The 229,828-nt window shown below is 43.7% G+C and overlaps 1 protein-coding gene and 1 long non-coding RNA gene across 7 annotated transcripts; one reads left to right on the top strand and one right to left on the bottom strand.

Annotated features, from left to right (window-relative positions):
* The first annotated feature begins 1,674 nt into the window (after nt 1-1,674).
* On the top strand, nt 1,675-213,313 carry LOC308578763 (vascular endothelial growth factor receptor kdr-like). 4 transcript variants are annotated; one of them, XM_081179293.1, is made up of 30 exons: nt 1,675-2,583; nt 59,808-59,904; nt 65,289-65,509; nt 84,339-84,463; nt 91,973-92,135; nt 93,008-93,144; nt 95,908-96,073; nt 98,645-98,762; nt 99,127-99,305; nt 110,996-111,146; nt 120,485-120,605; nt 134,707-134,815; nt 144,632-144,925; nt 149,635-149,781; nt 153,943-154,068; nt 155,098-155,204; nt 156,448-156,583; nt 158,729-158,833; nt 162,032-162,148; nt 164,186-164,274; nt 167,071-167,236; nt 168,401-168,498; nt 169,321-169,443; nt 170,261-170,372; nt 178,524-178,623; nt 181,492-181,597; nt 184,532-184,656; nt 186,074-186,152; nt 200,089-200,189; nt 209,064-213,313. In XM_081179293.1, exons 1-30 carry the CDS (start codon nt 2,520-2,522, stop codon nt 209,260-209,262), a joined length of 3,981 nt encoding a protein of 1,326 aa, XP_081035419.1. In that variant the 5' UTR covers nt 1,675-2,519; the 3' UTR covers nt 209,263-213,313. The 4 variants fall into 4 exon arrangements, with proteins under 4 accessions (XP_081035419.1, XP_081035420.1, XP_081035422.1 ...); XM_081179294.1 differs by having other exon boundaries at nt 1,676-2,583; nt 162,035-162,148; XM_081179295.1 differs by lacking the exon at nt 1,675-2,583 and adding an exon at nt 59,143-59,330.
* Nucleotides 8,131-11,535, bottom strand: LOC308578806. 3 transcript variants are annotated; one of them, XR_014004109.1, is made up of 4 exons: nt 11,054-11,535; nt 9,546-9,662; nt 9,013-9,173; nt 8,131-8,248 (listed from the first exon to the last, which is right to left on the bottom strand). It is a non-coding gene; the product is annotated as an uncharacterized lncRNA (long non-coding RNA). The 3 variants fall into 3 exon arrangements; XR_014004110.1 differs by having other exon boundaries at nt 9,013-9,135; XR_014004111.1 differs by lacking the exons at nt 8,131-8,248; nt 9,013-9,173 and having other exon boundaries at nt 9,314-9,662.
* Nucleotides 213,314-229,828: the final 16,515 nt, after the last annotated feature.

The following is a 229,828-nucleotide window of genomic DNA, read 5'->3' as shown; positions in this document are numbered from 1 at the left end:
GCTCTGCCCTGCATTACTGTGAAGTGAACTTCTGAGGACTTTGGAACTTGCAGAAGAAACTCTCCTGCAGGCTACAGGGATCTACTGGGTGTATAAGGAATAAGGAGGTCTCTCAGGAAACCTGGTCCTGGGCTGTATTGAGGCTTGCATGTTGACACCAACACCTTGAACTTAGCCAGGTAGCCAGTTGGCAGCCAGCGCAAATCCTCCAAGCAAAGTGTTGTATTCTGAATGAGAAGGAGCTGTGGGGAAAATAGAAATGCTAGATAGAAAGCCAGCTTGCATTTAAAGGCGTGCCTCTCAAATCCACACTTTCCAAAACAATATGTGAACAGAAACACACTCATCCTTTTGAAATTCGCACTTCTCTGATTTTTGCAGCATGGCTCCCCAGCCAAGAAATGTCGGCAAAAATTATTATATATTATTAATTATTAAATTTGTACAGGTCTCAGGGCAGTTACAACATAAAATCACAATACAAAAACACAAAATGCATAATAAAAACAAAAACAACCCAATAACGCCCCCTCAAAAAATGCATTTACAGGGGTAAAGTGTTTGCAAAGATTATATATTAGTGAAAATGACATTCAAAAATGCATAATATCAGGAAAATAGAGCCAGTGTGGTGTAGTGGTTAGAGTGTCAAACCAATACCTTGGAGACCAGGGTTCAAAGCCCTACTCAGGTGTGATCCTGCGGTAAGTCACCACCTCTCAGCCTCACCAACCTCACAGGGTTGTTGGGGAGATTAAATGAGGAGAGGGAGAAGCATAACTCCTCAGAGAAAAAGATGGGATATAAATGCAGTAAGCAAATAATAAATAAATGCAAGTATATGTTATTGATTATGAGATACATCAAATAAATTATGGAAAGAGTGCTTTATATTTATTTTAACCTAGGAGTATAACAGGTAACAAAAAGGGTACATCTTTTGGATAAGCTTTTGTCTAGCAAGATTATTGTTATTGTTATTGCTCTTTTGTTGTTTTCTCTTATGAGTAATGATCTTATAAATGTTGTGGTATAATTATGAATGCTGTTATTATAAGAATAATAAATAAATGAAAACAGAATAAAGTGCCAGGAAGGAGGCAGTCAGGAGAAACCAGGCTGAATGTTTACTGCCGTATAACCTTCCCGCAAACAAGTTGGAACGTATATCCTCAGTAAAGACTGCACACCATCTGACCTCCATGTCAGCTTTGTGTAGGCAAATCGGGATGAATGCTTATTAAACACATCAATTGGAGGAGCCCTGAGAAAAGGTCACTTGTGAGCTTTATGGCAAAGCAAGGATTTAAACTTGTCTCGCCAACAATACTCTAGCCACTATGCAAAACTGCCACCGTCCTCCTGCTTCGTCTTTTTTTCTGTTTCGCCACTTGCTGCTGCTACTTGTTCAAACTTTGGAAGCAAAACTCAGGGCAAAGTAGTTGGCATATAGAAATGTGTGGGTAGGTGGGTGCGTCGAGAAATCTTGCCCAGACCTAAGCAACAGGAAGCAGCAGTACTCCCCGGCAGCCGAGGAAAAGTGACAGAGGTGGTGGGGGGTCTCCCCCCCCACTCCTCTCTCTTTCTGACGTCTCTCTTTCCTCCTTTTCTTTCGCTATAAAGAATTCCAGGCTTGCATTAAGCATCCCAGCAAAAGCAATCCGTCTGGGAGGAGCTGGAGAGAGAGAGAGAGAGAGAGAGAGAGAGAGAGAGAGAGAGAGAGAGAGAGAGAGAGAGAGAGTAATACCTACACTCTGATCTGTCCAGCACAAGCCCCAGACCTCTGAGAGGCAGCAGCAGAGCTGGTCGCTTCTTCCCAGCTTTGTGCCCCTCCGCCCCATCACAACATTAGATCCTCGTGAGTTCTTGGGAACTTAAAGCGGTTCTTTTTTCCCCTTTCTCTCAAGCATCCTCACCATCCCTTGGAAAGCCTGAGCAAGTTTGGAAGCTTCAAACTTCGGTCCCCGCACAGCGGGAGCTGCAGCAGCAGCACCTGTGCCTCCCGGGCACACCAGGGAGAGCTCGGGTGAAGCTGCGAAGAAGCCCCCTCAAGCCGAGAGAGAGCTGCTTACTTTCTACCAGAAATAATTGCAGCCCAGTGGAAGACTGCAAGAGAGAGACTTCTGTTGGGGTGTCTGTAAACTTTTGTTGGAGTGACTTGCTGATTATTTCCCCCATCGTTAACCACTTCTAGGGACTGCTCTTCCTTTATGAAACTGAGCCACCCCAGAAAAAAATACCTTCTAGATCAAAAAAGGATTTTTTCTTTCTTTTTTTAAACGACAAATTAAGATTTGCATCACCAGGAAAAAACAAAGAGAGATAAACTTTTTTCACCCCAGCAGTGAGTGGAGCAACAAGTGAGAACAGCGCTGGACGTCTCCTCCAGCCCAGACAGCTAGCTTGCTAGCAACTCAGCTTGTTTGCTGCTCAAGCGGGCATCCTTTGGCAGTACTCGTCGTCGTCGTCCTCCTCCTCTTGGCACCTTTCAGAAGAATCCGCTTCAACTGCAACTGAAAATGTTGCCAGACCTCAGGATTTCCCTACTGCTGTCCCTTCTGCATGGACTGCTGTTGCTTCAAGGTAAGAGCGGCTTCTCTGTGCAGACTGATGCATTTTCCAAGTGACTCAATCTGGTTTCATTTCAGTTCTTCTTTTTTAAAACAGGCAAGATCAACTTTCTGGGTTACCTGGCTTTCCCTCTCACTCTCTCCACCTTCCAGGGGCACCTTTGCAAAAAGGCTCCTTGCTTTTATTTCTTCTTCCATCCACCTGATTGGCTGAGAGTTACTTTTTGCAAGGCACGGCGCACTTTGACAGCCACCCTTGACAAACGAGGGGTTTCCAAAGCCAGCCAGGCCACCTTGTTCTGGTGTGAACTGAGGACGAGGTGGATTTGGGTTGAAAGAGCCCTTAGGTGGGATTGGCACTTTGCAAAATCCCATCAGCCACTTTCATGTTGATCTTGGTCAGCGCTCCTTTAAAAATGTGGCCTTTGTTTTCAGCTCCTGGGTTCTTGGGCCTGGCTTCAAGGCATTCCCACTGGGCCAAAACATACACTGTCAGGGAGATTACTGGATAAAAGGAGCGAACAAATATCCCATGTATTTGTCCTCACCCCGTCCCCTCTCCCCTAGCCTCTGCTTCTTTTGCTTTCTTTCTCTGCCATGAATGCAAACATTTTGAGGTTGCTTCACATATGCATGGATATGACTCAGTGGCAGGGCACATGTGGTACATAGCTGTCAACTTTCCCCTTTTCTCGCAAGGAATCCTATTCGGAATAAGGGAATTTCCCTTAAAAAAGGGGAAACATTGACAGCTATGATGTGTTACATGCAGAACATCCTGAGTTTAATTCCTTGCATCTCCAGTAATGGGAGACACCTACCTGTGCAAGGAAAGCTGCTGCCAATCAGAATATGCAATGCTCTGATTTAAATGGACCAGTGTGCTGATTCAGCAAAAGGCCGGTGTCATATGCTGAAATATGCCCTGTGGGAGAATTTACCCTCAGTGGGGTAGTGCAGGCTTTGCATATAGAAAGCCCCAAGTTCAATTCCAAGCACTGCACTGGATGGACCAATAAGCTGACTTGGTACAAGGCAGCTTTCTCTCTTCCTAAAGAGACAGGACAGAAATGTAGGATATGTTGGTATCTTGTCAGTGGATAACTGAGCCCTTGTCTGTTGCATGCAACCTGCTGTTCAATGTTTTGCAAAGGACAATAAGAAACTGCTTTGTACCAAGTCAGATCATTGGTTCATCTAGCACAGTATTGCCTTCACTGACCGGCAGCTGTTATTTAGTATATTGGAGCATAGGAAGTAGCCTTATACCAATTGACCATAGGTCTATTTAGCTCAGCATGGCCTTCCCAGGGTTTAGATGGGGGACTACTAGGACACCCTTAGGCACATGTAGCACCCCTCTTCTCTCCTTATCAAGGATCCCTGTTTGATCTCTCTCCCCAAATCATGCATTGACGAAATTTCTCCTGTGCCATCTCTATGTTGCACTTATTTTCTCTGCCCTGCATTGGCTTTTGAAGCAGGTCATATTAGCAGGCTGACCATAACAGGCTTGTTTGCTTGCTGTTGTTGTTGGGGGTTTTTTATTTATAAAAACTAAATAGGATGTTTAGTTGAACTGTTTGTATTTATTAAACAGCAGCTGCAACTCTTTACATATCCAAGTGAACAAATGAGACGGCCTTATACCAAGTCAGGCAATTTGTCCATCTAGCCCAGTTATTTGCAACTCTTGATTGGCAGCACCTGTAGTTAATACCCCCTTTTAACTAGAGGTGCTGGCCTGGGACTTCTGCATGGAAAGAAAGTGCTCTGCAATGAGGCTAGAGTCCCTGCATATGGAGGTGGGTAGGTTATATGCCAGGGAGAGGGGAGGAAAAGGAAGCACAGTGCTTAGATGCACGTGTGTCAGAAGCAAGATGTATACAAAGATATGGGGACAGAGTTAACTTCCGGAGTCTCCGATGACAGGGTTGAAACTTGAAGAATTTTGATACACACCTGTGCTTTGAAAGGGACCCCCACAGTCTCCCCAGAATGTGAATGTGGGACAGTAACCCACAGGGGCCAGAATGTCAGTGTTCATTGGGGACAGTTTGAGCATTAACCATTTGCAGTAAAAGGTGCAGTGCCTGAAGTGGATCCAGGTGACATTATAATGCTTTCTGAGGTGGCTTAGTCGTGATGCAGTCATGTGGTGGAGAAGATGTACATGTGAACATATGCAGATTGCCCTTTGATTTTGCAGCCAGCCATCATACATTGTGTTTATGTGTATATAAACCCTTCTCATACTGGTCCATGCTTTGTGGCTCTTATGCAGCATCCCAAGTGCACATGTTATGGCAACCATCTCTGCATTTGGTTTGTAATGAGAGTAATTCCCTCTTTGGGTGCTATACTGGTGGCACAGAAACAGCTCTGAAAATCACTCATATATCCACTTTCCAATAGAACATCTAAAGCAGTGGTTCCCAAAGTGGGAGGTGGGATTACCTAGGGGGTCACTAAGAGGCAAGGGGTGGCAGGGGGACACTGGGAGTGGGTCCTTCTAAAGTGTGATGATCTCTTATTTATGACTGACCAGGCTAGAGCTTGGAGCAAAACACCTTCCTCGCTTCAAATTTAAAGTTTTACTGCTCTTACTGCTTTCAAAGCTTTTTCCTTTGGTCATGTTTTCTTGCATTTGTCTCAAGTCACAAGATAGCCTCTTATTGGGTATAGCTATTGATTTTATTATAAATTAGTTCGGTAAGTAGTTATCTATAAATACTTTAAGCTACAAATTTGCTTCGCATTTCTGTTTTCATTTGTAATAACGCACAAAAATATATTTCTTGAAATATCTGGCATCACTGGATCAAGTTAACCAGTTTTCTGGAATTAATTAAACTAAATAGTTTTAACTGGATTTGCAGTAAAGGTGTAATTAAATGTTACTGTTTTGAATATTGTGTTATTATCTTCTTTAGTGGGTCATGCAAACTGCAATTCTGAATAATGCTTTTCGTAGGGTAAAGTAGCGGGCACTGGGGATGAGTTTATGAAACCAAGGGGGTGGTGAAATGAAGTACAAAGTTAGTCAATGGCCCATAGGCAGGATTTCACTTGTGCTGGGGGGTTTGGGGGGCACTTTATGTCAGCCCGGGCATCCATATTTAATGCCAGAATGGAATCTGGAATATATGAAGTAAAAATGCATTCTCTAAGCTGCTGCAGAATGCATCAAATTAGGCATGGTGTGTGCCTAAAGGCTTCTAAATAGTCAAGTGTTTGTTCCCAAACAGACTTGCACCCCAAATGACTTTTCTCAAAATTAAGTACTCTTTCCAAAGCCAGATCTTGCCAGCCTCAAAATTTCAGTTTGACTTCTGAGGTGTCCGACACGGCACCTGTCTGGATGCATCCTTTATCTAGAATAATTTTCCTGCAAGTTATTCCAGCATTTGGTATTTTCAATTAAGGGGACAGGATCCCCAATGCTATTTTTACTTTGGGTTAAAAAAACCTGTCCCCTGCTTCAGTAGTCCCAACTTTGAACGCTGATTATATTCTTCACCCTATCTACAAAGCAAGGACCCCTTAGCTATTTCTGGAGGAGTAGTTCTGTTAGTCGAATAAGAAGAATACTTTGCAAGAGGTCAATATGAAATGAACTTACGGGAAGCTGGGGTGCTAAAAAGATATTGGCACATGGGCACACACTTGTACATGTTTTTACCATCAATGCTTAGGCATGGAATAGGGAATGTAAGGGGTTCTATCACATATTGGGTTTAGAGCATCTTTTGGTTAATGTAGTTTCTGACAAGCAGGTGTCCATGCTGATAGCAGGAGAAAGACTGAAAGGCAACTTGAGCTTCATGTTCACTCTAGGATGTGTTTATACTGAGGCTGAGAGAAGGAGAGAATAGTTCTTTCAGAAATGATGGCTCCAAAGTAGAAGGAGGGTGGATTGACAGAGGGCTGCTCTTGTGAAGAAGCCTTCATTGGGTATGCACTGCTGTCTAGTTGTACAGATGTGTTCATTACCTATCATAGCACAGAGCTAGTGAGTGACTGTTCCTGCTTAAGTTCAGACAGTTTCATCAAATGGTAATGATAATGGTTGCTGCACTTGTCTGAAGAGAGGGCACTGGTTGGGGGAAATCATTCAGCCTAAAGTTGAACGGTTACAGAGTTCAGTTTGGTTTCCTTTATAGACACAAGTATTTCAAAAATGCTGTTGACTTAATTGGCCAGGATTTTCCTAGATATGTTTCCAATTACAATGCTTTTTCTCTTCGCTTTGAAGCAAAGCAGAACTGGAGATGTGCACATTAATACCGGGGGCTGGCACTAGATGGCGGTTCCTGCTAGAAACATTTTCGTAGTTGCTACAGATGCTAGGTGGAAATTCAGGAAGATGCCTCCTATTGCTGCACTACTGCATTTGCACATAATGCCAAACCATCATTTAGTGCTTGTGTGCATGAGCCTCAGGCTTATGTCCTCCATCACTTTCTTCTCGGCATGGCTGCATGGAAGGTCTTGTAAGCTTTTGCTTCCAGGTTCATCTAGCTGCATTTTGAGGTTAAGTCCAAGACTGGACAACCTGTGGTTAATTTCAACAATGGTTTGTCTGAGCAAGCCACCTTTGAACTGTGGTGTATTCCAGTAAACCATAAATATTAACCTCATTTCCCTGTTTGGACATCATGCAAAAGTGTTGTTAGTAGAAAACCGAGGGAAATGCTCCTCTTCATAGCTGCACCAGAGAATCAGAGCTTGAGACTTGTGCATATAACACTAACCCACAACTTGATATTATCTGCAAGTCAGGCCAGCTGTCCATCTAGCCCAGTACTGTCTATTCTGATTGACAGCAGTCTTCCATGGTAGGTCACCACCTACATGACTTTTTTATTAAAAGGGGGGTGGGCAGAAGAAAGCTGGCAATGTCAGTTATCAGATCTGAGACCTTCTGCAAGCAAACACCCACTACCTGCATTCAGTTAGTATTCAGTAGGATGGAGTAAAGACAGTAGTAGATGGGCATTACCTTTTGCAATTACTGTCCTCCCTCCAAAATAAAAAAAATTCCTGTCCACAAAAGAGTCCCAACTTTTCATTAACTCCCCACTTGCCTGTGAACACCTATTAACACAACCATTATTTTCATCTTGCCCTGGAGAACCCCTTGGAACCTAGGGTGTGAACAGGATTTTAAAAAAGAAATCTGGATGCAGTTGCTCAGTCACCAGGTACCCATTATAGGGTGACCCATTATAGGGATACAGGAGAGGACAGGTGTGCCTTTTAACACCAGAATGTCAGCAGGTGCTGCTTGTGAAAGGAAAGTGAGAATTTGTCAACCATTCCTTCTGCAAGATAGCAATTAAAGACCCTCCTTTGCATCCAATCTTCCTTGCACACAAAAACCTACATTTTGAGCCTTGTGAGGTATCTCAATACATAATTGGATTCTGCAGTTAGGAAGAATCAGAAGTCAGGTATGCACCCTCTGCTCTGTTTCTTGGTCATACCTATAGCCCCATGAACACTGTGTAGTAGGGAGGCATACCCAGGGTTGCCAATTGTTCTAAAACTCAAGCCTGGCCTGTTTCCATGCCTTTATTAGCAACCTGATCTTCCAAAATCAGTGTGTCATGCAGTTGTCAGCCAACTGAGTTGTTGTTAAATGTACAGGAGCTAGGGCTGGTAAAGAAGCTTGCAACCTGGGGAAAAATGGGAACAGAGTTAAGAACATAAAGTGAGCACTGTTGTATTAGGTGCCTGTTCATTTAATCAGGAATTCTCTTCCTACCATCAGTCACCTGTGTGCTTCTGAGACATTTATAAGCAACGTGTGAGAGCAACAGACCCTGCAGTTGCTTCACAGATATGCTGCCTCTGAACATACAGGCACAATCTGTATGATCGCTAACACCCATTGTTCACTTTAACTGACATGAAGTTGCCTAACTCTATTTTTAAAATAGCAGGAAGAGCCAGGGGCAATTGGTAAATACCAGAAAATACTATGTAGCAATAACTTGAAAAGACTAGCATGAGGGAGATGCAGATCTCCCCAGTGAGTTTGCACAGCCAGAGTCCAGATGGATCTCTACTACTAAAAGAACTCACTGCAAAGTTGGTTTTGTACTGTAGTACCATTATTGGTCCCACACTGGGATTATTCCCCCATGTAAGGACCCCTCCTGCACACCCACATATAGACAGGTCAGTGTCACCAGAAACTTGCAATCTACATTTTGACAGCTGGACAAAGAACAGAAAAGAAAGGTCAAGCAAAGCAACAGACGAGAAACCTGTACTAAGTCATGCTTTGAAATGAAATTTGCATCATTCACTGTCCGTGGAGACTAGCAACAAGGGATCGTTTAGACAGGGCCAGCCTATCCATGAGGCAAGGTGAGGTAACCACCTCAGGTGGCAGAATCCACAAGGGAGTGGATCCCAGTGTAAATCTATATTTCACCTTTATTTCTGGTGTCAATCTTCACTTCCCACTTCTTTCCTGCCAGGGAGGGGAGCACCATTCTGTGGTTCACGTCAGGTGCCAAAATGTCTTGAGCTGGCCCTGCCTTTAGGAATTCAATTTCTGTGGATTCCAAAACAAACTGACCTAATTTGCAACTCCTGGACAATAAACAGTTTGGAATGTAATTATTCTTCAGAGTTTTCACCTCTCCAGATTTTGCAATACGGTTGTCAGCTCAAAATACGTGCCCAAAATGCATTACAAATATGTATTTTCAAAAAGAGAACATTGAGATAAATACTATTGATGTATTTTATTTAAATACTTGTTAGATACATATGTAAACATGACTGTTTGTGTGGAGTTTAAGTAAATAGATAAAAAAGCAGTAAAGGGATGAAATGGATTTATGACTGAACATATGTGAAGTTGACACTGTCCAAAAATAGATTGATCTGCCCATCCTTACTTGCTAACTCTGGCAAGATACCATCTTTATAGGCTTCTCTTTACCACTTGTGCATCCTCACCCTTGATTTCCTCCTTCCAGTAAACAAGCACTTAGATTTCCAGAAGTCAACTCCAATTATCCAGCAGCCTACAGGTGGTCAGATGAAGCAACAGCAGACCTTTGGAGGTGTGAGTCCCTGCCAAAGAGATCAAGCCCACTTCAAAACGCATCAGCCCCTTGTTAGAAGAGTGTGAAAATCAAGAAAGCTCTCTGTGTTTGTGTGTGTACTGTATGTGGAATCTCATTGTAGTTTTGTATACAGTGGTACCTCGGGTTACATATGCTTCAGGTTACAGACACTTCAGGTTACGGACTCCGCTAACCCAGAAATAGTACCTTGGATTAAGAACTTTGCTTCAGGGTGAGAACAGAAATCGTGCTCCGGCGGCACAGCGGCAGCAGGAGGCCCCATTAGCTAAAGGGGTGCTTCAGGTTAAGAACGGACCTCCAGAACAAATTAAGTTCTTAACCCGAGGTACCACTGTACTTGAAAGGCATTCACACACACACACACACACACACACACACAGAGAGAGAGAGAGAGAGAGAGAGACTACCCCAGGCAAGGACTTGGCAGCGGAGTCATATACAGTCTTTCTTTAAATTCCCAGAACACTTGTACCTGATTATGTCACACTTTCCTGTCCCTTTAAGATTACAGTCACAATATAGGAATATTGAGATCCTGCCTTTCGTCTAAATCGGTGGTTCCCAAGTGGTGGTCTGCAGACCGTAGGGGGTCTGTGTGAGACACCCGCGGCACCATTAACATAACAAAAACTATCACAGAGATATCAAAATTTCCACAAGTAGGGGGTCCATGGCTTTGTTTTTGAAAAACAGGGCATCTGCAGTACTTGGCTAATTGGGAACCACTGCTCTAAGGAGCTAGAGGTGGATTTGCATAGTTTCGTTTCCCTCTCCAGTTTATCCCTACAACAACCCTGTTTGGTAGGGTACACTGAGAGACTGCTGACTAGCCCAAGGTCAACCCAGTGAGTTTCATGGCTGAGTGGGGATTTCAACCCTGGTCTCCAATGACTTAATCCAACACTCTAGCCACTATACTCCACTAGCTGTCTTCCCACTGGGAGCCACCACCACCCTGCAAACTTTCTGCCATGTTACTAGTGCTCATAAAATTGTTCCTGAATTTTAGGGTATAAAAATGTGTCAGGCTCTGCGCAACTATGTGGCAGGAGCCAATACATGTTTACTTGGAAGTAAGTTCCACTGAGCTCAACGTATATTTCCAAGTCAGTGTCTGTATGTTTGAAATTCTGTCTGCTCAAATCTGAATGGAAGTAGGGTAGAGGAAATAGCCTGTTTGAGCACTGTTGAGGTGAATAAGAGCATAGGAAGGTGACATACTGTACTGAACCGGGCCACTGGTTGGTCTAGCTTAATACTGTCTACACCAACTGGCAGCTGCTCTCCAGGGTTTCAGGTGCGAGTCTCTCCTAGCCCTACCTGGAGATGCTAGGGATTGAATCCGAGAGGCACAAGCTCTACGACTAAGCTGCCTACCTCGTGGAGAACATGCTGCCATATCCCCCTGGACATCTCAGGTTTGCCTTGGAATCATTCTTATGCTGCATGCTTGCTATTTAAAACAACATAAGTCTATCTCTTCTCATTCATCAGATGTTGAAGCACGTGCCAAGATTTGCAGAGAAACCTGGCTTCAGACAGGGTGTAATTTCCCTTCAAAATACTCGAAACCTGATCTTGTTCCTTATTCTCCATGGCCGGGTGGGGCTGTGAAAGCAGACCGTCACTGCCCTCACCCCCAGCCAGTGATTTCAATATTGTGTTCCAATTGAAAAAAAAAAGCAGTAATGAATGGCTGTAGAAGCCAATGAGACTTGTGATGCAACTAGGAAAGGGGGACCAGGAGTCACAGAAAGAAAATAGATATTCCCAGTTCTGTCTTATACACCTCAGAGATGGGGAACCTTTTGTGGGATGTTAGCATCAAGGCATATGTAAAAGGTCAGTTGCAAGAGTGTAGAACTCTATGATGTCATTGACTCTGTGGCAGTTATTTTCAGTTGGTACAGTTATGGCAATTAGTTGTTTTTTTTAAAGAAGATATTTATTAAGAGTTTTTAAGGTATAACAAAAAAGTGAAAAATAAAAAGAAACATACAAAATAAAAATAGTTAAAAACACATTAATTTTCCATAACATAACTTCCTTACACTTATTTCCCCGGACCTCCTCATACCTCCCTTCTTTGTATTCCAGTTCAATTTGTTAGTTCAGCAAATCCTTACCATTAAACTTTACCCATTTGTAAAACCCTTTTTTTTCATAACTCTTAAAGCATTACAGCTGGAAACCGCTTAGTTTCTTACCAACATCCTTCTAACATTCATTAATTTTACAATATTTCTGTAAATAGCCTTTAAATTTCTTCCAGTCTTCTTTCACCGACTCTTCTCCCTGATCTCGGATTCTGCCAGTCATTTCTGCCAATTCCATGTAGTCAATCACCTTCATCTGCCATTCTTCCAGGGTGGGTAGTTCTTGTGTCTTCCAGTACTTTGCAATGAGTATTCTTGCTGCTGTTGTTGCATACATAAAAAAGTTCTATCCTTCTTTGGCACCAATTGGTCGACAATGCCCAGGAGAAAGGCCTCTGGTTTCTTCAGGAAGGTATATTTAAATACCTTTTTCAATTCATTATATATCATTTCCCAGAAAGCCTTAATCCTTGGGCACGTCCACCAAAGGTGAAAGAATGTACCTTCAGTTTCTTTACATTTCCAACATTTATTATCGGGCAAATGATAGATTTTTGCAAGCTTGACTGGGGTCATGTACCACCTGTATATCATTTTCATAATATTCTCTCTTAAGGCATTACATGCCGTAAACTTCATACCTGTGGTCCATAACTGTTCCCAGTCAGCAAACATAATATTATGTCCAACATCCTGTGCCCATTTAATCATAACAGATTTCACCGTTTCATCCTGAGTATTCCATTTCAACAGCAAATTATACATTCTTGACAAGTTCTTAGTTTTGGGTTCTAACAGTTCCGTTTCTAATTTTGACTTTTCCACCTGGAAGCCAATTTTCTTATCCAAATTATATGTCTCCATTATCTGATAATAATGAAGCCAATCTATCACTTTGTTTTTTAATTTTTCAAAACTCTGCAATTTCAGTTTGTCTCCTTCTTGTTCCAAAATTTTACTGTATGTCGGCCATTTGGCCTCCATATTGAGCCTTTTCAAAGCTTTCGCTTCCATTGGTGACAGCCACCTTGGGGTTTTATTTTCCAACAAGTCTTTATATCTTATCCAGACATTAAACAATGCTTTCCTAACAATATGATTTTTAAATGCTTTATGAGCTTTGACCTTATCATACCATAAGTATGCATGCCATCCAAATACATTATTAAAACCTTCTAAATCCAAAATGTCTGTGTTTTCAAGAAGTAGCCATTCTTTCAACCAGCAAAAGGCTGCTGATTCATAGTAAAGTTTAAAGTCTGGCAGGGCAAATCCACCCCTTTCCTTTCAGTTATGGCAATTAGTAAAACAGTCTTAACAGTTAGAGCAGCAGGCATATTGTGTTGTGCTGCTGTCTGCTTCAGAGTAAAAAAAAGTTTCAATGATCTTTGAGACAAAATCGGTCTGAAAATGTTTAAAAATAATAATTGTACATAGCACTTTGTCCGAGAAGGGGAATTAAAACTCTAGTTCCCATTTGCAGAGTATGCAGAAGACAGCCCTGTGTCATTATACCCTTTAATTAGTTCTCTTTTCACTCTCTTTTAATGTTTAAATAACAAATAACTTTTACTTAGTGTACTTGCAGTTATAGATTAAAATATACAATGCAGATAGGTGATACAGTCATACCTCAGGTTGAAGTTGCTTCAGGCTGAGTGCTTTTGGGTTGTGCTACTCAAAATTGCTAAAGCATCTTACATAGATTTGTATCTAAGACTGACTAACATTTACAGACTTACGGATACTCTGAAGCAGACAGCAGCACACCCACCTTTTCTCAGGGGCCACATTGCCTTGTGGCCAGCCTTCCAGGGCCACATGTCAGCAGTGGGTTAAGCCACAGGAAAAAGTGGGTTGGGCAAAAAGATGCAACTGACGTGTGTACAGTAGGTTACATTCCAGCCATGCAAAGGTAAGTGGGGGTTTTTCTACACACACACCTGTTCATCTACAGAGGCAAGCAAAATGCATCACTACAGTCCAAGGACACAATTCCAGACTGGCAAAAACGCTTGAGGAGGGCACAGAGCACTGCAGGTAGGGAGTACTTTCTAGGGAGGGTGGGGTTCCTGGGAAGATTCTGAAGGGTTCGATAGAGACCCTTGAGCTAGAGAGTCTTTATCCCTCGCTATACCTGTTTACTCAGATGTAAGTCCCACTGAGCTCAGTGGAGATTGTTTCCAAGTAAAGGTGCCAACAAATTCATAGTTGAAATTAGAAAGCATCACTACACACACACACACACTTCCATTTTTCCTTCTGGAGAATGAATTGCAATTTGAAGGGGGGGGCGTGGCAACATGGACAGAACAAAACCATGCTTTCAGTCTCTTAACAGTTCCTGAAATAAGAGATCAGGGTTGTTGTAGTTTTACCCCAATTTTGCAGCCTGCATGAAATGACTGACATGAAGTTAAGCTTCCCTTTTGCCAACATCCCTTCACCCCTTGAGAAGTAACTGGGCAGGAAGCCCAGCTCCATACCCAAAGCACTCTGGCCAAGTTGGCACCCTGGCATAAGAATGATGGTAGGCTAAACGCTCCTCAGTTCACTAGCTGATGAGATATTTTATCCACTACTTGTTTATTTATCTGCCAGGAAAGACAGAGAAAGCAGCAATACCTGCCAAAATCAACCAGCCCAGATTGTTATCTGGCAATGCCACTTCACATAAGCACATTTTTACCAAGGGAGCGTTTGCTGTGGCAGGAGAAAGCCCCAGCCAGCAAGGAGCAAGGCAATATAGGAGTTGACCATATGTAACTGTTATCGTGCAGCAGATGGGATGCTAATGACTCATCCCAGGCCCATTTCTGTTACAAAGAAGAGGGGAAGAGGGGAAAGTGGGAGAGTCAAGTGAGGCAAAACATTAATACATGATACAATGAGAATATAACGATCAGGCCAAGGAATTATCTAGTTAAGTGACAGAGCCCTCCGATTACTATTATGCACTTTAGTCCCTCACTTTAGAACATTGACTAAGGCAATGTTCACAACATGCATTTAAAGCTCTATGATACCACTTTAAACAGTCATGGCTTCTCCCAGAGAATTCTGGGAGCTTTGGTTCATTGAATGGTGATGATAGTTGTCTCATAGTGGTTTAACAGTCAATCCCTCTTCCCAGAGAACTCTGGGAAACTCTGGGTTCTTGAGGGGAATAGTGGTCTTCTCCAAATTTTGTAGTGCAGTTTCCCTGCCAAATAATGTGTACAAAAAGAAAAGGTTTTAGAGGAAATGTTGTTGCAGACATGTGTACATTAGACTGAATTGCATACAAAAAATGTGTGTATTAGGGAAAATAGTTGCACTGAAATGCTGATAAATTTTCATGGAGATTTTTCTTTAAAAACAACAACAACAACAACAACAACAACAACAACAACAACAACAACAACAACAACAACATCTCCCTCAAACTGATTTGGAAATGTGGAGAACTGAACTTAAGACTGGAAAAATGAAAAACGGAGAGGTGCTTAAGTTAGCAGGTCTGCCCATCCCTATAACATGAGCAAAGTGGCCAAACAGAGATTGAGGTAAATAAATTATTGTCCACTCTGTGAATAGGAGAGTTGTTTGAGCTGCTCTTTGCTCACTTGAAATGAGGTACCTAAGGTGCATAATGAAGGGGCAGTCAAGGGCTTTGTATGGGGCCAGACTGGACCAGTAGGCACCCCAATGCTGTTTCTTCCTTCTCCATTTATTTATGTATTCATTCAAATAGAGGGATGCCCCAGTCCTGTTGCCCATTGAGAGCAGCAGAATTTATTGTGCTGGGGTCCAATCGGTTAAGTTGGCATGTTCCGTTTCTGCAGATGGGAAGGCAGCCGTTCTTCACTTGCCACTGAAGTGAGCTAGAACTGGGTGGGGTTTTTGTTGTTGTTGTTGTTGTTAGTTCCTCTCATGCCCCCATAACAGAAAGGGAATTTGCACAGTGCAGATGCAAAGAGATTTTGTTTTGGTTCTGACATGGGAAAGCTTTTAGCACCACAAAGGAGTTTTTGAAAGGACTGGTCAAGAGGGAAAGAAAACAGGATTGTTTAAGCACTTAGTTGATGATGGCATGGCCCTTGCTATGCTTCCTTTTATGGTGTATGGGGAATCATGAAAGCCTATGGGCCCGAAAGATTTTGCAAAATCCTGGTCTTGGCTGCGATATGTAAAGGAAATGTATGGTCTCTCGTTCTATTTTCAGGACTCGTGGCTTTTGTCTTCTGTGTTTCCACATAGGCTTCCTTAGATCTTCCTGTGTTTTTTCTCAAGTGTGGGAAAGAGATTGCCAAGGAAGTGGACAGAGGAGCTTGCAGAATCACTGGGATTGTTCTGAGGTTTGAGGGTCAAGGAAAGCTGACCCACCATTACCTGTTCAGTTTGTTTGTTTAGTTTCAAAAGCCTGATCTACAGATAGCACATCCAACCACAACGAACAATTAATATTTATGATTGTTCCTTGGTGAAAAACTTGGAACCTAAGGTTTTCCCCCTCAGCCAGAATGTGTGGCTTACTTTTGCTGCCATAAATTCTCATTGTTAGGTATCATGCTCTGCCTTCTATTGGCTTCAGACACAAGGGCCAACCTTCACATTATTATCCAAACCGATAAAAATCTCTGCATTTTTATAGCACTTTGGAATGATTGAAGCACTTTCAGATTAGTGGCTCAGTCAGATCCATCTGAAGCCCAGATAGTGAACCGCATTAACCTGATATGGGGTTGATTTGGGCTTTGAACAGATTGTGTTGTGATAGCCTTGCATCATTTGGACCCACCTGGAGTGATCCAGGGCTGTCTAAAGGCAGGGTGGCCAGGGAAGAAGAGACATGCAGGCATTATTACTAGAGTGTATGGTCCCTTTTATACTGCTGGGGCTTCCTTTCAAGCAAGCGTGCATAGGGGCTGGCTTGACAGCAGCAAACACATGCAAACCCCCCTTTCCACAAAACCAAGTTCCATTGAGTCCAGTGGGGTTTACTCTCCAGTACATTGTTTCTCAAGTGGTAATGGCAGAAAAACATGCACAATGTGTGATTTCCACTGAGCTGCGGCCACAGGGATTAAATGCAATTGTCCTTGAAATCCCTTCTCTGCCTGAGAGCTTGGAGAGTTGCTGCCAGTCAATGTAGACAGTCCTGAGCTAAAAGTTAGGGCTGTCATATGTCCAGGATTTCAAATCCAGAAATGATGTCCAAGGGGGATTTCAGAAATGTGGCGCTTTGTCCTGGATCTTAGGTAAGTCAATCGAAAAATTACATTTTTTGCGTGTTTTTGCAAAGAAAAAGCTCAACAACTTTTGGAATCTTCCCCCAAAAAGCTCATAAACTTTTGGGGTATCCTGCTTTTTTACTTTTTGAAATATGGCAACCCTAAGCTAAGTTGACTCTGTGCAAGGCAACTTCCTTTGAGGACACTTTGCCAAGTCCCTTTGTCCAGTGTCAGCCATCCTGACTCACCTACCATTCCCTCTCAAGAAGTCATGTTTGAAACACATTGTAATGTGAGAGGAACCGACCATCACATGTGGTGGGACTGTGTCCAAGTAAATAAGTTCTGGGGTCAGATAGTGCTGGAAATTGGATTATTTACTGGGCAAAAAGTTTTCTTGGATCCTAAGTTATGTTTGATTTCTCTGTTTGTAGAAGGTAGCTCTGAAATTCACAGTAAGACTCTGATTACTCACCTGACGGCTATAGCCTATTTGGTTATAGCTCAAGGATAGAAGAATGCACTGCATTCTGTGTTAAAATGTTTTAAACCGTTCATGGCCATATCTGAGAAATGTGAGTCACCAGCTAAGGGTTGTCTGGGGAGACACTGCTCCACTGGACTATAGTGCTGTCAGAGAAATTATTGAAATTATTGGAGTTCTAGAATGAAAATTGAAATGTGCATGAGAAGGGTTGAACAAGTGAAGGTTGTGTCTGCAAGAGAGGCATGAAAGAAAGACAAAGTGGCACATAAACAAGAGAAACTGTTGAAGGACAAAGGAGATAAGGGTGAAGGCCATTGTTATGCCATATGACTTAGCCAGACAGAATAGCTGTTGTTTAGGAATGCTTAAGGTAGAGAGATTTCTGTGTCTTTTACCTGGTGCAGTATTTTCTTCTCTGCCTTAAAGGTAAAGGTAAAGGGACCCCTGACCATGAGGCCCAGTCGTGGCCGACTCTGGGGTTGCGGCGCTCATCTTGCTTTATTGGCCGAGGGAGCTGGCGTACAGCTTCCTGGTCATGTGGCCAGCATGACTAAGCCGCTTCTGGTGAACCAGAGCAGCGCACGGAAACGCCGTTTACCTTCCCGCCGGAGCGGTACCTAATTATCTACTTGCACTTTGACGTGCTTTTGAACTGCTAGGTTGGCAGGAGCAGGGACCGAGCGACGGGAGCTCACCCCATCGTGGGGATTCGAACCGCCGACCTGATCGGCAAGTCCTAGGCTCTGTGGTTTAACCCACAGCGCCACCCGCATCCCTTCTCTGCCTTAGGGGGGCGGTTAAATATCATCTATTGCAATGTTTTTAATAAAGACATCCTGTTTGGCCAACAAATTGGTGTCTGGATTATTTTGACCATCCAGGCTGAACCCACAGGTATTGTGGGTTGGGAAGGGAGCCCCCTTCCAATATTTCCACAACATAGCCACCTTGTGGTTTTTTGTGACTTATTTATCAAATTAGACTCAACACTGGCAAGTCCAGTCCAAATACAATTTTGTTTGGAAATGGTTGAAACCTTAATCTGATGCTCCATTTGGTTTTTTCTGTTTTGTATCCTGCTGCGTACCTTTGTATCTCTTTTTATTCTCAATTTAAAAAACCTGAAAAAAGTAAATAAATGACAAAGGAAAACTCCCATTCTGTCTCACAGAACCTTTCCTACTATTTTCTCCACCATGAGAAGTATTATTATTATTATTATTATTATTATTATTATTATTATTATTTATACCCTGCCCATCTGGCTGGGTTTTTCCAGCCACTCTGGGTAGCTTACAGCACATAAAAAATTGTAAAACATTAGGCATTAAACATTTCCCAGGACAGAGCAGATGGCAAATACAGAAACTGTTGAGGAAAAACTACAGGTTTCTCAAGATGCATTTCTGTATGCCCTTCAACACTTTATAGAGATAAACATGGGCTCATGCATATATGAATGAGGACTAAAGACAAGATGCAGCCACCCTCCTGCCCAGAAAACTAACTTGAAGTGACCCTGAAGAGAAAATTGAATTCTGAAGACTGATGACTGTGGCAGCTAAGGCTGAGCATCCAGTCTGGAGTGGGTCAATGCAGCCCCAGAACGTCTCGGATTGGGTCGGGTTCACTCAGCAACCTGTAGCTGTGAAAATTTGGGGGAGGATATTAAACATGCAGCCAGGTGGCAAGGAGAAGGGAGAATTAGACTGTGCAGGTGAGAAATCTCTCCCCTCCCCCTTGGCACTTGACCCTAAGGCTGTGCAAAACCCCTGGCTCCATTCAGAGCCTGGATCCTCTTGGATTGGGTTGGGCCTGAAGCAATCCAGCCTGAATCAGGACCTGAATCTTCACAGCCCAAGTAGCTAGTCATACCTAAGAAAATGGGCAGCTGAGAACAAGTCTTTGTCCTCGATTATGCCAAAGTTCTTCAGGAGTTTGAAGAGTACTTCTTTCAGCTAACTAACCCGCATTCCTTCTTTGCAGACTTTGTTTTGAATATACCTAACCATCTTAACTGCAGTCCTCTAAACCTGCTCCAGTTTATATCTTTCTTAAAGTGTGGTGCCCAGAACTGGACATAGCCTGTCTGCTGGGGCAGAGGCACCCTCTTGACATCCCTGGCATTACTGCAGCATAACTAGATGGGACAGTGGTGTAGCTGAGAGGCAATGGGGTTGGGTGGGTGCACCAGCAGAGCCTATCTCATTCATTCATTTTATTTGTATGTTGTCTTTTCACACATAAAAGCCATGCTCAAAGCATCTTACAACAAAGAAACAGGGATGCATTTCAAACAAACATTGCAAAAACTATTTCATAATAACATAGTAAAACAAAAATATAATAGCATAACAAAAAAGACATTTAAATACTAAAGATATAAAAAGATCTCTTAAACAATTTGCAGCATCCAATAGCAAAAATAGCAAGGGATCATTACAGTTTCACCACCACTCCTTGATGTTTCTCACAGTCCGTCATCTGCAGCAGATGCTTATAAGGTTTCAAAGGGCAAGGAGTGGGGTAGTTGGAACCATCACTCCCATGTCGTATGATGTTGCTCATCTGGAACAGCCCCAACCTCACCATCATCCTTCCCTGCCTCATCCCTATCCCATTAAGTTGTACTGGTGCCAGTGCTGGTAGGATGTCTCCAGCCCACCACATGGGTTGCTGTTGGACCCAATACTCTCATCTGGAGTGCCTTAATCAGTTTAGAAATGACCTAGCCAAAGATAAGTGGTGTGAATTGGATCAGGACAAGTTTCCCAGATGCAAGCACGCGGTTATTATCTAAAGAGAGCAACACATTGTTCTAGGGCTGCACATGGCTGCTGTGTTTGCTGGGGAGGAGCATGGAGAGAAGAAGAGAAGCCTTGGATAACTTTCCCTGAATCACACCCTCTTATCTCTCACTCTCAGATATTTGAAAAGCTGGGAACTTTTAAATGGCTTTTTCTGGACATGACACTGGTAGGGAGAATGGGAGGGGAGATTTGGCTAGTTGAGAAAATGTTTCTGCTATTGCAATTAGAAGGCATCCAGGCAAACATAAACAATTATGTCACCCCAATATGCATTTCAAACATAATTCTGAGCTGGTTCAAGAAAAGAATCCAAGAGAATCATCTAACCTTTTAGCCCTTGGAATAGTTTTCATTTCTGAGAAGATGTGGCTATTTTGGGTATGGTACTTTTGTAAACAGAGACACATTTTTGTCTGTTGCATTCGGGCCCCTCCCTTTTTTCAAGTTGCTCCAAGTGTGGGGAGACTCACAGCAGAACCCACATCTGCTTAGCTTCTGAGATGTAGCTACATCGGACACACACACACAAACACAAACACACACACACACACACAGCCCATAGTGTAATAACAGAGCCTATCTGCATGTTAAACAGAATAAAGCCGTAGCATCCTGGGTGGTAGAATTCTGGACTGTACCATGGCAGACTGGGGTTTATTCAAAATGGACAGAGCTCTGTCCACTTTGAGCCAGGGATACCTCTTTCTGTTGCAGTTTACTTGGATGTGGCTGGGGCAGGAAGGCAGCAAGGATGTGGCTGGGGCGGGAAGGCAGCAAGGTCAGGGCTGCAAAGATGTGCTGGCAGGAGTGCCAGATTAGGCCTGCTGGTGTTCACACAATACAGCCTTGAATTTACTGCTGCTCTATTCCATCTCCAACCAAGTGATGGGTGGACATCTCTACAGCCCTGCTGCTGCCTCATCTCTGCATCTAACTGAGAAAAGGCTAAGTTAAAACTGAATAATTTTGAGGACATGTGCTGGGTACTCCAAAATTATCAAATCCAGTTTCAGATTAGCTGTTTTTGGGACTAGCTAGACCTCGAGGCAGTGTTGTCATTGGGGTAGGACTTTGGGGGGCATAGAAACAGGGTTCCACTCTGCAGAATGAGAAGGAGGGCCTCTCTGAGGAAAAAAAAAGCACCTGGATATGGGTCTATAAAAAGCTTGGTATATTTATTGTATCCAACTTGGTGTTATTTTATACTGGATTGTGCTCATTAGCACACTGGCTAAAAGGAGTGACAGCAAATTTGGCAGCAAATGTGGGCTGGGGAAAGCAGCTCACCACTCGAGGACTGTAGCTCAGTGGCAGAGCATGCAGAAAGTCCCAGGTTCAATTCCCGGCATCTCCAGGTGGGTCTAAGAGAAATCCTGGAGAGCTGCTGCCAGTCAGTATAGGAAATATTGAACTGGATGGAACAACATCCTGACTTGGGACTCAGCTATACAGCTGCAAACAAAACATTTTAAGTGTGTTTTAAGTGCAATACACAATGTTACACTAGATGGCGATGGTGAGCTTTATAGAAAATTCAATATATTTTTAAAAACGCTTTTAAAAAAAGCATTTTCAGAACGGTTTTTATATGTGTGTACATTCCACCTTGGTATAAGTAAACTCCCTATGCTCCTGCAAACAACCTGTATATAATTTCCCTTGGGTGGAAATGATTCCATAGAGAATTTATTGATTTTAGTAAACCTACCATAGCTCAGTTGTAAAGCACGGGCTACACATATATAAAGTTTGAGGTTTATTTATTTGGGCAATATATAAAAAAAATCTGCAAGCAGTGCACATGAAACCTAACAACAAATACCCCAAAAAAACTATTAATACAAATTACTAAATGAATATTAAATCCTTTTTCTGACACACTTCTCCACTCAATGCCTCTCAGTCTCCTGGCCCTCAGAGTAGGACACCCAGCTACCCTGATTCTCACCCAGGGCTCAAACAAACTCACAGATCACCCCAAGAGGGTTCCTGGAATCTGATAGTGTCACCCTAGTTTCTCTCACCTGGGTCTGTGAGCAGGCACCCAGGCGTAATGGAGCTTTCTCAAGCTGCCCACAGTTATGTCCCATTCAGCACTCCAATCAGCTGCTCTGCACACACCCAGTTCCAGGTGACAGAAGGCTTGGTCTGGGGAGTTCCCAAGGATGGTAAAAGGACACTCACTGTTCTTTCTCAAGCCTCTGGACACATCTCTTTCCGCTACTTCCTTGACATCTCTACTTAAAGCACGGATGAGGGACCTTTGGGCTGACAGAACTTTCTGGACTACAACTCTCATCATTTCTATTGGCCACAGTTACAGGGGCTGATGGGAGTTGTAGTTCAGTAGTATCCGGAGGGCAGGGCAGCCACCCTGAGCTAGAAAATATGCCGCCTGTCAAAGAAGAAAAAGAAATTAAACAACTAAGGGCTCCATCCCTGCTTGCTCTCCTCACAAACCCCACCTTCTCCTTCACATGACCAGTTCCCACTGCCATTACAGTTAACCCAACCCCTCACCTCTCCCCTTAAAGCTCTCACCTAGCCCATCCTCCCCCTCCTCTCACAGCTCACTCCAATCCCCAACCCCTTGCTGCAGCTGCATTTAATGGGTGGAGTTGTCATTCACAAAGTGGCTTGCTAAAGCGGTCTGTGAAGCAGCTCCACCACCCTCAGTTAAATGCTCACCCCCAATGATGCTTTCTCACTCTGATGCCTGGTATTTATTGTGCTGGAGTTGGCATCCTCACCTATTGGTGGCCATGTGTACTGCACAGCATGATGACAGACTTAGATTTTTATGTATATGGGAAGATATAGACCAGTGGTCTGACTCAGTAGAAGGCAGGTTCATACATTCAAAAGCAGCCTTTTTGTTTTCCGTTTTCCAGCATTTATCTTTTCTAAAAAATAGTGGGAACAGAATGAGCCATGAAGCTACAATATTGGTTAATTCATCTGTACCATACCTCCCAAAATTAGGAGGAATCCTTGTCTGGCTAATTATGTTATGCACAGACTGATAAAAGATGACTATGATGATCCTGTCCTTCCTCCTTTGGTAGTTGGGAGTGGATGAGTAGTAGGGTGTATAGGTGGTTACACTTCAGCTCCTTTGTCTCCTGGACTCCAACACTTGCTTTACTACAAAATCGTGACATGAGTTTCTGAAATGCCAGGCATCTGCGCAATCTTCATTATGCCCCATACATCTTCCTCTGTAGGAATGCCCATAGAATTCCCCCACCTTTTCCTGCCATAAATTTTAATTATGCCATCTGTGCAAAACACTGATTAGCTGTGGGTCTGTTAGGTCTCCTTGCATCTATTTTTGAATACAATCCTCCCCCCTGTGTTATTTGCCCACAAACACAATGCAGTGTCCTAATTTCCTAGCAGGGACAATGCATATTGTGCATTGAACAGGGAATGCATGAAGAGGAAAAATAATGGCTTCAGCTGTGGAATTCATCCCCAAAGGCTACTTTGGTTATATTTCGGCAGCCTTCCCAATCAGAATGAAATACTCAGAGCCTGTTCCTGTCTGTCTTAAGTGGAATTCTCACTCAACATCTGCCAGGGTTAAGGAGTTGTGCTTTGATCCCTGTGCACTGTCTGTGTCCAGGAACCTTTCTAAGGGGCCACTGCTGGAATTGGAACTATATCTTTCTTGCTGTCACTGAGAAAACTAACAAATCTCTGCAGAGATGTGGTTTCATCTCTTGCAAGCTACATTGGCTCCATCATTCATTTTTCCTCACAGGAAAAGGGAGTTTGGTGCTCTTTACTTGTCAGAATTCATGCAACTACATTCATGTTGTGTTTACCACAGCTGAGGGAGGAAAAGGGTGGGGGATCTTCTGAGGCTCTTTTAAAGAGATGATAGGATAGGATGCCTCAGGGAAGATCTCGATTAAGGCCTTTGGATGCATGGCAGCCGTGAGAAAAGTGCTTGAAGAGCTTATGTGTCTTTGGCTCCAGAGCTGCAACAGGTATTTGAAACTATGATTAAATACAACAACTGGGAGTTTTATCTTTGTTTTTCGGCACTCAGATTTGGCATGCAGAACTGCACCTTGAAAATAGGTAAAAGTGGGTGCTTTAGGCTTGTCCTAACATGACATAATTGCACTGAGATTCCCCACCCCTGTGAAAAGCAGCCAGTCAGGTGGTGTTGGGCACATGGGTGAGGGATTTGCCCAACACATATTTTTGTCAGCTATATGTTTCACTGCATGTCACAGGATCAGGGATTAAGATTATGCTTTTGGTGAATGTGGGAAGACCTCGAGGGCTTTCCCTGTCAAGGATATTCCTTTCAAACTCTTTCCTGCATTTTTAGGTTTTGTTTTTAATATAGGCAAGCCACTCTTTTATTTATGGCATTTACTCCATACCTCCCAGGAGTATGTTGTTTCATCCCAGTGTACATTGTTCTCTCCCCCTCCTTCTCCCCATTTTATCTCCACAAGAACCCCACAAGATCAGTTAGGTTGATAGACTGTGGCTAGCCCATGATCAACTCAGTGGATCTGCCTTCCACATGACAAGCTTCCTTGTTTTTTTAGATCATCAGTGTGTCCTCCTGCTCCTTGATGTCATTTCTTCACCTCAGTCTGCAGCACTTCCTTACCATGTGACACAGGGATGAGAAACCTGTGCCTCTCTACCAGATGTTGCTAGATGGCAACTTGCATCAGCCCCTTCCAACATGACTAATGGTCAGGGGCGGTGAGCATTGCTGTCTCATCATACCTGGATGGTCACAGGTTTCCCACCCCTGATATATTGCATATTCCCCTGCAAGGCTGCAATATTCTGAGTTGGAGAAGATGTTTCTAACAGAAAAGCCGGCTCTTACAAATTAGAGGTAGAGAGCATGATTTGGCATGATCGTCTTCACTGAGACCGAGGCTTGATACAAAACACCCTTTAAAAGTGACTCATGAGCCGAGAATAATCTTCATAACTACCAATCCAGCATGCCAGGAATTTTCACATTTCTCTGCTAATCCCTCCCTCCAATGGACCACATTGATTGGCTGCTTGTTTATACCCAGGTACTGGGTTTTAGAAGATGTTATGGTTAAAATAGAATCTTGAGAAAAGATGGAGTCCCAAAATACATCTCCCATTTTTCCATGTGGAAAACAGAACGGTTCTTTTAAGTTTTCTGGGTAAATAAAGATGGGAAGCCGCTTGCAATCTTGTAAGACTGCACCTCAGGGTGAAATGGAAATGAAAGATCTAGGCACAGGAGAGTTGTGAACTCAAAAACAAGAGAGAAAGGATTATTTTATCATGCTGTGAGTTCTCTCCAGAGTTCGACAATTTTGCTTTCTCTTAGTTTGCATTTAAATCTTTTTCCAAATAACTTTACATTTTAATTTTTTAAAGCAAAAATGAAGCTTCTATCTCGGCACGTTTTTGTGCATTTCTCCTACTATATGCACTTTGTACACAATTTTACCTCATGCATTCACCTTTGCAATCAATTGTGCCTATTGTACTACATTTATGTACTTTTTTTGGCTAATGTAAGCATTTTTGTGTTAGCTTACCCTAATATACTTTGAGCTTTGGATATTGCACTGCAAAATTTGGAGAAGTGTGAATTTCAAGAGTAGCTATTTTTCAGTTTGCTTATAAATTAAGGAAGCCCAGATTAACTTGGTTCCCCTAAAACACAAATGCAAATAAATTCCGCCATCCCCTTTGTTCTAACCTCTTCTGGGGGAGCAGCTGTATTCCTGGTCAGGCCATTTGTTAATTAGCTAGCTCTACTGCCTACTCTGACTGGCACCCACTCTTCAGGATCTCAGGTATCATTCCTTTCACCTTCCCCCATATCTTTTTTTTAAAAAACCTGGAGATGTTATTGGGACCTTCTACATGCAAAGCAGCTGCTCTACCCTTGACCTATGGCCCTGTCCCTTATGTGCCCTCTTCTGCCTTGTTTTTCTATTCATTCAGTCTATCCATACTATGAATTATCCTGTCACTGTAGTATCAGTAATTTCTTTTCGGTGTCAGTTATTAGAGACTGTAAGGAATATCTATTATGCACAGTAATGTCAGGTTGTTGTTACTGCTTTTAATTACATTATAGGGAAATCTGATTTCTGCATCTAGGCTTGGAAACAGAATATCAATTGGATCAAATGCTCCTGAATAATTTAGATTGCATGAATTTTGGTTTGATTTGTTTTCAGTCAGCATTTCATTAAATAACATCTTTGAAAGTTGTTGGTCATTGTGGGTCTTTACATCCATGGCACATGTACTTCTGAGGCTGTGGCCTGAGCTGATTTTTTCATGTATTTATTTGTTGCTTTTATATCCCTTTATTTCCTCCAAGGAGCTCAAGGTGGCATACATTATTCTCCTCCTCATTTTATCCTCACAGCAACTCTGAGATAGGTTAAGCCGAGAGTGAGTGATGGGCCGAAAATCATCAAGGGAGCTTCCTGGCTGAGTGAGGATTTGAATCCTGGTCTCCCAGGTCCTGGTCTAATACTCTAACCACTACACCACACTGCCTTAAAAGTCCAGTGTCCTTGCAAATGGGAACAGCCCTGTTCCTATGTCATATGAAGCTGCATCAGTCTTTGAGGTGGGGGATAAATTTGTTTGATTTGCATTTTAAGGCAAACCTGCCTAATTCACACTTCTGGAACCAATATGCAGACTGAAACACAGCTATCTTTCAAATCCACACTTCTTCAACCTACAGCGGCACCCAAAAATGTGCATTTGCAGGAAATAAAGTAAAAATGTTTATATGAATGAAAACAGAGCTACAGTTCTCAGAGTGGTTTAACAGTAAATCCCTCTTGCCAGGGAACTCTAGGAATTGTAGCTCTGTGAGGGGAATGGGGGTTGTCTCCTAACAACGAGTGTTCATAGTGGCATGGTACTGCTTTAAATGTACAGAGCAGATGGCTGCCCTGGGTGAGATGCACCAACTAGCTTTCTCTTTCTGTTTTTAATTATAATCACTTGGCCTCTGGATTTAGTGAGAAGCTGATGCAAACGAGAGTCTCTCAGTCTATAGAACTCAGGGACTGGACATCTGGTTCTGCCTTCAAGCAGTAAGGCCATAAATAAGTGGGCCAGTGAACTAACTTCAGCTGCCAAGATGTCCCCATGGCCGCCAAGTTCTCAGGCTTTCATAATTTGTGGCAGGAGAATACATGCACCACTGGATCAGTTAGAAACCAGCACCCAAAACTCACACAAGCGACGCCTCCGCTATTTTTGCATACAATGCGAGTTAACACCTGCTTCTGGACAGGGCTGCGAGTCAACCACAGGGCGCTGCTGTTATCACTCCACATATCTCAGGCTCTTTGGAGTGCATAGTCACTGTATCTTCAAAAGGAACTGTTACTTGATCCCTTTTTAATTGTGGGTTTGCTCCGCCTCCAAGTTTATTCTCAGGGTTTAGTGCCAGAGCTTGCTCCTTAGCAAATTCCCCAGCACTAAGATCTCCAATAGAAAGTAGTGCTGTGCTGTGCCATGGGATGGGTAAATTGGTTGATTTTTGTTTCTCTCAATTGTTCCTTTTTTCCAATCTTAAGTCCAGTCCTCCATATTTCTATATCAGTTTGTAATGATAGTGATAGTCCTCATTAAAATTCACCAGCATTTTACATATTTTGCAAGCAATTTCCCAAGGATGAAGCAGTTTTACATGCTATTTTCCCCCTAATATATGCATTTTTAGGCTAACTCTGCTTAAAAACCTTCAAGGATGGAGAGTCCACAACCTCCCGACGCAGACTGTTTCACTGTTGAAGAGCTCTTACTGTCAGAAAGTTCTTCCTGATGTTTACTCGGAATCAGCTTTCTTGTAATTTAAAGCCATTGTTCCCTCTTCCATGTAACAGCCCTTGAGATATTCGAATATGGCTATCATATCTCCTCTCAGTCTCCTCTTTTCTAGGCTAAACATACCCAGCTCCTTCAACCATTCCTCATAAGGCTTTGTTTCCAGATCCATGACATTCTGGGATCAAATCAGAAGCCAGGACAGCTTTCATAATTCTGGGACTGTCCCTGGAAGATCGGGACACTCAGAGGGTATGCCAATACCCTAATCAGTGGTTTTCAATCAGAGTGTCGTGACCAGGGGTGCCACGGGCAACAGTGGCCTCCATCCCTCCCTCCTCTGATGCCCTCTTGTGGCTCTGTCTCCCAAAGGCTTACATAGCTTTTCGTAGCAGCAGAGACTGCTCAGAGGACTCCCAAGGAGAGGGGAGAGGAGAGAAGGCTGAGGTAACACTCCACAAAGAAGGATGCTCTAAAAAGGGTGAGGGACTGCCAGCTCTGCAGGCAAGGGTTGACATAACTGGGCTCCTGAGCCCCACAGGGGTGCCACAGAAATAATGTAGTTGGTCAGGGAAGCCAAGGACCCAAAAAGGTTGAAAAGTCTGACTGGCCAAAAAGGCAGGGAGGGGAGGATCACTGTTGCAGGGGGCAGGGCAGAAGACAGGCACAATATCAAATGAGTGTCTGCTGATGATACTTTGGCAGTTGCAAGCTCCAAGGAGGGAAGGCACCCTACCCACCCCAGTGCCAGGCTGCAAGTAGACCAGGGATATGTAGATTTGCCAAGGGCCACCACATCTTGCCTTGCATCCTGCCACAGAGACTGCAAGGTTGCACTGAACATGCAGCCACCCTTGGCCAGTTTTGTGTGCAAAGAAAAAAGGCTGGGGGTGCCTAAATACTTTGACTGCTGGAGGAGTTTTATGGGAGTTGCCAATGACGTTTCATTTAAAGGGAATAATCGGATGAACTCCTCTGGTGAAATGTCTAAGAAGCATTAGTTTCTTACATTTTGCAGAACAATTCAATGGCTGCAGATTGCAGAAGGGTGGTAACCATGTTAGCCTCCTGTGGCAAAAATAGCAAAAACTATTTTGGCACCATAAAGACTGATGGTGGCCTAATGATAAATGGGATCTTATGCCATAATGCATAGTGTTTAAGGTCCCACAAGACACTTCGTTGTAACTGATTAAAATGTTAGCCTTTGCATAACTTGGTTCACATTTTTCCCCTTTCTTTATACCCTCACATCCCCCCTTAGATTAGGAGAACAAGAGGGGGACAGTAGCTAAATAGCTGCAATTAGATTTATCACAGAGGAATAATCAGCTCACTGATGCACTTCCCTTATTAGATTAGAAACCCAAGTGTGTGTGTTTTTGAAAACAGTTGAAGTCAAATTTACTACAAAGAGGTTGTTATTCCCTTTCCTTATTCTTTATTGTTAACTTTTCACCTTGAACACCTTTCAGAAAGGAAAGGGTTTTTTTAAATATTAAAAAACAAAATCCTGCCCCAGGAAGATTTTTAAGAATAAAGCATCTTTAATAGCTGGGGCTGCAGCAGAAGTAAAAAGTGGGGAGTGGGACTTTGTGTATACTTAGGAGACGGGAAGGGGCCTGAGCGCCAGGAGTCGTCACAGATAGAGGAATTCCGGCCATTGTTTCTTGTGATATGGAACTTCCTTTGCCCAGCAGTAAATAGACTCTAGGCTGTTTTGCAAAAGATGGTCTCAGGGTAAGAGAGTAAGTGAAATATTGTTCCTGGTGAAATAAAAGTCAGTCCCACCACCCAAATGTCCGATGTTCTCATTGGAGCAGCTCCTCCAAAATTCTCCTCTGCATATTTTGAATTCATATATTCTCCAGGAAGGCAAATATCCAGCAAATAATTGATATGCAGGATTGGCATTTGAAATCTGATATTTATGCAGCAGCCGCCATCCTTTGATGGCATCTGACAGCTTCCAAGTCTAGTAGTACTCCATATCTGATAAGAACATAAGAAGAGCTTTGCCCATCTGAGCCAACCCAAAGTCCCTGAGAAGCCCACAACCAAGCTGAGGGTGCACGAGGGGACAACTCCCTGGCAACTTCTTATAGGTCTGGGAAGGATTCTGGGCTGAAACATTGGAGAGCCACTGCAAATCAGTGTCAAAAGTATTGAGACAGTCCAGTGATGGTTGAGTAGCCATGAGTAGCCTTGACCTCCATGAATTTGTCTAGACCCACTTTTAAAGCCATCCAAATTTGTGGCCATCAGGATATAGAATTATATAATTATAGAACTGTAGAGTTGGAAGGGACCATGAGGACCATCTACTCCAACTCCCTGTAATGTATGAATCTTTCACCCAAGGTGGGGCTCAAATCCATGACCCTGAGATAAAGAGTTTCATGTTCTGCCAACTGAGCTCTACCTTGTGGTAGTGATTTCCATAATTCAGCTGTGCTGTTTATGAGGAAGTACTTCCTTTTGTCATTCCTGAATCTCCCACCCTGTTCATTGGATGCATAAATCCATAAGATGGGGGAACACTGCTGCAAAGTTGCCTATATTAGAAGAAATGTGTACTTTTTTAATTACAAATTTCCATTGTATTGCACGCTATTATGTACCGGTAAATGGGCCAAAATGAATTTACAACTGGAAAAATGAAAAGTTTAGAGAATCTAAAAGTGGCATATTAGTTGTGTGTGTGTATGTCAGTTTGGCACTCAAGCATTACACAAATGAGGTAAAAGTAGAAATATTGCACTTCTGAATTACAAGCAGCTTGAGAAAACTGTGAGTGGGCGCTTTAAATGAGTCAGAGAACGAGCTTTGTAAAGGACTTTGACACTGTAGGTGGGTTGAGTTTGAAACTTGGTGTTTTGAAGGTCTGCTACAAATCAATGTCCAGCCAGATTCTCACGATGGTTTCAGAGGGAAATCTGCCAACAGTCAATTGAAATACAGAACCTTGAAAAGAGGTATCTAAAATCATGATCTGGCTAATAATAATGTAGAAAACTGTCAATGTGCACTTCTTAGAAAGGGGATTTATGTTTGTTTGTGTCATTTATAAAACCTTGTCTCACACATTTCTGAGTCAAACTCTGTTTTCTTTATCTGAGTTGAGAGGCTTTTTCTTCCTCAGGAATTCCATTTTCTGATATTCTTGTTAAAGAACAATGGTAGAAACCTTAAACTTATCTTCTTTGGAACAAGTAATAATAATAAAAAATTAGATCTAGCAATCAGAATCAGATTTTTATTTTTATTTTTAGAAAAAGAAAAATAGCATACCAGTGCTCTTAAATATGAGATTTTAGACTCTTCAGAGTATGGAATGAATTCTAGGGTAGCCTGCAGAATCCCTACCACTTTCTACACAAAATATTGGACTCCTGGTATCCTGATCTGGACACAGCACTCAGGTCCTGTAATTCCGTGGTCACTGCAGTAGTTACTGGTGCCCATTAGGACTGGCAGGGTGGAGGGCAAGGAGACTAACAATAGGTGGAACCAGCACTTATGACAGGCAGAGTCTTCCCTTGGCTGCAAGCAGAAAAGCCAGCAAGTAGAAAAGCAAGCAGGTGAGACTGGCTTAGGTTGGTGGGACAATGCGCCATTCACCCTTATTGGTATTTGACAGTGTGTAACAGCTAACATAGGGACGTGGGTGGTGCTGTGGGTTAAACCACAGAGACTAGGGCTTCCTGATCAGAAGGTCAGCGGTTCGAATCCCCGAGCTCCTGTTGCTCGATCCCTGCTCCTGCCAACCTAGCAGTTTGAAAGCACGTCAAAGTGCAAGTAGATAAATAGGTACCTCTCCGGCGGGAAGGTAAACGGCGTTTCCGTGCGCTGCTCTGTTTCGCCAGAAGCAGCTTAGTTATGCTGGCCACATGACCCGGAAGCTGTACGCCAGCTCCCTCGGCCAATAAAGCAAGAAGAGCGCCACAACCCCAGAGTCGGCCACGACTGGACCTAATGGTCAGGGGTCCCTTTACCTTTAACAGCTAATATGCAATGGTGATAGTGTTTGATAACCAGCTAATACTAAATGATACAGCATCAAACAGCAAAGGAAACATCCCCTTTTGGCACCTGCAAAACTGTCAAGATGTGCCAACAAGCCTAAAACCACTCAAATGTAAATATAAATTCTGAATGCAACATTTTGCTCAAACCTTGAGTGGCAATATTGGAAAAAATTACAAGCATACACAAAATTTTAAACTTGCTTGGAAGAAGTCAAAGGCTGGACAGAAAGAAGAAGAAGAAAAGAAATTGCATTGCTTGGACCAAGTGTGGCAAACTTCAGGTCTGTGGGCCAAATGAGGCCCTCAGAACTCTCTCTGTTTGACCCATGGGACTCTCTCCAGGCCTCATTCCTCCCGAAGCCACAGCCCTGCTTCACACCCCAAGCGTTTTGGCCTGGCTTTAATGTGTCCTTGGACTTTGATAATGATTCTTGGTTGTCTAGATGGAGGATAGATGGAGGTTTGTGAATATAGGTAGAAACAGTATAAACCTCTTGGTAATCACAGAGGTCCCATAATTCATCTTCCTTTCAGATAAACAGGAATATATATTTGTTCTACCCAGCTACACAGATACTTTGTTCACCTGTGAAATCTCCCTCTGACCTTTTGTTTTCAAGTCTGTTGCTTCACCCCTGATCTTGTATTACCTCTATCCTGGGCCTGATCTTGACAACCTTTGTTCACACCCACCTAACCTTTTCCTACTTTATTTGTCTCTATGCTGCAAAAGGTAACCAGAAACATATTTGCTTTCCACTTGGCTCAAGCAGATATTCTCAAATAACAAAAGCGGTTTGTGCCAGGCTAAAACTCTTTTCCTAACCGAGATGGGGAGAAAACAGATCTTCAGTGGGATAAACTCAGTAACTGTGGCTAATGCTCCTAGCAGCTTGCCAAGCTGTTTGGTTGCTGCACAGGACCTGGCTTTTGTTAACAGGATCAGCTCTTCAATTTATTAGCCTAACTAGTCACATCTACCTTGGGAGTGGGATGAGAGCCTTCATTTTTATAATTCACAGTTGTACAACTCAGATATCTCCAAAACTGAAAACTGATGCGATGTTTAGCCCAGGGTTTCCCAAAGCCATGGGTTCTGCCCCCCCAACCCCATATCCCAGGGAAGTTCACAACATAAAAATGCAAAATGAGAACAAAAAATACATTAGATACATTACACACAATTAAAAAATGGCAAGGCAAAAGATGGCCTGATACAGGCAATGCTTAAACTGAGCTGGTGCTGCTAAATTCAGTGTATAAATGTATTTAAAATTACTGCATTACACATTCAGTCTTTTTAGGAAACCCTAGCCCACACTTTCAGGTTCTAGTGATGTGTGTTTGGTCAAGAGGATTGCCCACCTGGACTGAACAGTGTAATGAACAGGGATCTACATAGACACATATACACCCACCAGGGGAGTCTTGCTGAAGCGAGGAATGTGTTTTTGCCAGGAGGTTTGCTGTTGCTAAATTGATCCGTGTGTCTGCTATGCATGTAACCAATTTCATCAAAGGCAACTAAATACCTGCAGAAGCCCAGAGGCATCACTTGTAGCAGAAATAACCAGAGGTGGTGGTTCATTCCTGAAAACTATTGGAGGCCAGCTAGACATTGTCACTGAGTGTGTGCCTGTGTGGTAAGGTTCAGTTCAGCAAAGCATTTTTTTGGTAAAATTATTATTATTATTATTATTATTATTATTATTATTATTATTATTATTATTATTATTATTTCTGTAACTATCTACTGCCATTTCATTTCAAAAAGCATTTCAAAAAGAATTCAGTAATAAGAACTCAATAATAGCACTGTATTTCAATAAGACAAATAAGTAATAACATAAGAACACAAGAATACCCTGCTGGACCAGGCCAATAGCCTGTTTAGTCCAGCACCCTGTTCTCACAGTGGCCAACTAGTTGCCTCTTTGGGGAAGCCCCCCAAGCAGATCAGTTTATTATAATTTTAATTGTTTAATTGATTATGTTGATAACATGGAAATTGCAGTCAAACATAATTACGCATGTGTGTCAGTTAGTGCCTGAAGGGATTAAGACCGTAGAATTCTGTTCCTAGACTTGGCTAGGTCACACCCCCTCATCACCGTGGGGGAGTAACTGAAGCTGCTTCTCTTCCTTACTCTCTCAGCTGTAACTGACTGAAAACATGTGTTTCAACCTGTCTTCCTGTATTTTCTGCTCAAGAGTATTCTGCATTCTTGCTGCTGCATGGATAAATAAATGAATCTGAACTTTGGGACATTTTGTAAGTACAGCATTTGAAACATACTTACCAGTGTCTGGTTGGTTCATTGTAATAGGGGTAGAAAGAGAGGAGTGCTGTATGCAACTAAACAGGAAATGAAAAGGGTTTAATACCCTACGTTCCCACATTACTTTAGAGTTTAAACTCTGTTGCTGGGCGCTCTCTTCTGTTGGGGAGTGAGTTTAGCCCTGCGTTTTGAATACAGGCACCCATTCAATTCTTTTCTTATTTACCCCACACACATGGGTCACAGGGATTCATATTTTCCTCCCACAGGTATCATATGGAACTCATGGCACAACATCAGCCCAGACTGAATTAGGGAAGTTTGGTGCTTTTGTATACAGTATGCCATCCAATATGCTTATCTTACCCACTGCTATTCCAGCTAGAAGTAGGAAAAGCAATGTTTAATCCAGAGTAGGGAAATGTTTTTCTGTTGAAGGCAACAGTTCCTCAGGGGTAACCTGTCAGGGCAGTTGTGAGCGGGGCTAAAGCTAGTGGTAGGTGGGGCCAGACCCCAAAGTAGGTGGAGCACTATTCCTTCCTTCCTTCCTTCCTTCCTTCCTTCCTTCCTTCCTTCCTTCCTTCCTTCCTCCCTCCCTCTCTCCCTGCCCCCCGTCCTCTTTTGTTCCCCTGTTTTACAACCTCATTCCCACCCACATTAAATTGGTCCAAGGGCCCCATGCAGCCCCATTCTGCTCACCCTCCTTTAATCAGATTGATAGTTTTAAAAAGAAAGACTGAACTAAAAAGATGCTTCAAACTAACAGGCAACAGAGGGACGCGGGTGGCGCTGTGGGTAAAACCTCAGTGCCTAGGGCTTGCCGATCGCATGGTCGGCGGTTCGAATCCCCGCGGTGGGGTGAGCTCCCATCTTTCAGTCCCAGCTCCTGCCCACCTAGCAGTTCGAAAGCACCCCTAAGTGCAAGTAGATAAATAGGTACTGCTTTAAAGCGGGAAGGTAAACGGCGTTTCCATGTGCTGCGCTGGTGCTGGCTCGCCAGAGCAGCTTCGTCACGCTGGCCATGTGACCCAGAAGTGTCTCCGGACAGCGCTGGCCCCCGGCCTCTTAAGTGAGATGGGCGCACAACCCTAGAGTCGGACACGACTGGCCCGTACGGGCAGGGGTACCTTTACCTTTTAACAGGCAACAGATTTATTTCAATATTGCTTTTGATACAATGCTTTTCAAAACTGCTGAGGGTGACCACCAGTTTTTAGAGAGAGATTCTTCTTTCTCTCACAGACAGGGCAAATACCTGGGTTGAAACCCTAGATAAAAGAGCATATGGAGGAGAGGTACTGAAGTCTTTGTTGTACTCAGGTCCACCTAGTCCAGAACGCTGTTTTCAAAGTGGCCAACCAGACAACTCTTCCAAGTGTGGCTATCTTGTGGGAGTGAATTCTATACAATGCACTGTACTGAGAAGTATTTCCTTTTGTCTGCCCTTAATCTTCCCACACTGAGCTTCATTTGAGTTACAGTAGAATGAGAGTGTATATTCCTGGCAAAGACTTGTGGTATAGATTGTCTGCCCCACTTATGAGAATAAAAAACCCCCAATGGTCAGCTAAACCAAATAAAACAAGTTCTTACTCAAAGTAGACCCACTGAAATTAATGCACATTATTAAGTTAGGTCCATTAGTTTCAGTAGACCTACTCTGAGTAAAACCTAATTGAATACAACCCATTATCTCATAGAACATTTCAGCCAACTGACCTATTAAAAATAATGTTGTATACTATAGTTGTATACTATAGCTGATGATCAGCATTTTTGTGTGTTCACACACACTCTCTGCATGAAGAAAACAAATCAGGGAGAGAAAGGCTAAGTGCATCTTTCTCTCCCCTCCACCCCGATGTGCACATTCAGGGAAGCATGAAAAATATGATAGACATACACAAGCACCTGAAGTGGTTCAGTTCAAAATGAGCAGTTAAGGAAGTTGCCTTGCACTGAGCCACACCATTGATCCAAAATTGCTTACTGCTGTCTACAATGGCAGGCAACATCTCACCAGGGATTTGCCCAGTCCTGCCTGGGGAGGCCAGAGACCTTTTGTATACCAAGCATGTTAAGGACCCGCATTGTGCAAAACATGCAGATCAATCCTATGGTGTGCTGATTTCTTCAGAGCTCCCTACCAAGTAAGTGTGCTTAGGAGCACAGCTTGGTAGACAGCAGCAGTGGGGAGGCAAAGGAAAGGAAATGTGTTGTTTGCTGCACAGGGACTTGATAAATAGGTGGAGTGCTAATGCAAAGCAGATTCTCCTCCACAGCCTTGCCACAAGCAGAATTCTTCCAGAGCCTGTCGTTATGTCACAGCTGTGGAGAAGCTGAACGAGAACAAACAGGGGTCGTGTAAGGAAACAGCAAAGGGATAGCTTGTTGGGAGGATGGAATTTGCCACTGAATCTGATTTCTGAAATATTTGCTTTGTTTTTATGTCCAACTGGTGTGCCTGGGTGTAGTTCTGCTGAACTTCCCCAGGAGAGATTCTAAGAACAGGAAATTCAGGGAACCTGCTGCTTGGGAAAGAGAACAGAAACATCAACATCATTATTTGTTTCTTTTTAAAAGGCATATCTCTACACCAGGAATGGGGGACCTCAAGCCCAGAGTGCTGATGTGGCCCTCTAGGGTTTCTGACTTGCCCTCTGGGCATTTCTCACTGGCTCCGCTTAGTGCCCTCCTCAGGTGCTGCAATGTTCTTGAACTGTGATACTCATGTTTCAGATGTATTAATTATAACCAAATACAAGTCGTAGCTATCTTGAACTGTGATAGCATGTCTTGCTTGCCTGGATGAAGAGTTGTGTGGGTGATGGGGAGTATATTGCGTGACTGGTATATAGCATCTTGTACAAGGGCAAGAGTCACATCCATCACTGAGGGCCTTCTTAGTGGCTGCTCCCAGACTTTGGAATTCCTCCCTAGAAAAGTTGAATGGGCTCCCTCCTTGTTCTTCTGCTGGCAGGTGGCAAGACCTTTTTGTCCCAGCAGGCTTTGGGGAACTGGCTGCTTTTAATGAGGGGTTGGTGCCCTGCTGTTTTTGTTATGATTGTCTCTATGTTTTTAATACGTTGTAGAGGGACGCAGGTGGCGCTGTGGACTAAACCACAGAGCCTAGGGCTTGCCGATTGGAAGGTTAGCAGTTCGAATCCCCGCAACAGGGTGAGCTCCCCTTGTTTGGTCCCAGCACCTGCCCACCTAGCAGTTCAAAAGCACATCAAGTGCAAGTAGATAAGAAGGTACCACTCCAGCAGGAAGGTAAAGGGCGTTTCCGTGCACTGCTCTGGTTCGCCAGAAGCAGATTAGTCATGCTGGCCACATGACCCAGAAGCTGTCTGTGGACAAACGCCAGCTCCCTCAGCCTATAGAGCAAGATAAGTGTGCAACCCCAGAGGCATCCACAACTGGACCTTTACCTTTACATGGATTGACAGAATGATAGATTGTGTTATTTCTATTGATGTTTAATTGCTTTTTAATGTTATTGCCCCCTATGTTTTTAGCTGTTCTTGTTTCACCTGTAAGCTGCCTTGAGTCTGCCAGAGAAATATATAATAATAATAAAAGTGTTGCACAGCACTTCTGAGCAGTAGCAAAATTCCAGGGGGTTCTAAGCACTCACTCTAAGTTGTGTTTCCATTGCAAAATCAAAGCACAATGGAGACTGGTGTCTTTAAGAAATATGGTTTGTTTTATAAATACTTACACCTAAAGCCTTCAATAGTGGAGGTACAGAACATTACACCCCAAGAGTGTGCCTCTTCACTCCTCTCATAGCTTCAGCAAGCTTGAGTCCAAAGCAGCTGTCAGTCACGGCCACTTGTCTCTCAGTGCAGCCTCTTCCTTCAGCACTGCATGGAGTTCTGCCTAGTTCCCCCTCCTTCTTCCCAGCAGTCTTTCCAGAAAACAACTCCTCCCCTTCCGCTTTCAGCGTCCCCTTTCCCCCTGCCACTCTGGCAACCTCCATTTCAAAAGCCTTCTGCAAAAGGCACATTTTTTCCTGTAATCCTGGCAGCCTTCCCCTTTAATGTCTGGTGATGAACCTCTCTCCTTCTGTCAGGGTAATGGCTCTGCAATCACTTGTCTTTCTTCTTGGGTGGCACTCCTCTAAGCCCAGCTCCTGAGGAATTTACTACATTTACTAATATCAGAAATTATGGGGAGAACCAGACACCCAGGAATTTTAGGGGATCCTTGCTACCTCCAAATCCATAGCAACAATAATAATCACTCTGCACGCTTTTTATCTCTGGCTTCATCCACCTCTGACATGTAGCCTCCCCTCCTGAAGGTTCCTCATCAGATAATGTGGCCCTTGGAATGAATACAAAATGTTATTCACTGTTGCACTACACTATAAACTTAGGGCTTCTCCCAACAACCTGTTTATTGAGCATTCATCCTGATTTGTTTGTACAAACTTAGACTATATCCGGTCATTACTGAACATTCCTCCTGATTTGTTTGTAAGGAGGTTATATGGCAATGAGCATCCAGCCTGATTTGCTTACGCAATATTTACGTGTCTTCCTGTTGACCACTTGTTCATTCTACACTTTTCAAAGGGTTCACCCATTATTTTCCAAAACACAAACAGTCCCATTTTCTCTAAAAGATGGATTGTTTGTATTAAGGGAAACAGAGCACTTTAATCCAGTTTAAAGTCCTGTATGTGCTTGAACTCTCTCCTGCAAAATACCGAAAGTCTTGAAGCACCCTTAAACTGGCTTAATTTTTATTTCTTTTCTCAAAGGAATCTGTCAGCTGTGGCTCTGTTGGGGAGTGTGTGCGTATGACACCCCAGCTTCCTTGGGTCCTGAAGGAAGAACCTTCCTAGTTAAAGTGTACCTGTCTGCTTGCCCATCATTCCTTTTAGATCTTCGCTTCCACCAAGTACAAGAGTTATTTAATTTAGCATTGCCATATGTCCTCTTTTTCCAGGACACACCCTCTTTTTCTGGGGTAAATTCAAGACAAATTGCATTTGTTTGCTTTGAATGGCTGTCATAGTGTCCTCTTTTTTTCTTTTTTTCTTTTTTTTTTTTTGCTCTTCAAAATATGGTAACCCTTTGGCTGTCTTTCACCTGACAGCCTAAAATCCCCCTGTATCCCTGAGAATACCCCCAGGTATCATGATACAGACTTGACACTAGATGTGGGGTAGTACATGAAAGGAGACGATGAAGGGTCGATGAAACAATATTAAAAGTATGCTAAATGATAAAAGGGTAGTTTTTAAAAGAAGAGATTTTAACATAAGAATGGTTACATGCAATAGGGCAAATAGAATACAGCAAATAAATATAACATTAAACACCATGTATTTTACCTCTAGATCAAATATTCCCTAACAACTTACAACTGGCGGTTCTTTGTATGATGTTAGAATGGCATCCTCATTCCTTTCTCTCTTGAGATCATGCCTTGAACTGCTAACCCAATCAACTCACTGTGTAGAAAAGCCTTGGGCTATGTGTCTTCTGATCCATATTTTCAAGAAAGTTGGAGGGTCCCAACAACAGACAGTGCCTACTTGCCACCTACTTATCACCTGCAATTAATCTCCCACCTTCAAGTTTAACAAGTTAACCTTTAAATGTAACAGAACAGTCTGTAACAGTACAGTCCATTTGCTTCACATATTATATGAGAAAACTATTGCTAATGGAGATTTTTCAGCTCCTTGTCAAACTTCAACCACCAGAATTTGTTGGAGAAATCCCCCGTTCTGTAGGTATGTCAGAAGTAGTAGTAGTAGTAGTAGTAGTAGTAGTAGTAGTAGAGAAGAAGAAGAAGAAGAAGAAGAAGAAGAAGAAGAAGAAGAAGAAGAAGAAGAAGAAGAAGAAGAAGAATTTGCTCTGGACACTTTTTGCTGTGGACATTTCAATGCATTTCATTTTGTTCTGCACAGAACAGCTTTCTAGCCCAAAGCCCAGAGCTATCCTAGCCATGTCTACTCAAATGTAAGCCATATTGCATTCAATAGTGCTTACTCTCAGGTAAGGGGGGTTGGGATTGCAGCCTTAGTCTCTAAATCTATATTCAGTGTCTGAGAAGTATGTGAAGTAAAAATAATAATAAACAACCATATAAGAATGGTAGCAATACACTAGAATTAGATGCCAGGGCAGGGGGGTTAGAGCAGTGGCTATCATATTTTTTAGTAAAAAAAATTTCAGCACACAGTCTCATACCTAGCTTAAAAACTACTCCCATATAACAAGCAAAAACAAATGCAGCTTCCAAAATAATGTTAAACAGCATACAAGACTCAGAGCTTTAAAAACTGCCCCCGGATAAAAAGTATTTTTAAAGCCTCCAGTCAAGTAAAAACAAATGCAGCTTCCAAAGCAACTTGAAACATAGAACACAAGCTCATACACCGTTCCCATGGCATTTAAAAAGGGGGGGAAATGATTTTTTTTTTCTATCCAGAAGCAGAAAGTAAAAAACTATATTTCTAAATACTGATTTCTCCAATCAGTGAATGGTATGAGGAATGAAGAAGCAGATTGCCCAGAGATACCTTAGTAAAAACCACCTTACTTAAGGACTCTCTGGTGGGAATTTTAAGTCTGTCTTTAGGCAAAGTCTCTTTTAGAGCGATTAGGCTCAACTGTTATCCAACTAAAGCTCAATGAGGATGTTCTAGCAAGGTGTGGTATGGTGGCAATATCTTATTTGATTGACAGGTGCTGGCATTTACCGGTATCAGCACCACAGATAGCAATGTCAATGTCACCTCCTCAAATTTGCCACCATGAGCAACTGTCCCATTTGCCTTCCCAAAAACATGTGGCACCCCAGTTTTGGAATAGCCTCCCCAGAAAAGCTCACTTGGCACCTTTGTTACAGTTTTCTCAGCACCAGATCAATAACATTATTACTAGTATTATTAGTATTCACACATCTAATCTGCAATTTACTCAAAATCTATGCTTCTAAACTGCTGCTGTTTTTTACTGTACAGATGGAGAGGGGAGGAAATGTTCTCTCTGTACTGTACATTAATATTTTATTTTATTTTGTCTGTTATAAAAAATACAGTCAATAAATAAATAAATAGTGGCTCCTAGTAAGAACAGAGATTGCACCCAGGGAGCTGTGCTTAATTCTTTAGGGTAGATGTTGGTGGGCATGGTGGGGTGGGTGGGTGGGTGAGGGTGGTACAAATTAAATAGCAAAAAAACTCTCAAGACAAAGAAAGAATACCCCAGTCCTTATTCTTCTCCTCACTATGATTTTAACTGTGTCAGGGAGACCCTGAGAAGACTAAAAGTCTGAAGTTTCAGATTAAACCCTTAAACCTCAAAATTTATCAAGCCATCTACTTTAGATATTTAGGACTCCAGCTCCCATAAGCCCCTGCAGCCAGATACCCAGTAACTGTGACAGTGGTGGTTATAGTTCAAAAAATCTGGAGGGCACCTGCTTGGGGAAGGCTGTCCTGGGATGATGGTAGTCGTAGGGGAAGACTTACTGGTTTCTAGTATGATCACATTTGTGGAGCTAGAACATTCAGAAATGAAAGAGCAGGCTTTGAAGGTTACCCACTGTACATTCCCTCTATAATAATTAGTCACTTTGTGAAGTTCCTGTCAGCAAGGATGTCCTCATTTTCAGTATGCTGAATCTATACAGGTCAAAGAAAGGAGTCAACATTCAAAAAAGGAGGTTAATTGTGTTGATCTCTCTGAACTGTTTGACTCATTTGCTTCCATTTCTTTCTCCTTCCTTCTTTTTGGAAGTTGCAAAAGAATCATAACAGCTGAGTTCTAAAGCTAACTGTGAGTGCGAGGATGTCATTTGATTTCCAGATTCCTTCAGCCTTTGCCACCACAGTGTTGATTTTCCAAGCAAAAACATCTGATTGTAAAGCAAGCCCAGAGATTCAGCTCAATAAGACGGTATTTATTGCAGTCAGATTGTTAGATCAAAGTGCCATAGTCCACCTTTTAGATAGACTGGCCCCTCTTTAAATGCTATTAAATTAAAAAAAATAAATGCCAATGCACTCAAAACACTGGTCATCATTTCAATCCTGGTTCAGTAGAGAATGTCAATAAGACAACAGTGATAATCCATTTAAGATCAACTACTTAGAGCTTTTTTTCTACAATCAAGCAGTATATAAATTTTATGAAATAAGAAATACATAAATAAATCTACTGATTATTTTCCAAGTGTCCTAGGGTATGATCTGAAGACATATGAAGCCACCACCTTGCTGAAGTATAAGCAGGCCTGGGTCTGACTAGTGCATTCCCCTGAGAGCACAACATTGGTTCCCTCTTCTGCAGGTGTTTCTCCTCATTTGTTTGAATAGAAATGGCAATTCCTTGATATATCCATTGGTCCAAAGCTAGGTCTTTATTGAAGGTGAAAAGTCCAATAGATAAGTTTGTAAAAAATGACATAGGAAATGGATAACAGATCACTCTGCTGGCAGATACAGATATATTTCTGCTATTGCTACACATGAGGCCTTGGCTTGCATCATAATAGATTCTGGTAATGTCATTCCTTTGATATGTGCTAAAAGGTTGGCGAATGCTCCTTGGACCAGGCTGCGTGCAACAATTGCTTTCATTCCTTTGTGGCTGCGGAAAGCAAATGGGTTTGAAACAAGAGGGAGGAGATGCCAAATTTGATACACACAGGGCTGCAGGAACGACAGCACAAAGCCTGCAGGTTGCCACCAATGACTTTCCAGCTTTGCAAGTGCTCTTTTGATAAATGAGTTAGGTGTAATAATATGGCAGCTTAGTCCTAGCTATGTGTGCATTTTTCAAAACATTCCCCTTTTTTAGAATCCAGAACTGCTGGAAGTTGCTACACATGAGGTCTCTTACAAAGATGTTATTCTTATTAGATTAACCTGGATGAACCAGGATGGGGGTTTTGGCAAATGGAAAGCCACAACATATGGTTTATGTTTGACTGGTGTCTGCACCATTGTCATAGCATCATGTGGGTAAAACCCTCAAATTGATTGCTTTGTCAAAGGATGTGCAGCTCATGAGAACTCTGGAGATCATGGTGGTGCCAAGTTTTGGCGCTTTCTCTTGGCCTCTAAAGGAGAGGCAGTCATTGGAGTATTGTGGTTCTTCTGATGGGCAACAATGCAGTGATGAAGTGGTATGTCACACTGCCCAGGGAAAACCAAGGAGAAGGGAAAGGGAAGAAATGACAGCAAAGGACCTGGAAATTAGATCAACATCTGAATTAGATCAACGGGAAATTAAAGAAGAAGAAAGAAGAACTGTTAAGACTGTCTCTGAGTCCAGAATGAGCTATGGAGAGACAGCACATCTCTGAAGGGTCTAGGATAGAAATGGGAAACCAAACTAATTTCATGCACATCTTCAGCACTCCATGTGCAGTTTTTCCCTCTCTTAAGGTCACCACCATTCCTCTCTCAATCCTTCTGGGTTGTAAAAGGCCCATTGAAAATTGATGGGCATGACTAACATAGGCTAATGAATGTCAATGGGTCTACTCTTAGTGAAACCTAGTTGCATACAGCCCATTCTCTCTCAGTTCCTAAGATAAAGAGAGAGAGAAAAGTGAGAGGTGGTTATCATATTTTAAAAAAGCTTTTATTTGTATTTGTCTGCCTATTGATATCCAGCAGGAGCCTTCACCGCACTCTTTTTGGCACCTGCTAAAAACAAACCTACCCAGTGTTTACAAAGTTGATGTGAGTTTTAATCTGTTTTTAGTCTATTGTCATTTTATCTTTTCAAAAGTCTTAAATTGTTGTTAATTTCTCTCATGGATAATTTCATTTCAAATTTTTTTTGTCCCTTATTTTGCCCAACCTGTCCTTTATTTTGCCAGACCAAAGGTGACAACCCTAATTTTTCACACATTGCCAGTGCACATTGGCCAGGAAATGACACCACTCCTTTATCACTACTGGCTGCACATCATAAAGGATGCAAAAAAAGGGGGGGGAGAGATAGAAACTAACAAGAAGTGCCAGGAAATTCTTGAAATTCTTGACCTTCTAAAGCTTCCCATACTGTGCAGACACAGTGAGCCAGAACCAGAGATGCAGGGCAGGGGTAGAGAACCATTCACAGCCTGAGGGCCCCATTCCTTCATAGACAGGCTTCTGAGAGGTACATGTCAGTGGTGAATGGAACCAGAGGCAAAAGCGGGTGTAGAGTACCATTGTGCAATTGGCTACATTCCACCCATGCAAAAGTCAGAGATTTCTGACATTCACCTATATGTTTTCCTCCTCCATCCAGGCAAGCAAGAGGCATTATCCTAGTTCTAGGGCACATTCCAGCCAGGCAGAAGCAGTTGAGGATGGCATGGAGCAAGGCAACTGAGAGGCATGGCCTGGAGAGGGGTGAGTCCTGGGAGAGTCCTGAGGGCCAGATAAAAGGTCTCATTTGGCCCCCCGAGCCTCAGGTTCACAACCCTGGTATGAGGAGAAATGAGACTTCTGGGTTCAAAAAAGTGCAGTGCTGAAGAATCCTCAGAAATTATTAGGGAGTTGCCAATAGCAAGGAAGGGCAGTTGAGTGACCCTTATGGAAAGGTTTCTACTGATTACAGGAGGAAACTAGCGTGACCCCATGGCAGTCCAACAGGAAAAGCTTATTCATATATGACTGGCCTGGTTAACACTGTGCAACAGGAGCTCAAGATACCACCACTTCCTTTGGGATTTATTTCTCTTATCTCGAAGTTGTGGCCTTCCTTGCTTATTTTGAGTGTGATGTGGTAAAATGTGCTACTCGCTTGAGACAAGGGGAAGGCGCATTGAAGATGGTGCATTCACACCCACATAAAGTGCCTGTGTGAAGTGCTTATTTGTACAGAAAGCATAGGAAACTGATAACATAAGAAGAGCCTGCCTGCTGGGTCAGAGCAAAGGCCCATTTAGTTCAGCATCCTGTTTCCCACACTAGCCAAACCAGATGCTTACTGGAAGGCTACAAGCAGGACACAAGCGCAACAGCACTCTCTCCACTTCAGAATTATTCCTCTGATCCTGGAGGTAGCATATTACCTGTAGTAATACTTAGAACAAGTCCAATGGAAACTACCAGAGCCTTGTCTAATCCATCTTCACAGGACTGCTTTCAATTATTTTGCCCCAAGGAGATAGACAAGCTGCTTGCAGAAATGTAGCCACTTGCCCATCTTGGCTTCTTAGAAGTAGCTGTAGGGCATTGACTGGGCGGGTCACTCCAGGGAATGATCAATGCTTCTCTGGAGGGAGGGGAAATACCATCCACCTTGAAGGAGGCAGTGGTGTGTCCTCCTTAAGAAGCTCTGTTGGGTTAATGCATCCTTGATTAAGAACAGTTTTTCAAAGAAGATGAGAATGCAGTGTGCAATATAGGAGCATGGATTGCTTTCCTGCACAACCCAACCAGGCTAGCCTGCTGCGGCAGACACCCACACAGCAGATTTGCCAAGGAGTTGCACGTAAAGTCTAATGTGCATAGGCAATAATATCCTGATTGTGTCCCAGATTCCCTTTTCTCTGATTTATAGGTTTGTTTGTTTGTTTGTTTGTTTGTTTGTTTGTTGTATTATTCCAAACCTAGCCTCAGCTGCCCTTTTCAGAATTAGGGCAGATAGACTGGATATCTTATCCTATGTTCATAGTCCCCTGCAAAGGAACTCAAGGTGGCATTCATGCTTTTCCATTTCCCCATGATATCTTCATAACAACCCTGTGATGTAGGCTAGGCTGAAATACAGTGCCTAGTCCAAGGTCTCACAATGAGCTTCATGGGCAAATGTTGGTTTTCACCATGTTCTCACCATTGGCCTGATCCAGCGGACTCTTCTTATGTTATGATGGATCTAATCATAATCATGACTACTAATAAGGTGGTGATAGCCAGGGACAGATGAGAAGGCCCCATAGCATGGAAGTGTATTCTTCTACCAGAAAAGGTGATGAAAAAAGAAACACGAATCTTTCACATTTGCTCATATATTGGTACACAGGTAAGGATGCAGCTAAAAACTTAACACTCTGACTAAAACATATATCCTGAAATAAGTTGTTTTTTTTTTGCATATTAAATACCTTTAAAATAAAAAAAACTTAGGATTTTTTACTTAGCATATATTTCTTCACAGATTTGTGAACACAACATGACAAATAATTGTGCAGCCATTAAATGGGCTTTTTCATAGCAGAACAATAATGTCTGTTTTAGAGTCTGTTTTCCCTGTTTTCTTTGTTTTTTTAACCAGTTATGTAAAATTCTAAATTTAGTATTTTTATTTATTTAGAGGCCCTAAGCCATAGCTTACTTAACTTGTACTTAAATCCAGCATTGTGTGGTAGCTTTATCTTAGACAGATCTGTCTCATTTTAATGCCATCTCAGTTGGCGGTCCTAGCCACATCATGTAGTAGCGAATTCTATTAATGGGTGAAGATTTGGCTGTACTCATGATTGCAGTTCAGATAATGCCACATTACAGACAAATTGGGCACAGTCCTCTTGGCTGTTCTGTTCTGCAAGCCCTATTGAAATGCATGGGAATTGTGACATGTAGCTATTGCTGATGTCGTGACAGCCAGGTTCGCAGTACCAGGTTAAGAGATGCTTTTTTGAAATCTGCCACCACCCCTGAGACTGAAAAACAGTATGTTGCATCAAAATTCTGAGTGTATGCATAATTCTTGTGGTGAGAAAAACAGACATGTCTTTAAAAGATTGGATAACTTGTTCAGGTTTGAATATTTCAAATCTTTCTGTTCATGCTTCAGACAGTCTAGTGTCCCCGCTCCCCAACCAGCAGAAGAGGTCAAACCACAGGCAATATTATGAAAGACACACCATTCATTTTCCTTAATTTATTTTGATTGCTCTCATCTTCTCCTTTTCTCTTCATTAAGCGTCTTGACCACTGTAGATCACAAACTCAGGTGAGAAAATCAAAAAGGAGGCAAGAGAATAACCTGCAACTCTTGGAACACAAAAGAAGAGGACCAAGAGTTCCTTGTTCCATTCCAGTAGGAAGATCAGTATTTCCGTTCCACAAATGAGGAATCAAGATTTAGTTCAGACATCACAGCTAGATATGGTTTGCAGCAACTATAGTAACCTTGGTTTGCAGTGATTTGATTACCTAAGATTAAGGTTACCAGACATCCCCGTTTCCTGGAAACAGTCCCCAGATTTACAAATCAGTCCCAATACAAAATCCATTCAGGTTGAAAAGTGGCCCCGGATTCATTGAAAAAAATTGGGTAACTTTAGCTTAGATGTATGGTGTTGTTGTTGTTGTTAAAGTGACTTTATTCTTTTAATTTGAACATTATAAATCACTTCGGGATCTTTTAGGGCATAAGGCACTATAAAGTAAATTGATAAAGATACAGTGGTACCTCGGGTTAAGTACTTAATTCGTTCTGGAGGTCCGTTCTTAACCTGAAACTGTTCTTAACCTGGGGCCTCCTGCTGCCACTGCGCCACAACCACATGATTTCTGTTCTCATCCTGAAGCAAAGTTCTTAACCCGAGGTACTATTTCTGGGTTAGCGGAGTCTATAACCTGAAGCTTATGTAACCTGAAGCGTATGTAACCCGGGGTACCACTGTATATACAACTGTGCAGATGGGACAATACCATAGGATGAATTGCAAACTGATTTCCGATTCTGTCAGAATCTTGTAAGGAAAGAAGTAAAACTTGGGTGAAACTGGCAGGACAAGTGGAACTCTGCATAGATGAGCCCATAGTCTTGTAAGACTGCTGGTTGAAAGGATGAAGAAAACCTAAGGTTTATTAGTGATGGAAAATAAAGCCTTTCTGAGTATAGGTTTTATCATACCCCACAAGTATCCTGGAAAAAGATGGGACTTCCCATTTTCTCATGTGAGAGCACTCACTGGACACTTGGTGATGTGGTTCCAGGCTGAAGCGCCTGAATCCCTGTTCCTCCTTTCTCCTTTCATGGTTTTTCCACAGCATACATTTATCAGCCCGCTTTCTTGCAAGCTGCTCACTATAGCCAAGCCTTTTTGAGGGAGAAGTCAATAAATATCTGCCTTGCCTTGTGTTGTGCTTGGCGCCAGGCTGCTGTTTAAGCTTGTGGTTAAACCAAGTGTCTAAGAAACACATGTGCTGGAAATATCTCCCTTTCAGACTGATGGCTTGGCAGGTTGTGCTGACATGCTCTCAAAAGAGATGTCTTCACTTAGATTGTTACGTCTTCTGTTTTTCAGGGTTGTGCTTGGATGAAGCAAGGGGGTTATGAAGCAGAGCTCTGTTTGCTAGGGGGAATTGGCTTGATGCAGAGTGCAGCGCCCGTGCAATTGTCAGGCTTAAAAGGAAAATTGGGAATGTAGTGGTGTTCTTCTGCACAGATTCTGACCCAGAGCCTCTGGGGTGCCACAGGGCATCAGACAAGGAAGATCTGTTTACATAAGACTTGTTGCTGCAGTACATTAGCATGATTGATCTCAAAACCTCTGGCTGGCCTGGAAGGTGACACAGATATGTACTGCTGTTTTGATTGATGCAAAGACATTGGGAAGCATCATAGTTAAGATATGAAGAACCAAAGTGGCCACATGTCATCTACAGAAGACAATCCTATCTTTGAAGGTGCCTTGTATTTGAAGGGCTTCATCTCCAAGTTTCATTTAAAGCTGTGGGGAACCTAAGCATCAGGTGCCAGATGTGGCCCTCCTTGCCTCATCACTCTCTATACTCCCTCCCCAGACCAGGTCTCTCACTGGCTCAACTCCACAGCCTTTTCCCTGGCTGGTATATATACTTGAACATTCAAAAATCTTCTTGCATAGCTGGACACAGAGATGTCCATCAGAGTTTGTAGGGCAGCAGTTGAAGAAGGAGCAAAAAGGGTTTTCTTGTGTGTGTGTGTTTCTTGTGGCTGATTAGCTGTTTTCTCTGTGTAAAGGTCAGAGGGGGCAGGGTTTCTGTTGAGGCAGGGGATTAGCTGTGGGAGGAGCTTATCAGAGTTTGTAGGGCAGCAGTTGAAGAAGGAGCAAAAAGGGTTTTCTTGTGTGTGTGTGTTTCTTGTGGCTGATTAGCTGTTTTCCCTGTGTAAAGGTCAGAGGGGGCAGGGTTTCTGTTGAGGCAGGGGATTAGCTGTGGGAGGAGCTTATCAGAGTTTGTAGGGCAGCGGCGCGCACCTAGCGGCGCGCGCAGTTATATCCATCTTTTAGATTTAGGGGAGCTAGTCTCAAACGTTTGTTGGGGGAGACCTAGGTTGTTTTTTTTTTGTTTTTTTTTGTGGGCGAAGTTATTTGTCCTGTCTTCAAGCTTTTTATGATGGAGGACCTCTGTAGCCACCCCCAACAACACGATCTCAAGATGGAAGGGGAGGGAACAGCTGCAGTCGCCTGCGATTCCTGCGCAATGTTTGCCATCTTGCCAAAGGTTGCAGGCAGCTTCACCTGCAGCAATTGCATGTTGATTGCCCTTTTAAAAGACAAAGTCCAGCAACTGGAGGAACGTGTAGCTACGCTCCAAAGAATTAGAGAGCTGGAGCTCTTCTTGGAAGCAACAGAGCACACCGTCCCCACCAAGGAGGAGACAGGGGACTCCCCTGAGAAGGAGGCTAGTTCATCAACACAGGAGCCAGATATATGGAGAAACGTGACTCAAAGAAGTAGGAGGCCCAGGGTTCACTCTGATTGTTTAGAAATACACAATCGCTTTGAGGTCCTCTCCCCTAGCATGGAAGACGAAGAGCAGACTCCATTTGAGGATCTCTCCCTCATTACAGTCGATCAGGTATATGAAGACGAGCAGCAAAGTCAGTCCTCAGGGAATGTGCAGGCGACCTTGGAACGGACAGCTCACGGAAGAACCCCGACCAAACCCAAGAGGAGGCGTGTAGTGGTGATAGGGGATTCCCTACTGAGGGGAACAGAAGCAGTGATCTGTGGGCCTGACAAGATGTCTCGGGAAGTGTGCTGTCTCCCCGGGGCTAAGATCCAAGATGTAACTGAACGACTGCAAGGAATCATAAAACCCACTGACAAATACCCCTTCCTCTTGGTTCATGTGGGAACCAATGACACTGCAAGCAATAGCCTCCAGAAGATCAAAAGAGACTACGAGGCTCTCGGCAGGAAATTGAAGCAACTAAATGCACAAATTGTCATCTCGTCTGTCCTCCCAGTTGAACGACGTGGCCCAGGGAGAGAGGGGAAAATAGTGGAAGTGAACAGCTGGCTTCGCAAATGGTGTAAACAGGAACGGTTTGGATTCTTAGATCACGGACTGCAGTTTCTTGAAGATGGACTTCTGGCAAGTGATGGGCTGCACCTCACAACGGTTGGGAGGAATGTTTTTGCCAAAAATCTCAGAAACCTCATCAGGAGGGCTTTAAACTGACTAATGTGGGGGAGGGAGACAGTGCTCCTGAAGGTAGGAGTCTATCAATTAATGAAGATGATCATCCAAATGTCATAGACCAAATGGAGCAAACAGCACGCGGACCTAGTGGTGGGAGGAAAAAATCCTTAAATAAGAGACACGGGGGAATGATTAATGGACTTCAATGTCTGTACACTAATGCGCAAAGCATGGGAAATAAACAAGATGAGCTTGAGCTCTTGGTACAGCAAACTAAATATGACATAATAGGCATCACTGAAACCTGGTGGGATAAGTCCCACGATTGGAATGTAATAATGGGGGGATACAATCTATTTCAGAGAAACAGACCAGACAAGAAAGGAGGAGGAGTGGCGTTATATGTCAGGGATGTGTATACCTGTGAAGAGATCCAAGATTTAGAACCTCAAAGCCAATGTGAGAGCATTTGGGTCAAAATTAAGGGAGAGAAGAATAACAGAGACCTCATTGTGGGAGTTTACTATAGATCCCCAAGCCAAACGGAGGACATAGATGATGCCTTCCTGGAACAGATGGCCAAGCATGCAAAAGGAAGGGAGATAGTAGTAATGGGGGACTTCAATTACCCGGATATTTGTTGGACGTCAAACTCAGCCAAGAGCATAAGGTCAAACAGATTCCTCACTGGCCTTGCAGACAACTTCATTGTCCAGAAAGTGGGAGAAGCAACAAGAGGAACAGCCATTTTAGATCTGGTCCTAACCAATGTTGATGACCTGGTTAGTGGGGTAGAAGTGGAAGGATCATTAGGCGCGAGTGATCATGCTCTTCTGAAGTTTACTATACAGCGGAAAGGAGCAGCCAAGCATACTAGGACTCAATTTCTTGACTTTAAGAAAGCCGACTTCATAAAACTTAGGGAAGTGCTGGGTGAGATCCCATGGACAGCAATACTAAAAGGAAAGGGAGTTCATGATGGCTGGGAGTTTGTTAAGAGGGAGATAGTAAAAGCACAACGTCAGGCAATACCAATGAGACGGAAACATGGAAGGTGCCTAAAGAAGCCAGGGTGGCTATCTAAAGAACTTTTAACTGAATTAAGATTAAAAAAGGATGTGTACAAAAAATGGAAAAGGGGGGAAACCACCAAAGAGGAATTCAAACAAATAGCCAGAACGTGTAGACACAAAGTCAGAAAAGCTAAAGCACAGAATGAACTCAGGCTTGCTAGAGAGGTTAAAAGCAACAAAAAAGGCTTTTATGGGTATGTTCGTAGCAAAAGGAAGAACAAAGAAACAGTGGGGTCACTCAGAGGAGAAGATGGTGAAATGCAAACAGGGGACACAGAAAGGGCTGAACTCCTCAATGCCTTCTTTGCCTCAGTCTTCTCCGATAAAGAAAACAATGCCCGACCTGAAGAATTTGGAGCAAATGATTCAGCAAAGGAAACACAGCCCAGAATAACTAAGGAGACAGTACAAGAATATTTGGCTAGTTTAGATGTATTGAAGTCTCCAGGGCCAGATGAACTGCATCCAAGAGTATTAAAAGAACTGGCAGATGTGATCTCAGAACCACTGGCAGTCATCTTCGAGAAATCCTGGAGAACAGGCGAAGTCCCGGCAGACTGGAGGAGGGCAAATGTTGTCCCTATTTTCAAAAAGGGGAAAAGAGAGGACCCAAATAATTACCGCCCAGTCAGTCTGACATCAATAGCAGGGAAGATTCTGGAGCAGATCATTAAGCAAACAGTCTGTGAGCACCTAGAAAGGAATGCTGTGATCACCGATAGTCAGCATGGATTTCTGAAAAATAAGTCATGTCAGACTAACCTGATCTCATTTTTTGACAGAATTACAAGCCTGGTAGATGAAGGGAACTCAGTGGATATAGCCTATCTTGATTTCAGCAAGGCATTTGACAAGGTGCCCCATGATATTCTTGTAAAGAAGCTGGTAAAATGCGGTCTTGACTCTGCTACCACTCAGTGGATTTGTAACTGGCTGACTGACCGAACCCAAAGGGTGCTCATCAATGGTTCCTCTTCATCCTGGAGAAGAGTGACTAGTGGGGTGCCACAGGGTTCTGTCTTGGGCCCGGTCTTATTTAACATCTTTATCAACGACTTGGATGATGGACTCAAGGGCATCCTGATCAAATTTGCAGATGACACCAAACTGGGAGGGGTGGCTAACACCCCAGAGGACAGGATCACACTTCAAAACGACCTTGACAGATTAGAGAACTGGGCAAAAACAAACAAAATGAATTTTAACAGGGAGAAATGTAAAGTATTGCACTTGGGCAAAAAAAATGAGAGGCACAAATACAAGATGGGTGACACCTGGCTTGAGAGCAGTACATGTGAAAAGGATCTAGGAGTCTTGGTTGACCACAAACTTGACATGAGCCAACAGTGTGACGCGGCAGCTAAAAAAGCCAATGCAATCCTGGGCTGCATCAATAGGAGTATAGCATCTAGATCAAGGGAAGTAATAGTGCCACTGTATTCTGCTCTGGTCAGACCACACCTGGAGTACTGTGTCCAGTTCTGGGCACCACAATTCAAGAAGGACACTGACAAACTGGAACGTGTCCAGAGGAGGGCAACCAAAATGGTCAAAGGCCTGGAAACGATGCCTTATGAGGAACGGCTAAGGGAGCTGGGCATGTTTAGCCTGGAGAAGAGGAGGTTAAGGGGTGATATGATAGCCATGTTCAAATATATAAAAGGATGTCACATAGAGGAGGGAGAAAGGTTGTTTTCTGCTGCTCCAGAGAAGCGGACACGGAGCAATGGATCCAAACTACAAGAAAGAAGATTCCACCTAAACATTAGGAAGAACTTCCTGACAGTAAGAGCTGTTCGACAGTGGAATTTGCTGCCAAGGAGTGTGGTGGAGTCTCCTACTTTGGAGGTCTTTAAGCAGAGGCTTGACAACCATATGTCAGGAGTGCTCTGATGGTGTTTCCTGCTTGGCAGGGGGTTGGACTCGATGGCCCTTGTGGTCTCTTCCAACTCTATGATTCTATGATTCTATGATTCTATGTGCATGTTAATATTTTGTCCTGTTCTTTGAACATGCATTTCATATTTTGGGGTCAACATGTATATTGGCAGCCTATTGAGCTTTGCATGCAGAAACTGATGGGTCTGATCGCTCAGTCAGCTTCAGCTGCAACCTCTATGGACACTGATGTGTGTGTTTTTTAACGGATCAGTAATTTGGTGGTGGCAAAGTCCTCTCTGAGTGTTTGAACAGCTGCTGGCAGGTTCAGAATAGAGAAAGCTGAGCTAGATGCTAGCTATAACCCCGATTGAGAGAACATTGATTGAGAAGATTAAAAAGAAGGTTCTGGATTCAACCCATTTGGAATGTGAATGCAGGAGTTCCCATTTGCATTAGAAATTGCTCCACCCTGCTTTTATATTCTGCGTAAGCAAAAATCAGACATATGCTTAACATAGCAAGAAAGAGTCTCAGAGGTGATTTTTCACGTGTAAAGTTTGAATGGGCTTTGGGTCTGCCTTGTGCTTATCATGAAGACTAGAAAGCCCATTTCACAAGTCTTCTTGGCTTTGTAGTTATTCTTCTTGGGCAAAGAGCATAATCCTGTAGGATCCAGACTTTTGTTGTTGTGAGAACAAGATGCTGAACAAGATGGGCCTTTGGCCTAATCCAGGAGCAGGGCTTTTCTTAGGTTCTTAACATTCGTTCAGCTTCTTGTTTTTCTCTTGTACAAGTGCTGCCTCTCTTGAGTTTCTCTTGAAACAAAACTTCGAGGCTTTTCTGCTGTTGGAAGAGTCCCTGACATTTGCTCAAAGCCTGCTCTATCTATGTGTGTTCTTGGACAAAGTGCTCAATCAATTTTGAGGAGCAGGGGGGAAAGTTTTGAGAAGACAAGCAGCATTTCTTCATGAGGAGGGGGCCCAGGGCATCCCTATTTATATCACAAGTCCTTGTGCTTCCTCCTGTGTGTATTGTGCTTTGGCTTCCTTCCTGCCTATTCTGCCACTTCAAAAGGGCATGTGGACCTTTTACTCAGATGTCAGGATGACATTCACTGTCATTCTGCCGAGTAGATGCGCACCTTCAATAGGCAAGCTAGCAGCAGCAGTGAGCGTGCTTGCGTGTTCCTTTCAACCTTGCCCCTCTCCCCAGTTTCTGCTGCTGTCGTGCGTTCTGCTGCATAATAGGAAATTGTCAAGACTTAAAATAATAAAATGAAACCCGAGATTCAAAGGTGATCTTCCTATGTGCATCACAAATGATGTTCTCGCTGAAAGGGGATTGAAGTCATCCTCCCACCTCATGTCTCTTTCATTCATTGTCGTCCTTCTTCAATTAATTTGCTTTTCATGCCATGAGCCAGCTGAGTTTTCAGCATGGCAAAGACCTGTTAAGAAAGCATACACCTTTTTTCAAGTGCTTGACAGCTAGCTGGTTGTCAATGGATCCGGTGCCTTGAACACTTCTTCATGTCAAGCTGTCGTGTGTTCATTGGTAGCTATTTTAAACCGGGCAGATAACTGGATGGGCAGGGGCTGGAGTACTTGTAGACCAGCGGTTCCAAACATGGTGCCCACAAAAGACTTCTTGAGTACCCACAAGGCTCCCTTGACCCTCTGTGCAGAACAGGCATGAAAGAAGCATTCTTTGGTAGGCGATACAATAGGTTGCAATGTGTGCTTGGTTGTGGTGTGCCTGTGGTACCCAAAACAGATTCCCTAGTTTGCACATGTCACTCCAAGCTCAAGAAGGTTCGTGACCCCTGATTATATGACCCATTAAGACAAATGCAGGTCACCAGCTATTTATTGGGGTCTTTCAAGGTGTTTGAATTTTCTTCCCTGGTATCCACAAGTTCATAACCATAAACTTTTGAGAAGTTATGAAATTATGCTTGAAATCCAGCTCCCATCATTTCTTGATAATCCTAGGTAGGAAGCAAAACAGAATGCTGGCTTTCTACCGAAGGCCTTGATCATATATGATGAAGGAGTAGCCATAGCATCCCAGAGCAGGGCCTTCTCAGTGGCTATTCCCAGACTTTGGTACTTCATAGAGAAGCTAGATTGGCTGCTTCCTTGTCCGTCCTTGAGCAGGTGAAGACTATTTTATTCCAACAGGCCTTTGGGAACTGACAGTTCTTTAAGGAAAGGGTTTTAACAGTGCTGTGGTGTTTTTACTATCTGTATTTTAACGTGTGTGTGCATGTTTATGTATATGCAAAAATACAGATAGTAAAAACAGCACCCCCCACAATTACTTTTTAATGATTTTTAAATTATGTTTGTACCTTTTTGTATTTTATCTGTATTGTTTTGCTTTGTGAAAGCTGTTTTGAGTCCAAGTCCGGAGAAAAAGTGGGATATTACCTTTAACTCCATGGAGCTCATGGTGGCATACATAGTTCTTCCCCTCCTCATTCAACCCCAACAACAGTCCTATGAGGTAGGTTAGGCTGACTGGCCCAAGGCCACCCAGTGAGCTTCAGGGCCAGGCGGGGGTGGTGGTGGATTTGAACACTGGTCTCTCAAGTCCTAGTCCAACACTCTAGCCAGTACACCACACAGGCTCTCATACAGATGGATAAGGGAAGGCACCAATCACAAGTAGAGTCCTCTCACTCACTCTGCTGCCTCATGGAGGGGAGGAGATGTCATGAGTCCTGAGGAGATGCCATGCAGGGGCTGGACAGACCAGAATGAGTGATGGGAGGTGACACTGCAATGATCTGCCCCATTTTCTCTCATGTTAACCAGATGCTCGGTGCCCACTTTTCCCTCAGTTCCCATGACAACCTTGCCTCCATTCCTGGAACCACCACCAGCACTACCAGAACCCATCCACAGCCTATCCTCTGCCAAGTCTGGTTTGGAGCCACCACTGCCAACTCCTCTATCATCTTGGTCATAGGGATGCTAGCTGCGGCGTGAACAAGCAGTTCAGGTCCAGCACACCAAGGGAAGTTCCTCTTTCCATGTCCAGTGCAAAGGAATGCCCTGCTTGCCCTGCTGAAGTTGTGCCCATCCCATTCCCTTATAATGAGACCCAAGGAGGCATGTTGATCATTGGCTCAACCTCTTCGCTTTCTTGGCCATGTCCACCACCTGTTGTGCCTTTGAACCTTATTTTGCTTGTGTTCCCTGTACTGATTTGAGCATTAAAAGATTTTGGCAGAAAATATAAAAGCCAGGACAGGAGAGAGGAAACATCCACAGCCCACTTCGTTGACCCTTCCCCCCCTGTCCCCGCTTTGTGAAGCCAAAGGAAACTCACTTAAAGAAGTAGCTGTTTAATGCAAACACTTGTAATTGCGGAGGAAGAAAGCACTTTTCTCTCTCTTGCCTCTTGTGAAAACATTTTGAAGGATTAGGAAAAGCTCCACACTGCATACTCCTCTCTCTCCAGTGAAAACATCAGGTTGGAGTGAATCAGAATGCCAGCCAAGTGCATGCTTTATGTTATTTCGGTACTGTGCAAACACTGTATCACAGCTGGAGAGCACCAGGTTGGCCAATGCTGTTCCAGCTGTTTGTTGCATGTCAAAAGCAGTAGTCTTCTGCCTTGTTTCTTCTCTCTCTCTCTCTCTCTCTCTGTGTCTGTCTGTTTTTTACCCTTTATTGTTATTTAAAGACAAAATGGTGGTTATGATCCTGCTGCAACTTCTCTTGGTTTTGCCTGCAATCCAACTCCAACCCATCAGTTTAAGACCAACAACTAACAACAATATTTAACAATGTTTAGTTTAATATGAGATAGTCTGCTTTACTTTTTATTTTAACATTTGATATTTGGCAGTCAGTTGAGTCAACATTTCTGATGAGTGATATGTTAATGCCATAGAATATTTGACAGCATTTTATAGCCAACATGGAATAGCATTGGTGTGTTTGGTGTGCGACTGCTTGCAACACATTTGTACTTTTTAAAATTTAGAAGCCAAGAAGTGTCATCTAAAATCTGTTGCTCAGATTTCAAATGTCAAAGCAGAATTTCATTGTCAAGTATCGTTCCACTTTTTAGTGATAAGTTTGGAAATTCCAGAAAACTTTTGAGTTCTTGCAAAGACTCATTTCAGCTCCACTGATGTGTCATGTGATATTTGTATTGGAAAGTCCCATGGTGAAACAGAACGGAATTGTTGAACCATGATACCTCCACTGTTGGAGGCAATAATGCTTCTGAATACCAGTAGCTGTAAGTCGCCGGGGGTGTGGGGGTGTGGAGAGTCCTGCTTTTATGCTTAGGTCCTGCTTGCCAGTTTCCCAGAAGAGGCAACTGGTTGGCCACCTTGAGAACAGGAAACTGGACTAGATGTGCCACTGGCTTGATCCAGAAGGGCTCTTCTTATGTTCTTATGATCTTATGACTGGCTTCAGTTGCACATGAAGAAATTTCTTATTTATGGTCGGTTACTGCGGAAAACCACTAAGCCAAGTGAATTGTGTTGCTGACAGGACCATTGCTACATAACTTAAAAGAAGATACAAATGTCATACAGTAGACCTGGACAACTCAGTTGGTTAGAGCGTGGTGCTGATAATGCCGAAGTTGCAGGTTTGATCCCCATGTGGGATAGCTGCATTTTCCTGCATTGCAGGGGGTTGGACTAGATGTTCCCCTGGGTCCCTTTGAACTCTACAATTCTATGATTTTGAGTTACGTGCATTTAACTTGTGCATATTCAGCTTTATGTGCTTGGCAAAAAAGTTTCAAATTTTTAAAAAATGGGGTGGAAACAGGGTGAGTGGGATTAAAAAAACCTTTGGCAATCCCACCTAACATTGCACCCAATGTGTTTTCACAATACTTGATTTTTGGCTTTATGCACTATCCCCAGAATGTAACCCTGCATAAATTGCGGCTTTACTGTATATGTATAGATACAAATCTCTGTCTCTGAGCAAATTCAGATGGTGAGTGTCTGGGTTCTTGCTGATACTCTGTTTTGTTTACCCCCCCCCCCCCCACTTTCCCGCCATTAGCTGGGGTGGCTAATCTTTATTTTATTAGTACTTTGTTCCAAGGGACATGTGCATGCACACAGACACAGGCACACAGTCCCTCTTCTCAGCTGATTCATGAAGATGAAAGGTGGGGGTGATTCACATTCCCATCAGGGCACTGGGCTCGGTCACCTCCACACTGCCACTCAAATGGGTACATATAGTACATTGTGCCAGAGGTTTTCCAACCCACCTGTCAGGGATGAGTATGGTTGCTCACGAGTAAACAGCCAGGACTCCGACCTGCCTTTTTACAGGTTTTATTTGGTGCAAACTATGTACAGTGCAGACATCCAAAGTTCATTACTCCCTCAGTCGCTAGCGGATTCCGAGAGTGGGATTTTCCTGCCCTCCCCCATCATAAAAACCTCGACACGCCCAGTCTCCGCCTTTTTTCCTTACGCTTGACACTCCTGCCAAAACTAGGCGACGGAAGTTGCATCTCTGCGTCCCGCGGATAAGTCTGTGAGCTTTTGCCTTCCCTCTCTCCACCTTTCTTCTTCCGTTTCCCCTGAGGCTTCGCTGACACCAGTCTCTGAGGAAGTGTTACTGCTGATCAAAGTGGGAGGCTCTCTCTTTTTTACAAGTTTTTAAACATCTAAAAAAGCAGGAGGAGGGAATAGGGAAGGGAGGAGGGAAGCCCAGCACAGAATATCCCCTAAAGTCAACCTTTGTCAGCCTGGCGCCCTCCAGCTGTAGTCCAGTTGTTTTGAACTACAACTCCCATCAGTCTCTGGCAGCACTTCCAAGTTCCCATCAGCCCCAGCATCATGCTGGGGCTGATGGGAATTACAGTCCAAAACATCTGCAGGGCTTCCAGGTCAGTGGTGGCTGCCCTAAGCCACCCGATATTCGACTCTCAATTTGTCATCATAAGAGTTGAATGGTGAAAGAGTTTTGCATGAGATGTGTTAATCTTCGAAATCTGCAACCTCCTGTCCATCAGTTTGGGTTCAAGAAGTGAAAAAGGGATGGAACTATATAGACACAAGTATTTAAATTGTTTTGCTTTGTGTTCTTTGTGCATGTTTGATGCAGGTCATGCAAAGGAACTGCGGCTGATGAAGCCGGAGTTGAACTTGAACAGTGACCATATTACAGTTGCCGCCGGAAAGCCTTTCGCAATCACTTGCCGGTAAGTGGTGCACTGAGGATCCAGGGTTCCATCCTAAAAAGGAAGGGTGTGGTGGTGAATCCAGAGTTGATGCATGGATTCCCAACAAGCATCTTTCCCCAGACAGGAAAGATTAGGGGAGGAATTCTAAATGGGAGGGTGTTAATTAAGCCATGATCCAAAAATTGCAGGAGGCAGAAATTTCAAATATTTGTACCCTACTTCACCAAACCTTGAGGTACTTTTACAAGAAAATGAAAAATCAGACCTACAACCTACAATAAAATAAAAATTCAGCCCTCTCACCACTCTGGAGAAAACAGAAAGACAAAAGCCAGATTCCTTGAAGGAACAGTGGGGTATAAATGCAATAAATTTAAAAAAATATTTTTAAAAATCTTTGGCAAAAATGTGTATTTTAGGCAAAATTGCATACAAACGTGTGTATTAGGAGAACATGCACTGTGAGATAGTGATGACTTTTCATCAGGACACTGACGTGGACGTGTAGAGAACTGGATTTAAGAAAAATGGAAACTGAAAGAAACCAAAATGGATGGTTTCACTCATCCCTAGTGGTGACAGGAAGGAAGCTTAGCTGAGTAGCAGAGTAGATCCTTTGGATGCAGACAGTCCCAGTTTGAAACATCGGTCTGGAGGGTCACTGGTGCCCCACTCCAGCTTTTGCATTCTATCCAAACCAATCAAATAACTTCCTACCAGATAGTAAAACTTACTGAACATGTTTTGAATTACACTCCCTGCATCCCCAAACACTATAACCATGTATATATTGACATATTAGCAGCGTGATCCTATGCATGTCCACTCAGAAGCAAGCTTCAATGAGTTAAATGGGGCTTTCTTTTGTTTAAGTCTATGGTTGGACCATAAATCTTTTTTAAAACCTTCTTCGGCAATCACCTCCTAATCATGCTCTAATAAGGAATTCAGTACAAGGCAGAATATTGCAGTGAAAACGCTGTGTTTAAACCTCACAACATGTGAAAATATCCTAACCTCTTTGCAAGCTCCTGAGCCGATCACTCTTTCCCCTTTCCCTCTCCCTTCTTCCCTGCCCCTACAACACCCACTCACTCACACTGATGGAAACAAATAGATTTGAATTTAACTTGGAAGAAATCTATAGTGTGTTTTCCCACTAATGTCTTAGAGCATTTCTATAGCAACTTCAAACAGCCACTATTTGTTGCACCAAAATGGAATATAATCATACCTTTCCTCCAGAATCGATACTGTTCTGCTTATAACCTTGCTCTTGTAACATCACGTATGTCATGCAAGAAACGCAGGAACACTCATTTCTTAACCTTTCAGAAGTTTTCTTTTGGGGAAAAGCAACTTAGCATAACTCCTCAAACAGCTTTAGCAGTCAACCTCAGGAACATAGGGAGCTGTCTTATTGGTCCATCTATCTCAGTATTGTTGGCAGTGACTGGCAACAGCTCTCCACAGTTTCAGATGGGGTCTGTCCCAGGACTGCCTAGAGATGCCATGGATTGAACCTGGGACCTTCTGCATGCAAAGCAGATGATCTGTCTCCAAGCTGCAGCTGTTCTCCTGAACTAGCCAATCATAGTTTTTACTTAAAGAAGATGGGATCACAGAATACAGATTGTGATGGGGTTGTCTCTTCCAAGAAAAAGAGAGAGTGCTTAGAAGCTACTCTTCTGCTTTAAAGGAATTCGTAGCAACATACAACATTGACATCTTTAAGCAAAATGAACACCATCAGTGTAGTATATGAACAGTCTACAAATAAGCTATAAGCAAACTCCAGGGAATAAAGAGCAGTGGCAGGTTTGGTTCATCCCATTTGTGGCCTTCTGACACACACATGAATTATGTCGAAGCTAGCTAGAAAGGTAGCCAGGCAGAGTCCCATTTGCGAGTGAATTCTGCAAAGATGGGAGCCAACACTGAGGAGGCCCTGCTCCTTGCAGATGACCTGGGTAAAAGATAGAATGGAAAGCAAACTCTCTTCCAATGAATCTTGAGGAACAGGGATTAGGATGCTTGTGAAAGTCCCCAGTTTGAGTTGCTTGAGTTAGCAGAATCTGAGAATGTAGAGGTTGTGCTTACTGGGCCAAGGATAGTACCTGGTCAGGGCAGAAGATGGTGTCTGACTGGTTGGCAGAAGAGCCTGACTGTGTCTGGAGTAGGGAAGGCCCATAGCTCAGTGACTGAGCGTCTGCTTTGCATGCATAAGGCCTCAGGTTCAATCCCTGGTGTCTCCAGGTAGGACTGATAATGTTCTCTGTCTGATATCCCACGAGAGCTGCTATCCGTCAATGTAGGCAGCACTGAGCTGGATGTACCAGTAATCAATGTGTCCTACTTTAGAGGACAGCCCTATACTTGAAGGAGTTCTCTATTTGAAGAGCTGCCTGGAATAAGTCTGGCTTAAACATAATCCTATAAAGGGGGAGCAGCCTCAGGAGTGGGCAGGGAGACAAAGCTTGAGGCTGGCACTAGGATAGCAGGCTAAGCCAGCACACACAGGCCACCTCACCACTCTTCCCCACTATAACATTAATTTTATTTCTATTTAAATTATTTCTAAATGTGCAAATATACATATAAATTAGCATCTGTAAAAAATATACAAATCTGTGCCCTCTTTGGTGCACTTTTTCTTTTTCTTTTACTGCCCCCAACTTCAGAGCATAGCCATCATGGCTAGTAGCCACTAATTATTAGTGACTAATAGCTTTCTCCTGCAGGAATTTGTGTCATCTTTTGAAACCAGCCAGGTTGGTGGCTGTGACTGCCTCCTATGCACTGAGTGATGAAGTGTTTTGTTTCATCTGTCCTTAAGCTTCCAACATTCAGCTTCATTGGATGTCAATGAGTTCTGGTGATATAAGGAAGGCAGCAAAACATTTATATAACCACTTTCTCCAAGCCGTGTATAATTTTATTCATACATCCATGCAACATACAATTCATTTTTTTTATTATAAAATATTTATTAAAGTTTCACAAATTATACACACAAACACAATACAAACAAACACAAACAAAAAAAAAGAACAAGTATAATTTCAAACCCTTATTTTCTTATAACTTACTTCTCCAACCTCCTCATACATCCCCTTTCTGCATTCCAATTTCAAATTTTAATTCAGCAAATCCTCACCCTTAAATTTATCTAATTTTAACCTTTCTTTTCTTTTAACTTAATCCTTACAACTGTAATCCACTTAATTTCTAAACCAGCATCATTCTAACATTCATTAATTTTACAATGTTTCTTAAGGTAGTTCTTAAATTTCTTCCAATCTTCTTCCGCTGTCTCTTTTCCCTGGTCTCGGATTCTGCCGGTCATTTCTGCCAGTCCCATATAGTCTATCACCTTCATCTGCCATTCTTCCAAGGTGGGTAGATCTTGTGTCTTCCAATACTTTGCAATGAGTATTCTTGCTGCCATTGTAGCATACATAAAAAATGTTCTGTCTTTCTTTAACACCAATTGGCCGGCCATGCCCAGGAGAAAGGCCTCTGGTTTCTTAAGAAAGGTATATTTAAATACCTTTTTCGTTTCATTATATATCATTTCCCAGAAAGCCTTAATCTTTGGGCACGTCCACCAAAGGTGAAAAAAGGTACCTTCAATCTCTTTACATTTCCAACATTTGTTATCAGGCAAATGGTAGATTTTTGCAAGCTTGACTGGGGTCATGTACCACCTATAAATCATTTTCATAATATTTTCTTTTAAGGCATTACATGCCGTAAATTTCATACCGGTGGTCCACAACTGTTCCCAGTCAGCAAACATAATGTTATGACCAATATCTTGTGCCCACTTAATCATAGCTGATTTGACTGTTTCATCCTGCGTATTCCATTTCAACAGCAAGTTATACATCTTTGACAAATTCTTAGTTTTGGATTCCAACAACTCTGTTTCTAATTTTGACTTTTCCACCTGGAAGCCAATTTTCCTGTCCAATTTATAAACCTCCATTATCTGATAATAATGAAGCCAATCTCTCACTTTGTCTTTCAATTTTTCAAAACTCTGCAATTTCAATTTGTCTCCTCCTTGTTCCAGAATTTCCCAATATTTCGGGCATTTGGCCTCCATATTAAGCTTTTTCAAAGCTTTCGCTTCCATCGGTGATAACCACCTTGGGGTTTTGTTTTCCAATAAATCCTTATATCTTATCCAAACATTAAACAGTGCTTTCCTTACAATATGATTTTTAAATGCTTTATGTGCTTTAACCTTATCATACCATAAATATGCATGCCATCCAAAAACATTGTTAAAACCTTCTAAATCCAAAATGTCTGTATTTTCAAGAAGTAGCCACTCTTTCAACCAGCAGAAAGCTGCTGATTCATAGTAAAGTCTGGCAGGGCAAATCCACCTCTTTCCTTTGCATCAGTTAATATCTTAAATTTTATTCTAGGTTTCTTGCCCTGCCAGACAAATCTGGAAATGTCTCTCTGCCACTTCTTGAAACAATCCATCTTGTCCACAATTTGCAATGTTTGAAATAGAAACAACATTCTAGGCAATACATTCATTTTAATCACGGCAATACGGCCTAACAATGAAAGTTTCAAGTTTGACCATATTTCTAAGTCTTTTTTTACTTCTGCCCAGCATTTCTCATAATTATCTTTAAATAGATTCACATTTTTAGCTGTCATGTTGATCCCCAAGTATTTCACTTTCTTAACCACAGTTAAACCTGTTTCATTCTGGAACCTCTCCCTTTCAATAGCTGTTAATTTTTTCTCTAATACCTTAGTTTTTAGTTTATTCAATTTAAATCCTGTGACTTGACCAAACTCTTGAATTAATTCCATAACTCTTTTAGTACTAGAGTCTGGCTCTTGTAATGTAAGTACCAAATCATCTGCAAATGCTCTCAATTTGTACTGTTTTACTCCGACCTGTACACCTTTAACCAGCTGGTCCTTTCTAATCATGTTCAGCCATGCAACATACAATTCATCCCCATTCCATATAGTTGAAGCATAGGTTGCACTGCCTGCCTAATATGTTACATCAGGGGTGAGGTGCCTTTTTCAGCCTGAGGGCTGTGTTCCCTCATGGACAGCCTTCAGGGGGGCTGCATGCCAGAGTGGGTGAGTCCTGACCCAGAGTGAATGAGGGGAAAAATATTTGGAGCAATGGAGGAGACTCTTACATTTCTACGGTAGGCTACATTCCTGCCGTTCCAAAGGATTTTTGCACACGCTTCTCTATCCTCCATCCAGTTCCAAGGGCCAGACAGAGAGGCCCAGAGGGCTGCATTTGTTCCCCAAGGCTGAGGTGACACATCTCTATGTTACACTCACATATGTACTTGCCTAATTATGTCTGAAGACCAAAACAGGTTTCATGTCTCAATGTCTTCTTTTGACAGAGGCTCGCCTGGTTTGACTTGGATCTGGAGAAATGACCAGTACAAGGATGGCAATCGGTGGCAGGTATTCGAAAAGAAATGCCCAGGCAGGTCACATCACACCTGCAGCACCCTTGTGGTCAACCGAGCTGTTGCCAATGACACAAGCTACTTCACCTGCCTTTACAGCGACCTTCCATCAAACAAAGAACTCAAGGCCGAGTTATACATTTTCGTCAGAGGTAAATGGTTCAAGATATATATGAAGTACTTATTAACCTGTCTTTCAGGCTATCAGTCTTTACAAGGCTGCTTCTTCTCGTGGCATGAAAGATGGCAAGCCAAACCCCTTTTATTAAATCTGCCAGGCTGGATGCTGATGTCTGCTTTTGGCTCCCCGCCCTCAAAAAACATTCCACCCTGATGCTACTTAATTTTCCACAAAGCCCACAATGCCATGTGACTCTGGAGGGGTTGTCAGTGGCCCACAACATCTTTGTTAAATCTGCCAAGACAGCCAGATGCATTTTAGGTCCTTTTACTCTTTACCAAAGTTCATCGAATACTCTTGGTGTGGCAAAGTTTTATGCTGCAGCAAGCAAAACCTTCCAGGAACTGACCCTTCTGACATTTTGTAATTTTCCTCTTTTGGAGTTCATGACATGACTACAACATTTAAAATTCTGGTGCCGATTTTATTTCACTCTGTGCCACTTCTGTGTTGTTGTTTTCTATTCTCTTTTTCTTTTACTCTACTATACACACCTGGATAATGCAAAGCTTGTACTACTTATCTTGTTTGCTTATCATTGACTGTAACAGCAGAGATCTGAAAGGTGTCAAGGGCAAAGACAAAGACATGAGCTAGTACAGGACGAGGAAGAGAAAGATACGCGTGGGAGCCTGAGGGGCAGGATCTTGGACTCACTCACATCATGTATTTTCATTCTGCTGTGTGGAGGGAAGCCCTCAGTGGTGAAGAAATGAACCTTCAAACCAACTAAACAGGATGTAGAGGGGAATCCTCTGTAGTCATCATTGCTTGGCCCTTAGCCTCTCAATTTGAGGAAGTGGAAATCCTAGGAAGACAGAGAACAACCAAGGCTAAAAATCTGGGGGAAGGGCAGCTCAGTGGTTGTGCAGCTGCCTCGGCTTAATTTCAATCATCAGCATTTCCAGGCAGGGCTGGGAAAGACGCCTGCCTGAAAAAATGGGGCAGTTGCTGGATGGACCAATGATCTGACTCAGTAGATCAGTCACAGTAGAAACCAACTTGAGCAGAGGAACCTGGATACCACGGGAGATGTACTATGCCAGACACCAGCTCCACAAATTGTGGGAGGAGGGGCAGGGGCAGGCAATGCATATTACCGGTCAGGTGATATTTTTTTTAGGGTCCTCCTTCCCTCTAAATTATACAAAGCCTACTGAAATACCTTGCAGGGTTTTGGAAAAGTGCAAGGCTTGGGGGAGCCTTTGTTAGTAGAAGAAGAGTTTGGACTTGATATCCCGCCTTTCACTCCCCTTAAGGAGTCTCAAAGCAGCTAACAATCTCCTTTCCCTTCCTCCACCACAACAAACACTCTGTGAGGTGAGTGAGGCTGAGAGACTTCAGACAGAGAAGTGTGACTAGCCCAAGGTCACCCAGCAGCTGCATGTGGAGGTGCTGGGACGCGAACCCGGTTCACCAGATTATGAGCCCACCGCTCTTAACCACTACACCACGCTGGCTCTCAAGAGTGATCAAAGAAGGTGGCTATCAGTGCATTTTCTTGGTGGCTTTGTAACACACACACACACACACACACACACACACACACACACTTGTAAGAGTACTGGTCAGGCTTCTGGAAACGAATCACACTGTTTAGCAAAGAATAGTAACAGCAGCACTTAGCATTATTTATTTAACAGGATTTATATGCTGCATAATATAAGAAAATCATCTAAACTGTTTATATAAAAGAATATAAAATATTTATAAGAAAATACCAATAAATTCAAGAGACTTGGAAAAACAAGGAAGCACAATTTTTTTAAAAAATCAAAATGTAGATAAAACCAGCTCTTTTAAAAAATGGTATACATAATAAAATTACATGCCTTAGTAGGCTTACATAAATAGGAAAGCTCTTAGCTGGCATCAAAACAGTACAATGAAGGCATATATATTTGCAGAGCTGCTCAGTGACACTTGCAACAACCTTGCATGGAAAGCCAGGTTTATCATCTGGTGAGCCTCCGAGATACTGCCTTGCAGGGAGCTCCTGAAACACATGGTTACCCTCTGCACTGACTCTAATGTGCTGGTGTCACCGTCCTCCAAGCATCTCCCAGGCCCATCACTTTCCACTGTTTTCCTTCTGGGGGTGGGTGGGCACTATAGGCTTTGTGTCTTAATACCATTAAAAACAAAACACTACACTGCATCTTCCAAGAAAGGCAGAGTACAACCATACCTCGGGTTGAATGTGCTTCAGGTTAAGCACTTTCAGGTTGCGCTCCGCGGCAACCCGGAAGTAACAGAGCACATTACTCCCGGGTTTTGCCGCACACGCAGACACGCCGTCGCATCTTATGTTCCATTCAGGATGCGATCGGGGTTCCGGAACGGGTCCCGTTCGCATCTCGAGGTACCACTGTATATGTTCAAGTCATCTGAATAATGATTTCGTCTGTCCTTAGTCTCTTAAAGCACTGCCCATGCAGTGGTGCAGACCAGTAATCTTAGAACCTGGACTTAATTGTCTTATAGCCTTTAGTCAACCATGTGTAGTAACGGTTAACCTTTCTCTCCTCTGCACCTTCCCCATCCCCATTATTCCATACTTTATACTGTAATTCTTTCTATGTTCCTGATCTGTTAGAGGAAAAGAAAAAAGAAAAAGCCAAATTAAAGTGTTTGCAGACCCAGATTTTTCTTAATTTAGTAAATACTCAGAGCATGTGCAGTTTTGCATTTTAAAACTCACGTAAAGCAGAGAGCCATCATGAATACAGGAATAAACCGGGGTTTGCTTCTGATACCGTGATGCAGAATTTGGAAATTATTCTCTACTCACTTTTAAAAGTGAATGCCATGAAATGTTTTCAAAAAATAGAAAGGAATAAATCATGATGTCACAACCATGTCAGTCCAGATGCTGTTGCCCCTGGCACCTGCCGCTCTCTGCGTGGTCCTTTGTGTGGTCTTTGGGTTGTGGGCCCTGTGCTTCTGCCCAGCTGTACTGCTGCACCCACAGGACTTCGTTCCTAAACCCCTTATAATAGGCAGTGAGTTCCCTTGATCTTAGTTGGGTTTATTTCTACATCGGTGTGTGCGGTGAATTACTCTTTTTCTTCTTCCTCCATTTTGTACATTCCTGGAATTCCCTCTCCTTGCAACACAATAACCTTGATTTGTCTTTATCTCCCTTAATTCTAGTCTTGAGCTGTTTCCTCTTCCTGTTTCAACATTCTGCTGTGATTGCCTGCCTTTTAACTCTCTTGACTCACCCCGGGCATCTCAAGCCACAGGAAGCAGGACACACAAAAATTCAATTCCCCTCTCACATTCGGTGCCCTTGGCAAATTAAAAACCACCTTGACTTGAATTGCTTTTCTCTGCGATTGCCTCAACGTGGGTTTTGAGACCCTTCCAGGAGTGCCCAAGGTCTTTCCTTTTTTACAAAAAGCGCAGTCCGGTATTAAGAAAATCTTCCCTGTTGTGAGCAAGAAATGAGGACTGATTAACTCTAGAAATACTTCAGCATGATCCCTAACTCTCCAGCTCTTAATTGTGACTTGTGAAATCAGTATTGCATTTCAGCAATTCATAAATTATCATCTTATTAATTTTATATTTTTTAATGAAACTGATAATTGGGGAACTTGAATATCATACCTTCAACCCCTGGGGACAGAAGAAAGCAGTGGAAATTAAAACCATTTGTGTAAGTAACTACAAAATATGGCAATCATAATATGCATATGAATAGGAAAACTTAGGTAAATTAGATTTAAATAAAAATTGGTTCCAAATCTCTTCATATGGCACATTATGTAGAGCTCAGTGGTTCATTCTCCTGCTGATCGCTGGATACTTGTTTTACCACAGCGGTTCCCAAGGTGGGCAGTACTGTCCCCTGTGGGGTGGTGGGATTACCTACCGGGGGGGGGGGCATTAATTGGCACGGGGGCAGCAGGGGAGTGCTAGAGTGTAAATAACCACCAGACTTTGAAAAGCTGATATCACTGGATCAAGCTCATCAGTTTTGTTGCATTAATTAAACTAAATAGTTTTAATTGGATTTCGAATAAATGTGCAACTAGTTATTGTTTTATTATCTTCCTTACTGGGTTGTGCAAACCACAGTTTTGAACTATGCTGGGTGGAGGCACTGGGGATGAGTTTATGGAACCAAGGGGGCAGGGGCCTGAAAAGGTTTGGGATCCAGTGATTTAGCACATGGGCAGGGAACACCTGACTATGGAAATAAGAGACAGGACACGTATACTTATTTATTTCTCCTTCCTTCCATTTTCCAGCTTAAGATCACACATCTCTGCTTCTTTTTTACACCTATGAGTGGACCAATACAGGATGTGGCCTGTACCTGCAGTTATATTGGACTCATTGTAAGCCAGCTAGTACAAAATGTAACTTACTGGTTTACTGTGCTTCCTCTTCACAACTCTCTCCTCTTTAGATACAATCTCCTTGCCATAAGCACATTAACAGCCAACCAAAACAAAATGATCCATGGTGCTAGGCAGAGTTCGCCTGCACGTCTCTGATTTTCTTTTATCTGTCCTGCTGTGCTGTGCTGGAGGGGGTTAGGATGTGGCAGAGGTCACCTTCTCCACCAGACTCCAGCAGGCTGCACAGGGGCAGAGTTGGGGGTGGACTTCACCATCAACTGTACCCACTAAAAGACATGGACAGAAGCCCCCAAAATGGGTTGTTTGGGAAGGGGAAATGAGGACAGAGACAAGGATCCACTGCATGCTAAGACAGTCCAGCTAGCAAAGGGACCCATCAAGGCCCATTCAGATCTGCTGCAGCAAGAATTGTCAGAATTTCAGCCCCCTCTGAAATTCCATCATGGCCTTTGTAAGCAACAGGAATCCACGCTACACTTGGCCGGAAGTTTGCATTTCACCCTAGTTCCTGCTATGGTGCTAAAACACCATGTAGGATTTAGGTGCCTCCCCTTCCCATCTCCATTATATGTAATATGCAGGTCCTCCTGATGGGTGCTGGTTAGGGGATCAAAGAACCCTCAGCAGGATGCCATATGATTGGCCCCTAAATGCAATCCCAAAATGATTGGCCCCTAAATGCAATCCCAAAATGCAGTGCCATGGAAGTTCCAATCAATGGCATTGTGAGTTAAAAAAAAAAGTGGGGAGAGGACAGTTGCCAAGTATTATGGTTGCTGCCATGCTTTTTTAAAACTACTACTTTATATTTAAGCTCTTCCATAGCTTTTGTTTCATGTTTGCATCAAAGCAATTGTGGATTTTGAAAGGTCTATACAATTGCTCTGGGCTGTAGCAGGTGGAGTGAGAGGAACTGCTGAGTAAATTGTTCTTCCTCTGGGAGCACCAGGCCATTCTTAATAAAGGGGAAGAAAAATAGTATCCATCCCTCTTTGCCCTCCACCCCAGCTGTGCTTAATGCTGAAGTCCCTGATTGTTGTTGCAACAGAAGTTTTGCTGCCCTTGCTACTGTTTCCTGCCCCTGTTTTGACAGCCTTCCCCGGGGAGTTTTGCAGGGCTGTCAGACTAGGCTCCTTGACAGCTGAATATATTGGCCTGCACAGACTGCCTGAGACAGGAGTGGCCAATGTGGTGCCCTCCAGATGTGGTACTCTAACTCCCATCAGCCTCAGCCAGCATGACCCGCAGTCAGAAATGATGGGAGCTGTAGTCTGACAACATCTGGACTCTAGAAGGGAACAGGTTAGACATCCCTGGTGTGGAGTGGAAATTGCCACTGTTCACTTATTCATCCTATGTCTGGAATGAATATAATCTGCAAATTAATTATTGCCCCCCTCACTTGCATTGTCCTTCCCTTGCATTGAAACGAATGGGGTAGAATAATATAATGACAGTGTAAATTATGTAATTGTGCCACAGAGGACAGTGACTAATAATATAAGTTTTGGCAGAAAGTGAAATGCAGCAGAACAGAAGTGATGCTGCATACATTGATTACAGGGCAGAATGGGGAACGATGCTGTCTTGCATCTCTGACTGCACAAAATAGGCTGGATTGAGCCAAGTACATTATCATTATCATTATCATTATCATATTTATTTATATCTCGTATTTTCCCCGGCCAGGATTCAAATTACACAAATTTTAAAAACACAGATAAAATACAAAAAGTTAAAAACATGTAAAAGATAACTGTTAAAAACTAATTAAACTCTAATAGAATTAAAACAGTATAAACAAACAAATCTATTGAAATACAGATAATAAAGGAGCACAGCACTATTAAAGCCCTTTCCTTAAAAAAACCCAGTCCATTTCAGAACAAAGTCTTCAGCTGCCAGCGGAAGGACAGCAGTGAGGGAGCCAGCCTAGATTATCTAGGACGGGAATTCCAAAGTCTGGGAGCAGCCACCAAGAAGGCTCTCCCCCATGTCCCCATAAAGCTGGCCTGTGAGAGTGGTAGAACCAAGAGATGGGCCTCCCCTGAAGATCTCAGAGCCTGGGCAGGTTTGTGTGAGAAGATAGTCTTTCAGAGAGCTTAGACCTAAGCTGTATAGGGCTTTATAGGTCATAACCAGCACTTAGAATTGTGCTCAAAAACAGACCAGTAGTCAGTTACTCAGACAAAAAGAGAGAAAACATTGCTTTGTTGAACAGTCATATTGTTCCAAAGCTTATTGGTGCCCTCTGTGTTTACCTAGCCTTCACTGTCCTCTGCCTCATGTGGCCAATTGACTTTTGCAATCCATGTGAGCTTCTCCACCCCAGTAACATTTGTAATGTTTTCATCGCAAACACAGCATCATGACACCAATGCTGCTTTAAGTCTGGGTTTGCTGGCTTTCCCCTTCCCTCACTGGCAATTTTTCATTTTCTGTTGTGCCTTCTAGAATTTGATCCCTGGAACAGGGACTGTCTTGTTTTGTAATCTCTAAATGGTGCTAAACCAGATGAGTGCCAGTACTCTGCGTCTTCCCTCACCCCACTGCCTGCCCTTCTTAGCATATCAGCTGTGGTATACTGATCATTGTTAACTCAAACTGGGAAACCATGACTTTAATAACCAGGATCTTAAACCATGGCATGCATGCATTCACATACACACACACACCTCCTGATATCAAATATTGAGGAGGTGTTACAACAAAATATGCAAGTGCAGCAAAACATAAAATACCGTCAGTACAATACAGAATCACTGTAAGAATGACTGGCTCAACACAAAACACAACTTGCAGTTTGAAGCAAAGGACAAGATGGCACCCTTCCACTCCACTTCCATGTACTAAAGCCAGCCAGGCTGGCAGGGTGAATCTTACTTCAACACTAGCTATAGAAGAACATATTCCACTACACCTGAGAACAGCAAGCTGGTGGTGCAGGCCCACTTGTGTGTGGTACACACAACTCTGCTCTCTAACACTTGACCATCAGTTGCCCCCCACTCCAGTCTGCTGCCTGAGGTAGTTGCCTCATTCTGCCTAATAGCAGGGTCAACTCTGTTCCAGGTGTAAAGTGTGAATTGCCCTTAGTGTTCTGATTTTGTGTGGCATGCACATTTGTCAGTGATAGCTGTGCAAGCTTCTGCGATGAATTTCAATGAATCACAAAGCTACCCATTCTACTTTTTGGCCACTTCTGAATCATACATTTAAAACACTTTGAAACTGCTTTAAAAGCAATGGCTTCCCTGCTCGCAAAGAATCCTGAGAACTGTAGTTGGTTAAGGATGCTAAGAGCTGTTAGGAGATCTCTGTCCACATCACAGAGCTACAATTCCCAGCGTTCTCTGTGAAGAGGGATTGATTCTTAAACCATTCTGAGAGGGGTGGTTTAGTGTAGCTCTGTGAGGGGAATAGGGGTGTCTATTTTTCTAGAAAAAGAGGTGACGGAACACCTCCCTCGTTCTCTTAGAATGGCAATGGCGCCTACCTGAAAGGTGCTCGAATTGAGTTTCAGCAGGTTCTGGCTAAAAAAACAGCCCTGGTCCTGACAACTCTCAGCACCCTTTAAAAAAGCTACACTTCCCATGATTCTTTGAGGAAAGCCACAACTGTTTATAAAGTGGTATCCTATTGGGTTAAATGTATGTTTCAGATGTAACCTTTGTTTTGTTTTTCCACTACAGATTGGTGTGGCTTCATTTTGCCTGCTAATCTCTGCCGATTTAAGCTCACATCTGCCCCTCTCTCCTCTTCACTCCCCCCCCCAAAGCTTCTGACCCATCATGAATGCTTCTTCAGCTCTTCCATGTAAGTGTACCTCCTTGACCTACACTGGACATAAATTGTGTGAGCCCCGCCCTGCCTGCCTTCCTGCAAAATTCCACCGACCTGCCGAGCCAGACAGCCTGTCTGCGGGACCCACAAAAAAACCCTTTTCCGTCTCCTCAGACTTCCCTGACAGCCGATAAGCTGTGAACATTCTGCAGTGCCTGCTTGTCTCTGGGTGCGATGTGTGTTGCAGCTCATAGCAATTTTCTTCCCTTGAAGAAGCTGTGGGTGGCTTGAAGGGTGTTTGAATGGGAGGCAGTGAGCTGCCCTTGCAGCACAGACATTTTGTACGGCAGGGGAAATCACTTCTCTAGGAGCTCAGGATGCCAGATATGCTTCCATCTAGGGTGGTCCCATGTGACTGCTTAGTCAACATTTGACATTATCCAAAAGCTTGTGGACGTCCTGCAAGATAATTGTATGGACCTTTGTTCATTCATCCACTTAAGACAGCCTTCACCAACTTGGAATCCTTCAGGTGTTTTGGATGGGAACATCTGGAGGGCACCAGGTTGGTGAAAGCTGGATTGAAGAAACATTGCCTTGGGAAGCTAAAAAATGCACTGCCAACTCTGGATGGAGCAAGCTTGTTTTCTGCTGCTCCAAAGGAAATGACCCGAACCAATGGATTCAAATTACGAGGAAGGAAATTCCAACTAAATGCTAGGAAGAACTTTCTGACGGCAAGAGCCTTTTGAATGAACTGCCTCAGAAAGTGGTAGACTCTCATTTGTTGGAGGTTTTTAAGCAGAGGTTGGATGGCCACCTATCAGAGATTCTTTAACTGTGATTCCTCCATTGCAGGAGGTTGGAATAGATGATCCTCAGGGTCCCTTCCAACTCTACAGTTCTATGATTCTTGTATTCATCTGCCTGATGATGATACCCATGGATTCATCTCTTTCTTTTCTGCTGTGTAAGTGAATGGCTGCTGATAGTTGATGGCCTGCTTCTGTATTTGTTTCAAGTTAGTGGCTATTGCTTTTAAGCCCCTATCAGTGGCTTCGAGAACAGGATTCGGGCGACACCACCGTAACCTGCATAATTCTGCCCATTCACTAAGGTCAGCAGGGAAGACCCTAACCCTTTGTGAGATGGGTGGATGTGATCACAGGAGCTTCCACCATTGCAGCACTTGCTCTTTGGAACTCCCTGCTCCCTGCTCTGGTAGTATTCTGCTGTCATCTGGAAACAGCTTTGCTCAGCAGGCATTTGACCTAGGTGTTGGGTTGACTTTACTGCCCGCCACTCTCCCTTTTGGTATCTGTTCCCTCTGGTTCTGACTGTTAACCAACCTGCTGTTTTTGTTTGCTTGTGGTTGATGTATCAATGCCTTTGTCCTGGGATAGCTCAGTTGGCAAAGCCTGAGGCTGTTAATCTCAGGATCGTGGGTTAGAGCCCCACACTGATTTCTGCATTGCAGGGGATTGGACTTGATGACTCTCATGGTCCTTCCAATCCTATGTTTCTGTTATTCTCTTTCTGTGTTGGCCATCTTGCTGCAGACCCACACCATACATTTAACACAAATTGAGTGCACATTTAAAAGACATGGCTTCCCCAGAGAATCCTGGGAATTGTAGTTCCCCCTCACAGAAATACCATTTCCAGCACCCTTAATAAACTACCATTCCCAGGATTCTGGGTGGGAAGCCACATGTTTTCAACCAATTCCAATCTGTTACCTCCGAGGATGTGGACAGGCTGCTTGGACAAGTGTAACCGGCCACCTGTCTCCTTGATCCTTGTCCATCCTGGCTAATAGAAGCAAGCCGGGAAGGGCTGGGTGATGGGCTCTGCGGGGTGGTGAATGCTTTTCTCTGTGAGGGAGCCTTCCCAGACCCGCTGAAAGAGGCGGTTACCTGAGCTGCCTGTGGCAAAGGCGGATCTAGGAGCAACTTGAAACTCTCATGTTCAGTTGCCAATATCATAATGCTGTTCTACAAATCTGTGGTGCAACCGCATTTGGAATGTTGTGTACAGTTTTGGTTGCCTCGCTGCAAAAAGGATATTGTACAGTTGGAGAAGTTTTGGAAAAGAGCAACCAAAATTATTAAAAGGATAGAGCAACTCCCCTGTAAAGAAAGGATGCAGCGTTGTTTTTTTTTGGGGGGGGGGTTAGCTTAGAGAAAAGGAGAGTAGGAGGTGACATGATGGAAGTTTAGAAAATCATGCTTAGCATAGAGAAAGTGACTAGGAAAACATCCAGTCAAGTGGAATGTTGGAAGATTCAATACAGATTAAAAAGTACATCTTCATGCAGCACATAGTTAAAACTATGCAACTCACTTCCACAGGAGGCCATGATGGCCACTAACATGGATAGCTTTAAGAGATGATGATGATGATGATGATGATAAATATTATTATTAATAATAATTTATTTATATCCCGCCCTCCCCTGCCAAAGCTGGGCTCAGAGCAGCTAAGAAGTAAAAATAGCACAGTGCACATAAAATCACACAGTCAGTTAATTAAAAAACGTTCTAAAATCAATTCAGAATCAAATTAATGGCAACCATTGGGCTAGAGTTCTATGAGGATTACAGAAGGAGAGAGGGGTCAGACTGTGTCTTAGCCAAAGGCCTGGTGGAACAGCTCCGTCTTGAGGGCCTGCAGAAAGATGTCAAGTCCTGCAGGGCCCTAGTCTCTTGTGACAGAGTGTTCCACTAGATCGGGGTCACGGCTGTAAAAAGCCCTGGCTCTGGTCGAGGCCAGCTTAACCTCCCTGTTGCCCGGGATCTCCAAGATATTTTTATTTGAAGACCGCAAGGTCCTCCGTGGGACATACCAGGAGAGGCGATCCTGTAGGTGTGAGGGTCCTAGGCTGTATAGGACTTTAAAGGTTAAAACCAGCACCTTAAACCTGATCCTGTACTCCACCGGGAGCCAGTGCAGCTGGTATAGCACTGGGTGAATGTGATCCCGCAGCGAGGACCCCATAAGGAGTCTCGCCATGGCATTCTGCACCCACTGGAGTTTCTGGGTCAGTCTCAAGGGCAGCCCCACGTAGAGCAAGTTACAATAATCCAGTCTGGAGGTGACCGTTGCGTGGATCACCTCAGGGCGAGGTCAGGGCGAGAGAGGTAAGGAGCCAACTGCTTAGCTTGGCAGAGATGAAAAAATGCCACCTTTGTTATAGCTGCAATCTGCGCCTCCATGGAAAGGGAGTTGTCGAAGATTACACCCAAACTCTTAACGGACAAATTAGGCAAATTCATGGAGGATAAGGCTATCCATGGCTACTAGCCACAATGGCCATGCTCTGTAATGCTTCTGAATATAATAATAATAATAATAATAATAATAATAATAATAATAATAATAATAATAATAATAATTTACACCCCGCCCATCCAGCTGGGTTTCCCCAGCCACTCTGGGAGGCTTCCAACCGAATATTAAAAACAATACAGCATCAAACATTAAAAACTTCCCTAAACAGGGCCGCCTTCAGTTGTATTTTAAAAATAAAATAGTTGTTTATTGCCTTGACATCTGCTGGGAGGGCGTTCCACAGGGCAGGTGCCACTACCGAGAAGGCCCTCTGCCTGGTTCCCTGTAACCTCACTTCTCGCAGCGAGGGAACTGCCAGAAGGCCCTCAGCGCTGGACCGACGTGTCCGGGCTGGACGATGGGGGTGGAGATGCTCCTTCAGGTTTACAGAACGTGGTCTTAGTGGCCACTCCCAGTCACCAGGCTAGGTGCCACACACTGAATGCCAGTGGCTGGAAACCATAGTGAGGTTGTGTGAGTTTTGTACTTGGATCAGTTTTGTACTTGGCTCCTGCTTGTGGGCTTCCCACAAACATCTGGTCAACCACTGTGAGTAGAGGTTGCTGGACTGGATGAGTCATTGGCCTGATCCAGCAGGCTATTCTTATGTTCTGATGTTCTTAAATCTAAGCAGCACTTTTCTGCCAAAGCTGCTCATTATTAAGACTCAGGTGGATAGCCGTGTTGATCTGTCATAGTCATACTAAATAACAAGATGAAAGATGAAAAAATCTTTTTTAATAATTCCAGTGGCACCTTAAAGATCAACTAAATATAAGCCTTCAAGGTATGAGCTTTCGTGTGTAATACACACTTTGTCAGATACTCTTTGTCGTTATTAAGATTGTTGTCTTTGTTCTCTGAAAGCTCCAAAAAACAGTCAAAAGTTCATTGAATAGGGTAGTCTTAAGAACATCCAACTCAAGCTTTTTTGCTTCTAGCTTCAAGAGAAGATTTCATCCTGGTCTCTGACTAGACAGTTGCAGGAAAATGGTCTTTCAGATGGAGCCCAGCTATTATAAAAATGAACAATTCAAGTTTAATAATGGGTACCAATGTAGAGTGAGTCAGCGGTTTGGGTTCTTTGTCTTGTTTTTAATGTCACTATCAGATCCAAGGACAATGTGTTTGTGAGGAAAGAACTTGCACAATGAGGTCTGAATGGCTTTGTCCTTTTGCCAGCAAAGTATCTGCAAAAAAGCAGTGAGGCATTTAAGAAGTCTGGAATATGGGTTTGTGTGTCCTATGACCAAGGGTGGGGGAGGACTTCGTTTGCATTTTAATGTGAACCCACCTAATTCACACTTCCTGAATTAGTATGTGAACAAAAAGTGCACCCATTATCCTTTAAAATCCAACTGCTTCTGAATTTTGGGATGTAGTTTGCCAGCCTCAAAAAACACAAACCAAGATTAGCAGAACGTGTGTGCAAGAATGTGTATGTTGATGAGAGCGATGTTCAAAAAGCAAGTTACCTTAGAGGAAATTGCTTGCAAAAACATGAATTTTGGGGAAACTTTCCTACAAAAATGTGTCTGTTAGGTTAAGCCTACACAAAAATGCCTATGAATTTCGGCTAGGGCTTAAAACAGTTTTTTAAAACAAACTTAATTCTTTATTAAGTAAAATTAATACACTTATTGATTCCAGAAAAAGCCTCAAAGTAGTCTAGAAAGAGAATAAAACAATAACATTATTAGTAAAATACAGTTAAAAACAACTGTTTAAAAAGCATTCCCCCCAAATAAGCTAAGCAAGAAACTAAAATACACATCAATATTCTAGATACCTGGGCAGACTTGTCCAAACAAAAATGGTTTTTAGCAAGAGCCAAATGCGGGTGGCACTGTGGGTTAAACCACAGAACCTAGGACTTGCTGATCAGAAGGTCAGCAGTTTGAATCCCCGCGACGGGGTGAGCTCCTGTTGCTCTGTCCCAGCTCTTGCCAACCTAGCAGTTCGAAAGTACGTCAAAGTGCAAGTAGATAAATAGGTACCGCTCCAGCGGGAAGGTAAACGGCGTTTCCGTGCGCTGCTCTGGTTCTCCAGAAGCGGCTTAGTCATGCTGGCCTCATGACCCGGAAGCTGTATGCCAGCTCCCTCGGCCAATAAAGTGAGATGAGCGCCACAACCCCAGAGTCGGCCACAACTGGACCTCATGGACAGGGGTCCCTTTACGTAAAAAGCGTATAGTGAAAGCACCTGCCTAATGTCAGGCAGGGAGTTCCCAAGTGTAGGTGCTGCCACACCAAAAGACTGTCGGTAACCTCCAGACTGCCCAAAATAACTTACTTATTTCTTCATTATTATTTTTATTGGGTTTTTGATAGTTTTGTACATATAAAACATAATCATTTCAAACATTAAAATACAAGATTCTTTAGAACCTTCGGACCTCCTTCCTTCCCTCCATGGGTTCCATATTTAAGTTTAAATTTGTTGCATCTTTTACCATTATCCATCTATTACATAACCATAATTATCATAAATAATTCCACATCACAACTTGCCATTACATCCCATTGGGGAATGACCTAATGGCCAAAAATAACCTATGCAGAGAAGGGGTGAACTGAATTTAAGATTGAAAAAAAATGAAATGGGAAGAAACTGAAATCGACAGATTCTTCCATCCCCATCACTTCTGAATGTAAGGATTATATATTTACTGTAATGATGATGAAACTGAGGGCAGAAATACATCTGTGATTAAGGAGTGTAGTTGTGAGGTCAGGGTGGGGGCCCCAGTGCCAACCCCAACTTCCCCTTTCAGCTGGTTTTGCCCCATTTTTTAAATAAAAAACCCCCAAGCTAAAATAAAATATAAAATAACCATCTTGCAAGAGCATCATGTTGGCACTGTCCAAATACAGTGGTACCTCAGGTTACATACGCTTCAGGTTACATACGCTTCAGGTTACAGACTCCACTAACCCAGAAATAGTGCCTCAGGTTAAGAACTTTGCTTCAGGATAAGAACAGAAATTGTGCTCCGGCGGCACGGCAGCAGCAGGAGGCCCCATTAGCTAAAGTGGTGCTTCAGGTTAAGAACAGTTTCAGGTTAAGAACGGACCTCCAGAACAAATTAAGTACTTAACCCGAGGTACCACTGTATAACTTTGTCATCCAATGTTTTGACATAGTTTTTTGAGGGCATGGAAGGTTTCCTTTGCTGGACTTGTTTTCTGACGGCAAACCAAATCTTGAAAGAACCTTTTCATAATTTTTACAATTGCACATTGTTGCAAACAACAACAAATTTATCAGATGGACAATAGAACCCTTCTTTCAGTATTTATCAAATCTAAAATCAAATCTGAAAACACTCTTCTGGAGCGCATCTGGATTTGTTCTACAAGCTTCTGATGCAGAAAACATTCTGAGAGTGTGAAATTGCAAACATGAGTTGATGTAGATAATCTCATCTTCCATAGGCACTTTGCTCTTGGGGAAATTTTAATTTACTGGCCAATGGATGGACTTTAGGCTGACAAGGAGCTGCTTCTGGGTATTTTCCAAAACTAATTTGAATAGTAGCTATAATAGTAGCTATAATGCCATCCAACCTGTCAAAATGTGAAGAGCTATATTGACTGTGATTAGCAAACCCTGTGGGCAGGGGAAGCACAGCTAATGAAATATGAGGGGAGCCAAGAAAATAGCTTCCTTGCCCCCTCTCTTCCTCTGCCCCTTCCAGTGTGATCCTAGTAGGCTTTCAATTTCATTGTTCCTCTGTCTTGGATCCTCTGCCCCCCTTTGGATTTTTCTTCCCCAGCAAAAGCATGACATGGGCAAGTTTGTGAGTGAAAAAAACACAGGGTGTGCCATAAGGTACACTGAGAAACTTATGGAATTGTTTTTATGACTGTGAGGGAGAGAGTTTGGAAAGGCATGGGCAGTGTTTGCTGAAATCTTGGCAGCCAAAATTTCAGCTCTATAAAATGTGTGGCAGTTAGGGTTGGGGCCACATGTATCTCCTTCCCCTTCCCAATGACTTAGTGAGTCCAGACTAAATTAGGCAAAGCAGTGAACAATCCAAGAGGAATTGTGAAAATTTTGCAATAATTTAAGCAGATTGCAGAATGCAGCCGTTTGTGGTGCAGAACTTAGTGAAGGTGTTTTGGGTGTTTTAAGGACAGGGTACATATAGCCCTGAATAAAACGAAAAGAGAAGGGATGCAAAATGCATGAGGGAGGATGTTTCTCTTCTTACTAGCTGCTTTTCTGCTTCACATGCTCAGTTTCCTCCACGCAAGCATAAATTTAGAAGTATGGTAAAATTTAAAATTCTGTACAAAGTACTGGTACCAAGAGAAACCTTTGGATGTGATTAGAAGTCACCCTAACTGCACCCTCGTGTGGTAAGAACTGGTATTTCATGGTACTGGATCAGCCTGTAAGACTTGCATCCTTTGCTACAAGGCTTAAATAGCAAAATTGTAATGATATACTGTATTGCAAAGTCAAACAACAAGCATCCCACTTGCATGGAGCTGCCAGGAGAGTCTCTTACTTGGGTTGTAAAACCAATGTCTCAGATTTGAGACATTAGAAGAACAAGTCCTGTCCTGCAAGCCTGTCCTGCAAATCCTGAGGTTATTCTGTTATCACGAATGCCTAGGCCCAACAGATATGCTACACAGCATCCTTCATCAATTTAGTGCCTTCTAGAGGTTTTGGACTACACCTCCCATAAGCCACAGCAGCTTTGCCTGATGGAAGTAGTTCTCCAAGGGCATCAGGCTGGCAATGGCTCCTGAATAACATATTTTTAAAATCTAATGCAATCCATCTTTGTAATAGGCAGGGCTTGTGTTGCAGAACTCTTCTGCCAAAGGTCTCCTGAAAGCATTAGGGAAGCATCATGCTTGAATGGTGCACAGTGTATAACACAGTAGAAAGCAGATGAACCATGTTGACGACTGTCTCTTTCCCTCACGGATGGAAGGGAGGGGCAGCTCTTGAAGCCTGTAAACCAGTGAGCCAAAGGAAGTCAAGACTTATCACTAAGCTTATTGAGTTCACCATGTGTGTAGTGGAAGCAGGGACCATGGAACTTTCTTGTAAACAGCATTATCTGTGAACCTGCTGGGCATGTGATCTGCTTCCTTCAGTGCTTATAAACCTGGGAACCCAAGACAAAAAAGAAGAAAGTCAGCTCTATTATCTCTGAGTAGCTGTCTTCTTCTTCAATATATCTTTTGGTAATGTTTCTCCTCTGTCTTATTGATCCCCTCTCTTTGTGCAGGGTGCCTGGGGATCCCAGGTACACCACTGTGACTTCTCTGATGGAAGAAGGCAAGTTAGAAATGTGAGAAATAAATAGAAAATGTTGGAATGTAAGGAATTTATTTTTCAGCAGTATCTAAACAATGGACAGCCTCTTAGAGATGCAGTATTTGGATATAAGTGTTTTGGATGGATCACACCAACTGTTATTTCCACCAAACAGCACAGGTTTTTGGTGTTGCATTCTGTCAGCTTTGCACTGGCTGAAATTGCATACCCTCCAAGAGTCTCGATTTTCCAGAGGATGCCCCAGAATTACGAAAGCCATCCCAGCTTCTGATTTGATCCTGCAATGTCCTTTTCCCCCTCCAGTGCTGCCACCAATGAGCTCAAGGAGGAGGAGGAGCTGATGCTTGTCTCAAGTGGCAGTAGCATCCCATTGCCTCTCCATGGCCGCTGCTGCCAGCCTCCTTCCTTGGGTAGCTTGCAGGGTTTGATGTAGAGAAGGCGAGGAGGAGAGGCTATCACCGCTGAGGCCCAGCTCTGAGGCTGGCTCTGAGGGGCAAGTGGAGGGCAGGGCCACCCCAGAAAGGGAGGCAGAGTGGAGCGCAAAGAGTCTTGATTTCACCCTTTGTAAAATTTATTTATTGGTGTGTGTTTTTCTTTTTGTAAATCTTTCAAAGAACAAAATAAAATCCAGACTAAGGGTTTTCTCAGGATGGCAGAGGGGTGGGTGCTGTGTCCTGTTGCTGTAGTTGTGGGGGCACTTGCCCTTCCTCTGCTAGGAAATGGTCTGCATCGGGGGGGTGGGGGGTGCAAGGAGGGTCAGTTGGGGTGGGGGAGTGAGACATTTTTCCTGTTTTCATCTGAGGAATGTTGGAAGGTATGAAACTGATCCCACAATACACAGCATTTGACACTTCACGTCTGTAACTGCATAAACTGTGGTGTCATGGTCATTACAAAGCTGAGAGATTCCACCCTCCACAGATTTGTCTCAAAAGCTCATTGCAAACAAACAAACAAACAAACAAACAAACAAACAAACGAAAACTCATCGCAGTTGTGTCTCTGTTATTTTGAGCAAAAGCAGAGAGTGATGTGAGGTAAAAGTGAGTCTACAGCCTGTAAAAGCAGGCATTAGCATTGTCCAGACCAGTGAGCAGGATCCATAAACTCTTACGTGCGTTAAGGACCCATTCTGACCTATCGGTGCAAAGAAGCGTCCTTGACCGGTGGGGCTTTTTCCTCTACATTTCCTTCTGGACTGAAGCTGGTTGGTGGTGCACCAGATTAAGCCCCTGCCTGCAACCGCACAGGTTGACAGTTCATGCCTTCCTACAGACTTCAGTCCTGACACTGTGGACGTCTTGCTCACATGTAAAGCCAGCAAAGTGTAGAGTGACAGGCTAAGACTGGGCAGATCCAGGCTCAATCGAGCATTCTCTCATTCTAGCCCAGGGGTTGCCAGTGTGGCACCCATGGGCAGAAAAGCACCCTTGAGGCCTCCCCAGGTTACAACAAAGCCTCTGAGGCCTCCAATCACTGCCCACTTCATCATGGTACAGGTAAGGGTAGTTATCATTTCTCCCAGGAAAAGTACATAGAGTGGAAAGAGAAAGTTGGAAAGAGTGGTGCTCTTTCCCACATCCTCATTCAACCTTATATGCTTTTCAGGGCTCAGATTAATTCAACTGGTGACTGTGATCTTTATCCAGATCCCCTGAAAAACTGAAGTGTGTGTATGTGTGTGTACACTCACTTTTTTCCTTCCTGTTTCTTGCATAGGAGGTGAGTGGGAGCTGATTCAGGGGACAGGAAGAAAAGTGATCAGAAGGAGTGGCACCCACATCACACACTCACAAATAAAAATGTACCCATGGTCCTAAAATGGCTGCTGACCATTGGTCTAACCTATCTCACAAGGTTGCTGTTGAAAAAAAAGAGGGGCTGTTTTGTTTTTGGAGAAAATAACAGGTTACAAAGGAGAGAAATACCATCAAAGTTGCCTGCATGAGCATCTGACTAATGACCAAACGAGCTTGCTGGCTGGCACATAACTAACATTATCTTCTCTGTGTTCTGCAGATAACACACAGCCTTTTGTAGACTTCCGCCCAAGTGTTCCTGATGTTATCTTCGTACACAATGCTACAGAAGTGATCGTGCCTTGCCGGGTCACCTCACCGGATATCACACCAACGCTCCTGCTGGTGAGCACACTTCTTCTAAGTCTCATCTAAGAGGAAATAATCAATTCCGCAAGTGGCATAACCAGATTATGGGTGTAATCCGATTCTTGGTAGCGGCTTGGAATAGGAATTGACGGACTTGTCACCCGTCATAGCGTTTTGCTTCAGTCCTCACTTCAGCTATTTTTAGCTATTCCTGATCCAGCCCTTTAGCTTTTTGAAAACAACACTATTGACCTAGATTGAAAGCAGCGTGCTGAGGATGAGCATGAATGATTCCAGATTGAGAAAAACACAAACTTTAGGGTTCAAACAGGTTAGTGTGAAAGCATCCTAAATTGATAGTGCCTCTGGAAGCAGATCCCATAGTTTAATTATGTGCTGTGTGATTAAGTACTTTATTTTGTCTGCATCTCCCACCATCCAGCTTTATTACACTTCTCTGGCTTCTAGTTTTTTGAGAGAGGGAGAAAAGAGTCTCTGTAGCCTCTGTCTCCATACCATACATAACTGTACTCACTTGTATCCTATCTCCCTTAACTCACCCTTTTTTTACTCAGGGCTCATCCACATTTTTGCTTGACCCGTATTTTGATTGCATTGTGTGCTGATGAATTCTCCTGGGTCAGAGAACTTTTCTCATTGTTCCGCAGTTGTGCCCTGTGAAAATCTAAGGTAACTCGGTTAAGCAAAATCCCTCCTCAGATTTTCTGTGAATCTGATAAGATCTGATTTAGCAGGTCGGATTGGATTTTCCCAAGGCACAGCCACAGAACAATGGAAAAAGCCCTCAGACCTGGGAGAATTAATTGGGACAGGATATGATCAAAATACATGTCAAACGAAAGTGCAGATAGATGAACAGGGCCATCTGAAGCATATCCGGTGCTGTGGTGCAAAGATCCCTCTGGCGCCCCCCTCTCCAATTTCCCAGAGTTGTTGACCCAGTGGCATAGCAAGGTCAGGAGGTACCCGGTGCGGAATTTTTTTTGTCAACCCCCCCCCCCATTGAAATTATTAAAGAAGGAAAAATAAGATACTTACAGTTGCAAGTGTTATTTTCTGGTTTATTTACTTGACATTGTGAGCATAAGCACTTAAAACCCCTTTTTCGTAACTTTGTTCTCTGCAAATTTTGAAATCATATCAGCTCCCAGAGTTGGTGGAGCTAGAATAAAACCCAGCCACCCCTCCAGCTGGACTCCATCCATGGAACCAGTGAATTTGTGTGCTGCCTTTTTCCATTTCGGGGGGTGTGTGGGCCAGATGACCCTTGGGGTCCCTTCAGTCCTACAATTCAAGGATTCTCTGTTGCCACAGACAGAAAAATGTCTCAGGCCAAACAAAGTGTGTGGGCACCAATCCTCATGGCTTCATAAGATGACGAGCCACATTCATGGAGGGGATGGTTACCAATGGCTACCAGCCAGGATAGTTCTGCTCTGTCTCCTCAGTTGGAGGCAGGGATGCTTCTGAATGCCAGTTGCTGGGAACCACAGGAAGGGAAAAGGCTGCTCCTGTGCTTGGATCCTGCTTGCAGGTTTCCCAAAAGGGGCATCTGGTTGGTCACTGTGAGAACAGGATGCTGGACTAGATGGGCCACTGGCCTGATCCAGCAGCAGGCTCTTCTGGTGTATGTATGGTATGTGGGTTGCTATTTTCCCCCAAAAAGGTCTTAGCAGGGAAGGTGATGATGGCCACAGAGTACAAAACCCTGAACTGACCAGGCGTATTCTGGCATGGAGGGGTAGCCAGACAAGAGAACTGTTTGCCCATTCTGTGCACAGCAGTGATTGACAAGTTGACCGTGGCAGAGCAGCTGCTTTGCATGCAGATGGTCCCGGGTTCAATCCCCACAGTTCCAAACTTTAAAGTTTCAGTTTATCTTTCCAAGCATTTTTATAAGCACACGAGGCTTCCAGCTTTAAGAAGGTGGTGTGGGGGCTCCCAGATTATGGTACCACCTTCCCAGAGATCTTTGTAGAAATAATTTCTCCTTTCAAAAAGACACAGGCACATCCAGTCCTTATCAATATTTCAGCTTCTCTAGCCCATTCCAAACTTTAAAATTCCAATTTATCTATAAGAATACGTACTTTGAAAACAAACTCAATCTTCAGTAAATGTGAGGGGGATAAGAATCGGGAAAAAAGAATTTAAGCTTAAGGCCTATGCTGATGACCTGGTCCTGTCCGTGGAGAACCCAGTGGACAGTGCAACCAGGGTTATAGAACTTTTGGAGGACTTTGGCAGATTGTCGGGCTTCAGATTAAATAGGAAGAAAACAAAAATTCTAATAAAGAATATGACTGAACAGGATAAAATCCAATTGGAAGAAAAAACTGGTATTAAAATTGTGAATAAAGTGAAATATTTGGGAATTTGGCTCTCACCTAAAAACATAAATCTGGTTGAAGACAATTATAGTAAGGTTTGGCAGGATATTAAAAAAGATCTAGATACCTGGCACAGACTGAAGTTATCATGGACAGGGAGGATGTCTGCTATTAAGATGTGCATTCTTCCGAAACTATTATTCCTGTTCCAAAGTATTCCGATTATTAAAGGTACCTCCCTCTTGAAAAACTGGCAGAAAACCCTGACCAAGTTTATTTGGCAGGGGAAGAGAGCCAGAATAAAGTTTAAATATTTAACAGATTCAAGAGAGAGGTGTGGATTTGCAGCCCCGAATATTAGGCTCTATTATGAAGCAGCCTGTTTGTGTTGGCTAAAGGAGTGGGCCACCCTTAGAAACACAGATCTTTTGGACCTAGAGGGTTTCAATATTAGATTTGGGTGGCATGCCTACCTTTGGCAAGAGAAAGGGGAGGTTCACAGAGGATTTTCCAATCATATAATTAGAGGCCCATTATTAGAGGTGTGGAAGAGGTATAAAAAACTGATTGAAAGAGGCACCCCATGGTGGTTATCACCAACTGATATTATTAAAATTAAAAAAATAAATATGACTGATGATAGATGTACATATGAGGACCTTTTGGTGAAGACAGAAGCGGGATGGAAGGTGAAGCCCTATGAGCAGTTGAAAGGCAGAATAAAAGAGTGGCTGCACTTCCACCAGATTAACGCTTTATGGAGTGAACACAAGAGAGTGGGGATGAATGAAAAAAAATCAAGGTTTCAGGTTGAAATTCTGGAGAGTAATGACAAACTCCTCTCCAAAATGTATAAACAATTATTGGAATGGGACACCAAAGATGAGCTGGTGAAGGGTGTGATGGTAAAATGGGAAAAAGATCTTGGACATAGTATTGATTATAATAAATGGCAGTTACTGTGGACGAAAGGGGTGAAATTTACAGCATGTGTAGCCCTCCGAGAAAACTTAGAGAAAATGATATACCGCTGGTATCTGACCCCAGTAAAGTTAAGAAAGATGTATAAAACTGCTGATAACATCTGCTGGAGGTGTAGGGACAAGGTCGGGACCTTTTTCCATATCTGGTGGACCTGCGATCCAGTAAAGGAATTCTGGAGACAAATATATGACGAACTGAAAAAAATTTTGAAGTATGATTTCCCCAAAACCCCTGAGCTGTTTCTTTTAGGTATGATTGGCAAGGAAATAAAGAAAATAGATCAAACATTTATCCAATATGCCATGGCTGCGGCGAGGATTCAAATTGCACAAAAATGGAAAACCCCTGATTTACCCACGGTCGGAGAGTGGCAAATGAGGCTTTATCAATATATTGAACTAGCGAGACTAACTCAAAAAATAAGACAAAACAACACAGCTAAACTTAAAGATGAATGGAATAAATTTCTAATTTATTTTGAGACAAGCCAGGGAATAAATAATCTATCAATAGACGATAATTAAAATCATCAATGTAGAATTTGTTAGTAACACTGCAGAATCAATATAAGAATAGGTAATTCCAAAACCGAGTCGGACGGAAGTTTTGTTATGTGTATTTGGTATGTCTTCTTTCTTTTTCTTATATTCCAGCTTTTCTTTTTTTCTTCTTTTTTATCTTTCTTCTTTTCACTTTCCTTTATGATGGAATTTTTCTTTTTTGTATGTATACACTTGTACAATGATGTAAAATGTGTATTTCTCTTAAATAAAGTATAGAAAAATTAAAAAAAAAAAAAGAAAAGAAAACAAACTCAATCTTCTTTAAACCACTCCAGCCAAGGTATATTCATAATCCACAATTAAGAATCCAGTTGAAGGCAGTAAAGAATGAGTTTCAGTTAATTTTTAGTCTCAACGTCACATCAACAGGCAAATATACCATTTATGCCTGCACGTTTGTAACACATACAAAGCTCTGCTTTTTGACTGATTGTAGCTGAGTCCAAAGAAGATGGTAACCATGTAAGACTATACTCAAGTCAAGTTACAAAACTAGGAAGAGATGAAAACTAAGGGTTTAAGTTGATAAAAGTTTCATGGGTTAGAAGTGGGGGTTAATATAAATGTTCTGGGAGGTAGTTATGAGCATTAGGGGACAGATATTCCTACTGAGATAGAGAGAAACTGTAAGCAGCATGGTCAGAAAGAAATGAAACATCTGCTGCTGGGCGCCTGAGCCCAGCACCCCTGATGGACAGGCGCTGTGGCACAGGGTGCCATTAAGCCAAATGGAAAAGACGTCCCTGCAGATGAGGCCAAAACTAGAAAGCCCCAGATGTTCTAATCATTTCTTCATAGAGGAGTTGTTATGAACTTGGTCATGTTGGTTGCCTGTTTCTGCACCTTTCCAGCTTTACAAAATTCTTTCTGAAGTACAGGATGGCTCCAGTTAAGCTGAAGGCAGGGTGAGATAACATGAAAAAAGTGAGAGGAGGAACAACTCTACACTTCATCATCAGCAGACAGTTTCCAATTAGGGCTTCATTTCTGGGTTTCTTCATAGGAATGCAAAAGGCAAGAAGACCCCAGTAGTCCCTACAAAAGAATGCAAATAATGCCAATACACAGCTGAACTGCAAGCACCACCTTACATCTATTTAAATTATCAAACTTCAAAAGGCAGCTGCATCCCCAAAATTTCATATATGCAATTTGCAAAACTCATGGACTATGTTTTGCATATTTGCAAAGAGTACCAGTTTCTTCAGACAGTATCCCATCTGCTTTGGTCTTCTTGTAAGAGGAAGGAGCAGCAGATGCACAGTTGCACGATATCACCCTCACAGTTGTATCCCAATGAAAAACTGTTGGCTTGAAGGGACCCAGAGGGTGGAATAAGATGTGGGGTGCATCTGATTCATGGCCAGAATCATTCTCCCCCACCCCCAGAACTGTATAAAGATTAATATTGACCAGTGGCATAAGAAGGTTCCTTGTGACTATCTTTGAGCAACTGAGCATTACATACCTTATTTTTAGAGTCTTAACCTTCCTTTTACCTGGCTTTGTCTCAGATTTCTAGTTATTTCTTGTTATTGGAACTGAAGGGACCTTCTTCCTACTACCCTTTTGAGTGGATAAACAAAATGTTTCCACTTCGAGCTGCTACAAAATCTAGGCCAAATATTCCACTCTTCCTCTTTGAAAGGGGACAAATGGGCAGGGCTGGAAATCATACCGCAAAAGGAAGGTGCCTCCGGACATCCTCAGTAAAGATGATGAACCTATTCATGGAGGTGTGTGAGTGAGCGAGTGTTTACCTTGGGCGCCTTCGTTCTGTTCCCATTTAAGGAAATACCATAGTGGCTGTTTTGGCCTGGCCTGGAAGCGTGTAGAGCCATGCTGGCTGCTTCCTGTACTCAGAGGAAGTTTGAGGGGACGCGGAAGGAAGGAGTCCGTTGATCGGACGAATTTAGAATATCCTCACCCAAAATTAATAACTGGCCACTGATAAAGCTGAAGGAGAGAGAGGGGGGAAATACCAGAAGGTCTTTTTAAGTGGTTGGGTAGGTGCTACCCTTTTGTTGTTGTTGTTGCTAAAATATTTTATTATAATGAATAAGTTTCATATGTGGGGCCATCTTAAAAAGGCAGATATTCCTTCCTATTCTTTTTCTTGACCACTGGGGGATACTCAAGCACAAAGCCGTAATATTCAACTCTATTCCATTGTATTATTCCTGTAGGAATGTACTTTCCCTCTCATAAATTACCTTTCTTATGTTTCCATTATACTTTAAAATGACTGCACTCCATATCCTTTAAATATTTATGGGGAAGTGTGCAGACTGCTAATGCTCAAGAAAAGAGGCTAACTTCACATGATTTGTTCTTTGGTTTGAGCTTAAAATCCAACCTTTTCAACATCCCCATCATCCCCAATATAAAACTTAACACACTGGAGAAACGAGGGCAGGGGCATGACTCTTTGTGAAGGCTGATTCATTCACTAAATAGGGACCAACCAAAGCATGCGGTGCTGTGCTCTGTCACATGGTGCCGTTCTGGCTATTCACCACCATGGGGGGGGGGGGACCCTGCTAATAATACAGAACAAGGATGAGGAGTGTTGAATGAAGTTGGCCCTCCAGTTCTCTCCATTTGGCCCTTAGAACTCTCCTCAGGCCACACCCTCTTGCCTTGCTGCTTTGCATGCATGCTCTTGAATGAATTTGTACCCTTGAGGTCTTGCCTGGGTAGAGGACAGAGAAGGGTGTGTGCGCATGTGCAGATACTGGCCAACTCTACAAAGGAGCAGAAAAACAGCTTCCCATCCCCGATCACAAGGATAATCAGTCCCTCCTCACAGGGAACTCTTGAGAATTTTAGCTTTGTGAGGAGAATAAGGGGCCTCCTAACAACTTTCAACACACTTAACAAACTACAGCTCCCAGAATAATCTCTGCCCTTTGTAGGAGCACCTCTTGCAGATACCATCCCATCAGGAGGTCTGTTCTGTATGATGTGGGAATCAGATCTTTTTTAGCATGGCAGCGGGTGGCGCTGTGGGTAAAACCTCAGCGCCTAGGGCTTGCCGATCGCATGGTCGGCGGTTCGAATCCCCGCGGCGGGGTGAGCTCCCGTATTTCAGTCCCAGCTCCTGCCCACCTAGCAGTTCAAAAGCACCCTCAAGTGCAAGTAGATAAATAGGTACCGCTTTATAGTGGGAAGGTAAACGGCGTTTCTGTGTGCTGCGCTGGTGCCGGCTCGCCAGAGCAGCTTCGTCACGCTGGCCACGTGATCCGGAAGTGTCTCCAGACAGCGCTGGCTCCCGGCCTCTTAAGTGAGATGAGCGCACAACCCTAGAGTCTGTCAAGACTGGCCCATACGGGCAGGGGTACCTTTACCTTTACCTGCCCCTTGGAACTCCCTCCCATTCCTGTGATCTTTTCATCATCTTTTCCTTTTTCAACAAGCCTCCTAGGTAGAGATTCTTATCCACAGTGTGTATGTGCATTGGATTTGAAATTGTGTTTCTATGTTTTCGTACTTGATGATATATAGGTGATCGCTTTGGGATGTTTCATGAAAAGTGTTTCATAAATAAAACGTATAAATGAATGAATGAATGAATGAATGAATGAATAACTGTTGGGGTAGTTTTGAATGTCAGGTGTAGCATCACATCTGCCTCTCATCTTCCTCAGCATCCTTCCAGCAGTGCCGTGAGGTCTGTGAAGATGGAATGGGACCCCAAGAGAGGATTTGTGGTCACTTTGCCTACCTATGAGTTCTTCAGTAGCATGCTCAAGTGTGTTGCTATGGTCAGGGGAGACGAATACACATCCTACTATGTGACACAGAAAGTAGGTGAGTAGCTCGTATGGATGTGAGGAGGAAGCAGATCCCATCCTGTACAGTATTCATTGTAAGCAGCACTGCCTTAGGGCGGACACTGAAAACCAGCGCTCCCGTTGCTGACATCACTGGAGCATAGTATTTGTGAACCCTAATTTCAGTTACAGATCAAATTAAGATGCTTCCACAAATGCTGCCCAGAGTTTTACCTTGCAGAGCCTGGTGTCAGAAGTTCTCCAGATATCCTTTAAGTCAGCCTCTCCCTATCTGGTGTACTCCAACTGGGACTGATAGGAATTGTAGTCCAAAAACATCTGGAGGACACCCAGTTTGGGAAGGCTGCTTAAATACTTGGATATTTTGCTGATGATCTTTTAGTGTGGCAGCACCTACACTTTGGAACTCCCTGCCTATTGACAGATTTCAGTGGGATTCTGTGTGATGTCAAAATGTGGTGGACAGATTGGACAGATTTCAGTGGGATTCTGTGTGATGTCAAAATGTGGTGCTCCCTACCTCTCACACTCCATTCTAAATCATATTTGTGGCGTCACCTGTGGCACCCCCATGCAACTGAACCAGCTATGCTACCCTAAATCTGCCTCTGCTATTGATTATCAGTTAGGTGTCTTCACTGTACTTTTTTGGGCACCTGCTAAAAACATTTTCATTTAGACAAGCCTACCCAGAGGTTTAGAAAGCTGAAGCAAGTTTTAATCTGTTTTTAGAATTTTGCTATTTTAACCTTTCAGAAATCTTAAATTGTGGCTATTTTTCTTATCGATAATTGTATTATAATATTTGCCAGATACTTGATAATCTGCATTTGACATCTGCCACTGTTTGGATTTTTATATTGGCTATTGGCTTGCTATGTCTTCCAGAGAAAAGGATACAGAACCTGGTTCTCAAAACAAATCCCCAAAAGCTGGTGGTTGGAGACAACCTTAACCTGGAATGCAGTGCGGAGACATTTTTCAATGGACGCATTGAATTTGTATGGACAATTCCTGGAAGGACTGTGAGTAAATCACATCTGTCCCTGGATCAAGGACAGTTATTGGTTCTGCTGAATGCAAAAGATTCCAGTCAGAAGTTTTGTTGTGTGCTAGCAATCTCTGTCCTCACTTCCTCAAATAGTTTTTGAGTGAGCATTCAAATGCTCAGTATCCAATCAAAGAAATTATGATGTCAGATATGTTGTTGGACAGCGGGCTGGCACTGACTGGGGGAGCCCAACAGCATCTGCCTGCTTTCTAGCATCAGTTCAGAATTGCTAGGAATGCACAGAAATATTTGGGTTGGCGGTAGTACATTTTGATGGGGAGAGAAATGATTATGGCTGCTCCACTGAACATCCTGAGTAAATTTAAAGGCATAACATATTCTACATGTTTGCAGAGAGAGCTAATGTACATAGGAATACAGTGGTGCCTCGCAAGACGAAAAGAATCCGTTCTGTGATTCTCTTCGTCTAGCGGTTTTTTTAATCTTGCGAAGCAAGCCCATTGAAGGATTAGCGCTATTAGCGGCTTTTAGAGGCTTATCTGCTGATCGGATCAGCTGATAAGCGGCTTAGTGCTATTAGCGGCTTAGCAGCTTAGAAAAGGGGGGGGGGGAGGGAAAAAACCCCCGCAGGAACTCGCAAGACATTGTCGTCTTGCAAAGCAAGCCCATAGGAGATTCGTTTTGCGAAGCACCTCCAAAACGGAAAACTCTTTCGTCTAGCGAGTTTTCCATCTTGCGAGGCATTCATCTTGCGGGGCACCACTGTATAGGAAGCTGTCTTATATCATGTGAGACTATGAAGCCATCTCGCTCAGTATTGTCTACACTGACTGGCAGCCTCCGTGAGGGTTTCAGACAGGTGTCTCTGTCAGGACTACCTGGAGCTGCTCTACCACTGAGCAAAGCTCTATGGAAGAATCCAGCATCATGTCTAGGGATGGATAAATCTGCCTCAGTTTGTTCTCTTCTGGTTCCACACATGGCTGTCTTAAAGTATGTCCTGTCTGTTCCCATGTGCATTTTGGGGGGGATAACTCTGTACAAATCCTTAAAAAGTAAAAGAAAAAGCCATAACCCCTCCCCCCATGCACAGATGTGGAGGACTTATGAGGTGAATTTCTGTTTCCTTGTTTTAACACTGTAAATCTTATTGGAGTAGCTTCAAAGCCCAGCACATCAGCTGCACAGCAAAGAAATATTTTTCAAAATGGTACAGGAAACAACTTATTGTGTAATTCTATGCACAACGGTTCATTCTACATACAACAAAATGGCTGCCCCATTTTATACTGATGGAGGTACATTGTATGTACAATGGCCCTTTGTGCATAGAATTATACAGGAAGTGGCATAAGGTCACTTCCTGTACCATTTTAACAAGCATGTTTACCTTGTGTGCTACAGGTACTGTATTTTGAAGCTGATTCAAGCATCTTTCCAATGTCAAAACAATAAAAAGGAGAGCAGCCTCATATGTATGAGTAGTGAAACAGCCCTCAGAAAGGTTCATAGATCAGCAGATTAAACCATATATCTGCAGTCCATTCTCATGAGTTGTTTGCTAAGATTGTGTTTTTAGTCAGGATAGTGGGGAGGGTATGCAGAAAAATAAAGCCTGGGTTAAAATCCCCTGATATACTAATTTTGTTGCAGTCATTTCCTTTCAGGGCTGTCTTAAGCATATGTGGCGCCGGGGTGCAAAGATCCACCGGTGGCCCCCCCCGGTTGTCCAGTCCCAGGCTCACAGAAGGGTGGAGCCTGCCGGCTGCGTCAGCATCTCACTGGCTCAGTCGCCCTCGAACTCGTGGCACAGAGCTGCCCGCAGAAGAGCCCGCCGCGGTGCTCTAACCGACGGGTGGGCTCTTCCCCAGACTCAATTCTCGGGCCCCGGACTCTCAGCCTGGTGCCCCTGAGAGCCCGGCGCCCAGGTGCCCCGCACCCCTAGTGCCTATGGGTAAGACGGCCTTGTTCCCTTTCCATCTTAGAGGATTTGGGTCACAGACAAAGACCTGGAGATACCACTGCCCTAAGGCTGCTGATGAGCAAATGGAGTAATGGTTCCACCACCCTTTGCCTCACTAGAGGTTTTTGAGCATCTGAGAGAAGATCTAGCATGGCTCATAGATGTGCTTTGGATGTGCTGCTCAGCCTTGCCAAATTTGCTCTGAGGCCTTCAGCACAGCAAAGGAGAGTTATGTTGTCTTTGCACCACCTGCCTCCCACCTTCAAGGCATCTTGCACACAAAGGCACATGCTACACCCACCTCTCATGCTGTTTCAGACACAGGCCCCAAACCCATCAGAAAGTGGCAAGCCCTGTGTCCACTCAGGAGGAAATTCCCTCCCAAACTGTGGTTCTGGCCTGAATTTTGATTCTAGCCCATCCTACATTGCAATGCACCACCATCACTGGTAGTTAACTCTGTCATTGTTATAGGAATGAGTTGCACTAATATTGAGGGTCCAAATATCATTGTGACTGAATACCATTTTGCAATTGAATACCATTTTTCATTTTAATAATTCATGTTCACTAAAATTCCATGAGGGTGGAGCTTGTAAAAGTCACATTTCAGAACCAAGAGTCTGAGGACTCACCTGATTTAGCCTTTTACATTGTTGGATTCATGGCTTTCTAAGGAGGAAACTTTTAGGAAATCTAAGATTTGCCTTTGTAGTTCACTGTTCTTGACTGGATATGTGTTACTCTCAGTTTGAGCTGTTCTGAACTGGCCTTATAGCAGGTTTTTTTCTGTCTCCACTCTGCTCCCTTTAGGAAACCAAGGCTGAAAATACATTCGACCTAAGTGAGCCAGTGTATAAAGCTTCTTCTAATGTGGTCATCAAGAATGTTACAATGGAAAACAGAGGGTTGTATGTATGCAGAGGCATAATTGCCAATACAACACAATTAAAATCAGAGGCCAACATCACTGTATACAGTACGTATGATATCTATCTATCTATCTATCTATCTATCTACACTGGTTAGAAAGTAGCAACTTCTTTTTGTGGAGGCAGAGTCCACCTGTCCACTCCAGCAATCAGTTTACAGCACTTCACAGACCCCCAAGTGTATCATAATCAACATCACAAACATTCACTGACACATATATGCAGCCTAAAGTCAAGGAAATGATTTACCACTCGATATTTCTGATTGCATCAGCCAGCATTCAAGAAACTCCAGGGGTTTCTGTGACATGTTGTTACATTGACAGGCGCCACACTTTAAAAAAAGAATAGTACAGAAAGGGATATTTGCCCTTTGGAGATCTTTGTTTGAGTGTGTGTGTGCCTTTGATCTAAAGCAGTTGTTCCCAAACAGTATGTGTCATAAAAGAACTAATTATGTACTGTGAGAAATTAATTGATTCAACAGTTTAAAAGAGTACCCATCTGCAAAGAGAGCAGCTGAATGATACATTCCAACAGCTGGCCTCCTTTGCTCAGGGTGGGCATTTTGAAAATGTCTCTGCTGCCTAAATGTTGTTATTTCAAGTATACACCACCTTTCATCAGAAAAAAGTTTTCACAAAGCAGGTATAAAGAACAAAATTAACAAACAGTATATAAAGCAATTAAAGCATCAAAATCCATAAAATAGGATTCCATTCACCCAATACCACCACAAAATTGCACATCCAAAACCACACCTATTGCTGTTGTTGTTTAGTCGTTTAGTCGTGTCCGACTCTTTGTGACCCCATGGACCAGAGCACGCCAGGCACTCCTGTCTTCCACTGCCTCCCGCAGTTTGGTCAAACTCATGCTGGTAGCTTCGAGAACACTGTCCAACCATCTCATCCTCTGTCGTCCCCTTCTCCTTGTGCCCTCCATCTTTCCCAACATCAGGGTCTTTTCCAGGGAGTCTTCTCTTCTCATGAGGTGGCCAAAGTATTCAGGATCTGTCCTTCCAGTGAGCACTCAGGGCTGATTTCCTTAAGAATGGATAGGTTTGATCTTCTTGCAGTCCATGGGACTCTCAAGAGTCTCCTCCAGCACCATAATTCAGAAGCATCAATTCTTCGGCGATCAGCCTTCTTTATGGTCCAAACACACCTATACTTCAATCAAACTACAGCTGTACATATTTGCCAGCTGTTGGGCTCACGCACAACTGCAAACTTGCTGTGCTTCATTATAATCAGCTACTGGTCCCAACACCACCCTGGAAGCATATACAAATAGACCACCCCACCACATTGGCAACCTAGCTACAAGACTAAAACCAAATCCAATCTAGGACCCCACCAACATCAATAAAAGCCTAACATCCTTCACCTAATCACTTGTTCACATTCATAGAGTTATCCTCTACAGCTGAGGATCTGTCTTTTCACCCTAGTAATCAACCACCAGTTTCCAGCTCCCACCTGCGAAGTGATCAGACTCAAACTACTTCCCCAACCATTTTATGTACTTACCTTGGAACAGCACCACACTAACGATGGGGGAGAAATTTGCTCTAGTTCACATTTATAGGCAAACCTAATTAATTCACACTTTCTGAAACAATATGGCAGTGTTGGCCAAACTTGGGTCTCCAGCTGTTTTTGGACTACAACTCCCACCATCCCTAGCTAACAGGCCAGTGGTCAGGGATGATGGGAATTGTAGTCCAAAAACAGCTGGAGACCCAAGTTTGGCCAACATTGCAATATGGGAACTGAAACACAGCCAACCTTTGAAATCCACACTTTTTTGAATCTTGCAATGCAATTCTCTAGCCAAGTAATGTTTTGGTTTTTTGGTTTTGGTTTTAAAAAATGCATGTACTAGAGTAAACTATGCATTTAAAAATGCATAATTAGTGAAAATAGTATACAAAATGCATTTTATAATCAGAAAATGCTTTGCAAAAAAATGTTTGTTAGGCAAAATTGCTTGCAAATTCTGCAAAAGCTGGTGAATTTCCACAAGGACTTGCTTTTTCAAAAAACAATTCCAAACGGATGTGGAAATGTGGAGAACTGTGTGTTAGATGGGAAGAAATAATAACTTGAAATTGCCAGAGGCACCCATTCCCTGCACCACAATCCCTGCAGTCAACTAAAACACAACCATGAGGGGAAGGGCCCTCGTCCTTATAGTGCCCTGAAGCCACCATGGCTCTTTCTACAGCTCTGTGTGTATCAGTGGAAAATCCAGCACCCAGGAAGTCGTAACACCATATCTTATGGCTACTGCCACCAAGTGATATTGAATGTTGGAGCTGGTAAAAGCACAAAAGTAGGTGAGGAAGGCAGATGTTGTAAATTCCTTTCTCCAAATAGTTTGATCATGTGTCCTTTAGGGATCAAAATCAACTGCAGGTTTAAATTAATTAAAAAATGAAGCACATGTTTCAAATGGCAGCATCATTTCCTATTCTTACTTTATACTAACTTCTGGCTGGCCAGTCGATCTGCTTGCTTTCTGCTCCACAGCTTTTATTATCCGTTGTGTTACTATTGTTTTGCAAAAAAGCAAATTTGAGATTCATGCCTGCAATTTTTCTTGTTTATTTTAAGGAGAAGCTTTCATCAAAGTTTCCTTTAAGAAAACCAATCCCTATGAAGTTATCGAAGGGCAAAAGATGCTGAAATTGTCTTGGAAGGTTCAAGCTGTCCCCCGCCCCATAGTGACCTGGTAAGAACCAAGGAGGTACTTTGAATTGACAGAAGGAAAATGCTGATGCAGGGGGGCGAGGAAAGCATAACAATCTAACAGCAGTTCTTTGCAGGTCTACTCAGGCTTGCCTGTGCTTAATTGCAGTGCTTAAATCTGTGCTGTGGTGTGTTTTGTTTGGCATTTGGTATTTGGTATTCCCAATCCCTTGTTTGTTTTGAACCATTTTTGTGTACATTGCCCAGAAAACTTTAATTAAGGGGTTGCATAGAAGTCATGTTAATAAAGAATAAGAAGAATAAGTCTCAGTAACCCTATAATGGGATTGCCCTTGTTCCCCTCTACTCTATCTTTCAATTGGTATCTTTCTTGCTGGACATTATAGGTACAAGGATGGCAAGAAGCTGACCAATGCGAACAGTGACTGCTATGAACTAGATCCAGTGAAATACAGGCTCATCATAAGGGACGTGAAACCAAAGCATGCTGGGAATTACACCATAACCCTGAGCAACACTAAGCATAATGTCCATGAACAACACACTGTCGAGCTGGATGTATTAGGTAAGCACCTATTAGATCTAAATAACCAGCTTATTCCTCTGTTTCTGGTTTCCAGGGCAAAGGAGAATGGCAAGCAGTTTCTGGCCAAATGCTTTGTATAATTGATGTACAAACACGTGGCATCTATCCAAGGAGCTGCCTGCTCCTGCTGCTATAGCTGTTATTACTATCATTATTTCAGTACAGTGGTACCTTGGGTTACATACGCTTCAGGTTACAGACTCCACTAACCCAGAAATAGTACCTCGGGTTAAGAACTTTGCTTCAGGATGAGAACAGAAATCGTTTTCCGGCGGTGCGGCAGCAGCAGGAGGCCCCATTAGCTAAAGTGGTGCTTTAGGTTAAGAACGGACCTCCAGAACGAATTAAGTTCTTAACCCGAGGTACTATTGTATAATAAATGACACAGAGCTTGTGTGTTGTAGTGGTTAGAGTGCTGGACTTAGGGCTCCATCCACAGTTCCCTTTGACCCAATACTGCCCCCTGGGGAAACCCTCAGTTTAGCGCAAAAATGGAGCAATCGGCAATTGGGTTTTCCGATTTAGTGCTACAGAGCACGTTTTCCAGGGCAAAGAAGTGGGGCATAGCCAAAACTTCTCAGACCCATGCCTACAAAGTATGGGGCAAGTGGGAAACTGCTTGGACCCATGCTTTCTAGGCATGGGATAAGCGGAAGTGTGGACTGAAAAGGTCCAGGTTCAAATTCCAATAAAGCTCACTAGGTGGCCTTGGGCCGATTCCCACACTCTCAGTCTCACCTACCTCACAGGGTTGTTGTGAAGATAATATGGGGATGGGGTGAACCATATATGCTGCCTTGATCTCCTTGAAGGACAGGCAGGATATATGTAAGAGGGGATGAAGCATTGTCCAAGGGACAATGTGGCCCTATAGGTCTCTCTGTCCTGCCCTCAAGATTTCCCAGGCCCACTGCTTTCTTCTCCTGCTCCTGAGTGCTTTTGCCAGGCTGAAAAGTGTCTTTGAACTTTGGTGGTGCCTCTTGCTTGCCTGGACAGAGAGGTGTGCGGATGTATAAAGCTCTGACTTTTGCATGGCTGGAATAAAAATAAATAAGAGTCACATCTGTTGTCCCACCCACTTTTGCTTCTCCTCCCCACCCCACTGGCTCACAGTTTCTGGAAGGCTGCCCATGAGGCAGTGTGGTTGTCAAACTGAAAAAGGTTCCCACCACTTCTGCCATAGCATGCCAAATACAGACACCAGTGTATAGCCAAGTACCCAGGAAATTTCTGATAGATTTTGGGAAAAGAAGGTTTTGGGAATTTGGGTGAGCTAATTCATTTTGACACCACAGCTTGGCTTTTAATGTTGGGGTAGCGTTTTTGAAATTGTTTTACATCACTTCAATAATTCAGTAACTAGAAAGGCAACTAACACATTGACAAATAAATTCAGTATACAAGAAAGGCAAGGTCTGCTATGTCCATTCTTTTGAGCTTCTGCTTTAATTCAGCATCTCATAGGACTGGGGGCCTTATTTGCAGGTCTGTTGCAGTGCTTGTATTTCTGCTGCCAAAGTTTTTTTCCATCAAAGTTTTTCAGGGCAAGAAATCCCGTTTGATTTTGATATCTCAACATTTGTCTCATGGCTTTGTTTAGTATTGGTTGGATGGCGTGTGGATTATGGCTAACGGATTTTTTTGCATGTTGTGTGCAAGACAGAATTATTTTCTAGTTAAAGAATTGACTGTCCGTAACTAGGGATGCAAACACAAATCAGTTGGCATGAAATTCACAGGCAGTTAACAAAAGGGTTTCTTGTGTGCTGGCTACAATCCATTCAATTCATCTCCGTTAATGCTTTTGCAAGCTTTTCGTATTTGTATTTGTTTACGATTTCATGCCCAAGTGCACTCTGTTGTTCTTTTGTCATGCATCAGCATGGTGGCATGAATTAAACTGGGATCATTATTGCAATTACTGTAAATATGTTGCTTATCGCAACCGTTCCAGCTCAAAGAATGCTGATAATTCATATACTGAAAAAATATTTCTGCACGTAGAGGGCAGGAGAGAAATTAACAACGGGTGCTTCATAAGTTTTAGCAACAGATTGCTCTTCCAAAAAAAGACGATCTGAAAAGGAATCTCTGGTGTTGATTTATTTTCCCTGTGATGTGACTTACAGTAATCATAATCGTAATAGCAATAACAAGAATAGTAATATGACTATTCTTGTTATGAATGTGGATGCATTCCCCACCCCCGCAAACAGGTTTGTTAGGGATAAACTAACCGTGATGTAAACACATATGTGGCTATTGCAACATGAAGCTCACAGAATCTTCCTGCCTTGCTGCTGTATAATGTTTGCTAGAACTGACTAATTTCCTGATATCATGGTGTTCCAAATTCTTGAAACTCCTCTCTACTTTACATTGACTGCTACAAGATATAGTGACATCCTCTGGTTGTAGAAGTGGGTCAAAGAAAGAACTGAAAGAGGAGTAACAATATTCCTTGCCCACCTTTCACCACAAGGTCCCAGGGCATGTTACAGCAATATAAAAATGCAAGATTAAAAGCAGTTCTAAAAATTTACAGTCAGAAGAAAAGGGTGGCTCCTTATGCGTGTGTTTGTGCATTAGGCAAAATTGCTCACAAACAGTATAGTAGGAGAAATTTAAACTAAAATGCTGGTGGTTTTTCATGAGGACTTTTTAAAAGATAAATTAATTTCAAAGTGATGTAGAAATGTAGAGAACGGAACTTAAGGTTGGAAAAACAAGATGCTGAGGGAGACTGAAATTGACATATTTCCTGCCCCCTGTGTGCACCTAGCATGCAGTGCTCCCATATTTATGTAGTATGGAAGGTGGGGTAACCTGCGGCTTTCCAGATGTTGCTCAATGGCAGTTGTAAACACTCCTTGCCATTGGTCATCCTGTCTGGGGCTTATGGGAGTTGTAGTCCAAAATATCTGGAAGTGTGGTCTACATCATTACTGGTGGATCCGTTAAGTACTTGTAAGTCCTCTCAGATGTGGCTTTTACTGTCACTACAACATTTTGACATGGCAAACCTTGGAGAAAATTTAAGTAAAGGTAAAGGGACCTCTGACCATTAGGTCCAGTCGTGGCCGACTCTGGGGTTACGGTGCTCATCTCGCTTTACTGGCCGAGGGAGCTGGCGTACAGCTTCCGGGTCATGTGGCCAGCATGACTAAGCCGTTTCTGGCGAACCAGAGCAGCACACGGAAACGCCGTTTACCTTCCCGCTGGAGCGATACCTATTTATCTACTTGCACTTTGACATGCTTTCAAACTGCTAGGTTGGCAGGAGCAGGGACTGAGCAATGGGAGCCCACCCCTTCGCAGGGATTCAAACCGCCAACCTTCTGATCAGCAAGTCCTAGGCTCTGTGGTTTAACCCACAGCGCCACCCGCGTCCCTTGGAGAAAATGTATACACCACTTAATTGTAGAAAAAATGCTCAAAGCGGTTTACCAAAAAAAACCCATTAAAATTAAAAAGTACATAAAAAGTACAAGTATGCCTGCATACTTAATTTCATGCCACCTTTCCATAGTTCAAACCATGCGCAAGGCAGTCAACAACATGGAAAAATACATAATTACAAACAAAACAGAAGTGGTCATAAACAATAAATAAAACATCAAATTAAATAAATTAAAGTATTTCCACATAAATCATAAGAAGATCTGAAATAAAGGTACAGAATTAATACTGATAAAGACAACAACAACCCCACCCCAATAATTTTGCAAGCATACGGTAATTTAAAACATACAGAAAGTTTATACCACAATAGAACAGACTAAAAACAAAATAAAACTCATACAAACTTGGAAACTTATGGGCAGGCTTGTCTAAATAAGAATGTCTTCAGGTGCTGAAAAGAACGTATTGCACAATTTACCATCTAATGAAGGGGTTTCTTGAATGATCCTAGGCAACATGAGGTACTTAATCACATAGCCTATAGTTAAACTATTCAGCTCAGTCCCATAGCATATAGTGCTGGCCACCAACCTGGGTGATTTTAGAAGAAGAGTAGACAAATTCATGGAAGAGAGGGTTATTGAGGACTACTTTTACTATAATGGATATGTTCTATTCAGTGCTATTTTTCTAGAAAAAGAGGTGCCGGAACTCACTTATTCTCTTATAATGGCAAATATCTAGATGTTGCCACATCTCTCAGACTTACGATTGTTAGTTCCTAGCTTGTCAGTAGTAATAAATAATCATTGGCCCTACAGAGACTCTGATTTTGCATTTTATATTTTGTATATTGTTTGATCCACTGTAATAAGCACTTGACGGATTGCTGTATTAATTGGGGGGGGGGGTGTTGTTTGCATATATGAGGAGAAACAGCCAAAGTTTTGTGTGGACTTCTACAAAAATATAAAAGGAATTGCAAGTTAATATGGAAATGAGGCAAACTGGACTTGCGGTTGGAATGTGAGAAACTGAGTAAACCAGAATTGATGGATTCACTGATCCGTAAATGTAAGGATTGTTGCAAAGTCCGTTCCTCCTTAAACTTCCTGTATAAAGATACATGTAGTAGCCCTATGCTTGGGCCACCCATGTTTCCAGCCCACTCTACAGACAGATGGAATTTAATCTGGCATGAGGAATATAACCCTCTTGCTTGCTTTGCATGTAGGTCTCTTTGAGTCTCCTGGAGGCCACTGGACCCCTTTTTTTATATATAAACCCATTCTTCCTTTATATGTTTGCACATTAAGAGCTGTCCAAGAAGCTGGTGGGTTGCTGTGTTTTTGTTTTGTTGGATTAAATTCTTGTTGAGAGCCAAAGTTTCAGGCAGCAAATGTCATGAAATATTAGAGAGGAGGGGAGAGAGTGAACAAAAGGGAATCTTAACAAACAGCTGGCAACTATACATCCTGGTGAGCCAAGAATGGAAAGAAGGAGAAAAAACATGGGAGAAAATGGTTACTCCAGACTTGAGTACAAAGCAAAGGTGGGGGGGGGGGGAGGATTAAAAACTACTTATGGTCTGGTAAGGGTATTTTTAATTCTCACCCTAGAACAAATAAACAGAATATTCTGGGTCTTCTCCAAGGCTTTGTGGAACGGCAGCGTTTCAGTTGAAGCTAGCTGCATATTATTCTCAGTTTGTAAAACAATTGGAAACTTTGTTGAACCATTTTACAAAATGGAACAAACAGACTGCAGCCATCTTACCGCCTTCTCTGCTCTGCAGCAGAGGACTTGTAATAAAAATTGGCAGATATTTGTGATACCTTCACTCATCAATCAGAAAACATCCTTTTGAGGAGTTGCAAAAAGCAACCTGATCAAACTTTTGGATTTGACTTCAAAATTTAAGATATGGTTTCGTGTGGGTGGGTGTGTGGGTGTTGAGATTTCAACCACTAAATCCAAATTATAAAATCTGAATATTCAGCAGAATTTGATGTTTCTTAAAAAGTTGTTAATATGTTTATTTAGGAAACTTCTATAATGTTTTTCACCTTTACAACGAAATTATCAAATTGGTTTACATCTATTGCATTATATTTATATGTAAACCTATTTGATAAAATGAAACCAGTGATTGAAACCATACAGTGCAATGCAATGCACCTGCTATTTAAAACTGGAAGAAAGTTCCAATTAATTAGTGTTACTGCATCTGATGAAGCAGACCATGTAAGTTTTTGCAATAGCAGATGTATGTTTTTTTAAAAAGATGCTTCTGTGTGCAATGACTGGCAGCAGCTCTCCAAGGGTTTAGGACAAGGAATAAGAGCATAAGAAGAGCCTGCTGGATTAGGCCAATGGCCCATCTCATCCAGCATCCTCTTCTCACAGGGGCCAACCAGAAGCTCATTCTGGGAAATCAGCAAGAGAGACCCAAGAGCAAGAGTCCTCTCCACTCCTTCGGTTTCCAGCAACTGGCATTCAGAAGCATTTCTGCCTCTGACTGGAGGCAGAGCATAGCCTCCATCATGGCTAGTAGCTATTGATAGCCTTATCTTCCATGAATTTATCCAATCCTCTTTTAAGGCCCTAGAGTTTTGTGGCGTAAAACCAACAAATTTGAAAGATATAGAACAAGGGAAGAAAAAACACCCTTCCTTGATTCTTCTCTCAAGTGGAGCACTGGGGAAATTCTTTTGTTATTCAGGTCAGCTTTTACACCTTTCATCAAAGCAGACCTGAAGCCCTTTAACACTTTAACCCAAAGACAAGGGTAACACTTGACATTGCATGTTTAGTATGTTTGAAGAGTGTGAATTTGCAATTGGCAAACTCCAAAGGTTTAATCTATCCTTAGTTGTGGCAGGAGGGTGGCTTGGGAGGGAGTGTGCCAGGAGAGGCAGCTGTTGTATTTTGGAAGGGTGGTAACACCCACATATATTCCTCTGCCTTTAACAGAAACTTAACATGCAGACATTAGCTAGTAATGCTTTTCACAGCTTGGAGAAAAAGATGTTCACCGGCTGCTTCGTGCTGCTCGCACTGCTGTTAGAGCGAGGGTGGAGATCCTCCAGATGTTGCTGGACTACAGCTCCCATCATCCATGACCATTGGCCATCCTGAGTCCAACAACAGCTGGAGAGCCACAGGTTTCCACTATTGCATTAGAAGCACAGCAAATGTGGATTTTCCTCTTATTTTGTTTTTTAAAATTGGGCACTGCCATTCAGCTGAGCTTCTTGAATAGTTTACAAAACCAAGACAAAATACAAAAAAAGTCATTGAAATGCTGGAACAGGGAGGGCTGTATCTTAGCAGCAGGTCCCCTGGTTCAGTCTCTGGAAAGACTCCAGTCTGGAACCTTGAAGAGCGGTTGGCAGTCAGATTGGACAGCCTACCTAGCACTGAGCTAAGTGGACCAACAGTGTAAAAGCAGCATCCTTTGTTCCTGCTTAAATAACAGGCAAAGTTAAAATACCCTTGCCTAGTGCCAGTAATATAACAGTGTTGCTGCCAGGTGTCGATCGCCCATTGACATGTTGTCCCCTTCTGAAAAAAGAGGAACTGCATCATTGTGTTCAGAAACACACTTCTGGTTAATCACTTGGCAAGTCTATTACCCCGCTGCGTCACTGGAGTTCTTTGTCTGGCTAGAGTTGTAACGCTAGCTGGGTACCATGCAAGAGACACCTGCAGACTCAGTAAGCCTGAGCTGACGCTATTCTGTGATTTGGCAGATGGAGCTAAGGAAATGTGGGAGTGGAGGAAGAAGTTGTTGGATGTCTTTGATGATGGAAGAATTTTCCATATCCCCCGATACTCGTCCTCCTTTCCTTCAACTCCCTTCATGCTCTGCCCACTGCTCAGCAGCCTTGTTATTCTTTCACACAGCATGAAAATATGCACAGAGGGCCTGTCTACACATGCATGACTGTCAGCTCAACTTTTCATCACTTCTTTATTCAGCATTTGGTGATTTGTACACAAACATGCAAACTGACTCCATTTTATGTGAGTTGAGGCCCATCTGTGGTTTTTGACCATCATATTTTGGATAGCATGGCACACATCTTAACTGGAAATTAATTATAGCAATAAACCCTTTGCTACAAAAGTGCCTAACAGTCACACCCAGTTGCTGAAAAAGAGATGGAACAGTTTTCTAGTTCCGTCAAAGTTACCAACAGACTACTGTCAAAACAGTTCTGGCATTTGCTATCCTAGCTTGGATTTGGGGGTCATGGGCTGAAATGAACATTGCCAGAGAACTTGTTGCACCTCTGTATGCTTGCTGCTTCATTCCTCCAACATGCTAAATCCATACATTTGCTATTTGTGGCAATGTGTTACTTCTGTGCCTGAAGATGCCTGAAGATGTTGGTTACACCCGTTCACCTTGCATTAGCTTTTTGCAAGTGTATCACTTAGTAAGCTCTGAATTCACACCAGATGGATGTGGTAGGTTGTATCTCCCCCCCCCCGCCCACTCTTTTAAAGAAATATTCTTTTTGTAAAAGCAGCTTCATTTCACAGTCCTTGTCTTATTAAATTTGCGTTGGAGATGCATGATTTTTAAAGTGCAACTCAAGTTATTTTTAGATCTTGGAATTCGTTAAAAATGGGCTGTTGCTACACATCAGCCACAGCAAGGAGATACTGAAGTATCCAGTTTGATTATGTACACAGAGGAAGCTGCCTTATATTGATTCAGACCATTGGTCTATCTAGCTGAACACCAGCTGGCAGCAACCCTCACGTATTTCTTTTTATATATATGTATATAATTTTTATTGGGTTTTTGATAATTTTATACATATGAAACATAACCATTTCAAACATTAAAAATAAAAAGGTTCTTTCTAAGCTTCGGACCTCCTTCCCTCCCTCCATGGGTTCCATGTTTAAGTTTAAATTTGCTGCATCTTTTACCATTATCCAGGGATGCGGGTGGCGCTGTGGGTTAAACAACAGCCTAGGGCTTGCCAATCAGAAGGTTGACAGTTCAAATCCCCGCAATGGGGTGAGCTCCCGTTGTTCGATCCCAGCTCCTGCCAACCTAGCAGTTCCAAAGCACATCAAAGTGCAAGTAGATAAATAGGTACCGCTCCAGCAGGAAGGTAAACAGCGTTTCTGTGTGCTGCTCTGGTTCACCAGAAGCAGCTTAGTCATGCTGGCCACATGACACCGGCTCCCACGGCCAGTAAAGCAAGATGAGCGCAGCAACCCCAGAGTTGTCCGCGACTGGACCTAACGGTCAGGGGTCCCTTTACCTTTACCATTACCATTATCCATCTATTATATTACCATCATTACCATAAATAATTCCACATTGCAAGTGTAATTACATCTCTGCCAAAGATTTTAACTGTTTACAACGGTCTTTTAAATAAATTACAAATTTACTCCAGTCTTTAGAAAATACTTGATCTTCCTGGTTTCGGATCTTCCCCGTCAGTTTCTCCATCTCCGCATACTCCATCAGTGTCATCTGCCATTCTTCTTTTGTTGGTGTTTCTCCTTCCACCCATCTCTGGGCTAGTAGCATTCTAGCCCTCGTGTATTTCAGGCAGGGGTCTTCCCAACCTTACCTGGAGACACCAGGGACAACTCAGCCTCAACAACACTGAGCTAGATGGACCCAATGTCTGACTAGGTATAAGGCAGCTTTCTGTGTTCCTGTGTTCCACCCATCAAAATTCCAAAGAAATTCTAAAGGAGGGAGAGGCAGAAAAATGGAAGTATATTTCTCAGAAATGGGGTGTGTGTGTCATATTTCAGCAAAGCACTAATTTCATTCAGTAGCTTAAGAAATGTTGCTGCCATGGTAACCTCTTATCAGTTTATGATTGACTCCTTATACAGCAATCACATCCCTCTAGCATACAACAAAACAGAATTATATATGCCTCCCACAAAGCACTTTCTTAAGTCACTCATTCTCATACTATTTATCTCTGCCTCATAATTAATGTGCCCCTCATAATTGTTATATGCATGTGCACAACCCACCATTGTTTCTGTTTCATAAAGAATTAAAATGTTTTCAATAGTCCCATTTTTCATTTTAAAGTCAATAATTACTCATTTGTTTCCCCATAAATTATTATTTTATTCAATGAATCATTTTGCTTCACTATCAGGGTTGGAGTAATATTTAATAACAAAATGCATATAAAAATTATTTTGGAGTTATAAAGGGGTTTCTGAATCATGCTATTCATTATATTAATTAACCCTAAAGTGGGGGGGGGGCAATACTTACTAAAAACAGATATTTGAATTGTTGTTCTATTGATTCCTTCAGAGAGAGAGAAAACAGGAATATCGTGTTCATTTGCTTTGATTTTGCCAAATCCCTAATCACAAGTTTAAAAGGTTACCCCCTGAAATATAAATGAATTATTTTAATATATTTCTTTTTAATTCTGAAATACAAACAAATGCTTTCTTTTCTTTCTAGAAAGTCCTAAGCAATCAAGTCCCAGACAATCTCAGGATATTGAGGCAAGGATAGGGAACTGCCGTCCCAGAGCCTTCTGCCCTGAGGCAACAGCCTCACCTTGCCTCATGGGCAGATAGGCACTGCATTCACCCCACAGGCTGGAGGTTCTGCACCCCAGTTCTAACTGGAGATGCACACTATGTTGTTCACAGCTTTGGGGGGCTTGGGCTAAAAAGTGGCATATAAATGAGCCATATCATACCATATAGAAAGGCCTTAGAGGTTTGCAAGTGGCTACCAAGGCAAAGAGGTTCCCCATTCTAGGCCTTAGAAACGAGGGCACCTAGGCAGGGCTGAACGGTGGAGGAAATTGCCAGGCAGGGGCCTGCTTGGCAAGATGAGAGAGAAAAAATTGTTGAGCAAAGACAAGAAAACGAAAAAGTTTAATTTGTGGACCGTTCCACACATTGTCAAAAGGGCTGAAAGTACAGCAGCTGCCCCCAATTGGACAGAGGTGCTCTAACTGTGGGTATAAAAGGGATACATCTGTTCGATTTCCTGTTATGAATCAGCCTTGGGATAGGGGGAAAACATCCATGCACAATGAGAGGTGACTTTTTTTTCACCTCAAACTCAGAACCATTTCTTTTTTCTGGGGTCAGAGAGCCTTCAGTTCAGTCTCTTTTGTTTTTATTTCTTTGTTTTTTAAGTGGAAGGAGGAAGAAAAAAAGTAATATTCTTTATTTTGTGTTCATTCTAAGGAAACTAAAATTAGAGGAGACTAAGTCTCCTGGTGTTTCTTGTGATGAGCGCTCATAGGAACATGCTGTGCTTTGTTCATAGGTAGTTTATGATGTCTGAGACTGATCCTGCGGTATGTATATTTTGGTGGGAATTCAGTGGAGACAATGGAGAGGAGTGACATTGCATACAATTCTGCATTTGTGTGGAACGATACAGGTCGCCTTTTAAAAAGTACACACAGAAAGACAGGAAGCTGTCTACGACTGTACTACCCTGAACACACCCAATCTCATCTGATCTCTGAAGCTAAGAAGAGTCAGGCCTGGTTAGTACCTAGATAGGAGAAAGACAGGAAACTGCCTCATACCATTGCTTTACCTAATTCAGTATAGCTAACACTGAGGGGGAGCAGCTTTCTAGGTCTCCAGAGTTTCAGATGGGGAACAATCTCAGCCCTACCTGGAGATGCCAGGGATTGAACCTGGGTCCTTCTGCATGCAAAGCAGATGTTCTACCACTGAGCAATGGCCTTTTCCCCAACACCCTGACAGCTTCCTTATTTTCACCATCTACCTGATTCCATGTTTATACCAAGATAACAGAGCTTGGAAAAATGTGATCAATCACTGCATTTCCTCAACTAAACTACTTGAGGGGGGCATAAAACATTTCTTTCCTGAGACTCAACTTTTAAATAAATTTGTGGGTGCCAGCACAGTATTGTGATCTCCTCCTGCTAACTAGATATTGGGCAGAGGAGTGGGATATAATTTTAGTTAATCAAGTGTCCTAGAACCTCTGGTGTACAACATCCTTATTTTGGGGGGGGGCATAGGTGGACTGTCATAAATCAAAGACAAATTCCAGCAAGACAAAAACATTCAGAGTGCCTGGGGCCTGGCCAGTGAGGTGTGTCATGGGCTTCTCAGACCAGTTTGTAGTTCCTGGATGCTCTCTATGGCAGAATGCATGATTCATAAAGTTCTTTCCACCGATCTTTTTCTTCTGCTTAACTGCAGTTTTCTGGAGAAAATGGTCCTTTGACAAATTTGCTTTTTCTTTGCAGAGAGACCCAGGATTTATGAAAAGGAGACAGATTTTTCTAAAATGGAGCTGGTCACAAAAGGAGGAGAGCAGAGCCTCCAGTGCACATCAAGTGGGAATCCTCTGCCCACCATACATTGGGAATGGGAGCCATGCAGTCATGAAGACAACCTGTAAGTTATCACTGTAATGTGCTGATCTGAATCAATAACCATTTGCCCACAAGTCATTTCCCTGACTGTTAACATAGGGCTCTGCACTGAAGATGCCAGAAAACTGTGATATATGAAACATTATTCACCCAAGTCCTGGAAAGAGAGCTAAGGCTTGCAACTAGAGGTTGCAGGATGTTAATTTATGAAGGTGTTTCTTCAACTCTTAAGCTTTGGAAGAAAATTGGTAAAGACTGTGTGGGTCAAAAACAAGAAATGCCCTGCTCAGGCATCCATCTAGTCTGGCATCTGGCTTCCCCCACCAATCAGCCAGATATGACTGGCAAGCCAACAGGACCCTACACCACTGCACAAGCACCCTTACAGGTGGACGGATCTTTCTGTTTTCTTTCCTAGTCAGTTTCACATGTGGTGGTCCATAGGTTTGCTTTAATCTGTTTTCTGGAAAACAGATTAAAATACACATTTCCACCTAGCATAAGAACATCAGAAGTGCCCTGCTGAATCAGGCCAAAGGCCATCTGGCCCAGCGCTCTATTCTCACAGCCAACTAGATGCCTGTTGGAAGCCTGCTAGCAACATCAACTCTGGTATTCAGAGACGTGCTGCCTCCTAAAATAGGCAGTTTTGCATGCATTTCCTTCTGAGGTATGCATCTTTTTGGCATACATTTTTTGAGCCCAGGACTGTGCTGCAACATTCTAAATAGTTTGCAATACAGTGGAGAGCTGCGTTGTGATCTGTGCATTAGTCCCTGGAATACAAGTCAAGTCAGTTCACATAACAAAAATCCCCAGCAATATTTCCCTATGGTTTGCATGCAGCATCTGAAATGTGGTATATTGCTTCTGGGCACGGAAGTTCCATTTATTATCACTCTCTTTCATGGATTTGTCTGAAATACTATCACAATTACTTGCGTCATCATCATCATCTTGAGATAGTTAACTTTTACCAACTAGAAGTTAAGGATAGGATAGAAAAGGAAGCGGCACCTCCAGCTCTGCCTGCATTTGATAATCACAGCCAGTAGTGTTTCCACCTACACACATTTTTTTTTTGCAGCTTGGTGACATTAGAAAACCCCAGCTCTGAGCATCATCTGAGAAACCAAAATTGACAGATTTGCCTATTCATATTGGAAAGCTATAAGCCAATGTGTTTTTTGCAGAGGATCTATTTCCATATAGCCCCACATCCATCCCAAAATTTAAATGACCCCTTTTCCCAGCATGCTCTTCCAGCTCCAGGATCCTCTACTTCCTTCCACTTGGAGGGAGGGATTGAGCGGCTGACTGCACCCGAGATAAAGAACCCTGCGCTGAAGATAAGTCGCCTAGTAAGGACAGGCTTCAGCTCCTTCCCCAGGAATCTTCATTGAGCTCTTAAGCTCCACTCCTTGAACCTCAGGGTTTTTTTAAACGCTTCCCCTCTGACAGAACTGAATATCAGTGAACATAAAACTATGAAGTTGATCTCAGTTTTGTAGCTTTGAAATAAGCTCCCCAATTGTCAAATTACCGGTAACTCCAAAGGGATAAGAACCCCCCCCCAAATAAACAGCTACAAAAAACACACACCCCACTGTGAAGTTTTGAAGTTTTCAGAGATTCCAACTGCAACAGCTGTTCAGAAGCAAATAAATAGGCACCTACAGAACGTCTGTTGTAGGGTCTTCAGGCCAGAACAGAAACCAAGCTGGTTTTGTAGATTCTGGCAGTCCAAGATGAGATGTTAAGGGGAAAAGAACAAATGGGCAAAACAACAGAAGCCCAATAATATTTTGATGGGTTTTATTAGGCAGGTGAGGAGATATAATTAACTATATTTTATCCCCCTACAGAGCCACATGTGTGGGTTAACAGATAGATAAAAGAATCAACTTATTGCTTGAGTTTTAAAATGTGGGGCTGAGCAGAGTTTAAATTCCATCTTAAGCAGGTTAAGTGAAAGCGAAGAAATTAGGTTTATCAAGGAAACAGGCTACAGACTGAAAAGTAAGTTTAAAACATATATTTTACTCACAGTCAAGCATTTGTCCTTAGCAGCAACAGCATTAAAAGTAAATGCAGGTTAAATACTTGTGTTTACAGCAAAAACAGCTTCTGCTTCTGGCAGGTGCCTGATGCTGTAGTGTTTAGAGGCATGTCCTTCTTCATGGCTGGTTGAAGAGAAAGAGAGAGAGAGAGAGAGAGAGAGAGAGAGAGAGAGAGAGAGAGAGAGAGAGAGAGAAGGCACCGGAAATACCGCATTTGCTTGAGTCTAATGCACCATCAAATCTAATACGCACCTCAATTTCCAGAACCTTGAAACCAAAAAAAGCATTTGCTGGTGAATGCCAGCGAATCTAATTTACACCTTAATTTTCACAACATAATTTGGCCAAAAATGCTGAGCATTAGATTCAAGTAAATATGGTATTTCTTTTGCTTCTTTCCACCCAGGAGTGAAGGGGAATTGACATCACATTGAGTCTTCTCTACCAATTGCATTTCTATTGTCTGAGTCTGCCTACTGGCAGTAAAGCTCTATGGTCTTAATCCTTTCACATGCCAACTAGCAAGAAAATGCATTGTTAGATTTGACTGCATATCTCCCACAATTTTGAAAACCGATATGATCACAGTGTTCTACATGTCTGTTAGTGACAGAACTGAGACAATACAATTGTCTTAAAAAGAAACAATGATTCTTCCTATGAGTCTTAATCAGAGTTGGTTTTTGGGTGGTGCAACCGGTGCAGTCACATTGACGCCACACTGTAGGGGGCACCCAAACAATGCTGTAAAATGAAGCAGGAGAGATGGAGGCGCTGAATTTTTGTGTTTTACAGGGCAGCGCTGAAATGTGAGAGCCCAAAGTCTTCCACTGGTCTTAATTCTGCTTCAGCTAGCTATAGAGAACACTGTTCAGCACTTAACCCCTTGGTTAGTCCCCATTCTTCCTCACTCTCAATGCCCACTGTCAGGGAACTGCCATCGGAGCTAGAGGTGGAGGGAAGGCTCCAGAGGGATGCCGGAGAGGGTCCCAGTAGGGAGAGAGGCAGCCCATCTGCTGGGGAAGGAAATCAGTGTAACACCAGTGGAGAAGGGGGGCAGATGGGAGAATCGGAGAGGAGGCTCCAAGACTCCTCGCCGGAGACCAGCGGAGAGAGTACGGGTACTCCGTTGCCCACACCCTACCTGCGCAGAAGACTTCTGCGCAGGGAGAGTAGGAGGAGACTTGGCGTCAAACAACTTTTATGCTGGAAAAGGTTCAAGAAACACACACTGACAGATTCTGCCAGCGACTGAGACAGTCACGATGCTGGAGGCTGTTCAGTCAGAAAGGGTTTAACCAGGTAATCTCGCCAGCCCTCTCCCCCTTTGCCCTTTGGCAGCGGTCGCACCCCCGTACATATTCCCGTACATCCTCCCTCACCCTTGGCCACCAGAACTGCCTGGTGACGAGCAGCATGGTTTTGTGCTGTCCAAAGTGCCCAGCTGTAGGGTTGTCGTGAAGTTGTTTGAGTACCTTCCCCCTCAAGGTCTCCCCCGGTACATACAGCGCCCCCTTACAGTACAGCACCCCTTCCTTTTCCTCAAACCCTCCATGGTTTTCCCTTCCGTCTCGGAGTTCCCTGATTTTAGTTTGAGCGAACACGTCGTTTCTATTAAGCCCGGCCAGTTCTCGTTTCCCAACCAAGGCTCCCCCACACACCCATCGGAGAGTAGGAAGAGACTTGGCATCAAACAACTTTTATGCTGGAAAAGGTTCAAGAAACGCCCACTGACGGATTCTGCCAGCTACTGAGACAGTCACGATGCTGGAGGCTGTTCAGTCAGAAAGGGTTTAACCAGGTAATCTTGCCAGCAGTGGCGGCAACTTACGCACGAGCAACCCCTAAATCCATTACACCCACCAACTCAGATGGATTTAAAAGTGCATAAATTCATGAGTTGCTACTGGCCACAATGACAATGTTCTGCTTCTGCTGATAGAGGCTGAAATCTAGGAGGGGGAATCCTTTCAGCCTGAGAGCCACATTCCCCCATGAACAAAGAAAAATCATAATTGATGCAGGGAGAGGTCAAGGAAATGGAATAAACTGCCATGTGAATGCAGCCCAGTTCCCTGGAGCATACCATACACAGCTCAGAATTGTGAGCTGGGCTGGTCTTGGTGGGTTGCAGCTGTGCAGGCCTGGCACAACAGATCCCCATGCCTCTTCTGCATGCATGTGAAGGGCAGATTCTTATCCTTGACTTCACTCACTGTTTAAAACATATTGCCCGGCAGGCATAAGATACAGGAACCCCCTAATTGCCTTATTTCTCTGTGTGGGGTTAGAGGAGGGACAAAGAATCCCAGATCTACCAAACAGGAATTAAGTGAGTTAGGCATGAGGTGCTGCTCGGCGCAGTTTCTCTAAACAAACAGACAAGTTTCCTTTGTTCCTGTTGAAATGTTAGCAGAGCAACCCATGGAGAGATGCCTTGGTTCAGGCCTGAATGGGGAGCACTCCCCTTGGTGAGCACCAGGAGGGATGTCTGGGAGCCAAACCCAACATCTCCTCCTGCACTTTCACCCTTCTGTGCAGCAAGGAGGCTGGAGTCAGGTTTTCCACCCTTAAAAATAAAGGACAGATGGGGGAATATAAAGAGCCAAATGGGCCCCCTCTTGTCTCTTTTCTGATGTTTTTGTTGGGATGGGGAGGCTTACTGTCATTTGAAGAACACCCATGGAAAAAATATTTGAAGTTGAGATTGCAGCTTAATTTGTCCAAGGTCATGGCTGGTGATAGTTCGTTGGAGGAGCAGCCAGGAGAACCTCCTGGTGTGTGTGTGCGTGCGTGCGCATCAGTAATAAAACAGATTTATTGCAACCCATGACAGGATCTGATTTCCTCGCATTATTTCAAACTATGTTAGTAAGATGCCCCCTGGTTTGGGTAGGGATAAATAATAAAAAGAAAACAGAAATATGGAGAGTGGGGTGGAGTGTAAGGAAGTATGACAAAATTCCAGTTTTCCCATGATAGACTGATGCTATCAGTCTTATTTCTGATCAGTTTTGCATGTGTTCATACACAAGTACATCCCATCGAATTTGGGAATCTGCATTTAAAAACAACTTGTGTATGTTTTCATAAAATATGAATCTTTGTGTGCTTTTTGCCTTAAAGTAGGCATTTTTAATGTGAATTTTGGTGTGCATTGAAAATGTCAAAAATTACAGATGAAGAATTTTGCTAATATAGAACTCTACCTCTTGTTTCAACTGACCCTGCATACCAGAGGCATTGCCTGTTTTTGCCATAACTGGCAACTCAGCCTAAGGTCACATTCACACCATACCTTTAAAGCTCTATAATACCACTTTGTCTAGCTTCCTCCAGATAATTCTGGGAGCTGCAGTTTGTTAAGGGTGCTGAAAGTAGCTAGGAGATCCCCTATTTCCCTTGCAGAGCTATAATTCACAGAGTTTCCTACGAAGGGGGGATTGTTAAACCACTCTGGGACAGGAATCAGGGTCTCCTAACAACTCTCAGCACCTTTAACAAACTCAGTTCCCAGAATCCTTTGTGAGAAGGCATGAGAATTATAGTGGAATCTTAGTGCTTTAAACTTGTGTGAATGCTGGTTTTGCTTGGCATAAGCACTCCTTGCCACATGCTACTTGAGACCCCAGTGACAGGTTGGAATCCAATACAAATACACCTATTGAAATTAATGGTTGCAGTTTATTCATGCTCATTAATTTCATTAGGTCTCCTCTAAGTTAAGCTTCATTGACTACCACTGCAGGAGTACCCACAGACTACAAACCCATTCCCTCAGTGCAACCCCTCCCAGAACAGATCATCCACATAATTACCCAATATTGGAACCTCCCACCCAAAGCACCTCCAGTCGTTACCAGCATTTAACCTTAGATTATTGACTCCCTTTCAGCCTTACTGCTTCAAGGCACTAGTGCAACATCTGCACAGCATCTCGTCTGCTGTTATCAGTTAGGCTGACCAAGGCTGTTTCTGTGCTAAAACTGGACCTGAAATCAGATTGAAGTCTGTCTAGATAATCCAGAACAAGTCAGGCATTCTTCCCATGGCAATGCATTAGCTAAAATGCCACATCGACACATTTTGCATGCAAATTGCCTTACAAGTAGGGATTTAAGCATCTTTACAGTCCAGTCCTCTTTAGGCTTACTCACATGTAAGGCCCACCCTGTTCAATGGACAAACAGGATTGCAGAGTAATATAATCTTGAGTGTTTCTGCTGACCTCAGGAGTGTAAACTAAGCCAAATAATGAAAATGCCCAGCTTGTGGTTCTATCACTTTAAACACAATGGCAAAGTGTGTTTGTATCTCCACTTGACCTCCAAAGTAGCCTTATCTTTCCTTACAGAAGCTGGAGGGGAAGCCTCTTGTGAGAAAAACACCCCTTCCCTCATTTCCTGTTGCTATTTCATTTCCCCTAACCCCCACTCCCCACTGCTCCCATTTTTATTTTCTAATGTCCTGATTTTCTGACATTGTTCAATCTGCGTACAGAGAGTTCTGTCTCCTTTGCACTCATTGAGTGATATTGTGTCTGAAGGAAACTGCAAAAGCCACCAGGAAATTACAGGGGCCGAGGAAGCTGCTTTATACTAAGGCAGCCCCTTGGCCCATCTAGTTCAGTATTGTCTGCACTGATTGGTAGCGGCTGTCAGGGGACATCCCACCCTTCAGGGAGATGCCAGGAATTGAACCTGGCACCTTCTGTTTGCAAAACATATGCTCCATTATTAAGTTGTGGCATAATTTCCTTAAAGGTGTTTGTAGTGTAGCAAAATAATAGTAATAAAAAAATCACCTTATTTACCTTATATTGTTAAAATAATTAGCTGGCCCATTGTTTTTGTTCAAGGGCAGTTTTTAGTGCTGGTGAATAGGTATTCTATATTTATCTTCCTAATAATAACTGAATTTGTGTTTCATTTGTTTATTGTCAATGGCCTAGTCCCTAGGACTGTGTGGGCCTACCTCATCTTTGCCACTGTCATCAATACTGATTTTCTTGCCACCTCTCAAGAGCCACAGCTCAGTAGTTAAAGCATTTGCTTTGCATACAAAATGTCCCAATGTTCAATCCCCGACATCTCCAGGTAGGATAAAGATAGACCCTTGCCTAAGACCCTGGAGAGCTAGTGTCAGTCTGTGTAGGAAGTACTGATCTAGGTGGACCTATGACCTGAATTAGTATAAGACATCTGCTTGTTTGATCCTCCCTCTTGGCCCAGTCCATAGAACCACCCAGAGTAGTGTAAGACAAACTGGAAGCACTTGTTCTTTCCCTTTCTCTTATCACTGCTCACATCCTCAGAGAGGGCAGGTGATCATGCAGAGATAGCAAGAGGGGTGAGCCAGTCCAAGAGGACTCTGGAAAGGCCCCTCCCTGGGATGTGGTCCTTGGCAGATGCCCAATGATGCCAAACCTATTTGGTACCCTGTTCTGGCAAAGGTGCAAGCAGTATGTAAAAAATACATAAGCTACTAACTAGGGTGCCTATGTTCTTCCTCCACCATTGGAAGCAGTCGTGCCTTTGTATAGCAGCTGCTGGAAACTGCAAATGGGAAGAGTATTGTTGCACTCAATTCCTGCTTGTGGGCTTCTCATAAGCATATGGTTGTCACTGTAATAACAGGGTGGTGGTCTAGATTTCCTCCAGCAATGCTTAATTTGACCATCAAATTTAGCAATAATTCCATTTGTTTCATAGAACAATCTCCTTCCCTTCATCAAGCAGAAAACAATTCTTTGTAACTCTGAATCTGATCTTTAATTCCTGATTTCCCATATAGATTTTTTAAGGCTAGAAACACTCCCTTTTCAATACTTTCATTTCCCATGTGTATTTGCTGGAAATTAGCCAAACATTGGATTAAAAGAGTCTTTGCCCTATGTTTTTCCCATCTAGCGATGGTACCAGCACCTTACACAGATTTTTCAGTCTTCACCATTTCCAGAAGTCCTTCATCATCCAAATGCAACTAGATTATGTACAGCCAATCATGGAAATCTCCTGATTGCAACGTTGGGATTAAGGCATGCCTGTTAACGTTGGCCTGAGCCTTTGGTCTTTCATTCAGAAACCTTCTGTAGCTTTAGTAAGCTGGCTTTGGGCCCAGAACTTTCTGGAGTTTGGTAAATATATTGCAGCAGTGTACAGGAAAGAAATGGTCTGGTGAAACTGCTTGAAAGTATAAAGAAAACGTAATGTTTATTACTCATGGCAAAGAAAGCCGTTCTGAGGATGGGTTTTACATGTGGCCAAAATGGAATCACACGTGGACTAACTAAAGTGCAGCTGGCTTGAGCTAATTCACTAGGAGAATAAGTCTCTTTTACCAACAGGTGGTTACTAAAAGAGAAGGAACCAGTGCCTTTCTGTCTATCATCCCCCCCCCCCCACTGGTTCAGGTAATTTATTGCAAGTATTATTGTTTTATTTCCAACACTGAGCTTTTGGCCTGATCCAACAGGGTTCTTCTTATTGAGAGCGTGCTCACTTATGGCTTATGTGTGTGGTACGGAAGCTGTACTACCCAGGACAGGTTGGGGTTGTGCAGAGTTGTTAAGGCAGCAGAGAGCACTGTTGGCTGCCCACTCTCCACCTTAGAGCAGATTTATGCCACAAGGTGCCATAGGAAGGCACTGGACATAGTAAAAGATCCATCGCATCCTGGTCACTGTCTCTTCGAGCTCCTGCCGTCGGGACGGAGATACAGGACGATGAAGACAAGAACGAGCCATCTTAAGAACAGCTTCTTCTCCAGAGCGATCTCGGCCCTGAATGGGAAGCCTGGACTTTGAAAGTCATCTAATCTTCCTTGCTGTATTATACTGTATTGTTTTAATTAGTGTTTTTATAGTTGTTTTGATTTTGTGTGGAGTGCCCTACCTGGGTGGATGGAGCAGCCAAGTAATTTTGTTGTCCCCGAGAGGGGGATATGACAATAAAGATATTGTTGTTGTTGTTGTTGTTGTTGTTGTTGTTGTTATTATTATTTATTATTATTATTTACTTTATTCCAGGCTTTCCTAAATTGTGGCCCTCCAAATGTTAGGAGGTTCCACTTCCCACCACCCCTGAGCATTGCCTCTGCTGACTGGGACTGATGGGAGTTGGAGTCCAACAGCAACTGGAGGACCACAGGTTCCTCACTCCTACTTCAAACCCTAAGTCCATTTTCTTGGATGCCATGCTAGAAAAATGGCCATGTCTCAAGTCAGGTGCACAGATTTATGTGATTTGCCATTTCAGCTTATTCTTATTCTTTTTTCTTTTTCCTTTTTTTAAATTTTCAGATGCAAGCAACGAGGGGAAAGGATCAAGGTGGAAGAAACCATTGGCCGTGAAATCACCTACCCAGCAAATAAAATCAAGTCCATTGAACCTAAGTACATAAGACATGGCAATAAATTAAAGGTACGGAGTATTGATTTCCTGCAGTTTCAGTGGCTTCACTCAAAAGCCCCCTTTCTCTCTTTGTGTTTTTTTTTTAAAACTAATTTTTGAATATAAAAACCAACATACGATCAGTTACAATTTCCCCCTGTTCACTCCCCATAACAACCACAACTACATCCAGTTGTGTTAGTAATGATAAAATAAAACATAGCCTCCTTTCTCAAACATCTCAAGCACTGATTTCCTTTTAGCGCTGAATTTTTGACGTACTTGGAATTCTTCCACCCTGGGATCATGTTCAAATCTTCTCTGTTTATCGACTGTGGTAATGATGTCACTTGTCCCCCTTCCCTGGTTTTCATTTTATTTTTAAAGCTCTCAGAAATTGCACGACTCACTCAGAAAGCTTTTTCGTCTTGAGCCTGAGAAAGTGCAAGAAGCGCTTCCAGCCATGAGAACTCTTGCAAAGGGCACCCAGCTAATGAGATCCCTTATCTCATCCAAATGCTCAGCTGTCTTTCTTTTTTGCTCTCCACCATTCCAGCCACACTTGCTATTCACTCCATGGTTCCGACCCCAAGCAAAGCAGAAATGCATGAAATTCCTACCTCACTTTCTCCCGTTTTGGAGAAATGCCCTTTTTCAGGGGACAGTGTGGTTAGGACAATGTAGGCTGGTTTTCTGTAGTCTTCATCCATCTATCTATGTGCATTTATATCTATAATCAGTGCTTTTTTCTAGGGAAAAAATGGTGGTGGAGCTCACCATGAATACCTCCCTCATTCTTTTAGAATGGCAGTGGTGCCCATCTGAGAGGTGCTGGAACTGAATTCCAGCTGGGGGGAAAGCCCCTTCTATAGCTATGTTGCTGCCTGCCTGCCTGCCTTATACCTACCTGTCAGGCCATTAATCCAGCTTGCTCAGTATTAGGGGGTGTTTTTCTTTTCTTTATATTTGTATCCTTATCTTGAAAATCAATAAAAATAAGATTTAAAAAATCCAGCTCAGTATTGTCTACACCAGCCTTCCTCAACCTAGTGTACTCCAGATGGTTTTTGAATTCCCATCAGTCTCTGCAGCCAGCATGGTCAGTGGTCAGAAATGATGAGAGCTGCAGTCCAACAACATCTGGCAGACAAGAGGTTGTGGAAGGCAGATCTGTGGTGAATGGCAGTGGGTCTCTAGAGGGTTTAAGAAGGAGTTCCTCCCCACACCCCAGTCCTACCAGTCTCATAAAAGACTGTGGGTCTGGCACTAAACTTTCAGTTCCTTGCATCCACTGATGGGGGATGGAAAGGTGTCTGCGTGTATGTGCAGGTAGGTAGAAACATCTGGCTCATATGGCTAGGATGTAGCCTACTGTACAAAGATAAGAGTGACATCAATTGTTGCAAACATTGCCTTTGGCCTTACCTATACGGCCTCTGAAAGAAATGTGGCCCTTGGGATGATAAATGTATGAGTGTGCACATGTGCGAGTTGTACAGTATTGGTTTTCCTTTTGGTTCCTAACCTTTGTGGTAATTGTGCCTAAGACTCATAAAGCTAAACTATCTTGGATTTCAAGCATTTTCCCTGTGAAGGCCCATTAGAGAAAAAACTCCTGCTCAAACACTTTAATGAAGTCCAAGGGTGTCTGCATTAAGCAAAACTTTCAGATAATGAATATAATTTTATAAACAACACACTGATGAAAATCCTATTGCCTCCAGCCTTCCCCCCCACCCTCTTTTTATCAGTGCCAATTACCTCCAGAAATAGAACATTAAGGAAGCAGACCAATTCATTTCCCACCATATACTAGCAAGTAATTTTATTGGTGCTTTGCAAGCCAGATAAAACAAAAATGCCAGAGACTCTGGTGGCCTGCCTTTAATTGACTGTGCTGTGATGCTGGCATGAGCTCAGATCTGATAATCTTTCCTATGTGCCTTGACTCTCTTGTACTGTATCAAGAGCCTCGCATCACAGACCTCACTGGAGAGACAAATTTCCTCAGCCTCCAGTGAATCACTTGCTGCCTACTTCCATTTTGGAGATTGAGAGGCCTGTAAGGATGCAGAAATTTCAGAAACAAACAAAAATGGTTATTAAAAAACCAAACCAAAACACATGGCTTAGAGATGCTTACCCTGCTCTGGTGGTGGTGGTGGTGGTGGTGGTGATAAAATAGGCAAGGCACAGCATTCCTCGCCAGGTTCATAACTCGTATTTGTTTATTAAAATTGTGTTTTAATAACACTTCACAGTGTGACTAACTATCACATAAAACAGCTGGCAAGCTACATTAAGTTTAGACCTTATTAAAAGACTTCACAATTTCAGGGCCTCGAAAGAGTCCTGCACTGTTGTTGTTTTTTGTCATTGCTCCCTTCCTGGGTCAGGAGTGAGTTACCGTATTTTTCGCTCTCTAAGACGCACCAGACCACAAGACGCACCTAGTTTTTGGAGGAGGAAAACAAGAAAAAAAATATTCTGAATCTCAGAAGCCAGAACAGCAAGAGGGATCGCTGCGCAGTGAAAGCAGCTGTTCTGGCTTCTGGGATACCTGTGCAGCCTTCATTCGCTCCATAAGACGCACACACATTTCCCCTTACTTTTTGGGAGGGGAAAAGTGAGTCTTATAGAGCAAAAAATACGGTATATGCATGCCTGACACCTTGCTTGGAAGCAGCAGACATCTCTTAAGTTCTGTCTCCAGTACAACCCAACCCTCATTCTCCATTATGTGTGGTCACCATGAAAGGCAAAGGAAATCTTCTCTGACTGATGAGCAGACATTTGAAGAGCCAGAAGGGTTGGATGAGAATGCAATTATTCTGAAGTTTAGATAACTAAGCAGTCAGATGTTGGCTTTGGTCTGATAAATAAATGCACCCACAAAGGCTCAAGACAGCATAATAAAGAATGAGACATTCACCCTCCATGGGGTTGCCTGTGGATGCAGGGACCTAAATAGCAACACCCGAAATTTATATGCATAATGTAGCTTGCTATACGTTGAGGCATTCATGTGGACTGCCCACATCACAAATTATTATTATTATTACATATTTATTTAATATCCTGCCATTTTTTCCCCAAGGGAGCCCAGGGAGGCAAACACATCAAATACATTTTTTTTAAAATACAGCATTATAAAACAGTTAAAACATTCTAAAAACAGTTACAGTTTAAAACATTGTTTCATCTTCTCTCTCTCTCTCTCTCTCTCTCTCTCTCTCTCTCTCTCTCTCTTGGTGTGTGGACAAGATGGTACTGGGCAGTTAGATAGCTTGTACTGAAACCAGCTAGGGGCTTTGAAAACAGCATTATAAACTTGACCCAGAAATGTATTGCAGGTGGCATATATAATACAAGTGTAAATGAAGCAGACCGTCATATTCCAATGATGGTGGTGGTGGCAGTAAAACTTCTTTCATTCCTGAAAGTTTCTAGTATGCTTCAGGCCCCCTTTGTAATCTATAGAGGACATGCCATCATCCTTAAGACTTGAGGTGAATTGTCTTCCGTGGCTTAATAGTGATTTCTTTTCTTGCAGTAACGTTAGCTTGTTGCCATGGACTTGGCAGATTTAGGGAGTCGCTGAACGACGCTAGTGTAAACCTGCCAATTCTGTCTTCCCATAACCATCTCTATCACAGCACTGTGACAGTATCCAACAGCTTGAACTGTTTCCCACCCACTTTCCCCACACCTACTCACCCGCATTGCCTCACTGCAAGGGAGAAAATAGAGGTGGGGGTGGGGACGAGACTATGGAACTGAAAAGTGTGGAGTCACACAAGCCCTGTCTATTTTTGCTGACTGCAGTTTCCTGTCTCTTAAGGCTTAATTGGAAGATCAATTTAAGAGCGTGCCCCTTCATCACTTTAGCCTTTGCAGAATAATCTTGCAAATAGTCCTGGAGACAAAGCTATTTCTTATTCACACATGATGGATGGCGTAGCCTTCCTTTGGGGCAAATAACCATGTCATGTATTGTGTTTTTCTTAGAGGCTCAAGGGTGTGCATTCTAGAATTTTAGAAGCAGAATACTTGATTCTGCAAAGAGGAGGTTACTACATGGTACTTGAATCTATCCAGTCTCAAAGCAGAGGGTTGTTCTTATGTGAATGTATATCCCACGGATACTTCCACAATTAGATTACTGAGGGCTTCTCCATGCTTGCCTTTCCTCCACTCTTTCTAAGCATGGTCTGCGATTTTAAGCTCAGTATCCAAGCTCCCCACCTCCTTTTTCTTTTGTTCTAGAGCTTTCCCCATGAAAACCTGCTCTTGAAAGCTCAGTTGGCGTCAACGTCAATCTGCAGAAAACCCGAATTGATGTTTGCTGGGTTTTCGCAGGGAAAGCTCAGGGCAAAAAACCAGCAACACCATGCTTATGCATGGGGCATTAAACCACAGGCCTCTGCCTGGAAAGCATATGGCAAAAGGAAAGTGTGGATAAACCCTGAGGCAGCTGGCTCCACTGAAACACATTGGGGGCTAATCTACACTGGTCAGTGAAAACATAAAAGATGCGTTATAAACATGAGACACTCGAGGGCACTGTAGAGCAGTGATCTATTGCCGATGTAAATTTGCATTGAGAGCTATATTACTTTCTAAAAATAATGTTATCCCGATCAGTGTAGATCCAACCTGGCTTTGATACAATCAGAAATTTCTCTTCGTCATGTTATGGTCCATTCATACACATAATCATAGAACCAAAGAGTATGTATAGGCTCTGAGTAGGAATATGAAGCACCTGTTTATGTACTACAAGTACTTGTGAGAAGAACAGCTATTTTACCTGAAATCCTCCAGGCATTGCAGAAGAGAATTCTGGAATCCAGAGTCGATTCTGGGATCCAGCTTGATAGACTGGCTGCTGAAAGTTTGCCATGCAGTATTTGTGTGTAGCCATAACCATGGATGACTAGCAGGCCAGGGTCACCCAATGGGGAGGAGAAAATGTTGAAGCTCAGTGGCAGAACATCTGCTTAGCATGCATAAGGTCCCTGATTTGATTCCCAGCATTTCCAGGTAACACTGGGAATGTCCCATGTCAGAATCCCTGTAGAGCTACTACCAGTCAGCATAGGTAATACTAAGCTAGATGGATCAGTGTTCTGGATATAAGGTAGTTTCTCATGTTCCACACTAATCTTTATCAGACTCCATTTTTGCAGGCCATGCACTCCTCATTACAGTATAGTGTGTCATAAGCTGGAAACAGGAAGCTTTTGTTGCTAGTGTGATAGCATTGGCACTGCCCAAGGGCTACACTTTTCTGTGTGAGAAGAGGACACATTACAAAAGTCACAGTGTGTGTGTGTGTGTGTGTGTGTGTGTGATTGCTTAATTGGCTCCAAATTACTGCCTCTTCCTCAGTCCTGGGATGGGGAACCTGTGACCCTACGGAAATGGTTGGACTACAACTCCCTTCGTCCCTGTTCTTTGGTCATGTTGACTGCAGCTGGGATGGTTGGAATTCCAACAACATCAAGGGGGCAGGGGCAGGCTCTTCATCCATGCCTTAATCTATAATTCAGGACCCCCAGTAATTATGATCAGCATAGCTCTGTCAGTGTCTGCCTGCCACAATGGCTATAGAGAGTCTTCATGCTTGGAGGCAGTCTTTCTCTGGGTGCAGTGTGCTTGGGTTACACAGCAGGGGAGAGGGAATGTCTTCCAAGCACTGCTTGTGGGCTTTCCGGAAGCAATGGCCTGTCCACATCTGAAAACAAGAAGTGGGAAAGAAGAGGCTTTGGTTTGATCTTGCAGCGCTGGGTTTATCCTTTTCAGCATTTATGTTTTGTTTGCTTGCCTTTATCCCACTCTTCTCGTTATTTGATCATCTTTCTCTGCACGTTTAAAAAACGTGTGCCTTAAAGTTGTTCCAAAGAGACGAGATTTGAAAGAAGAATCCCTTAATCCCCAACGGCAGTTCATGGCCAGACACAGACGGATTTCATGGAAGTGGGGCTTCTCCAACCCGAGGTGGTTTTTCTAAGCACCTAAAATAACAGCTGGGGTACATCTGTGCAAACATCTGCATTATGTAGTCATAGGCAGTTTATCATTTGTATTAGTGCAGGCCATATCTGGACTGAGGGGGCGTAGCCGCACATTTTGACATTGCATTCAACCCTCTGAGCATATAAATGAGGCATAATCAGGTTTTTTTTGTTGTTGTTTTAAAAAAATGTTATCAAATCAATGAAACATCAGGATCTTTTTAATTGCAAATTTGCAATTTAGTTACAACATTTTAAGTGATGTGTCTGAGTCATTCTTAGAGCTGCTTCCTCACTGAGAAATGGCTATAACTCACTAGCAAAGGAGATGTTTTGCATGCAGAAGTATCAGGCTCAGTCTTTGGTGTTTTCAGGTAAGGCTGGGGAAGATATTTGTCTGAAAACTCTGGAGCTCCACAGCTGATCAATGTATAAAGTCCTGAGTTAGGTGGATCAATGAACTGACTTGGTATACAGTGACTTCCTAAGTTCTTTTTTGAATTGAACCTTTATTCAGAGCAAGGAAGGCTGAAATATTAATTTATTTTAGGGAAAGAGCTGCAGCTCAGTAGCTAAAGGATATCTGCATGCAAAAAGATCCAGGTTCAATCTCTGACATCTCCAGTTAGGGCTGCGAAGGACTGCTGTCTGAAATGCTGGAAAGCCACTGTCAAGTCAGCAAAGACAAAAGTCACATCTAGTCTGACCCTAAGCCATTTGCACCGTGAAAAGGTAACAGAACAAAATGTAAAAGGAGTTCCTTGAGAACCAGGATGATCTTAGGGGGCAGATCAGCTGTAAAAAGCCACTGTCAAATACCCCAATGTCTATCCCTTTTCTAAACTAAAATCAAGAGCGATATTCCAGATAACCTTAGAGCATTAAGGACATTCTGTATCTTTTGATTGCAAGCAGGAAGTGCCTGGCTTCTAAAGAAGCTACCAGTGCTGACGTCCTGACCATTTCCATATGAATTCAGTTTTCTGATTTACTATTTAATATGCTGGAAAGGGAAATCCACAGATAGGTTTGCTCATGCAGACATATAGCACCATGTGCACAATGTGATATTCTGGAGACGTGTGGCTTTATTGTATTGGCAACTGAAAGAGGACCTGAGCATGCAGACAACTAAAACTTTTGCATTAGATCCTTGCCAAGATAACTGAACTTTTGATCTCAGGGATTTACGCAGAAGAAGAAAGCTTGAGTGAAAGGCTGGCACATAATCATTTCAAGGGATTCTTCTTATTAAAAGATAATCACTCTCAATCTTTCATTTCCCCACTGAAATCCTGCAAATTTCTGGGCTCAAGAGTTGTTTGCAAGTAAAGGCAGTTATGCAGCAAATGGGTTTGGTGAATGTCTGCCTGTGTTACACCTTTATTTCCCACACAAGCATGGAGGGCATGTAAGACATATGTCTGTTTCAATGCCTGTGTAGCTCTAAACATCTGTTTGCATGTGTCTGGGGACCCTGGTTAACCCAGACAGGCTAATATGGGTAAAGGTGGTCCTTCAAGTAACTTGGTACCCAAACTATTAAGTGCAGGGATAACCAACAAGGTTCCTTCCAGATGTTTCTAGACTACAACTTCCACCAGTCCCAGTTTGTCAGGAATGTTGGAAGTTGTAGTTCAACAACATCAGGAAGGCACCTTGTTGGCCATTGCAAGCTATAATAGTTAGCCTGACCACTGTAGTCCATAGGTCTTCAACTTGTGGATCAGGACTCATAGGTCGGTTGTGATGCCATTCTAGGTGGGCCGTGGCAAAGTAGTTTCTGCCCTGATGGCTGACCAAACAGAGGAGCACTATTTGCATTGTCTGAGCAGTGTCTCCTTTCCATGGGTGCTGCAAAACGGCAAAAGAAAAGCAAAAGCCTTTTTCAATGCAAAAGATATTTCTGGCCAACCGTAGCCCCAGAGGCAGGCTATTTTGTACCCTAGGCAAGGCTAACTACTTGAACACACCACTCCCCAAAATTGCTAACTTCAATTTTCAAAAACAGATGTCTTGTAGAAAAAATTAGAAGCACAAAATTGAAACTGCTAAATTTGCTTTAAATTGCAAGAATAAGTAACACAACAGGCTTTGATTAACTTCCTCAAATACAGAAGAAAATGTTTTAGCACACAAATCATTTTGAATAACCTTGTGAATTGTGATGTTGAAATTCAAGTCTCTTAAAGGTTTTCAATTTCAGGCACATAAAAATCTCATTTTGTGTGCCATTTCCTTCGCAAATTTTGTCACCAATTCCTTCAGGTCAAGTGCTGAGGCTTGGGTATGTTCAACTGATGTAGTTTCCAAACCAACTAGTCTCCTTTGCAACATTGTTGAGCATGTGCATTTTCTTAAAGCTTTGAGCAACCACATGCCACTGACATTGGAAGTGTGAGAAAGATCCTTTTTGCAACAGAAACATTGGGCACATTATCCAGGAGTTTTTGTTGTGATATGAAAGGAAGCACACCTTTTGGCATTTGAACTATTGTTATAAGTTCACAGCACAGAAGATCCGCATCAGTAGTTTTTCCAAATTCTTTTTTTATTATTTTTTATTTTATTTTTAAAATAATATTTATTAGTTTTCCAACAAATTAAATACAACACTACAAAACACCAAAAAAGAAAAAACATACAATACAATACAAAAAACAAACAAACAAAACAAAACAAAACAAAACAAAAACCATTTAAAACACAATCCAATTTCAACATCTTATCTTTCTTTCCCTTATTTCCTCGACCTCCTCACACCTCCCTTTTTGTATTCCACTTCTGTTAATTGTTTCAGCAATTCCTTTCCATTCTTCCTCTGTTTTCTATCCTATAATTGTCTTAACACATTCTAACCATATTTTTCCCTTTAAAGCTCTATTAATCTACCACCTGTAAATCATTTTCATTAAATTTTCTCTTAGGGCATTACATGCCGTAAATTTCATACCTGTGGTCCATAACCGTTCCCAGTCAGCCATCATTATGTTATGTCCAACATCTTGTGCCCATTTAATCATAGCTGATTTCACCGTTTCATCCTGAGTGTTCTATTTCAACAGCAAGTTATACATTCTTGACAAATTCTTGGTTTTTGAATCTAACAATTCTGTTTCCAATTTTGATTTTTCCACCTGGAAACCAACTTTTTTGTCCAATTTGTATGCCTCCATTATTTGATAATAATGGAGCCAATCTCGCACTTTGTTTTTCAATTTTTCAAAGCTCTGCAATTTTATTCTCTCTCCATCTTGTTCCAAAATTTCCCAATATTTCAGCCATTTGGCCTCCATATTGAGTTTTTTCTGTGCCTTCACTTCCATTGGTGACAACCATCTTGGGGTTTCCCCCCCCCCCAACAAATCCTTATATCTTATCCAAACATTAAACAATGCTTTTCTAACAATATGATTTTTAAATGCTTTATGTACTTTTACCTTATCGTACCACAAATATGCATGCCAACCAAATACATTGTTAAAACCTTCTAAATCCAAAACTTCAGTATTTTCAAGAAGCAGCCATTCTCTCAGCCAGCAAAAAGCAGCTGATTGATAATAAAGTTTAAGGTCTGGCAGGGCAAATCCACCTCTTTAGCATCCGTTAATATCTTAAATTTTATTCGAGGCATCTTGCCCTGACAAACAAATCTAGAAATATCCTTCTGCCACTTCTTGAAACAATCCATTTTATCCAAAATTTGCAATGTTTGGAACAAAAATAACATCCTTAGCAGCACATTCATTTTTATCACAGCAATTTGGCACAGAAAATCCGCATCAGTAGTTTTTCCAAATTCTTTCAGGCCTTAGGTACATCTTCAGCAGATGTTTTGTTGATACTGTATATATCATTGTTGTTGTTTAGTCGTTTAGTCGTGTCCGACTCCTCGTGACCCCATGGACCAGAGCACGCCAGGCACTTCTGTCCTCCACTGCCTCCCGCAGTTTGATCAAACTCATGCTGGTAGCTTCAAGAACACCATCCAACCATCTCATTCTCTGTCGTCCCCTTCTCCTTGTGCCCTCCATCTTTCCCAACATCAGGGTCTTTTCCAGGGAGTCTTCTCCTCTCATGAGGTGGCCAAAGTATTGGAGCCTCAGCTTCACGATCTGTCCTTCCAGTGAGCGCTCAGGGCTGATTTCCTTCAGAATGGATAGGTTTGATCTTCTTGCAGTCCATGGGACTCTCAAGAGTCTCCTCCAGCACCATAATTCAAAAGCATCAATTCTTCGGCGATCAGCCTTCTTTATGGTCCAGCTCTCACTTCCATACATCACTACTGGGAAAACCATGGCTTTTACTATACGGACCTTTGTTGGCAAGGTGATGTCTCTGCTTTTTAAGATGTTGTCTAGGTTTGCCATCGCCTTTCTCCCAAGGAGCAGGCGTCTTTTAATTTCGTGACTGCTGTCACCATCTGCACTGATCATGGAGCCCAAGAAGGTAAAATCTCTCACTGCCTCCATTTCTTCCCCTTCTATTTGCCAGGAGGTGATGGGCCCAGTGGCCATGATCTTCGTTTTTTTGATGTTGAGCTTCAGACCATATTTTGCGCTCTCCTCTTTCACCCTCATTAAAAGGTTCTTTAATTCCTCTTCACTTTCTGCCATCAAGGTTGTGTCATCTGCATATCTGAGGTTGTTGATATTTCTTCCGGCAATCTTAATTCCGGCTTGGGATTCATCCAGCCCAGCCTTTCGCATGATGAATTCTGCATATAAGTTAAATAAGCAGGGAGACAATATACAGCCTTGCCGTACTCCTTTCCCAATTTTGAACCAATCAGTTGTTCCATATCCAGTTCTAACTGTAGCTTCTTGTCCCACATAGAGATTTCTCAGGAGACAGATGAGGTGATCAGGCACTCCCATTTCTTTAAGAACTTGCCATAGTTTGCTGTGGTCAACACAGTCAAAGGCTTTTGCATAGTCAATGAAGCAGAAGTAGATGTCTTTCTGGAACTCTCTAGCTTTCTCCATAATCCAGCGCATGTTTGCAATTTGGTCTCTGGTTCCTCTGCCTCTTCTAAATCCAGCTTGCACTTCTGGGAGTTCTCGGTCCACATACTGCTTGAGCCTTCCTTGTAGAATTTTAAGCATAACCTTGCTAGCGTGTGAAATGAGTGCAATTGTGCGGTAGTTGGAGCATTCTTTGGCACTGCCTTTCTTTGGGATTGGGATGTAGACTGATCTTCTCCAATCCTCTGGCCACTGCTGAGTTTTCCAAACTTGCTGGCATATTGAGTGTAGCACCTTAACAGCATCATCTTTTAAAATTTTAAACAGTTCAGCTGGAATACCATCACTTCCACTGGCCTTGTTATTAGCAGTGCTTTCTAAGGCCCATTTGACTTCACTCTCCAGGATGTCTGGCTCAAGGTCAGCAACCACACTACCTGGGGTGTACGAGACATCCATATCTTTCTGGTATAATTCCTCTGTGTATTATATCATACGTGAAGCCAAATAGGCAATTATGGTTTTGTAGCTGTTGGAATCTCTTCAATAGATTGTTTAGCCATATCAGAGGCAGCATAGTAGAAACCTGCTTTGAATTTCGGCTTTAGATCTTGTGGTGCCTCTTCCTGGGCCTCATTCTCAGTAGCATATATCCAAACTTGTTGAAAACCATCATCACCCCTGCAGCCCACAAGGAAATTTCTGGGGCAAAAAGTAAAATGCTCAGACATAGAGCTTTGAAGGGCAGACCTGTGCCTCAAAAGATTGGGGCAAAAGGTATGTGTGGATAAGTCCCCAGTCCTTTGAACCTGTTCCTTGTAGGGGTGATTACCAAATTTTTCACTTACAACTTACAGCAAAAAGAAAACCCACATATTTTAAGGTTGAACGTGTCAACCATTGACAGCATACTTCTTCACTATTTGCTAGTCTCCGCCTGTAGTGTATAGGAGAAAATCTTCTTTTTTTTTTTTTAGTCTTTGGAGAAATCGTGTGATACAACCTGCTGTGGTCCATGTTCTGTTATAAGATGTCACAAATTATCACTGCAATAGTTGGGCCAGTTAACAAGGTGACTGTAATTCAAGTCAGGCACAATACCTTCTTCTTTTGCAGACTTTGCATTACTCTCGCTTTCTTGACATCCTCTTTTTCCTATGCGTGTTTTCAAGAAACGTATCTAATTTGTAGTAGAAGCACCACATTCAGCTCCCTCTGTGCTAGCTTCAAGAAGAGTACAGTCGTATTCTTGTTCTTCAATTGCTTTCTGTGGACAAAGGTATTTCAGGAAGAACTCTTCTTGCTTTGCCTGCTCCTTAGCTTTTTCTGCCTTTTGTTTGTGGTACTGAGCTACAGGTGGCCAGTTTTTATCAGCCGTAGCTTACTAGAAATATGTAACATAACCTCCGATCAACTCTATGGTCTTTATCTATTTCACATAAAGAACAATTCTAATTCATGAATTATTTCAGAAACGATAAAATTCTTCAAAATATAAAAGACCTCCTCCGAGGTCTGCACCTTGGGTGACTGCCCAGTTGGTCCCATATTGCAGTTTGGGAGTCAGAGTTGGGTGTCATATCTAGACCAGTTGAAGACCGTGTGTGGTAACTTTGAGGCTAGATTACTGCAATGTACTGTATTTGGGGCTGCCCTTGACCCTGGTTTGGAAGCTCTAGCTGAAAAGTGAAGCTTAGTTTTTGATACAAATTCATTCAAGGTGAATGTTTTACAAAGAGGGAGAGGGAAGCTACTGTGCATATTTGGTGTAGGGTGTTAAAGAAAATAGCCAGAGATACTTTTTTTTGCAAAGCATTCTACAAAGATAAGGCTTAGGGGAATTCTCACATTCAAACCCTGTCAGCAAAAGGGATCTTGGTATCAAGAACAAAACGACTTGAGACCCTCAGGCAAAATCCTCATCCCATCCCTATTCAGCAGAGGATCCACAAGGGTGGTCCCTGGCAGGAAGTGACTCACCAGGTATAATTTCCAGGTAAAAGGGGACCTTGTGGGTCCTCTCCTGTGTGGAAGCGAACCCTTTACCACTTTGCCACCACCCCCACTCCCCCAAAGTAAGGCTTGTTTTGCTTGTGGAAAGGAGGAGACAGGCAGGCTTATTTTATTTGGCCATGTCCAATGTGTTTGTTAAAGACTAACAAAATTAAACAAAAGCACCTTGAGGACTTTTTTTATGTTCTACAAAACTACTTGGAAGGTGCAAACAGTTTTGGGGGGTGAACTGTGGTCAGAAGACTGACACATCACCGGTGTAAGCTTGGATTTAGATTAGTAGGAAGATTCTCTCTTATTTCATCTGCCTGGTATAGTCTGAACTCCTTTCTTAACCCCTGCCCCTTAGTTCATCTTCACAAGCCTAACATAACTTGATTGTGAGATAGAACCGAGAATCAAGGCAGGCAGGAGGATAGACCATATCATATAAATTTTAAAACAAATTTAAAATGACACAGAAGAGGGAAATATATCCTGGATCCCAGCTCCTTCTCTGGCAGTGGAATGTCTACTCAGTAGTAAGCTCCATTGTGTTTGATGGGACTTACTTTTAGGTAAGGGTGTATAATAGCCTTCCACAACCTGGGGCCCTTCCAGATGTTTTGGAATATGATTATGATGCTCTGGAGAACATCAGGATGATGAAGGCTGGCCTAAAACTGCAAAGTTTCCCTAGCTAATGTGGATCTTTTAGCTCTAAGCTGCATTGATGAAAGTGTGAAATCAATGTGTGACAGACTGGTAGATGTGTGTAAGAAGCAAGCAAGATGGGAATGACCTCAGCTAGAATCCCCTTTCAAGTAGAAAACTCTTGGAATTTTTCATGCTTGCTGTTACCCTAAGCTAGGCCCTGTCTGCACCACCAGTTTCCTGAGTATCAATATTTAAGTAAAGTAGATTAACCTGCACCTGACCTGTAGCTGAAAACATCTGAGGATCTGTAATGGTATCACTGCAAGATGAAATTTGCCTTGCTTGGGCTAAACTTTATCCCTGTCCTCCCTTGACAATGCCTCTGCTGTTCATTCCCCAAAGGTGAGTCTTGGGTCCTTTGCATGAAAGATTCTGCAGATTTGCTTATTCCATGACCTCTAAAAGTAACCAGGCTGTCTTTTCTATTTCCCCACGTGCCAGATCATAAGCACCCTGGAAACCACAGCAAGTAATGTCTCTGGGGTCTATTTCTGTGTGGCTTCCAACAAGGTTGGCACAGAAGAAAGAAGCATTCGATTCTACGTCTCAGGTAAGGTACCAGTGCGCCTTCACACCTTATATTCTGGAAGCGCACCTGCAGCAGTGCACATATATCCATGCATACATGTATTGCAGGTTCACTGGTCACCATGGCTGCTTCAGAATCTGGCATACTTGCTAGGGAAATATTGGGGTTCAGTGGCCTGTGGGTTCAGCCAGGGTGGTCAATAAGAGCCAGACTCCAACTGTGAGTCAAACAAAATGTTTATTTACTAAAGCATTGCATTGCATTCTGACATACTCTCACCATGCAGATGAAGCAAGTTGGACGCCAACAGCTGAAACACACTTCTGTTTCCATTAAACATACATTGTGACATAGCACAAAGAGATACACATGGCAAGAGTAGGAATGTCCCACTTTACAATAGCAAGGTTGCAAAACAGGGTCTTCTGTGGCAGAGGCTATGTACGGTAATCTTGTCAAAGATGCCTGTGGTTATCGGTTTAAACAGATCTTACATTCCACTCAGCCCAGAGCTGCAACGGACACACATGCATGGCCAGCTTGCTTACGAACACATTTCTGATTCTTACCGTATTTTTCGCTCTATAGGACGCACTTTTCCCCCTTCAAAAATGAAGGGGAAATGTGTGTGCGTCCTATGGAGCGAAGACGCCATAGCCCCGCGACCCTCTCCCGACTGGAGAGGTGACACGCGGCTATGGCAGGAACCTCTACAGCCCCGTGTCACCTCTCCAGCCGGGAGAGCACGTGCACGGGGCTAAAGCAGCCCCCCGCGACCCTCTCCCGGCTGGAGAGGTGACGCGCGGCTATGGCAGGAGCCTCTATAGCCGCGCGTCACCTCCCCAGCTGGAAGAGCGCGTGCGGGGAGTGTCTGCAAGCCTCGCGCACCCGGCAGGAGGTCCCACCGGGTGCGCGAGGCTTGGGGCGGCAGCCTGTCGCCCGAAGCACGGGGAGCCCTCGGGAGGGCTCCCCCTGCTTCGGGCGAGTGTCTGCAAGCCTCGCGCACCCGGCAGGAGGTCCCACCGGGTGCGCGAGGCTTGGGGCGGCAGCGGACTGCTTGCGCGCACCTAGAAGCTTGGGGCGCGCTGAGCTCAGCACGCCCCAAGCTCCTGGTGTAGCGCAGCGATCCGCTAGCCCTGGGAGAGCCCCGCGGCTCTCCCAAGACTAGCGGACTGCTTGCGCGCACCTAGAAGCTTGGGGCGCGCTGAGCTCAGCACGCCCCAAGCTCCTGGTGTAGCGCAGCGATCCGCTAGCCCTGGGAGAGCCCCGCGGCTCTCCCAAGGCTAGCGGACTGCTTGCCCGCACCTAGAAGCTTGGGGCGCGCTGAGCTCAGCACGCCCCAAGCTTCTAGGTGCGGGCAAGCAGTCCGCTGCCGCCCCAAGCCTCGCGCACCCGGTGGGACCTCCTGCCGGGTGCGCGAGGCTTGGGGCGGCAGCGGACTGCTTGCGCGCACCTAGAAGCTTGGGGCGCGCTGCTTCTAGGTGCGGGCAAGCAGTCCGCTGCCGCCCCAAGCCTCGCACACCCGGTGGGACCTCCTGCCGGGTGCGCGAGGCTTGGGGCGGCAGCGGACTGCTTGCTCGCACCTAGAAGCTTGGGGCGCGCTGCTTCTAGGTGCGGGCAAGCAGTCCGCTGCCGCCCCAAGCCTCGCGCACCCGGTGGGACCTCCTGCCGGGTGCGCGAGGCTTGGGGCGGCAGCGGACTGCTTGCGCGCACCTAGAAGCTTGGGGCGCGCTGCTTCTAGGTGCGGGCAAGCAGTCCGCTGCCGCCCCAAGCCTCGCGCACCCGGTGGGACCTCCTGCCGGGTGCGCGAGGCTTGGGGCGGCAGCGGACTGCTTGCGCACCTAGAAGCTTGGGGCGCGCTGCTTCTAGGTGCGGGCAAGCAGTCCGCTGCCGCCCCAAGCCTCGCGCACCCGGTGGGACCTCCTGCCGGGTGCGCGAGGCTTGGGGCGGCAGCGGACTGCTTGCGCGCACCTAGAAGCTTGGGGCGCGCTGCTTCTAGGTGCGGGCAAGCAGTCCGCTGCCGCCCCAAGCCTCGCGCACCCGGTGGGACCTCCTGCCGGGTGCGCGAGGCTTGGGGCGGCAGCGGACTGCTTGCGCACCTAGAAGCTTGGGGCGCGCTGCTTCTAGGTGCGGGCAAGCAGTCCGCTGCCGCCCCAAGCCTCGCGCACCCGGTGGGACCTCCTGCCGGGTGCGCGAGGCTTGGGGCGGCAGCGGACTGCTTGCGCGCACCTAGAAGCTTGGGGCGCGCTGAGCTCAGCACGCCCCAAGCTCCTGGTATAGCGCAGCGATCCGCTAGCCCTGGGAGAGCCCCGCGGCTCTCCCAGGGCTAGCGGACTGCTTGTCGGCACGCAGAAGCTTGGGGCGCGCTGACCTCAGCCTGCCCCAAGCTTCTGGATTAGCGCAGGGGTCCGCTAGCCCTGGGAGAGGCGCCCGGCTCTCCCACGCTAGCGGAGACCTTGCCGGCACGCAGAAGCTTGGGGCGCGCTGAGCTCCGCACGCCCCAAGCTCCTGGTGTAGCGCAGCGCACCTGGGGGGGAAATAAAATTTTTTCCCTTTATTTCCCCCCAAAAAATCTAGGTGCGTCTTATGGGCCGGTGCGTCTTATGGTGCGAAAAATACGGTAAATTCATTAATACCTTCATAGCTTCCATTCCTCCCCCCTGCTACACAATCAGTAGCTTTCTTCCCATGGAAAGAGGGTCTATATGTAGAAGATGTTACTGACGATGTATTCTGACCTTGGAAAAAAAGCAATAAAAAATTATTATAAAAAAAAAAAACATATGTAGAAGATGAAGTATGGCTGTGCTGCTCGCCCTACCTGCACAGTTATGTCTGTCCCAGGCATCTATGTTGAATGTTGAGTCTCCAATGAATTGGGAGCCCTTTTGGCTCCTGCAGACGTTATTGCTGAGCCAGCTCCCAGCTGGTGCAACAGAGGTGCTTGGATCAGACCCTTCACCCCACCTGGCAAAGAACTGGCAAATCTAGGCTGGCCCAACTCAACCTCCAAAATGTCCTGTTTTAGAGTCCTACTCCATCTCAGAGCCTCCACCAATCAGCAGTGCTCTCCTCCACTAGTGGAGAGGAGCCTGCCCTGAATCCTAAACACATACACACAGCCACCAACATCAGTATGCTAGGATTTCTCCCTTAAGTTAGGAATGTTGCAAAGAAGAATCCTCTTGCACAAGTCCCATGCAATATGAATGAAGAGGGTGGAGAAGAAAATCAAGCTCATTTGCATCTTAATGAGAAATTCACACTTCTTAAATCTAGGGAAATAGCACTGTGTCCAACCAAACGACATATACGAACATTTACATTTTTGGTGCAATGTGCATAAAGATGCATGTTTTGGTGAAAGTAACTTATAAAAATGCATTGTATTAGGGGACATTAGGTTTTTTTAAAAGTGCATTAGTCAAAAGTGCATTAAAATATGCTTGTTAGGAGAAAGTGGCACAAAAATGCTGATGAATTTGCAAGCTGATGCATCATCATCATCATCATCATCATCATCATTTTTTATTTTTATGCCGCCTTTCCACAGTTAAAAAAAATGCTCAAGGCAGCTTACAGCATAACAAGATTTACATAATTACATAAGTAATAAACAATAACTAAACCACATCAAAAAATACACAACCAAATGGGAAACAATTTCCACATAAATCAAAATCTAAAACTAAGAATTCAGCATTAATATCACTGTTTAAAATGATATAGGTAAAAAATAACAGCAATTTAAACAAAAACAAAACAAAATGGAGCCCTCTTTGCCCAGCGGCAGCAGTGGCAGCAGTCCTTTAAAGAGCCCATCAGGCCCCGCCCTGGGCCAGGTGTTGCGTGGCGGGACTGGGGCCCTCAGGCGCTGAGCAAGGAAGTCCTCCTGGGTGACAGCCGCAGCAGCAATTCTTATAGGTCTCTCAGGCCCCTCCCTGTGCCACGTGTTGCGTGGCAGTACTGGGGCCCTCAGGCGCTGAGCAGGGGAGTCCTCCTGGGTGGTAGCCGCAGCAGCAGTTCCTATTGGCCCTTCAGGCCCTGCCCTGATGCAGAAGTGTGGTGCATTGAATTTAATATTGGGGAAATGAGAACCTTCGAGAACCGAACTTGCCAGAACCGTACATCCCTAAAGCCTGTTCAGGTCCGACTAATTTTACTGGAGCTTGCACAGAGGACTTTGCTGTACGATTGTGTCCCTTAAGGTTCACTAGATTTCCTCACACAAAAGTTTAAATGTCCTACCTAACAGACATAAGATAAGATTTGCTGCCAGATTCCCAAATGGGGACAGTTACAAACGGTTGCCCCAGGCAGTTTATCCTCTCCTGACACATTTATGAGACACATGAAAAGAGCCTGTGCTTTTTCAGGCTGGCAAGGGGGCTGTTCTGTCCATTCTCACTGTAAGCAATGCAGCTGCTCTGCGGAAGCTCAAAAACAGAACTTGCAAAAGCACAGAGGGTTTAAATTATGCAGTTTATTGTGCAAAGGACAGGAAATTAAAGCCAATTAATTCCTTGTAAAAACAAATGGAACCAGACTTCCTTTTTGATATATACTGACAGTTTACCTTTTCTCATTGGAATAATTTATATGTTTTTGTAAGGAATCCTGGACACTTGAGCTCCCAAATTGCAGTAATAGCAATTAATAAATACAGTAACTACAGCTGAAAGCAAATGCTCAGTTAATTTTAGAAGATGTTACATTGCTCATGCTTTACAGCAGTGAGTTGTGTGTGTGGATTTTTTAAAGGCTATTTGCATCTGTCAGTGCAAGGATGTGAACTATATTTTTGTGCCTGGACAATGTAAGCACAGACATTCAACAAACAATCAAAGTGAAGATGCACTCTCACTCAGGTGAATCCTCCTCCTTAGGTATGGTATGCAGAGTGACACAAGAGATTTTCACATTTTTCAACCTTTTACATAATAGGGACACCATGTTTAATCTAGCCTCCCCAACTTGGAACAATCAATATGTTTCCGACCACAACTTTCATCAGTGCCAGACATGCACAAGATGGGACTGATGGGAATTATAGTCTGAAATACCTGTAGGACACCAGGGTGGAGAAAGCTAATTAATTTAAAATTTTTTGGTTGATTGTCCAGATGTTCCTTTTTGTTATGCATTCATGACAGTTTGTGCTCATGATGCCATCAGGGTGATTAACCACAATCTTGCTTTCAATGCTGTTGGTGCCTCCAAAGGTTTGGGGGGCAATCACGCTGCTTTGTTTCTGATCAGTGCAGGTCCCATAACTTTCTGCTGAACTCCAGTAACTTTTCATACCACAATTTCCCAGGGGTGAGGTGGGGGTTGTTCCACTTTTCTGGTGCTATAGTGCAAAACTGTCCCTCTAGATGGTGACAAGGAGGTAACATTAGGGAAGTATCTCAGAACACATGTGCCCACAGAGGCCTTCCTTAGTACCCGCAATGTTACTTCCCCACTTCCCTGCTGAAGTTCACCTCAAGAGACGCATTATGTTACAGCCAGTAGAATAGGCTGTGTTGGGTGGGTAATGCCCAAAGAATTTTATTTGGTTTGCAGATGTGCTCACGGGTCCAAAACATGTAGTAGATGTATGAGTTTGGCAAGCTCTACACACCCACCCTTATCCCTTACACATGAGGGAAAGCGTTTTCTAGATGACGTTACAGGTGTGTGCATCATCTCAAACTAAGTAAATTCTGCTTTTTGGCTTTCTTTCACAATATTATCTTACTCACCTGCAAACATGCAGACATTTTGATGAATTAATTTGATTAATCAACTAAAACCCATACATTAACTCAGATTTCTTTAATTGGGTGTCAGCCCTAGAAATAATTGAGAATCAAACTGAATTAAATTACATCTGACAAGCACTTAAAAAATAAAATAAGTTGAATGTAGCCCTTGAGCTTAAAAATGTTCCCCCCTGACTGGCAACAGCTCTCTGAGGTTTCTCTCGAGATGCTTGTTATTGATCTTTAAGCTGCTCTGGAAGCATTTTTGATTGTAGAGCGGAGTTAAACATGCTTTCATTCATTCATTCATTTCAGAGTTCCAAACTATATCTTTCCCAGCAAAATGACGCATCATGACAATTGCTGAATATCACCTGGGGAATTGCCATATTTTTCTGTGTATAAGACACCCCCATGTATAAGAAACCCCCTGTTTTTGAAGACTCCAATTTAAGAAAATGGAGGAGATTGCCCAGAGTTGTTGAGCTTTTTTTTGCAGAAAATCACTCACCAGACTGACAAACGCTGCCAATCACATGCGTCACAATCGCCACAAAGCATCTGCCCAATCGACACCAGCAGCCAGCAAGCAAACACACCATTGCAGTAGTGGAAGCCAATCCACAGCAGCCCTTGCCACATCCACTAACTACCCATCCAATCACCACTGACAACCTCCTCGTGGCTACAACCCATCGCCCATTCCCCCCTCTGCAATATGAGCAAAATGAGCCCCAATTTTGAACATTATTTTAGAGTAAAAAACCCTCATCTTATACACGGAAAAGTATGGTATGTCCTGTTTCTGTAGTGTTGTTTCCAGGGCAAATTCACACCCACCTTCAAGCTGACAACTTGCAAGTGTTGATGTGAAATAAATCCATATTACAGAAGTTTGTTTACAGTCCATTGAACAAACAACATGTTAGCTGAGAGAAGCAGGGAAGAGGAACTCAGCTGAACAAACCATTGCATGCCCTCATCTGGAATCCCTGAACAGCTCTTGATTCCAGACTGAAATGAGTGTTACTAATTCTGGTCTGGAAAACATGAATGTGTTGGAGAGAAATCCTTCCATGGATTCAGTGCATTCAACTGAAGGCCTTGACAGTGTATCTTTACGTACATGTGACAAACGTGGTCATGGACCTGCCCTGTATGTTACCATTCATACAAACAGAGCCCAGTTACAATAGGCAGTGTAAGAAGGCAGGAATTGCCACTTGTCACAATTAGCATTGTTTCTATTCTGCTGCAGTTCAGTTTCTGCCAAATACTACATTATTTATCCCAAATGCAATGCCCAAGCCTATAGACCTATGATACCTTCTGTTTGGGGTAGATGAAGATGCCTCAGCAAAATAGCCATTTAGAGGCCTAATGGAGTGTTTAGTGAATGGCAACATGGCCAGATCAGGCCTAGGGGTAGAGCAGAAATTCTATTCAGTACACATTTAAAGGTGAGCTTATGCAGATTGCACTTTCTGATGCAATACATGAATTGAGAGTCCCCCTTCAAAATGTGCACTTCTGCAGATGTTGCACTGCGGTTCTCCAACCAAGTAATGTGTACAAAAATGCATATACTGGTGTAAAGTGTGCATGAAAATGCATATATTAGTGAATATAATGTGTTAAAAATGGGTTGTATTTGGGGAATTTGCTTTGTAAAAATATGAATACAGTCATACCTTGGATGTTCAGCTTCCAAAAATAGTTCACTTCCGGGTTTGCAATGTTCAGGAGCCAAAACGTTCAGGAGCCAAGCTGTTCAACTTCCAAGGTACGGCTGTATTAGGACAACTTCACACAAAAATGTTGATGAATTTTCATGAGAATATTTTTTTTAAAGTCACAAACTGATGTGGGAATATGGGGAAACTGAAGACTGTAAAAAAAAGAAAGAAACCGAGAGACACTAAAATTGACAGATTCACCAATCTCAGGCCAGAGAGAAGCCATCAGGAGCCAGGCCTGGGCATTTGCGTCTGACTAACTTAGCATTGCCTAAATATTATTTTATTTCAGTTTATTTTTTGGATGATGGTTTTTTTCTAAAAGTTTCACACAAGTTTTGACTGCTGCTTTTACATCAGATTTCCATGTTATTTTAGACAAACATTGCAGGTAGCTATATTGATCCATTAGGGCAGAAAATAAACAACAACCCAAAAGCATCAGTAGCGTAATATCTATTATTAGGACTGACGGAAATGTTGTGAGCGAGCTTTCAAGTCCCCTTGAGCTGGATTTTAAGCCACAGAGGAAAAGGGGCAGGGAGAAAGATGTTGCTACTGGACGTGATCCCATTCTGCAGTTTGTAATCATCACAGGATGGAGTGGAGCGAGTGTTTGTGCAGCTTTACGTACTGCTGCTGGGATAAAGAAGCAATGGCCACTCTTCCTTTGAAAATCTAAAAGCCAGCAGTTATTGAGAGCTGGTAATCAAACACATGGGGCTGTTGAAAAGTCATAAAAATAAAGTATTACTTTACAGTGCAGTCCTATATATAACTACTAAGAAGTAAGCTCCATTGAGTTCAGTGAGACTTACTCCCAGGTAAGTGAATATAGGATTGAATTCTTTGTACCTTTTTTCATTGAGCTTTTATCATATAGTGATTGCTTAACTTTAATAGTGAATTTATTAACTTCAGTGTTTTATTTTGGAGGAGCAAGCCATAAACTTGCTTGTTAATCGCAAGAAAATAACTCAAAATCCAAATTTAGACCAGGAAACAATACCTTTTTATTAGCAGGGAAATTCTACAAAGTAGTGAGCAAGGTTTTTAGTTGCGCCATGGCCTTTTCTGGGATAGATGACTAAAATGACTCAACACAGAAGGGTTTTATGTCTTAGGAGGGAAACTTTACCAGCCTGAGGCCCACATTCCCCCATGGGCAATCTTCCAGGGGTCTGCTTGATAGTGGTGGGTGGGACCAGAGGCAAAAATGAGCAGAGCAATGGAGGTGTCTTGGGGCAAACATGTTCTGGAGAAAGAGCCAATGGTTGGATAGAGAAGCCTAGAGGGTTGCATTTGACCCCCAGGCATGAGGTTCCATACTCCTGTTTTAGGTAGAAGAAATGGTGAATGCCCAGTCTGCTGTTAGTTTCAATCCTAAAAAGGGAACAGAGAAATCTATGTGTATGGAAAATGTATTAGTCTCAGTTCAGTAGCTGTGAGGATAATTGCCAGGTAATTTCGAACTATAAAAAATGGTTAAGGCCTGGCTGCATGCCCAGGTGCCATGAACCTGCCCCCATCAGGACATCTCAGCAAAACCAAAGACCACCAACAACATTGTATGGGTTAATATTAGGCCACAGGTTTATTGATGACAGATGTGAGTGAGTTAGGCTTGGCACTGGGCTAGCTACTATCACCTCCAGCCCACCTGCTGGAGGGATACCAGGGGTCAAGGCCAGTTTTGGGATTGACCCATGACATACATCAAGTGGGTACAACCCCCACAGAGTTGCTGCATCAGGGGAGGCCACACCAGCTTTTTAATCCTGGGAGTGGATCTGAGTGAAGACTCCTTAGAATCAGTCTCGGGCCTGGCCTGTTGAATTGCCCCCCAGCAGCTGGTGTGAGGGGAATTTGTCTCCTAACAGTTGCCAGAAGCGATACCCAGTGGTGCAACAGATGGCAGCAGGCCGCAAATACCACATCATCCACATAGAGGATGAGCAAATATTGTCAGAGGCTGGGGAGAGTGTTTGGCAACTGACACACACACAGTTTCCCTGTCTCATCCCATTTGTAGCGTTGTTCAGGTCAAACTACATTAGTCTATATGCGCTTCATTTGGTAAAGACCATAGCTTAGTGGCAGAGCATCAGCTATGCATGCAGAAGGTCCCAGGTTCAGTCCTTGGAGTCTCCATACAGGGCCAGAAAAAGACTCCTGCCTGCTGAGACCCAGGAGACCCACTGCCTGTACGTGTTGCCAATACTGAGTTAGATGGACCCGTGGTCTGAGTCAGCGTCTTGTGTGCCATTGCTTTTTTGCCATTTGAAAACAAGAAGTTATCCATCGTCTCAATTGCATTTCAAGCATGGTTACAAGTGTCCTCCTTTCCCCCCTTCCAGATGTGCCATCCCAACTACAGACTGAGCCACAAATCACAGCCATTGTAGCAAGCAATGTCCAGTTGACCTGCAAGTCCTCCAAGTACATCTACAACCACCTCTCTTGGTACAACCCCACCTTGCAGGCCGTTCCTGATGCTTTGATGCAGAAGAAGGTGGACAACTATTCCATCTACTTGACGTTGGGCCTTAAGAATGTCTCGCAGGCCCACGCTGGCCTATACAGGTGCAGAGCTCGAAGCCACCCAAATAGCACTGAGGGGCTGGAGAAAAACACCATGCTCAACGTCAAAGGTGAGTCTGGTAGGGTGGCCAGATTTCCCAAGGGAACATTGTTGAACGGGGACATACCTGGGCAGGTCAAGGGATTGAAAATAAAACTACAAATATCATTATGCATATCTGTGGAATAGTTGGACTACTGTGTATCATTCTAGTACACAGTGGCCTCGCCTTAAAAAGGATATCATAGAGTTGGAAAAGTTTCAGAAAAGTGCAGCTCCCCTATGAAGAAAAGGTACATTAGGGATTTCTTTAGTAGAAAGAACTCGGGTTGAGAGGGATTTGACAGAGGTGCATAAAATTATATGTGGTGTAGGGAAGAGGTGGACAGAGACAAGTTTTTCTCATTATCTCACAATATTAGAACTCAGGACCATTCATTGAAACTCAATGTGGAAAGATTGAAACAGGAGGTGGTGCTTTGCACAGTGCATGTCTCACTTTTCTGAAATCCCAGACAAGCAGTAGAAATACAAAAGCAAACAAAAAGAAAACAGCAAGAGATTTTGTCAAGGTCAACCTCAATAAATGTCAGATATATTGTATTTGGCTTGGTGGGCCACAAGTTGTGTGGCTCTAGACTTTAGTGTGGAAACAAATAGATATGAACATATGAGCACCCCTTGATAGATGAGACCAGAGGCTCATTTAGTATAGTAACCTGTTCCCCAGAATGGCCATCTAGATATCTATGAGCAGTGCCCACCCACCCATGAGGTGGGCTGAGGCAGCTGCCTTGAGCGGTGGAACACCAAGGAGCAGCTTCATGCCACCACTGGCAAGATCACATGTAATCTCACTGAAATCTCACAAGAGCTCTGAACCTCAAGGCCTTCATAAAGCACATCTGTGCATTTCATGGTGTATGCTAAAAGTCTGAAACCCATAGCTCTTATTTTCAAAAGAGCCTGTGGTATTAGCCTCATAATTGAAGGAATAAATATATGGCAGTGGACTATGATAAAGACTAAGGGTGGCATCCAACAAAGTGCATTCACTAGCACAATGATTTCCACTTGTGGAATGGAAGCTTCTTTCTTCCTCGTTTTCCTCTGCCCATGAGCCCCCATGCCCCTCTCTAATCTGATCTGGAAGGTTGAGGGAACCCTCAGAATAGATTTAGGGGTGTATGGGGAGAGGAGAGGGAGGGGAAGTTCATTGTGCAACCAAAAGTACTTTGTTGGATACCATCCAAAGAAACCTTTAGGAGACAGATCAAGGGAGATCCAGATTATTTCTTTCACGTCTTGCAGTTTCTAAAACTTGATTTGTGATTTTAAGGAATGTTAATGATTATCTAAGCCTATAGAAGACTCCTGCTGGTCAACGGGTCCGTGTCAGATTTCTTAACATACCAAGAACATACCAAGAAAAAAAGAAATTCCACACATCTCAGTTGTGCCATCTTTCTAGGCATGGTATTAGTGAGTGAAGATTTTCTCCAATTGACCTCAAAGAAAGCAGGAATGGATATCCTTCACTGCCACCAGTTGCACCCTGGTGTCCATTCAGTTTATGCTAGTAAGGGGGGGACTGTGAAAATAGGGTGATTCTCCCAAGTTCATAAGTCAACAGAGAGACTTGGCTCCTAAACAAATTCCTCCATGCCAGCTACAATACAGGACTGTAGCAAATGTCCCCAGTGTCCAGCCTGAAGGTCCATGAGGCCACCTCCTTGCTGAAGCAAAGTAAGTCTGGGTCTGGTGAGTGCCTGGATGGGAGACCTCTGGGAACAACATGTACACTGCCTTGGATTCCATGGTGGAAGAAGATGGGATATAGATGTAAGAGAACAAATAATAAAATATATAAAAGTGTAGTGCAGCCCCACACTTATCTGAATGATTAAAATGTGACAAGCAAGGTTAAAAGAGACCTTCTTCTCTCTACCTGGCCACTTGATTTGCTGTGACGTTCTTTGAGTCAGAGAGAATTTCTCCAACAGAGCAAATGGAAAATCCAATTCCAGCTTTTTCGGAAAATCCAATTCCAGCAACAGCATTCTCCCTGTCAGGATGTTATTATCTGCAGCCAGGTGCCTCAGAACACTTTACTTCAAAGACCTGTGTCCGTCATTCGCTTGAACCAAAATATTGTAGCTGTACAGGTGGATTTATTTATTAAGCAGTTGCTGATTTTCTCTGTCTGAGTGTTGAAAAAGTTTAGGCTGCTCAATCATTCCGTTGTTAGGGAGCAATCGTGAGCTGTGCCACCATGGCTAAAGCAAGGGTAGGGGACCTGTAGCCATCCAGATGTTGTCTCATCAGCCACAGCCAACATGGCTGATGGATAACAATATTTTCTGGGAGCTGTGGTGCCAACAACATTTCGAAGGCCACAGGTCTCATAATCCTATAAAACCAACATGGTGTGCTCCATTAAGACCTGGGTGTGAGAACTGAATGGACTTGATCTGACTCAGCTCTGCCTACTCAGTATGATATCAGCCCTGACTGGAGGGTGGGGTGGGGTGGGACAGGGTGGGGGAGGTATAGCTGCAGTCCATAGGACACAAGTATCTGGTTGGACACTTTGAGAACAGGATGCTGGGCTAGATGGGTGTCTAACCTGATCTAGCATGGCTCTCATTGTGGCATCCAATTTCGTTGCACTTTGTACAATGTTGCACTTGTGTAATGACAATAAAGAATCTATTCTATGGGTGTCTAACCTGATCTAGCATGGCTCTCATTGTGTTCTTACACCCTTGTGCTGACATTAGAACTGGGGGTGGAGGGCGATCCTGATATTTCAAACAGAAAATTTTATACTGGATAATCTGGTATAAAACTAACAGTTCACATCCACATTTCACATCCACAAAGTTCACATCTTCACCATACCTTGAAAGCACATTGCTTCCTCTAAAGAATCCTAGGATTTGTAGTTTGTTAAAGAGGGCTGGGAAATGTCGCTCCGTGAGCAGTAAAGTACAGTACCCAAGATTCTCTGGGGGTAAGCCATGTAGTTTAGATGTGCTTTAAATATGTATGGTGTGGATATGACCCAAATGAATGCATAAGGATGATACTATTTGGAGAAGGAAAAAGAAAAGAAAACTTCCAAATCTCGACTAGTCTTCTTGAGGAGTGCCAGTTTCAGCTATTGGGAGGGAATCATTGGGGAAGACACCCTCTGCTGTTGTTTGTTTGCACCTCCCCTCTGGGGCAGAGGAAGAGGCAGGTGAACAAGTAGGTTGCAGTGGTAAACGTGAAATGCAGGTGCACAGGGCTCTTATCAGTGGGGCTCCTGCTGGGCTTTGGGCCCTTGGCAGGTGTCCTACCATACCAACCCCTGGCACCAGCCATGTTTCTGAGGTTAAAATACAATAGTTGAGGCAGAAAGAATGAAAAGTATAGACAACTGTACTAGATTGTCTGGCAATTACTGGTAGGAGAAGTACCGTATTTTTCGTCCCATAGGACGCTCCGTCCCATAGGATGCACCTAGTTTTTTTGGGGGGGAAATAAAGGAATTTTTTTTCTTTATTTCCCCCCCAAAAGCAGGTCGGGGAAACCGAAGCAGGTCGAAGAACAGCGGGATGGCGGCACTGCGCCTCCCTGCTGTCCCCCGAGCTTGTGGGGCTGGCCGATGTCTGCCCAGCGTGAGGGGTGCCCTGCCCGCCGGGCGGCAGGCTGCTATCCGCAGCGTGGGGAGCCCTGTGGGGAACTCCTGCAGGGCTTCCCACACTGTGGATGTCTGTCCAGGGCGCTCTGCTTCAGGGTGCTCTGCCCGCCGGGCGGCAGGCTGCTATCCGCAGTGTTGGGAGCCCTGCGGGGAACTCCTGCAGGGCTCCCCACGCTGCGGATGTCTGTCCGGCGCACGGGGTGCTCTGCTTCAGGGTGCCCCGCTCGCCGGGCAGCAGGCTGCTATCCGCAGCGTGGGAGGCCCTCTGGGGACCTCCCGCAGGGCTGCCTAGGCTGCGGATGTGTTCCCGAAGCGCCGGGCGCTCTGCTTTCAGGGTGCCCAACGCTCCGGGAAGCAGGCTGCTATCCGCAGCCTAGACATCCTTGTGGGACCTCCCGCAGGGCTGCCTAGGCTGCAGATGTGTTCCCGAAGCCTGGAGAGCGAGAGGGGTTGGTGCGCACCGACCCCTCTCGCTCTCCAAGCTTCAGCAAAAGCTTGCATTTGCCCCATAGGACCCACCCAGATTTCCCCTTCATTTTTGGAGGGGAAAAAGTGTGTCCTATAGGGCGAAAAATACGGTAAATAATGCTTCCTGGCACCTGTCCTTTATACTTTGAGCATATCATACATTAATTTAGGGTGGTGGTCATCTCCACTCTTGTTTTTACAGGACGAAACTGACTCTGCATTCTTGTCGCCCCAATATTTGGCTCAGGACCACCTCCTGTGAGCATGTGATAAAACTGACACCCGGGCTGAATTTGTGGCCTGAGGACGTCTTCTGAGTAAAAGCACTTACTATAAGCTATCTGCAACCATGAGAGCTACTTTCTATTATACCATATTCCTCTGAATTTTGGAGGATAGCCTCAGCCATCTGTTCGTTCCTAGTTTGGTTGGATTTAAATCTGTGCTGTGTTTTTATTGATGTGATCTTTCTGTATCCTTTCCACTTTTCTTTCTTTCTTTCTTTTTTTTTTTTTTTTTTTTTTTTGCTTTCCATGCATTAGAGACTGTGTGTTGGTATAAGGATGGAAATGCAGGTCTTTGATGAATATGTGGTCCTTAAAAGCGTTGCTTCCTTATATTTGCAGTTAAGACTGTGCCTTACATTATGGAGAACTTCACAGACTTCGAAGTAAATGTTAGTGGGAAAATTGTTCTGGAGTGCAAAGTGAATGGGACACCCAAACCCACAATTGCTTGGCTGAAAAATGGCTATCCAATTACTCCTGCTTCAGGTGAGCCTCTGTTTCTTCAACCTTTGATTACTGTAGTGGTATTTTCCTTTGATTAACACCAGAGACACACTCACATCTGAAACCTGGAGAACTGCTGCCAGTCAGTGTAGGCAATATGCTGCTCTGCATAGCTCATAACTGAGTTAGAAACATGGCTTACTTAACTTTTAAAAATAAAAGGATAGAGTAGAAAAATTAGATTTGATCCATTTTTTAAAAAAAAATATTATACAGGCATATATCATAAGCATAAATGTCTCTAGCAAACATTACTAGGTTGTCAAATATACAAGTCATCCTTAGTGCTTTTGCTTATTAGGGTTGGCAACTTACTAAAACCATGTGTAAAAAATACAAAATGCATTTTACGCACGACAATATGACCCAAGAAAGAAAGAAAGAAAGAAAGAAAGAAAGAAAGAAAGAAAGAAAGAAAGTTAACCTGCCCCACCACTATATAAGAAAGAAATCAGAACAGCAAGTTTCCTTTTTTTAACTGCTGGGCAACACAGTTAATATTACTCCTGATGTTCTGCTTCTTTTGTCCTCTTGGTCTTGGTCTGAGATGAGGAAAAGTTTTCTGTGCAATTGTGACAGTTCTGGGATGCTCAGCGTGCTAGCTATAGTGCAGGCCACATCCAGGAACCCACACCTGTTCACTTCAATTCAGATAGTGTGATTGTCCTGATACTGGCGGATTGATGAGAAATCCTGGCTTCATGAGTCTTCCCAATTTAATGAGTGTGGATTGTCTGAAACATCTGATGGCATGGACTTAACTTACGGCTTGTCCATACTTCCAGTTGTTGCATGCCTAGAAAGCACAGGCTTTGCCCCTGCCCTGCCACTTTCATCCAGAAAAACTCTGTCTTTAGTGCTAATTTGGAGCAAATGGAAATGAATGGAAAACCTGGTTGCCAGTTGTTCTGTTTCAGCACTAAACTCTGGGTTTTCCCCAGGCGGGAAGCAATGGAGCAAATGGAAGTATGGATAAGCCCCATATCATATGCAGTGCAAAATATACTAAGAAGTAACTCGAATGCTGCATTGGCGAGCGAGTCCTAACTGCCCCTTTCATTTCAGCTAGTCTGCCTGACCTTTAGAAAGGGGTGGATGCATGAGAGAAGGAGACATATGGTCATTTGCCCTTCACAATCTTCTTTTTATACATTAACACTGCTCTGGGGAGTGTGTATGTGTGTGTGTTGTAACAGTTGCTAGCTGAGAGGTATCCATCACAACCATAACCCAGAGAAGGGGTCAGCTTTTCTCCAGTTGAGGCTGAAAACTTGCAGGGCTGATACTAGTATTACTATTATTTTATTTATTTATATCCCACATTTTCCCCAGACCAGGACTCAAGGTACGGTAGCTTGCAGATAAGATAGAAACAACTAAAAAACAGAAAAACCATTATTAAAAAGCAATTAAAAGCTAATAGAATTAAATCTGTCTATCTATATTTATCATCTATCTACCTATCATCTTTTAAGGATACAGGTTATTGCAAAGAAAACATCACAGCACCAGCCCTTTCCTTAAAAAGTCAGTTCCCAAAAGTTCCCAGATTTGTTCAGTACTTGTCCCAGGGCTGGAATAAGGTGTGTGTTTTTTAGGGGTCATGAAGGTGCTAAGACCAGCCTCTGTTGGTCTTAGAACATTCATCCTTTAGAGACATTTGCCACCCATGTCTCAAACTAAGGCTTGATTAATTTGTGTTTTGCAAAGATGCATATTTTTCTCTGCTCCTCATCAGTGGCTGCCCCTGTGTCTTTAGTTTTCCTTCTTGGGTTAGGCAGAAAGGGATATATAATTCAGATCGGGCTGTTCTGGGCAGAAACCCTTTACAGCTCCTGAAATTTCATAAATAATTCCAGAGGGACAAGCATGTAACTCATCCAGCCAATGGAAACATGAATAAAATATCTGGAGTGGGGGGGACACCTCAGGGTAAATATTTCAGCATTCTGCACGGAAATTTGCACGCAGAGCTTATGTTAACAACAGCCGTATTCATAGGCAGGACACGTTACAGATCTAAACCCTATCCTCCTTCAGTCCCAGTGGGTTTTACCTGCTTGGTGATGATACCTCCTTAGCAAAACAGATTCACTTAGAAATCCCCTGCATTAGCAGGGAAATTAAAGATAGAAGGCTTTGCTTGGTGTCTGCACAGGCCGATGGGCTTTTCCATAGTGCTTGTAAGAAGCTTCCATCGCTACAGAGGGTGAAGTATGTGAACACAGAGAGGCCTTCTTTGATGTAAGGAAATTTGGAAGAGTGGGGCCCACCCACAGCATGATCCCTGTAAGTGGGGGCCGGGGCAAGGCAACGTCCGGATGGAGGGGAGGGCTTGTGCTCACTGCAGCAGCGTCTCCAGGAGCTGCCCTGCCAATTTCATTTCATACATTTTAATACCTACCGCTTAATATAACAAAATATCTGAAGGGTTCACACTATGTTACAGCCATAAATTCACTCTTCTCCTAACAACGGACACTTACTCCAGCCATTGAGAATCATGCCCACAACCCCCTCTGTAGTCTGTATCTTCTGTACCTTCTGTTTCTTGGTCATGATAAAATATGGTCAAATGTTGAGGTATGACAGATTAAACATATTGTCCCATCTTATTTAGAATGGTCCTTCATTGAAACTACATCTTCTAGAACAGCCATTCCTTCACTGAGTTCTATTAAGGCATGTGTGGCTTATGGGTGGCCCTCCAGATGTTACTTAACTACATAACTGGATCAGGCCAGTGACCCATCTAGTCCAGCATCCTGTTCTCACAGTGGCCAACCAGTTACCTGTGGGAAACCTACAAGCAGGACCTGAGCACAACAGCACTCTCCCCTCCTGCATTTTCCAGCAACTAGTATTCAAAAGTATTGCTGTCTGCAGCTGTGGAGGCAGAGCATACCCACCATGGCTAGAGGACCATGAATTCGTCTAATCATCTTTTAAAGTCAGCTAGGTTGGTGGGCATCATTGCCTCCTGTGGGAGCCAGTTCCATAGTTTAACTATGCACTGCGTAACTATGTACTTCCTTCTATTTGTCCTGAATCTTCCAACATTCAGCCTCACTGGGTGTTCACGAGTTGTAGCAATATGAGGGAGGAAGAAAAACTCTCGATCCACTTTTTCCATTCCATGCATAATTTTTAAACTTCTGTCACGTCACCTCTTACTTGTCTTTTTTTCTCAGCTAAAAGGGCCCAAACTATAACTTTCATAGTACCATGCTGGCTGCAGCTGGTGGGAGTTGTAGTTCAGCAAACATTTGGAGAGCTAGCCTGGCTCTGAGAACCTCATGCACCTTAAAGTTTTTGGTTGCTTTTCAGAGTGCATCAGAATGCACTGAGAAAGTGACAAACAAAAGTAACCTTTTGCTCCGGGGACGGACGTACTATTTTGTATTTATTTAATCCTATTTGCAAATCACTTCCTATAAAAAGCTCAGAGTGATTTTAACAAGAAAAACAAAGAAACTACAATAACAATTAAAGAACAATTCCATATATAACAACAATTTAAAAACAATTTTGTACATAAAAGCAATTTCACATCCAATACAGATTGTAATAGATTGGCAAAGAATTCCTGAATCCCAATTTTCTAACCATAGCTTCAGCAAAATGACTCCCCTGCTGCTCTAAATTATGCTGCCAAAACGAAGAAAACTTGGAATGGATTTTTGTGTGGAAGGACTAGGAGCTCAGTTTCATTTTGAGATTCAAAACAAATTCCAGAGCTCTCTTCTTCAATTTGGTGCTTTTTTTCAGCAGGCTCCTGCAAGCCTGAGGCCTATTTTATGCCTTAGATGTAGTACACATTGTGGGTTGGGGTGAGGGGAGAGCAGGCCTCATATGATCCTATACCCAATACATCTAGTTAACAGGGTTTCAGAAAGCTGAGAGAGCAAAACTCTCCCTGAGATGCTGGAGAGATGCTGCCGGTCAGAGCAGACGGCCCTGAGCAAGATGATCCATTGGTGTGACTCAGAATAAGGCAGCTCCCTTTGATTTCATGTTCCTTCACGCTGCCAGGCACTTTTGTGTGATGTTGCCAGCAAACTGTAGATGCCAATTATATGTTGAAAATGCTGCCATGAAAACACTCTAGTACGTGCTAAAACTACTTTTCAATCCATCCCTCAGGAATTTCCATGGAAAACAACACCCTGGTGATTGAGCGAGTGAAAAAGGACGATGAGGGTCACTATAAGTGCAAGGCCATCAATGAAATGGGCCAAGACAGCACCCAGGCGTTTATTAAAATACAAGGTGAGATTGCAAGAGGGGAAAACCTTTGGCAGGCTCAGTCAAGCATTGTAAAGATACCCTAGATAAGCTGCAGTGCGGATGAGCTGGGCCTGCAACAAAATGTTGCGGAATATCCTTGCCTCCTAGCAGGAGTGCTTCTGGTCATTCGTACCAGCCAGATATGCTCTCTTCCAGGTATTCCAGTCCACCCCACCACTCACACTGGTGTTCTGGATCACTCTACTCCCTCATGCCCTCCATACTGTAGCTATTGAGCATGCCCAGTCTTCATTGGGCTGTTTTTCATTGCTTTTGTTTCTTGCTCCATAGGTTTATTTAGGTTGCAATCCTGTGGTCCCTGGAAGGGTGACCCAGAGGCCACAGGATACAACAGAGCATCTGCTGTCCCTTAGTGATGCAGAAACCTCCAACATGTTGGCCCAGCCAGTATCAGAGGCCAAAAGTGGTGTCTCCAGTTAGTTTCCATTCCCAAGAACGTAGGAAGAGCCTCTGCTGGATCAGGCCTGTGTCCCATCTAGTCCAGCATCCTGTTCTCACAGTGGCCAAACAGATGCCTGTGGGGAACCAGCAAGCAGGATTTGAGCATAAGAGCACTCCCCCCTCCTGTGGTTTCCAGCAATTGCTATTCAGAAGACTTGCTGCCTCCAACTGTGGAGGCAGAGTACAGCCACCACACGCCTAGTAGTCATCAATAATCCCAGTACCCCAACACACACACCTTCCCTGCAAACTGAGAAGTAATTTAAATTGCCACCTGCCAATATTTTTCCTTCCTACATGCTCCCAATCCATATAAGGTTGGTGTTCCACCACTGTATGAAAGTGACTCCAAGCAACATCCAATCTAGCCATCTGAAATCAATCCCTTGGTTTGCTACACCAATGACCATTTTAATTTTACAAGGTGTTCTTTTTAGTTACCTGCAGCGGTGATCATTGTGTCTGAACACATGTGTGGTTTCTGGAATGTTGTGCATAGTGCCGTGGGAAACAGTTTGCTGTAAGTGAATCATGTATTTCTTTTTCCAGGCTCCGAGGAAAAGTCCAACATTGAAGTAATCATTTTGGTTTGCACTGGTTTAGCAGCCACCCTCTTCTGGCTCCTCCTCACCCTCTTCATACGGAAACTGAGAAAAGTAAGAGGATCTCTGAAATGTCCCAGGCTTTTCTTTTCGATACCAAAATTGTTCAGAGCAGGAATAGGCAGCTATTCTGCAGATAATGATCTGTGGCAGGGGTGGGGAATCTCAGGCCTTGGGGTGGAATACGGCCCTCCAACCCTCTCCACCTGGCCCTTGAGATTCTCCCTAGGCCACCCTCCTTACTGGCACTGTTCTGTGACCTCCTTGAGTGCTTTTGCCTAGCTAGAACATGTCCTTCAACTCTGGTGATGGAGAGATGCCTGTGGGCGTAGAAACCTCCAACTTTTGTGAGAGCTTGCTGTACATAGATACGAGCCACAGCTGTTGCTGCACCCCGTGCTGGCATCCCCCCCCCTCCAGGGTGCCTGTTACAGAATGCAGTCATCGGGATGAGAAGTGCTCCCTGCCCCTGGTCTGGGTTTTTGTTTGGGGTCAGAGTATCTGAAGAGCTGTCTATTCCCCTGTGAACTTGCCCCTTTTCTGAAACGGCCACCTGACGCACAGCTCCCAATATTCACACCTCCAAAGAGCAGACAGATGGTGATTGGGACAGGACCTTTTCTGTGGTGGCACACTTATGAAATACATTCCTCAGCAAATTCCTCAGCTTGGCAGCAAATTTACTGACTTTTAGGTGCCATGGTTAAAACATTTTTATTCTCACATGCATTGGGTTGGCAATCAGCATGGCTTCTTTATGTGTGCTCCAAATCAATTGCAGTGTGTTTGACTTGATGACCCTATGGGCCTTTCCAACTCCGCAGTTCTATGATTCTAATATTGGTTTTTCAGCTAAGTATATTTATTGGGAGGTTTTTAATAAAAAAATCATTGCATTTTTTATTTAATATTTATTAATAGTATATAATATATTAAATGATATATTTATAATCATCACCATTGTTATTGTCATTATCTTAAATATTTAATCATCATCTCAAATATTTAACCATCTCAGTTATTTAATCTAATATTTATTGAGCATATTAAAAAAGTCATCTCTGGTTACTTGCCTGGAGATGTATTTATTTAAACTTTGCCAGGTGCGACTAAGTGAACGCCTATCTATATTTATAAGTCTGTGCTCATGTGAACAGAACGCAAACTTAAGCGAAGCCAAGATTTTGGGCCAGTCGTGTGCTCCTTTTGTTAGACTCCCTCTCCTTTAGTTTTGGATCCAGCAGCCATTTGCCACATTAATTGGGGATTCCCACCCCCCCACCTCCGTTCTTTGCAGCCAGATGCCACAGATATTAAAACAGGATACTTGTCAATCATAATGGATCCTGAGGAGATGCCGCTTGATGAGCAGTGCGAGCGTCTCCCATATGACAGCAGCAAGTGGGAATTCCCAAGGGACCGTCTGCGGCTGGGTAAGTGATGTGTATCATGCCAAGCTTCAGAAGCAGGAGCTTGAGCATTCTGAGAACCACAGCCTAGGTCAGGAGTGGATAGATTTCATTCTTGTAGGACACACTTTTGCCAGGACCCCAAGGTCCACCAGTCAGAGCTGTGTGCAAAATTGTGGCCAGGGGTGGGGGAAATAATTCTGAGCACATGCTCAGCCCAGGGGTTTTATTTCACTACCAGAAGTGACCTCACCGTCCTGTAAAACATAAATGTACTCCTGATTTCCTTGCTCCTCGTTTCCTTTCTCCTCGCCCTTACATTGCAGGGGGTTGGACTAGATTGGAAAAAGATATGTCACTTCCAACTCCACAATTTTATGCTTCTATGATTATCCATCTCAGCAGTGTCATTTAGAAAAGGGGGGCGCTTTTCATGTTGCCACTGTTAGGTAACGGGGAGTCAGAAACGCTTGGTAGTCTACTGCAAATCACTCAGATATCTACTGCTAGATCCCAATCTACCTTCTGCTGATACCTCGGTTAGATATGATATTCTTGTATGGTGGTTTTCAAATTTTCACCCTTCAAGTAACTGCTTTCCATATTGATTTTTCAGCTACAGGACCCCAAGATGGTATAAAAGGATTTGACCGGGCCATCATATAAGCAGGAATAGCCAATGCAGTGTCTTCCAGATATTGCTAGACTACAATTCACATAATCCCTGACATGCTGGCTGGGCTGATGGGAATTGCAGTCCAACAACATATTGAGGGCACCATGTTGACTAAACTTGGTCTACAGTGTGCTCTGAGTGCCATGCAAAGCCTAGTCCAAATCTGTCAAGCCTTTTCATTGCTCTGAAGTAATTGAATATACACCCAAGTATGCACCCCTCCGCAGCTAATGAATCTTGGAAGAGGGTTGGTAGAGGCAGGCAAGCTGTCTTTCAAGGAAACTTGTCCACATTACTAGTATTTGCATTGAGGAATCTTGAATTACAGATTCTGTTTTAGAAGCCACTGTTCCTGGTAGGCATGTTGACCAACTTGATGGCTCCCAATTTAGTCCATCATCTTTGCAGGAACTGATGGGTTCATTAAAGCAGGTGATGTGCAGGCCACCATAGAAATATGCTTCAAAACATCTTCAAACTCAGCTCTGCAGAAGAAATGTCATTGCCTCTATCATGCAAGCGCCCTCAGCTGAGGCATAGCAGAGAATTCTTTTTCTTGCAAGTTTTTCATGAGAGCAATAATTTGTGGTGCAGTGAATGTAGAGGAAAACAGACCTCGGAATTTATCCCAGTTTAACAGTCTGCACCGTAGGAAAATTCACGATTAACAAAGCACATTTTTTGCAAGGTTGTCTGAATGCAACCTGAATTCTGGAATAACTGCACTCTTGAGAGCTAACTCCTACCCTATTATCTCTGCAATGTATGTTCCCGCTGATGATTTTTTTATGGAAAAAAATCATACATCACATATGTTCAGTGCTTCTTTTCTGGAGGGACGCAGGGGGACGCATACCCCTAAACATTTTTTAAAAGAAAAAAAGCACTGCATATGTCCATAAACTTTGCTTAGTTTATGCACATGTTCTGGAGTGATATGGGCCTTTGATGGATTTCTGGTGGCTGCTGCATGTGACCAAGACTCCAATGTTTTGCTCTTCTTGCACAGCAAGCAGTGCATGTTTCTCTTGTATCCAGGGCTGTGTGTATGCATGTCAATTCTGTGCAGTTGCAAAAAATGGCACAGATTGTGATCTTGAGAGAATTCAGCTTCCTTAAACTCTTAGTTTTTGTTTAAAGATAATAAAGCAAGTTTCCCCCTTATAGTTACAAAGATTCTATCTGAAATGGTAATCCTGGGGATGAGGGTTTGTTCCCTGCATAGATCCTAGTTCTACCCCAAGATTAGCAGAAGAAGGAAAAGCGAAATGAACTGTGCTGAATAAGTGGGATTATGCAAAGCTGTTCAGTTTTGCATAATTTATTCAGGTTGATGAATGCAGTATTTCTTGACGCAGAATTCGGGTTACCGTGATATAGTTTTGTTCTAGGTTTTTTTTTTTCCTTTGCACATACTACACACAGCCTTGCTTCTGTCGGATGCAAACTGTTGACGGTTCTGCCTGGCTCACTCTTTCATCTTGCTTCTCTAGGTAAAACTCTGGGTCATGGTGCTTTTGGGAAAGTGGTGGAGGCATCTGCTTTTGGCATAGATAAATCTTCAACCTGCAAAACTGTTGCTGTTAAAATGCTTAAAGGTACACTTCTCTTAGAATCTCAGAAGGCTTCTCCCAAAGCATATGGCCAACCAGTTCTCCGTTGCTGGCTGATTTTCCACATGATGGGACCACTGCTGAAAATGGTAGCCCTGTGTTGCTCTTCACTCCTTCTCCACATAACCAGAAACGTGAAGCCACTGCTGGAAACAGCAGATTAGCACTGACTTCCTCCCTCCCTCTCCCTTACTCTTGTGCTGACATCACTGCATTGTGTGTCTTCACATCCCCGTCTGTGAATTATGTGGAATAGGGGATAGGAAAAATCCAATGCAAGAGCAGCACTAGAAGAAGCTCGTTTTTCACAGATGTGCAACAAAGTTATCAGCAAACCTGCTTGTGCGTTCACTTGTGTGACATATGCACCAGCAGAATTATTACTGCTGAGTGACTTTAGTTCTACATTGCAGGCCCATGCAGAGCTTGTCTGAGGCCTGGGGTGGGGGTCTTGTTAAAATAAAATCAAACAGAAAAGCAGCTGGTCCCTGGTGGGCCCCCCAGCCAGCTTAGCTCTCTGAAGCCCAGGGCAAATATACCCAGCTGTCCCCTGCCTGCACAGATTGGATACAACCCTCTGGCTCCAGAGCTGTTTCATGAAGAAAAGTGGGAAGACGTCAGATGTAAGGAGGGAGGGAGGAGACTCAAGGTGCACAAGAGAGAGACAGAAAGTAATTCATTCAAAATGTTTGGCTAGAACAAAACAAAACAAATAAATAAATGTGCACCTGAGGTACTCTTCCATTCCTTTTGACTACAGATCTGATCCCAGAGCTACTTGAGGAAGAGCTGTAGTTCATTGGTAGAACATCGGATTTGCGTGTAAAAGGTCCTAGGCAGCAACATAGCATGGGAGGAACCATGGGGGCCGTGGCCCTTGGCGCACAATCTGGGAGGGGCACGAACCAAGTGCCCTCCCAAGATCCCCCTTGCACCCTGCCAATGGCAGGGACTGGAGAACACATAGGGTGAAGATCATCCTCTGCATGTTCTGCTCCCACCTGGCAGGCCCAGCTGCAGCTCCCCCTTCCCAGGGTCAATCCTGAGCCAGAAGCAGAGAGCGGCTGTGGTGCCCAGCACACCCAGCCACAACTTCTCCTTCCATAGGTCAGGAAGGAGAGCAGCTACAAAGCACCCAGCCGAGGCTGACCTGGGGGCAGAGAGCAGTTCCCTCCATGCCCCACTCTTTTGGGGGGGTGCCCCGTATGCACGACCCAGGCATTATTTACCTACACTCCCAGGTCCCAGGTTCAATCCCTGGCATCTCCAGGTAGGGCTGGGAAGAGATTCCTGGTCTGAAAAATGAAATAGTCACTGCTAGTCAGTGTTGAGCAAGTTGGACAGCACAGCCCCACCACCTTTGTTGTAAGCTTTCCTGCCAGTGGCTACAGACAATGTGGACTTACTGCATGGGAACAGTTTGTCAGCTGCACAGTAGCTGTCTACACAGAGGGAATAACATGTGGACTCTACACTCAGCCATCGATGCAGCCTTGAATTCCTAGCATAAAAGGAGTGACAGCCTCCATTAGAAAGTAGGTTGTGCGGGAAGGAGATCATAGAACGTAATGGAATTTGATTGTCTGAAATGGGATATAAACCTTTGATCCCAGCCCTTGGGGATGGAGAGAAGTTCGGGGGCCTGAAAAGTGAGTGGTGCCAAGAGAGCAAATTAAGGGCAATAGGCTTACCATGTTTAAAACAATGGAATGTGTTTCTTATCCAAAGCTTGGGCCATATGGTACCTCCTAATGACATTTACATATCAGAAACTTGATGAACAAACAAATCATCTGTCAGGTTATACATTATAAAAATATTTTAGTTGCACTTTTAAATATTTTTGGAACTGTGCATTTGCCTAATTATGCAAATGATTCTTTCATTCCCTATCTACTAGTTCTGGTGTTAGTTCAGTGCCTCTTTTGCTTTAGAATCTCCCCCTATACCTTGGTATAGCTTTCCCCAATCTGTGGATGTCCAGGTGTTCCTGGACTACAACTCCCATCATCCCTGACCATTGGCCATGCTGGTCAGAACAAATGGTAGTTGTAGTCCAAAATGACTGGGGGGGAGGGGCAGCAAGTTGTGGAATGCTTCTCTAGCTCAACCATCACAATCTTCTGCCTCCTCTCCTGGGCACCCAACCCCTTTAAATGTTGAACTTCCTCCCAAAGCTATCTGGATAGGCACCTTTGCACTGTGCTGCACATCATTTTCAGGTCTCCTTCAAGGGTTAGTTCTGACAACAAACAGCTTTTGAGGCAGTTCCCACAGCGGAGCATAGGTGGGAAAATTTCATATTACAATTCACCATCCATGTGGATTGTGCAGGAAATATCTCTGGGAAAGGTGCTGGATTCTTGACAGCCAGAGTCCACAAAGCTTTCCTAAAAGTCCACTTGGGTCTTTTGCAAGATGCTAAGTGGTTTTGTGATGATACTTTGTGCTGCCAGGTTATTAGCATACACTGTATTAGAAAAACCTTCGCTAATTGGTGTCCTCCAGATTTCCAACCTGGTGCCTGCTAGGCCCTAGTCTTGTGACTGTAATTTGTTTTACACTGTTACTTAATATTGTGATTTCAATGACTGAAAACTGCTCTGGGACCTTATAGTGAATGGCGAGTAATAAACTGAAATAATAACAAGAAGAAGTAGAAGAATAGCTCCACGTTTTGGGCTGCCCCTCCCAGGAGCATTTGTGCTAACTGGGGATGATGGGAGTTACAGCCCAAAACATCTGAAGGGCACCCAACTGGGGAAGATGTTCTTAGAACTTCAAAGGCCTCCCTTCTCCATGTAACTGGTAGCACAGAGAGACATTTCATCAGCTGTAGCTCTTTCAACCTCTAGCAGGAAATGTGGAGAGGAAGAGTTCCTGCAGGGCAGTTAACTCCCCCCACCAACACCCCAACTCCACAGATAAAAGAGAAGTTACTCTGAGGACTTGGTGTTGTAAGGGCCAAGGCAGGACGTTTGGGTGGAAGGCATTCCTAATCTAATGAGAATAAATAATAAGACACACACACACACACAAAGCAACGTGGGAGGGCTTTATTCATTTCCTTTCCACTATGGTGGTTGGTGGTGTTTTGCTTCCGTTTTGAGTATAAACAGGATTTTCCACCCACGTTGACAATATCCTGTTGTGTCAAGATGGCTCTGTCCTGTTTATCTCAAGCAGAGTGCTCAACGACCAACGAGCGCAAGGCTTTGATGTCTGAACTGAAGATCCTTATTCATATTGGACACCACCTGAATGTCGTCAACCTGTTGGGTGCCTGCACCAAGCCAGGAGGTGAGCCACTACAATCTCTTTCTTTTACTCAGATCTGTTTCTGTAAGGGAAAAACAACTCACATCAGAAGTGATCTGATCCATGACATGGCCAAAAAGCAAACTTTTCCATAGATGCAAATTCTAAATATTACCCAGAATGATGTGGCAGAATTCTGAAGTGTATTGCTTTAGAGTGCAGAGCAGGTCATGCTTTTGAGCTATCTTCTCACACATATGGCACCCTGCATATAATAAGTGAGCAAATCAGGGAGGCAGTTATGTCAAAAATATCTATCTGAGGTGCTTGTTTTCCATCAATAGGAAAAGTAGGGGGGTTGGGGGGGGGAAGGGAGTTCAAAAGTGCAATCCACAGTCTGAAGTGGTACAGCTAATAGTTCTACCACTTCATTCTGCACAATGTGTGTAGCACCTCTTGGGACTATTATACCTCCCCCATTAACCCTACACCCTGATCCACCAGACCTGACCAACAGATCCCTATTCTACTAAAAATCACAGGCCCCACCTCTGACACACCATGACTTACCCCTAGTCCACCCACTGACCAATTTCTGCCAACACTCACTGAGGAAGTTGGAAACTTTACAAAAAAATTGTAGGCAGGGCAAACGTGTGTGTGTGTGTGAGAGAGAGAGAGAGATTACACATGAATGGAAGGGAACCTATTGTGAGGGGTCCGAGTTCACAAACTTTTTTGAAGCTTTGAGAGTACCACTAGATTTGCTCACCCCCTGCAGAATAGTTTACTGGGTCATGAGATTCGTCTTTTATAAGCTAGCTGTAGTGAACACAAGCATTCAGCTTTCTGAGTATTCAAATATGTAATTGTAGCTCTTATGTGTTGGAGAAGGTTTCTAGACATTGAAAGGCTGATTGCTTGAGATGGCTATTAATGGCTCGTTCCATGTGGTCTAACCCCATTTGTTCATATTTTCTGGCATTTCTGAGGTATTTTTCTTGCTGTTATTTTTATACATCAGACACAGAGTACAAGCTGATGGCTTCAAAATGATGCTGTCTGATTCTCACTATAATACAAAGGGAATTGCTTAAAACATTGTCCTGTGTCTTGGAACACCAACAGCAATTATAGCAAACTAAACAATACTTAGTTGGCTCCCCAAATACAGAAGAAACAAGCTGGCAGATGGGTGTGATTCAAGAGCAATTGTTTTTTGACACGCTTCCATTCCTGGAGTTTCACATCCAGATGTACAACAATAAAATATATGGAGGTCAAGCTAGATGACAGAATGCAAACAAAATTCAATCATGACTGCATAAAGAGAGTCAGAGAGATGGAAAGGCACATAATCACAGGGACAATCTGTGTTTTTATTGAGGGTTTATAGGGATGGGTGACTCTGTCCATTTTGCGTTCACTCAGTTTCTCATGTTTCCAGCCATGAGTTCAGTTCATCCCATTTCCACACCAATTTGCTAACACAAAAATGGCTTCCACCTCCAAAAGATCAGAAAAAGAAAAGTATCAGAAATATAAGCTTGTACAAATAATGATAATAATCATTAGCAATAGTAATTATTATGCTAATAATGATGTTTATGCCTCTGCACTATGCTCCCCGCACCATGCTCAAGATCTTAGGAACAATCCCTGAACCTTCTGTGGGGCAGGCAGCAGGAAAAATATAATGAAACTGGGCTCTGCCCCCCTCCCAAAAAAACCCCAGCAAGAAGTTGGGAACAATTCCTGGTGTGAGGCAGGCAGCATGAACAAGAAAGGCTTGCCATATCCCCCGGCATCTTACCTCTTCTCCCCATCTTCTTTCTACGTGGCCTGAAGAGGTTTGGGGATTTCTTGATCTGGGCCTTGGTCTGAAAAAGATTCCCTACCCCGACTTAGAGCCTGGTAACTTCCTTATGCCAGATCACCATTTGCCCCTGAATCTGTAGTTCTTTTATCTGCATCTCATTTTCCGTCAGGAATCCAACAGGGATGTTCTCTTAAACATGATGATTCCTACATCCTTTATATGTGGTCATGTTAGAAACTTTTCTTTGATCATTTTTGCAGGTCCTTTGATGGTCATTGTAGAATACTGCAAGTACGGAAATCTGTCTAATTACCTACGAGGAAAACGAGGAGACTTCATCGCATGCAAGGTAAGATGAGTATCTGACCTCTGAGGCATATGAAATTGGCTGTCCTTTAAAAGGTCATTTGTTTGTTTCCTACCAAAAGCCCGGATAAATTCTGTTTTGCCCTCTTCCTGACACCAAGTGAAAGAAGGAAAACTGAGGAGAAACAGGCCCTGGGAATGGTTGGGTGGAGACAGGCATGGCATTCCGAAGCTGCAGTCCTCTGCATGTTTTCCTGATCCTGAAGTAAGAACCATTGAATTCAATGGTACTTTCTCCCAGGTATCTGTGCATAGGATTACACTGTCCAAGCAGCAGATGCAGCCTGATTGCAGCTCTGCTTAAGTTTTTCTCTCCTGAGAAAGTCTGAGAAAATGAGGGGAAGGCTGGTTGTGTCTTTTCAGAAAATAAAGGCGATTCACTAGTAGAGTATGTGATCTGAATGCAGGATGATGCAGGTTAAATCCCTGGCTTCTCCAGATAGACCTTGAAAGGATCCCTTTCTGAAACCCTAGAGAGCTGCATAGATAGATAGACCAATGGTCTGATTCACTATAAGGTAGTTCTTAAAAGCTGACTCTGCAGGTTTGTGGACACCTAAAGACTAGTATCCATTTCTTCTGCAGAGCAAATGTGCCTTAAATGCTTTGAATGTTTTTTGGGAGGGAGGTGTAAGGTGAACTTTCAATGTGTACATAATACAATGTACAGGTACCACTTAATGAAACAAAACAGGTAGGCAGCCCACCTCAGACATGATTAAACTGAGGGGATGTATGTTTGTCCCATGAGTAGCAAAGCTCATCATGAGTGAAGAACCACTGTGAGTGCTTATAAAATTCTGAGCCTGTCTTTAATATTTGTTTCCCTGCCAGCATCGAAGACAGCATCAGCTATGTATATTCTTTTGGGTGTATTGTTCAAATTCCATCACAGCCTTATCTACTGGGGGTGCATGAGATTTGCGCTGCACTTTCTAAACTCAGGTCCCAAGTTTTTTCAGGTGTACTTCTGAGCAGGGTTTTATTTCTTGGTACCGGCATTTTCACCAGGAAAACCTGTGTTTTACTGCTGAATCAGAGTACAGTGGTACCTCGGGTTACAAGAACGGACCTCCAGAACGAATTAAGTTCGTAACCAGAGGTACCACTGTAAATAGCAATCCTCAGAAAACCAAATTGCTGTTTGCTCCTGTTCAGCAGTAAAGCATGGGTTTTCACAGGAAAAGCACCAGGACAAAAAGAAACACACTTAAACACAGACATGGAAAACCCAGACCTGTGACTAGAACATGCAGAACAAAGAGAAGTGTTGAGCCGCATGTCTCCATGGTTTTCTTTTCCTTCCATGGGATGGCATTTATGCTCTAAATCAAACCATATTTATGAAAAAGAACTGCACACTAAATAACCATTCACTTTCAAAAAATGGTCCTAAGCACACAGAAACTCCAATTTCTGAAGAGCAGAAAGAAGGGATGGGGCACTTCTGGTCTTCCAGGTGTTGTTGGACTCCAGTTCCCATCAGACTCAGCCAGCATGGTCAGGGATTGTTGGCTGCTAGTGTCCAGCAGCCTTTGTATAACTACAGGTTCCCCATCACTGCTCTAAGAAATCGAGTCCAGTGTGCTGGGAAGATAACAGTGGGTTACAGGGTTCTTTATTATTTTTAGTTTAGGGGAGGGGGCGACATGTTTATGATTAGCTCGAAGTGATCTCACATTTGTGCATAGAAAGCACTGATGATCTTTCCAAAAGCATTACCACACATTGACAGAAATCTCTGGCTGTCTATTAGACACCAGACCAATTCTGAAGTCTTGTTACTTACATATAAAACCATAAACAACTCTGGACTAGGCTACCTGAAAGACCGTCTTTCCCTCTCTTGCCCAGTAATGGCATAAAGACCAATAAATGGAACCCTGTTTGTCGTTTTGTGGTCAGATGATTATTGGTAAGGTAGAAGCAGGCTTTTTCACTGGTGATTTGGAGAACAGTTTTCTTTTCTTTTCAGGGTCTCACTGTACCATTAGAGAGCACCAACTCGCTGAAGAATTTGAGTGTCATGAAAGGGGATGAGATCGCTAGCTGATTTAATTTATTATTGTGGTTTAGCTATGATTATTTTCCAGGGGGAAAGAACATAACCAGCCTTGAATCACTTTGACTGTGGGATGGGTTGCTATTTACTGTTCCACCTCAACAGGGCTGGTGTCAAAGCCCAACTTGAGGTCCTACACCCAGCAGAGGGCCACTGGCAAGGGCCCCCTGGACTGGCTTCAGTGAGGAGGTAGACTCATGGAGGGAATGGGCCCATGAATGGTGTCTTGCTCAAGCCCGCCCCCCGTGAAACCACCTCAGGCATAAGAACCAATGAAAAGCTTGCTGGATCAGATCAGTGACTCATCTAGTCCAGCAACCTGTTCTCACAGTGGCCAATTAGATAGTTATTGGAAACCTGCTAACAGGACCCAAGCCCAATGTCCCAATGGGAAGCTGGCAAGCAAGATTAGAGCATAAGAGTGCTCTCCTCTTGTAGTATCCAGTAGCTGGTGTTCAGAAGCATTGCTGCCTCCCAGCTGTAGAGGAAGAGCATAGCCATAGCGGCTGGTAGTCATCAGGAGTATTTGTCCAATCCTCTTTGAAAGCCACCTATTGCTATCACTGCATCCAGTGAAAGCCAGCTGCATAGTTTAACTATGAGCTGCAAAATGGCAGGAACATGTATTGATCCAGCTATACATTAGGGTGTGATGACTGCTGGGAATGGAGAGAGAGAGAGAAGAAAAGAGCTTCTTTGGGTCTTTCTTTCCTCCAGCCTCAGGAAAATCCAGACCCTGCAGAGAAAGAGCTGGAAGCATACATCAGTGATTTAACAGAACTGATCAAGAGGCGCCTGGAGAGCGTGGCAAGCACAGGAAGCTCTGCAAGCTCAGGATTCATTGAAGACAAGAGTTACACAGACTCAGAAGAAGAGGAGGAAGGTAAATATATTGCTTATTTATTTATTTGATTGTTTCTTGCATTTATAACCCACCTTTTTCTCCAAGGAGCTCAGGTTCGTTAACCACCCTCTGCCCCCAATATTCTAGTATTATAGAGAACAGTTCTCCCTATCTACTCTCTCTGTCATATTCGTTAATTTGTATACCTGTACTATAACCCTTTTAGTTGTATTTTTAAAATAAATAGAAGAGTGCTGAACGTTCCCCCTTGAAGAGCTGCTTTCCCATTTAAATTGGCAGTCCCGGGAAGCTACTTTGACATTTTTCATAAAAAAGGAGCTGCTGTGCCAATCATGGATCCTCTACTACCAAATGTCAAGCTTTCTGTTGCGGTTGCTTCTAGGGCTCCTTCATGTGTCTTAGGAATTCATAGCTGTCAACTTTTTCCTTTTTTTAAGGGAAATCTTATTCGGAATAAGGGAATTTCCCTTTGAAAAAGGGAAACGTTGACAGCTATGCTTAGGATGTGTTTGGAGCCATAGCCTTTGTAAAAAGGTAAAGATACCCCTGACCGTTAGGTCCAGTCGTGGATGACTCTGGGGTTGCGCGCTCATCTCGCTCTATAGGCCGAGGGAGCCAGCGTTTGTCCGCAGACAGCTTCCAGGTCATGTGGCCAGCATGAGTAAGCCTCTTCAGGCGAAACCAGAGCAGCACAGGGAAACATCGTTTACCTTCCTACCGGGGCGGTACCCATTTATCTAATTGCGCTTTGACGTGCTTTCGAACTGCTAGGTGGGCCTCTGTAGTAGAGACTTAAGTCTTCAATGGTACCCTGGACAGCTCCTTAACAGCAAAGCTCAGCTGTTGCTTCAGCACTTGTTATCCTCAGACTGAACTTTAATGCAGTTTTGCCACTATTGTAGTTGTGATATTCACACCTGATGATGGGAGCCTCTTCCTGTAGAGGGACTCAGCCTGTTTTAGCAATCATTGATTCTAGCAGAGCAGGGGAGACCCTGATTGCACTAGTACTTCCAAGCAGGAGTCCTTGGGCTGGAGGGGTATTGCCACAGTGGGCTCCTCTTGTGGGAGTGCTTCTGGCTAGGACTAATCCTGAGAGCAATTCCCTCTACTGCTCTGAATACATGGCTTGACCCTGTGATGTGATGTGCATTGCTCAGATTTCTCCTTGGTCTCTCTTAGATGTTGAAGATCTCTACAAGCGCGCCCTGACCTTGGAGGACTTGATTTGCTACAGCTTCCAGGTCGCCAAAGGCATGGAGTTCTTGGCCTCCAGGAAAGTAAGTCCTGTTTAAAACCCCTTTGCTGTTAAAGACATTGAGTGAGAAGGTCCCATATGATCTTTATTAAGAACCGTGGATCAGTTGATAAGCACACTCCAGTCTTATAAGTCCTCACTAATGCAAGAATCACTTTCGCATGCATATGGAGATGTAATCAAAGTTGTAGGATCTTCCTTGCTGAATCAGAACAAGATCCAACTAATCCAACTAAGGTCCATCTAGCCCAACATTCTCCATTTAACAGAGGCAAAGCAGCTGAATGCGTAATTATTAATAGAAGGCAGTATTATTGCAGAAGGTATGAAATCAGGTATAAATAATCAGATTGACAGTGTCCTTTCTATGTATGGTAGAAAGATTTGAACCGTTTAGTTATGGCAGATCAGTTTATCTGAAAAACATGGGTTTGAATAAAAGATTATATGTTATTTTGATATATGCATATGTTAGGATTCAAAGTAGAAGTTGATCATATAGTAATGTATAAGATGTAAAGAAAGTGTAAATATCTGAGGAATGTGTGTCTTAGGAGTAATGTTGTATATTGGTATATTTTAGCAATAGTGTTTCTGAAGAAAAATATAAAAGGAAAGCATATCTGATCTTGAGGGATTCAATAATATTTTTGGTTCTGATTCCATTCTCTAGTGACTTGCTTCATTATTTGCAAACTTTTTAATTTTAAAAAATGCCCTTTAATATTTCAATAAGTTGTTGAAGCTCAGCTCTTGCAATGAGGGTATAAAATAATAAACAAAACAAAACAAAACAAAACAAATTTTTAAAATATTTTTTTATTTCATTTGTCCTTTCCTCCAGTGCATTCACAGGGATCTGGCAGCCAGGAACATTCTGCTATCTGAAAACAATGTGGTGAAGATCTGTGACTTTGGATTGGCCAGAGATATTTACAAAGATCCTGACTATGTGCGGAAAGGCGACGTAAGTCTTGTAGGCATGCAGAATCATGTGTGGTCCACCCTTTTAAGCAGACTGAAACAAATAAGTCAGTGGGATAGGATATGGGTAAATACAGGTTGATAAATCCTAGAATCATAGAATGGTAGTGTTGGAAGGGACTCCAAGGGTCACCTAGTTCCGCTAGGTAGATGGCCACCCAACCTCTGCTTAAAAACCTCCATCAAAGGAGAGTCCACCACCTTCCAAAGAAGTCCATTCCACTGTCAAGCAGCTCTGTCAGAAAGTTCTTCCTAATGTTTAGTCAGAATCTCCCTCTTTGTAATTTGAATCCAAAGGTTCAGGTCCTACCCTCTGGAGCAGCAGAAAACAAGCCTGTTCTATCTTCCATGTTACAGCCCTTCAGATATTTGAAGACAGCTGTCCTATCACCTCTCAATCTTCTCTTTTCCAGCCTAAGCATACCCAAGTCCCTCAACTGTTCCTCATAAGGTTTCCATACCCTTCTAATTTTGGTCGCCCTCCTCTGCACTTTCTAGCTCTTCAACATTCTTCTTAAACTAGAACTAGACACAGCACTCCCGGTGGAGTCTGACCAATGCAGAATGGAGTGGCACTATTACTTCCCTGCATCTGGACCAGTGGTGGCTCTTGGGGTATCAAATCTCACCACAATGCCAAAATCCCCCCATCTCTTGCCTTCCATTCTATATCATAGTTGCAGCTAGGAGGCTCCACGCCCAGTACGGCCAAACTGTTCTTGCTCCCCTAAGTCCGCCTCTGTCTGGACAAATGTAAATATTGTTAATACTAGTCTCCTTTTGCTTTCTTCATTTTGTAGGCGAGACTTCCTCTGAAATGGATGGCTCCAGAAGCTATTTTTGACAAAACTTACACCACTCAGAGCGATGTTTGGTCTTTTGGTGTGTTGCTGTGGGAAATATTTTCTCTAGGTAAGGTTGTGCTTACTTTTATTGTGGTTTATTTTAAATGGACTGAATGCTGTGCAAAATACATTTCAGATGAAGAATGAGAGTAGGATATTTGTTAATAGAGAGTAACAAATCAGGCATGATTTAATATTACTGAGTTACTATTGGAGCTCTGTGTGCTAATCTGCATGAAGGGTTCCTAATTCTTTTTCGGTGCTAACGATGGTTGTCTATATTACCAGTAGATACTGAGGTGCTCTCTTACAAAGCTTGTACTTGTCAGGACTACTGAAGGGCAGCATGCCTGTGGTGGCTATATTCAAAAGGAGTCAGTTACAGCAGCCCTTAGATGGAGCTGTGCTGAGAGTACCACATGTCCTAGAGATATGCTTGGTTTCTCCTAGAAACTAGACTTTTAGAGTTGCCGTTCCAGCCATCTGAAAATTAGACAGCAGCTGAAAATAGATGTTTTGGCACCTGCTGAAGACAGCTTTATTTAAGAAGGTTTTCACTGAGGTGTGACCAACTCATTTATGAAATATTAACTATAGATGTGTAGGGAGGGGTGCTTTTAATTTTTTTTAAAAAAATCTCTTTGATTTTATTTAATTCCCTTTTAATCTTGTACACTACTTTGATGGCCTCAGACCCTGAATCAGTTTATAAATTTGTTAAATAACAACCACAGCAGAACAAGGAAATTTGCATCTATCCACAGTGCTTACACCTCCATATGCCATAAGAACAATCTCACCTCCTGTTCATGAAAATGGCTGGCATGCAGCGCTGTTCACATCCTCTGGTGTGCACAAGCCCTTGCTTGGCAGAGTCACACATACAGAGCAAATATTTAGGAGTCACGGTGCTCAGGAATATATAGGTATAAAGTGAAAGCAAAGCTACTTTATTTGATACTTACCAAAGAAATGGAGGGAAGTCAGAGGCATGATAGAGCCTAAGTTAAATATGTAACCTATATATGTGTAATTTATGAATGTATGTATGTGTACTGAAAATCAATAAAAATTTAATTTGAAAAAAAAAAGTGAAAGCAAAGCTGAGCACCTCAGTAACAAGTCAAAGTTGCTGCAGCCAAACATTTCTGTGGGTAGGGTCTCAGAAGGGATCATCATCATCATAAATATATTTATATGCCGTCCATCTGACTGGGTCCCCAGCTACTCTGGGCAGCTTCCAACAGATATAAAAGCATAATAAAACATCAAAAATTAAAAACATCCCTATACGGGGCTGCCTTCAGATGTCTTCTAAAAGTCAGATAGCTGTTTATTTCCTTGACATTGATGGGACAGTGTTCCACAGGGCAGGAGCCACTACCCAGAAGACCCTCCACCTGGTTTTCTGTCATCTCACTTTTCTCAATGAGGGAACCCTCCGAGAAAGTCCTCAGAGCTGGACCTCAGTGTCCAGGCTGAAAGATGGTGGAGGTGCACCTTCAGGTATACAGGGCTGAAGCCATTTAGGGCTTTAAAGGTCAGCATCAATGCTTTGCCCCATATAGTTCAGGTTAGGGCTTATCCACACTTCCTCTCATCCCGCTGCTTTCTCCTGGGGAAAACAGCTCTTTAGCTCTCAGCTGGAGCAAACAGCCATTTGGGTTTTTCCTGGATCTATTCTGATCTATTGCTAAAGAGCAAGTTTTCCTTTGGGAAGGAGCGGGCCAAGGGGAAAACAGCACAGACACGTGCTTTCTAGGCAGGGCATAAGCAGAAGTGTGAGCAGCTGATGGGCAAGAGCCCTTCCTGACCCTGGAGAATTTCTGCCAGTCAGAATATGCCATACAGAGCTTGATGGATAAGTGGTCTGAGGTGATATGATACAGCTTTCCTACTTTCCGCGAGGCAGGCTGTGAGGGCTCAGTGAATAGCTTTACCAATCTCTGAATTGGTTTGAAGCCAAAACCCTTTTGATTATACACTCTTCTTAAGCCAGAGGTTGATTTCAGATGGATCTTGATGTGACTGATAGACATTTTGGCCCACAACAAATGCTTTCAAAGCTGGAATTGACATTTGCAGCAGTTCAAACCAGGAGACTTTGTGGAAAACTCTTAATCGTGGCTTCTGTGGGTTAAAGCTATTTTGATGGAGCAGAAAACCTTCCTGTCAAATGGTATTTTCCCACAGGCCGAGCAGGTTCAACTTAGGGACCACACAGCTCAAAGAGTTGCTTGCTGCGGCTCCTGCCCCAGATGGCTCATCTGCCCACCACTAGCAATATAAGAACTCCCACAACAAGGAGGGGGGAGAGAATGAATGCTGCAGATATTTGATCCTAGAAGAATTCTTTCCAAAATGCTGACCGTATGAAACACAAAACACCCACAGGGCCCACAGGTTGGCTGAAGCCGCTGTCACAGAAATGCAGGCAGTTATGCCGGACTTTGCATGTTCTTTTGCCAGAAGGAGAAAGAGATGGTTCCCCCCCCCCCCCGACTGTGCCACTCATGCAAGCCACAGAATGTTTGGAATGATTATTCATTCTCCATTCATGCCCATGTGCATTTTTAAGGGGTAAGGCTTTCTAGAAAGGCAAAAGTAAGGATGGGGTGGGGAGAGAATTTGATTGTTTTCATTTAATGGCAAACTAACCTAATTCACGCTTGCCAGTGCAATATGCAAACCAAAACACAACCCCGCTTGGAATTTGCACTTCTCTCAATTTTGCAATGCAGTTCACCTGCCAAGTAATGTGTGCAAACATGCATATACTAAGATCAAGTGTGCATAAAAATGCAGATATCACTAAATGTTGCTTTGCAAAAATTAATGTATTAGGCAAAATTGAATAACAAAAATGGTGTGTATTAGGAAAAAATCACACTAAAATGCTGCTTCAATTTCATGGCAACTTGTTGATTTAAAAATTCACAAACTGGTGTGGAAATGTGGAGAACTGAACTGAAGAGTGGACAAATGAGAAAGTGAGAGAAATTGAAATTGACAGATTTTGCTAATCCCTAGATCAAATCACTTACATTTTGGGAAAGGAATGTGGATTGTTTCTTCTTTATCACAGTATGCAGTGGAACAAACCTTAGGCATTTTGAGTAGAGAGCAGGAAAACTAAATTAGTCTGCAGAGAGTTTCATGAATAACAATCTACAAGTGCAAGTATTCAGGCTGATCTATTAGAAAGAATCTGAATAACAACAAAGTGGTTATTTTTGTCCAAATGCTTCATCAGGCTGTGGATCTTGGAAAAGAATGCCAATTTCTATTTCTCAGCTTAGACTTAGTTACAATATTCTGCTTTCCCTCAACTTGGTGCCCTCCAAATGTTTTGGGCTCCAATTTCCAGACTGCCTGATAGGAGTTGTAGTCCAAAACATCTGGAGAAGTCTGAGACATTAGGGTGGGGGGGTGTACTAGGCTGCTTTTCAGCATCACTGTTTCTAAACAAATAGAGGTGGAACATTAAAACCACATTTTTGCATGGCCAGATCTCAGAAGAGATTTATATGGAACAGCCTAAAGGTTTTATCAAACCAAAGGAAGCACATCTAGTATGCAAATTTCAGAAGGGGCTTGGTGGCTCAGAACAAGCTGCTACAGCATGGAATGAGAAACTATACAGCTGGGGTTACACACAGCATCACACAGACAGGTGCTTATACACCAAGTGCAAAAATGAATAATTTTATTAAGTTTTGGCATTGTAGATGGTTTAATTATTGCAACTGAAAATGACCAAGACCACACAGAGGTTGTGGGATACCTAAGCAAAGTAGTCGAGGTAAATGAACCACATGTCTTGTGCTGACTTTCCCTTTCTCACGCCCATTATGTTGTATACTTTGCTCCCAGGAGCATAGTCAATCATAATAGTCTCTTCTGCTCTGGAATCCAACTTGTACCTACTCTCTTTGGGTACAGAGTATATTGGGTATATTGCAAAAATATGCGCATGAGGGAAAGTTGCATACAGAAATGTGCATATTAGGAGAAAATCACTGAATTTTCATGGGACTTCTTTTATATATATAAAAAGATTACAAACAGATGTGGAAATGTGGACAACAGAATCTAAGTCTGGAAAAATGAGTAATGGGGGGAAAACTAAAAATGACAGATTCGTGCATCCCTACTGCCAACCCAAACTGCTCCATTGAGACAATGGGTTGCTCTATCTGCACTGGGTTGCATCCCATTCTGGTCACAGCACAATTTCTGATTACCTTGTTGTGTGGCTCAGGATTAGAGTCCCATTTCCTTTTCTGTGGCTGCAGTTGAAAAGCAAGTTTTTCTTCCAAAGCAATGTGTTGATAAAAATCAGCCAGGCATTTCTGTGTTTTGGCACTCTCCTATCTACAGTTCATGCAATAAATATTTAATTGAGGAGCTGTGTCAGTGATGGAACTCACTTACATAATTTTATTTTTACAGATCATTAAGAACCAGAACATGAAGGCTTGTTTGCCTTTGTTATGGGGCATGTTTGGGCTTCCAAAATCCCCTCTTTTACAGGGCTCCTCCACTCCACTGCCTATATTAAAATAAAAAATTCAGATAGTAAAAGACATCACTTCTACATACACATACCACTTTTTTTCTGAGACGACTATGCTTTGTGCCTGCTGCCCCGCAAGCAGTCAAAATAAAGACCATTTGAAGGTTTGGCATAGCATTTATTAAGTAGTGCAGACGTGACACTGACCTATGATTAAAACTGATACAAGGAATGTGGAGTTGGAGGTAGTCAAAGAGGAAAGGAGGAAGTGCAAAGGAGACCAAACACTAAGGATATATTATTTATATCCTCGTATGTTTGATTACATTCATATTTTAAATATTCTTATACACCCAAAAGGGATTTTCCAACTTCTGTCAACATTGTTTTCATAAAAGCCTCCTTAGCAATTGGAACACATCTTTGCATACCGTGGCTGAAGCGACAACCCCCAGGTTATCCAAACAGTTTTAAGGAACAGTTGTTCTCTGGCCTGGGTTCTCATTCATTCCTCCTTGTTCCTGCATTACTTACTTTGCTCCCAAGCATCCAGTGAAAGCTGTCAGGCCAGAGATAGACAAAAACAGGAAATTGAGCATGGAATGTAAAGTGTACAGAGATTCTTCAAAACTTGGACTCCCATTCAGATTCCTTTAAATCTCCTATGTTAAAACCGGATTACATGTTCTTCCAAATGATTCTTCAGGCTTCAGGGAGGCCAGATTATGAAAAGAACGTTACATCCCACAACCCTCTGGGAAATAAAGGAATTGGGAAGCTTACAGAGTTAGAGCGGAATTAATTCTTCTATTAACTTTTATAATAACTCAAGCTTTCAGGAGGCATGATTCCAGGGAAAGCTGCTGAACAGGGAACTCACACACAGAACATTATCTGTTGTTTTCTGAAACACTAAGTTATTTTAACGCCCATCCAGCATTGAAGAAGCAGTTATAATATACATTTAAGCGATCAATAAATTGTTTGAAAAGTTGGCAAGTAGTTGGTTTACATTTTACAATGCAATGTAATCAAAGGGTTGGGGCAATCCTGGTTGCTGTTTGATTTGAGGTGGACTTAAGATTTACCAGGTGTGCAGTGACAGCTCAAGGAGTTGCTTCAGGTTCACTTCCTGACATGTCAGAAGGATTGTATGAATTAGCAATAACTACATACAGCACAGATATTTTGTCTAGTTCTAAATCCCCAAAGCATGTTTTTTCACATACAGTAGATAGGTAAGCTTCAGGATCGGGGTGACTTTGGGAGCACTGGGTTAGACCACTGTGGGAAACAGTATGGTGAGCTAGATGATATCCTCCTCGTCCTGATCCAGTGGGGGGTTCTTTTGCTCCTTTGTCCTGTAGATGCTTATAGTCAAATAGTAACTTAAGGCACCTGAGGCTAAGCAGGTCAAGGTCTGGTCAGCACCTGGATGGGGGACACAAACTAAGAACCACATTTAGGCTTCCTTGAGTTCCAAAGCTGAAGAAAGGCAGGGTGTAAATGTAATAAAATGTACATATGCAAGAATGAATGAATGAAGAGGAAGAAGGCCTGGTTTCCCTTCGTTTTCTGCCTTCAGGCTGTCTCAAGCCAGCAGTTTTATGGGCATCCTGTAAAAAACAAAACAAAAACAAAAAGGGAGATAAAACCTGAAGCATAGTTGAAGAGAGTCATGTTTTTCCCAACACTTGCAATTCTGAAGTGGAATATACTTCCTCGCCCCCACCCCGCTCTGAGGAAATCAAGGTCTATTAGAGAGCTGCTCAGCTCCATTGCACACTTTCTTTGCCCTGACAGTTGTATTAGTCAGGGTGATTTATTTGTGTTCTTTTCGGTTTCCTTGTCATATTAGTTCAGCTGTCATTACTGGAGGCAAGGCTCCTGCAGGGTCTTCAAAAGAGAACAAGGTGCAAGCAGCGGGCTGAGGTGGCTTGTCTCTCTAGACATTTTCTATCCAGTACATTTCACATTTCTTTTTATCCCATCAGCCGTTCATGAAACAAGAGCTTGAGCCTATCTTGCCTTAAACTTTTGCTCTTGACCGAGTCTTTTCAGGAGCTGAAGTCACACACTAGTTTTGCTTGATGTCTGCATTGACTTCGCATCTATGCATAACTAAGAGGAACTGAATCACCTGCAGGCAACCATCTCATGACATTTCTTCACCTAGTCCCAGGCCATAGATTTTCAGGGAAAATCCATCTGGACAATGGGATACTGGCCAGCCCCACTTATGAGCCCATCCTTTTTATACATAATAGTATGTAGGTCACAAATCTCCTTACCTTATCTCCTTTTTCTGCAATTCATTTTTTTAATAATAATATTTATTAGTTTTCCAACAAATTAAACACAACACTACAAAAAACCAAAAAAGAAAAAACATACAACAATACAATACAATACAAAAAAATAAAATCCAAAACACTAACATACAACTAACAAAACAAAACAAAAACCATTTAAAACACAGTCCAATTTCAATATCTTATCTTTCTTTCACTAATTTCCACGACCTCCTCACACCTCCCTTTTTGTATTCCACTTATATTGTTTCAGCAATTCCTTTCCATCTTCCTCTGTTTTCTATCCTATAATTGTCTTAACACATTCTAACCTTATTTTCCCCTTTAATGCTCTAATAATCTATTTATACTTAATTCCTTATAACATTTCTACTAAAGCCATGTAACTTCATTCCAACATCTTTCTAACATTCATTAATTTTACAGTATTTCTGTAAATAGTCTTTAAACTTTTTCCAGTCTTCTTCCACCGACTCTTCTCCCTGGTCTCGGATTCTGCCAGTCATTTCCGCCAATTCCATGTAGTCCATCAACTTCATATGCCATTCTTCCCTGGTGGGTAAATCTTGTGTCTTCCAATATTTTGCGATGAGTATTCTTGCTGCTGTTGTTGCATACATAAAAAGGGTTCTATCCTTCTTTAACACCAATTGGCCGACCATGCCCAGGAGAAAGGCCTCTGGTTTCTTAAGGAAGGTATATTTAAATACCTTTTTCATTTCATTATAAATCATCTCCCAGAATGCCTTAATCCTTGGGCACGTCCACCAAAGGTGAAAGAATGTACCTTCAGTCTCATTACATTTCCAACATTTATTATAAGGCAAATGGTAGATTTTTTGAAGCTTAACTGGTGTCATGTACCACCTATAAATCATTTTCATTAAATTTTCTCTTAAGGCATTACATGCCGTAAATTTCATACCTGTGGTCCATAACCGTTCCCAGTCAGCCATCATTATGTTATGTCCAACATCTTGTGCCCATTTAATCATAGCTGATTTCACCGTTTCTTCCTGAGTGTTCCATTTCAACAGCAAGTTATGCATTCTCCTTTTTATGCAATTCAGTGCCACCACATTTGGTGATGGCAACCAGCTTAGACATCTTAAAAATAATTTGTCTATCAATAATTCTGAGCCATAATGATAAGTGGAGATTTCCGTTTCAGGGTGCTTCCAGATGACCAGTTTATTGAGCTTTCTTCATTATCTGTTCCTAAGGAGATTGGTCCATGTTGGCTATTTAGTTAGCATCCATTCTGATTTCTTTGTAGGGATGCTAGATGGTGTTGCATCAAGGAAATGTTATCCTTCTTGCAGGAGATGCAGGCCCTGCTTAAAGCATCTGGCAGAACATTAACTGTCTGTGTCTGTGTTTGTGTCTACAGGAGCGACACCATATCCAGGTGTGCAGATTGATGAGGACTTCTGTCGACGCCTCAAGGAAGGGACAAGGATGAGATCACCAGAATATTCAACTCCAGAAATGTAATTTCATCTTGCATGTCTGTCTTTCTTTTCTTTTTAAATGCTTTATTGGTTTTTTTTATTTAAAAAAGTACAAAACAATACTGTATTGTTTTTAACACTCGATTGGGAGCCGCCCAGAGTGGCTGGGGAAACTCAGCCAGATGGGCGGGGTATAAATAATAAATTATTATTATTATTATTATACACAACAATCAACAAAATGATCAACACTCAATACAAAAAAAAGATTGAGTTCACACATCACAAATTCCAACATGACTTCCAATCCCCCCATTGTGATTCACGTGTCTTCCTTGGTCACTCTTGTGTACTGATATATTGACCCTGTAGGAGATGAAATGCATGAATCATATATATCAATTAATTTTGCTAATGGACAGCATTATGTGCTTCAGCATATGTGCCTCATTGTTCCTCTTCCTTTTGGAATGTTTAGTGTGCCTGCCTTACCCTCTCCCTTCTTCTTCAAGTACTGTGTGGATTTTTGCCTTGCAGAGCTGCTGGCTGGGTAATGTACTCTGAACAGCTGTTTCACCCAACACGTAGTCCAAAAGCAGCGGTTAGGAAATTATATCTATTCTTTACCATTCGCGGGGGGGGGGGTCCTCCCTTAGAAGTTCTAAAAACAAGTGGGATGCAAGTTGCTTTTAAATAGACAAGTGGGATTTTTTTTTCATTAAAAACATTTATGTGGACACAGTTATACTGTGTAAAAGTACTGTAATTTACTATGAAATTGGGAATATGTGTTCATTCATTCATACAAATGACCTTAGGACCAATTCATACAAGCATTTGGCTTTTAAGAGTGATAAAAAGGGAAAAATGTAGTAAACAGTCTTCTCTCATAAATACCAAGATGTCAGCTTACCTTTCAGTGGTTCAGCTTTCTAGAATGTGGGTAGTCATGACTAGGGTTGGGGGATAACAGCTATTCAACATTCTGATGTATAACCAGCTAAACATAGCGATGTTGAAAAGGAGCATCATTCAGCTCCAGCCCTGCAAGACAATGGGGTGAAACTGCCTCAGTTCCCTCCAGCGACAGCGCCCAGCACAGGGACGAAGGAGGCAGCCAATGAAAGAAGGTGGCAGGCAAGCCCCACCAGTGATATACCACCAGGTGAAGGCCTTCAGACCAGTCCAGGACAATGTTTTGATACATCACCCAGTCCTAATCATGATCTAAACCCGCAATGCATCATTTTAAAGAGGTTAACATGGGAAGCTACCTTACACTATGGGAGCCTATTGGTTCATCAAACTCAGTATTATCTACAATGACTGGCAGAAGCTATCCAGGATTTCAGGCAGGAGTCTTTCCCAGCCCTACTTGGGATGACAGAGGTTGAACCTAGTATCTTCTACATGCAAAGTGTATGCCTTATTACCAAACTTCCTTTTTGAAGATGTGGGTGACATTTGCTCACAGGGACCTTTTCTGTTTTCCAGCTATTCCAGATTATAGACAGAGGCTCTGAGATTATATCTGCATGCTCCATTAGTACCTTGAGTGAAGCTCATCAGGCCCTGGGGATCTGAATTCATTTAAAGTAGCCACTTCTTTTCCTGTCTTCGGCTGCAGCTCCCTCCTTGCATCATTAATTTTGTTATCATCAGGTTGGGAACTGCTTTTCTGGAAGTGACAAAAGAGGCAGAGGACGTGCTGAGCTGCTCTGACTTCTCTCTGTCCCCCAATAGCATTTCTTCCTCTTCTCCATCCAAAGGACCTACTACTTGCTTATTCTTCCTCTCTCCTCAAACATAGCCAAAGAAACCTTTTATATATTTTTTAACCTCTCTTGCAAGCCTGAGTTCATTCTGCACTTTAGCCTGCCTGAACCTCTGCCTTCAAGTGTTGGCTACTCATGTATATGCTTCCTTTCGTGCTTTTCCATTTATCCATTCCCTAGACATGCCCTTCTTAAATCTCCACTCATCTGTGAGCTCCTTATGCAATTGTACTGGTTTCTTTAGATGCCTCCCACTTTTTCTTTCTTGGAATTGTCTGCTTTTATGTATTCAGTATTTCACCTTTAAGAAATTAGCATCCATCTTGGACTCCTTTCTCCTTGAGTATTTCTGATCATGGTATCTCACCCAGTAGTATCTTCAGCTTTTTGAAATTGACCTTCTTATAGTCCATAGTACGTGTCTGACTACACTCAGCTTTCCCTTGTCTCTGTTTCATGAAACCCAAGAGGACATGATTACTTCCTCCCAAGATTCCCTGTACTTCCACTTTGTTGATCTGTTCCTCCCTGTTAGTGAGGACCAGATCCAAGATAGATTTCCCCTTTGTTGCTTCTAGAAAATGAAATTGTCATTGAAGCAGTTGAGGAATTTGTTGGACTTTGCATTTTTGGCAGAGTTTGAGTTCCAACAGATAAATAAATCTTTATTGCAGTCCAAAGACCCATAGAACAATTTCAGAACAAAATACAGTCAAGACAGCCAATCACAAAAGAGAGAGAAACCGAGGCCGTCATTTTGTTACGTCTCAAGCACAATGATCTTTGTTTCTTTTAACTTCTGGAAGAAACTTTGCCACGGCCAATGTAATATCATTGGACCTGTCATCCAAAATATATTTGGGTAGTTGAAGTCTCCCATTACTACTGTAACACTCCTTTCTGAATCTTTGGTAATCTGCTCTAGAAAAGCATCACCCAGGTCTGCAATCTGGGGAAAGCAGTGGAACAAAACAAAAAACCATTCTCAGACACAGACGTTGAAAGCGTGGCACAAAAGGAAGTCTGGACAAGCCCTTATACGAGCTTTCAGATGGTGACAGGAAGAGAAAAGATAACATCACAAGTGAATAAGAACTGTTGATGTTTAAAGCTCAATTCTCTTTTCTTGTAGCTACAAGACGATGCTGGATTGCTGGCATGGAGTGCCGACAGAGAGGCCCACCTTCTCCGAACTTGTGGAACGTTTAGGAGACTTGCTCCAGGCAAATGTTCAACAGGTAAAGTTCAGGGAAATCTATCTTGTTTCAAGTTTAATCAATGTGTGCAGAGCTTGTGTGCTTTTGCTGAAATATGGGACCTTACATTAAACAAGTTTGTTAAAGGTTGCATCATAGCGGAAAATACAGAGCAAATGTTGAATGGGCACAATATATCTCATGCTCACAGATCCAGTTGTAGCCATGCATGACCAGCAAAAAAAATCATGTCCAATCATTGAAAGCCTAATTTGCCTCCCTAGATAAACAATATGCATATTTTTAATTAGTTTTCAGCATCCAGAAAGTGACTACCTTGTTTCTCCTTAGATATGTAGCTTGGACACAGACATATATCCGGTGTCCTAAACTCATCATTGCTTTCAAGGGCTTTAACATAAAAGGCTTTGTGTCCCACAAAGGCAATTACATAATTGCCTGCTTCACAATAGCTTGATCAACCTTTTATTTCTGCTTTTAGAGCAGAGCTGTTATGTAACCTTCAGTATCTTGGTTTTCAGTTCTCCCTTTTCACTTGGCGAAACAAATCAGTGAAGCTCAGTTGATGGAGACCTAGTTTGCCATGTGGGGGTGGGGAGTATAATTTGTGTATTCCAAACATAGCCAAGGAGAACAAGAAAGAAAAGATGATGTTAAGGAACAAGAAGAATAAAAGTAGGTGAAGAGGGTGGTGGCAGAATTGAAAAGGGTCTAGGACCAAACTAGGACTTGGGGGGACCAGGGTTCAAATCCCCGCTGAGCCATTGTTATTGCTATTATTTATTAAATTTGCATACCATCATTCGTCCAAAGAACAAAGAAAGGCTCACAACATAAAAATACAAAATGAGAACACAAAATACATAATCGAACAGAAACTGAAGCGGAATAGAGATCTTGGGCCTGTTGCTGCCTCTCAGCCTAGCATACCTCACGGGGTTGTTGTGGGGATTAAATGAGGGGGAGAACTATGTGCCCCACCTTGAGCTCCTTAGAAGAAAATGTAGCCACAATGATGTGCAGATATCCTGAGACATGTCTTCTGGGAAGCTCATCTAACACAGCCTGCACCATCCTGGTGCCCTCCAGATGTTTTTGACCGTAACTCCCATCAGCCTTGTGCCCTGGCTTGGGCTGATGAGAGCTGTTGTCAAAAACCGTTCAGGGACACCTAGTTGGCAAAGCCTGGTCTAGCTCTTTATTTTGACCCCTTGGAGGATATGGGTATGGCTATGTAAAGAATACTCAACGAAACTAGCACATTGAAAAGGGGAGTAAGAGATGATGATATAGTGGACTAGGTATCTTTGCTGTGTTTCTGTATTTTGATCTTTTAGTAGTTACTATGTTAGTTCTTTTAGATTTATATAATGATATGTTTGGGAGGATGTTATCTAATTCTTCTGTGCTGCTTTACAACGTGAACTTTTCAAAATATGTTTTGTATTTTTGATGATTTTTTTTTAGAATGCTGTAAACCCCTTAGAGCCATTTTCAAAGTATGTGACAATGTATAAATTACCTAAATAAATAGATATATAAGTGATCGTTACTCACTTTATTGATCCAGATTTCACAATAAAACATACCATAATAGAACTTCAGAATTATCAAATATCTTAGGGCAGGGTTTGTGTGTGGTTTTTGGGAAAAGATTTCATTTATTTGGAAAATATTTTTACTTGTATCATCATTGCACTTAGCAGAAATTTAACTACCGTTTCTGTAATTATAGAATCATAGAATCATAGAATCATAGAGTTGGAAGAGACCACAAGGGCCATCGAGTCCAACCCCCTGCCAAGCAGGAAACACCATCAGAGCACTCCTGACATATGGTTGTCAAGCCTCTGCTTAAAGACCTCCAAAGAAGGAGACTCCACCACACTCCTTGGCAGCAAATTCCACTGTCGAACAGCTCTTACTGTCAGGAAGTTCTTCCTAATGTTTAGGTGGAATCTTCTTTCTTGTAGTTTGGATCCATTGCTCCGTGTCCGCTTCTCTGGAGCAGCAGAAAACAACCTTTCTCCCTCCTCTATGTGACATCCTTTTATATATTTGAACATGGCTATCATATCACCCCTTAACCTCCTCTTCTCCAGGCTAAACATGCCCAGCTCCCTTAGCCGTTCCTCATAAGGCATCGTTTCCAGGCCTTTGACCATTTTGGTTGCCCTCCTCTGGACACGTTCCAGTTTGTCAGTGTCCTTCTTGAATTGTGGTGCCCAGAACTGGACACAGTACTCCAGGTGTGGTCTGACCAGAGCAGAATACAGTGGCACTATTACTTCCCTTGATCTAGTTCTGATACTTCTTTGTATCAGAAAGAAGAAGATAAACATTTCCATCAGTCTTCCAAGATTCAAAGTGATCAGTGGATTGATCAACTATTTGGTGTTGTTAAAATTGCAAAACAATAAAACATAGATTACTTTATCATTTAGGTCTGAACCACAGAGACATAACCTGTTAATATAAGGTAACTTCTTAAATCTTCCATCAAGGAGAACTGAGGGCATAACATTAAAATGTGCAAGAGGGTGCTCCAGTTCTGCTAATATTTGCCTTGAAAATTGTTATAGGAAATGCCAAATGACAGAGATGCAGAGATCTTTTTAGCTACTGAAAGTGAGTGTCAAATTTGTTATTTTTGTCTTCCTGATCAAGGCTTTGAGCTGGGAGACCCAAGACTAAATCTCAGCTCACTAGGTATCCTTAGATCACCTCAGAGATGAGAGGCCAGTGAAAAGCCCTAAACCCTAATCATGCTGCTGCATTGCCAATACATTCACAGTAGTTTCATAGAAAAATGAAAGAAAGAAGCAAAACTTCAGAGGGTTTCTGGGATAGGCAACCTGCTAGAGACCAACTCAGCAGAATGTGACAGTCACTAATGTCTGAAGCCAAGTAAGAAAAATGAATGCCTTGTTTTCTTCTTGATTATGAAATATGTAGGATGGGAAAGACTACATCCCACTGAACATTACGTTGTGCCCAGATGGAGATTCCAAACCCAAAATCAGCATCCTTGAAGAGAATGTGAAGAAGGGTTTTCATCGCTGGAGTACACTGGAAGCCTAGTAAGGATTTTGTAAAATAATCATAATGATTCGTCCTTCTCTTTGGGGTTTGGGAGTAGGCTGCTGCTGTTTCTAAGCTTTTGCTAACAGGAGGGTAAAGCCAGAGGTTTTGTTTGCTGTTCCGGGACGGAAACGAGAGATTCATGTAAGAGGTCCGGGGTAGCCTGCGGAATCTCATCAAATAGATAATACAGCATCTATATATCTTTACCAGCAAAAAGGCATCATTATCACAGGGAGGCAGAGGCAGTGGCTTCATTGCAGGAGGACATGGCTGTGAGTTATGGGGACAGCAATGCATCTCTTGGCAACGATTGTACTTCTTCTTAAAGAAGATGGCAAGGTGCAGATGGAGAACCTTTTTCAGGCCAGAGCAAGACTAGTAAGAGGTACAGCCAGGGGAGAATCCTAAGGGAATAGAGAATAGAGAGAGTTGGAAGACCACATTTGGCTATTAGGCCTGAGGTTCCTGACTCTGATGTAGGAGACAATAAAGGGATATTTTCAGGAATACAGTGGGTGATAGAACCTCCCCTCTCCCCTGCTGACTTGGTTTTCTGGAGGGGTCATTTTTGCCCCTTCCATAACAGTCATGCCATTTGCTGGCTACTTCCTTCATCCTCCATAATATATCATTCTCCTGTATTCATAGTTATGTTGCCTGCATAGCCCTATTCTGGGTTCTGTTTTTTGACCCCCTTTGTTTGCTTGTTTGTTAATATATTTATATTCTTTATTGAAATATAAAAGGTAATGTGTATGTGATTGTTAAGTGCACAGGATAAAATAAAACGTAAAAAAAGGAGGAAAAGCAAAAACGGGGGGGGGGGAGATAACAACCATATACAATACGTAACAAAAACAGAACTTATAAACATTACAAGATTGTTATTGTAGTTAACCTACATTTAACCTAATACAGCATTTATAGAAAATTCCAAATATCATTAAATTTGTCCATGGGAAGTCTACGTTTATAGGCATTTTTTTCATGTGTTGTGAGTTTGTACATATCTTCTATCCATTCATTGAAGGGAGCTGCATTTTAATTTTAATTTAGAAGAGCATGACAGAAACCTGAAAGAGAGAGGGTAGGCTGTGGAGATTTTTTCTTTCTTTCTAATTTTACCTCCAAACTATTTTTGGGGCTTGTGGCTGTTATTTCCATATTCCATGCAACTGAGGCTAGGCGCTAGAACAACTTTGTTGAGGCCACACAGCAACTGCACAGGTGAGTCCTAAGTTTTTGGGGACCAGCTCCAGCATTCTCCTTGTATTGTGATTGTGCCGTGGCTCAACAAAAACGATTCAGTACACATGTGCCTGAAAGCTAAATGCAGCTGTTGTTTTCGTCTTTCCACCACACAATAAAGAACTAAAAGTCCATGACTGAATCTCTCATTCTGCTTGTTTTCAGTATTAACCCCAAGAATCGGCCACTCAGTGTGAAAACATTTGATGAGGTGTCAGTGAAGAAAGAAAAAAGATTGCATGAGGTAAGCTTGGGCCAAATGCTTTCTTCCCCACAATGCATCTCTGTGCTTCCTTGCTCCTCCCAGTCTCTCTCTTGGAAAGCAGCAGTGAACCATCCACCAGAAGGTCAGGTAATAAACACCTCTCTATCCTGCTGCCCACTTTTTTTGTCAGCATCCATCTGTTTCAAGAGACAATGGAGTGTACCTCTGGAGGTAAAGGCAAACCACTGCGCTAGCAGCACTGAAGTGACCTCCCCAGGACGCAAGCCTGGGCAGTGTGCAAGACTATCCATTGGCTATTAGCCATGATGACTGCAATCCACCTCCACTGTTGGTAGCAGTGTACCTCTGGATACCAGTTGCTAGGATTCACAAATGGCAAGAGACCATTACGCTCATGTCCCATTGCAGGCTTCTCATAGGCATCTGGTTGGCTACTGTGATGACAAAAGCTGGACTGGATGGTGTGATCCAGCAGGGCTCCTTCTTAGATTCTTAAACTAGTCTTTGCTGAAAGTACATTATTGTGGGCACAGGTGAGCCTCTCAGTTGGTGTCATTGCCAAAAAGGCAACGTTAAAATAGAAGCCTGTTGAAATAGTTTGTGGTGCAGGGGGAGAGACCCAACAAGCTGGCCATCCCTGAACTGGATGGCTCTTGGGTTTCTTTCACTATTTGGCACCTATAGTTATGAATACCTATCAGTTTCCAAACAAGAGCTTGCATCTTTTCTCATTGGTGACATCTATCTTTTCTCATTTTGTTCTGCAAGCTGCTTCATAAAGGGAGATAGTTTTTAAATGAAGCACTTTAATGGTAACATCTGTCTTTGCTTTTATATCAAGGTGACATTTTAAAATAATGGTGCTGCTAATGAGCTCTGAATTGCTTTGGGACTCTTGCCCAGCCAAGCCCTCGCGCCAGTCCATGTGATGACTTACATGAGGATTAGTATCAGTGCAACATGTCAAAATAATTCAGTATGCTTGATTCAAAGAATTGCTTGGGAAAGTTCAAAGTGTAGGTTTAGGCTCTTTTCTCCCTTTGCTTGTGTTATTTTTAGTGTTCATCGAACTGGATTGTCCTTAAGAGAAAACAGTCTTGCTATCAGACTGGCTGAAATCAATAAGAAGACTCCCAAAATCATTACCAAACTCTGGATAGAAAGCAGAGTAGTTATGTTATGGAGTTTGTACATCTACCACCAGATACTGCAGCCTTACCTCTTCTCCTTCTCTTTTCCCCAAAAGCATCTAGCAATACAGAAGTGTGACATGTGACATCATTGTGTTCTGAGTTTCCTTGCACCTCTTCCCTGGAACTGGAGTGGGAACACTCAGGAGTGCAGTGATATTGCATCATACATTTGGGATTGCCATATTGTCAGAGCTGCTTGAAGATCCTAGCTCACAGAGGATCACGCTAGCCAGCGATCATTAAGTAAAAGTCTTTATTGAATTGCAGTTTCCATTCTCACGCTGCTGCGCGCAACTCTACGTCTAGTAGCTAGATCGGCGAAGCTCCGTCTGAGTCTCCGCCCCTTGTGCACCAACTTAATATCCTAGCCCTGCTCCACCTTTTCCGCCTGACTGTCCTCCTCTGGGTCCCTCTACCCCCCGGGGTTTCTTCCTTCCTGGATTCTTCTGACGCTGACCCGGACCCTCCTGCCTCCTTGCGCCGGGCTTTAGGACCTGGTTCCCTTTCCGGGCTGCTTACTGCGCCGCCTTCCTCTGCATTTGAACTTGGCGCGCGCGCCCAACCTTCCACTTTCCTCTTAACCGTTTCTTCGCTCCCCGATGGAGGTGTGGCCACTCCTGACTCATGCCCTCCCTCCTGTGGTGAGCTCCCAGCGCTTGCCCCCTGGCTCCCTTCTTCTTCCCTGCTCCCTGGCGGTGACGCTGGTCCCGATTTCCAACTGCTCTCCCCTGAGTCCCCTCTGGCTCTATCTTCCTGGGGTGCCCCCCTAGACTCCCCCCTTGCCCTGGCCACTGGTGCTCCTTTCTGTGAATCCTCTGATTCACTGGAAAGACTAGGAGATCTCGGGTCGTCGTCATCACTCATCTTTTCTTCTGCCTCCTCCCCTTCGCTCTCTGTTTCCTCCCTTGGCCTTGCCTCTGCTCCTAAATCCCTGACATCCATCCCCCCCTCGAAGCCCCCCATTCCCCCCTCCCCTCCTTCCGGTGCTGGAGCTGGGTGCTGCTGTTGCAAAGGGACGAACGTCGGATATCGTTCGCTTCCCGTGGCGGGCCTCCATCTGAAGTCTCGCGGGTCTTCCTCCCTGCTCTCGTCGACGACGGTCACCTCCGCTTCCATCTCTGTGCCGCCGTGCTCGAAACCAGGGTCGTCCCCGAAAACGTCCATGTCCGTTTCTCCCTCACTTCCTCCTGGCGGTGTTGCTCGTCCTGGGCCTTCCAGCCACCTTCTGCGGAACTGCTCCTCTGGTCTATCGTCCCACCAATACGAGGGTTCTGATGCAGATCCCGAGGGTGACCCCTCCGGGGAACGGACGTCTTGTGTCGGGTCCTCTTCCGAGTCGAACCCCCGGAAAGTGCTGGCCGAAAGCGTGGGCGTGAAAAGCCAGTCGTCGAAAAAGTCTGCTGGCATAGGTCTATGTGGGAAGAGGGCATGAAACTCGTCTTTGAGTAGAGGTTCGTCCAAGGCGTAGCCCGGCACCCAGCTGTTCGCACTGGCCGGGGTGCCCTCCTTGGCGAGAAAGTATTCTACCCCCTCTTCCCCCCATCTGGAGTCCAAAATCTCCGTGACTTCGTTGATGCGCTCCTTCTGTGCCACTCCCGCGTGCCCTGTTCTGTCTCTGACCGGACTCGGCGCCGTTCCGGGTTCCTGGAACCTGTGCGGTGCCTTGTAGGGAGTGAGCACCGATCTGTGGAACACCGGATGCATTCTGGAACCCTCCGGAAGTGCCAGTCTGAAAGCTACCGGGTTGACCTGCTCTTCGACTTGGTAGGGCCCCAGTTCTTTATGCCCTAGTTTCTTCTTGGCCAACGACCTGGCCGGCACTGCGTGGGCTGCTAACCAGACCCAGTCTCCCACGTGGAGCTCTTCGCCAACCCTTCTGTGTCTGTCCGCTTGTACCTTGTATGCGTGTTTGGCCAGCTCCAGGTGGCGCCTCAGCTGATCGTGGACTTCCTGCAGCTCCGACGCGAACGCATCTGCCGTCTGCGGCTCCCCCTCCCCCATTCTTTCCAGTCCCGGGAAGGTTCTGGGGTGCCTCCCGTTGTTGGCGAAGAACGGCGTGACCCCCGTGGACACGTGCTTCGTGTTGTTGTAGGCGAACTCGGCAAGCGGCAGGTAATCCACCCACGTCGCAGGCTGTTGATTCGCATAGCATCTCAGGTACTGCTGCATGATGGCATTGACCCGCTCCGCTTGCCCGTTGGTCTGCGGGTGTCTCGCCGACGCCAGGTTGATCTTGACGTTCAGGAAGCCCATCAGCTTCTGCCAGAAATTCGAGATGAACTGCCGCCCGCGGTCGGACAGAATAGACCGTGGCAGACCGTGAACCTTGAACACGTGGTCTATGAACAGTTTGGCGGTTTGCTCCGCCGTGGCCACCTTAGCACACGGAATGAAATGGGCCATCTTGGAAAACAGGTCCACCACCACCAGCACTGCCGTCTTGCCCCTCGAGCTGGGCAGATCTGTGACAAAGTCCAGAGCCACCCTTTCCCAAGGTTCGACCGGAGTTTGCAGCGGTTCCAACAGTCCGGCCGGCGGTCTGTGCACTGGTTTGGCCCTCTGGCAGGTGTCACACCTCGCCACGTAGTCTGCGACCTCCCCTCTCATTCCAGGCCACCAGAAATCCCTGGCTACTAATTCCACCGTCTTCTCCTTGCCAAAGTGCCCGGCCGTGGGCGCGTCGTGCAGCTGCTGCAGCACCTTGGCGCGAAGGTCGTCTCCCGGCACGTAGATGGCCCCTTTACGGATGAGCAATCCATCTCGTAGCTGGAAACCGTCGGCCACAGCCTTGCCCCTTTGCACCTCTGCCATCTTTGCTTGCGCGAAGGAGTCATCCTGCAACGCTCGTCGCACCGCCTCCAGGTCCACGGTGGCCGCGGCGCACGCCCATACTGTTGGTGCGAAGATGTGCATGGCTGCCGCTGGCGTTGCGTCCTCCAGATACTGTGGCTTACGGGAGAGGGCGTCCGCCATGATGTTAGTGTCCCCCGGGACATACTCTATGCGGAAGTCGAAGTTCGCAAAAAACTCAGCCCAGCGTATCTGCCTCTGGTTTAGGAACTGTGCCGTGCGCCAGTGCTCCAGATTCTTGTGGTCCGTGCAAACCTGCACCGTGTGCTTGGCGCCGATCAGGAAGTGCCGCCACGCTTTGAACGCTGCATGAATGGCCAGCAACTCCCTGTCCCAGATGGTGTAGTTCTGCTCGGACTTGCTGAGCTTCCTGGAGTAAAACGCTCCCGGTCGCCACACCCCCTGCTGGTCCTTTTGCAGCAGGACCGCCCCCACGGCTCTGTCCGAGGCGTCTGTCTCCACCCTCATCGGCCTGCTGGGGTTGACGTGAAGCAGCTGCTCTTCCGACGCGAAGAGACGCTTGAGTGCCTGAAAGGACTGCTCCGCCTCCTCCGTCCAAACGAACTTCTTTTTCTTGGAGCTAAGCGTGTCTGTGATGGCCGCTGTCTGCATAGCGAAGCCCTTGATAAACTTGCGATAGAAGTTCGCAAAGCCGACAAACCTTTGGACCTCTTTCCGGTTGCGTGGGCTCTTCCAGTCCAATACCGCTCGAACCTTGGCGCTGTCCATGGCGAGCCCCTTGTCAGACAACTTGTAGCCCAGAAAATCCACCTCCGTCACGTCGAATTGGCACTTCTCCAGCTTGGCGTAGAGCCTATGTTGCTTTAGTCTGGTCAGCACTTCCTTGACGTGCCTGTCATGCTCCTGCTGCGATTCCGAAAAGATCAGGATGTCATCTAAGAAACAGACGCACGTCTTGTAGAGAAGTCCCGCCAACACGTGATGCATGAAAGCTTGAAAAACGTGGGAGCCATTTTGCAGTCCAAAAGGCATAACTCTGTATTCGTAGGTACCCAGTGGCGTGAACATGGCCGTCTTCCACTCATCCCCCTCCCGCATGCGAATGAGGTTGTACGCCCCTCGCAGGTCTAATTTGGTGAACACTTTTCCCTTCCGCACCTTCGCCAGGAGGTCGTCGATTCGGGGCATGGGGAAGTCCGACGGCTTGGTCACACTGTTTAAAATGCGATAGTCCACGACCAGTCTTTTTTGGGGCGTGTCTCGCTTTTTAACAAAGAATACAGGACTGCCCCCCGCTGCCTTGGACTCTCGGATGAAACCGCGCTCCAAATTATGATCGATGAACTCTTTGAGTTCCTGCAGCTCGTCCTCCGACATGGAATACAGTTTCCCTTTAGGCAGCGCCGCCCCCGGCAGCAGGTCAATTTTGCAGTCATATGGTCTGTGAGGGGGTAGCCTGTCCGCCTCCTTCTCGCAGAAAACTTCCAAAAATTCTGCGTACTTGTGGGGAATCGCTTGCAGCGTGCCTAGCAGCAGCTGTGACTCCTCTTCCTCTCCTTCCTGCCGGTGCACGATGCAGTGTTCAGCACAAAAGGAAGAGCCGAAGACCAGCTGCCTCTGGTACCAAGCCAGCGTTGGGCTGTGCTTGTCCAGCCAACTCATTCCCAATACAATGGGCGTATCCGATAGTTGAGTGACATTGAAGCTGATGATTTCTTTGTGATTCCCAAGTCGCATCGCCATTGGCGGCGTCTGCTTCACCACTTGCCCCCCTAGCAACTCCCTGCCATCCACCGTGACAACCTGCAGGGGCAGTGTGGCCGGCAGCAACTGTATAGCGTGCTTGTCGACAAAGTCCTGCCCTATAAAGTCCGCGTTGCTGCCCGAGTCCACTGTGATGGGCACGTCCATGGTGATTCCATTGGGCAGCTGGAGAGATGCGGTGAGTCTCACCACTGGTTTGGGCGGGAGGGGGTTCACGGGCTGTAAAATCTCTGGGGACTGCGGCACTAACACGTCTGGCTGGGCCCCAGGGCCTCTTCCTCCAGCCAGACTGCTTCGTTTCCCTGCTGTGTTCCTCCTTGCTGCGTTGCTGCAGTCACCATTGCCGAGGCTGCAGTGAGCTTGTGGAGCCTCTGGGGACACTCTTTCGCCATATGCCCTGGCTCCTCACAGACGTAACACTTCCTGTTCCCTCTAGGAGGCTTCGCTTTCACTGCTGCCGGTGCTAGGGCTCTGGTTGCTGACTGAGCCCTTGCACCTCCAACCTCCATAGGTTCGGCTCCTCCTCCTGGCGGAGGCGTGGATTGCGCCCGCGCTGCTTCTCTGGGAAGGAAGGAGGGGCCCCTGGCTGGTTCGCGCCCTCCACGCCCTTCGTCCCTGCTCCACGGGCGTTCTTCCAGCCTCACCCCCACTGCCAGTGCCCTCTGAACGACCTCCTGGGTGGTTCGGGGTCTCTCCCCCCTCGCGATCTCATCTTTAATTGAGCTGTGCAACCCCTCCCAAAAGAGGTCTCTTACAGGGGCCGAATCTCTGTCCCATTCCAGGGCACTGACCAAGGCGAAAAAGCGGGCATGGTACTGCCTGACGCTGGCCCTCCCTTGTCTTAGCCCATGCACCTCCTTCCGGGCAAGATCCACGTCAATGCTTGATAAAAAACACCCATCCATCGCTTTAATAAAGGCATCTGCATTCTGGAGCGCCGGATCCTTATCTCTCCATAAATTGCGTAGCCATGCTTTAGCATCCCCATGCAAATGAGACATGATGAATCCCACTCTCTCTTGCTCATCTCTAAAGTCTTTATGCAGCAGTTGCAGTGCGCACAGTTCGTCTGCTCTAAAGTTGGGATACTGTTGCAGGTTCCCATCGAAGTGAGAGACCAGCCCGCCTGTGCGTCTCGCCAACCCAATTCCCTCCTGCCGGGGTGTCTGCTTTGTCAGCACATCTAACCTGACCTGGAGATCCCTGCAGGCGGCAGCTGCCTCCTCCTCTCTCTTCCTGGATGCGAGAGCCTCGGCATTCAGTTGTGCCACTGCTTTTCTGAGTTCCTCTATCTGCTGCTCAGCCGTCATGTCGTCTGCCGTTCGTGAGCTCGCTAGTGGGCACCTGCTTCTCTCCCCTCCTCGAGGTTGTAGATGCCCACAATTGAGTGAGACGGAGCTTACTGTCAGAGCTGCTTGAAGATCCTAGCTCACAGAGGATCACGCTAGCCAGCGATCATTAAGTAAAAGTCTTTATTGAATTGCAGTTTCCATTCTCACGCTGCTGCGCGCAACTCTACGTCTAGTAGCTAGATCGGCGAAGCTCCGTCTGAGTCTCCGCCCCTTGTGCACCAACTTAATATCCTAGCCCTGCTCCACCTTTTCCGCCTGACTGTCCTCCTCTGGGTCCCTCTACCCCCCGGGGTTTCTTCCTTCCTGGATTCTTCTGACGCTGACCCGGACCCTCCTGCCTCCTTGCGCCGGGCTTTAGGACCTGGTTCCCTTTCCGGGCTGCTTACTGCGCCGCCTTCCTCTGCATTTGAACTTGGCGCGCGCGCCCAACCTTCCACTTTCCTCTTAACCGTTTCTTCGCTCCCCGATGGAGGTGTGGCCACTCCTGACTCATGCCCTCCCTCCTGTGGTGAGCTCCCAGCGCTTGCCCCCTGGCTCCCTTCTTCTTCCCTGCTCCCTGGCGGTGACGCTGGTCCCGATTTCCAACTGCTCTCCCCTGAGTCCCCTCTGGCTCTATCTTCCTGGGGTGCCCCCCTAGACTCCCCCCTTGCCCTGGCCACTGGTGCTCCTTTCTGTGAATCCTCTGATTCACTGGAAAGACTAGGAGATCTCGGGTCGTCGTCATCACTCATCTTTTCTTCTGCCTCCTCCCCTTCGCTCTCTGTTTCCTCCCTTGGCCTTGTCTTCTCCTAAATCCCTGACACATATGTTACCAGTAGTGGCTGGTGTGGTGGAGCGGAGCCATAGTGTTGCCCTTGTGGTAAAGGTAAAGGACCCCTGACAGTTAAGCCCAGTTGCGAACGACTCTGGGGTTGCGGAGCTCATCTTGCTTTACTCGCCCAGGGAGCCGACGTTTGTCTGCAGACAGCTTCCGGGTCATGTGGCCAGCATGACTAAGCCGCTTCTGGCGACACCAGAGGAGCGCACAGAAAAGCTGTTTCCCTTCCCACCGGAGCAGTACCTATTTATCTACTTGCACTTTGATGTGCCTTCGAACTGCTAGGTTGGCAGGAGCTGGGACCGAGCAATGGGAGCTCACCCCGTCATGGGGTTTCAAACCGCTGACCTTCTGATCAGCAAGCTCTAGGCTCTGTGGTTTAGACCACAGCACCACCCACACCCCTGCATAATTCCTAGATGAGCACAGGTTGCCTATATGATTGAAGGCTTAACCACATTTACCTATTGCCCCGCTCTTTCCAGCTGTAAAAGCTCTGTGTCTGAGTGGTGTTAGGGTTTTTGCCCTGGAGCCATGCCTGTGGAAACCTGCTCTTTAAAGCTGAATCAGAGCAAATGTCAGTTTGGGTTTTCTGTAGATTGACATTTGCTCCGATTCAGCTTTAAAGAGCAGGTTTTCACAGGGAAAGCTCCATGGGGGGGGGCACTCAAATACAAAGCTTTTCAGTGCAGACCTGCCTAGAAAGAGTGGAGCAAAAGACAAGTGTGAATAAGACCTGAGGCTCTGGATGATGCAGCAGCAGGAGCACTGCATTGCTTCTGCTTGCCACTGTCCTGCCCCAGCCCATCTAAGCAAACTGCAGTGACACTGGTGTGGGGAGAGCAGCTCTACTCCACCCTATTGGCTGCTATGTGGTTAAATTTATAGACTGCTTCACACCATAAAGCACATAACACAAACTCTAGTGAAATTGATTCGACAAACTCTATAGTGATAAAACCAGCCATACAAACTCTAGAAACAACCAAACTGTTTCATCAAATATAAAAGTGATTTTACATAAATGATTGAGTTACACCTCTGGGATAGCCTTACTTGTCTTTAGTAGGCACCTACTAAACATGTCTTTAGTAGGCACCTAAACATTATCACGGTTGCTAATAACAACATTTCTTGGGAACGTGATTGAAAGGGCTGTGGCAGGGCAGCTCCAGGCATTCTTGGATGAAACTTATTGTCCAAACCCATTTCAGTCTGGTTTCAGACCTGGTTTTGACACCGAGTCAGCCTTGGTCACCCTGGTGGATGATCTCTCTCAGGAGAGGGACAAGGGGACTACAACCTTGCTTCTTTTGCCTGATATTTTCTCAGCTTTTGATACCTCCAACCGCGACATCCTCCTGTGAGATGAGTGTTTAACAGCAGTTACAGTCCCACCTGCAGGACTGTTCATTGGCTAGTTGGTATTTATGTTATGGGGTACCATTTTGTCCCCAGCACTATTTATCATCTATATGAAGCTTTTGAGAACGGCCATTAGGGATGTGGAGGAAAGTGTCATCAGTATGCTGGTGGCATGCAGCTCTGTCTCTCCAGAACATCCGAATCAGGAGTAGCCATGCAGCCTCTAGACTAGTGTCTGGCCACAGCTGGATGAGAGCCAATAAACTGAGTTTTAGCATGTGAAGTGCTAAACAACTTGGGACCAGGATATCTATGGGACCACCTTGCCCACTATATTCCTGCCCAGCAACTGCACCCCTCAGATCGGGCACTTTGGAGAGTACCATATGCCCCAGAAGTGTGCTTAGCCTGTACTAGAAATTGAGCTTTTAGTGTTGCAGCTCCAGCTCTCTGGAATCAGTTACCAGTCAAAATTAGACAGGTGCCTGTTGCAGGGAAGGCAGGAGGAGTCATCTAGGTCAGTACTGTCTGTGGGGCCTGTACACAGATTGGCAGAAGCTCTCTAGCGAAGTGTCTTCCCCAGCCCCTATCTTGACTTGGTGGGTTTAAGCCTGGGACCTTCTGCATGCAAAGCAGATGCTCTACTGCTGATGTTGCATTAGCTACATCTGTGTGTCATTAGCTGAAGGCTTAGGACTTTCTGAACACAAAATTGTCAGCGTGTAGAAGAAGGGGGAGCAATTCAGACCATCGTATGGAGGATAGGAGGCTTGATAACTCTTCCCTTGCAGACAGTACTGGCCTAGTTGGAAGTGGCTTCCTGCATTCCTAATGTATCATAATTTAGTAACGCACCTGTTACAAATATATTTGCCTGTGTGTTGTGTGCATATAAATAGTCATTGCTCTTCATCATGTTTTTTCATAATGAATTATTTTATAATTCACAGTGTCCTTAGAAGAGAGTAATAGAGGAGATGCATTTATCAGTTCATAAGCTGTCATAAGAGCCTGCTGAGTCAGGCCAGGGGGGCTTTCACAGGATGCCCACAAGCAGGAACAGAGAGTAACAGCACTCTCTGCTTCTGCAGTTTCTAGCAGCTAGTATTCAGAAACATGCTGCCTCTGACAGTGGAACATAACCAGCACAGTTAGTAGTCATTGATAGCCCTATCCCCCATCAATTTGTCTATTCCCATTTCAAAGCCATCCAAGTTGGCGTCTTATTTTCTTTCTTGGTTAGGATTGCAGTGTGTGAGTGATTTTTAATAATAAACAATAAAATTAAAAAGTGACCATCCTGATCGCAGCACCTTCACGTTTTCCAGGGCCAGAATACATAGAAATGTGTTTTGCCGGGGTCAGTTTCTGACACTTTGTTGGATGCTGCCCTCCAGTGCTCTGCAATGCATAGAAAACCTGAACAGGGAGACCAGAGACAGATGCCTTCCTGGGCATATTTTGCAACACAGATTGCAGGCACAGGGAGCAAAGGGGGGTTAATGTCCCCACTATCCTTTGTGTGGTCAAGTGTGTGTAAGGGAAACCCTGCGCCCAAGGCAGAACTGTCAGTATAAAAGTCATTTGTCGTTTGGCCCTCTGTACAGCGAGCAAAAAAAAAAAAATGAGATCATTCTGATTGCCATTGCAGCCTGAACACATGTTTTTATTTCTCTCATCGCAACTGTAAAGAATATATTGAACTTGTCAAAACCATACAAGCAGTGGAAAACCGTAATTATAGCCGCTGCAGTAAATAAGATACAAATTTTGATAAGGTACCCGCTAACCGATTGCCCTTCCTTGGCAAATGCCCAGCCTCTGAAAGTAAGAAGAAAAACTGTGCTGGATCAGGACAAGGACCCATCCTTTTTTCACAGTGGCCAAACAAGTGTCGTGGGAAGCACAAAAGAAGGATCCAGGTGCAACAGCACTCTTCCCACCTGTGACTCCCAGAAACTGGTATTCATAGGAATTCCACCTCTGACAGTGGATGCAGAGCATCAGCCTTGTGGCTGGTAGCTGCTGATAGCCTTGTCCTCCATGAATCTGTCTAATCCTCTTTTAAAGCCATCCAAGTTGGTGCCCATCACTATCTGTTAAAGAAACAGAAGCAGTTATAGCTTGTGGGGACCTCACCTAAATGGAAGTGACACTAATCAGCCTCTATCCACAGCTACCCAACTCTTTCATAACAGGCTTTAAAACAGAGATGGGAAACCTCTGGGCTAGGCCTCCCTATTTGGCCCTCAGGATGCTCCCCAGTTCACCCCCTCTTGGCATCCCTGTTCCTGCTTTTGCTTGGTTGTAATGTGTGATAATGCTTTTTGATTGCCTGGATAGAGATAAGTGGGAGCGGGGTATAGAAAGCTTTGGCTTTTGCATGGCTGGAATGTAGCTTACTGTGCAAAGGTAAGACTTACATCTATTGATCGGACCCAGTTTTGCCTCTGCCTGCCCACAACCAGTAGCATGTGGCCCCTCCAAAGGTTGTTCACAGTGGAATGTGGCCCTTGGACTGGAAAAGTTTTCCCACCCCTGCTTTAAACACTAACCCCCCTCCCCGGAGAAATCCCTCTTGCTAAATATACCCAGGATTTAATACATGGGAAAGCCAAATGAATCAAATAAAAGCATCTTTGCTTTTTATATAATTAGCCACCCTCACTATACCATTTGTGTACGTTAATTTTATATGGTTTTTAAAACTTGCCTCTTCCCCTCACCCCAGCATTATCTTCATAAAACTAAGAGAGGAAATAATTTACAGGCTAACTGCAGAGTGCCAGCATTATAAATGAAACTGCAGCCAGCTGTAAGCCAGGTGGCTGAGAATGGGGAGGTTAAGCCATTTCTCTGCCAAGAATATCCTTGAATTAAAAGTAGAGAGTGGGCTCTCTAATTACAGGAGTAGATCTGTCTTAAAACCAGTGGGGCACTACCATTCTGAAGAAATGCTTTCTCCGTGGAAGTATTTAAACCTAGCTTTCCTCTCATTCATAAGACCCCCCTCCCATCTCAGATCAATTCATTGAATGAATGCATGGATACATAAGGGGTCACTGGTGGGTTCCCAGCTGAGCTGCAGTCTCACAGATGTGCCGTTTATCTTGACAGGTGTCTCCATATGTCATCCTGTACACATGTGCAAGGAAATACGCATGGTTTCAGCAGCTCAGAAATGTTGTTGTGTCACAAAACTCATTACAGTCACTTATATGAACTACAAGACTATGTGGGGAAAGGGCTGTGCTTTGTACGCAGAATGTCCCAAGTTCAATCTCTGGCATCTCTAAGTAGTGCTGGTAATGCCCCCCCCCCCAAAAAAAACACAGAAATCCTGAAAAGTCGCAATTGGTCTGTGTAGACTAGAGATAGCCAACATGGTGCCCTCTAGATGTTATGAACCGCAACTCTCATCAGCCCCACTCATCCTCTCCAGTGGTCAAGGATGATGGGAGTTGGATTCCACATCTGGAGAGTCTTGTGTCTGATGTAGACAAGGCAGAATGATATAGGCCAATGGTATTGAGTCAGTATAAAACAGCTTGCTTTGTGGTTAAGTATGCCGATCAAAAGGTCGGCGGTTCAAATCCCCATGATGGGGTGAGCTCCCGTTGCTCGGTCCCTGCTCCTGCCAACCTAGCAGTTCGAAAGCACGTCAAAGTTCAAGTAGATAAATAGGTACCGCTCCAGCGGGAAGGTAAACCGTGCGCTGCTCTGGTTCGCCAGAAGCGGCTTAGTCATGCTGGCCACATGACCCGGAAGCTGTACGCCAGCTCCCTTGACCAATAAAGCGAGATGAGCGCAACCCCAGAGTCGGCTACGACTGGACCTAATGGTCAGGGGTCCCTTTACTTTTACCTATGCTCCTTGGACAAGGGACTGATTTTTGACAAAAAAGCATTTAGGGCCAAACTAGAAATGTGACACAGGACACCTGTGATCAGGATCTCTCTCTCTCTTTTTCTCTTTTACCAATTAACATCCCCACATGGCTCCTTTGAATATGATGGGCTTGGCACCTTACGCACTGGTATTTTTCCCTTCGTGGTGCCAACTGGTGCTTGGGATGTGTTGATTTACTTTGGGGAAATGACCTGAAAGAGTCGATCCAAAACCCAAAAAAACCTTACCTACTACTTCAATCTTCAATCTTCAGAGGAGTTATGCAGATCTCCCAATTAGTTTAAAAATAAAATAAAGCAAGCAAGCTGGAAAACCTAATCATGGGAGTTCTGCATTGCCCGGCTTTGCTGGCTGGGACTGATGGGAACTGTAGTCCAAACATCTGAAGGGCACCAGGTTAGAGAAGCCTGGCCTCAATATTTGGTGGTTCCCTAACCATGTGCTTAATGGACCCTCCATAAACAAGGCTTTTGAAGCCTCCTGTGGTTCTGATGGTGTCATCACTAAGGGAAGAAAAGCTGTTTGCATTACAAAAAATCTAGAGGGGTGGAACTCTGCTTGGAAGGGTTAGCAAAAATTGAACAGCTGGTGTTGGATTCACTTCCTTCTGCTTTTTCTGCCACTGCCAGGCTGCATTTGCTATGAATCCAACCCTCCCTCGAGATTGTATTTTGAGCTTGAAAGGAGCTGTACAGCCCTCAGTTAGAAGAAGCTAAAGCTTTTGTGTTTTTTCCCTTCTTTAGGAATGCGAGTCAGATAGCGGGATGGTGCTGACTTTGGATGAAATGAAAAGCCGGAAGAGATTGGAGATTCGTTCTTGGCCTTATGGAATCATGGCTCTGGCGTAAGTACCCCTGGATGAATACATAGTAGTTGATACTGGCCTGGTGTGCTTATCCATGGTTTATTTGGCATAACTGTGGTTTGTTTGGATGTGCAAACTCAACCCAGCAGAGTAGCCATGGTTTATTTTCTGCAAATAAAGTTGTGATATATAGGCATGGTTTTGTTGTTGGCTTATGAACCATGGCTTGTTTTAACTACGTTTTGGTATTATGTCCAAATCCTTACTTAACCATGGTTTGTTTGGCCACCTATGTAATTTGGAAAGTTTTTTTTTGTTTTTGTTTTTTGCTATGCACTTGGACACCTCTTACGATATAACCAAATTTGCATGGTTCTAAATTTGGTTAGATCAAGGAGCAGCTTTCATCTATGTTTGGATACAATTAGACAACAGTGTGAATCAAGATGAACCTTTCAAAACCCCTGATTTTAACCAAATTCTGAATGATGGTTCATGAGATCAAGGAGCACATTTTTGCTTATGTTTGGACATAATTTTGAATCAAGAAGGCTGACTAAACCTGTCAAAACTGCACTGATTTTTTTTTGTTTCTTGAAATTTCCAAACAACGCCATATATGAAGCTGCTAGTAATAAAACAAATAAATAATTAGCAGTGCAAATCTGTACATAAATACCCAGAAAACTATTTCAATGGTACTTACTGTTGTGCCACCTTATATTTACTTCAGCTCCTCTGTACCACTTTCTCTGTCTTAAGAAGATATACAGTCCTGACCTGGGTTTCTAAGAGCTATCTTTATAACTCATTGTTAATGCTGCCATCAGAAATACCAAATATCTGACTATTTCCCACCTCTAACCTAGCCAGTCAAGAGGCATGTGTGTATAATACAACAATTTATTAAAACAGAAATGGCAAAAAAGGGGTTTTGATAACTCAGTGTACAAAAGCATATGGTGACTGTGATTCATATAAAACAAAATCTAGTAACAATGCTGACCCTACCTTATCAAACTAATCCTGCCACCACCCAAACACTCTCGACTGCCCTCCCATCAGTATTCAAACTCCCTTTCAAATCTTCTGTCCAATCATTGCTCACTTCCAACACTCAAAGCACTCTCTCTCAATCTTCCAACCTCACACCTACCTCAGTTCATCTTGTATATTCACCTACACATTTATCACATTTTAGTTTTTCTTAATTGGTGATAGTAAAGCACCATTGACCACACCTCAGAGCTCTGTTCTCCAGCATATCAGCACTGCCATCCACACCCCATACACATCACTGCCTGTGGTAGGGCTGGTCCTGGTGTGTATAGCGGGAATGAGTAATCTCAGGTTTGGGGGCCAAATTTGGCCCTCCATACCTCTTTATCTGACCCTCAGGACTCTCCCCAGGCCACACACCTAGTGGCAGCCCTTCTGCCAAGGTAACACTCCTCTTTCTGACTGGCTGGAATGTGTCTTTGAACTCTAATAATGCCTCTTTCTACCCTGGACAATAGAGCTGGGTATGGCAGTGTGTGTAGACAGTAGCCTACAGTAAAGTAAAATTCACATTTGTGTCTCTGCCCACTCCTATCTCTGGCCTTGCCCATTAGCATGTGGCTCCTGGAAGGTTGCTTGGAAGGAAATATGGCCCTTGGGCTGGAGTAAGTTTCCCATCCTTGGTGCATAAGGTTTCAGCCTCAGTTGACTAAATAACTGCACTCCTAAAGTTTATTTCATATATTTATGAGGATCATTCCATGTCATCGAAAGCCAACACCTAGTTAAGCCCTGAGAAAAATACAGCTTTGCATCTACCCACAAACTTGGAAAAAGCAGCTCTGAATATCTTCTCTTCTCTTCTCCATGGCTTGCTGAGGCTGGCTGGGAATCAGTATGTCGCCCTTGTTAGCGATATCTCTCTTCTTATCAAAAACATTTATTCTGGACCTATTACAAACAGTCCTGCTTTACTTCTACAAGCCCTACGGAAGGCTTAGTGTGTTTTCCAAACCAGGGTGGCTCTTGAGGCTCCCGTCCTCTTTCCACCCCCCGCCAAATCTAGCTGTTTATTTGACTTGCATTTGCTGAGTTGAAAGGGTGGAGGAGGCGGTGGAATTGGCAATGCTTAAGTGAAGAATTTGGAGAGTTTAGGGAAGACAAATACAAAACTCTGGGACTGGGAATCCTGTTGGACAAACAATGGCTGTATGCTGTGTCAGGTGTTAAGAAAAGAGAAACAACATCCAAAGAGACAGGCTGAATATGAGTTGGGTGTGAGACCTGTATTCTCCCTCCAGAGATATATCAAATGAATGGAAGGAAGATCTGAATCCTTTTCCCCTGAAAAGTGAGCTGTTTTCAGTAAGGGGCATAGCATGGGGAAGGCCAGGGGCCCCATGGCCCTGGGTGCAGATTTTTGAAAGGGCGTAAGGGGGCGCAAGGGACATGGGTGGCGCTGTGGGTTAAACCACAGAGCCTAGGACTTGCCGATCAGAAGGTCGGCGGTTCGAAACCCCGCAACAGGGTGAGGTTCCGTTACTCGGTCCCTGCTCCTGCCAACCTAGCAGTTCGAAAGCATGTCAAAGTGCAAGTAGATAAATAGGTACCGCTCCAGTGGGAAGGTAAACGGCGTTTCCATGCACTGCTCTGGTTCGCCAGAAGCGGCTTAGTCATGCTGGCCACATGACCCGGAAGCTGTACGCTGGCTCCCTCGGCCACAACCCCAGAGTCGGTCACGACTGGACCTAACGGCCAGGGGTCCCTTTACCTTTAAGGGGGCGCAACCAGGCCCCCTCACTTGCTAAGCTGCACCCAGGCTGAGCCTTCAGGGCTGGGCAGCAGCAGTGCCTCCTTTCCCTTGTGGCCGGTGAAGGGGCGCTGCTGGCGCCGCCCACAGAGGCAAGAGGCACGGGCAGCCACTTCTGCGAATGGGGCACCATGGCCCTCAGTTCTGTCCTCATCACAGGGCAGCTTCGAGCCTTTTTCTCCTTCCCTCGCCTCACTCACCTGTGGCTCAGACCATTTAGTCAGCAGTGAGGGCTTCAGCTGGCACAGCCACCTCTGCACCCTGGTGTACTCGTACTCCCCAGGCACTGAGAACCCACACTATGTGGCTGTTTTCAGCCTTTCCAGTGAATGGGTGGCAGGCAGTGGAAGGGAGTGGGTTCAGTCCTGACCCCTCCCACCAAACATTCACTATATGCATCACCAAAAATGATTGACTGCAGCCCTGAGAAACTGTTGGAGAATTTCTTCTCTATCCCTAGATAAATTTTCCAAGGCTGAAGCAGGCTGACACGTAACACACAGAGAGAGGAGAGGGCTATTGATGGCTGCTTCCAGAGTGCTCTTGCGCTCTGATCCTGCACGCAGGTTTCCCACAGGCACCTGGTTGGCCACTGTGATAACAGGATGCTGGACTAGATGGGCCTGATCCAGCAAGCTCTTCTTATGTTCTTAGAGAAAATTTATTTGCTGCCCTTCCTCCCCTTCCCATGGATACATTCTCTTTTCCCCTCCTGGGGGAATTTTGTGAAATAGCCCCCAACATTTCTGTGCCCTCAAGCAGTATGGAGGATTTTCATTTGGCAATTTGTGCACCACTCTCGTCTGAACAGGCCTGTAGCAGTGAGGTAAACCTCAAGTTTACATCTGCAGCAGGGCAGAACCACCTTGGTCGTCATACTCCTCTGAATTCATTCAGCAAACCATTATTTGATATACATTGAAGTCTTGGCTCTGCCTTGTTTTTGTCATACCCAATTAAGCTCAGAAATAATTAGACCTAACGATTTAGCTGAGAACCAAGATATTCCCCAAGTAGGGCATAGCTGAGGTGCTTCAGGCATCAGAATGCCAAAGCATTCCAGGAAGGATACTGCTTTTGCCTTAGACGCATTTCTCCTGGCAAAATCAAATCGAACAACCCTCCTCAACTGTGGCAGGCCTTCCTGTTCCAATCTAAAGTGTTAGGGGGCAAATCATAATCATTAACAGCTTCTGATGGGGCTCCAACTAGTTGTCCGAATCCTACATTGAAGCTAAGGGACTTGCCTCAGGGACCGTAGCTCACTGCTACAGCACACACACTCTGTGCCGAGTAGATTCCAGGTTCACTCCCCAGCATCTGCAGGTAGGGTTGGGAAAGACCGCTAACTGAAACCTTGCATAGCCATGGCCCATCAGTGTAACCCAGAAGTGGAAAGAGCTCAGGCTTGTGGAATGTACTTTGCTTTTTACTAGAACCCCTCAATTCACCAACTGCAATTAACTGAAATTCTGAGCTCATGCTCATAGAATCATCGAGTTGGAAGAGACCACAAGGGCTATCGAGTCCAACCCCCTGCCAGATCAAGGATTTGTTTTCAGTTTCAGAACTGAACTCTCAGCAACTTTATGCAAAAATCTGCTCCTGGTTTTCCTCCCAGGCTTTTTTGCATTTGGGAGGAAATATGGCTTATTTAGTTGTCATCCATAAACAACTGGGAGTTAGAAACCCTTACTGCTGTACTGTAGATCACCCAGAGACCTATCAGTAGTTCTTGATCTACATTTTGCCTACCATTAACACTTGATTGGAAGCCACCCAGAGTGGCAGAGTTGTGTGGGAAACTCAGCCAGATGGGCGGGGTATAAATAAATTATTATTATTATTATTATTATTATTATTATTATTATTATTATTATTATTATTATTATTATTATTATTATACATAAACTAAACTAGATGGACCAATAGTCTGACCTGTTACAAGGTCCTTTGCTGATGTTTATTAAAATAGCAAAGTTTCTCTGGTAATCTAGGTGCTCACTGAATGCCGAATTAGTATCCCCCAAAATTAATCTGACTAAAATCAGGGGAGACAACCTGAGCATCCAACTGGCATCACTAGAATTTTCACTGTTTGTACCACCTGTTTCTAGCATGTTAATACAGACTGAGAGCATGTTCCAGGCCTTAAACCTTTACATCCCATTAATTGTCCCATGAAGCAGATTGTGGGGGAAATTTCCATTGTTTCAACAACCACATTCACTACTGCAAATTCTAATTCAAGTTACAACCATTATTAAATCCATTAAGGGCCTTAAACATGCTTGCCCTGCAAAAAAATAAAAATAAAGCCTCATTAAACACCTATAAAAAGCCATAAAGCCCATTATAAGCCCCTGCAGCTCAATTACCGCAATTGTTACAGGACTCAGATGCAAGGTATAACTTGCTGCAAACAGCAAATTGGTTGGTATGTCTTTCTTTGAGGGCTGCTGCTCCTTGTGTACAGAATTTTTAATGAATGGGAAAATCTATTAAGCCTGCAATCCTAGGCAATCTTATTTGGGAGTAAGCTCAATTGAACATAGTGGACCTTGCTCCTAAGAAAGTATGCATGAGCTCAAGCATTTTCATTCATAGGGTTTTGGAGCCACTATTCCAGACCTATGAGGCCACCATAAGGTCTCTGCCTTATTTACATATAAATCAGGGTTCTGCTTTAAAAATAAAAGAAGTGCTAAGTGCTTCCCCCTCCCACACCTTAACCTTCTCACAATCTTGCACTATCCACTTTTCTCCATTTCCAGCTACAAAAACAACATTAGCCAAGAATAGGGAAAAATGGCTGGAACAATTGACTGTGGAGAAAAAATAACCTCACCTTTGCTTTATAGACGAGGAACACTTGAAAAGAATAGACCATTGGTCCATCTAGCTCAGTATTGTCCACACTGAATGACTGTAGCTTCCCTGGGTTTCAGACAGGGGATGTTTCCATCCCTTCATGCAGAGCAGGTGTTCTACCACATGGCTTTGGTCTTCATAGTAGGAAAGGAGATGAAAAGGGGATTCCAGAACTTCAATGGGAAAACAAAATGTGCATCTAAATTCTTGTAAACAACACTGGCAGCATCTCAAGATAGGGTCAGTTGCTGAGCAGGGGAAGAACAAAGTGAAATCTCAGTAAATAGAGAAAGTTGTTAAGGGTTAGGAAACAAAGGCTGAAGAGTTGTCTTAATTTCAGGGTATGCAGCTTGGGTGAAATGAGTATTTTCTAGGATGGTAATTGCATTTCAAATCTGCCAGAGATAGTTAACCACACTCCTTGCCTCTGACCAAACTTGTCATCCCTCTGACTTGGGAGCAAATATTAAATGTCATTGTTTGAGAGGCTCGCTTTAAACATTAGCTGACAGACAGTGTCATTCCCAGATTTGACATGGTGGCTGGGATGAACCAGAAATGCAAGCTCCCTTCTTCCTACATACTGGGAGTTGACAGAGCTCAGAGAGTCTCATTGTGTGGCCAGGCTAAGCCTTAATAACACTTCTTTTATTGGGCACAGTAAGACTCGCCCAGGCCAAGGGCCAAGTTACACCGATATTTTTGTGTTTTTCTCCATCCCCATTGACCAGTTTAATACCTGGTAAATTATAAAAGCTGCTGGATCTATGGAGTCAGCTGAGAAGAAACATCAGGGGTTACCAATGGCAGGGCGTGAGGGTGAGAAATAGATGAATAGTAACATTTTCACATGAAGAGTTTAACAAAGAGAGGGGAGCAGCCAACTGCATTCAACCAACGGCATGCCAACGGCATACAAACATGCCTATGATTATCATAAGAACATAAGAGATCAAACCAAAGGCTTACCTAGTCTGACATCCTTTTCTTACAATGGCCAACCAGATGCTTCAATGGGCAGCCTGTAAGCAGAACCTGAGTGCAAAAGCAGCTAGAGGAGGAGGAGGAGAGAACAGAGGGTGAAGAACAGAGGGTCCTCTTCCCATCCTCTAAGCCCCCTGGGAAACTCAGGAAACCTGCTGCACCTGGTACTGGGTGTGGAGAGTGCAGCTGAATAGGACTCAGCTATGGGCAACCTAAGGAAGTGCCATTCACCTTGGGCCTGCCCATAAAAAACAAGTCTAGAGTGGGAGACTAGGGTAATGTCTGCTCTTTACAGAAACTCTTCTCGTCGTGAGACTTTTGTGAGTGAGCTGAGAGTTTGTTTGGACCTTGGGTGAGAACCTGGAAGCTGAGAGGGAGGGTGCGTGCCAGAAGGAAAATGAATTTATATTGATTAACATATATTAGAAACTTCATGTTAATGAAACATTTTTATGTTTAACTGTGTATTTTTGTAATATTTTAAGTTGCCTGTTGTTGCTTCGGTTTTTTGTACACTGCTTAGAGATGTTTTTAATATATTAAACAATATAGAAAATAAATAAATAATCACCCTACCTGCAATTTCCAGCAACTGGTATTCAGAGGCACCCTGCCTCCACCAATAGAGGTGCCATCATGCTAGCAGCCATTGATGGCCTTTTCCTTCATGAATTTGTCCAATACTCTTTTAAAGCCTTTCACAGTTAACAGTCTTTGCCTCAAATGTCTCCGTTCCCAGGAGCAAGGATCTTACAGACCTTATTTAGCTACAGTGGTGCCCCACAAGACAGAAAACTCGCTAGACGAAAGAGTTTTCCGTTTTGGAGGTGCTTCGCAAAACGAATTTCCTATGGGCTTGCTTTGCAAGACGACAATGTCTTGCAAGTTCCTGCTGGTTCCCCCCCCTTTCTAAGCCGCTAAGCCGCTTATCAGCTGATCTGATCAGCAGATAAGCCGCTAAAAGCAGCTAAAAGCCGCTAATAGCGCTAAGCCGCTTATCAGCTGATCCGATCAGCAGATAAGCCGCTAACCACACTAAGCCGCTTATCAGCTGATCCGATCATCAGATAAGCTGCTAATAGCGCTGTCGCTTATCAGCTGATCCAATCAGCAGATAAGCCGCTAAAAGCCTCTAAAAGCCTCTAATAGTGCTAATCCGCTAATCCTTCAATGGGCTTGCTTCGCAAGACGAAAAAAACCGCTAGACGAAGAGAATCACAGAACAGATTCTTTTCGTCTTGCGAGGCACCACTGTAAATGGTAGAGCATAGCACTGCAGGTTCAATCCCAGGCGTCTCCAGATGCAGCTAAGACACACTCCTGCCTAAAACCCTGGATAGCCACTACCAGTCAGTATAGGCAGTTCTGAGCCCATGTAGAACTCTGACTGAATATGAGGCAGCTTCGTATGTTCCTAACATACGAAGTGGTTTTCCACCTGTGTTCTAGGCAGACACCACAAAATAATAGGACTATACAGGTAATTCCTTTGCCTTCAGACAGGGCTTCCCAGGATGTTAGAGCAGTCAAAACAACAGGTGCTCACAGGAGAAATCTAGGGTGCTACTGTACCTGTGATTTGGTAGCAGCGTATCCCAACCACCAACTGCCACCACCTCTTCTGTGCTGCAAACTATGGTTTGAATTCACATGAGACAACACTCAAACCCACAGGCTGAGCCAATGTCCTTGGTAAACCAAGTGTGGCACGTCCCAGAATTCTCTGCAGCACACAATGGTTTGAGCTGATGTGGGGCCAGGAAGCAGAAAGATATGAGATGAATTTATTCATTCATTACATTATATATCATTATATATCAGTAGCTCATGGCAATGTGTAAGGGTCTCACCATCCACATTTTATCCTCAAAGCCTCAACCCTGGGAAGTAGGTTATGCTGAAAACCCAGGCAACTTCATAGCCAAGTACATTTGAACCTGGGACTCCTTGGTCTTAGTGTGACACTTGAACCCACTATACCATTATTCGGAACACAAATATTTTATGTCTTAAGGGTAGGGATGGAGGAGAGACTTGGTTTGGTTTCCATTTTAATGTGAACCTTCCTAATTCCCACTTTCATAAATAATCCACAAACCAAAGCACAGCTATCCTTCTTAATCCACGCCTCACTGGATTTTGCAATGTAGTAGTCCAACAAAAAATGTTATGAAAAATGTGTATGAAAGTGCTGGTTCATTTTTGTGAGGACATTTTTGCTGAATTTTCGAACATTTTTCCTCCCACAGGAGAAAAGCCATCAACAAGAGCAAAGAGTCTGTATTCTCGGAGAACGAGCGTGAGGCTGTGAAGTACCTGTCGGCAACACAGGTGAACGATGCCGTCCAGGAACAGTATGTTCTCCTGCCAGTCGATCCCACCCTGGAGTGCCACAGCCCACCTCCTGACTACAACTCAGTCATTCAGTACTCTGCTCCTCCAGTGTAATTGGCTCAGGGCTGATCTTCATTTTACACATCTTTGACTATACAGTATATTCATCAGGCTTCCTATTTGTGCCGCTTGCTTAATGGAACCAGTGGGGTGTTTTTTTCGCACAAAAAGGGGGATAAGAGATCACACTCTTATTCAGGTCCATCTGTCCAAGGTATTAAACCCCCAAAGCAGATAGAAGTCCTTTGAAGAGCAGCTGTCTTAAAGGGTATATTTCTGCTGATCTAGCTCTTATTTTCTAACCTTCTGCACAGCAAATTTGTTTAAAGGGGAAAAAATGCAGTTGTACCCATTGCATTGTCATTCTGTGGGGGCTTCTTTCTCAAAGCTTTGGGATATACACTGAAAATTCTGGTTCTGTTAACAGGGGCATATTCTTCAGGGATCACTTCTCTCACAGTTTCAGGTAGAAATAAGAATTTCTCTTTTCCTCATTTTTGGTTCCTTATTATCATTACCATATTTACATCTGCCAGAATCCCAACCATTCCCCAGTCCACATCAGATTACAATTAGCTTGCACTGCAAAACAGGGCTGGGGTGGGATTCATATTTATATTGACAGCCAATGTCCTTTGTTCCTAATAAATAAAAGCTAATAAGGGAATAATTAGATAAGGTCATTCTTTTCCAGAGCAAACTTCCCTTCCCTCTTTCTCCCAATGAAAAGTCTGACAATTATAGCTGTGTAACTGTCATGACTTCCCCCAAAGAACCCTGGAAATTATAGTTTAGGAAGGGTGTGGGATAATTCTCCATTGCAGATCCCAGGCCCCATCCCAGGCCCTTCCTCATAGAAATCTCCCTTGGAGGAGAAAATGACCATTACATAACATCCTTTTCCCTGGCCTGTAGATTTGCCATTAGCTCCACTTTCCTCAAAATCTATTACAGAAAGAAATGGGTGTGAAAACTTTCATGGCAATGAATGTTAGTCATTCAGCAGGGACCAAAAAGACCTTTAGCCATCTAGGGTAGTGAGGTTCAATAGATCCAACCATATTGGAAAAACATAAAGAGAAAATATGCCTCAGGTGTTTTTGAGCCAGGCTAGGTCAAGCTGGAAGGCAAGCCTGCGACCCTGTGAAACTGTGACTTTAAAAGCATCCTCTTAAAAGGTGTTTGGAAAGAATATCTATTCGATTCTGGTAGGGATTTTTCAGACAGTGGCTCCAAAAAAGAAAATTGTATGCCTTGATGAGCAGCAAAAACATTTCGTTGAGAGGAAGAGAGGAGAGATGGCTATTTAAGGTGGTGCTGGGGGGTTGTATTCCAGTCACTATCTTGCATATTCTGATCAATAACATGTTTTCTTTGGCTGTGTAATATGAATGCTGTGGAGATTGTGGCTACTTCCACTTTGTTCCTGCTCCCCACAAAGAGGTGTGTTGGCTGCACAACCACCCTGGGGCATCTACACCATACTGTGATCCTGAAAATCATTTTATGTAGTTGCCGTTTCTCTGTGATATCCTTCCCCTACTACACACACACACACACACACACACACACACACATCATTCCAGTTAATGTTAACATGCAGCTCTCTTTTGGGAGATACCCATGCTGGTGTTGTCCCTTCTTGGAAGTCAAATTATCTGCTCATTCCACACTAGTATTGAAGGAATATGGGAAGATGCAGCCATCCACTCTTATAAACCCAGAGAATGGCACAGAATGGCACTGTACTGTGGATTCTTCCTTTGCTTGACCCAAGGAACCTTGCGGCCCTGTCCTCAGAGGCAGAGCAGTGGAAGAAGTGCCCTAACCCTTTTGCCCAAGCCCCCAATCCTGAAACTCTGACAAACACATAACCTTCTAAGAGGGTCTCTGAAAACTGGTTTCAGGACCAGCAGAAGAACATTCAGCTTTCTCAAGGTGTACATTCAGCATCTCAGGTGTACAAAAAGGCGGCACTGAGCAGAGACGTAGCAAGAGAGGTGCATGTTTGTGTTCTCCCTAAATTCAGCTAATTAGAAACTGAGAAATGGAGATGCAAAAAGTGCCTTATGGCATGAGAGTAGGTGTGACCCTTATCTTCTTGCAGGCAGGTTGCCTAATTCATCTCTTGTTCTGGATCTGAAACCCAAAGAGGCCTTCATTGAACTAATATGGAATTGAAGAATTTGTGTAGTATGGCTCTTCCCAAAGCAAGAAGCACCCCATCTGGACTCAGTGCCTAGCTTCTTGGCAGGAATGGTTCTGACTTTGGGTTCATAGACTTCCTCACTGTTTCTGTTTTAACCAGCCTGTGTAACTACTTAAAAATGAACATATATTACTTGTATTTTATTTACTAATATTTTTCCTGCCCTTATCTTCCCATTCCCTTAATTTAATTACTATGTGTGTGTGTTTCCAATTAAGCTGCTATATGAGATAGATATAATCCTGCAGAAGCAAAGCACCTGATCTCACTGGTAGAGGTGAGCCTTTCCTTTGCATAACCTCTTTTCTCCCCAAAGGTGCTACTAATATGTTTGACTTCTGCAGGATCTTGCTCATTGTGTTTAATCTGTAAACGCAGTTCTATATAGACTTTCATTTATGTAGCAACGTGTATAATTCTTATGTAATACCAAAGAGCAGGAAATCCCCTGGAATAAGAGCTTTCCATGGGTTTACTGAAAATGTCACTAATGCTTGCAGGACAGGCCCCAGTTTATGAGAATCTCCCCAGTTCCACAATTACTGCCAATTTGGCCGAACACCACCCACTTCCCCACCTTCCTTATCATTTTGGGGACATCTTTGTTTTATTTTTAATGCTACCTGGCTTCTTTCAGAAAACAGGGAGCTATGTAAATCTTGTGGTGTTTGGAACAAAGAGCAAGAAAGACATAACTGACCTTGTTCCCACGTGAGGCTGATCTCAATTGCAGGACAAAAAGAGGAGCCAGTTGCCCAATAGAAGTGTATATTTTGGTATCTTAAGACTACTCAGGGAATATTTTGTGACTTCAGAAGATACTCAGCCACCTGCCTTTGTGACCTGACAAACCTCAGATATGTTCAATGTTAATGAGTACAAACCTGTCTCTCTTTGTTTCAAGCCAGACCTTATGTTTTTTCACTCCTGTAGCAACCCTACATTACCAGAGAAGATAGTATTATTAACCTGTTTTGTATCCAGGGCCGGCTCCACTATTAGGTAGAATGACACTGAGGGGCACACAAAACTGTGTACCATGTGGCTGACCTGCACCACCTGCCTGCTGCCTGTGGAGTTTGTCCCGGCACTAGTGTTGAAGTTAAGAATTCAGCTGGCAGTCTAGACAGCTTTTGTACCTGGAAATGGGCGAGACACTGACACATGCTTCCCTTCAGGCAGCAAAATGTCTTCAGTCAGCCCTGGTTTTCTCCCCCTTTATACCATAATCAGCAGCTTCAGAAAAGACATTTGTTCATAGCCACAACCTATTCTTACAGTGAGATGATTCTTTCAGAAATATATTACTCGTCCTGCTCTAATTATATGTCGTTATCTGCTGCACTGACAAAAGCAATAATCACCATATTTCCTGCCCTATATTTCTTTGGCCTTCTGCCTCTCGGTTGAGAAAGACACAGAGACAGAGAGAGAAATTTGCTGGGAATCACAAGCAGGGAGAGTGCTGTTGAAACCATCTCCTGCTTGCGAGCTTCCCATTGGCCACTGTGAGAACAGAATGCTAATCCAAAAGGGCTCTTCATACGTCCTTAAATCTCCGGGCCTAGGTTGTGGGAAGACTTTTTATCAGGAACCGCACTGAGCAGAAACTCCCATAGTCTTGGGTTTCTTTTTTCTACTGCCCCATTTTCCCATTGTTCCTGAGTTGTCAGTACCATTAACAAATGCCTGTGACCCAAATAATGAGATGGCAGAGCAAGCAAATAAGCAAATGTCCCATTCTGCTCCAAACACTACAGAATGTACAGTGAGACCAGACCCTGTCTGTCTGAAGAATGCACTGGGGGGAAACACCTGCTCTCATTATATATTCAAAAATGTATTGTAATTATTAACCAAAAATAAATAAATAAAAATAATTTGATTTTATACAGCCTTAAGCCTCCTTTGTGTCATATGTTCTGAATTCATGCTCTATCCCAAGCATCAGATAGGAATTCCCATGTTAACTGAGGCATCAAAACAAACCCAATCATGATGCCTTCTTTTTTTTCTTCAAAACTCCAGTTAAAAGCACTTTACAATATAGTGCAGGCCTGGTGCCTCTGGTTTGTTGGTAGATCTTTGGGTTCCACTAAAATATACAGATAGACAGAATTGCAACAGTAGCTCAGCTGCTTTGCATGCAGAAGACCTACATTCAATCCAATCATGCCCTGTTAAAAAGCTCAGCTGACAGGTAATGGGGAGGGTCCCTAGCCAAGAACCTGAGGAGCTGCTGCTAATCAGAGTTAGAAACAGGCTTTGTGGGTAAATAATCTCACCTAGAATAAGGCATCTTTCCTAGGAAGGAAGGTACATACTCAATGCATGGGGCCACAATGCAGCATTGGACTGCTATAGTTTTCAGTTTAGTGCTATAGTTTTCATCCAAAGGATGTTAGAAGTGGGAGGGAGAAGCACACAAGGACATTGGAAACAGAATCAAAGGCAGCCTCTCAAAAAAGCCTGTTATGTGACCAGCAGAACAGGAAGAATCCACTTGACGGCAGAAGCCTGAAAGCACTCAGTGATTGGGAAGCCACAGTGACAAGAAGCATAGCAGGGTCCTCAAGCAAGAAATCAGGTCTTCTCACAGTTGTGGGTGTCCCACCACTTGGTGGGCAGCATATGACCCTTGTCAAGATCACATGGCTAAATCCAGACCAATGCCTTTACAAAATGAAGGCTTTTAAAACAAGGAGGGTACATTCATGGGTACAAAAATGGTGGCAACAAATCAGTATGCTGTAAGCAGGGCTATTAAAGATTTAATATTGCATTTCCCCATTGTAGCTCACATGAAAACCATCTTTTTATAAAAGAGTAAAGACTGATTTTCAATATGGTATGCCAATGTAACCAAGAATTACAAAAGACATCCCAGCTTCTGATTGGATGTCCTGTTTTTGGTGCCAAGCTCTTGCACGAGTCTGCAGACTCCTGCAAGAGCTCAACTCCAAAAGATGTACATCTTTCATGTGAAAGAAGGACTCTGAGTTGGAGCCCATGGAGGGGGAGGAGGGCTGGTGGTGGTGCAGGCCAGGCTTCCCCCACTGGGCCCAAAGGTTGTGCCACCTCCACCCAATGACATCCCCACCAGAGGAGAAGAAACCAAGGAAGTCAAGGATGACAACAGAAGAGAAGGAGGAGCTGGAGGTGCCGGTATAGTGCTTGCTCTAAGAGTAGCAGCTGGTAACTGAGACGGGATGGGGCCCAGCTGGCTTGACACCAAAAGATGCACTTCCTGATTTTAATTGGTGGAATGCTGGAGAGTAGGATATGGCAATGGCATGACAGAATCAGGCAAACACCTCTTGCAGAAATCCTAACACAATGATGCAAGTTGGCCAGGGGTGAAATTAAACAAGGCCCTTTTAAGGTATGTAGTTTGGACGACTTTCATTTGTCAGCTCTGAGCCGGGTGAGTCACATCCGCTGACCTCACAGGAATCCTTTTGAAGAACTTCTCAGTATCTAGATGTATCCTGTACGGTATATTATTTCCATGTCAGTGAATGTCTGGCAAAATGCTGTGACCAAAGATTCACAGACTCTGTCACTTATATTTTGAGTTCAGTTTTTTATATCAATTGTTATTTCTAACCTCTCTTCTTCTTACAATAAAACTATAAATTGGGGGTGGGGACAGTAACAACATGGAAATGTTTCAGTCCCAGCTGAATAGTTTTAAATACAACACAGCCACCAATGTTCACATACACACATAACACAGAAAAAGCCACGCACACGCACACACCCCACCTGTGTATAGTATGCTAGTTCCTACACACCTCTCTCTAGCCTCCATCCAGGCAAGCAAGAGGCAGCACCACAGCTCAAGGACACATTTCAGCCAGGTAGAAACACTCAAGGAGTGTGTGAAGCAGAGCTGGTGAGAGGTGCAGCCTGGGGGAAAGTCTAAGACTTGGAGGCTTGGGGGTCCACATTTGGTCCCATGCTTGTTCTTCCCCACCACTGCACCTAGCCAAACTATGGCTTTTCAGGAACATGTGAACATGCAGGCTACCACCAAGGAACTCACAGCAGTTTTGCTTCCCCACTTTGCTGCATTGCAGATTGGACTAGAATACCCTTTGGGTCCCTTCCAGTTCTGCAGTCCCATGAGTCAGTGCTTCTGTGCTGTGTTTACTAAGCCAATGTGTAGCTTAGTGTGTTGTCTGAACCTGGACTCATGGTTATGCTCTCTCTCCTCACTAACCATAAGCTGTAGCTAAGGTTTATACCATGTCATCCAAACCAGAAGCTACATCTTGCCTTAAAATGGAAAGCAATACGGGCTATCAAGAACTGCAGGTGGGGAGAGTGCTGCAGCACTCAGGTCCTGCTTACGTGTGTCCCATTAGGGCATCTGGTTGGCCACTGTGAAAATAAGATGCTGGACTAAATGGGCATTTGGTCTGATCCAACAGCCATGCTCCTCTTATTTTCTTAAGACATTTGAACCTAGCAGCCCTCACTCATAACTCTCTGACATCTGGTCCTCTAATCTCACCCAATAAACAGTCACTTGAGTAAGCCAGAGCTATAGACTCTGATTTGCAAGGGATATTGATTTGTTGGTGTGCTTACGGTTTTGTTTTGTTTTTATATTGGAGATATAAAAAGAGATGGCCAGGAGAAGCCTCTTTGGATTTGCTGGTGGTGAAGTAGCTGCCTCTTAATTTTGAAGTTGAACCTTTGTCAGAACAAATTCTTCAAGTTCTAAAAGGTTAATTTGCTTTTCATAAACTACACATTTTTTTTAAAAAAAATGATAACTTTATTCCTTCCTGGAAGAGTTTTGACCTTTTATTCATGTATATTTTTCAACTCCACTATTTGCTGTTTACGCCACGAGCAAGGATGTCACAAACTGTCTTAGCAAATCGAGCAGCAAACAATGAAACGTGGGGGTAAGATGAGGAGAGCAGGTTGTGAGGGGTGGAAAACAAGCTGTCTGAAGGTAACAACTCCCTTTCCCCCCCTTATAAACAGGTCTCTGATTCATTACTGGGTGCTAATAATGGGGAAGGGCTATAGGTCCATGGCAGAGCATGTAGCTTTGTGTGCAGAAGGTCCCAGATTCAATCCCCAGTGGCATCTCCAGGTAAGGCCAGGATTGTTCCCATTCTGCAACCATTCTGCAACCAGACTGTATAAGCAATACTGAGCTACATGGACCAGTAGCCAGACTCGGAGCTTATCCAGACTTAACTTTTTCCTCACTCTTTCCAGACAGGTTTGCGCTTTAATGCTCTGTGTCATAGTTGTTGTTGTTGTTTTCCTCTCCACTTTCCCCACCAAAACACACTCTTTAAAACTGAATCAGAGCAAACATCGATTTGGGTTTTCTGCAGATTGACATTTGCACACTATTTGGCATTTTGGTTGCCCTAAGAAAGCAAAAATAATACAGTGGTGCCTCGCAAGACGAAAAGAATCCGTTCTGTGATTCTCTTCGTGTAGCGGTTTTTTTCGTCTTGCGAAGCAAGCCCATTGAAGGATTGGCGCTATTAGAGGCTTTTAGAGGCTTTTAGAGGCTTATCTGCTGATCACATCAGCTGATAAGCGGCTTAGCGGCTTAGAAAAAGGGGGGGAGGAAAAAAAACCAGCAGGAACTCGCAAGACATTGTCGTCTTGCGAAGCAAGCCCATAGGAGATTCGTTTTGCGAAGCACCTCCAAAACGGAAAACTCTTTCGTCTAGTGAGTTTTCCGTCTTGCGAGGCATTCGTCTTGCAGGGCACCACTGTAATAACAAATGTCATTCCATTACCCACTTAGAAAATGAAACAAAAACAATACATTGGTCCTTAGCAGGTTGGTTGCCCCAATTTAAACTGGGTTACACCAGAGACAGTGATATTATTTCCTTTTCTATCTCTGTTTTTAAAGGAAAGCGGGGGGGGGGTCCCTCATCTAAAAAGCTGGAAGTTGATTCTGCTACTTTTTCAACAGGCTCTACTATCCTGGTTCTCATGCTGACATGAAGGTAGCAGGAAGCCTCAGAGTAAGCCATTGTAGCAAGTGTCATTTCAATATCAGCTTCTAAACTTGAAACTGATTAACTTCAGCCCTGCTTTTGAATGAGAAATGAAATTTATTCTGCCACAAACAGCTCCAGCTGAGGCAGCTAAGCTGAATGTGAAGAAATAAAAGTCCTCTTTAAACATATTGAATCAAACATCTCAACAGAGGTAGAATTTCATGAAATTTCATTAGCTGGTGAGTTCCTAAATCACAGAAAATGTAGGGAAGGAAAGTCAAATTTAGGCTAAGCAAATCCAGGGTGGTAAAAAAGTATCTATAATATGTTGTGTCAGTAAATGATCTATTTTAACAGTAGCAATGAATGAAGCCTATAGAAGTGGAAGTTATTTGCTATTAAAACACCAAAGAAAATAAGTTTGCCAAAGCATTTGGTCCTATCAAAACTCATAATGCATCCGTGCAATAGCTAAGAATATCAGCTGTGAGCTGGGAAATACTGCATCTCACTACAGCAGTGGTGACAAAACTTAGCCCTCCAGCTGTTTTGGGACTACAATTCTCATCATCCCTGACCACTGGTCCTGCTAGCTAGGGATGATGGGAGTTGTAGTCCAGCAACAGCTGGAGGGCCAAGTTTGGCCACCACTGCACTACAGAATATGCATAAAAATATGTATACAAGTAGGGAACTGCAAGGAAATTTTGCAGTTGAGGCTTAAGAGTAGTGCTCCCATTCAAGACTTCATTTCTACCAACAAGGGAACATGCTCCCCCATGAAGCAATGATGACCACAATCATAGAACTGTAGAGATGGAAGAAGACTCTGAGGGTCATCTAGTCCAACCCCCTCCACTCCAAAGACAATTAGACAAATTCATGGAGGAGAGGGCTACTAGCCCTGACAGCTATGCTGTACCTCCACAGTTGGAAGCAGCAATGCTTCTGAACACTAGTTGCTGGAAACTGTGCTCAACTCAACTTGTGCTCAACTCTTGCATGTTTCTCAGTAGTGGCGCCTGCCCTGTGGAACGCCCTCCCATCAGATGTCAAGGAAATAAAAAACTATCCGACTTTTAGAAGACATCTGAAGGCAGCCCTGTTGGTTTTTAATGTCTGGTGTTTTATTGTATTTTCAATATTTTGTTGGAAGCCGCCCAGAGTGGCTGGGGAAACCCAGGCAGATAAGCGGGGTATAAATAATGTTGTTGTTGGCATCTGGTTGGCCACTGTGAGAACAGAATGCTGGACTAAATGAGCAGGTTTTTCTTAGGTTCCTAAAGATGATTCCACTGAGGCATGATGTCAGTGAAATGAATAATTCATCAACACAGGAAATAAGACCTCTTGCAACTGGCATCCCATGATGGAAACTTCCCCAACATACCGGATGTTAATCTAGGACTATAGCAGAACATTGACACTCATTTATCCTATACCTTATCTGAGCATGCAGGCCTAAACATTGTATAATATGCTAAATATATTAATATCAGAGATCTTGGGTGGCTGTCTGTCATGGGTGTTTTAGTTGTGATTCTTGCATTGCAGGCTGGGTTGGAAACAAGTCTCCATCCATGGGCAGAAATGAATATGTAAGGGGTTCTAAATGACTTGAAAAGAAAATGACTTGATTTCCTTACAAAAAAGATTATGCAATCTTGGGTTAGCAAAGATGCAGGCTGTAAAATCACATTTTAGAGATATTCAGTTCACTTGCAGGGAGCCATGGCCGCATGGCTTCTTGCTTGTTCCAGGTAGGAAAAAAAGGGGTGGGGCAGAGCCTGCTAAGATAAACACAATGGCAACTTGAGCTCAGGCTAACCCTGTTATGCATGCAAATGTGAGCCAATAACTGCATATAACAACAACAACAAACTGAGCCTTGGGCATGGACTTTTAATTCTCTTGCCCTCATTTCACTACTTACATGGGTGGACCTACTTAAGACATAATATATCCAAGAGGGGAGTAGTGTAGCTGGGACTCTTGCTTCATCAGCAATTCCCCACACAGGGTTGGCCAAAGTTCACTATGTTTTTGGTTTTGTACTGGGTCTACAACTGTTTCCTGCCTTCTAATCTTGTCATCCCTCAGGATATAGAGATCTCACACAGAAGGAAGTGAAGTCTAGCATAAAGTTCCAAGCAACTTGCACAGAAACAACATGAAGTTGTACATTTCATCCATTCTGATCCATCATTTACCTATGCTCTACTGTGTACTTCAAGTTTCCTCTAGTTTACTGATTCTGCAGACCTAGCGAACCTAGCAAGGCTCAGCAAGCTTTGGGCTGAACTGGGCTTTGGGTGAATTACATAACTCCTGGGTGGAGGGACCAAATAGAGGTTGAGGATAAATTGATCCAGTTCACATTTAAAGGCAAGCATTCCTAGCTACCATTTCCAAAATAACATGCAAACCTAAACACAGCAATTCTTCAAAATTTGCCCTTCTCTGAATTTTGCAATACAGTTCTACAGCCAAATAATGTGTACTAAAATGTATATACTAAGATAAAGTGTCCATTAAAATACATATATTAGTGAAAATATCATAAAAATGCATTGTATTAGGGGAAAAGGTTAGCATAGAAAAATTTGCATATTTGGGGAAATTTGCAGTAAATGCTGATGGATTCTCATGAGAATCAGAAACTGAAATTAACAGATTCACCCATCCCAACTCCCATGGATCATGAAATAGACTGTATCTAGCTCTACAAAGTTGGAGATAGTGCTCTGAGGTCAAAGATGGAGATCCAATGTTAAAGTCTCCCTCCCAGCAGTCTACAATTGTTTTAATATCTAAATGGCACCAGAGCTCTGACTTTTAATTTTATATACATATATTATTGAAAAATTTCAGTAGAGAAATAATGTGGAAAAGGTGGAGAGAACTCATAAGAAAAGAAAAAGAAAAGTGCTTGAAACTGTGGTGCAATACAATATTGACTTAAGATGGGCCAAAGTGTTCTGGGAAGGGCCCTAAGCTATCTTGGTCACCTGACACATCCCCAAACCAGGAAGATATTTAGTTACACTCTGTGGAGTTATTCATCCAGACAAGGTGACATTTGCTTCACTGGTGTGTTGCTTCTTACTCTGCAAACAGGTCACCTTCAGAGGCACTCAATACTCTGATGTAGTGATATGGCTCAGGGAGGCCAACAGAAGCTTTGCTCCACACACCAGAGCCAAATGTCACAGCTTGCCTCTTCTGAGATCAAGATGCTGGAAAGGGAAAGGAGTTTTTGCCACAGGTACTTCTTCCTGCTGTGTGCCTAACACAAGAAAGGGACAGTCCCAACCACCACCTACCCCCAGGCAAGGCTTTTTGAAAGGAAGGGAGGTGAATATTTTCAACTGCCAGGGATTTATGATATAAATGAATTTCCTTTACTTGCTTTGCAGAATCCTGTTGTTCAGCAAGCCATGAAACAACAGGCAAGACTTATCTATGTTGTCTATGTCATGTTAGAAGCCATGGAAGCTTCTCTCCCAATCAGAGGCAACACCTTCTGCCAATGACTGAGTGGGCCCGACGTTGCACACGCATGACATTGCATGGTTGGGAGGAAGCTGCCTGCACCAAGCACCCTGTGCCAGTGTCACTGTGCCAAGCGGCGCTGAGCATGCTAAGCTGAGCACTCAGCCACCTCAATGGACAATGGCTCCTCTCTTGCGCTTGGCCTCCTCTGCACTTTGCTTCCTCTGCACTTGGCCTCCTCCAATATTGAGGGGGCTCCAAACAGTTCGGCCCCCGTGAGCTGGTGCCGCTGCTCCCAACACAAACAACAACCTCAGAGGTGGGAATTGCCACCAACTTGGTGATATGGGATATCGCCAAGTTGGTCAGCTTCAAAAGACCATTTTTATGGAGTATCAATGGTTCTTCAGCCATGATGGCTAGGTTGTACATCCACTGTTGGAGGCATACTGCCTCCGAATCCTAGTTACTTGGAATCGCAAGTGGGGAGAGTTGCTGCTGCACTTGAGTCCTGCTTGAGGGCTTCCCACAAGCATCTGGATGGCCACTATGAAAACAGGATGCTGTAGGAGGTGGGCTTTTGGTTGGCTCAAGCAGGCTCTTCTCATGTTTTTAGTATTTTTTGCCAGGATTGTGGCAGGGAAAGGAAGTCCCTGCAGCCTGTTGCTGCTTCTCCACTGCCCTGCAGTAAAGGTAAAGGTAAAGGGACCCCTGACCATTAGGTCCAGTCGTGGCCGACTCTGGGGTTGCGGCGCTCATCTCGCTTTACTGGCCGAGGGAGCCGGCATACAGCTTCCAGGTCATGTGGCCAGCAGGACTAAGCCGCTTCTGGTGAACCAGAGCAGCACACGGAAATGCCATTTACCTTCCTGCCGGAGTGGTACCTATTTATCTACTTGCACTTTGACGTGCTTTCATACCTGCTGCTTATTATTTTTACTTTTCCAAAATGTGCATTAGGCAGGCACCTTCATTATACTGTTTTATTTACATATGAATTTTCAACCATTTATATGCTGCTTTCCACCATAGTCACTAAGGGGTGTAAGGTTACAAAATAAAAGGTGAAGATAAAACCAGCTAAGACTAGCCATAAAATAAGAAGACATACTTAAAAAGTCAGCTGAAATATAAGAATCTTTACCAGGAATAATAATAATAATAATAATAATAATAATAATAATAATAATAATAATAATAAATAATAATAATAATAAATAAATAAATAAATTTTATTTATATCCCGCCCTTCCCAGCTGAAGCCTGGCTCAGGGCGGCTAACAACAATCAAATAATCCAACATTCTAAAAACATTTCATTATAAAAATTAATTAAAATCAAATTGATGGCAACCGTTAAGCAGAATTCTGTGCAGATTGCCAGAGGAGGGAGTCAGGCTGCGCCCTGACCAAAGGCCTGGTGGAACAGCTCTGTCTTGCAGGCCCTGTGGAAAGATGTCAGGTCCCGCAGGGCCCTAGTCTCTTGTGACAGAGCGTTCCACCAGATTGGAGCCGCAGCCGAGAAGGCCCTGGCTCTAGTTGAGGCCAGCCTAACCTCTCTGAGGCCTGGGACCTTGAGGATGTTATTATTTGCAGACCGTAGGTTTCTCTGTGGGGCATACCAGGAGAGGCGGTCCCATAGGTACGAGGGTCCTAGGCCGTATAGGGCTTTAAAGGTTAAAACCAGCACCTTAAACCTGATCCTGTACTCCACCGGGAGCCAGTGCAGCTGGTATAGTACCGGATGAATGTGATCTCGCAGCGAAGACCCCATAAGGAGTCTCGCCGCGGCATTCTGCACCCGCTGGAGTTTCTGGGTCAGTCTCAAGGGCAGCCCCACGTAGAGCAAGTTACAATAATCCAGTCTGGAGGTGACCGTCACGTGGATCACAGTGGCTAGGTCAGGGCGAGAGAGATAAGCAGCCAACTGCTTAGCTTGGCGGAGATGAAAAAATGCCGCCTTTGTTATAGCTGTAATCTACGCCTCCATAGAGAGGGAGGTATTGAAGATTACACCCAAACTCTTAACGGACGATGCTGGCACTACTTGCACCCCCGCAAGAGATGGGAGTTGCCCCCTCAATCCCATATCGCCCCGTCCCAGCCAGAGGACCTCTGTCTTCGAAGGATTTAACTTCAACCGGCTCCCACGTAACCATCCATCCACAGCTTCCAGACATCTGGTCAGTGTGTCTGGGGCCAAGTCAGGATGGCCATCCATCAACAGATAGAGTTGGGTGTCATCAGCATACTGATGGCAACCCAGCCCAAAACTCTGGACAAGCTGGGCGAGGGGGCGCATAAAGATGTTAAAAAGCATCGGGGAGAGAATCGCACCCTGGGGCACTCCACACACCAAGGAGTGGCGCGATGACAATTCCCCCCCCCAAGCGCCACCCTCTGTCCCCGACCAGAGAGGAACGAGCGCAGCCATTGAAGGACTGTGCCCTGGATCCCCACGTCGGCAAGGCGGTGGTCCAGGAGTTCGTGATCGACCATGTCGAAGGCTGCTGACAGGTCTAGAAGAATCAGCAGCCCCGACCCGCCTCGATCCAGCTGCCTGCAGAGATCACCTGTTAGGGTGACCAGAGCCGTCACGGTCCCATGACCAGCACGGAAGCCAGACTGGAATGGATCCAGAGCCAGGAAAGGGGGTTCGTCTGATTCGAGCCAGGATGAACTCAAACCAGGACAAACGGTTATGTGCTAGTGGTAATCTGGTCCCACCAACAGTTGAGACCAGGGTTTCCTAAACTTGGGTCTCCAGCTGGTTTGGACTACAATTCCCATCATCCCTGACCACTGGTCCTTCTAGCTAGGGATGATGGGAGTCATAGTCCCAAACCAGCTGGAGATTCAAGTTTGGAAAACCATAGTCTAGGCACAGCATTATGCCACAGCTGGAGTTTCTGGACCAGCCCAACAGTGACAAAATACAACCTCACTGCAATGATTGAGTCTTGAGGTTAGCAATAAGGCAGCTAGTATGTTCCTAATTCTGGTATACTAAGCTCTTGCCACATAGTTGAGTCTTCAAAATAGAGAGTGGAAGAGCTACCTATGTATGCCCAGCAAAGCCTAATGTGGCTTAAGGATGTCTTTAGGTCAGACCATGCTGCAAATGTGGAGAGGTCAAGTGGTCATTGATGCCTGACACCTTGACAGGCTATAAGCCTCTGTGTTTATTTCACACACGCCCCTGCATTATTACATTCGTATCCCATATTTTCTCCAAGTGATTTCCAGGAAGCATGCAAGGGTTCTCCCCCTCTCCATTATACCTTCACAACAACCCTGTGAGGTAAGTTAGGTTGAGAGTGAGTGACAGAGCTCAAAGTCTCCCAGTAAGTTTCATGTATGAGTGGGGTATTGAACCCTGGTCTCCTAGGTACTCATCCAGCACTCTAACTGTCACAAAACACTGTCTCTTGCATGGCGGTGTGTAGCAGCTTAACAGAATGCTGTGGAATATCTTCAGTCTCTGGCAATTAAAAGTTCCATTTCTAATGGTCCTTTACAAGATCCACAATCTGTTTCACATGCTGTGAAATTCATCAGGATTCATGGCTGGTGTGTTTGCACAACTTGTACCCTTAGGTCTCAAACCTGTATTTTAATCAGGTATCTTAATCCAAGGGGGAAAGCTAAAGCTCAGTGGTAGGACCTCTTCTCTGTATGCAGAAGGTCCCAGGTTCAGTCCCCAAAATTTTCAGGTAGAGCTGAAAAGAGTTCCTACCTGAAAGCCTGGATGGTCACACACCTCTGACCTTTGGCTTTTTCACTACCAGACAGGTCAGGGAGAGACCTACCATTTGCTCTTTTTTCACAAAGCCACTACTCTAACAACTCATACTTAGGGACCCTATCTCCACTCCCCACCTACCTCCACCCCCCAAAACCCCCTCACGATACATTTTCTGAATCTTTTGCTATTTTTACCCGGTTGTGAATGACATATTGTGGCAATGTCTTTCTTGAGATAACCTCTTAATAATGCCTTTGAGAAGCTATCATACTGCAAATTGTGCTTTATTGAAATCAGAGACGTGTGTCGAAATCTTCAGCTGACAGATAGAACTCATTTAAGGTTTCAGAAATGTTTGCTGCCTTCTTGGGAAGAGTTTTCTTCACTGCCCACACATTTCTATTTTTAAACCCGTCTTACTCTATTCTGCAGAGCAATTTGCTTTAAACTGCAGCTGTACATTGACAAACCACCTACAAAGAATACTTCAAAGCTTCTCCCTTGCTGACACTGGAAGGTCCTTTGACACCACTGTTACACTTTTCACTCATGCATTTATTTCTAGACTGAATGGAATGGCAGGAGGCTGTTTCACATGCTACACAGCAACAAGCCCCAAACTGCTGCCCCTGCTGCAATGCAGCAGCCAGTCCTGCCACACATAACTATTATCCCTGCTCTTCCATCCCCGCCACCCACCTGCTTCCTCACCCAGCCCCCTGCTTCCTGCCATACACACTTGGAACTAGGGAGGAGGAATAAATTTAATTCTGTTTGCATTTTAATGAGAAATTACCCAATTTGCACTTCTCCAAGCAATACATGAACCAAAACACAGCTATCCTTCAAAATTTGCAGTTACCTGAACTATGCAATGCAATCCTTCAAACAATGTGCACAAAAATGCATACATTCAAGAAAACAGTATACCCAAATGCATTATATCAAGGTGTGTGTATAAAAAAATGTCTATACATTCATCTTTAGTAAAGATAACTCTCTGGAGCATGATGTTCTGCACTTATGTTCTGCAAACATTTTACAATGATTTTCCAAGCTTCTAAAATGTATAAGGAACCCCCACAAGATCATGGGGAGCCTTCTCCCTGTAGAGGGCTGTGCTACAGATACTGTTCCCACCCCCCACAGCATTGTTGTTTTATCAATAGCTATTTGTAAGAGCATAAAAACACAGAGAGCTTCTGGATCAGGCCAAAGGTCCATCTCTTCCAACACCCACCTCCAACAGTGGTCATCCAGATGCTTCTTCTGTGAAGCCTGCAAGCAGGACTTGAGTGCAACAGCAACTCTCCCCACTGGATGCATCAACAGAAGAATCAAGGGAAGTAATAGCACTGCTCTATTTTGCCTTGGTCAGACCACACCTAGAGTAGTGTTTCCAGTTCTGGGCACCACAATTTAATAAGGATATTGACAAGCAGAAATGTGTGCACCAAGATGATCAAGGGTCTGGAAACCAAGCTTTATGAGGAACAGTTGAGGGACTTGGGTGTGTTTAAAAGGAGACTGAGAGGGAGATATGAATAGCCATCTTCAAATATCTAAAGGCCTGTGACATAGGGGATGCAGCATGCTTATTTTCTCCTGCTCCAGAGGCCAGGACCCAAACCAATGGATTCATGTTACAGAAAAGGAGATTCCAACGAAACATCAGGAAGAACTTTCTGACAGTGAGAGTGGTTTGACAGTGGACCACACTCCCTAGGAGGGTGGCAGACTCTCCTTCCTTGGAGGTTTCTAAGCAGAGGTTGGATGGCCATTTGTCATGGATGCTTTAGTTAAGATTCCTGCACTGCAGGGGGTTGGACTAGATGATCCTTAGGTCCCTTCCAACTCTACAATTCTGGTACACAGATACATGCTGCCTCTGACACTGGAGAGGGAACATAACCATCATGGCTAGTAGCCATTAATAGCCCTATCCATATTTTTGAGTTTTTAAACATAGGGCATTAGAAACAATAATCTGTAACATTAGTCTTTCAGAATGAAGCTTTCTTTCCGAAAGAGGAAGGAGGATCACTCTCTTTAAATGCACTTTCTTTCTTTTTTGTCTATTTGCATTTCTGTAAAGCAACGAACACCAGTTAATCAGTAAGCCATGTTAAAGTTGAGAGGAATTGAGAAAGCCAGTGGAGGTCAATAAACTGAACTATGTTGTGATCACTTACCGAATATCATCAACTCAATTCTAAAATGGGTAATTTGTGGCTGTAATAGTAGGAAACAGAAACATTTCCTATGATGTATTAAAAGTGCCATCTAGTGGAGAAAAGTCATTTTCAAGCATCCATTTGTCAGTCTGAATTGTACTGCTGCTAAATTTTCTATATCTTCCAAGTCCAATACTGTTTGGCATGCAAGCGTACAGAATCCCAACCCTCAACTGCATGTTCAGCCTCCCACTGCAGTTTGCATAAAGATCTGAGGACTTGGCAGTTAATAATGAATGCTGCAGGAGCATTAGAAGATATTAAAGGTAGTTGTTGAACTGAGTACCTCAGAATTCCCCCTAAAACCCAGCCAGTCATGGAATGAGGCCCAGAGTGGGGAGTTGTTGTAGCATAATTCTCTCTCTCCCCCCCCCCCATTTGCAACCTTCATGCTTAGCAGAGCAGTTTTGAAAGCTGCAATGTGACCCCTCCCCTTTGCTGAGAGAAAAGTGTTGTAGGACTGGATACCATCTCTTTCTGAGATTTTCACAAACAGCTGACACATAGGACCATCTCTGGGAAGCCAGGTTCTCAGAATCATGATCCAGGTACAGTGACCAGCTGTCCATATGTGGCCAGGCCATGAGCCCATTGAGGCTGTGAGGAAGACCTAATGGAATGTGGCCTGAAGGCACATGAAGCTACCACCTTGGTGAAACTAAGTAGGTCTGGGTCTGGTCAGTTTCTAAATGGTGACTGCTTGGGAACCACCCACCCAACACCACCGCTTTAGGTTCCATGGCAGAAGGAAGGCAGGTAAATAAAAGTAAGAAAATAATAAATCTCTTTCAGCTCCTTGGAACTCTTGATATGGATGTTGCCAGCTGTCAGAACCTCAACTGCCCCCAAAATGGAAAACCTTGCAGGATTTGTTACTTTTGCTTTGGTATCAAAATGTGTAGAGTTTGGCACTAGCTGAGAAAATAACCCATAAATGCTGTATGGTAGCATATCATCTTATATGCAAAAAACACAGTGCTCCCTCAGTACAATGTGAAATGTTAACAGTTACAGATAGGTAGCCGTGTTGGTCTGCCTTAGTCAAAATTTAAAAATGCCTTCCTGTAGCACCTTAAAGACCAACTAAGTTAGTTCTTGGTATAAGCTTTCGTGTGCATGCACACTGTGTATCTGAAGAAGTGTGCATGCACACGAAAGCTTATACCAAGAACTAACTTAGTTGGTCTTTAAGGTGCTACAGGAAGGATTTTTTTTTATTTTAACCTAATGTTAAGTCTCTCTAAGATATCCTTGGCTGCTTTTTTGTACTTCTGTTACTTTTATCACATTATTTTCTTTGATTTACTTCAATGACATCTTTTAATAAGTAAGTAAGTCTCGACGGTAACAAACGGCAGTTTTAGGGAGTGGTGTGGGGGCAGGATCACATATTGCAGGGCCAATGAAAAGCTGACCTTGTATTGTCAGGACAGTCTCAGAAGCAAAAGCCCAGGGCCCCGTGAGGCAGAGTGAGCAGCAGGGCAGACCTCAAACACAGTAGGGCCAGCTTGGCAGTAAGTAAGAAAGAAGAGCCCTTCTGGATCAGACCAGATGCCTGTGGAGTCCAGCATCCTGATCTCACAAGATAAAAGCACAAATAAATAGTTGAAACCACTAGGTGTCTCCCTTGCTGTGTTTGGTTTGTGGGTTTTTGGGTTTTTTTAAGCATTTAAGCAAACCTGTATGTTTTATGCAAGAACCTTCTGCCTTTGGTCACAGGACAGTGCTTGGGTTGTGTGTATGGTGAAATGGACAATAATAATAAAAAGTTGGAGGTGATGCAAAATACCTTTCTCTGCTGGTGAGTTGATGTCAGTCAGAGTAGATCAGGGGTCGGCAAACTAAGGCCTGTCGGCTGGATCAGGCCCAATTGCCTTCAGGATCTGGCCCACGGAGTGTCCATGGATCGGCGTGGGGATTCTGTTCATTTGGGCTATGCCTCTTTTTCCTATGCCATTCCATTTTCCCTTTCTCTCACACACACAACGTGTGGCGCCTCCTCCCTCCCTCCTCCTGGCTTCTCCCTGCCCTGCCTAGAGGAGGAAGGCGGCTGGGCTGAGTGCCATTTTAAGTAGCCCCTCTCCGGAGCCAGCCCTTTCACGCCGCTCATCTTCCCTCCGCAGCGGCCACCGCCCTGGTGCTCCTGTAGGCCAGTGAGTGGAGTGGATGAGCTCGCTCTGCCTACCCACGAGAAGCAGCAGCGGCAGTGGTGGTGGTAGCCCCAGGGAAGGTAAGTGCAGCGGCTGGGTCTGGGGGGTGGGGAGGAGGACTACTTGCCCCCCTCGCCTCTTCTTACAGCTCCCCGCCCACCCCCACCCCCCGGTGCCATTTCTCTGGCCCACAACAAAGTCTGAGGGACAGTGGACCAGCCCGCAGCTAAAAAAAAATGCCGACCATTAGAGTAGATGATACCGGGCTATATTTTGATGGCATATGTAAGTCGGCCTTAAGTGGTGCTGCCAACATTTCTGCCCATTAAGTTTGTCCTGATTATTAGGGAAGAAACTAGTGTGCAAAAGGGGAGGCAGGGGCAGGTGTCATGCAGACTAGTGTGCATATTTAGAGCACCCTTTCCCAACACAGTGCTCTCCAGATGTTTTGGAGTGCAATTCCCATCAGCCCCAGCAGATGTTTTGGACTAAAACATAAATACAGTATAGTTAAAGCATGGAATTCACCTCCACAACTTAGATGGCTTTAAAAGAAGGTTTGACAAATCCATGAAGGATATAAATTACTACTACAGTGGTACCTCTGGTTACATACGCTTCAGGTTACATAAGCTCCAGGTTACAGACTCTGCTAACCCAGAAATAGTGCTTCAAGTTAAGAACTTTGCTTCAGGATGAGAACAGAAATCGTGCTCTGGTGGTTAAGAACAGTTTCAGTTCTTCAGGTTAAGAACAGTTTCAGGTTAAATACAGACCTCTGGAACGAATTAAGTACTTAACCTG

Source organism: Podarcis bocagei (genome assembly GCF_964188305.1).
Source record: "Podarcis bocagei genome assembly, chromosome: Z".
Classification (NCBI taxonomy): Eukaryota; Metazoa; Chordata; class Lepidosauria; order Squamata; family Lacertidae; genus Podarcis; species Podarcis bocagei.
The sequence above is the reverse complement of the archived record's forward strand: the minus strand, read 5'-3'. Positions and strand labels throughout refer to the sequence as shown.

Coding starts and splice junctions, on each gene's coding strand:
- LOC308578763 (XM_081179293.1), top strand. CDS start 2,520: ATGTTGCCAGACCTCAGGATTTCCCTACTGCTGTCCCTTCTGCATGGA. Junction 111,147..120,484: donor TGCAGTCATGAAGACAACCT/GTAAGTTATCAC, acceptor TTAAATTTTCAG/ATGCAAGCAACGAGGGGAAA. Junction 155,205..156,447: donor TCATACGGAAACTGAGAAAA/GTAAGAGGATCT, acceptor CGTTCTTTGCAG/CCAGATGCCACAGATATTAA.